At 39.4% G+C, this 288,358-nt stretch overlaps 16 protein-coding genes and 1 long non-coding RNA gene across 24 annotated transcripts; 4 read left to right on the top strand and 13 right to left on the bottom strand.

The window, feature by feature from the left end:
- Positions 1-44,375: 44,375 nt before the first annotated feature.
- On the bottom strand, positions 44,376-47,229 carry LOC141350925 (uncharacterized). Of its 2 annotated transcripts, none has more exons than XM_073856767.1 (2): positions 46,873-47,229; positions 44,376-46,611 (listed from the first exon to the last, which is right to left on the bottom strand). In XM_073856767.1, exons 1-2 carry the CDS (start codon positions 47,158-47,160, stop codon positions 45,097-45,099), a joined length of 1,803 nt encoding a protein of 600 aa, XP_073712868.1. In that variant the 5' UTR covers positions 47,161-47,229; the 3' UTR covers positions 44,376-45,096. The 2 variants fall into 2 exon arrangements, with proteins under 2 accessions (XP_073712868.1, XP_073712869.1); XM_073856768.1 differs by having other exon boundaries at positions 44,376-46,658; positions 46,873-46,994.
- Positions 47,230-55,031: 7,802 nt separating this feature from the next.
- On the top strand, positions 55,032-65,911 carry LOC129436622 (somatostatin receptor type 5). 2 transcript variants are annotated; one of them, XM_073857759.1, is made up of 4 exons: positions 55,051-55,165; positions 55,313-55,450; positions 58,337-59,456; positions 64,143-65,911. In XM_073857759.1, the coding sequence occupies exons 2-4, from the start codon at positions 55,425-55,427 to the stop codon at positions 64,221-64,223; spliced, it is 1,227 nt and encodes a 408-aa protein (XP_073713860.1). In that variant the 5' UTR covers positions 55,051-55,165; positions 55,313-55,424; the 3' UTR covers positions 64,224-65,911. The 2 variants fall into 2 exon arrangements, with proteins under 2 accessions (XP_055050833.2, XP_073713860.1); XM_055194858.2 differs by having other exon boundaries at positions 55,032-55,450.
- Positions 65,912-84,870: 18,959 nt separating this feature from the next.
- Positions 84,871-93,664, top strand: LOC129436621 (uncharacterized). The gene is made up of 9 exons (XM_073856766.1): positions 84,871-84,984; positions 85,984-86,263; positions 89,183-89,215; positions 90,006-90,038; positions 91,647-91,679; positions 91,804-91,836; positions 91,964-91,996; positions 92,227-92,374; positions 92,621-93,664. The coding sequence occupies exons 2-9, from the start codon at positions 85,987-85,989 to the stop codon at positions 92,724-92,726; spliced, it is 696 nt and encodes a 231-aa protein (XP_073712867.1). The 5' UTR covers positions 84,871-84,984; positions 85,984-85,986; the 3' UTR covers positions 92,727-93,664.
- A 12,317-nt stretch (positions 93,665-105,981) lies between these two features.
- On the top strand, positions 105,982-127,655 carry LOC129436620 (probable G-protein coupled receptor 139). 5 transcript variants are annotated; one of them, XM_055194853.2, is made up of 4 exons: positions 106,026-106,123; positions 106,495-106,586; positions 112,266-112,490; positions 123,666-127,655. In XM_055194853.2, the coding sequence occupies exons 3-4, from the start codon at positions 112,367-112,369 to the stop codon at positions 124,628-124,630; spliced, it is 1,089 nt and encodes a 362-aa protein (XP_055050828.1). In that variant the 5' UTR covers positions 106,026-106,123; positions 106,495-106,586; positions 112,266-112,366; the 3' UTR covers positions 124,631-127,655. The 5 variants fall into 5 exon arrangements, 3 of the variants coding, with proteins under 3 accessions (XP_055050828.1, XP_055050827.1, XP_055050829.1); XM_055194852.2 differs by having other exon boundaries at positions 106,061-106,189; XR_012359418.1 differs by lacking the exon at positions 112,266-112,490 and having other exon boundaries at positions 105,982-106,189; positions 123,666-123,803.
- Positions 127,656-131,062: 3,407 nt separating this feature from the next.
- Positions 131,063-137,473, bottom strand: LOC129422050 (RNA-binding protein with serine-rich domain 1). The gene is made up of 7 exons (XM_055177736.2): positions 137,340-137,473; positions 136,297-136,452; positions 134,107-134,292; positions 132,439-132,544; positions 132,147-132,300; positions 131,923-132,064; positions 131,063-131,620 (listed from the first exon to the last, which is right to left on the bottom strand). Coding segments are annotated over exons 1-7 (852 nt in total). The 5' UTR covers positions 137,342-137,473; the 3' UTR covers positions 131,063-131,514.
- LOC129422021 (uncharacterized) lies at positions 137,473-143,682 on the top strand. The gene is made up of 4 exons (XM_055177693.2): positions 137,473-137,627; positions 138,743-139,374; positions 140,346-140,486; positions 141,906-143,682. Exons 2-4 carry the CDS (start codon positions 138,793-138,795, stop codon positions 142,749-142,751), a joined length of 1,569 nt encoding a protein of 522 aa, XP_055033668.2. The 5' UTR covers positions 137,473-137,627; positions 138,743-138,792; the 3' UTR covers positions 142,752-143,682.
- A 21-nt stretch (positions 143,683-143,703) lies between these two features.
- Positions 143,704-152,023, bottom strand: LOC141349068 (cytochrome P450 2K1-like). The gene is made up of 9 exons (XM_073857758.1): positions 151,019-152,023; positions 149,855-150,017; positions 146,640-146,789; positions 146,405-146,565; positions 145,520-145,699; positions 145,271-145,412; positions 144,997-145,181; positions 144,746-144,887; positions 143,704-144,589 (listed from the first exon to the last, which is right to left on the bottom strand). Exons 1-9 carry the CDS (start codon positions 151,214-151,216, stop codon positions 144,381-144,383), a joined length of 1,530 nt encoding a protein of 509 aa, XP_073713859.1. The 5' UTR covers positions 151,217-152,023; the 3' UTR covers positions 143,704-144,380.
- A 1,628-nt stretch (positions 152,024-153,651) lies between these two features.
- Positions 153,652-163,320, bottom strand: LOC129422014 (uncharacterized). The gene is made up of 3 exons (XM_055177682.2): positions 163,055-163,320; positions 162,573-162,954; positions 153,652-157,583 (listed from the first exon to the last, which is right to left on the bottom strand). Exons 1-3 carry the CDS (start codon positions 163,241-163,243, stop codon positions 156,652-156,654), a joined length of 1,503 nt encoding a protein of 500 aa, XP_055033657.2. The 5' UTR covers positions 163,244-163,320; the 3' UTR covers positions 153,652-156,651.
- A 2,027-nt stretch (positions 163,321-165,347) lies between these two features.
- On the bottom strand, positions 165,348-186,986 carry LOC141350859 (cytochrome P450 2K1-like). The gene is made up of 9 exons (XM_073856697.1): positions 186,777-186,986; positions 171,043-171,205; positions 170,697-170,846; positions 170,469-170,612; positions 167,160-167,386; positions 166,914-167,055; positions 166,636-166,820; positions 166,346-166,487; positions 165,348-166,073 (listed from the first exon to the last, which is right to left on the bottom strand). The coding sequence occupies exons 1-9, from the start codon at positions 186,969-186,971 to the stop codon at positions 165,865-165,867; spliced, it is 1,557 nt and encodes a 518-aa protein (XP_073712798.1). The 5' UTR covers positions 186,972-186,986; the 3' UTR covers positions 165,348-165,864.
- On the bottom strand, positions 173,333-173,884 carry LOC129432023 (uncharacterized). The gene is made up of 2 exons (XR_008639969.2): positions 173,771-173,884; positions 173,333-173,661 (listed from the first exon to the last, which is right to left on the bottom strand). It is a non-coding gene; the product is annotated as an uncharacterized lncRNA (long non-coding RNA).
- LOC129432024 (uncharacterized) lies at positions 179,796-181,862 on the bottom strand. The gene is made up of 2 exons (XM_073857927.1): positions 181,342-181,862; positions 179,796-181,232 (listed from the first exon to the last, which is right to left on the bottom strand). Exon 2 carries the CDS (start codon positions 180,732-180,734, stop codon positions 179,796-179,798), a length of 939 nt encoding a protein of 312 aa, XP_073714028.1. The 5' UTR covers positions 180,735-181,232; positions 181,342-181,862.
- Positions 186,987-189,647: 2,661 nt separating the features above from the next.
- On the bottom strand, positions 189,648-196,816 carry LOC141351188 (cytochrome P450 2K1-like). Its single transcript, XM_073857751.1, has 9 exons — positions 196,576-196,816; positions 195,318-195,480; positions 193,522-193,671; positions 193,273-193,433; positions 190,827-191,006; positions 190,583-190,724; positions 190,303-190,487; positions 189,991-190,132; positions 189,648-189,900 (listed from the first exon to the last, which is right to left on the bottom strand). Exons 1-9 carry the CDS (start codon positions 196,771-196,773, stop codon positions 189,692-189,694), a joined length of 1,530 nt encoding a protein of 509 aa, XP_073713852.1. The 5' UTR covers positions 196,774-196,816; the 3' UTR covers positions 189,648-189,691.
- A 7,238-nt stretch (positions 196,817-204,054) lies between these two features.
- On the bottom strand, positions 204,055-210,538 carry LOC129422036 (cytochrome P450 2K1-like). Its single transcript, XM_055177719.2, has 9 exons — positions 210,289-210,538; positions 209,082-209,244; positions 208,167-208,316; positions 207,918-208,078; positions 205,196-205,375; positions 204,938-205,079; positions 204,676-204,860; positions 204,358-204,499; positions 204,055-204,260 (listed from the first exon to the last, which is right to left on the bottom strand). The coding sequence occupies exons 1-9, from the start codon at positions 210,484-210,486 to the stop codon at positions 204,055-204,057; spliced, it is 1,527 nt and encodes a 508-aa protein (XP_055033694.2). The 5' UTR covers positions 210,487-210,538.
- A 7,131-nt stretch (positions 210,539-217,669) lies between these two features.
- On the bottom strand, positions 217,670-229,382 carry LOC129425948 (cytochrome P450 2K1-like). The gene is made up of 9 exons (XM_073857747.1): positions 229,037-229,382; positions 225,015-225,177; positions 221,024-221,173; positions 220,774-220,934; positions 219,191-219,370; positions 218,941-219,082; positions 218,670-218,854; positions 218,351-218,492; positions 217,670-218,253 (listed from the first exon to the last, which is right to left on the bottom strand). Exons 1-9 carry the CDS (start codon positions 229,232-229,234, stop codon positions 218,045-218,047), a joined length of 1,530 nt encoding a protein of 509 aa, XP_073713848.1. The 5' UTR covers positions 229,235-229,382; the 3' UTR covers positions 217,670-218,044.
- Positions 229,383-235,848: 6,466 nt separating this feature from the next.
- On the bottom strand, positions 235,849-252,277 carry LOC141351190 (cytochrome P450 2K1-like). 2 transcript variants are annotated; one of them, XM_073857754.1, is made up of 9 exons: positions 251,844-252,277; positions 246,715-246,880; positions 239,506-239,655; positions 239,269-239,429; positions 238,536-238,715; positions 238,286-238,427; positions 238,018-238,202; positions 237,709-237,850; positions 236,609-237,601 (listed from the first exon to the last, which is right to left on the bottom strand). In XM_073857754.1, exons 1-9 carry the CDS (start codon positions 252,036-252,038, stop codon positions 237,396-237,398), a joined length of 1,527 nt encoding a protein of 508 aa, XP_073713855.1. In that variant the 5' UTR covers positions 252,039-252,277; the 3' UTR covers positions 236,609-237,395. The 2 variants fall into 2 exon arrangements, with proteins under 2 accessions (XP_073713854.1, XP_073713855.1); XM_073857753.1 differs by lacking the exon at positions 246,715-246,880 and having other exon boundaries at positions 235,849-237,601; positions 251,841-251,943.
- A 9,928-nt stretch (positions 252,278-262,205) lies between these two features.
- LOC141349245 (cytochrome P450 2K1-like) lies at positions 262,206-272,625 on the bottom strand. The gene is made up of 9 exons (XM_073857756.1): positions 271,596-272,625; positions 268,795-268,957; positions 267,856-268,005; positions 267,606-267,766; positions 264,551-264,730; positions 264,146-264,287; positions 263,875-264,059; positions 263,557-263,698; positions 262,206-263,471 (listed from the first exon to the last, which is right to left on the bottom strand). Exons 1-9 carry the CDS (start codon positions 271,791-271,793, stop codon positions 263,263-263,265), a joined length of 1,530 nt encoding a protein of 509 aa, XP_073713857.1. The 5' UTR covers positions 271,794-272,625; the 3' UTR covers positions 262,206-263,262.
- A 9,193-nt stretch (positions 272,626-281,818) lies between these two features.
- On the bottom strand, positions 281,819-286,640 carry LOC141351189 (cytochrome P450 2K1-like). Its single transcript, XM_073857752.1, has 7 exons — positions 286,416-286,640; positions 286,166-286,326; positions 283,116-283,295; positions 282,865-283,006; positions 282,603-282,787; positions 282,287-282,428; positions 281,819-282,201 (listed from the first exon to the last, which is right to left on the bottom strand). The coding sequence occupies exons 1-7, from the start codon at positions 286,528-286,530 to the stop codon at positions 281,996-281,998; spliced, it is 1,131 nt and encodes a 376-aa protein (XP_073713853.1). The 5' UTR covers positions 286,531-286,640; the 3' UTR covers positions 281,819-281,995.
- Positions 286,641-288,358: the final 1,718 nt, after the last annotated feature.

The raw sequence follows: 288,358 nt of genomic DNA, 5'->3' as shown, positions 1-288,358 counted from the left end.
AGGGAGCTCTGTAGCGCCCCCTGTAATTCAAGAACAAACATTGGGGCACAGATCGGGCAAAAATGTACGCACATGTACGAGAGTTGGTACACATATAGATCTCATCGACCCGAACAACTTTCGCCCTCTAACATTTAAGCTCCGCCCAACAGGAAGTCGGCTACTTTGGATTGTTTAAAAAATGCATGCAGTGAACTTTTGAATACTCCTCCTAGAGGATGCATGCGATTGACACCAAAAGTGGTGATCATGATGTCGAGACATTGTACTTGCTAAATTGCGAAGGGATTTTTGATATCTCGAACGGTTCTGCCATGGCGTGCCGACAAAGTTGTGGCGAAATCAGAGAAACAGGAAGTGTCTAATATCTAAGGCAAAAAATGTCTTATTGTAATGACATGCGGGGTGTTTGTTCGTCTGAAGATTCCGATCGCATCAATGTGCCTATTGTGACTCCCGGGTATAGCGCCACCAGCAGACGCCAGGAAGTGTGTCAGTCACAAAGCTGGATTTTTTTGAAAGTTCCATGCAATGTTCTTTTAAATACTCCTCCTAGGATTTTCATGCGATTGGCACCAAAAGTGGTCACCATGATGCAGAAACATGGTAGATGATAAATTGCGAAGGGATTTTTGATATCTGAAACGCTGTTCCCATGGCAACGCGTCAAACTTTACTTTCATTTTAAAGGCATATTTAAGCCTTACAGTTGCATGCAGTGAACTTTTAAATACTCCTAGAATAATCATGCGATTGACACCAAACGTGGTCAACATGATGCTGAGACATTGTAGATGATAAATTGCGAAGGGATTTTTGATATCTCGAACGCTGTTCCCATGGCAATGCCGCAAACTTTACTTTTATTTCAGGCATATTTAGGGCTCTTGGCGTGCTTAGATTAACCTAAATGTTGGCACACACATCAGAGTTGTCGACTGTTAAGTGTGCACAAAAAGGTCAGATATAGGCGTGTCTCTTGAGTGGCTCACTAGGGCCCCCGTTTGTCTAAAATGTGGGGTTTCTTTTACCTACAGTCCCCAAATGGCTCAGTAACAACATTAAATAGCCCACTGATATTTACCCACTTGATGCCCTTGCCCACCGTGCATCGTTTTCTCGGACGCACCATGTAGCGGTAAAAAAACGTGCGAGGGCCCGCCATTGCTGCTTGCAGCTATATTTAGGGCCCGAGCACCGAGGAGCAGGCCAGAATGGCCTGCACCGAAAGGTGCGAAGCCCTATTGTTTTTGCTCGGATTATTATTAGGGCCCGAGCACCGAGGAGCAGGCCAGAATGGCCTGCACCGAAAGGTGCGAAGCCCTATTGTTTTTGCTCGGATTTATTCTTTTTTTTTTTTTTTTTTTTTTTTTTTTTTTTATTATTATTTTTATTTTTTTTAACACTTTTGGGCATTTTGGGTGCCTTAACATACTCGAAAACTCTTGAAATTTGGCACAGACGTCAGAGTCGTCCGTCATTGCGAACGGGCAAAGGCTGGAACACGGGCGTGGCACGGGGGCTCTGTAGCGCCCCCTGTAATGCAAAAACAAACAGGAGTGCGCAGATCGGGCAAACATGTACGCACATTTACGAAAGTTGGTACACATATAGATCTCATCGACCCGAACAACTTTCGCCCTCTAACATTTTAGCTCCGCCCAACAGGAAGTCCGCCATTTTGGATTGTTTAAAAAATGCATGCCGTGAACTTTTGAATACTCCTCCTAGGGGATTCATGCAAATGACACCAAACGTGGTGATCATGATGTCAAGACATTGGACTTGCTAAATTGCGAAGGGATTTTTGATATCTCGAACGGTGTTGCCATGGCGAAGCGGCAAAGTCATGGTGAAATCAGAGAAACAGGAAGTGTCTAATATCTATGGCAAAAAATATCTTATTGTGATGACACACGGGGTGTTTGTTCGTCTGAAGATTCCGATCGCATCGATGCGCCTATTGTGTCTCCCGGGTATAGCGCCACCACCAGGCGCCAGGAAGTGTGTCAGTCACAAAGCTGGATTTTTTTGACAGTTCCAGGCAATGTTCTTTTAAGTACTCCTTCTAGAAAAATCATGCAATTGACACCAATTGTGGTCAACATGATGCTGAGGCATAGTAGATGATAAATTGCGAAGGGATTTTTGATATCTCGAACGCTGTTCCCATGGCAACCTGTCAAACTTTACTTTCATTTTAAAGGCATATTTAAGCCTTACAGTTTCATGCAGTGAACTTTTAAATACTCCTTCTAGGATATTCATGCGATTGACACCAAAAGTGGTCAAAATGATGCTGAGACATTGTAGATGATAAATTGCGAAGGATTTTTGACATCTCGAACGCTGTTCCCATGGCAACACGTCAAACTTTACTTTTATTTCAGGCATATTTAAGGCTCTTGGCGTGCTTAGATTAAATTTAAATTTGGCACACACATCAGAGTTGTCGGCTGTTAAGTGTTGACAAAAAGGTCAGATAAAGGTGTGTCTATTTAGTGTCTCACTAGCGCCCCCGTTTGTCTAAAATGTGGGGTTTCTTTTACCTACAGTACCTAAATGGATCAGTAGCAACATGAAATAGTCCACTGATATTTACCCACTTGATGCCCTTGCCCACCGTGCATCGTTTTTTCGGAGGCACCGTGTAGCGGTAAAAAAACGTGCGAGGGCCCGCCATCGCTGCTTGCAGCTATATTTTTTATTATTTTTTTTTTTTTTTTTTTTTTATTATTTTTTTCAACACTTTTGGGAATTTTGAGTGCCTTAACATACTCGAAAACTCTTGAAATTTGGCACAGATGTCAGAGTCGTCCGTCATCGCAGAAAACCAAAGGCTGGAACACGGGCGTGGCAGGGGGGCTCTGTAGCGCCCCCTGTAATGAAAAAAAAAACATTGGTGCACAGATCAGACAAACATGTACGCACATGTACGAAAGTTGGTACACGTATAGATCTCATCGACCCGAACAACTTTCGTACTCTAACATATTATCTCCGCCCAACAGGAAGTCGGCCATTTTGGATTGTTTAAAAAATGCATGCGGTGAACTTTTAAATACTCCTCCTAGTGGATTAATGGGAATGACACCAAACATGGTGATCATGAAGCTGAGACATTGTACTTGCTAAATTGCGAAGGGATTTTTGATATCTCGAACGGTTTTGTCATGGCGAGGCGACAAATTCATGGCGAAATCAGAGAAACAGGAAGTGTCTAATATCTATGGCAAAAAATATCTTATTGTGATGCCATGCGGGGTGTTTGTTCGTCTGATGATTCCGCTCGCATTGATGCGCCTATTGTGACTCTCGGGTATAGCGCCACCCCCAGGCGGCAGGAAGTGTGTCAGTTACAAAGCTGGATTTTTTTGACAGTTCCATGCAATGTTCTTTTAAATACTCCTTCTAGGATTTTCATGCGATTGACACCAAAAGTAATCAACATGATGCCGAGACATTGTAGATGATAAATTGCGAAGGGATTTTTGATATCTCAAACGCTGTTTCCATGGCAACCTGTCAAACGTTACTTTCATTTTTACACATATTTAAGGCTGACAGTTACATGCTGTGAATCTTTAAATACTCCTCGTATGGGATTCATGCGATTGACACCAGAAATGGTCAACATGATGCTGAGACATTGTAGATGATAAATTGCGAAGGAATTTTTGATATCTCGAACGCTGTTCCCATGACAATGCCCCAAACTTTACTTTTATTTCAGGCATATTTAGGGCTCTTGGCGTGCTTAGATTAATCTAAAAGTTGGCACACACATCAGAGTTGTCGGCTGTTAAGTGTGGACAAAAAGGTGAGATAAAGGCGTGTCTCTTAAGTGGCTCACTAGTGCCCCCGTTTGTCTAAAATGTGGGGTTTCTTTTACCTACAGTCCCCAAATGGGTCAGTAACAACATAAAATAGTCCACCGATATTTACCCACTTGATGCACTTGCCCACCGTGCATCGTTTTCTCGGAGGCACCGTGTAGCGGTAAATAAACGTGCGAGGGCCCGCCATTGCTGCTTGCAGCTATATTTATTATTATTTTTATTATTTTTTTCAACACTTTTGGGAGTTTTGAGTGCCTTAACATACTCGAAAACTCTTGAAATTTGGCACAGATGTCAGAGTCGTCCGTCATCGCAGAAAACCAAAGGCTGGAACACGGGCGTGGCAGGGGGGCTCTGTAGCGTCCCCTGTAATGGAAAAAAAACATTGGTGCATAGATCGGACAAACATGTACGCACATGTACGAAAGTTGGTACGCATATAGATCTCATCGACCCGAACAACTTTCGTACTCTAACATATTAGCTCCGCCCGACAGGAAGTCGGCCATTCTGGATTGTTTAAAAAATGCATGCGGTGAACTTTTAAATACTCCTCCTAGTGGATTAATGGGATTGACACCAAACGTGGTGATCATGATGTCAAGACATTTTACTTGCTAAATTGCGAAGGGATTTTTGATATCTCGAACGGTTCTGCCATGGCGAGGCGACAAATTCATGGCGAAATCAGAGAAACAGGAAGTGTCTAATATCTAAGGCAAAAAATGTCTTATTGTGATGACACGCGGGGTGTTTGTTCGTCTGAAGATTCCGATCGCATCGATGTGCCTATTGTGACTCCCGGGTATAGCGCCACCACCAGGCGCCAGGAAGTGTTGCAGTCATAAAGGTTGATTTTTTTGACTGTTCCATCCAATGTTCTTTTAAATACTCCTTCTAGGGAAATAATGTGATTGACTCCAGAAGTGGTCAACATGATGCTGAGACAATGTAGACGCTAAACTGCGAAGGAATTTTTGACATCTCCAACGCTGTTCCCATGGCAACGCGTCAAACTTTACATTTATTTCAGGCATATTTAAGGCTCTTGGCGTGTTTAGATTAACTTCAAATTTGGCACACAAATGAGAGTTGTTGGCTGTTAAGTGTTGACAAAAAGGTCAGAGAAAGGCGTGTCTATTTAGTGGCTCACTAGCACCACCGTTTGTCTAAAATGTGGGGTTTCTTTTACCTACAGTACCCAAATTGGTCAGTAGCAAAATGAAATAGTCCACTGATATTTACCCACTTGATGCACATGCCCACCGTGCATCGTTTTCTCGGAGGCACCGTGACGCGGTAAAATAACGTGCGAGGGCCCGCCATCGCTGCTTGCAGCTATATTTAGGGCCCGAGCTCCGAGGAGCAGGCCAGAATGGCCTGCACCGAAAGGTGCGAAGCCCTATTGTTTTTGCTCGAATTTATTATTTTTTTATTTTTTATTTTTTTCAACACTTGTGCTAATTTGGGAGCCTTAACATATTCGAAAAGTCTTGAAATTTGGCACACATGTCAGAGTCGCGTGCCACTAGGCTCATGCAAAGGCTGGAATACGGGCGTGGCAAGGGAGCTCTGTAGCGCCCCCTGTAATTCAAAAACAAACATTGGGGCACAGATCGGGCAAAAATGTATGCACATGTACGAGAGTTGGTACACATATGGATCTCATCGACCCGAACAACTTTCGCCCTCTAACATTTAAGCTCCGCCCAACAGGAAGTCGGCTATTTCGGATTGTTTAAAAAATGCATGCGGTGAACTTTTGAATACTCCTTCTAGGGGATTCATGGGATTGACACCAAACGTGGTGATCATGATGTCGAGACATTGTACTTGCTAAATTGCGAAGGGATTTTTGATATCTCGAACGGTTCTGCCATGGCGAAGCGACAAAGTCATGGCGAAATCAGAGAAACAGGAAGTGTCTAATATCTAAGGCAAAAAATGTCTTATTGTGATGACACGCGGGGTGTTTGTTCGTCTGAAGATTCCGATCGCATCGATGTGCCTATTGTGAGTCTCGGGTATAGCGCCACCACCAGGCGCCAGGAAGTGTGTCAGTCACAAAGGTGGATTTTTTTGACAGTTCCATCCGATGTTCTTTTAAATACTCCTTCTAGGATATTCATTCGATTGACACCAAAAGTGGTCAACATGATGCTGAGACATTGTAGATGATAAATTGCGAAGGGATTTTTGATATCTCGAATGCTGTTCCCATGGCAACGTGTCAAACTTTACTTTCATTTTAAAGGCATATTGAAGCCTTTCGGTTCCATGCAGTGAACTTTTAAATACTCCTTCTAGAATATTCATTCGATTGACACCAGAAGTGGTCAACATGATGCTGAGACATTGGAGATGCTAAATTGCGAAGGAATTTTTAACATCTCGAACGCTGTTCCCATGGCAACGCGTCAAACTTTACTTTTATTTAAGACTTTTTTAAGGCTCTTGGCGTGTTTGGATTAACTTTAAATTTGGCACACACATCAGAGTTGTTGGCAGTTAAGTGTTGACAAAAAGATCAGATAAAGGCGTGTCTATTTAGTGGCTGACTAGCCCCCCCCCCCCCCGTTTGTCTAAAATGTGGGGTTTCTTTTACCTACAGTCCCCAAATGGGTCAGTAACAACATTAAATAGCCCACTGATATTTACCCACTTAAGGCCCTTGCCCACTGTGCATCGTTTTCTCGGACGCACCGTGTAGCGGAAAAATAACGTGCGAGGGCCCGCCATCGCTGCTTGCAGCTATATTTATTATTATTATTTTTTTTTTATTATTATTATTTTTATTTTTTTTAACACTTTTGGGCATTTTGGGTGCCTTAACATACTCGAAAACTCTTGAAATTTGGCACAGACGTTAGAGTCGTCCGTCATTGCGAACAGACAAAGGCTGGAACACGGGCGTGGCACGGGGGCTCTGTAGCGCCCCTTGTAATGCAAAAACAAACAGTAGTGCGCAGATCGGGCAAACATGTACGCACATTTACGAAAGTTGGTACACATATAGATCTCATCGACCCGAACAACTTTCGCCTTTAAGGAATATTTAAACATTACATCTGCATGCGGTAAACTTTTAAATACTCCTCCTGAGGAAATAATGTGATTGACTCCAGAAGTGGTCAACATGATGCCGAGACATTGTAGATGATAAATTGCGAAGGAATTTTTGACATCTCGAACGCTGTTCCCATGGCAACGCGTCAAACGTTACTTTAATTTCAGGCATGTTTAAGGCTCTTGGCGTGCTTAGTTGAACTTTAAATTTGGCACACACATCAGAGTTTTCGGCTGTTAAGTGTTGACAAAAACGTCAGATAAAGGCGTGTCTATTTAGTGGCTGACTAGCACCCCCGCTTGTCTAAAATATGTGGTTTCTTTTACCTACAGTACCTAAATGGGTCAGTAGCAACATGAAATAATCCACCGATATTTACCCACTTGATGCACATGCCCACCGTGCATCGTTTTCTCAGAGGCACCGTGTTGCGGTAAAAAAACGTGCGAGGGCCCGCCATTGCTGCTTGCAGCTATATTTAGGGCCCGAGCACCGAGGAGCAGGCCAGAATGGCCTGCACCGAAAGGTGCGAAGCCCTATTGTTTTTGCTCGGATTATTATTTAGGGCCCGAGCACCGAGGAGCAGGCCAGAATGGCCTGCACCGAAAGGTGCGAAGCCCTATTGTTTTTGCTCGAATTTATTATTTTTTTTTTTTTTATTTTTTTCAACACTTGTGCTAATTTGGGAGCCTTAACATACTCGAAAAGTCTTGAAATTTGGCACACACGTCAGAGTCGCGTGCCACTAGGCTCATGCAAAGGCTGGAACACGGGCGTGGCAAGGGAGCTCTGTAGCGCCCCCTGTAATTCAAAAACAAACATTGGGGCACAGATCGGGCAAAAATGTACGCACATGTATGAGAGTTGGTACACATATAGATCTCATCGACCCGAACATCTTTCGCCCTCTAACATTTAAGCTCCGCCCAACAGGAAGTCGGCTATTTCGGATTGTTTAAAAAATGCATGCGGTGAACTTTTGAATACTCCTTCTAGGGGATTCATGGGATTGACACCAAACGTGGTGATCATGATGTCGAGACATTGTACTTGCTAAATTGCGAAGGGATTTTTGATATCTCGAACGGTGTTGCCATGGCGAAGCGACAAAGTCATGGCGAAATCAGAGAAACAGGAAGTGTCTAATATCTAAGGCAAAAAATGTCTTATTGTGATGACACGCGGGGTGTTTGTTCGTCTGAAGATTCCGATCGCATCAATGTGCCTATTGTGAGTCTCGGGTATAGCGCCACCACCAGGCGCCAGGAAGTGTGTCAGTCACAAAGGTGGATTTTTTTGACAGTTCCATCCGATGTTCTTTTAAATACTCCTTCTAGGATATTCATTCGATTGACACCAAAAGTGGTCAACTTGATGCTGAGACATTGTAGATGATAAATTGCGAAGGGATTTTTGATATCTCGAATGCTGTTCCCATGGCAATGTGTCAAACTTTACTTTCATTTTAAAGGCATATTGAAGCCTTTCAGTTCCATGCAGTGAACTTTTAAATACTCCTTCTAGAATATTCATTCAATTGACACCAGAAGTGGTCAACATGATGCTGAGACATTGGAGATGCTAAATTGCGAAGGAATTTTTGACATCTCGAACGGTTCTGACATGGCAAGGCGACAAAGTTGTGGCGAAATCAGAGAAACAGGAAACGTCTAATATCTAAGGCAAAAAATGTCTTATAGTGATGACACGCGGGGTGTTTGTTCGTCTGAAGATTCCGATCGCATCGATGTGCCTATTGTAAGTCTCGGGTATAGCGCCACCACCAGGCGCCAGGAAGTGTGTCAGTCACAAATCTTGATTTTTTTGACAGTTCTATCCGATGTTCTTTTAAATACTCCTTCTAGGATATTCATGCGATTGACACCAAAAGTGGTCAACATGATGCCGAGACATTGTAGATGATAAATTGCGAAGGGATTTTTGATATCTCGAATGTTGTTCCTATGGCCACGCGACAAATTTTACTTTCATTTTAAAGGCTTATTTAAGCATTACAGTTGCATGCGATGTTCTTTTAAATACTCCTTCTAGGTAAATAATGTTATTGACACCAGAAGTGGTCAACATGATGCTGAGATATTGTAGATGCTAAATTGTGAAGGGATTTTTTATATCTCGAACGCTGTTCCCATGGCAACGTGTCAAGCTTTACTTTCATTTTTACACATATTTAAGACTGACAGTTACATGCTGTGAACTTTTGAATACTCCTCGTATGGGATTCATGCGATTGACACCAAAAGTGGTCAACATGATGCTGAGACATTGTAGATGCTAAATTGCGAAGGAATTTTTGACACCTCGAACGCTGTTCCCATGGCAACACGTCAAACTTTACTTTTATTTCAGGCATATTTAAGGCTCTTTGCGTGCTTAGATTAAATTTAAATTTGCCACACACATCAGAGTTGTCGGTTGTTAAGTGTTGACAAAAAGTCAGATAAAGGCGTGTCTATTTAGTGTCTCACTAGCGCCCCCGTTTGTCTAAAATGTGGGGTTTCTTTTACCTACAGTACCTAGATGGATCAGTAGCAACATGAAATAGTCCACTGATATTAACCCACTTGATGCACATGCCCACCGTGCATCGTTTTCTCGGAGGCACTGTGTGGCGGTAAAATAACGTGCGAGGGCCCGCCATCGCTGCTTGCAGCTATATTTTTTATTATTATTATTATTTTTTTTATTTTTTTCAACACTTTTGGACATTTTGGGTGCCTTAACATACTTGAAAACTCTTGAAATTTGGCACAGACGTCAGAGTCATCCGTCATCGCAGAAAACCAAAGGCTGAAACACGGGCGTGGCACTGGGGCTCTGTAGCGCCCCCTGTAATGCAAAAACAAACATTGATGCACAGATCGGGCAAAAATTTACGCACATGTACGAGAATTGGTACACATATAGATCTCATCGACCCGAACAACTTTCGCACTCTAAACTCTTAGCTCCACCCAACAGGAAGTCGGCCATTTCGGATTGTTTAAAAAATGCATGCGGTGAACTTTTAAATACTCCTCCTAGGGGATTTATACGAATGACACCAAACGTGGTGATCGTTATGTCAAGACATTGTACTTGCTAAATTGCGAAGGGATTTTTGATATCTCAAATGGTTCTGCCATGGCGAGGCCACAAACTTGTGGCGAAATCAGAGAAACAGGAAGTGTCTAATATCTAAGGCAAAAAATGTCTTATTGTAATGATACGCAGGACGTTTGTTCGTCTGAAGATTCCAAACGCATCGATGTGCTTATTGTGAGTCTCGGGTATAGCGCCACCACCAGGCGCCAGGAAGTGTGTCAGTCACAAAGGTGGATTTTTTTGACAGTTCCATGTAATGTTCTTTTAAATACTCCTTCAAGATTATTCATGCGATTGACACCAAAAGTGGTCAACATGATGCCGAGACATGGTAGATGATAAATTGCGAAGGGATTTTTGATATCTCGAACGTTGTTCCCATGTCAACGTGTCAAGCTTTACTTTCACTTTAAAGGCATATTTAAGCCTTACAGGTGCATGCGATGTTCTTTTAAATACTCCTTCTAGAATATTCAAGTGATTGACTCCAGAAGTGGTCAACATGATGTCGAAACATTGTAGATGATAAATTGCGAAGAGCTTTTTGATATCTCGAACGCTGTTCCCATGGCAACGCCCCAAATTTTACTTTTATTTCAAGCATATTTAAGGCTCTTGGCGTGCTTATATTAACCTAAAAGTTGGCACACACATCAGAGTTGTCAGCTGTTAAGTCTTGACCAAAAAGGTCAGACATAGGCGTTTCTCTTAAGTGGCTCACTAGTGCCTCCGTTTGTCTAAAATGTGGGGTTTCTTTCACCTACAGTCCCCAAATGGGTCAGTAACAACATTAAATAGCACACTGATATTTACCCACTTGATGCCCTTGCCCGCCGTGAATCGTTTTCTCGGACGCACCGTGTAGCGGTAAAAAAACGTGCGAGGGCCCGCCATCGCTGCTTGCAGCTATATTTATTTTTATTTTTTTTCAACACTTTTGGGAATTTTGAGTGCCTTAACATACTCAAAAACTCTTGAAATTTGGCACAGATGTCAGAGTCGTCCGTCATCGCAGAAAACCAAAGGCTGGAACACGGGCGTAGCAGGGGGGCTCTGTAGCGCCCCCTGTAATGAAAAAAAAACATTGGTACACAGATCGGACAAACATGTACGCACATGTACGAAAGTTGGTACACATATAGATCTCATCGACCCAAACAACTTTCGTACCCTAACATATTAGCTCCGCCCAACAGGAAATCGGCCATTTTGGATAGTTTAAAAAAATGCATGCGTTGAACTTTTATATACTCCTAGTGGATTAATGGGATTGACACCAAACGTGGTGATCATGATGTCCAGACATTGTACTTGCTAAATTGCGAAGGGATTTTTGATATCTGGAACGGTTCTGTCATGGCGAGGTCACAAATTCATGGCGAAATCAGAGAAACAGGAAGTGTCTAATATCTAAGGTAAAAAATTTCTTATTGTGATGACACGCAGGGTGTTTGTTCGTTGGAAGATTCTGAACACATCGATGTGCCTATTGTGAGTCTCGGGTATAGCGCCACCACCAGGCGCCAGGAAGTGTGTCAGTCACAAAGGTGGATTTGTTTGACAGTTCCATGCAATGTTCTTTTAAATACTCCTTCTAGGATTTTCATGCGATTGACACCAAAAGTGGTCAACATGATGCTGAGACATTGTAGATGATAAATTGCGAAGGGATTTTTGATATCTCAAACGCTGTTCCCATGGCAACGCGTCAAACTTTACTTTCATTTTTACACTTATTTAAGGCTGACAGTTGCATGCAGTGAACCTTTAAATACTCCTCGTAAGGGATTCATGCATTTGACACCAGAAGTGGTCAACATGATGCCGAGACATTGTAGATGATAAATTGCGAAGGGATTTTTGATATCTCGAATGTTGTTCACATAGAGACAGAGCGCCGTTATGCAAATTTGAAAACCACGCCCACCGGGGGGGAAAGCGATCCAACAGTCTCCATTGACTTTGTATTGCAAAGTCAGAGTATGACTTTGCAAAAGCTCGTTTTTTGGGGTCGACAGCTTATAAAAACTTATTTACAGATTAAACTTAAAAACAGATTAATACCTAAAAGCTGATGTGTGACAAGGTGTACATCTAACCTCCCAGAAAAACCAAATAGGTTTTTATAAGCTTTCAACTTCAAAAAGAAACGGGCGTTTAAAGACACAGAAATGGAAACAGGCAACTTTTCATAGTACTCCTATTAGTAAAACTGCGTCCAATAGGGGGAAACGTAGTCGGCGATCCACTTTATTCTCCTTAAAAGCTGGGTTTTACGGCTCGACAGCTTATAAAAACTTATTTCTGGGTTCTTTGGCTTGTTAGCTGTACATATTGTCACACAGCAGCTTTTAGGCATTATTCAGTTTTTTGTTATAAGCCAGAAATGACAAGGAGGCGGCTTCTCGCAATACAATGTCAATGGAGACGGTTGGATTGCTTTCCCCCCGGTGGGCGTGGTTTTCAGGTTATGACGCGCTACGCTCTGTCTCTATGGCAACGCGTCAAACTTTACTTTCATTTTTACCCATATTTAAGACTGACAGTTACATTGTGTGTTTGCTGATAGTCGTCCAGTAAACACTTGACAGATGTAAACTCCTTTATCTTTAGTTGTGACTCTCTTCAGTCTGAGAGAGAAGTTTCCTCTGTGGATTTCATCAGTGAAGAACTCAACTCTGTCTCTGTATCGCTCATCTGATGATTCTGATTGAGTTTCATTGTTTTCATAGAGCAGAACCAGGATGTCTTCATCTTTATTTGTTTTCCTCCATGAAACCTCTTCAATCTCTTCAGGTTTGATGTGAGAGTTCACTGAGCAGCTCAAAGTGACGTCATCACCAACATGCGCAGATATTGACAGAGGTGTAAAGAGTAGCTGAAAGACATACTTGAGTAAAAGTACAAATTCCTTACTGTAAAAATTACTCCACTACAAGTTACAAGTTACCAATTTAAATACGACTTGAGTAAAAGTATTAAAGTAACCCAATTTAAAAGTACTCAAGTATTTTTACTCGTACTGAATGTTGGCTCAAAGATGCACTAGTCCTCAACACAAAGAGACATTGTAGATCTGGGCAGTGAAAACTAAGAAAGTTTATTTATGAGGTTTTATTTCCTAATATAGAAAAGAAATCAAACTCCTCAAAATTTTGACCTGGCAGAACAAACACAGAATAAACATAGTCATAGTCTTTTGACAAAAATTGAATTAAGTTTTAGTCATATTTTTGTCATCTGAATTGATTTAGTTTAAGTCTAATTTTATTCAACTAAATGCCATGAGATTTTAGTCTAGAAATCTACATTCAATTTAATTTAAACCCATTTAATTTTAGTCTAGTGTCATTGTGTACTTGAATGTGCCATGCTGAAAAATATATAGCCTAACTTTGTGATATAAATATATGGTAACACTTTACAATAAGGTTCATTAGTTAACATTACTTAGCTACATTACTCAACATGAACTAATAATGAACTGCACTTATACAGCATTTATTCATCTTTGTTAATGTTAATTTCAACAATTACTAATACTTTATTAAAATATTGTTAACATTACCAAATATTCTTATATAGGCCTATCCTAAAAAAGATATAATTTTAATATTTAAAAAATTCCTGTAAACTAAAATTACACTAACAGAAATATGATAATGTATATTAAAATCGTGAAGTTGAAAGATTAATTGTAAACACATGTAGTACGTAACACCACTATCTCACATTAAGTGCACTACATTTCTTCAGTCATTTATCCCTCTTTACAGTAAATACATTACAGCATACTTGATTAAATGTGAGGACAGTGAAATTGTACACTTATTATCAATCTTATAATGTACTTAAGTTACTCGGGCAATCAGTAGTACAGGACCTCGCTGGTTTATTTTGGCTTATATAGTAAGTTATATCAAGTTATGTAACCAGCTCAGGTTAGCTGATACAGTAGCGTCAGAGTATATAAACATTTGTGCTTGCCTTTGAGTTGCGGGATGACCCTCCTGCAATCGCGCATCACTTTTGTTTTGATTGTAGCATCACATGTTTAACAAAGGGTCCCTTGACAGAAGCAAATGTGATATGCATCCATATGTTTGCTCTTTATCTGTTCTCTCAGACCAGACGCGAACTTTTCTCTACAGTTTATGACATACGCACCACGCAGATGTCCCGCTACGGTGGCTCAACGCAAGCCATTCAGCGTTTGACATCAAAGTACCGCGAGACCAGACTTCTCCATATGCATTTGATTCGCTCTCGCAGTACTTTGATTTCATACGTTTGCTCTGCGCAGCGCCAAATGAAGTCCCTCAGTTGTGTATGTGCGTGTAACCTCGCGACCACAGATTCTATCCATCATCACCCTCTGACACTTTCGTCTCGTTTTTATTTGACGAATAAACAATGTAGCGAGTAACGTTAAGTGTCATTTCAAATGTAGTGGAGTAAAGAGTACAAATACCCTATCAAAAATGTAATTGAGTAGAGAGTAAAAGTTGCCTATATTTTTGATACTCAGTACAAGTACAAAGTAGCCCAAAAAATACTTAAGTACAGTAACGAAGTACATTTACTCGAGTACTTTACACCTCTGGATATTGACTCATTTGATCCTGATACTATCAAATATTCTAAACAAAAAAAAAAAAAACAGTTGAAGTATGACAACAGGTAAGACTGATTCAATAGTACAAGCATTGTTTTATGAAATTCTATTTCAAATTAAACGCCATTCAAAAAATGATCATCACTTACCAACATCTTTTATTTCAACCAAAGTTTTGTCAGCAGCCTGTGCAGTGTAAACTTTACATCTGTAAATCCCTTTATCTTCCTCTCTTACATTCTTCAACATGAGGGAGAAGTTTCCATGTTTAATGTCTTCAGTGAAGAAATGAGCTCTATCATGATAATCCTGATGTTGAGCCTCTGGTCTGATATGTCCATTTAGAAACAGATGAACCAGAGCCTCTGAATCTGTTCTTCTCCATTCCACTCAGGGGCGCCGTTAGGGGGGGTTCAGAGTATGCCAGGCATATGGGCCCATAAGTCCGCTAGGGGGCCCCACCGTCACCACTTTTCCGTTTTTTTTATTGTACACGTTTAATTATTACCACTGTAGTAAAATGTAAAGTAAATTAATATAAAACTACTGTGAATGACTTGAATTGAGACACTTTAAAAAAAACAGCGTGCAATCATGACCTAGATGCAATTACATATTTGGCGGTTCTGGTGGTTTTTAATTTGATTGTGCGGGTATGGATTTGGATGAGTAGACAACATCTTTGTTTGGGATCAGTTTGGTGGGTTTGCTATGCAAAGTTACCACAAATAGTCGACAGCCCTAAAGTTTGGCATTTCAAGGTAAGATCTCACCTGCCACTAAAAGCGTTCATGCTGATCCGTAAACTGTATGTTTCATGAAAAATGAAAAATATTTGTGTTAATACAAAAGGACAGCAAGAGCTTTATTTAAGGAAATATTAGCATGGCGACTGCTGACAACTATTGCATTTCTAAGACGGACAATAACTGAATAGGCGGAGTTAAACATATTATTTTCTAAATAAACATGAAATAGGAGAATTGTCTAAGCCATAATTGAGTTAAATTTTAAATGACTAAGGGTGGGTTGCACCAACAAGGATTAAATTAAGCAGAGTTTAGAGCTAATCTAGGGTTTGTTGATCCCAGTTTAATTTTAATTCGAGTTGTGTTGCACCACTTAAATTTAAACACAGATTAACAAATCTTAGATTAAATCTTTAAACTGTATTAAATCCTTCATCTGCGATTTATTTTGTCCGCCATGTTGAATTTTCCGGTGTAATTAAACAGCAACAATGTTGACGTTGTCATTCAAAAAGGAAATAAACAGTTTATGCAAGCAAAGGTAATGTAATTCTTGTATTATAAATCACCTACATACACTGGTAGGCTAATCTAAAGGTCTGATTCAAATAAAAACATTTGACAATCTTTTAAAAACAATTAACAGACCAGGAAATATTGTGACAGGAAATATCGCAAAGCTCAGATATTGTGCTATAATGAACAAGATGTGTCGACGCATTTGTCATGAAGCGCCACCGTGTGTCCGTTCATTCACTGTCCTTCGTCTGACTGGAGCGCGCGTGACAGATGAGAAGCACATACGAGCATCGGTAGCTGTCACCGGTGCTGTTAATAATCTTTTTGAGCCGCCAAACTCACTTTGTTGAGATGTTATAATAAACGCATCTTTAAATAGCGCCACCACGCTCGCGGTATGTGTTTCTAATAATTTAGCCAGACATTTAATTGTAAAAAAAACATATTTAAACCTCCTCATATGCAAGTTTAAAGTTAATCCCTCACTGAGATTTAAAACAGAGTTTAAAGTAATGGAGCAACAGGATTAAAGATAATCTAGATTTACTGTAAGATTTAAACCTGGATCAAAATGACAGTTTAAATTTAAACCTGTTTATTTTTAAACAGGTTTAAAGTTTGGTGCAACGGAATTATTAAATAAGCTTTGATTTAAACCAGATTTAGGCCTAATCCTTGTTGGTGCAATCCACCCTAAGAGCTGGTTTTAATGTGACAGCGCATCATTTTCAAAGTGAAAGTGATTCATTTTTATTCAGGTTTGCAACGGAGGTTTTGCCCAAAATAGTAAACTTAGTGCAGCTATTAAACGCTATGCCAGATTGTTTTTAACATGCATCCTAATTGAGAATGTCTGTTTTATATTTATGTTTGAGTATTGTTGTGTTTAAATATTGTTGTATTGCTGTTAATGTTTTGTTTTAATTTAATTCGATTATTAAGACTCTAATTTTAAACGCCATATATTGGGCGTTGTAATGGATTGAAGGCTAATATGACGTTACAAATGGAGGCGGTCATTAGACATAATTTTCGACTTTAAATTAAGTTTTGTTTGCTTCAAATGTTTGCTTCAAATGAATTTCGTTTAATATAGTTTGTTTCTTAATTTTAATCAATGTTTTGTTGATAAGTGTTGTGAATATTAAAGAAAAAGAACATTAAAAAGAACACCGTGCATTTCATTACGTAACAAATATTAACTACTGCAATATAGCCTACTACCAAATGCCAAAACATGCAGTATTATCTTTGTAATGATAGTTGTTGGATGTGCAAAATCATATTAGGGGGTATATCACTTTAATCGCTTTTCAAAAAAAAGCCTTCAGTGCACAGAAATAAATTTGCATGCTCATCAGCAGCACATTTGATTGAGGCATGTTTTTGACTTTAAAAATCAACGTCATATTTAAAACTTTAGCTGATTGTGCTTTTTGCAATTTCTGTGTCACTGGCGAAGGGCTTGCGCGGGCGAAGCGCACACTCTTAAAGATCAACGTAATATTAATTTTAATTTTGCCGGGCACGCTTTTTGTCATGAGCGGAGGACGGAACACATACCACACGCACAGAGAACAGCGACATAAAGAGAATATAAGTTATTTGGTGTTTTTCTGACGAATACAGTCAGTTCGTAAGAACATTTTTAAATGAACTATAAGATCATCAATATGAACTCTGAACAATGAACTATAGGCTAAACATAATTGTACACATTTCGCTTCTAAAACCGCACAGAAAACTCAACTGCCGCGACTTTCAAAGAACCTTTCATAGATTTCCATAGTTCAGAAATGCATCTCCATGCATTATTGTTCTTTTAGTGATCTATTTAAAATCATGTGAATGTTTTCTGCCTTACCAGATTAAAATGGTAGGCTATTCGTTTTTCGAATAAATCTTTTTGTTTTACTTCATGCATTTATTTTTAGTGCAAATGCGACCTGTAAAATTAAATAAATGCACTCAACTGAGTAATTTTATATAGCTACACATTATGGTATGAAAATCAAACAATCCTCTAAAGAAAGGGGCCCAAAATTCTGTCTTGCATACCCCCCTTGAAACTGTTCATTGCGCCCCTGATTCCACTATTACCTTCTCCATTACTAAAGGTGTTTCAACATAGCAGGGCAGAACCACTGAACCTCCCAGAGGAACAACCAGAGGACCTGAACCACGAACATGAAACTCTAGAGTATCTGCATGTTTGAGAGAATTAAATATAATTATTACACATAATAATTAATAAAAAGATTCAAACCCATTAGGATTAATAGTAGAAGTATTCCTTCCTTCCCAAGGGATGTTTTAATAAGAAGACATTGAGAAAGTTTTAATAAACAGTTACCATGTGTCCCAGTTAAAATAAGTTGTATTCTGTTACAAACATCTATTTGTAATGGATTAGATGTCTGATTTTAACATATTCCAAAAAAGTGCAGATTGGAGTGGTAATACATAAATTTTGGGTCTGAAAAGGAAACTCCTACAAATACATATGCAATAAGGTCAGTCGCTAATTGTCATCTGCGTGTCTTTAGCAGAGGCGGACAGAGTACACAGTTTCATAACTTGAGTAAAAGTACAGATACCCCTTACTAAATTTTACTCAAGTACAAGTACTACAGTCAGATGTCTACTTGAGAGTATTTGTTTTTAAAAGTAATTAAGTTTCAAGAGTACATTGTCTAAATTTTGCATTACTACTGCCACAGTGCACATTGAACCACGTGAGATGATTGACAGCTGTACAGCAAATGATAGAGCTTTGAGGTCAAATCTGAAACAAATCAGGAAGAGGAGACACATCTCGCTCCGTTCGCTCTTTGAGCTCTTCAAATCGCATAATTCGGTGGAAAATAAATAGAAATGTTATTCTGTATGACTAAATATTTTACTAATATTTGATAATTAATCATTATTTCTCCAAATATGTGCACCATTTTAGTAATAGCCCTGGCGGATTCTGTATATTTTATGTATTTGAACACAAATAAACCGGAGAAGACGAGAATGGATGTTTTATGAGTAATGATTTCTATTATAAATAATGAACGTTAAAGAAATTAATGTTACTGCAAACCAGTTTAATCATAAACAGTGGTCAAATATTGAAGCTGGAGTCTTAAATCTGTCTTGTGATGCTGAGTTTGTCCAGATCAAGTAAGAGTGTGATCTTTTGACGAGTAATTCATTTTGAACAATAATCCGAGATCACCAGTGATCCCTGCCGCTCAAGGGGTTGAATTTTTGTAGGTGGTGATGAAGTTTTGATTTGGTAAACACAGCAAACACTTGAAGTGAAAACTATCATTAACTTGTTCAGAAAATGTAAATAGTCTGGCAAGGTGGGGCCACGGGATGGCACATTCCAGGGATGGACATGCTGCATCCTCATCCATTTTTTCATTTATGGTTTCGTCTCTTATCTAAATCTGACCATGGTGACTTTGGTAAAAGCTGAAGGTGATTGCAGATAGGCTGTCCCAACCAATGGTGCCTGCACAATCCAATCACGTTTTAGAGGGAAACCAGAAATTGAGAAATTTTTAGAAGTAACGGGTACTTACGGTTATGGATAGAAATGTAGTGGAGTAAAGAGTACAATATTTGCCTCTCAAATGTACTTGAGTAAAGTCATGAGTACTCCTCAAAAATGACATTGTTACTGTCCGGCTCTGAGGCCTCATTTATAAAGCATGCGTACAAACGTTTTTAGCCCCGTTTTGTGCGTACGCATGCTTTATAAATGAGGCCCCAGAGCCGGACAGCCACTTCCCACGCAAAGGTTGTGATCTATAAAGAAAAACTTGACGGCAGAATGTGCGCAGCTGTAAGCAAACTCCATGCGTACGCACATTCTGGAGACAATTAATGGGAATTAGCGACACAGATGGCGAGAAAGTGAACCGAAATCAGATTGAAGAAAGTAAATATTTCAAGAACGATTATAAGTATTGATAACACAAACACGTTTAGTTTCACTATCATACTTTAGATCAGGGGTCTCCAACCTTTTTGTGAGCAAGGGCTACCACAATGGATAAAACATTCCGGAGGGCTACCTTTTGATATAGTCTACTCAAAACTTTTTTGTTTTACTTGTTGATTTTATTTTATTGTACTTGTTGATATGTTTTTGTATTGTTTAAAATGTTTACATATGTAAACCAAGCCAAGCCAATATAAAAAATATGTAATAAATAAATATTACAATTTAGACTATTAATAGAATGTGATGTGGTAGGCACCTCACAGACTCTTGATCTAGCATATGATATAGAGTGAAATAAAAAAAAAGTTAAAGTTTTTCTTTATAGACCACAACCTTTGCGTGGGAAGTGGCGTATGCACGTTTTCCGCACTGTTTTGTGCGTACGCACGCTTTATAAATGAGGCCCCAGGTACGGAGGAGTTTGATTTCATGCACCTGTCATGTATGTGCGGTTCGCGTGCACAAAGAGTTTGTTGGAAGAGCGAGATACGATGAATGCGGTAAAAAAATATATTTTTAGGGGCCGGTTTCCCGGACAGGGATTAGACTAGTCCTTTGCACTGACATATCTTAAAATACTTCAGTGACCTTTGTTTTGCTTCAGAATGCACGCCAGTAATGTTTGTAGTACGGTATGTTTGTTAAAACTAGTTATATTTCCTTATTAAAGTAAGGCCTAGTCATGGTTTAAGATAATCCCTGTCTGGGAAACCACCCCAATATCATTTTGATTTGATCAAAGACAATGGGAGCTGATGTTGGGTAATATAGCCAAATTTGTGCCAAATTCCCTACTGAAAAATCCAGCTAAGACCAGCATAAGCTGGTAGCTGGTTTTAGCTGGTTTAAGGTGGTTTACGCTGGTCCTCCCAACGTGACAAAGCTGGTCATGCTGGTGGGCCAGTTGGTCTTCCAGCCTGACCAGCTAAGTCCAGCTAGACCAGCTTAAAACGTGACCAAAACACAGCTAGACCAGCTTGCTACACCAGCAAAACCAGCTTCCTACACCAGCAAAACCAGCTAAAACCAAGCTGGAGACCAGCTAAAACCAGCTCACGAGTATATGCTGGTCTTAGCTGGATTTTTCAGTAGGGTTATTACCTAAAACTTGTTTGGAGGAGAAAAGATTAACAGGCTTCGAGGGGTCTGGTCTTTGTTTTTTGACTAAAAACTATTCATACTTCAAATTACTATCATAACATATATATAAACATAGCCATAAAAATACTGATTTTATAATTCTCTGATTTATACTCATAAATACTGTTTTTATTATTATTTAAATAATTAAAAATAATCAATTCAGAAAAGGATAAGAATAGAATTATATTTTAAATATTACAAAAAACACAAAACTGTAATCCTAATAATATCTAAATGTCACAATGCAATATATAATATCATATAATATCAAAACTGCATGTTGACACACACACACACACACACACACACACACACACACACACACACACACACACACACACACACACACACACACACACACACACACACACACACACACACACACACAAAATGTATACATTGCAATGCCCTGTAAGTCACTATGGATAAAAGTGCCTGCCAAGTGCATAAATATATAAAACTGTCTATAGCCTATAGATTTTTCTGTATATTTGCAAGGAAAATAAAGAAAAAAATCAGACTTAAAATGGTCTTTTCTTCTCTGTTTCGCTTTATTATTTGTTTCAATTGTGTGTCAGCGAGGAAAGTACCCTTTTTATACTTTGAGCACCTGCCCCTTCAAAGGTCTCTGCGCGGCCATGATCCCGACAGTCGTTATTTAATTTAACTTAATGTTTTTATTCATCTTGACTCATCATCCGAATTTTAACATTAATTTGTTAAATGTGACCATGTAAAATCCAGACTGAAGTCTCACAATCTAATAATGAGATTTGGAGCATCAAAGTTTGATTTCACTTAGCCTAGTGACTTCAATATTACTCAAGTCAGTATTTTAAAGATATCAATGTTTTATTTTTAAAGAATGGTTTTTATATCATGAACGATGATTAAAAATGTCTAGAATTGTATGTAGAAACCAACGCATAATATAAGTGCTTTAGCTGGGGTTTTATAGGTAGGCTACACTCTTCTAGGTTGTTACAATGCAATGCTAGGTTGTTTTACCTCACTGTTGAGTTAACAACAGAATAGGTTTATGTATATAAACCAACATGTGTTGTGTCCAGAAAATGTCATCATGCCCTCACCTTCATGTTGGAGATTTTTATTCTGTTAAACACAAAATAAGATATTTTGATAAATGATGCCCAGCACGCATACAGTTGCATCATGTATTAATTTCCATAGTAGGAAAAAAAATACTATGGCAATCAATTGTGTACTTGCCATCAATTTATCAAAATATCTACTCAAAAGGATAAACACATACTGGTTTAGTACAACATAAGGGTGAGAAGTCCAAACAATGACAGAAATTTTATTTTTGGGTGAACAATCCATTTAAAGATGACTTAATATCAAAGAAACCAAGAAAACTGGTAAAAGTTATATTTGTTAGTAGAGGACACCATTATCATTCACTCCATAATCACTCATTAATGACAAAAAGGCTATCTTGCAAAAATTACTATACGTCTTATTGTAACAACTTATTGTTTTAATAAGTTAAGAAAAACACAGAAGGCTTCCTACAGTTACGCATATAGGCTAAATAAAACTTACCAACAGATATCACCAATATGAGCTTCAAAAACCAATACGTAATCTTCACAAATTTGGATGATTTAAACATATCTTTTCCGTCACTTCAAAAATTTTTAAAATGGCGACTGGCAAGCACGTGTATGGCTGACTTGAAGCAGTTCATGCTAGTTTGAAATTTTGTCTGATTTGAGCTTCCGCAGAAGGCACATGAAGTTACGCGAGAGAGCATTTCGAGTTCTGATGACAACATTCACGTGCACTTCATGTTTAATTCAACCTTCAGTTCCACTATTAAACATTATAAATTCATTCTTTTATAACAGGTAAAACTTAACTAATATACCAGAATATGTTATTGCCATGTAAAAAAAGTGAAAAGTGAGACTCTAAAGTATAGAGGGTATGCATTGACGTCACTTTTCCACGTGACCATGCGAGAGCTTGTCTTGTTGAGTGGCAAAACGTTCAACAAAATGGCTGGTTTTCATACACTGTAAAAATACTTTGCTGCCTTAATTTTTTTTAAATCAACTCAGATTTACAAGTCATGTCAACAGAAATGAGTTGTCACAACTTATAAAATATAGTTGAGAAAAGTCAACTTAATTTTATAAGTTATAACAACTCACCTGTAGTTATAACAACTCATCTCTAGTCAAGATAAATAATAGTAAGTTGAAATGACTTGTAAATCTGAGTTGATTCAACAAAAAAATTTAAGGCAGCAAAATTTTACAGTGTAGCGGCTGCTGCAAAAATGCCAGTAAAACAATACTTTGTTACATTAGTTACATTTTCCAAGCATCTGTGCTTTATTAGGATGTTTGTATTGGGAAAAATACATTAACATAAAAATACATTTACTTCAATACATTAACTAAGGCATACAATCATACTTTGTATTCTTTAATATTGCATATTAAAATTTATTTAATACCTAATTACATTAAAATTGTGTACTTCTACTTGAGTAAAAGTGTGTTAATGTACTTAAATATTAAATGTAAAAGAAAAACTTGTATTTATGAAATGTAATAAGAGTAAAAATGATGATATTTATATGCTTTGGTGTGTTTGTGTTTTTCAAAAAAAAAAAAAACATATAAAAATACAAATACTTGAAAAAATACTTTAAAGAGAAAGTAAAACCTCTGCTTGATAGTGACCCTAGCAACGTGTTAACCCATCTGTGGTCTGTGGACGTCGGCACGAAATATCAATTTACTTCTCCTTTCTGTGTTTTTGGTAGTCTGTAAAACGATAGCTCCGATATCTTGTTAATCTAAGTACAGTCTATTGCACAACAGCTTGCCCTTCTCCGCAATTTGACACGACACGTTTTCCCCGTGTTTTCGCTGATTTCACAGTGTATCCGCTCTGTTTTTAGCCACTCAGTGGGCATAACTGCAGTCACTTTCGCCGAAGGTGACGTCGCGTGCATACCCCCTATTGTTATTTAATAATCTAGGCTTATGTTTCCTGTTATTTTTAGTATATACATACAGTATAAACAGCAACAGGTCAGCAGAGACTTACCTTTGTGGTATTCGTACATTTCCATCAAGTACCCCACCTGTGATAATGTAGACTGTTGTCGAATCAAGATCGCTGGCAAGCTTGGCTTTTAGTAAACTCATCAGAGTGCTCTCCCAACTCTTCCAGTAGACACGGTTGAAACAAGCGTTCATTGGCACTTCATTGGTCAGCGTAAACGTTGCCTTATGGCCGTCATTGCATTAGAAGCTGTTGGGGTTCAGGTGTCCACAATCATATCCAGTGTTGCTGCTCATGGTATGAAATTGTTTGATACCTTCATCAGTGTTGACTTTAATCTCTTTCTCATGGACCATAAACTCATTTTGGGATGTAGGTAGGGAAATCTACAAAAGAAATTGTTTGTTAACTCTTATGAAAGAAACCCCTGGCCATATTTAAGTGACCACTTTCAACTGACGAAAAGCGATTGTTTCATTCCTATAAAAGGTAGGATTCATGCTCTTGAGTGCGGAATTGCCTACTTGGTTTTTACCGCTCATTTGCACGACCCGTTTTTAAAGGACAAGCTGGGTATTTTACACTTAAAGCCCTGTTTTCAGATTGTTTATGATGAAATAGAACGGTTTTGACTGAAAATTGGACATATTATGCTGGCCTGAGAGTTTTCAGGTGTTTCTTGTATCACCTCCCACCTCTACGATGGCTTTATAGGTGCACAGGAACAATCCTTCCTAAAATGCAAAGTAGTCAGGTTTGTTCACTGATATGCTCACACAAAAATCGCTGCAAAAGATTCTTTCCAACAGGTTTTATCGTAGTTTTTGCCAACTCCATTGACTTGTATTAGATGTGCTGTGAGGTATTATTCCGCGCCGGGAACTTTGTTTGTATTCTTGCAATTGGCAATGGCGGATTATCGCCACCAACTGGGCTGGAGTGTTTATTATTCAAGCTCTCAGCGGAAGAATATACGGGTGTGAGGCGTTTGAAAAAATAGGTCCACAAGTTTACAACGAACGGTAAAACACCTGTTGGAAAGCATCTTCTGCAGCGATTTTTGTGTGAGCATAAAGTGAGCATCCCTGACCACTCGATGAGTTTCACGTCTTTGTAAAGGAAAGTTTAATGCATTCTAGGAAGGACTGTTCCAGTGCACCCACGCAGCCACCGCGAGGGTGGGGTGATACCACAGAAACCAAAAACTCCCGGGCCAGCACCATATGTCCAAATAAGAAAGGTCCTAGACATCAGGTACCCAGGTCAGGGAAGCTAGATAGAAGACATTAAACGTGTAAAGGATAAAAGTATATAGCCATGGCACTCATCTCATTATATGCTCATTTAAACTATATACTGTATATAGTTTAATAAAATAATGTATGTTACCAACAATACATCCATTACAGCCTTACTATAGTGATTGTATTTACTAGCTGCTGACCTCATATTATTTTATATTACTCACCTGTAAAAATCATTAAACATAAATGTTTCTTATTTTAAAAAAGCTTTTTATTTTATTAACTTTTTGTTATTGCACTTAACATGTAAAGATGTTCCTACAATTAAAAACAACTAGTTTGAGATTAATAGTCCCTTGTCATTTTTTAACTATACTAGAATCATTCATCTCCCCGCTGTAAAAAAAGTAACTTTTACTCTGAATAAAGTTAAAATGACTTACGTTTTACTTTTACTTGAGTAGATTTTTAGACCAGTAACTTTACTTTTACTTGAGTAGAATATTTTATTACTCTTTCCACCTCTGCTGTCTACAATGAATTGCATGTTTATTGTACAATTACTGTATAAAATGTTTGACAAAGTAGCATACAATTTCATTTTAAATATGCAATGAAAAACAAAATGAAGATCACCAACTTAATTTAACTGTGAAGTGCAGAACTTCAACTCTTAATGAAAGTCTTTTGTCTTTAGTTAATAGTAAGTTACCTGTGCCTCAATGTGCCAGATGGATCATACAACTTCTGACAGATTTTCTTGGCATTCTGATCCATTCCTCTTGTTTCTGTGTCTGTCTCACTTAAAGAAACTACAGACAACTCAGAACTTTCTCAAAACTTCCTTTGAGCACAAGATTAAGGAACCTGATGTGAAGCGTTGCACTGCAAAAAATGATGTGTTAATTTTTTAATGCCATTTAAAGGCATTATTTCATGATAAACATTAACACATCATTTTTTGCAGTGTGGTTTAAAACAGTGTTTGCAATTTTGGAATGTATGAGCAGAAACTTCCACTTTTGGTATGGCAAGATGTCTTAAAATTTAGACCACATTATTAGAATCCATTTGCATAAATGAGTAGTACACCCCCTTTGAAAATTAAGATTTTTCTCCATTTGTTAGTAAATATGACACCAATTTCCTTTTTTTAAAAAAATAGTTTAATTAAACATTTATTTTTATTAACAAAAGAGGTTTCAAGATAATTAGTTAAGCATTGCTAAGGTGAGATAAACATCAATGATGCTTTGCTACAAGCAGGAATTGCAAGAGCTACTTGAAAATGGAATATCGTTCCACGATGAGAAGTGGAGCGTCCACATTGTTGGAAACCCTCTGCATCATCAGCAGGTGTCTCAGGTTCACTAGCGTTTCGCCCCTTAGCCTGTACGCTTCACCTGAGTGGGGCAGCAAAGAGCTCTTAGCCTTTGCCTGCAGAGGGGTTCCAACTCTGGGCTCTCTTCAGCCACAGCCATCTTGAGCTTGTCTCGGCTGCTAAGGCTATCTCCCTAGTGGCTTTTTTCAGATGTCTTGAATCCAGGCCAACTTTCTGCAGGAAATAGCGCAAAGATGTTGTTGGGAAACCGCGACAGCCGACTTCGATGGGAAACATGTTAGCGTGCCAACCTTTGGTAAAAGCCTCATCAATCAAGTCCTGGTACTTGTCCTTCTTAAGTTGATGTGAGATAGCTAGCCTGTCCTCCCACGGCACCGTGAGTTCCGCTACGAAGATGGTCTTGATATTCCTGGAAATCAGGACCAGATCCGGACGGAGTGAGGTCACTGCAATGTCTTGTGGAAAGACCAGCCTGCTCCCCAGGTCCACTTGCATCTTCCAGTCAGAAGCACGCTGTAGAATGGATGGCGGGTGTTTGGCAGTTGCCTTTACCGTGGGAGTATGGTTGCCTTCACGCTGGAAATCAATAAATTCTGGAGACTGTGATGCCAGGTTGCTGTTGGCTTTGACCCTTTGCAGATCCACCCATTTGGCGACTTCTGTCAGGACCTTGTCATGTCTCCACCTGTATCGGCCGTCTCCCAATGATTTGGGGCATGCCGTCAAGATATGATTCAGCGTGCAAAGCCCTGCTCCACAGTTCTTGCACGATGGATCTTCTTCCTTGCCCCAGATCTTTAAATTACTTGGGGTTGGCAAGAGGTCAGCTACAGCGCGTAGCGAGAAAGCCAGCTTGCCTTGGTCGATTTCCCAGAGCTCTTTCCAGGACAGTGATCGCTCAAGAGCCTGATCCCACTGCATCCATTGCCCTTGCGAGGCCAGCCCTACCGCTTTCACACGGCGGTGTTCTTCTTCTGCTTCTCGGACCCTCTGCACCACAAGCTCTCTCTTGCCTTTGGTGTTGGCCTTGCTCCATCTCTTAGTACTGTAGTGTCCAAGTCCCATGCGGCCCTGGCAGACCACTCCGACAATCTCCTGATGTCTCCAGTGTACTTCGGCTTCTGACACCGCTTCTTGGGGCTTCCATTTCCTGCCGCACTTGATGAACTTGCTAGCGTGCTGGACTTTCCTATCCTTGGACAAAAGTAGAGTGCTGACTGCTCTTGCCTTGGTGACCTTATATTCTTCAGCTACTGATGAAACAGGCAAACTGAGTTTGGAGGTCTTGCTGTATAGGTTTACTGAGCTGAAGGAAGGGGGAACACCCAGCCATTTCCGCACAAACTTGCTGCACATCCTCTCTATTGCTTCCACTTGTGTCATAGGAAAGTCATAAAGCAGGAAGGGCCACTGCAGTCTGGGTATAATCCCGTACTGAAAGCACCATACCTTGAACCTCCCCAACAACTGGCTGGTGTCAATTGCCTTAAGCCAGATGTTTAGTTGAACTTTGGTGTCTTTGAGGTTGCTGGTGTCCTTCAGGGAGTAGTCATAGTTTTTCCCAAGGCATCGAATTCTTTGGTCTTGGATTGCTGGGATCTCTGAGCCTTGGATTCTGAAGGTGTTTCTGGTCAACTTTCCTTTGTGGATACTAAGGCTCCTGGATTTCTCTGGTTTAAATTGCATCCGTGCCCATGTCGCCATCTTCTCCAGTGCACTCAGGATCCACTGTGTTCCCTGAACTGCCGGGGTCATCACAGTCACATCGTCCATAAAAGCCCGACAGGCAGGATGTCTTGTGCCGTCTTCTGCTCTAGGGCCTCTACACTGCGTTTCTCCTGCATTCAGAAGAAGATTCATAGCAGCCACGAACAGGACCACTGAGATGGTGCATCCTGCCATGATTCCCTTCTCCAGCCTTTGCCATTTGGTGGTAAAGTCTCCCACTGTAAACCTCATTCTTAGTGAGCCCATGTGTGACATCACCAGCTTGACAACCTCTGTTGGTACTTGGTAGTGTTCCAAAGCCCTTTGAATCAGCTGATGAGGTACGCTTGGGTAGGCTTTAGCCAGATCTAGCCAGACAACAGCAAGTGTGTTTTTATTTCTCTTTGCTTCTTTGATGATCTGGCTGATCACTGCTGTATGTTCCAGGCATCCAGAGTATCCTGAAACTCCTCCTTTTAAGTTTGAATACTGTCACGAAAGGGATCCAAAAATTAAAAAAGGATGGACTTGTGGGAAGATCTCTGTGATCTCCAGGACGTTCACTGAAGAACACCCTCAAGAGCGTTTAGTGATGAGAGATGTTGAATAAAATCATCATGCAAGTTCAGCACAGTTGGCTAAATCATTAGAAAGTCAAGCTGGTGTGTTTCTTGTGACACCACACGACGGATATACAGGGCAAAGAAGAGACATGCATGGCTGTCATCCACAGAAGAAGCCACTGGTAAAGCCAATGCACAAAAAGTTTTTTGTTAGAGCTCATATTGAGAAAGGTAAAGACTATTGGGTCTGTAGCTCTCTATACTGGAGTAATGAGACAAAGATTAATCTTTGTGGTTCTGAGGTGAAATAGAGCAAAGACACCAGAAGCTGCTTTAAATACTCAGAAGCAGGCACGTGCACACATAGACATCAAAGGGGGCTTGAGCACCTGCCCTTTTTATTCCTGGAGAAAAAGTGCCCTTTTTTCTGGGGTGCTTTTTTTTAAATAATATGATCTTTATTCATATAACAACTGATGTCTGTCTGTTTCTTGTGTTTTTTACTTGTTACTTATTTAATTTAACATGAATTTATTCAGGAATCATTTAAATGAGATTTAAACTCTTTTAAAAAGAAAAATAGCGCTATCTGTGGTACACAAACGGTTAACGATGAGTCCCGCCTCCAAAACTCACATCGCTAATATGATTGGCTTTACCTTTCCTAAGTCCCGCCTCTCTACCCTACTTCGCTTTATGATTGGTCATACTCGTGTACGCTGCATTCGCGCTTGTAAGAAGCGCCATATCTCAGCCTGAATGAGACGCGATATGCATGATTGCAGGCAGCTACCGGTAAGTGTGTGAGGAAGAAAGCATTCTTATATTAACAGTTTTATGCACAAAATATGGGACACGTTATTACACATAATGATTCTGGGACATTGTTTTCCACGACAATCCCATATTAACCTGAAGAGACAGTATAGAGACAGTATAGTGTAACGTTATGTAGTAAACAGACTGCTCATAAAATAAGAAAGCACAAACAATAAAATAATTGCTAACCGCAGTAGTAAGCTTTTTTTGTTTGCATTTTTGAAATGGCTGTTAAATAAGTATAATGTGTTATACTGGAGTGATGTAGTAGATTGGGGAGAAATCTGATGGTTCAGTATTTTACTTGCCCAGTCTGAATTTTTACTGACATCACCAAAAAGTAACATATAAAATAGGCCTAATCTATATTTGTTGTTTCTGACATGTGTAACCCTAATAAATATGAAACCTAAGATTAAAGGTGCCATAGGAGGTGTTGCCATAATATGTTAAATTGTTCTTTGACAAAGAAGGCACTTTATTAAGTGCAAAGATTATTCAGAAACGTTTTTACATGTCCATTTACAAGCCTAGAATTTGTCATTTGAATGAAATGGTCTATTTTTGCCCTTTTTTAAAGGGTCATGAATAATAATGTTGAGCTCTGCTCTGATTGCTCTGCTCTGAGGCTCATGCCAGAAGCTCACATTAGTAAACAGACCTTATATTTTGAGCCCTTATCAGACAAAAATACAGATTTTGATTAACAACTAATTGCAGACTAATAGAACTTCAGCTAAACGCTAGCATATAGCATTTATTGGCATGTAGCACTACTCAGCAATTTTGTTTTTAGCATTTTAACAAATTTGTAATTAATGTGTAATTTAATGTTTTCAAAACATGCACATTGTTTAATGGTTTCCTTTGCTGCTCTATAAACCTAGAATACTAAGGAGACCATGGTTTCTGTGTGAACTGATTATTTTGTAGACATCTTATGAAAATGAAACGATTGCGTGAGTTTGAGGAAGATAAAATTAATTAACTTTTTTAATAAATTTTAAGGAAGTCAGAATTGCGTTAATATATACTTTTTTGTTTAAAAAAAAAGAAAAAAATACATAATTATGAGAAGTGCCCTTTATTTCACTTAAGCCCCTGCCCCTCAAAATGTCTGTGCACGTCCCTGCTCAGAAGACTCAGAGTCAGAGATGTGTTTGGGTGGGATGGAAATTAACAAATGGGTAATGTGATGAGAAACTTAAATTATAATTAAACTTATAATTAAATAAATAGAGCTGTTGCTCAGTAAATTTAGTGCAGTGTAATTTTCACTTCAGTTTTCTTAAAATATGTTTGTTCACTTCTGCGTCTGGAGTGAGAAGCAGATTTAGCATTCTTCTTATCACTCACACAGTTCAAAGTGTTTCTAGCATTCAGATTGGGAAACTGGAGTTACACCCAGAGGTGTATTGCAGCTGGTAATTTGACATAGTGCAGTGTCCAAATTGAGGGGGGCAGGGGTGGTCTCGGACTTTTTATAAGCATTGAGGGACCCCCCATAAAGCACAAAAATATAAATTAGGGGGGTCCCCTGGTTTTTATTAAAGCAACACTATGTAGTCTCCATGTAAAAATGACTTACAGCTCCCCCATGTGGTTGAAAAGCGCAAGAGTGCCTGGTATCAGACACTTTCTGCAGGCAGGGGGAGGGGCGGGGCTCGGGGGCTGTGTGCTCTACCCTCCACCCCCACTTTCTGAGTGTGCTTGTAGCAGCTAGGAGGTTGCTCAGGTTGCAGCAACAGTACAATTTGTCCAGTTAAAAATTGTTATATCACTGAAATAATTTTAGAGACATTATGTAAAGGTAAAAAAACTACATAGTGTTGCTTTAAAAATAAAATACTACAAGAATTTAAAATTCTTGTCCTGCGCTGCCACAAAGCGATACAGTCCATTATTTTTTCCCAATTTTGCAATAAACGAATCCAAAAGATTTCTGTTTGAAATAAATGTAAACTCTCCAGAGCGCCTCACGCTGTTTTCTGGAGGAATTGTCCTTCTTATGTTAGCAAGTCCGTTTACACCTTTGGTAACCTGGCTTTTCTGTATCTTTCAGCAAATTAATTTGTTCTTGATAATGATTTATAAAACTTAAAGTAAGAGATCCTCACCCTCAGATCTGCTGACACAAAAACAGAAAAAAGCCTCAGGTTTAAACTTGTTTTATGTCATTGTTGGTAAGATGTCATTGGCAGATAGGTAAAATTATAATTTTGATTTCCTAAAAAACTAAAAGTAGCATTTATGTTGGATCAGTGTGGTGTTGTGAGAAGGGTGTGGTGGGCTGCAGAAAAAAAATATTTTGGGTCCCAGTCAGGCTCTGCATTCAAAGCTAGCTGCTACTTGTTCACTGAAACTTACATAAAAAACTCATGGCACATCATCATCATCATCATCAAGCTTAGTCAAATCAAGCATTTCTGTCTGCAGCTCACAACCAAACCACATGAGGGCGCCATTACAACATAGATCAGCTGTAAAACCAATTTCTATCAGTTACATTTGTTCTGAATCATTCATATAAACGAGGTTTTTGTTTTAAAGTTAAAGCACTTAAAGTAAACTTTAAACTTTTTCAGTCCAGTGTAACTCAAGAGAGACTGAGAGGACACGTGATGTGATTAAAGATTAGGGTCATTCCATCAAATATTTTACTATGAATTGTTCCTAAAGTATGTGAAAAAAAATATTATTGTTTTTACATTATTATTGTGCTGTTTAAAAATGAATATAAACTTGAAGTGACCACTTTTGAACCACACAACACAGGTGAACAGAGACAGAACAAGCATGGTTTAATGTTGGTCTTGTGTTATAGACCAGAGACACAAAAGCAAAGCTGCTTTAAATACTCAGAGCCAGAGAGTTGTTTGGGTGGGATAAAAACAAGATTTATTAAATCTAAGATTAGCAGCATCCCAGCTCTTGACCAGAGTCTATATGACCTCACAGGACAGATGATGTCCAGTAACCTATAGGAACATGAAACAAGCTCATAAAAGCCGATAAGCTCAACGTCTGATTATATGCTTCTATCAACATTGTGAAACACCTGTCTGCTGTCACGTTTGAAAATAATAGAGATTTACAGAGAGACATGAGTGGACATTGACTGTGGTTGAATAGGAAAACCAGAAAAAGATTTGAGGAAAACTTCAAAATATATTCAGAATCTACACGATGCACAATTTCATTTCATGATTCTTTATCGGTTTATCAATGTTTTGTGATACAGACTTTATGATACAAGTTTGATGCATATGGAAAACAATATTAGATACCTCCAAACTATGACCTGGCCTGGGCAGATCGACATCACTGGTGTGTTATGTGTTAACCCGCAGAGGACCAACAGAGGTCACATCATTGGTTTTCACTGTATGAAGGTACAAAAATAAAATAATTATTCATAGCTTCAAAGCCAAAGCAGAAAGTTGATTTTCTTGTTAAATATATCATAATGATTACTAGACTATAAAACAACACTTGTTGGATTCTGTTATTATATATCTGCATTGTATGTTTGCAAATAAAATTTCAATTTGAATCAGTTTAATTCAAAGTATGAGTGTGGTTTTGTATTGTACATGCCATTTGGAGATATATTTTTTACATAATTTGACAAAGTTACAGTTTCACATGATTTTAAAATAAATTGAATTATAAAATGACTGTTGGGTTTCACATTGTGATCCCATGTGTTTCAAATGTAAATTTGCACGTGTTTCACGTGGAAATGTTCCAAAAACACACATTTTCCATATGCACATTTTCATGTGTCACATGTGATTTTAACAGATTAAATTTCACATGTGCAAATTCACATGCAAATCTGTGGTTACATGTGATGTGTTTTTACTCATGTGAAATGCATCTTTTTCTGTAAGGGTACCTCTCATAAATTCAAACTGGTATCATTCCAGACCTATACAAACCCATATATGGTCAATACCAGATTTGTCTGAAAACTGGCAGTGTATGCAAGAGTATACGGTCCATTACCCTCATGCAATAGATTTTTGGGACTGCGTGTCAAGTTGGTCAATATATATAAACTGGATTCAGGGACAAAAATGACAAAGACAACAAAATGCAATGCAATGCAATCAATATTTATACAAGAGGAACTCAAACTGATTACTCTGCACCAACAGAAAAATTGAAAACAAGTCAAAACATGTCATGTGGACAAAGAGGTAAATAAAACCAGATGGTCAAGAAAAATAATTTTTATCAAATCATGCAGGAGTTATATAAAATGTAAGGAACCTATACGTTCCACCAAGTGTTAATGCAGCGAGAGCTGCTTCTATTATCACGGATTGTGTTCACTGTCAGCTACAGCGAACCCCAAATGCCCCCATTTTTTATTATGGGTGATTTTAACAACTGTAAACTGGAACTTTCCCTCCCTGGCTTTGCACAATATGTCACAAGTAAAACACGTGGAAATAAGACGCTTGATACAGTAAATGCTATGGTAACATTAAGGATGCATATATCGCTAAATTAAAGCCACCTTTAGCAAACTCTGACCACAATACCATACACTGTGCTCAAGCAAAACAAACCACTGACCAAAAGTGTGGCTGTGTGGTCGGCAGACATTATAGAGACACTCAGGGAATGTTTTTCCTGCACGGACTGGAGTATTTTTCATAGCACAAACATAGACGACACCACTGACTCTACAACAAGTTACATTCTTTTCTGTGTTGATAATATTGTGGAAAAAAAGACATTATCATGTACCCAAACAATAAACCATAACAAAAGAGGTGAAGGAGTGAATTAACAGGAAAAAGGCTGCTTTTAGGAGTGGTGATCGACTGCAACTAAAAACAATACAACAAGAGCTCAATCAGCTGCTGCGGGCAGCTCGAAAGCGACAAAAAGACATTATTGAGGAAGAATTTGCTACATCAAATTCCAAAAGACTGTGAAAAGCCATAACTAACATGGGAACTAGCAAGAGACCATTTATCTCCACAGACGAACTTAATAAAGCAAATGAATTAAACACATTCTACAGCAGGTTCGAGATAGAGGATTATTCCCATGAGTGAGAAACACCCTCCTGGAATCCATCCCATGTGGCCTGGAATTATGTGGAAAAGCATGTGGTGCAGTCTGTCTTTAAACAGGTGTGCACCAAAAAGTCCACTGGTCCAGATGGCATTCCTGGTTTCTTGTTAAAAACTTTTGCAAAAGAACTAACCCTGGCTTGGTGGCCTGTTTTCCAGCAGTCTTTAAGCACTCACACTGTCCCAAGTCTGTGGAAAAAAATCTGTTATAACACCTGTCCCAAAAAACTCATGTTCAAAAGGACAATAATGATTACAGACCGATTTCATTGACATACGTTGTTATGAAATGCCTAGAAAAAATCTTGGTCTCCATGCTCAGAGCTGACACAGATTCACAGCAGGATCCACTACAGTTTGCCTATAGGCATAAAATGGTGCTGTAAATAGCATCACACATTGATTTCAAAACATCTGGAGGATAACAATGCCTATGCACATTTGCTTTTTGTAGATTTTAGTTCTGCTTTTAATACAGTTCAACCTCACCTTTTGATTGAGAAAATGATTCAGATGAATGTTAACCCCTTACTGATCAAATGGTACCACTCTTTTTTAACTAGCCGCACTAAGTGCGTGAACACCTTTTCTGATCAAAAGACAACACACATTGGTGCCACTCAGGGTTGTGTAAGTTCACCAGTGTTGTTTACACTCTACACTAATGATTGTAGGAGCACACATACTGAAACTTACATTTTTTAATTTTCAGACGACACAGCCATTTTGAGCCTACTGTACAAGGACAAAGATCCCCATCCTTCCTATCATGAGATAGAAAACTTTGTACAGTGGTGTGATACCGATAAACTGATCCTGAATGTAAAAAACCCCAGAAAAGCTGGTGTTTGATTCCAGAGCAGTCTGGGCCCACAGTTCTGGTTATTCATGACACCCCAATTAAACAGGTGCATTCCTATAAGTACCTTGGCATTCACATTGACAATATGCTCACATGGCAGACTGTGAGGTAGTATTTGTGATTTCTTAATTATGTGATTATAGGGTGGTATATGTGATTTTTAACCATGTGATTAAGGTGGTATATGTGATTTCCTAAAAATGTGATTTTGGAGTGTATATGTTATTCTTTTTTTAACTGTGTGATTATGAGGTGGTATAAGTGATCGACTGTGTTGCGATCATGATGTTATGTGATTATAAGGTGGCTTATGTGATTTCGTAATTATGGGAGCATGTGGTGGTTTTCTTGCAAATCCCTTAACTAAGGAATTATGATGAGGTGGTATATGGATTGTGCGACTGTGAGGCTGTATATGTAACTACATATCCATGTGAATCTTAGACGATATATGTGATTTTTATAACTGTGAAGATGCAGCACACACTACTGCCCAAGAAAAAATTTCCCTAAGGGGACAATAAAGTGTATTGTATCGTATCGTATCGTATCTAGATGATGCATGTGGTAGGGATTTTTTTAATGATAGTAAAAGCATAGTCCATATTTAAGACTGATCCTCTAAACAATTCCCAATCTAGCTTAGTCTGTAGGCCTAACTGTCGGTTATTAAAGGGCCCATGTCACGGGACTTTTTTAAGATGTCAAATAAATCTTTGGTGTCCCCAGAGCACATATGTGAAGTTTTAGCTCAAAATACCATATAAATAATTTATTATAGCATGTTAAAATTGCCACTTAGTAGGTGTGTGCAAAAATGTTTTTCATGTGCTTGTAGAGAATGGTTTACCAAAACTAAGTTACTGGGTTGATCTTTTTCAAATTTTCTAGGATGATAGCAGACCTAGGGACCCAATCATAGCACTAAAACATGGAAAAAGTCAGATTTTCATGTTATGGCCCCTTTAACTGAGGTGATATTAAATCATGAATATGAAAACTGACATGTTTTTACGGTCGTGGTCTCGACTCGGACTCGACTCCTAAAGACTCGGTCTCGACTCAGACTTGCTTACTCAAAGACTCGACTGACTTGACTCTGACTCGACTGTATTTGAAAAACCAACGGACTCGGTCTCGACTCAGACTCGGCATAGGTGGTCTCGTTCCCATCACCAGCAATAGTTTGCTGTTTTTTGGGACTGCATGCTGTCTAGGATTCATTCTGTGTAGGCTTTGATGATTTAGTTAGAACGGAAGTTGGAAAATAGAAAAATGTAAACCACGCAGAAAAAAATATTTTAGATGTTTAATTACTATTTGGAGCATTTGGATTACTACGGGCGCTTTGGGCATCCTGAGATCGAATACTAGCCTGCCTTGCTTGTCAGATAAACAGGGAAAAAAGGTGAACTTGAATTAACATTACTTTGGCTTAATAACACTTGGCAAACAGTTTAAACTATTGTTAAAATAATTCAATTTGAGTCATTCAATGGAGGATAGAAACTGGATCCAAAGGCCAAAAGTGACACAGACAACAAAGTGCATTTCAATCAATAAAATCTTCATTCTGACAGGTTTATTTATATTTATGTAAAAGAGGAACTCAAACTGATTACTCGGCACCAACAGAAAATTGAAAACAACTAAAAACAGGACAGAGAGGGAAATGAAACCAGATGGTCAAGAAAAAATATTTTTATCATATCATGTAGGGGTTATATAAAAAAGTAAGGGACCAGAAGGTGACCCAACAGCAAATGTACTAACTAGAAGACAATCAAACAATAAGGAATTAAACTGACACTATTATTTCACTTAATACAATAAAATCAATATGATTCAGCTTAGTATGATTATTATTGATTATTATTACCATTAAACACTAACCCTCAAACGCTCCTCGTTTTCTGTTTACACTTCTGGCCCTTGGGGTCTATATGACCCCAAAATTGAAAGCATAATTGTAAGAAAATATACTTTTCAATAATACAAATAATATATTTTTTTGTTTACTTCTCATCTATACATTAATGCTGTGTTTTGAGAGATTTGAAGTACTTTTGTACCCGTTTACCACTAAAATCCTCAACTACACCATTGGCTTACGTGAAAAATATCAATTTTTTATGAAAATTCACATACATTATGATCTAATTAGATTTAAATTGTTTTTAGATTTTGATATAGATGCGAGGTGTTGAATTCAGGCATCGGTTTTTAGAAAAAAAAAAACATAAAAGAATTACAGTTTAGGAATTAAATCATTTCGACCAGCAGATTTCCTATAGAGACCCATTCACTTTCCTGGAAATAAACAACTGCTCAAATCATTACTTTTGTGATACATTTTGTAAATGTATCTTTATATAAACATTTGAAAGGAGATTAAAAATAAATATTATGTTAAATAGTAATTTGTTATAGTTTTGGATGCATTTTGAAATGTCTGTTTTTACAAAATGCCATAGAAATTGACTGTAAGTGTCAGTCACGTGCACAGATAGGGCTCAACCTGTGCAGAACACATGCCCTTTTTGTCCTTACACTCAGAAGTGCCTTTTTTTCTAGAGGATTTGATTAGATTTTTTTTTCTTTAATAAATCAATGCTATTGGTAACCCTTTACGTATCTGTTTTACAAATATATTTGTCACGGAGTGACTCGGTAGGGCGGAACCGACTTCTAGAAACACAGTCACTTCCGGGTATCCCCGGGAACCCCCAAATCAAATGAAATCGACCGCAGGTGTATAAACGACGTGGCGATTGCTGAATGGGTGATTCACACAAGGAAGAGGAGTATAAAAGGAGGAGTGGAAATACAGGAAGTGTGCTGTTGTGTTGGGAAGAACGCTGCGAGTGAACGGAGAGCTGGAATACGAGTGTGGGAAAGATACTGGTTGAACCCATTGTGAATCCGCTTGCAAAGAGGAGGAAGAGGAGAACAAGGACCCGAAGGAGGGTGAGAAAAAGCAGTATTAGAGTGAATTGATACGTACCGACTGCATGTGTTTCACAGAAGGTCTGGGCGAAGTAGAACGTTGGAATTGGATATTCTGTGGGTTCCCCGGAGAGAAAAGAACGGAAGGAAAGACGGGTCAACGATACGAGAGCTTGTGAGTACTATTAAAAGACAACTGTTGTGACGAATTCAAATAACAGCGTGAAAGTGTTACCTGTTGTTAGCGGCCCCACCGTGTGTGTTGTGACGGGTGGGCGAGCCGAAGTATTGAAGATTGTACTGGCGTTGTGTTGTGAAGCTGCCACTACTGGGCAGGACATCGCTCGGCGTAGCGACTCAAGCCTCCCCCCAGAGCAGATCCAGCCAGGTGAAGAGTACGGACCCTATTATTCACTGGAGTGTGTGACATGCAGTGTGTGAGTTTACCAATTTGACGTGAGTGCACCTGAAGCTTTTTGCAGTGTTGTGCCGTGTCTCTGTTGTCTGTACTCGCCATAGGAAAGATCGGGCCTCTGTGGAAACAAACGGGAGCTGCCGAGACGGTGGACGCCAACCCTCTAACTACGCGAAACAACCATAGCCAGAGGAAGTGAATCGGACCCGTCGAGTGAGGTACTGTGGGAACATTGTAGGTAAAAACATAACGTCAGAGGAGATGTTGGATGTGCTGTGTAAACACTAATTGCTGTGTGTGCTTTGTGTGTGGTGGTGCACGTTGAGCTGCTTACCCCATCGTCTAGATCTTCGCCTGTAAACAGGAGGAAGGGAAGAGGACGTGTCGGTCCAGGAGAACGGACGTACGGTCGCTGCTCTATTCCAAATCCCGCCACCGAGGTGACACCGACCACGTTGGCTTTTCAAGCTACAGCCGGACGCTGGTAAAAGCCCTCCCTCCCCTTACCCGTGCACGAAGCCAGAGGTGACGTATGGTTTTGTTCCTACTATTGTTGGTACCACATATCGAGCTAAAGCTAAAAACCCACTCTGCAAAGACTCGTAAGCCCAGAGAGACCCTGTGAAAGTGTGATACTTACCTTGTACCGAGCTAAAGCTAAACCTACTCCACAAAGACTTGTAAGCCCAGAAAGACCCTGTGAAAGTGTGATACTTACCTTGTATCGAGCCTAAGCTAAACCTCCTCTGCAAAGATCCCTGTGAAAAGTGTCATACTTACCTGACATTGAGTTGAAGTTATAATCACTCGAGTAAACTCGTGAAAAACCTGTGAATGCGACAATACTCACCTGCCTGTTGAGTCCAGATAAAACTTGTCTTGTGCCTCGTAGCTCGGGCCGAAGAATCTGTAGGGCCAGCCGCGCTCATCCATCTTGCGGAGCTACAACTAACCCACCTTTGTTTCCCTACTCATGTCCACAGAAACCAGTGGAGTAAGGGAACCGGGCCCGAGAGGAAACGTGGACGCTGGATCCAGGTAGTTGGTTTCTGCCTTCCCTTGCACTTACTGTGTGTTTGTTTGCCTTCAGGAAAAAAGAAGGGCGCCACGAGAGTAACAGCAACCCAGGAGGTGGACCAGAGATGAAGGAGCTCCATCCAGTCCTTTCCCTGTAGCCCCTTGCCAGTGTTGGCTGGATTTCCCCCTCCGCCATCCTCTGAACCCCCATCTTCTCCTGAGACAAAAAGAGAGCCATATTTTAGATTTCCCTTCCCCCACTTCCCACTTCATTTTAAATAATTTAAAGGGGGGATTTAATGGAATTCCAAGCATTCTAACTTATTACAGTTTTTTCCAATTGCTAACACACTAAAATGACATTAACAGCACAACTATTTTAACTGACACACAGAGAGCAACACCTCTTCTCAAAATTCCAAAAGTCTAAACACATTTTCTGCTTTACACACATTTTGCAATTAACAATGGCACTTTTTAAATGCACTGAACACGGTTCTCTGCACAAGACACAACAATCTGACATAAAGTCACATGTTTGCCTTTTCAAAACACTACAATTCAAAGTGACACTACACAAGCTAAATGGCCAATATATGTGCCACCTGCCCAAACACCTGAATGGTTAATTGTTAACACTTCAATCAGGATGTAAGCACTAGAAAAGACCACAGGAACATCATTGTCCACAGAGCCATTATAGATGTTCCTGGCTAACGGGGTGGGAACATCACAATGTTTGCTGCCATCTCCAATATGGATGGTGTCCTCCACCGTCATGCCAACCTTGGACCATACAACACAGCCCATATTCTCACATTTCTAGAAAGACTCCACAACATTCTCATACCATCAGAGTGTATGAATGATGTAGACCAAAGAAACCGGTAAGTTGTAGTATGGCACAATGTGAGCTTTCATCGTGCAGCCCCAGTCCAAAACTGGTTTGCTGACTACCAAACATTTATCGTGCAATACCTCCCACCATACTTGCCATTTTTGAACCCCATAGAAGAGTTATATGGAAGGTATATGACCAGCAGCCCTTTGTGCGCATGCCTCTTTTGCAGGCGATGGAAGAGGCATGTGATGAGATTGATGTTGGTGCAATTTAGGGATGGATAAGGCGCTCAAGGCGCTTCTCCCCTCGATGTCTGGCAAGGGAATATACAGTTTTTTACGATTGCTTTGGACTTCCCCTGGAAAACCCTGCCCACCCGTCAATCAGCGGGAGACGCTAGAGCTTGCTACAGCTTATCACGCCACTCAGCTTTGTTTAAAGCTCACGTAACGCTGTTTCTGCATTTCTGATGTTAATCTTGAGTACCTATAGAGTATGACATCCTTTATATCTCTGAAGAGTCTTTAGTTTAATCAGATTTATAAAAGAAAGATTAGCTTTACCGAATCTTTCCGATAACGTACGAAAAAATGAAGGAGGAGTTACTACCGCGGGAGGAGCGAGTAGGAGTCATGCAACACTATACAACACTGTTTTAACTTATGATTCACTACATGTTTGTGTCATTTATATAATATGCACGTGACTATTTCCAACATAAGACAGAAGTCTTACTTACCGCGTGCAACTCGTCACGACCCGGTTGGGACAATCCACAGCATCAAACACACACGCAAAACTCCGCTGCTACCCCGGATAATAAACTATATCCATTGTTTCCATAAGGCTGGTTTTCTTCTCCTTACATCCAAAAACACACTTCTTTCGTGCCATTGTTGAGTTTTGAAATTAAACAAAGCTGAGTAGCGTGATAAGCTGTTAGCAGCTCTAGCGTCTCCCGCTGATTGACGGGTGGGCGGGGTTTTCCGGGGGAAGTTTTCCGGTGGAAGCCCATATAAAGAAGTGATACGTATCGAAAACCCCTGAAACGTCAGTTAGAACTGTAATCGAAAAAACTTGCCGAAACTTGTACGAACCCTGGCGAAGTGCATTCGGCACAGAAATACTCTGAAACACGCCCAACTGCTGTTTTGACACTTTGCCTACGTTTAGCATGAGGAAACAACTCTACAACTGTGTTACAGTTTTTCTCAATTGCTAAAACACTAAAAGCCATTGGCTGAACAAAGTTCTCAGTTGCCTGAACTCATTTATCTAATTGTGCAGTCTGTTGTCAATACCTTAAACCATTTCACATCATAAAACACAATTTGCAGATCTCACTTAGACTTTTTAGCAAAACTCCAAACACATACTCATTCTCAAAACACAATCTGCACTCAAATGCACATGTCATGCACATTGCTAAACACAAAGCAGCAACAATCAAATACAAATGTCATCACACATATCATTGATTAAACACAACCACTCAAAATGGATTTAACCTGTTTCAAATGATGTGACACAACCAATATTAGCCAGTTCACTGTTGTATACAGAAGTACAGTGCATTTTAGGCTGTATTCTGTACAATGAACAAATTGTATGAACCTGAACTTTCCTTTTGTTAACAGTACTGATTGTACTGTTTTACAGTATCAAAGAAACAAAGGACAAGTTTGTGAAATGCAGGGTACAGTACTGTAAAACTAGGGGTGAAAAGTCTGAGTTCATCTCTCAAAAGTAAATTTGTACATTAGTGAACATGTCAGTTCCATCAAAATGGCAGTCTGTGTGTCGTTGTTCATGAACAAGACAGTCAAAATGTTGCCATGTTGTCAATATACCAAGTGTAAACAACTATATGTGTCAGTATTTTTATGTAAACTGTGGATGAATTTACATGTTCACCTTTTTTTCTGTAAACAAATAACACAAATTGTGATTTTGAAAACAAATTACAGTGAAAATAAAATTTCAGGATTCAGTTGACAGGAATTTATCAATTCAGTTCACATTTACAAAAAAAAAAAAACATAGAAAACATGCTTCATGCTTACAGTAACAGATTATGACACATATGGTCAACAATTTCATGCTGTGCACAATGAACTAATTGCTAAATGTTTTGAGGTGTAAGACTATTCAACAGAAACCAGTATAATGTATTTTCATGGAAATGAAATTGAAAATGCAAACAGCAGACATTTGTACATAATCATCTGCTTGATTGTATCAAAGCATTTGCAATTTATCCAGAACAATGAGAGTTACACTGTAAATATGTAAACATTTATTCCCTGAGAACTATATGTTTTGAACCATATGTTTTCTATTTTTTGGTGTAGTGTTTACTCACTGTTTGATAGTGTATATAATTTTGATCACTTTGTTTATGAATTGAGAGCAGTGTTTGATTTTGAACACAGGTAAAACTGTTTTGAGAACAGTGTTTAATTTTGCACACAAGTAAAACTGTTTTAGGGCGAAAGTTTCATTTTGCAAGAGAAGTCAGAGGTTTTACATATAGTGCTTGAAGATGAGGTTTTGTGTTTAATGTTTTCAGAAAAAGGAGCAAGGTTTTAGAAATTGTGTTTTAGCAATTGAGAAAAACTGTAATAAGTTAGAATGCTTGAAATACCATTAACCCCCCCCCTTTAATTTAGTCAACAATGGCACGAAAGAAGAAGTGTGTTTTTGGATGTAAGGAGAAGACATCCAGCCTTATGGAAACAATGGATATAGTTTATTATCCGGGGTAGCAGCGGAGTTTTGCGTGTGTGTTTGATGCACTGGATTTTCCCAACCGGGTGTGTGTGTGTGTGTGTGTGTGTGTGTGAGAGAGAGAGAGAGAGAGAGAGAGACAACATGTGTGCTTGAGAGAATGTGTGTGAGAGGTATAGATAGAAAGAGAGCATGTGTATGTGTGTGTGTGTGTGTGTGTGTGTGTCTGTGTGTGTGTGTGTGCGCGTGTGTGTGTGTGTGTGTGTGTGTGTGTGTGAGATAGTGTTAGATAGATAGATAGAGAGAGAGAGAGAGAGAGAGAGAGAGAGAGAGAGAGAGAGAGAAAGACAGAGAGAGAGAGAGAGAGAGAGAGAGCAAGTGTGCTTGAGAGAATGTGTGTGAGAGGTATAGATAGAAAGAGAGCATGTGTGTGTGTCTGTATTTGTGTGTGTCTGTATTTGTGTGTGTGTGTGTGTGTGTGTGCGTGCGTGCGTGCGTGCGTGTGTTTGTGAGTGTACATGTGCGTGCATTAGGTCACACCCCTTTATGTGTTATTTTCTGCATTTGTTTCTGATTTTATTTGCCAAATTCCACACAAATGCTCTCTGTGTGTGTTTGTGTGTGTGTATTTGTGTGTGTTCGTGTGAGCATGTGTTTTTTTGCATTGCATTTGTGCAAAAGTACCAAGCCTTAATTTCTGTGTCAAAATTTTCAGATTTATGCTGGATTTATTGATATTTATTTTTTGACAAATGGAAAAAAAGTACATTTTTTTACATTTCCCATTCACTTTCAATTGGGGTCATATTGACCCCAAGGGGCAGATTAATGAATTTTTTTAAATACCTTTTTACTCTTTTGTGTATGTAAAGATAGTTTATGTAGGAAAAGTCACAAAGTTTTATATCTTTGAGATAAAGGGAACCTTTTTTTAACTAATGAAATGTCGTTTGGGGTCATATAGACCCCAAGGACCGATTGAGGGTTAATAATGCCATAGCTGATATGATTATAAATGGTATAAGTGTAAGTGAAACAATTCTTGTGAAACCGAATCTTAACAACTATACTTTATGAAAATCACTGTTGTTCTTCAAACTTTTGTGTAGATGTGTGTTTATGAGTCTACAAAAACAAAGTGAACAATTTTGTGTAAGAATTTGAAGATGCATTACATAATCATAGTTTTATCCAGTTTTGTTTTTACTTAGAAAATGCAATGAAAAATGCATTAGTCTGCTATTAATTTCATAAGCACATGTTTAAGAGTTTCTGGGTTAGTAAGAGGTCCAAACACAATCACAATCAATTGACCAAGTCTTGGGTTAGTTATAATCATAATAAACATTGTAAACTGTAAAATATTTTTTATATTCTCATTTATCTTTATCCTGATAGTATTGCTTCTTAAAACTTTAATAAACAAATTAAGAAAAAAAGACAACTAAGCACAGTTTGTGCAACAATAATCATAGTTGTCTTTATCATCTGTGTAGCACCACAGGTAATCATAGCCATGGTAGCCACAGGGGTGATCTGACCGGCATCTTTTCTCAGTCACTGTTGAGTAGCAGTCTTCTGAAATACAGCATTTGTCATTGTTTTTATCATCCGTGTAGCACCACCTATAATTTTTACCATATTTGGCACAAGCATGGTTGCTGTGGCAGTACTTCCCGTTTTTAGCTTTACTTCGCCACAGTGGAGGGCTGCAGTACTCCCACGTATAGCCATATAAATAACCATCTTTAGTCTTGCACCAGTAGTAGTCATTTCCGTATGTGGCGCAGGGGTAATCATCCATGCACCTCTCTCCTTTAATCGTGATGAGTGAGTACCGGGGTGAGCACTCTATCAGGGTCTGGCCTGAGTAACATCTGTAGGAATTGAGTTTTTTCTGGTACAGGCAGGGAGAGGAGCAGCAGGGCTTTTTTTCACCTCCTGCATCACAAAAACAGGTGTATTCAGAGCCAGGGATGCTTGAACACTGTGATCCGTCTGCTGCAGTCATCTGTTTCTCTGAGACCAGCAGGCATTCAACAGCATCTGACACCACTGATACATCTCTCTTTCTGAGCTCACCATTCACAGGTGTACGTGGTTTAGCAAAAGTTATTAGACAAGTACTTTCAGCAAAGACCTTTAGATCTTCTACTACAGTGTAGAATGCGCTCATGCTGCCAAAGCCTAATTTTACTGTCATCTCCTTCACCTTGACTCTCTTCAGAGAGTTGCCTTCACTGTTGACTGTTCTTTTCACAGCATTATATTTGTTTTGTATGTCTGTTCTTACTTCGACCACATTGCTCACAGCCATAGTAATTAAATTCTTAAATCCCTCATAAACCAAGTTTAACTTATTATTGTCGTCAGACTCGTCACCAAAACAATCCTCATCAAAAACTCTAATTCGTTTATATGAGAGCTGACCATAGAGTTCACTGAGCTGATCATTAAGATTTGAGATACTCATCAGGTTTATGTCAGGCTGTGATGGTTGGTTTTTACCTATATAGCCAAAGGAAAAAGATTTCTCATTATCATATAAGTGTTTATAACAGACCGCCGTCCAGATATGAGAGGGCACGGTCACCCTTTCAGGGTCTTCAGAGATTTCTCTTTGTGGTATTCGTACATTTTCATCAGGTACCGCACCTGTGACAATGTAGACTGTTGCCCAACCACCATGACTGTTAAGCCTGTCTTTTAGGAAACTCTTCAGTCTTATCTCCCAATTCTTCCAGTGTAAACGGTTGAAACAAGTGTCCATTGGTACTGCATTGGTCAGTGTAAACGTTGCGTCACGGCCAAAGCAGTTGGGGTTCAGGTGTCCACGATCATATCCAGTGTCCGTGTAGTGGCTGCTCATGGTTTGAAGTTGTTTAATTGTTTTAGCAGTTGTGACATTAATCTCATTCTCACGGACCATATAGTCAATCGGAGATGTAGGTAGGGAAATCTGCAGAAGAAATACTGTGTTTGTTTGATGGGTGTTTTGATGATTTGCTTTGAGTAAAAAACATTTTCAAAATGATTATGTTCTTACTGTCTACAATGCATTGCATGTTTATTGTACAATAACTGTATAAAATGTTTGACAAAGTACCATACAATGTCATTATAAAAAATATATGCAATGAAAACCAAGTTAATTTAACAGTGAAATGCAAAGCTTTAACTGCTAATGAATGTATTTTGTCTTTAGTTTATAGTCAGTTACCTGTGGCTCAATGTGCCAGATGTCTCTCCGTGTAGCGGGGGTTAAACATGCACGATCAAATTTGTAGGCGCTGTAGAGAGGAATCCTGTGAGGAACTGAGTACAGTGTAGCAAAAGAAAAACCTTTATTCTGCATCTTCTGACAGATTCTCTTTGCATTCTGATCCATTCCACTTGGTTCTTTGCCGTTGTAGAAAAACTCTTTACACTCGTCGAAGCTTTTGACCACTTTTGCCTGAGCACTGAATGCTCCCAGCAAAACACAGGTGAACAGAGACAGAACAAACATGGTTTGATGTTGGTCTTGTGTTATAGAGCAGAGACACCAGAAGCAAAGCTGCTTTAAATAATAGGGTCGGGGGGGGGGGGGGGGGGTTTGAGTGGGATAAAAACAAATGAGGAACGTGATGGGAAACTTTAATAAAAAAACAAAACAAAAGAGCTGTTGCTCAATAAATGCAGTGTTTGCCATTTTTACTTTATTCCTCTAAAGTAACTTGTTTCACTTCTGCATCTGGAGTGAGAAGCAGATTTTACTTTTTCTAAAAGTATCTTGTTTTCCATGTTTCTAAACATGAAAGCCTTCATCTTCAGTGGATGACTTTAAATCTGACATGGCCAAGTTTTTTTCTGACCTGCAGTGTGTAGCCAAACTGGCATATACATTCAAACTATTTAACACTTTAAACCCCTGGGACTGGGTGCACATCCTTTAGCTTCAGCTGCAGCAAGTGGTCTGACTGAAGCAGAAGAGGAGCTGTTGGACGTGTCCTGTGATAGGACATTGAAGGCCCAATTTCATCAAGTGCCTAATGCAAACAAAATGTGTTGTGAGGAACAGGCTCATCTTATTAGTTTAGGCCATCAAGTGAGATATTCGACTGTACAGTGGGGTTGCAAAGGGGATAAAAGTTTAAAGTTTTTTTTTAATTGTAAGTACTTTATTTGATTTTTTCATTGAGTAACACAAAAGCATAATAAACATTATTATAGTCATTATAATAGTGCTAGCTTACATTTAGATATCTGATTTACTTGCTAATACTGTATAAACAAATTTAGGTATTTGCTTGTTAAACAGTGTAATGACTTTTCACTACAGTCAGAGATGAATTGTGTTCGAGGAGTGAGCACACTGTAAAAAATTTGCTGTAATAATGCAGCTGGTTGCCAGTAACTTACTGTTTATAAATGTTTCATGTTCATTTTTCCTTTTAAAAAACTGTTGCCAGTAAATAACTTAAAGGAACAGTATGTAGGAAATTTATATCAATGAATCATAAAATGTCCCTGATATGTCACTAGACATTAAGAAATCATTTTCATTTCAAATAATTATATCACTGACAACAGTGGTCTGGCCAGGATATTGACATTTAAAAAGTGGAGTTGCAGCTCTCAACTGATGTTTATGTTGTCATTTTGTGTATTGGCCACCAGTTGTGTGATTGCAGTACCAGTTTTAGCCACAAGTTTTGGGATTGCAATACCAGTTTTGGCCACAATCCTACATACTGTTCCTTTAAATGTAAAATCTACAGTAAGTTATTGGCAGCTAGTTGCCAGTAATATCCACTAATACCGAAATTTCAACAGAATTTTTTTTACAGTGCAACTAATTGACTCATGTCAATAAAGACACATTTTCTTTACATGCTGACTTGTGTATCTATTTGGAACAAGCATAACATACAGTCACCATAGTTCCATTGTTCATTCATCCACAGTTTACTGTCCAAGCCAATCCCTAACAGTGTTGGGCAAGTTACTTCCAAAGTGTAATACATTATATATTACAAATTACTGTCATTTGAAAGTAATTAGTTACATTACAATATTACTGACTCTGAACTGTAATGAGTTACACTACTTTTACGTTACTTTTGAGTTACTCTCATCAAAATAACAGAAGTATGACTAGGCATTATAAAATGTTAAAATGTAGTTTATCTAGAAGTTAATCTAGAAGTTATGTTGGCCCTCGAGTTTTGAATAGGCACAGTGAAGGCAAAATACAGTAGCTAACAATCACTGTCAGAATTATAAACATAAACAAATGATGATCTGGTAAAAGTCTGGTAAATTTTGTACACATACCAAACACAATATAGCTAGAGCCCACTATAATGCAACCTATAGCCTAAATTGTTTAAAATCGCTTGCATGTTAACAAATGCAAGGTTTAGAAACACATTTCTATAAATAATTATTTATTTCTAAAAATGATCCGTTGGTACTGAGCGATTAGTATTATTTATTATCATTTATGCGTGATTTCTTTTGCTTTCTCAATTAAATATGTTGTGTCTCTTCTGACTGGGTGGACCACCCATCAATCTGAGTGTGTAGATCGCCATTGTTGTGAAATAATACTTTGAGAAGAATAAAAAAACCTAACCCTAAAGATTATTAAAGATTCTTCTGAAAAAATTAAATGAAACATCCTCTCAATGGTGTTTCGCTGCAGACATAAGCCATTAACATCGTGCATTCCCCATTATAACTGCTGTATTAGGCAACATCATCTTCCATCAAACCAAGCATTTCTGTCTGCAGCTCACAACACCAAACCACACGAGGGCGCCATTACAACATAAAACAACTGTAAAACCAATTTCTATTCTAAATCTGTTACATTTGTTCTGAATCATTCATATGAACAAGGAGCAAAAAGTTATTTGTTTGAAGTTGAAGCACTTAAAGTAAACTTTACTTTAAACCATAATATGTATGAATTTGAAAAGTATAAAGGCAGTTGTGTGTAAAGGTATTTTTTTAAAAATTACATGAATTTGAAAAGTATAAATGCACTTGTGTCTAAAGGTATTTTTTACCTGTTTCTGTTTGGAAGTATATAAGAGGAATCATCATAACATCTGTTTATCACTATAAAACATTTACAATGCAACTATCTAAAAGGAGAAACTGTAGTAAGCATATGCTTTTTAGCTGTTGAAATGAAAGACGTCATTAAACATCAGGCTCAATCAAATATTCAACTTTGAATTGTTCCTAAAACACATGTAAAACAATAGCATTAGGCTGTTTAAAATGAATATAAACTTGTTTTCCGGGCAGCATTCAAGATTCACATTCATCCTTTTGTTAGTTTGTTGTAATTATCTTCAGTTAGTTCTGAAAAAACTGATAAATAACAATAACCCAGTCTCGACTTGAAAAACTAAAATAAACTTGTCTTATTGCGCCATCTTGTGGCCACCGGGAGAAATCCCCTAAAAGAATATATAAGCCATTTAAGTTCATAAGATTTGAAGTGGAGATCCTCGGAATTACATATTCATAGATGGGTGTGAAATGACAAATAATAATAATAAAAAAATAAATTCACTAATATAAAAATGGCCAAACCTGATCATTCAGTGTTTCTTATAAATGCATCAAATAATTCAAGCTTGTTGAAATTATTAAAAGTTTAAATGGACAATGTTTTCTGTAGAAATTATTTTGAAGGCTCAAATAAAACAAAAAAGGCTTTAAAGTGCATGCTGGAGCACAACTACTTTAATAATAAATGTGTGTGTTTTTACCAAACAAAAAAATACATGGTGCACCTTACATTAGTTATACCAGTAGACTACTGAGCAACATGCTTTTATATAAAGTAAACAACTGACCTGTGGTGGGTCACGCTTCACATCTGATGTTACTTCAAACCCAAAAACATTTAATCAAATGGACCAAGATTCATTAAATCTAAAATTAGCAGCATCCCAGCTCTTGACCAGAGTCCTTAGACTGAAATGACCTCACAGGACAGATGATGTCCAGTAACCTATAGGAACATGAAACAAGTCATAAAAGCCGATAAGCGCAACATATGATTTTATGCTTCTGTCAACATTATCAAACACCTGTCTGCTGTCACATTTGAAAATAATAGAGATTTACAAAGAGACATGAGTGGTAGAAATTGACTGCGGTCGAATAGCAAAACCAGAAGAAGAGTTGAGGAAAACTTAATGAGACATTCAGATTCTATTAACATGGACGACTTAACAATGCAGAGTTTCATTTCATGATCCTTTATCGGTTTATCAATATTTGGTGGTACAGCCTTTATGATACAAGTTTGCTGCATATGGAAAACAATATTAGATACCTCCAAACTGTGACCTGGCCTGGGCAGATCAACAAAGGACCAGCAGAGGTGACATCATCAGTTTTCTCATTATATGAAGGTAAAAAAAGATTTTATGAAAAGAATGATTATTTATATCTTTAAAGCTCCTGGTAAACTCATTAGCAGAATCAACATTTGTTCGTTGATGCAATTTATTTTTTTCTGTGTTCTCCTGCCAAATGGTTTATATCAATAATGGAGAAAAGTCTATTTCTGTAATGCATTCACTTTTGGTTTCCTGTTCAAGATGTATTATGTATGGCTGTTCTTGTGTTGCTATAATTGCTTCTATTGTTTATCTCATTTGTAAGTCGCTTTGGACAAAACGTCTGCAAATGACTCAATGTAAATGTTCCAATGTAATCGTTTTGTTCATTATCTATATTTTTAATAACCTACCTTTTGCAACAGACAATAACATACATATTTCAAAAATGTATTAGCTCCTATCTGATTTTTGTAAATGCACTATTTATATAACTTTATTTAATGTAAATATGGTTTATTGTATAAGTTACAAAAGATAGCCATATGTCCCTCAATTTTCCATCAAGGATACAGTAACTAAAATGATCATCTGATTTCATGGAGGACACATTTAGGAAAAAAGGGGTGTATATCAAGGAGCAAAGCCAAATACAGTCAAAGTCAACACTGCAAATTTTTTCGTTGTAAATTCACAATAAATAATTGGATAAATTTTGCATGACTTTCACAGCAAGGATTACAGCAATATACTGTGAAATATACTCACAGCAATTTACTGTAATGTTATATCTGTGATATTATAATGCATTGATGTAAAAGCACAACTGTATATTGTAACTTCACAGCTTCAATGGAAAAAGCAATTACTGTGATATTACAATACATTACTGGGGAATTACAATCTTTTGCTGTACATCATTACAACAAGGCAAATTTTACAATTTTATTGTCACCATGGTTGAGATTCATAGTCTGATTCTTGATGTTTGTGCGTTCCGGTTATACAGCAGATATTTTTTGTCCAAAGTTTCTAAAACTCCTTAATGACAAACTGCTGTGAAAGTGCTGGATCTCATTTACATTATTGACAGAAAATAAACTTTTGATTAGTAAATTAATTAGGTGATAATCTTTACCATTATGTACCAACCACCTCAGAATTACAATGTTAACTTTACATGTTCATAACAAATGTGGTATATTAACACAAAGTTAACACAACCAGAGAAAAAACTAGCAAGCAAAGAGTCAAGGGTCAAGAGTCCAACTAAAACAAACACTAATCACAATAATGGTGACTTAAAATCAAACAAAACATCAACATCTAAACCTAATTAGTGAATTGTGTTTTCTACAGCAACATATTTACTGAACTTTCAGAAATAATGTTTTATAAAATAATAAAATGCAATGTTTCTCTATCATTTACATAACAATTAAACAAGTCAATATAATAAACAGTTGTGGTTTTAAACATTGTGTGAACATTAAAACATGACATTGTCATAACGTTTAAAAATGGTAAAATGTAACATTCCTCTAACGTTCAGACAACACAAAAATGTTCTTAGAACGTCAAGAAAACTGGACACTTTTTACGTTGGCAGAACGTTTTGGGAACCTTGGGAACTTTCAGGGAACGTTCTTAGAACTTTTTTCTATTAGCTGGGTTCATCTACATCAACATGCCATATTTTTTAAAATAAATTTATATTTTTCTGATTCCATATTTATTTTAATAAGTCAGACTACGTCCATGTTTTTATACAGTCTATGGTTCAAAACAGTTCGGTTATGTCATGTGACTTCCCAGGGCATATTTCAATACAATATTTCACTGTAATAATACAGTTTAATGCTGTGAAACCCTTAATTTTTTTTACTGTGTTGCTATGATATTACAGACCTTTTTGTGATATAACAGCAGGTTTTAGATTGCAAGATTTTACTGTAAAATAAGAGTTAAATGCTGTAAAATCCAAGGATACTACAGTATAGTTTTCACAGGTATTAATTGGGATATTACAGGGAAACTTAATTACAACAAGTTATGGTAAAATAACACTGTTAATGATTGTAAAATGCTGGTAATTTCTAACAGTGAAGAGGTCTAAAACTGCTGAAACTTTTACACATTCTGAGACTAATTCATTGAGAAATTTCAAATATATATATATTTTTATATATAAATAATGTATTGCTTTTGATAATGACCTAAGAAAATCTAAGAAAAGCTTAAAACAAGCAAAACATCTGCCAGTGGGGTAAGAAAAAAATCTTAAACAATCAATTCAAGATAAAATTGATGACAAATTTGCTTACCCCTTTGGCAGATTTTTCCCCTTGGTTAAGCACAAATTCACTTAAGTGTGATGTTTTTTTGTCTAAAGACTAGACTTATTTTCTAGGTCATCAAGAAAATGCATCTGGGTTTAAGAATGTTTAGTTATAAACAAGTAAAAAAGTCATTTATTGCAGTGTACTGTATGTTCATCTGAATATGTACAGAGTATTTGACGTGAAGACACCACCATGTGTAAGAGAGGGGTTTATGTATGAATGGCTCCCCTGACATGAACTGCTCTTCCTCTATCCATTTCTTCCTCTCCCTAGACCATATACTGACCTTTACTTTACTGTCTTCATACTGTCTAACTGTCTCCAATGATCTGTGGTGACTCCACGGATGTTTCCCATAAATAAAACATGCTTTCTGCATATCTATAAATATCTGTGGATTTCCTGTTCAAGTCCATAACGTACAAAAGCAACTGATAGAGCAGCCGTTCTCAGAACTAAATCCATCGAGTTAAATGCAGACTGATTAGAAACTACAGTAATAGCAAAACACATGGACGACATGAAACTTCCTTTTCCTGTTACAATCTCTCCTGCTTTTATTTTGGGCCTGAATGTGACATATTTCTTAAATGTCAAAATAGGGCAAAAAAAGCGGATACAAAGAAAGCAGTAAACAACAAGACAGGCAGATCGAAGCAGAAAAGTTGCTACTGAAGGTCTAAAAGCAGTTCACTTTACCAAATTACCTGTAAAATGTGCCCTGCCTCACAGATGCCGCTTCACTTCTAGGGTCTGAGCTCAGCATGTGACTTTTATAACTCTACCTGCCATTTGTGCACTTTCATGTAAGTCACTTTGATAAGACGCCATCTGGGAGCACAGGTGTGCTTGAATAACCTCCACAGAGACATAATTGAACATTTGTAAGGTTTACATAACCAATTCCTTTTCCGACAGCTCTCCTCATCACACACTGATATTTTCTCTACTACAAAAGTTTCAATGACACCAAAGAATTAATATCTAAACTTTTCGTGCAATATTTGAGTTAACTTACAGTACACCAAACATGGGGAAAGACAATGTTTATCCAAAAACATTCACAACAATTACTATGAAACTGAATCAAATTTTTTGTTTCTCAAAAAAACTGCTTATATATCCAAAAAGAACTAAAACAATTAGAAATATTTATAAATGCATCAAAATAAATCCGTGTAAATGTTTGGCCACAGGTCAAATGCAAACTGAAATCAGTGCATGGTGCACCTTTCGTCAACCAAATGAACTACAGCGATCTTTAAAGAGCAATGTTTCACTTGAGAATACAGACTTTAGATTTACGTGGAAACTTCAGGTCTATAATGTGAAACTGGAATTCAGTGAAACAAACGTACACACCTTAATCTTTTTATCTTTTCACACAACAGTAAAATCTGCCCTTGGAGAACTTGCACAAAGGAGATTTGCACACTGAGCTTTTGCGAGCAAAGATTTTATGTTGAGAAAATCCATCAATAAATCTGGACCTCGCTGTGTAGCCTACATTGGGTAATAAAAGGCACATTTTCAAAGGTGGGAGAATTATACAAAACGTTACACTACATGCTCAGTTTAATGCGCAAAGCAAAAGGCACTTTTGCTTTATGATATATTCAGATGCATGCATGACTAGAGAGATAACAGTAGGACTGTCAATACAGTTAAAGAGAAACTGGTATGTGCGCGTGACGCAGAAGGTGCTTTGCTCCTGTTGCGCGCGCGGTGGAGTCAAACGCGTGCGCTCTTGGAGAGAGCAGAACCTCTCCAGCAGGATCCGGACAGATCGTGTTACCTTTTCAGAAAGAAAAATGCCATTTGAAAGGTGATTGAAAACAAATATCTGCTTAAATGTTTGGCTAAATGTGGATGATTAAGCCAAATTAAATGTAAGCGGTTCTCCAAAAGAATAATGCGCACGATGTGCGCGCCACGGATAACTTACTAGTGCACTTACTTTTATTGGGAATAGGAAATGAAGGTGATGTCTTGGCTCTTAATGTTGGATCTCAGACAAACTGAAATTAATTTTTACTGATCTGGACTTAACTGCTGAACCGGAGGAGAGTTTGGTCAACTGGTGGATGCGCACCGATGCATCGTACATAAGGTAGGGTTGTATAAACAAACTGCAAATATAATAACAGCTTAATTCTTTACATGTGACTTTCATTGTGACTTACAATAAACATGCAAAGCACCAGAGGTAAAAGGCGTTCAATGCAATTTACCCTATAAATGATAAAGAATTGCTCATTGGATATTTGCATGATGTTTAATGCACAATAGCACGTAGCATGCTTTAAATCGGCATGATGACTTTATTGCAAGTTGTCTTTTCGCTAAAGTGCACAAGCAATTGTACCGTTGCCATGGTTACCTTCTGAATAACTCTTCCTATGTGCGCAACCGGCTATTAACGCCACGTGATATTACGCCCTCTGTAACTTACAATTAAACTTCTGTGCTTACCGAAACGAATCATATATCTGTTGAACAACTCGTTTACCTGAGTGGACTGGGTGGGTGCATGACTCATTGAGGGGTGTCAGACCCCCTGATTCCCACCCTGTGCCATTCTGCACACTGGATGAGATCTCTGCTGGAATAAACACCATTACGAACATCATTATGAACCATCAGCTATTAGGCTACATTACAAAATTCATTTATGTAGTGCGTTTCAGGCCATATTTAAGTAAGATTTAATGATGTTTTATTTTTTCCCGTGCACCACATAACATCGCCAACAGAGACCAGCACATTACCATATAGACACCCACTGACTTCCCATTAAATAACCATGCACATATCCCACTATATGATGGCCTATGTTGTTGTTTTTTCCAGCAGGGTTGTCCTTTGTCATTGTCTGGGCAAGCACTCATGGTTATTAAATAAACTGTCTGTGTAGAGCTGACTGATATGAGCAGTGGAAATAGAAGATGGAAAAAGATTTGACATTCGTCTCATTGTCAAGCTCTTGTTAATGAGCACTTGTGGCACAGAAGGAAAGTTAAATATTCACAGGTACACTGAAATACAGATGCTTCATACGAATAAGTGTCCAGTGGTCTGTTTGTACTCATAACAGTGGCATCGTTACCCTTGTTTCGGCTTACGGTTCAATGCATTTCGAAGGCACTGCTCTATTTGTGCAACACATTTTTGACCCTCTGTACACTTTGCACGCCTCATATACAACAAGAGTGCCACTTAAAGTCAAGGTCATGCAAGATTATACATTATAAGAGTTCAAACAACTAAAATAATGTCTTTAAGTGTTTTATTTAATAAACAGCTCTGGAAAAAATAGGAGACCACTCAAGCATTGCCTTTAATCAACATTTCTATGAAAGGCAGGCGTTTCATTTCAGTGTTTGCTGAAGCAAGCAATGGCACAAAGTGAAAGACCTTGACAAGACACATAAAAAATGTGATAAAAAATGAGGGATATTCCAAATATATAAAATTTGTAACTCTTATTAAACAAATATAAAACATTACTTTAAAAAGTTAAAGTTAGATTAACTTAAAAAAATTACTTTAACCTCAAATGCTGCAAAGAAAACTTATTCATATTTATTTTAAAACAGAATACACTGTCAAAAGTGAAAGTTGGATATATTATATAAAAGTGAAAAATTTAAGGTGGTGTAAATTATTTAAAATTTTCCAAGTGAGAAAATTATTTAGTTTATAAAACTTACTTTTTTAAGTGTTATAATGAAGTCTTTTTAAGTAGGTCCAACTTCTTGTTTTAAAATAAAGCATTGTTTTCTTTGCAGTATTTGAGGTCTGAAAGAAATCTTTTTGGCTCTCCTGTTCATTTTCTGCAAATAAATGCAAATTAAATACAAGATTTTATTTGGAATTCTGAAAAAATGTCAGTAGTTCACAGAACGACGCAAAAAAAGTAATTTTACTAAAACACACCTATTGCAGTCTATAATTTTTTTCAAAAGTCATAAATAGTGCAAATTATTTAATACAATACAGTACAAAATTATTGTAAAAAATTATATATAAAGTAGGACCGGGAAAAGAATAATCGCGATTAATCGCATACAAAATAAAAGTGATTTTTGGCATAATATATGAGTGTGTGCTGTGTGTAATTATTATGTAAATATAAATACACATACATTCATGTATGTATTTTAGAAAAATTTACATGTGTATATATATTTATTTATATTTTTATATATTCTATATTATATATAAATAAAAAAATATATAAATAAAAAAACTGACATGAATATATGTATATGTGTGGTTAAATATATACAATAATTACACACAGTACACACACATATATTATGCAAAAAAGAACTTTTATTTTGTATGCGATTAATCGCGATTAATCTTTTCCCAGCCCTATATTTAATTTAATTTATTTTTCCCCGGGTTCACAGACAAGGGTTAAGGTGAGTCCTAGACTGAAACACATGTTTGAGCCGTCTCAACTGAAAAAAAAAACCAGTGCCATTGATATGCCAGTGCCATTGATTTGCCTTAAGATAAACACCAGGAACATATTTTTCTAAGGCATGTTTATAAAAAATGCGATCTATAATTTTTTTCCAAAGTCATAAATAGTGCAAATTATTTAATACAATACAGAACAAAATTATTGTACAAAAGATATATAATTTATATATAAAGTTTATAATTTATTAAATTAAATTTATGTTTCCCTGGGTTCACAGACAAGGCTTAAGGTGAGTCCTAGACTAAAACAAGTAAACAAAATAACTTCATAAAATATGCCAGTGCCATTGATTTGTCTTAAGATTAACACCACTAACAAATTTTTCTAATGCATGTTTATAAAAAATGCTTAAACGGCTTAATTAACTAAGGCCTAGTCCTGGCTTTAGTTAAGCCTTGTCTGTGAAACCAGGCTATAATATATTTAGTTCATTTAATCATGCAATTGTGTTTTTAAATGCATGTTTAATAACTTTCCCAATTAACTTTTCTCTTGATGACACAGAAATTCATTGTTAAAGCTGAACGTGCATCCAGTGATGGCAACCCAGGGTTCAACGTGGAACATGTCTACCTCAGACTACTCAAATCAAACCAGACAAATCCCCAACATCACCCTAGACTTAAGTGAAAGCTCGCCCTCCGAGGGCACTCAAATCATGGCTGTGATATATCTCATCGTGTTCGTCCTGGGTTTGACCGGAAACTCATTGGCCATATTTGTGGTTCTGCGTTACACCAAAATGAAGACGGTCACCAACATGTACATCTTAAACTTGGCGGTAGCCGACGAGCTGTACATTCTCGGACTTCCTTTTCTCACCACACACAACGTGCTGTCATACTGGCCGTTCGGCAACTTCTTGTGTCATATTGTGATGTGGGCAGACTCCATCAGTCAGTTTACCAGCACATTCTGTCTGACAGTAATGAGCATTGATCGATACATGGCCGTGGTGCATCCCATCCGCAGTGCCAGGTGGAGGCGACCCAGCGTCGCCAAGGTGATAAATGGCATGGTGTGGGCACTGTCTTGTGTTTTGACGCTGCCTGTCATTATTTATTCTGATGTTCAGCCTGGCTTTAACACCTGCAACATGAGCTGGCCCGAACCGCACGACGTGTGGTCCACAGCTTTCATCCTCTACACCGCCATCTTGGGCTTCTTTTGCCCCTTGCTGGTCATCTGTCTTTGTTACCTGCTCATCGTGGTGAAGGTGAAGTCCGTCAGGGCGCGGGCTGGGCTCTCCAAACGACGCAGGTCGGAGAAGAAGGTGACGAGAATGGTGGTGATCATAGTGGTGGTTTTCGTCCTGTGCTGGTTGCCGTTTTTCATCCTCAACATCGTCAACCTGATCCAGACTCTCCCGGAGAACAGCATCATCACCGGCGTCTACTTCTTCTCCGTCATCTTGACCTACGTCAACAGCTGTGCCAATCCGCTCCTCTACGGTTTCCTGTCGGATAACTTCAAACAGAGCTTCCAGAAGGTCCTCTGCATCCACAGTGTCGGCGGGGTCAGCAACAGCCGTCCAGGTCACACAAACATCACCAGGAGCCGCCCGAACAACCCTTTCTTCACGCCAAGGAGCTCGGATTACAACGAACAAGCCCAGAGCTATCAAGTAAGAACACCTATAACATACTACTGTACACCGGGGGTGCCCAAACTCGATCCTGGAGGGCCAATGTCCAACTTAGTACTAAGTGTCCCTTCCTGGAAGTTTCTAGTATGCTTAGCAAGATGTATATTACTAGTATGCTTATTAATTAGCGTGTTAATTAGGATTGGAGCTAAACTCTGCCGGACACCGGCCCTCCATGACCGATCTTGGGTACCCCTACACTACACCATTCAAATCAAAGCATGCCAAATATTTATGGGTCAAAACACAACAGTGGTCCAAAATCACATGCACGCCTTTCAGTGGAAGTATATTAAAATGCAAAATTAAAGCCCCTATGGGGGGACATTAGGAGATGAACCAAGAAAATATTATTACACATTTATGGTGACAGTTGGCAGTAGACTAGTATTGTGTTTTGACCTATATAGCTAATATAGGCCTACTGTGTTTTACAATGTCGTTTTGCATGGTTCATATATAGAGACCCGGTGGCATAAACTGCTTAGACTAGTGTTACAAATTAGTCATATAATTTTCTTCTTCAAGTCAGACACACGAAAAAGTAAATTGAATCGAATTTGAATCAAAACAGTGAGAATAACTAATAGCCCTGACTAATGCTAATTGGTCAGACTTTTTAACTTAGTGGCTATGTTTATCCAAAGAGCCACAGGTTTAGAAATCAAACAGGGCTGCATACAAAACAACACCCATTGAATCAAAGCATGAACATATAACACAGGGGCGTCATGCACCAATTATTTTTAAGGGGGCACATTTGCGCATAAACAGACATCAAAAGAAATATAATAGAGGTCTTTTCCTTGGCACTTACATTTCTAACAATCTGAGCGCCCCTGCATTCATGTGAAGACCAACTTATGTCAAATACATACAGTACTGTGCAAAAGTCTTAGGCCGCCATGATACAATTAAATTTGTTGTTTTTGCAATGTTATAGTGACCATATATATAATTGTTTCTCAGTCTCTTAAATAGAATACATCCAGAAAATATACAGGAAATGTGTATATAGTTTTTAGAGTAAACTCCCCTTCCACTTGAGCAATAGCAGGATCTCTTAAACCTAAATAAAATAAAATCCTAATTTATAATTTAAAAGAATTTAGTTTTTTACTTTCTGCTCAAAAACGCTCAAGATATGTTTAGTACTAAGAGAGGTAAAGACAGACAATGCCTAAAGAAGACATTTAGTCCTGAAAATTGATAATTTTGGACATACTTCCTGTATTTTCTTTTGGTATCTTAATAAAATAGATTGAAAAATAAATATGGATGGACATTAAAACTTCTAAAACAACAAGTCTGGTGGTGGTGGCCTAAGACTTTTGCACAGTACTGTATGTCAATTAATTAAATCAGAGTAATAATGACATCTGAAATAGCATTTAGGTTTATGCTCAAATGTGCCATGAATGCATTTGCACAACACATGCGTTATGTTATAAAATTAATGTACTTTTTAATGCATAAAGTATATAAACAATGAAAACGACATAAACAACATGATTCACATGATTGATTTTAATGCTCAACAATGCAAAAGCAATAATGCACTTTTCGTTTATTTACAAATTATTTTCTTTTTTTTCGTTAATTGCTATTATTACAAACTTTAAAAATATGTTTATATAAAATTCGGGAAAATAAGGGAACGCATTTGGCACTAAGTTTTTATCTAATGTATGTGAACTTTGCCGTTGTATATAAACGATTTCAGTAACAATAAAAAAAACAAAGTGCTTTCGTGGAACAAACATAACTTCCAGTACACTCCGCAAAGAATCAATAAAAATAGAGTCCTTTAAGAGTAGTTTTTTTTTTTTGATAACAAGCTAAATAAACAGCAAGTAGATTATCTTACTTCAAATCATAGCTAAAGCGTATTAAAAACTACATTGAGCTAACGTTACTGTGTAAATTAATGTATACAATGTTAACAACAGATCGTATACACGTTTGTTTGATGAAACTGTCAATAAAAATAAATCCAGAAATCTACTAATATAACGTACAGACTTGTCACATTTTTAATCATACTTTTTTACACATCGAGGGTTAACTAAACATTACTGTGCTGGGGTTTGGAAGTGTAGTGAGCATTTCTGACAACATTTTAATTCTTCAGATAACAAAATGCAGCAGCAAGAAGCTTGCGACCGCGCTAAATTCCTGTTGACAGGATCCTGTTTAATATATGATGCATATTAAAGGGATAGTTTACCCAAAAAAAGATTTTTTAAATGTTGTTACAAACCTGTATAAATTTCTTTTTTCTGATGAACACGAAGGAAGATATTTTGAGAAATGTTTTCAACCAAACCGATTATGAGCCCCATTCACAAAATAATAGCATGGAAGTTAATGGGGCTCATGAAAAGTTTGGTTGCAAGCATTTCTCAAAATACACTATTTTGCCAAAAGTTTTGGGACACCCCTCCAAATCACTGAATTCATGTGTTCCAATCACTCTTAATGCTTCATCATACCAAAACATTTTGTACAATTTCATGCTCCCAACTTTATGGGGACAGTTTGGGGATGGCCCCATTCTGTTTCAACATGACTGTACACAAGTGCACAAAGCAAGGTCCATAAAGACATGGATGAGCAAGTTTGGTATGAAGGAACTTGACTGACCTGCACAGACTCTTGACCTCAACCCAACACAACATATTTGTGATGAATTAGAGAGGAGACTATGAGGCTGTATACACTTGGTATTAAGATACAGCGCTATCTTTAGCTTTCATTGATAAAACTAAAGCAGCTGATCTCCACGTAGTTTCATTTTGTGCGCGTGTGAAAGTTGTATGAGCTTATTTCATCAATTACGCTGAAATATCACAGAAAGCTCTTACATATACATGTTCAAAACACTGTGCAGCATGTTTACTAACAACACAAGCAGCAGACTCCGTCATAATATTAGTTTGCGTCCAAATAAACCCATCATTACTCCCCCTTGCATTTAAAGGGGACAGAGAATGAAAAACCATTTTTTACCTTGTCTTTGTTGAATAATGGTAGTCTACCCGCATTCACAAACATACAAAAAGTTCTAGACATGCTAAACATCTCAGTCTCATAGAAATTCCTCTTTTAGAAATGTCAGCCAGAAAACAGCCCAATCTGAAAAACTGATGCTTATGACATCACACGCGTCTCCCTGCCCCTCCACTTTAAAATAATTGGCTACATTTTTAGAGTGGCAGCAAAGTCAGCCAATCAGTAATGAAATTGCAAGTTAAGCCAGTAGGGGGAGCCAAATAGGTGCAAAACCACTTGTTTAAAATCCCCCACCCTAATAGAGCTGTCTGAGAGAGGTTTTTAGGAAGCTTCGAAGGCATTACAGACCCAAACAAAAACATTTTTGTCTACATGTCACATCACAGAACAAGGATAAATACCCCGTTCAATAATTCTTTGTCACCTTTAAATGACAGCGGAGAGACTCGCCCACAGTCTCACAGACCACCCCCTCATAGTATTCAGGACAGAAGCAGTCAAAAGTGGACAAAAGAGACTGATTTAAATACCAGGTGTAAACAGAATGTCCACTTGTGATCCGTTCAACGAAAACACATTTTAATACCAAGTGTAAACAGCCCCTATGAGCGAGGCCTTTTCGTCCAACATCAGTGTCTGACCTTACAAATGTGCTTTTAGAAGAATGGTCTCATAAACACACTCCTAAACCTAGTAGAAAGTCTTCAGAGAAGAGTTGAAGCCGTTATAAGTGCAGAGAATGGCCCAACCCTACTGAAAAATCTAGCTAAACCAGCATAAGATGGAAGCTGGTTTTAGCTGGTTCAAGGTGGTTTACGCTGGTCCTCCCGGCCTGACAAAGCTGGTCATGCTGGTGGGCCAGCTGGTATTCCAGCTTGACCAGCTAAGTCCAGCTAGACCAGCTTAAAATGTGACCAAAACACAGCTAGACCAGCTTGCTACACCAGCAAAATCAGCTTTAACCAAGCTGGAGAGCGTATGCTGGTCTTAGCTGGATTTTTCAGTAGGGAAATCCAAATGAAATCCTATGGATTAAGAACGGGGTGTCATTCAGGGCTGAGGGTGAGTAAATGATGACAGAATTTTCATTTTGGGGTGAACTATCCCTTTAAACAGATAAAAAGACAGGTAACAGATTAATGCATGCTTCTTTGATTTGGAGGTTGCATGCAAAACCCATTTGGCTAAAAAAATCTGAGATCAGATATAACATAACCTAACCTAGCTTAGCATAGCATAACCAAATAGCAGACAGCTCAGCAGCTCCAGTGCAGATCCGGTGCAGATCCGGCCCGGAGTTGTCTGCTGTCTGGGTAACCTGACCTGACCTGACAACATTACAACACAACAGCATTTTTATTACATGAACACTGTTGTATTCAGACTCTAATACACAACTGAAGTTTAAAGCAATGTGCAAGCTTTAATTTTATATTTATTTACATTTATAAATTTGACATCGCTTTAATCCAAAGTGACTTACAGTGCATTACAAAGTCAAACATTTTTACCAATAAGTGTGTTTCCTGGGTTTGAACCCATGTATCTAAATTGCTTTTGTAGAATTTGCTAATCATTTGCTATGAATGAAATGAAACACATCATTCCTTCCATTGTTTTTGTTTACCAAATCCTACAACTTCTTTTTTCCAGTCAGTGGGATTGAAGACTGGGCGCTGTGACAAAACGGAAAACCACCGACCCGGACCACAAGTGACCAGTCAGTCAATTTAAGATCTGCCTGCGCTTGCATCATCAGTGAGGTGAAATCTGAGGGGTGGATGTTGTTTTGTGTGAACGTGCTTCATTGTTGAGGTTTGTTGTCTGAAGACAAACGGCAACACGTACAACATACACGGATTATAGCAAAGAAGGAAGTTCATATTTGACATTTGGACCCATCGAGAGGTTGGTTGCTGTTACAAGAAACATTTGGATGGAACATTGACAACCGGTGGTGGTTTTGAATTTTATGTTTTAAATCTATTTGTGGATTTCCACATTTCCCTTTGGACAAATTAAATAGACATCACTCTTAACTAACATGTTATACTGGATGCAGTTATGCAGGAGAAAGAAAATAAATAACTTATCATTAGAATAATAAATAAACAAATCTATTTAAACTGATCATATGAATATAAGCATAAAAGAAAATAGTAAGTCCCCCCCAGAAGATCTTCAAAGAGGAGATGCACAAACATCACGCCTACTTAAATTAGGATTGATGGTTGGCTAGATTTGTATTACCCATCTTGCATAGTTTTTGTTTCATTCCTAGTAAGCAGTGCATTTAGTTTCATATCCAAACATGTTTATCTTTATGTTTATTTATCATAAAAACAATTCCAATAATAGTCACATGTCAATATTCACATTATTTGGTTCATATGTGTTGTATGTTACTTCTGCTCACCTGTATATTGTTTTAGGATGTTGTAAAGTTAGGTGCTTTAAATAGAGATCAAAGTTAAGTGATGTAAGAAATATATATTAACAGCACCTTACCACAAAACCTAAGATTTTAAAGGAAATCTCAGGTTTTATTAGTCCATCCCTTTTTTGAGACATTAATGTCTTGAGTTTGTGCTCTGATGTATTATAAAATGTCAGTTTTTCACTGTTTTAATGCTTTAAATAATTCACTTAGTAAATGTGTAAATATTAGAGAGCTGCTATGTTGTTACAACTATTTTTTTAAATGTTATTCATGATTCAAATTAACATTAACACAATTGCCATATTCGCAGTTTGCTGACAGGTTCAAGGGGTCGCCGTACTTTGTTCAGTTTACATTTGCAATTACAATACACATTAATTTATAGTGACCAGTTTAGTCATTTCAGCTAATTTTCAACTATAGCTCACAGGCAGGCGCAACTACAAACACAGGGAACAGAAATGAGAAAACTTTAAAAACAAGGACTTTAGAAAGTTACAATGATGACGGTCACCCAGCTAGATGTTTTCTTGGGTCCAAAGAAATGTGCCTGACCCTAAATGATCCGAATCGCTTTTTACCCAAACCCAAGAAGAAAGACCCGACACGAGACAAACCCAAGAAAATTAGACTCGAGTCCGACCTGACCTAGTGGTATTTTTTTATAATTCAGGTTGTCTTGGGTCTGTTCGGCAAAATTCCATTCATTTTAAATTACCCGTGACCCGATTCCGCTATTATTACACCCGACCAATGTCCGAGAAACATTTGAAACTTTTAGACCTGAAACTGCTCAGGTCTCGGGTCTAGGGTGACCACCTGCTGAAAAGCCCAAGGGGGGACAAGGGGTGTGTTTCTGAGGGACAATGTGGGACACTCCCTGGCCCGGCGGTGCACCCGACCCACGGGCCGACTTATTGATAGTGGTTTACCCATTTCTAGCACATACCACCTTACACTGCAAAAAAATTATTTTCCAGAAAAAAAATCCCGTATTCTTGTATTGTTTTCAGTAAAAATATCTAAAAATTCTTAAATGAAGATGCTTTTTCTTGATGAGCAAAACGACCCAAGAAAACAAGTCCAGCCCCTAGACCAAAAAAAAATCCAACCTAAGTGATTTTGTGCACAAAACAAAAAAATCTGCCAATGGGGTATAAGCAAAAAAATCTTTAACATTTTTCTAAAACACTTAATTTAAGATTTTTTCCTTGTTTTATGCACAAAATCACTTAAATCTGATATTTTTGGTCTAAAAACTAGACTTATTTTCTTGGGTCGTTTTGCTCTTTAAGAAAAAACATCTTAATTTAAGAATTTTTAGATATTTTTACTGAAAACAAGACAAAAATACAAAGACCCAATTTCGTGAAAATCATTTTTTTGCAGTGTACATGGCATATTAATAATGCCCTATTCCCCTAAACATGATGTATGCTCATGAATAGGCCAACCAATGTGTAATTTTTTTAAAAATAAAGATTCATAATATTTTGAACATTCAATGATTGACAGATGCACTTTCACTTACGATTTACTTTAGCTATTTAGTTTATTTTTCATTATAATTTATTCACTTTAAATACATTATAATATAAAATTATAGAATTAACAGGAATTGAAGTTGCTCAACAACACAGAAACCGTTAAAAAATGTCTTAATTCACAACTCCGGGGGTTCACGGAACGAGAAGAGGGAGGAATGATGGTGAACTTGCATGTTAGTAAAGGCAGGCGCAGGAAAAAACTGTTCAGTGTTCTGGAAACATCTTTAGGACTTTTAGCCACAAATATTTATTTTCCCAGTCTTTCTTGTACCCACACCTTCTCTTTTTAATTGATGATGGCCGTGCAGAGTCAGACTCAGTCTCTTTCTCCATTTTTCGAATTGGAAAGCGCGCATCTAAAAGGGATGCACGTGCGTGGCTGCGTGCGGACAGCGCTGTCATGACAACAACGAAAAGTTGACAACAACCTGTCAACAGTTCAGCTGAGGGGGAACAGCTAGCGTGTGAGTAGCAAGTGGCGAGCAAGCCTGAACTGTCTAGTAATGTCCGTTTGGCTGCCTTGGGCTCAAGGATATAGAGCGACTAACTTTTTTTAAGCAAGCATTGATGAATGCGTGACACGGTCTCAATTTGCGGGACGCATGAATTGGGCTTCAAACGCTGTGCGTTCACGCGCTACGCGGGACGGGTGGTCACCCTACTCGGGTCGGACCTTGGGTTTTCGAATCTCAGTGTTCCCGTGAAGACCTCTAGACCCAGCAAGCAATTTTGCATTTAAAAGATGAAAAATAGACGTTCAAACTAGGTGTGCCTCATACGTCTTGAAAAGTGAAGCCTCTGGCTCTTTGAGCGCCCCCTGGTGGCTGGCTATAGCCTACAAGTCATAAACCCCGCCCTCTCCATGCAAATGGAACTGGGCTCTAAATAAAAAATATTTACACTTCCAATAAGATTTTCCGAAAGATGGTCCTTTAAGCTAGTTGTTTCACGCTGATATATGTTCAATTGTTCATTTTTTGTGATAAGTTTCATTTTAGCTACTAATTTGATGCTATAGAAATGAGGCATGCCGTTATGATTGGTGTGCGAGTGTTTGGGTGGAAGTTTGACACCGCGGCTCCGCCTCTGGCTTCATGGATGATTCCTTCTGCGCATGCCTTGGGTCCAAACTGACGTTTTATGTAACATGGTGCCGCCATGGTCGGAAATTTTTGGTTTCAATTCATTACAACGGAAGGAGGCAACGTTGCATCGTCCATCTTTTTTTACAGTCTATGGTCCAAACACAGTGTAAAAATTTGCAGCATCGTTGTCAAATCAACATATATTTTTAACATTTAATCAATTTAAACTTGTTTTTATAAGTTATCACAAGTCAAAACTTTAAGGCGGGGTGCATGATCTCTGAAAGTCAATGTTGATATTTTAAATCACCGAAAAAAACACGCCCCTACCCCAATAGAATCTGTACCTACTTTTTATAGACCCGCCCCACATATACACGACCCAGGCATCGTTGTCGGTTAGCAGACACGCTCCTTACTGCTGATATGCTACAAGTGTGTTTTGGTACTTGCCCCGACTCCCTTTTCCAAAATCATGCACCCCACCTTTAAAATATTAGGTTAAATTGACTTGCAAAACCAAGTTGTTTTTAACTAGCTGCATTTTTACAGAGCAGACATCTAGGCTAAAACAAACTGTCAGTGAAAAATGTAAAAGACGTCTAACCATAGCCCCAAAATAAATTAAATGAAACCAAACACCTTGTAATCACTGTTGACTTTACTCTATATCATACATCTCGCAAGTTATTTCTGCAAAAACAAAAATCATTTTGGCTAGAAGTGGGTTCATAACCGGACTTTGTGTCTATAGTTAAACTAGACAGTAAAATGTCAGCTCGCTTGCTGGGTCAACACAGATATCACTTTTACAATCTATATAAGATCAAAATCTTTCACTATTTATAACATAAACTTCAGCAGTGAGATAACATAAAAAAATACCAGGACATCTACAGAGAAAACGAACATTTTACGACATCATAAACTTTCTAATGAAAAAGGGCGCCGTGTCCCATAAAGCTCAGTCTTAAATCACAAGCTTTAGAAAGACCTCCAAAATCCAATGTTAAGGCTCTCCTTAGCTTTGCTAATTAGAAAATGCGACACCTAAAGAAATCTGAGTCCCATGAGAGATTAGATGTTCTGCTGCTATTCTGCATCATCCAATCAGCAGAAAGATTCATTGTATGCTGCTGAAAAAAGCCAAACAAGACCATTCGAGTGCTTTCGGAAACACTACACACAGGTGATTCAAAGCCATAAATTTCGAAACGACCCCGCAAGAGGGTTCAACAACCGAGTAACATTTCTATTAAACCGTCACTGTTGCACTTTGTGCTCTATAACATTACTAAAGGCATCCATTAGCATGCACCGGCTAGCACGTAAACACATTCCTGCGAGACTATAGATGCTACTGTCTTTATAATATTTTTATGGGATTTACTGTTGCTATAAACATAATCTTGATATCTTTAATATTGCCGGTATACACTGTGCGATTTTAAATAGTCCTTTAGGATTGTTGCTTGTGTGATAAGTCCATGTAACACTCACTGAAAAAAATTATTCATTCAATTTACTCATTTTTTTAAGGTAAGTGGTTGCAATAAATTTATTTAAGCTACATTTAAACAAAAAATATTAGTAAGGTGAAATAAAATGAAAAGCATTTGTTTAAATGTAGCTTAAATAAATTGATTGCAACCACTTACCTTAAAAATTTGAGTAAATTGAATGAATCATTTTTTTTCAGTGCTGTATTATCTCAGTTTCCATCAATGTCAGACTGTATGAGTTTAAAGACTATTAAAAATCAGATGCACGCAAACGCGTCTGTAGTTTTACATCTGAGATCGGCGACGGCTGGGCGAACACACGCTGAAACTAAGGCTAGCAAACCGAAACAATATCTTGCGTTAATTTTAATCATGGCTTGTCTCGAACATAAAATGAAGAAAAACAAAGGAGATGAGTACCTTGGATTTATATTTCCACCTGGGTTTTTTTCTGCGTTGGTTTGTTGTCGTCGCACTAATTGCGTCATCGGGTTCTGTGCTTCTATTGGTTCTTGATCTGCTGGTTGTCGTAGGAAGATGTCACACAGCAGGATTGTGTCTCAAAATTTCGGACACTGACAGAGTTTTGTCGGAGGATAATTTTGATCGCAACAGTCATTTATCGGCTGTCTTAACATGTCAAACTAGCGATCAAAGACGCTAGGATTCCAGGAGTCTTTTAGGATGTTAAAATTTGTCCCTAAATTGTAGCTGAAATTTCCCAGTGTGCTTAAGATCATGTCAAAAATTAAATTAAATCAAACTTTGATGCCCCTAATCTCATTATTACACTGTAAAAAGCAGCCCAGTCCCACGAAATCACGTACTTATAGTCACATAATTTTTTTTTATTCTTTTTCGTGATATTGTCACGAATTTCCATGTTTTTTCGTGATCAAATCACAAATTTCTGTTTATGTGTAATTGTCACGTATTGGTTACTCAACTGTTTTTGTCGCTTCGGTTTAAATGACATCCTTACCCAAACCCAACTCTAACGCTAACGCCAGGCGACAATGTTTTAAAATTTAGAAAATATAAAAAAATAAATCAGAAAAAAATAGTATAAACCAATACTTGACATCCCAACGCAAACACCAAATCTAACCCTAAACCGAGGCCAAAATGGTTTAAAAAAAGGAAAAAGCAGTTGAGTAACCAATACGTAACAATTACACAAAAACAGAAATTCGTGATACGATCATGAAAAAAATTCGTGACAGTATTACGAAAAAGAATCAAAAAATTACGTGACTATAAGTACATAATTTTGTAAGACTGGGTAGCAAAAAGTTGGTTCAACTTTAAAAAGTAAGTTGCCTGGTTCCGTTAAAATTTTGAGCAAATTAAACTTTAAAATATTAGCTGACCTATTAGTTTAGCTAATATTTTTAAGTTGAATGAAAATTTTGAAGCAATCGGGTAACTTAATTTAAGTTGATTTAACAAATCCTTTTTACAGAGTGATTATGAGACTGAAATTGTTGGAATTTGTTGAATTATAATGCACATACGACATTCACTGCTGCATTGTTTATTTCACTTTCAACAGGTTTTGGGCATTAATGCATCAGGTCACGTGTGCGCGAGTTTGTTTTGGCTTCAGTCACATGTTTGCAGATGGACCTGCCAGCTTTACCAAACTTGTTAATATTAGTAAAACAAGTTTTTCATCCACAGCCTGGACAAACCAGTTATAAACACTTCAGTCATTTCGTCAACATGTTGCCTTACTTTCTATCTCTCTTTTGCCTTCTTTACCCTTATGTTTACGCTGTTTACTGACAACCTAGCGCTCGGGGTCTACTTGCAGGTTTCTGTTTTGCAGGTAACACCTGTCTTTCATCTGTGTGTCCAAACCTGCTGTATACAAACTCTCAATGTCAAACCAAAGACAGCACGCACTACGATATCAAATCTATCGGTGCAAAATATTAACATTTGGCATGTTTGCACAGAGTATGTAAAATATTTCCAGCTATGGGAGCTAATTGTCCTTGAATGGTCTGGCTAAGGACGGTTACTTGTTATGTACAGTACACAAAGCTCTCAATTGGTACAGCATTGCATTCGAAGTGCAAAGGTCATGGGTTCGATTCCAACACACATACTGATAAAATCAGCTTGATATTACGAGAATTCATACCTATTTTTTTTTCACACGTTGTTAATTATGCAAAAACATTTGATTATCATAAAAAACAATAACGAAACTCCGCCCCTAACCCCAACGACAAAGGGGTCAAGGCAAATCATACAAAAATATTCATAAAAAAAAACAAATATTATTAAATGCAAATGTACATTTTTATAATCTGTACAACGTGTTAATGTTGTTGTGTCCTGCTGTGGTGACATCATTGCGGTGTTCCTGTGCTAAGCAAAGCAAAACGTTTTCAGTAAATACACAACAGCCCGAGTAGTGTTTACAGTAAGAGACTGAACAAAGAAATCATAAACACAAACAGCGACAGTGAGGCTTGCAGCTTTATTATGAATCATTAACCTTTAATGGGCTGTCCCACCTGAAGGTATTTCCAGTGAAAGGAGAGCCGTAGTGTTTGTGGTAACGTAGACGAGGGAACGCCCCGCTCGAAAAGATTGTATTCTGTCACCCGAACCCTCTCCCATGCACAGAAAGAGTGCAAACAGCATTTAAATTGTCCGGTTTAGAGAGGTGTTAAACTCTTTTGATAAGGGTTAATGACAAAACGCAATTTCAGGTAGGCTACCATTAAACAAATAAGACATTTTATATGTCCTTGATTTAATTTCGAAACAGGGATGGGATTATTTTGGGAAGTTGTTAGCAAATTGCATTTGTCTGAATTGAAAACCCAGCGGACGCATCTTAGACCCCGTGGCTCTCAGCTGGCCTTTCGCTAAATCGCATTAGGCATCTGGTCGTTGGGTGCAGGTTCATGGTGAACTTCACAAAAATCAATCTTAAATACAGGTTCATGCACAATCTCTCAGAGAAAAGGTACAAATGCTATTACTGGGAACATATCCTTTCAAAAAGTACACCACTGCACCTAAACAGTTCATTTTAGTACCTCCAAGCTACATATTGTTAAAACTTTCTGTAGAAATGACAGTATTACCGGCAGCTGTTTGCCAGTAAATTACTGTAGATTTAAGTTTATGTTATTTACTGGATACAGTTTGTTCAAAGTTAAATTAACATTAAACATGAACAAGTCTTTGTCTTTACAGAATAAATTCAAAATAAAAGCAAAAAGAAATGAAAAAGGTTTATGGGGATTTCTGGTTCCCAGAATCCTTTGAAATTATTTTATAGTTTTATTTAAATCTACAGTAAGTTACTGGCAAAAACTACAGCAAAAAAAATACAGTGTTGTTACCAATTAAGTACATATCTTGGTAAATCTTAGGACTATTTGAAAAAACAAATCCCATTTTGAGAGTGTGGATGAAAAATTTTAAAACACGACAATCATATACATTTTCACTTTTTTGCCATTACAAAATACAGTAGTAGCATTACGAATTTAATGTTATTCAGTCCGATCTAAGGATGTTGCAGAAAGCATCTCAGGTCCAGAATCTTAAAGCAAAGCAAACATTTTACCACCTCTTATATATTTTGAATCTACTGCATTAATTTACAAAACATGTTTGCGATTCAAATGTGCCTTTGAAGAGAAACTCCATTAAGCAATGCACATTATCAAGATGGTTTATGTGCTGTATTTATCAAAACTGTTCTCAGAAAACGTTTCCATTTTCCAGGCAGAGCTTAAACCTATTAATAGCAAAATTGCAAATATTCTTACTTGAATGAGCAGCAGTTTGGCGGTCAGGTGGCACAGCACATCCTGCAAACAAATGACCTCCGATTATACTACAAATATACCATATAGGAAGAGATTAAATGTTGCAATGTAAACATTGATAAATTGCTATAAATTAATGTAAATAATTGACACAAAATAGCCATACATGTAAATAATTACGATTAATGGCATAACTTCACAGTACACATAAAGAAAAGGTGAATGTAAAAAACAATGATTAAGTCACTAGCTAATATGTTTTTTTTTCAACGAAACAGTATTTTAATGACACTTTTTCTTTCAAAAAAAATGTAAATAAATGTAATAAGTTTGTCTGTTTTTCTCATTTGCATTGTAGCTGAGTGTACAAAGCTGTAAAAATGTGTTGTATGTAAACAACTAATCTGTGGAACCTACACAAGAACAAATAATATCTGTTTGATGTTGTGTTGTTATTGCTTATAAAAATGCACTTGTAAGATTAAATTTATTATTTAATCATTTGATCAATTTATTACAGTAATTATGTGGTCGACACAAGTAAATCCCAGTAACACTGACATCTTGTGGTTGAGTGTGGTATTACCATATGTTGAAGCTGAAAATGTGATGTTTTAAAAATTTCACTGCAAATATTCTTATTCATACTTTAACTGTAATGTAGTGTTATTGGAAGTATAACGAATTGTCCTGTTTTGTGTATCATATAGTGTTAACCACTCATATTTATACATTACATTTCTTGTGCAAAAGTGAACTGAATGGTAAAAATAAAACTTCTTGTCAGAGATTCTGGAGACCAGAATGCTACAGAAGTGTTTTAAAGAGAAAAACCATCATTATGAATTATTTTAAATATAGTTTATTTTGGAGATTGGCATAATCTGATAAAGATGTTTCTGTAAGTGGTAAAGCATTGTGTTAGCAGCGCAAAAGGTCATGGGTTGAAACCCAGGAAACACATACTGATAAAATACAAATGAATACCTTGTAATGCAATATAAGTCATTTTGGATAAAAGCGTGTAACTAAATGTTAAATGTACATTTTAAAATATAATAAATTACTATGTCAAGTGCATAAATGATGTCATTGTGCTGTTCTTCAGTATTTTCAGAAATAAGTCATTAACCCTAAAGAAGACATGTTTAATCCAATACACAATTATTAACTCATTAGTACACTATATGTGACCATAGATCTTCAAAACAGTGATAAGAGTCAAATTTGTGAAATTGGAATGTATACATCATCGAAAAGTTGAAGAAATGTGCTTTTCATTGATGTATGGTTTGTTATATGACAATATTTGGTCAAGATACAACTTTTTGAAAATCTGGAATATAAAGTAGGGATGCTCCGATCAGGATTTTTGCACCCCATACCGTTTACCGATTTGTGATCTTCGTGATCGGCCAATACCGATTTTTTTTTTTTTTTTTTTTTTTGCTGATATGAAAGCTCTTTGATGACTGTAACTGTTAACATTTTTTCTAGATAAAGTAACACCACAGATGTTGCCTTTGTGATATTACTTGCAGAAATTAGGTATATTACTGGTTTAATAGAGACTCAAATAAATAAGTACAACAAATATTTCTTCTGCAAAGAGATATTTAAAAAGGTTAATCTCTTTAAAAAGGTTTGTCTCCTAAAAGTAATAAAAATAATACACTTCACAGTCTTTACTGTATAAATTAAATATACACGCACAGTGCCGCTGCTAGCCATTTTGGTGCCCCAAGCATAATTCCTTTATAATGCCCCCCACCCCGACCCTGAGAAAAAAACTGTTTGTTTTTGCCAGTTTAACTTTTTACAAACATATAACTTAAATAAAAGCAGAAAGTAAAATCTTGACAGTTTTAGCCAACACACATTAATTTGAACGTGCAAACTTTTATAGAATAGCAAAATAGAAAAAAATTAACAAACTTAAATAGAATAACAAAATAAAAAATGATCAAAATAATCCAGACATGTTTTTCCCAGGTACAATGTCACTTTAAATAAATGACATTAAATAAACATCAATAAGTAAACAAGAATACCCAATATTCTTAAATAAAACAAAGATTTAGAGAACTAAGTGTCACAGTAATTTTTGCTTCATATCATACATACATGATGACATTTTATATTTATATATATTTAACAGTCAGGAATTGTTAGCCTACCATGTGCACTGACTGCTAACGTTAACTTTTACTGAGAAAGTATTAACCACCGTCACGTCAAAATAAACTACTGCTTAATATCTAAAGAAACGTAGTAAGGAAAATAACAGCTGGCGTCAGTTATTTGTAAAATGCATATGCATAGGTAATGTTTTACAGTAAAATCTCAATTTAACCTGCACTAAAGTTATAAATTATAACAACATAGTTTGCTAACATTGATGTCAGCACAGCAAGTTCGAGGCACGTTCGAGGCACATTCCGATTAGCAGCAGCTGCAGCCCATGCACATTTCCCTTATTAGGATTGATTAAAGATTGATTAAACATGATGGACTTACCTGCAAGTAATGAACGCGCATCATCCCGCAGTTTTTTCTTTTTTCCGATCCTGACTCCTGCTGTCTTTTCAGGGCCATTTTTAAAAGTTGCCTACTGTCTGGCCGTTTCTCAATCCGAAGGCTGCAGCCTGCGCGAGGTCGCATATGCAGGCTGCATACGTCATCAAGCCTGGTTTATTTCAGTTAACTGAACATAACATTATCAAGTCATAAGCATATTACAACCATTTACGATTAACTAAGAATAATAGTCAACTTAATAAGCGTTTATATTACGAAATAAGAAAGTTTTGATGACGTATCCAGCCTAGAAATGCGACCTCTGGAGGCTGCAGCCTTCGGATTGAGAAACGGCCTCTGTCAAACTTCGTCAGGCGCCCGTGCGATCAACCGGCACGGACCATCAAAGGCTGGGGGGCATACTTTCTATACTAGAGCAATTAAATTATCTCGTTTCCCCTTTTTTTGTAACATATACATGGATACAAATTGCCTGATAATATTTCTATAGGCTAATGAAATTCTATCAGCATTATAATTTTTTTTCATTAGGCTTATTTTTGGTGCCCTATCAGCACCTGGTGCCCTACGAACAGCGCGTGATGCGCGTTATGGGAGCGGCGGGGCTGTACACGCATTCATATGAATTATAACAGTTATTTAGTCAAGAGCAGAGATTGATTTATTGAGAGATGACTTGGGTTACTGCAGCTTTAAGATGTGAGAGAGAGAGAGAGAGAGAGAGAGAGAGAGAGAGAGAGAGAGAGAGAGAGAGAGAGAGAGAGAGAGAGAGATCGCTCTGTTCACGTGCACTGATGGTTGCTGTGTGTGTGCGCGCGGCGGCTGAACGCAGACAAGAGAAGCTGTGAGAAAAATGGAAGTTTAAACGCTCAAAACTTTAAAACGCATGCAAATAATAAACTGAAAAATCCGCTCCCCTTCTCCCTCTCATAATGGGAGAGGGAGAGTGTTACTGCGCCGAGTCGAAGTACTCACAAAAGCGCTACTACGCCACAAAATACAGTTCCTCTTTTAAATCCGCTTAGAAAAGCGCTACGTTTTATTTTGTACCACCAAACTTGCTCGTATAACTACTCGTCTTAAATAGGAAAAACGTTGATGTGTTTGGTCACTTCTAACTTTATCTCTGAGTGGTACCATCGAATGAATGGGGCCAAGCCAAATGCCATCGAAGCGTCGCAGCGCGCTCCAGTGCTTACGTGCACGCACACAGACGACAGAGGGATGCACCAACAATTCCCAGCCAAGGCAACAACACATTTCAACATTGAAAATGAGTAGACTATTCCTTTAAACATCTTAAAGTCCCCATGAAACAGAAGTAGCGATTGCTTTATTTTTATATAACCCAGTGAATCGGGCTTCTGAAATAAGTCAAGACTGAATTTGATTTTGTCCATCGACATCTGATTGGATCATTTGAAGTAATTGCTAATGGCAGCGATCTTCTCCCAGACCCCTCCCCCCCACTTGCCATACCATATGACCGGAAGTAATGAGAGATCGTTTTGAGGAGGGGAGGTGATTTCCGTTTTTGATTAAAGATTGTGAGGGCACATACATTTAAAAAAAATAATGCAGCTCACAGAAAAATCATTTGTAAAAAATACCACAATATTCCAAAACAAAATTATAGTGTATCATTTTATTTATATGGGACTTTTGTCACAGGTCGGCGTGGACTATGACTACCCTATACCGTGCCCTCCTGCACCACCTCGAGGAGTTCCCAGAGTACCCAAAGACCAGACAAACAAGTAATTAAAAGTACAAAACTTTTCTTTATTTAGTTAAAAGTAATTGTTCCCAAGTAAAAATCCCTTTCGTCGACCTCTCCTCTTCAGGACCCTGACGGCTCACTTCTTGACCCAAGGTGCGTCAGATGAAGTAAGGATAGGGCTGGGAGGCCTTCTCTTGGAGTCGCTCAACACAAGAGCAAACAACTCACTTCGTACAGGCAGATAAAGGTAGGTGGGTGGGTAAGTCTCTCCTTCCAGCCAATAGAACAACAAGAGAGGGGGGCCGCTATCTGTCTTATCTATGATAGGTCGACTCCGAGCCAGGCAGTGTTAAATATGAGGGTAGAATTCCTCTTCCAAGCCATCCAGTCAACAAGGTCGACTCCAAATCCGACAAAGGTAGGTATGACGCTCCTTCCCAACAAACAGAACAGCAAGAGAGGGACAACTCACGTTTCCATTGGATCAACTCCAAGCCAAACAAAGGTAAATATGTAGAAGGCCGTCCAGTCAGTTCCAGCAGAGGTAGGTATGACGCTCTTTCCCAATCGAAAGATCAGCAAGAGAGGGACGACTCACGTTTCCAGTGGATCAACTCCAAGCTAAGCAGAAGCGAGTAGGTAGAAGGCCGTCCAATCAGTCCCAAAAGAGGTAGGTATGACGCTCTTTCCCAACAGAGAGAACAGCAAGAAGGGGACAACTCACGTTTTGAGTGGAACGACTCTAAGCCAAACGGAGGCAAGTACGTAGAAGGCCGTCTAGTCTGTTCTAACAGAGGTAGGTATGACGCTCTTTCCCAAAAGAAAGATCAGCAAGAGAGGGACTAATCACGTTGTTCAGTGGATCGACTCCAAACCCAACATAGGTAAGTATATCGCAGGCCGTCCAGTCAGTTCCAACAGAGGTAAGTATGATGCTCTTTCCCAACAGAGAGAACAGCAAGAAAGGGACAACTCACGTTTTCAGTGGCTCAACTCCAAGCTAGACGATGGGAAGCATGTAGGAAGTGATACAGACAGCAAGAAGAGAGGCAATTCACATCTGCGGCAGATCAGCCCTAGGCCGGGTAATGGTAAGAATTCCTATGAGAAGACTCTTCCCAGGTAGGCAAAGGTGAGTAGGCAACTATGGCTCTCCTTTCAGACAAATAAGCACAGCAATAAGGGGAGAGTTTACGCTTGTGGTAGATCAACTTTTGACCAGAGAATGGTAAGGATACAGGTAATGACGCTGCTTCTTTCGGGCAGACAGAGGTGAGTAGACGAGGATGGCTCTCCTTCCAACCGAATCGACACTCAAAGAGGGGATAGCTTATGTCTGTAGTGGATCAACTTTAGACCAGAAAATATTAAGGATACAGGTAATGACACTTATTTTTTCAGCCAGACAAAGGTGAGTAGACGAGGATGGCTCTCCTTCCAACCGAATCGGCACAGCAAAGAGGGGGCAGCTTATGTCTGTAGTGGATCAACTTTAGATCTGGTGATAGTGAGGATGCAGATAATAACACTTCTTTCAGGCAGGCAGAGGTGAGTAAGCGAGTGTGGCTCTCTTTCAAGACAAATAGATACAGCAAGGAGGGTACAGCTTACATCTGTAATCAATCAACGTTTAGATCAGGTGATAATAAGAATGCAGGTAATGACACCTCTTTCAGGCAGAAGCGAGTTTGGCTCTCCTTCCCAACGAATAGATACAGCAAAGTGGGGACAGCTTACGCCTGTAATATATCAACTTTAGCTCAGGTAATAGTGAAGATGCCAGTATCAACACTTTTTCCAGGCAGGCAGAGGGAAGTAGGCGAGGAGGGCTCTCCTTCCAAACAAATAAACACAGAAAAGAGGGGACAGCTTATGTCTATAATAAATCAACTCTAGATCAGATGATAGTGCGGATGCAGATAAAAACACTTCTTTCAGTCAGGCAGAGGTGGGTAAGCCAGTGTGACACTCCTTCCAAACGAATAGACACAGCAAAGAGGTGACAGCTTACGTCTGTAATAAATCAACTTTAGATCAGATGATAGTGAGGATGCAGATAATACCACTTCTTTCAGGCAGGCAGAGGTGGGTAAGCGAGTGTGGCTTTCCTTCCAAACAAATAGACACAGCATAGAGGAGTCAGCTTACGTCTATAATAAATCAACTTTATATCGGATGATAGTGAGGATGCAGACAATAACACTTCTTTCAGGCAGGCAGACGTGGGTAAGCGAGGATGGCTCTCCTTCCAAATGAATAAGCACAGCAAGAAGGGGACAGTTTACACCTGTGGTAGATCAACTTTAGACCAGAGAATGGTAATGATACAGGTAATGACGCTGCTTCTTTCGGGCAGACAGAGGTGAGTAGACGAGGATGGCTCTCTTTCCAACCGAATCAACACAGCAAAGAGGGGACAGCTTACGCCTGTGGTAGATCAATTTTAGACCAGATAATGGTAAGGATACAGGTAATGACACTTGTTCTTTCAGGCAGGCAAAGGTGAGTGGACAAGTATGGCTCTCTTTCCAAATGAATAGACATGGCAAAAGGGCGACAGCTTGTGCCTGTAATAGATCAACCTTAGACCAGGTAATGGTAAGAATACAGGTAAAAACACTTCTTTCAGGCAGACAAAGGTGAGTGAACGAATATAACTCTCAGCCCAGACGAATGGACACAGCAAGAAGGGGTCAACTCACGTTCTCGATGGATCAACTCCAATCCTGATGGTGACAGGTATGCGGGTAAAATGCTCTTTCCAAACTGGATTCTCAACCGATAGACTTCAACTCTGGCGATGGTGGGTATTCAGGTAAGTCACTCTTTTCCTGCCAAGTTAGGACAGCAGTAAAGGGAGGGGGGGCACGAATGGCCCGTCCAGCTCTGTAACATACACTCCAACACTGATTAATTAAACCCGCCGCCCTTCCAGTTAAACGGCACTCCCAGTCAAATGCACGAACACCAGCAGCGCTTGTGCTCTCCACTCTTAGGTATCCAGCAAACCACTTCACAGAATTTCAAACGTGCAAATATCCACAACATCAAACAGCAATCCATATACTCAGTGACCTAGGGTCTTTTGTCTGTAGCCCCGACCGGATCCCGTATCCTGGGCGTCAGAGCAAGTCATGGGCAGCTATAAGTGGAGTAAGCACAAACAGCGCTGTATTCACAAGCTGGAGTCTCCGTCTTCTACACTTTTCCCCTCAATCACAACACAGAAGATGGTCAACCATAGACATAACTGGTCTGAAGGATAGAACATCAAAAGGGTTAATCTCCACGTACACAATCCCCGTCAGAAAAATACAGGCAACAACAGGCTAGTTCAATATACCCAGCGGATGGCCGCAACAGCGGGAGGGGAAAGAGGGGAGGAAAATACAATGCTGATTTCACTGGCATCAAGGGAAAATCAGTACCACTTAATGCTGGTTAACCCTCTGGGGTCCGACCATTTTGGGACACTGTCAGAGGTTCTGACATGCTCTTACATTTGGTCTTTTTTCAGTTGCTTTAAAACATAATAATGGCAAGTGTCTCATACCACTGTGTTCAGCACAAACTGGGCTAAAATATTATATGAGCTACATGTATGTACATGTTTGTATTTTTGAGAGAAAAAGGTTTATGCGTGGTTTTTAAAAAAGCTAAAATTTTAAGTCACTGATATAAGTCCACAAAACCCATACTAAACATGTTTTAACAAGACTTTCCTAAACAGAATCTAGTAGTCTAGAGTTTTTTCTTTAAAATGATGTGAAAATCATCCTGCCTACTCATTCACATAAACCAATATATTGATTTAGAAATTGTAAGACACTTTTTGTTTAGAGGGGCCGTATGCGAGAAGGATTGATTGACAGCTAGCAAACAAAGGCTTGCATAATGAGCTGCATAATGATCTGCATAATAATGAGGCAGGAGGGAACTACAGTAAAGAATGTGAGGACAAATGAACATGTTTGTTTGAGGTTTATTAAGAAGTTAACAATATAATCAAAATAGAAATGAAGGTCAGTAGGACCCTATTCAAAAACTTAACTTGTATAAGAAACTGATAAACAACAGAGCTGTAAACTTCATGTGGCTCATGTTACCATACAACTTTATGTCCAAAAAGTGTGAATATGTTTTTCCACTTCATAGTTTTGTACTGATGAGAGGGATGCAGACCTGTAAGAGAGTTATGAACAGCTGTTAGCATAAATTGTCCACAGAAATACCCTTACATACATAACTGATGGGTAAATGATAGCACTTGTAACGGTGGTCGCCTAAACTCAATATACTCAATATACTGTATATATTAAAAAAACTTGGCCTAGGCGGGTTTCGAACCCGGGTCTACCACGTGGCAGCCTAACGCACTACCTCTGCGCCACCATTTGGTCACGTGATTGGCGTCTTTCACACACCTAGGTAGACTGGCCAAGGTAAATTTATAATTAAAAAAGGAAAGGCGAGTCTCCGTGTAAACAACGCGGAGCTCATAATAAAACGGTGTCGCGTGTAAAGCGCAATGTATGGAATGCGTTGCATGTAAACAATATCATATTACAGCAGATCCCCCAGTGCAGCATTACTCAAAGTTGCCACGAAGGATACGAAAGTGTCTACTGTACAGCATGTAACAATGAAATCCGCCATTACGTGATCACGCGTAACGTACTCGTTTGTAAATAAGCATGTAAACATGGAATCATATTAACCTACAGCACACACTCAAAAGACACAGCAGTGCAGCATTAACTTACTCAAAGTTGCCATGAAGGATACGAAAGTGAATAACTGTGTCTAACACTGTACAGTAGGGGTGTAACGATTCATCGTGCAAATGCGCGTTTTCTCAATGAATGAATTTGAATGAATTACGGTGAAATCTTGGCACATCCGAACGCCAGGGGGCGCTCCCGTGCAGAAACTCCCTTTGTGCCACACAAGAAGTAGCATTACAAACGCTATTCCAGGAAATGTCTACACATGAATATTTATACGCTGTTCTTCAGATTGTTTCAGGTATTTTCATGATAATAAAGAATATTTTGAATGTTTTGTTTAACGAGTGTTGCTTTTTTAAATGCACGTTATAAACGACTCCGACTCATAATGATTTTAGATTGATAAGGACTTCCTACTGACCAAATGCCGTAATACAGGCACAAGCTGTGCATAAAACAAAGAATCGCAGCCTTGCGATTGAGAATCGATTTCAGACAGGCATTTTTAATGAGGACCGCGATTGAATCGTGATTGAATCGTTACATCCCTACTGTACAGCAAACAATGAAATCCGCCATTAGGTGATCACGCGTAAGTTAACTTACTCGTTTGTAAACAATGCGAACGTTTTTCAATCCGAAGCGTGCAGTCTGTTGAGGTTGCTTATGTAGGCTGAACTGCACAAGCCATAACATATTACATGATAGCAAATATAAATGAAGACATATGACTTACAGTTTCTTCAGGAATATATCCGCCTCCATTGCGCCTTCCATTGTTCGTCTTCTTAGGTAACGTTAAAGATAAACGCTTCTCTTCCTCAATGTCCAGACATAAATGAAGATATTCCTCACGTGTGTGTATAAAGTTTATAATCCAAACATGCGCTAAAGTCTTTAAATCTTATCAAACATTACGCTTTGCTGATTTGAACAGCTCGTCTCTTCATTACCATGTCAACAGCGTGTGGGCGTTACCGCATTAAAGATAATGAGCTCAGCCAGGGAAAACGGTACTCTCTTTACTTCAATGCAGATTATATAAACAGGAAATATTTGTTTTTGATAATAATTAGTTTGTTTAAAAGTAGACATTTCAGGCTTTCTTTGGATATGTGTATTATGTTTGTGTGACGAGTATTCGCGGAGTTTCAACAAATTTTTGTAACGTGATTTGAGAGACAGCTGGCGGAGACAGAAATGTCTGAATGAGCACCCTGTTTATCTTCTTAATTTGACAAAAACACAAAGATCTGTTGTTATTGTGAATGTACACTAATTAAAGAGGACCCTTCAGAGTTTCAAATGATGTCAAACACGTAAGTGTTTGATTATTAATGATGGAGTATTTTAAGTTGATTCTGCTATGATAAGGAGAAAACACGTCAAAACGCGTCCCCGCGTTTTTGGACCCCTGGGGGTTAAAGGCAAATCATCATCAAACTATTGCAGAAGTAACTCCTCTTCCTATTTCCAGTTGGTAATACTCTGTGTCCGCCACACTTCCGCCCCTTCCAAACTCTCTCACCCTCATGCCAATTACTTCCGTATCTTTCCAACAGGAAAAAAACGCTACTCCTTCTCATAGAGTCCTTTTATTAGCCGTCCTCCGATTGCGTGTCCCAATTACTGATCGCTGCTCTCTTCTCACACACCTGAGGTTCATTTTCTCATTAGATTTCTCATCGGGGCAGCTTGAACCGACCGGGTGTTACACCAAAATCGTCCTGGCTGGAAATATCCTCCTCCAAAGTAGTTCCGCCTGTCTTTGGTCACCCCGTGACACTTTCATGTATCTAAGGCCTAGTCTTGGATTAATCTAAAACCTGTCTGGGAAACTGCCCCTATATATTCTACATTACATACTACATATATACATTCTACATATATACACACTATATTTAATTATTTACTTTTCTGTCTGTTTTTTTGTTTTGTTTTTTTGGTCTTGTGAATTTGCTTTGAAGCATTGAAATGTTGTAAAAAAAAGCTCAATACAAAAGTATGACTTGACTTAAGGGAATAGTTTGGCCAAAAATGAAAACTTTGTCATCATTTACTCACCCTCATGTTATTTTGAACCTGTATGAGTTTATTTATTCTGTTAAATACAAAAGAAGATATTTTGACAAATTATTGTAAGCACACAGCTGATTGTAACCACTGACTTCCATATTTATTTTTCCTACTATGGAACTCATGGGTAAATTAACTGTGTTCTTACCATCATTTATCAAAACATTTTCTTTTATATTTAACAAAATAAAAAACTCAAACAGGTTTAAAAAACAACATGAGGGTGAGTAGTTGATGACAGGATTTTCATTTGACAGGATGACAGGATTTTCAGATGTTCAGCAAATCAGAACATCTAAAAATGTTTTTGATTTGTGCTTCTTGAATTCATGACAAGTAGGATTACAAAAATCTAAAGTTGGTTTACTTCAAATAACACACATTCACTACAAAGCAAAGCAAATCGATCCACGTTGGACTATTTCACGTCAACTAATTTGAGGATGCAAAGATATTCAAACAAGTTTGTGTGTTGCTCCAGACAAATGGCACGACAAGGCGCAAGAAAACCAAACTAAATATGCATTTTAAAGTCACGTTTTTTCCAATGTCCAACAAACTAGCTAAAATTTAGATACACTTTCCACCTAACCCAAATCTGCTATAACAAATAAGTTTATGTAAGCATCATAAAGCATTAATTTTAGATGTGATGTACTGTTCTTTGGTGGGTGTATTGGCATATTTATAAAGTGTCTCAGACAGAGTTTACTATGCTGTCAGTCAACCATTGATGTTATGCAATGAGCACACCATAAATGTAAAGTTCCCATTAAATGATCCCAGTTCTTCTCATTAAAGCACAGCAATTAAACATATCAAGGATTACATTCAAAAAATTAACTTCACTAATTGACCAGCTGGTTGGTTGGCATCCCGACCCAACCCATCCCCAGGATGGGTATATATGGTATGGACACAATCTCCTCCCATTTTGGCTTCTTTTCATCCCTTCTTCTAGATTTCACACACACCCATTTATCCTCTTAAAGTCACTGATTCCTCTGATCTCCAGAGAGATACATCCTCCAACCTCAACCCATCTCACTGAAACATCAGTCTGGTAGGTAACTTTCATCAATGACAGGAAACAGGAGATACAGTAATTATAGATTTGAATTTATTTTTAACAATTCTGTATTTTGCTTTATGATTAGAAAAATATATGTAAGGGAAAATAATTTAGAACAACGTGATGTCACTCTGCACTGTGACTTTTTATCTATTAATGTGTGTACTTCTGTAACAAGAATAAGCTTTAAAATGTGAAACTATAGGTCTCATATCTGTTTAAATTGCACTTTTACTTGTATATACTGTATATCTTTTGCTTGTCGCTAAAGAGGTACCCTAAAAATCTACAGTACACCTGTTGTGCCCCTTATCATCTTACGACATAAAAATGACATACAAACCTTTACAATTGATGTTAAAGGTTACAGCGGACAGGGTACAAGTTTAGTTATTCACATTTTTTTCTGACAAAATGTCACTGACAAAATATTATGTAAATTAAGCTATTCTTACATTTGACAAAAAAACGAAATCTAAATGTCATGTTTTGGTACACAATGGCCTTTTCCTAATTGTAATTGTAAATAAGGTGAAAACTGGAATTCAATCAATCTCTGCGTGTTCGGAAATACCTAGATTTGACTTTCAAATTGAAGAGGGAAGTCTTCAAGCTTGGTTTTTACAAGCGACTCCATGTCTTCAGTTCCTGGTCTTAATGAAGCTGTGGTTTCCATGACCAAAAGGAAAAGCCACGCAAGGCGCTTTACAAACACAAAGTTTCCATGGCAAAATGAAATTTGGCTGCACCGTGGAGATTTGAATACATCTTGACAACATTTTTTGACATTTGCATTGGTCTCCAAGCACTCATTCATTTGGAAATGTGTGCTGGATACTTTTAAGAGTAGATGAGAAACACCTAAAAACAGTGAATCTAAAGCCAACTAGAAGATATCAGGAGTAAATAAATTATTTCAGCTAAATCACATATATGATTTCTGTGTGTTTCTGACATGTATTAACAATTAGTTTTCTTTATTTAACTAAGAATATGGATAACCACGAAGATGATGACATGGATGGCTTGGAAGAGGTGGAATATTTGGAAGATGATGATGATGTACAAACTACCGAGGCTTCCCCACCATACCCTGGTTATCCAGTAGATTACGGAGGTACAGAAGTGAGATTTCAACCAGAAATCCATCCAGAAATTCAAATTCAACCAGAAATCCAGGCACCTCCATATGCGACTGTAAATGTGGCATACACAGCATCTTCAGAGCCTGGACTTAAAGCAGGAGTTAACAATCCATACTTTCAACCAGGTAAGGTTATTGATGACCTGAGTCGCTCCAAATTGAACAGGTTTTCTTGTTGGATGGTGGATCTTTTTAAAAATAACTAATTTAAAGAGCTAAATTACTTGCTAAAAATTTTTAATATTTTATATGTCTGGTTTTAATATTAAATACTAAATTAAATCAATTATATGTAAATAAAATAAAAAAAATCTGCATAATTCCACTGCACACAAAACCCAAACCTGTGTACCTTAAATGAACTTTGTTAAACCTGAACACTGATGGATAATGTTTGCATGTGTTATTTTTGTTAGGGCCAAGTAGAACAATAGTAATGATTCCTAACAATCTGAATCCAGTGTTGGTGTTTGTTGGCACACGGCAAAACAACAGCAATGTGTAGATATTCTGAATCCGGTGTTTGTGTTTGTTGGGTAAAGTAAAACGACAGTCATGTGTTTAAGACAGGGTTAAAAAACTTCCTGTTTCCAGATATTCTAAATCTGACATTGGTGTTTGTTGAGGAGGAAGGCCATGGTCATGTTACCAGATATTCTAAATCAAGTCTTGGTGTTTGTTGGGGCAGAGTAAATCAGTCCCTGTTTCCAGATATTATGAATCTGGTGTTTGTTGAGGCAGAGTAAAACAGTTCCTGTTTGCAGATATTCTGAATCCAGTGTTGGTGTTTGTTAAGGCAGAGTAAAACACTTTGTGATTCCAGATATTCTGAATCCGGTGTTTGTTGGGGCAGAGTAAAACAATTAATGTTTCTAGATATTCTGAATCAAGTGTTGGGGTTTGTTAAGGCAGAGTGAAACACTGTTTCTAGATATTCTGAATCCAGTGTTAGTGTTTGTTGGGGCAGAGTAAAACAGGTCATGTTTCCAGATATTCTGAATCAAGTGTTGGTGTTTGTTTGGGCAGAGTAAAACACTTTGTGATTCCAGATATTCTTAATCCGGTGTTTGTTGGGGCAGAGTAAAACAGTTTATGTTTCTAGATATTCTGAATCTGGTGTTGATGTTTATTGAGCTAGAGTAAAATAATTTTTTTTTCAGATATTCTTAACCCAGTGTTGGTGTTTGTTACATATAGAGCAGTCACGGTTGAAAACATCTTGAATCCAGTTTTGGTGTTTTTTTCGAGTAGAGTCAAACTGCAGCCATATTTCCAGACATTCTGAATCTTGTGTTGGGACTAGGGGTGGCACGGTTCACAAAACCCTCGGTTCGGTTCGTATCACGGTTCTATGGTCACGGTTCTCGGTTCAGTACGGTTCTTGTTGTTATTTTTTTAACACTCCAGAAATGTATTATCTTATTAATGTATTAATTATCCATAATTTAGGATACAGTATTAAAAAAGTTATATCATGTTATCATGCACAAACTGAATTTGACTTTAAGCACATTATTGGGAACATCCCTGAGGAAAGCCAGGCGAGATTTTGAGACAGCGAGAGGGAAGACATTGATGATTTCAACATGCTTTTCATTTATTTGGCAAAAAAGAGAATGTGTATTGCCATCTACATGAACTTTGTGTGCATTTTTAGCACACAAAGATAACTTGCATTTATCAAAATGCCAACTTCAGTGTAGCTTTAAGATTTATCACTGAGAGGCTGCTTAAATACTGCAGAGTAGTGGACGAGAGAGAAACATAACGTTTACACCTGTAATATTTAAATCCGTCTCTTTTGTCCACTTTTGACTACTTCTGTCCTGATTACTTTAAGGGGCAGTTTATGAAATAAGATCGTGCAACTTTCACACGCTAGCAAAATGAAACTCCGCGGAAATCAGCCGCTTTCGTTTTATCAACGAAAGGCTAAAAATAGCGCTGAATACGAAAAGACGTAAAACAGTGTTCATTACCTCAGATTAGATAAATGGTCGGAGAGAAGGCTGTCGCGTGTGGCTGTTCGAACACATTCAACCCATAGACTGCAGTGTTATCTATTGTTTTATTTCCGCTGTCATCATAGGTAACATGAAATAAAAAAAATTTCCACACACCAAACTTATACGACGCTGGCGCATCCTCCAACTGCGGGCAGACTTCTTTTTCTCTCCCTCTTGCCATTTATACACGTAACATGACCGGCAGCACTCACTCTTCACACCAGTCACCTCTTCTTTCGCGCTATTCGCGAAAGGGGAACACACTATCTGAGGTCACATACAGGGCACGAGGCTACATACATTGCGCATGCCATGAACCGTTGAACCGTACGACACACACGCGCCCCGAACCGAGACAAGCGAATTTTTTTCATGAACCGTGCCACCCCTAGTTGGGACAGAGCAAAACGTTCATGTTTCAAGACATTTTGTATCCAGTGTTGGTGTTTGTTTGGGTAGAGTAAAACAGCAGTCATGTTTCCATATATTTTGAATCCAGTGCTGTTTTGTTGGGGTGGAGTAATACAGCCTCGTGTTTTCTAACAATTTGAATCCAGTGTTGGTGTTTGTAGAGGCAGAGTAAATGGTTCCTGTTTCCAGATATTCTGAATCTGACATTGGTGTTTGTTGAGGAAGAGTAAAGCAGTTTCTGTTTCCAGATATTCTGAATCAAGTGTTGGGGTTTGTTAAGGCAGAGAAAAACACTTCGTGTTTCCAGATATTCAGAATCTGGTGTTTGTTGGGTCAGAGTAAAACAGTTCATGTTTCCAGATATTCTGAATCCAGTGTTGGGGTTTGTTAAGGCAGAGTAAAACAGTTCATGTGTCCAGATATTCTTAATCTGGTGTTGGTTGAGGCAGAGTAAACCGTTCCTGTTTCCAGATGGGGTTTGTTGGGGTTAAAACAGCAGTCATCTTTGAAGACATTTTGAGTCCAGTTTTAGTGTTGATTCAGGTAGAGTAAAACAGCAGTCATGTTTGCAGACATTTTGAAATCACTGTTGGTGTTTATTGATGGATGTTTAAATCTTTTTCTAAAGGTCCAAACCCTGGGATGTATCCTCAGGCTGGCGGTAAGTTATAGTTTTCAGTCTCAATCTCAAAGAGTTATTTAATTATCCAATATATTTTAAATATATTCTAGATATTCTAAATCCACTGTTGGTGTTTATTAACGCAGAGTAAAACACTTTGTTTATCCAGATATTGTGAATCCGGTGTTTGTTAAGGCAGAGTAAAACGGTTCATGTTTCCAGATATTGTGAATCTGGGGTTGATGTTTGTTGAGTAAGAGTAAAACAATTTCTGTTTTCAGATTCTCTGAGTTAGTGTTTGTTGGGACAGAGTAAATCATTCATATTTCAGATATTCTATATCCGTTGTTTATTTTGGTGCAGTAAAACAGCGGTTGTGTTTCCTAACAATCTGAATCCAGTGTGTTCGTTACGTATACAGCAGTCACGGTTGAAAACATTTTGAATCCAGTGTTGATGTTTTTTTCGGGTAGAGTCAAACTACAGCCATATTTCCAGACATTCTGAATCTGGTGTTGGGACAGAGCAAAATGTTCATACACTCTAAGTGTTGGTGTTTGTTGTGTATAGTTAAACAGCAGCCATGTTGTTTCAAGACATTTTGTATCGAGTGTTGGTGTTTGTTGGGGCAGAGTAAAACAGTTTCTGTTTCCAGATATTCTGAATCCGGTGGTAGGGTTTGTTAGGGTTAAAACAGCAGTCATGTTTGAAGACATTTTGAATCCAGTTTTAGTGTTTGTTCAAGAAGAGTAAAACTGCAGTCTTGTTTGAAGACATTTTGAATCCAGTGTTGGTGTTTGTTGATGAATGTTCATATATTTTTCTAAAGGTCCAAACCCTGGGATGTATCCTCAGGCTGGCGGTAAGTTATGATTTCTAGTCTCAGTCTCAAACAGTTATTTTATTATCCAATCTCCACAAACATACATTTACCACTTTGACAATTCCAAAGGTAAGTGTAATAAAGACAAATTCACTTTTTTACTTTCCTTTTTTCTAACAATCGGAAATTCAAAGTTGGTGTTTGTTGAGGAAGAGTAAAGCAGTTTCTGTTTCCAGATATTCTAAATCTGGTATTTGTTGGGGCAGAGTTAAACAGTTCATTTTTCCAGATGTTCTGAATCCGGTGTTGGGGTTTGTTGAGGCAGAGTAAAACAGTTCATGTTTCCAGATATGCTGAATCAAGTGTTGGTGTTTCTTAAGGCAGAGTAAAACAGTTCATGTTTACAGATATTCTGAATCAAGTGTTGGTGTTTGTTAAGGCAGAGTAAAACAGTTCATGTTTCCAGATATTCTGAATCAAGTGTTGATGTTTGTTAAGGCAGAGTAACAGTTCATGTTTCCAGATTTTCTGAATTCATTGTTGGTGTTTGTTGGGGTAGAGTAAAACAGTTCATGTTTCCAGATATTCTGAATCAAGTGTTGGTGTTTGTTAAGGCAGAGTAAAATAGTTCCTGTTTCCAGACATGCTGAATCAAGTGTTGGTGTTTGTTAAGGCAGAGTAACACAGTTCATATTTCCAGATATTCTGAATTCATTGTTGGTGTTTGTTAAGGCAGAGTTAAACAGTTCATGTTTCCAGATATTCTGAATCAAGTGTTGGTGTTTGTTAAGGCAGAGTAAAATAGTTCCTGTTTCCAGATTTTCTGAATTCATTGTTGGTGTTTGTTGGGGCGGAGTTAAACAGTTCATGTTTCCAGATATGCTGAATCAAGTGTTGGTGTTTGTTGGGGCAGAGTAAACAGTTCCTGTTTCCAGATATTCTGAATCCAGTGTTTGTTGAGGCAGAGTAAACAGTTCCTGTTTCCAGATATTCTGAATCCAGTGTTTGTTGGGGCAGAGTAAACAGTTCCTGTTTCCAGATATTCTGAATCAAGTGTTGCTGTTTGTTAAGGCAGAGTAAAACAGTTCATGTTTCCAGATGTTCTGAATTCATTGTTGGTGTTTGTTGGGGCAGAGTTAAACAGTTCATGTTTCCAGATATTCTGAATTCATTGTTGGTGTTTGTTGGGGCAGAGTAAAACAGTTTGTGATTCCAGATATTCTGAATCCGGTGTTTGTTGGGGGAGAGTAAAACAGTTTATGTTTCCAGATATTCTGAATCCAGTGTTGGGGTTTGTTAAGGCAGAGTAAAACATTCATGTTTCCACATATTTTGAATCTGGTGTTGTTGTTTGTTGGGGCAGAGTAAAACAGTTCCTGTTTCCAGATATTCTGAATCCGGTGTTTGTTTAGGCAGAGTAAACCGTTCATGTTTCCAGATATTCTGATTCCAGTGCTGGTTTTTGTAGAGGCAGAGTAAAACAGTTCCTGTTGGGGTTTGTTGGGGTTAAAACAGCAGTCATTTTTGAAGGCATTTTGAGTCTAGTTTTAGTGTTGATTCAGGTAGAGTAAAACAGCAGTCATGTTTGCAGACATTTTGAATCCAGTGATGGTGTTTATTGATGGATGTTTAAATCTTTTTCTAAAGGTCCAAACCCTGGGATGTATCCTCAGGCTGGCGGTAAGTTATAGTTTTCAGTCTCAATCTCAAACAGTTATTTAATTATCCAATCTCCACAAACATACATTTACTACTTTGTCAATTCCAAAAGGTTAGTGTAATAAAGACAATTTCACTTTTTTAGGTCCAACCCCTATTATGTACCCTCCAGGCATGGGTAAGTTACAGATTTCAACTGCCAATCTCAAACAGTTCAGTAGAAAACTCCAAAAGCAATTTAAAACTTAATTGTCAAACACACCTATTACTGCAATAGCAGTCATCTTATTAAATCTTTTCTACAGGTCAAAACCCAGGGATGTACCCTCAAGCTTCAAGTGAGTTACAACTACTGTATCAATCTCAAACTGTAATAGGCAAGCTATAAAAACAAAGAGTTAATCCCCACCAGATTACATTTACATTAAGGCATTTAGCAGATTTATAATGGCTCTTCTAATAATGTGATTTGCCAAAAAGAAAATGAGAATCAGCATTGTGAAGATTGCAGACTTGGCCTATGGTTCAATAGTATCCAAGCAATAATGTGTGTGTGTGTTCATTACAGCTGTAACAACCTCAGTGAGGCTGCCTAGTCTGCGTGATCTACCCGGTCAGACCATGTGCCCTCATTGTAAGCATCAAGTGATCACCATCACAGATTACTACTCTGGACTCATGGCTTGGCTGGCATGCGGCTGTCTTGCACTCATCGGGTAAAATATAACCTCCTTACTCATTTTAAACAAGCACTATCTGACAAAAAAGAATATCTTTTTAAAGTAAGACCTTCATTATCAATATGAGACTATGATCGGCTTCCCATACAGGATTTAGATTAAGCCAGAACTAGACCTTGATTTTTTTCTAGTTTGGGACTAGACTAGAAAACCACCCCATCTGTGATATGATCCAGGAAATAAAAAGTGTACGGCTTATTTATTTTCATGTCTCTTGTGCAGATGTTGGCCCTGCTGTATAGTGCCATTCTGGATGGATTCTTGTAAAGATGTGGAGCATCGCTGCCCTAACTGCAACAAGGTCCTCTCTTACTACAAGCGCCTGTGATCTGCGATACAACATGGCCTTCATGCTAGTTTGATGTCTTTAATTTCAACATGATCTAATGGGAATTAGACATAGGAATGTTTCAGTTTAATTTCACATATACAGCAAATGTACATTACATTATTTATCATTGAACTTAATTCCACAATTGTAAAGCAGGTAGTGCATTTACATCTATGAAATACTTAACAGTTACAGACGGCATTGTGCTCGAAGTAAAACTACAGTCCTAGCATTTTATGTACATTAACTATATCATAAGCTATGCAAGTAAATGTGTAAACATTTGACTTCTTTTAGGATAAAGAACAACATTTACCAACCATTTAAAGCTTAACATCTGTAAAAGACGTATATCTTGTGCCTTACAGGGAGATTGTATTTTCTTCATAATAAACTTTTAAAGTTATCAAGTAAATTAACTTGGCTTTTGTTAGGCAGCCTCATAAACGTTTCATTATATTGCTCTTCTTTAATTTGATCTCACTTCTGAGCATTAATCTTGTATAATAAGCTTTTCTTAAGGGATTGTCTGAAGGTTAACTATTGTGATTATCATTAAAATCCATCATATTAGATGTATTGAAGAAATCATGCTGAATATATATTAAATTGAGTCTTTTTGGCAGAATCTATAACGGAGGCTATAACTGCTTTTCTCATCCGTTATATCATTATTCCTGACCTATATCTTTGATTATATTTAGTTTCTTGTCATGTAGCACATTTTCTTTCCTAAATGTGACTTCAGGGCACTGTTTTTGACTGGAGACAGTCTATATTTAATAACCTGAAATGTAAAGCCTTGCTCAAGAACAAGATAATATAGAAAGACCAAGTGGCTTTCCAGAGAATAAGACGTTGCACTATGTATATGTAAAATAGTTTTATTAAAATGTAAAGTTGAAAATTCTGGATTGGTTTTTCTTTCAGTTAAGCATTACTAAATCTCACATAATCGTCATATTAACATATTAAAATCACAAATTATACATTTTAAATGCGAGCAAGAGAGAAAGATGAAGCTCTATATCTCGAGCAATTCTTTTATATATTATATTTTCAGTATAGATGTACTCTTAATCACATCAGTTGCTATTTCATACTCATTCTGTCTGATAACAGAAAGAAAAGAAATATGTAAATGAGAGCAACCTCATTGGGCTTTATTTTATTTGGCTCTATTAAAACACAGTGTGTGAGCACAGAGAAGAGGAAAGAAACAAAACAGATGTAAAGCGCAAACAGAATGCAAATACATGATTATGCTAATTAGCGCATGGCGTCATCTGACTACATTAGTGACTATTTAAACAGCCTTTAGCTACTTTCCATTGAAAATAGTTGGGGACACTGGAACAAACATTCCTGACGATTTACAGTAGTGGCCATCAAAGCATTGCAGTACACATTACAAACTTAAATCATGCCAGATGTAAAAATCTTAAAAAGTTGTTTAACTTTCTTCTTTGTTTAACTTTCTTCTTTGAAACACTATATTTTTTTAAAATGTGGACACTGTTTTTGATCCATACAGTAGAAAATGTCACCCACTTTTCATTCTGCCATTATTTGGGAAAAAGGTCATATGGGTTTTATATAATGTACAAGACCTGCATGTTTATTTTACTGAGGTACGCTCTTAAGGTTTGTGTAAGATTTAGGCACATTTATTTACCAGTGATCGACCAGATACATATATATATATATACACCGATTACATAAAAACTATTCTTACATTGTTGTATTTCTAATAAAGAAATGCTTCAAGTGTTGGCATGCAGTCTGTCCAAGTACCACAAGATGGCGCACTAAGCTACTTCAAAAGTCCCCATGTTATTGAGCATTTCACATTACACCTTTAAAATTATGTAACTATGAAGTTTTTGCGCTATGTTAAGTGTAGAGAAGGGTGATATATTTAGAAAAATGAGTAACTGAGGTATAAAATTTAGCTGCCTTAAATATTTAAGTTTAATCAAACTGGCTGTGACTACAATGTAACTTATGAAATAGCAACTCATAAAACAAGATGAAATAGCTGTACTTAAATAAAAAGTGTAGTCAAAATTTAAAACTATGTTGTAAATTTGATTATGGGTATTTTTACATTTTGAATATATTAAACACAAACCCACACACTATAAAAAGTTGGTTTGGTACTTAAAAATTACTTTAAATGGTAACACCTTAAAATGTATGTTTTTCCTTTTTTTACTTTAAGTGAAAATTGTAAGGTAAATTTCTATTGTTAAATTTTTAACACTTATAAAAAATAATATTTTAAACTTTTTTTTAACTAAATATTTTTAATTTTGTAACTTTTATTTAATGTGAAAAAGCCTTTCTTGCTTGAGATAATTTTTTACTTTTTCTAATTACATTTTCACAAAGAAACAAGTTTTTTCCAACTTTTTCTTTTTACAGTGCACATGCAAACAGCTTTAACATTACTTCAATTGGACTGTATTTGGATATTGCAGATCAAACAGCCGAATGCCAACAAGAAAATCAATTTCCACAAAGTCATAACAGCTCAATGTAAATTATAATACATTGAGACATTACATCCAGTACCAGCATGACTTTCTGTAATGCTGCTTTAAAACAAGTGAAACAAACTATACAAATAAAACCTCAGCTGACTTTTCCTAAGCATTATAAATCTCTAGCAGTAAATAGATTTCTTGCAAACATGTTCTAACTCAAACCAAAGTGTGCCAGAAGATTACAGCCTTATCGTTCTTGGTCGGGGCGATAACAATTTCAATAGTCTTTCTGTGGGACTGTATGAATGCCAATCTCAGCACCATCAGCTTTGAATGACTACCGACTACACGTACAGGTGAAAGTGTCAGCCAATCCCGAGATATTTGTACGCATAAATTATGTAAATAAAGTACAGTCTTTATTATTCACCCTGCTCTTGTCTATTACATTCAGCGCAGTCTGAGAGAAATTTTTATCACCCATAAAATCTTTATGATCTAAAGAGCGAAAGAGGAATGGCTGGTGGAGCACGCGTGTGTATGAGCCTTGAGGAGAATGGAGCTCCGCTGCCCGCAATACTAATTAATCAAATTGTGTCAGCCTGAGAGGTGTAGAAAGGCAGAACAATGAGGTGAGAGAGAGATTAGTGTGCCACCGGCCTCAGACTGCTAAACTATATGAACCCAGTGAACCAAACTCGTGCTGGAGGGACGGGCCAGGGCAGTGACGGACCGCAGGTATCACGAGCCATGAAGGTCCTTCGGCTCTAATGTTTGTTTACCCAAGGGAAAGCTGTGACAAAAAGTACAAATTTATGATCAGTACTTTACAGCACAATCATATAGTGCTCCTGTATATCACTGTGTTAGCAACACATGCAATAGGTCATGGGTTTGAACCCAGGGAACACGTGCTGATATGAAATGTAATGCACTGTCACTTAAGCATCTACCAATGCATAAATGTAAATATGTAATGAATAAATATGAAAGAGGTTGATTGACAAACATGATCATTATTGTGTCATGCAACAGTTAAACATGGCTGTTCATCCAATGCTTTCTTTTCCCTGAAATATGAAACATGAAGAGTTCAGATGCAATAGCCGCCAGCGTAGCTGGTGACTGCTCTTCCAAGGGGCGCAAATTCAAAATGTGTATTTGGAGTGTCATGTGCGTTTTCACTTATTTTACAGCGGGGAAAATAAGTATTTGACACATCAGCATTTTTATCAGTAAGGGGATTTTTGTAAGTGGGCTATTGACACAAAATCTCCACCAGATGTAGCTATCAAGCCAAATATTTAATTCATACAAAGAAATCAGAACATTTAAGTATACAAGTTGAGTCATAATAAATAAAGTGAAACGACACATGAGATGAACTCTGATCTTCAGTTCACTCCATAGATTTCCTATGGGATTTAGGACAGGTGATTGATTGACCACTTAATTGTTTCTTGGCCTTGTGCTTGGGATCATTGTCTGGCCACACTCTTTTCATTTTTAGCTTTCTTGTAGATGGCAGCAGATTTTTATCCAGAATTGGAACATTTCTCCATTTATCCTGCCTTCAATAATATGAAGTCTGCCAGTACCCCTTGCTGAAAAGCAGCCCCAAACCATGATGCTTCCACCCCAAACTTAACCGTTTGGTATGGTGTTCTTGGGGTGGTGGGCAGTGCCATTTCTTCTCCAAACATGGTATGTAGAATGACTGCCAAAAAGTTCAATTTAGCTATTTATGTGGCCATACTATGGTCTCCAAATAATCCACAGGCTTCTCCAAATGCTCTTTTGCAAATTTTAATAGAGCCGCAACATGCTTTTTGTTCAGAAATGGAGTCTTGCGTAGTGAACGTGTATCGATGCCATGGCGGTTCAGTGCATTGCTTATAGTTTTCTTCGAATAACAGTTCTGCCGTGAAGTTCTGCCCGAGTGGTTCTTGGCTCTTGGAGATCTCTCCTAATTATTCTTTAGACTCCGTGGACAGGGATCTTACATTGAGCACCTGATCATAGCCGGTTTATGGTGAAGTGATGCTCTTTCCATTTCCAGATAATGGCCCCCACAGTGCTCAGAGAAAAATTCAGCATTCTGAGAGATTCTTTGCATTTACCCATCATGAAGTCTTTCCTGTTTTCCTCCTGGGTAATGAGAAGCCTTTATAGGCCATCAATTAGGACTAAAGCAGCTGATATCAATGAGTACTGATAAGGGGCAGGGTTTCTCTCTCAATACTGACAGATTTCAGGTGATCTCCTGGCTTTCTATGCCATTTTGCACCTTGTTCTCTTAATGTGTTCAATACTTATTCCCTGTGTCATTTCACTTTATTTATTATGACTCAACTTGTATACTTAAATGTTAGAATTTCTTTGTATGAATTCAACATTTGGCTTGATGGCTACACACACACTTTACTCGTGTCAAAGCAGTGGTGCCTTCAGAAGTGCCTTAACACAACGGTCCAGTGTAACGCGATCCATATTTTAAACACAATCGCTTGAAATGCATAACTTTACAAACATACACAGGATTGGTGATCTGACTTAGGACGGCATGAGCGCACAGCTTTCTGCACATGCAAGCGAAAGAGAGACAGAGAGCATCGTCAAAATGCAGATGATTCAATTTTAAATGCGAGATAAAGTTTACCTCAGCTCGCTTGAAATGCATAAAACTAAACAAATACATGAGGATTTGTGTTCGGACTTTGGACAGATCCAAGAGCGCTGTGAGAACGGAATGTTGACAAAACTTACAAAATAACAGTTCTCCGGTCACATAAAACTGCTCGGAACTGAGTGCTTAGCATCAAATTTCTTAATTTTTTCGCTGACGAAAGCAGAGTTGTGGAGTGCCGCTTCGCCATGGTTTCAGTGTTTTGGAGGGGAAAAAGGACCGTAGGAGGTGTGAAATTACGGGAGGTGGTGTGTTGCCCAGATTTGCTTCCCACGGTCTGCATTTCCCCCAGACATACGTTCTTCTCCCACACAAAAACAGAACTTTATTCCGTGTAAACACTAGATTCCGTGTTAATTTGACAATTCCGCATTCCGTCCGCGATTCTATGATCGTGGAAATTATAGGGCCCTACAAAACACATGATGCACATAGGATCACTCGACGCGCAGAACACATATTTTGAAATTACGCCTCACACATACATGACGGGCTACATACACGTTGTGACGAACTTCGCATCGTGCGCCCTCGCTAACCTTTCCATTGGCATTAAAGTGAAATTACCAAAACCAAACATAAGAGCTAATAAAAAATGCTTTTGGCATGTATTATAGAGAAACTTTAAACAACATTTTTATGCTTATTGTGTATGATAGTGAATACGTGTTGTTCTCTCACTCTGTCTCGTGCATTATTCCTTGTGTCTCATTCATATAAACTTCAGAGAAACATATTAAACAACATACTTGTATTGATGAAAGTGAACTGTCGCATTGCTCTCTCTCTCTTGCACTAAGGTAAAGTTAATCTTCAACCTTTAGAAAGACCATTTAAACTACAAGTTATAAGATTGTAGGCTACTGTTTGTGTTTGAGGGAATACAAACGCGTCGTGCTGTCAGTCATTCTTTCTCTCTGTCTTTCGCACTCGTGAGGCCGCATCATGGTTGGATAGCGGAGATGTAGAGGCGTTATCATTATAATAAGATCTCCTTACTATGTCACGTGGGAGCGAAATCCGAATGACCTATATATTCACATGCTTGCAGAGAGAGCCTTACCAAAACAAAGTTGCAAGGTTGCTATTTTTCATGTTTTCTGGGTTGGTAGAAGCACTGGGGACCTGATTATAGCACTTAAACATGGAAAAGGTCTGATTTTCATGGAATGTCCCCTTTAAAATATCCATCTGTTATATTCAGCCATTACAGGCATGATATGAATCTCGGGATAGCCTCGGCTGAGAAGGATCCATGTTCCATCCTTAACAGCGCGGAAAGTATGGACACATTTTGAGGCTTCTTTTTAATCATCCTTCGAATTGGGAAGGCCTTATTAGCCTGCTGTGACGCAATCAGTCTTAGAATACATCCTTAGAAAGTCGCAGCCTCCGAATTGGGACACAGCTTATATTCCATTTACCAACAGAGAAAGAACTCCTAATTTCTTCATTCTTAAGATACATAACTGAGAAATCCACTAACTCACGCAAAACAGATCATTGCATTGAAATGTCCTGTGGGCATGGCTGCAGGTTTCTACGAATCCATGCGTCTGCTGCATTGGTCTGTAGAGAGAAGCTAGCGGCTCACGGCAGGGACTTCATGGAAAGACTGATAACCTGTCAATGGAAACCTGTTTGTGTCCTGATTCAGAAAATGAATCAAAGTTAAAGCCGGAGGGGGAGAAATACACAAAGCAATCCAGAACCTTATATTGGTCTGAGAAACTATTCTACCTGCTAATGCATTCACTATTCCTATTGCTATACTTGATTTAAAGAATTTTTTATCATAAATATTAAACTCGCAACATCATTTGTCCCACACCGATTGTGCTACAGACATGAATGATACATCAAATCATGGTTGACTATAAAATCCCATAGACTTCCCTACAGTAATTTACTGAAAAATATAAGCAACTACTGACAACAACAACATTAGTTTTTGTGCAAAATGGGAATGCATTAGTCGCCATTTACATTTAATACAGAAGCACCGCTTTGCAGAGACCTCTGTTATTAAACATTACATAATTTATTATTTTATAAATAAATAAATATTAAAATATTACATATTGTAGTCATCAGATTCAAATAGAAAAAGTGTGTATTATACATGAAATGCATTAAAAATTTATTATTTTTGGTCAATTATTTATATTTTGACATAAAAATTTATATGAGACTAATGAAGTTCCTCTGTTGTGTGACCATGTCGAATTGCAATTCGGTAAGTCTCCTCCTGTCATTTCCAATTCAACACCCAAGGCCAATCCAATTTATAATCCAGCTCATTAAAAGAAAGAAAGCCAATTCTTCTGTTTATTCTTATATCTTGTCTAATTAGCCACAACGCCTCACAATTTTCACAGAGGACAGGTGAAGCAGAAAATGGCAAGGAAATGAAAGGGACCTGCTACCTCCCTTTTCACTTTTAATAAATATCACGTCTTCTCTTCCTACGCCACCTCTGCTTTCTTTGATGATAAACCGGACTTGGATAACAAGGGTCTTTTAAAACGTACGCCTTTTATGCCTGCCTCCTGTCAGATATAATCACTTTATAATCAAGGCTTATCATTCAGGCCTCAAAGGGTCGCATTGCCGGGGTCTTGCCTGTGGACAGAGGGACCGGAGAATCAAAGACGACCCCCAGAGGACATGAAACACAGAGATTCACAATATCTTCACATGTGGGAGACCATGACCTTTAGCGCGCTCCCTTCATAGAGGAGGCTCAGGGGCAACACTGAGGTCTACTGGATCTGTAAAGATCACCTGCGCATACACCCATAGGTCTTTACCTTTACATGTTTAATAGAGCTTGTAGATAATGTTATGCACGACTGAAATGACTCTCTGAACCTAACCGTCTGTGCTGATATTGCACAACATCATTACAGGTTGTTTTTGCAGAATAAATTCAGATCAGGTGATCAGGTCTTGTATTAACCCTGAAGGGATTTATTTGCAATAACAATGGCTGTACATTATCATGCTAATTACATGGCCACTTGACACTTTAGTAAATATATGAAGAGTTTGGTTCCAAAACGCAAAAACGCCATTTTTGAAAAAAATTAGTTACTGCCAGAATCAGTATTATATCAGGTAAGTAGCCTATTAAAAAGTAAATTCTTAATTTTACGCAAAATCCAATATCTGCCGTGTTATTCTGTCATCTTTTCTCCCTTTTTTCCCAAAATGCAAAAAACGCCACTCCCCCTTTTCTACAAAATGCCATAAATCCACTCCACAGATTACAGCAGCGCACCATTCACGCAATTTAAACAAACAATGGCGGGCCGTTGTACACGGAATCTAGTTTTCCTCATCTACTTTGTACTTTGTGATCAACAAACAAACAAAAACAAAATAATACTTTAATAGCATTGATAAACCTGTGATGGTTTTCTGTGACAGGAAAGAAACGTAAGCCATCAACATCTAATAATTTACGTCAAGTATAACCGCAGCAATGACAGGGTTCTTAATATGACAAAGTAAGTGTTTTGATTAATGACATTAATGTTTATATTTTTAATTAGTGTGTACAACTAGTCAACTAAAATATAACACGGCAAAGATGAATGCACATTTATATAGGTGATTGATTCAATAGATTTATAGCATTTTGAATAAAAACTTGTCATGGATTTATTACATTTTGTGGAAAAAAAATCTGCTTTTATAATAAATCTTTGAAAATCAAGTTATGGATTTGATTTTTTTATGTTTTTATAACCTAAATATGCTATGTAAAAGTTTGTAACAGAGTGGTTTTCATCTTGTCACTTTCTTGGTATAGAAAACACGTTTTTACCGAAATTTGTTAAAATGGATTTATTGCGTTTTGGAACCAAACTCTTCATATAGGCACAAAACATTGATTTGATGTTATCAGTTCATGCCAGGGGGCAAATCGTGCTTAAAATCTTCACGTGTGTGGCCTTACTTGTAAGAAATGCAAATCTTCAGACAAGACAAACCATTTCCCAGCGACATTCAACAACTTCAAATTTCAAACAAGACAAAAACATGCATTTGGTTTAATCATTGCTATCGGTATTATGCCCATTTTACCAGAATGTATCTGTGACATTTTAGCTCAAAATCCCCACAGATCATTTATTATAACATGTCCAAAATGCCCCTGTTTGGGTATGAGCAAAAATGCACTGTTTTTGTGTGTGTACTAGGGATCGACCGATATGGATTTTTCAGTGCCGATGCCGATACCGATTTTTGTTTCATCAGCCTTAGCCGATGACCGATACAGGCTGCCGATTTTCTTGAGCCGATATTTGGAGCCGATACTGCTTTTGCTCACTCAATTTACATTATAAAAATTATGTAAACAATGGCATGTTGTTAAAAAGAGATTAGTTTGGACAGACATTTATTTTAGTCTAGGACTAGTCTAATCTCTGTCCAGGAAACTGCCCCATAGAGATGAGAAATAAAACCTGCTTTGTTCAGTTAGGCCAAGCTTTCGATGTTGTCCTGGAAAGGTTGGTTGTTTTTAGTCACATGACCTGCAATTGCTTGCGGCTTCCAGCACTCTGTCTGTAAATAATGCCGTAAAAAATCGGCGAACACGGAAGCCATGTATCGGCCGATGCCGATACACATAAAACTCACAAATATCGGCCCGATATATCGGCCGGCCGATATATTGGTCTATCACTAGTGTGTACCTTTAAATGCAAATAAGCTACAGCTCCTCCTCACTCCCTAACCAACAGAGACAGTGAGCACTTTCAGTTAAAATAGATCTAAGCCCTGTTAACTCTTTCCCCACCATTGACGAGTTATCTCATCAATAAAGAAAAAAACATTTGCATAAAAAACTCGTTTCTGAAGAAATGTTATGTTAATCTGCAATACCGCGATTTTGCACTTACCCAATTTATGAAGCCAAAACGTTATTTACTAATTTGAAACTCTATGAGGCCTATTTTAACGATCTAAGCGCATTGTCTAAAGTGCATGGCACACGGTCTAAACGGGCATGTCCGATTCCACTTTGCTAATTTAACAACGGGAAAAAAAAATTATTTGCCTCACAATAAAACAAAAAAAATTTGCAAATGGAATAAGACATTTTTGCTGAAATTTTCTTGTATTAAGAATATTCAAGAAAAAAATTCTTATTCCATTGGCAGATTTTTTTGCTTGTTTTAAGCACAAATTCACTTAAATTTGATAAGTTTTGTCTAAAAACTAGACTTATTTTCTTAGGTCATTTGCTCGTCAAGAAAATACATCTTGATTTAAGAACTTTTAGATATTTCTACTGAAAACAAGACAAAAATAAAGATCTCATTATTGAGATATGGCGGACAGCTGAGGATGGAAACTATGGTAATGCAGGGCTGTCAGTCAGTGGCAGGGCTTTATCAGTGTGACATCACATTAACAAGAAAATAAAAACTGCATGTATGAGACTACCTCGGTTTAAAGCTCACGTAACACACGCTGTTTCTGCATTTCTGATGTTAATCTGGAGTACCTATAGAGTAGTATGACATCCTTTATATCTCTGAAGAGTCTTTAGTTTAATCAGATTCATAAAAGAAAGATTAGCTTTACCGAATCTTTCCGATAACGTACGAAAAAATGAAGAAGGAGGAGTTACTACCGCAGGAGGAGCGAGTACGAGTCATGCAACACTATACAACACTGTTTTAACTTATGATTCACTACATGTTCGTGTCATTTATATAATATACACGCGCCTATTTCCAACATAAGACAGAAGTCTTACTTACCACGTGTAACTCGTCATGACCCGGTTCTGAAAATCCACAGCATCAAACACACACGCAAAACTCCGCTGCTAATCCGGATAATAAACTATATCCATTGTTTCCATAAGGCTGGATGTCTTCTCCTCACATCCAAAAACACACTTCTTCTTGTGCCATTGTTGACTTTTGAAATTAAACAAAGCTGAGTGGCGTGATAAGCTGTTAGCAAGCTCTAGCGTCTCCCGCTGACTGACGGCTGGGCGGGGTTTTCCGGGGGAAGTTTTCCGGCGGAAGCCCATATAAAGATGTGATACGTATCGAAAACCCCTGAAACGTCAGTTAGAACTGTAATCGGAAAAAAATAGCCGAAACTTGTACGAACCCTGGCGAAGTGCATTCGGCACAGAAATACTCTGAAACACGCCCAACTGCGGTTTTGACACTTTGCCTACGTTTAGCATGAGGAAACAACTCTATAACTGTGTTAATAAGTCAGAATGCTTGAAATACCATTAAACCCCCCCTTTAATGGAGATTATAAAAGAAGAATTGGGTGGATTTTTTGATTGTAGGCTGGTTATATTCACACACTGCCAATACACATTTATGTCCAAACACCTAGTAAAATTGTATTTTGCATAATAGGGGCCCTTTAATACCAGCATCTAAAGCTATAGTAATGGAGAGAACCAGTTAATCTGCACACAAGTAGATCCATACACTTCATAAATTGGAGACTGACTTTGAACTGTGGGAGGAAACCGGAGTACCCGGAGTAAACCCACGCTCACAAATATGGGCTCGAACCAGAGACCTTCATGCAGTGAGGTAAACTTTAACATTAAAGAATTAATTCAAAAGTCATTTGACGCTCAATTCAATAGACATTCTAAAATATGACTATTCAAATTAACTGAAGGGTTATAAAATCAGATGTGAGTTCTGAAAGATAAACAAAGCTGTTTCTATAACCTTACAGATATGACCTCTTGTAATGCATCACTCGAAACCAAACTGATGCTAAAAACAACAGCAAACAGAGGAAGAGAAGAAGAGATTGAGCAGAGCTGAATGTAACAGGTTGCTGGACATGGGATAATATAGAAAATTAAATAATATTTCCTTTGGATATCTAGTATGGATATAGGATTGGAAAATCAGGGTAAATATATTAAGACATTAAGCCCCACATTTGCATTCCGAGCTTTCTCAAACATTTGTCAGTATCTATGTGATGGATTTTAGACGGCCTCCGTTCAGGTTCATAAAATGTCAGCTTGACTTTGTTGTCTCTGTTTTGCAGATCCATGCGCCTCGTATTAAGTACTTTTAGTCCGGGGTGTTTATTTACACCATGTTTATTCAGTCACAGCTTGCAAAGATCAAGGCCGCAGGGAGACAGAGACCGAATACATTAAAGCATCATTAATATCTCACTAACTAACTGAACCGAACCGGTCCGGGCGATGTGAAGAGATGAATGCTTTAATAAACACTTCTGAAGGTTCAGGCAATGAGATTTAATAAAGAGAAACAAAAGCTGTCCAAGCCTTTATGGGGGTTTTGATGCAGTTGAAAGACAAGCATTAATGAGTGAATGCAGATTAGAAAGCGTTTGAAGTACAAAGCCGGTGGGTTATGTCAAAGAGACACCACGCAGTGTGTTAACTAAATGGATGCTGTAATTTCTCTCTTCATATTCATATGCTTTAATGTTTTGAAATTGATATGAAAAAGAGGAAGAACCCCGGGAAATCCCTAAACATGCACCAACTCAAGCACGAGGATGCTGCTGAGGAATAATTGTTTGGCTGATCTGAGTTCAAAAGATAGCAAACTACACAAGCAAAAATACATTTTGTGCTATAGGGGTTTTAAAATTGTGATCTAAATTGTTATATCAAACCAAAAACAATTAAATATGACTGAATCATAGTGCATTGCTGTACTGTAGGTTGCAGTAATTACTTTTTTCAGTCTGGTACTCAATTAATTAGCAAGTGCACGTTTTCATTTTACACAGTAGATGCCAAACTATCAAAAAAACTAAACTTGCTGTAAAACTAAAGCTGCACTTTGGGATATCAATTAAAATAAATTATCCTAGTCATTTATATTTTAATTTCTTTAAACACGTACAGTAATAGCAAGTTAGCACAGCTGTTTAGTTAAACTTTCATAGAGCCAACTGAGGAAAGATTTACCTCAGTAGCCTATTAATCTTTTGTTCTCCATGTATGTCTAAGTAAAATGGTGTTTACCTGAATTAACCGTCGATCTTTATTTCATGAATGTCTCGTTGGTCTCCTCCTGCACAAACAGCGGTGTATTTGAAGTTAACTGACTGAACTGATCACGTGCGACGTGCGCGTGCCCGTGTCGTTAACGAACGCGACCACTAGCGCATTTTGAGCGGCCGATACTCTCGCGCGAGGCTTGTGGAACTGAATGGAGCAAACGGCGAGGGTATAAAAAGTTGTGAAGCGTTCAATATGTAAATGAGATATTTTTTAATGAAGGCTTTCTGAAAAGGTGACATTTTCCGTACTGTAATCGCGCATATTCTAAAATAATTGGGACATACCCACCCACACGTGCTGTAACGTTAGCTATTACGTTCCCAAGTGACTTCGAGCAAATTGCATATTTAATGTAAATTCCCTGATGGATGAATAGGATAATTCTTTGACTTAATTTAATAGTGTCAGGTGGTAAAAGAAACATGTCACACTAAGTCTTATGCAAATGTTTAATGTGATGTGTGGTATAAACATTTAATAGAATATGTGCAAAAATATTGTTTAATATGACAGAATTAAAATGATATTAATTTTAAGGGTCTTCATTTCCAAGGACCTTTGACGAGAGAGAACCGGAGCATTGGAAGTCCTCTAAAATGGATATCTGGTGTAATCTGTCATCTTAGAAAGTAAGTAACTTACCAGTTTTTAAACCCATATTTTTTATGATATGGCTTTTCTAGTCAATATCATAGACTGTAAAAAATATGGACGTAGTGTCCATGACACTACCTAGGTTTGTAAAGAGCTTTTTGAAGCCAATAGTTCGCCATCTTGGCCACGCATCACTCACGGATAACTGAAAATTTGTAAAGAGGTGGGATGTGGGTAAAGCTGAGGTGGCTGGTTGCTGAAAACAAAAAGTGACAGCAGTGCCCACGCCCTTAATTATGCAGAAACTAGTAAGGCTTAATATAATTTAAATGGATGAGTTACAAAAAAATCACCCCCTCACAGTTGTCATGAAGGGCAAAATTAGCTATACAGACCAAAATCATTTTTTGTACCTTAGGCTGTAAACATTTATTTCTGCTGAAAAGTTGGACATTTTAAATTGGAGGTCTGTGAGAATTGACTCCCTTTTGGATACAGCCTTTAGTGGCCAGTCGATGAATTGCAGTTTAAATCACTTCTGTATTGGCTTCATCCGACAGACTGCCCCTCGGTCGATATTGAGAAAGCAGTGTGGCCCATATGTGGTGGTTATAACACAAATATAGCTAATTACAGTAAATGAGAAAGAAACTGGTGAGAGACACAAAGATACAAAATGAAAGAAAATCAGTGAAACTGAATTAACATGTGTCATGCATAATATTAACATAATATTAACATATTAATATTAGCATAATTATAATAACATACCATTTTGAAGTACTTTGAAGTAATATCTACAAGGCATATGTGTATTGTGTACTGTGCATACACCTCGCGATACTGTTTGAATAAGACTTTACTGCACACCAAAGTGTTGTTGTGTGTAACACAACGTAACGTCACATTTAAAAGTAAATAATGAATGGTCATTTTACTGTCTGTCAGACTTTGGCTGTACATCAAAGTGTCTTTTCATTACAAATTTAAGGAAAAGAAAGTGTTAGTAATTTCAAGAGACGAACCCAAGCGCAGACGTAATTTAACAAAAAGGATTTATTTTAGACACAACAGGGGAAAACAAAACCCACGATGGGGAAAAACAACAAAACACTAAACAAACAAGAAACTACAAGGACTAACATCAAGAACTAGACTTTAAATATTAAGCACTGGAACAAGATACTCACAACAACAGAACAAAACGGACCCCAGTACAAGACACTAAACACAAGGACTTTAAATAGGGAGAAAATAACGCGGCACAGCTGAAATGAATGACAAGTAAGGGAACGGGTAAAAAGTGACGAGACACGGGAAGTGCGTGGTCAGAATAAACCAATAATAACCAGAATAAACCAAAAGCCACGCATCTCCCACATGAAACATTGTACTGTCAGAACCCTGCCATGATGAACTAGATCTAAATAAAAAACAGGAATCTGGCAGGATCCTGACAGAAAGATTTTTATTAAAATATTGTAAATATCAGCTAATATATCAGCCACTGCAAACTATCAATTTAGTTCATCCCTAGTGAAAAATCAAGAAAAATCTCTACTAAAACTGAGCTGGCAGTCCAGCTAAAACCAGCTCACCAGCATATGCTGGTCTTAGCTGGACTCCCAGCTTGGTTTTAGCTGGTTTTGCTGGTGTAGCAAGCTGGTCTAGCTGTGTTTTGGTCACTTTTTAAGCTGGTCTAGCCGTGTTTTGGTCACTTTTTAGCTGGTCTAGTTGGACTTAGCTGGTCAGGCCGGAAGACCAGCTGGACCCACCAGCTTTGCCATAGCTGGATTTTTCAGTAGGGGTATTATTGGCTTTGTGTTTAGTTAAAGAAAACAACAAATTTCCTGTAGAGTAGCTTTACAAGAAAGAGTATGCAACTTGCTTCAAAATTATGCCAATTCGAATAACCAACTAGGGTTACAAAAAACTAAAATACAAGAGTATGATGCGAGTAACACTCAAGATGTCACTCTGGGAAACTGACAGGTTCGGACATGTGTGTGCTTTACAGAGATTACTCAGAGATGTCGAGTGAGAAAGTCTTCACTTGTTTTCTAACATGTCTTCACACTACTTTAACACAATGGAAAGGTGTGACAGCAGTCAATGTTCTTCACTGTCTGGTTCACTTTGCCTCCATGCTGCTCTTAGATGTTTGATTTTACTACATGAAATCTCTTTTTCCTTATCAAATCTCATCAGCACAGACCTTCGACTTATAGCGAGCGAGAAGCTGCAGAGAAATAAAATGTATGTGTGAACTCTTTCACCCATTTACCAGAATCAAACATCTAATTAAACAGTTATGTTATGTGCACCGACTCCTATTAATGTGTGTGATTCATTATTAATACAGTATGTCAGTCTGATGGATAATGCTGTTAAAGACAAAATCTCTTTCTCGCTCTTTCTGAAATGAACTCGTCGTGCCATGTTAGTGAAGCTTTGTTACAGCTGATATCATCAAGACTACATATGAATATGAATAAATAATATCATATGAGTAATTGTTTGTACAGATCATGTATGTGCTATAAGAGGTGCGGTGTGTACTGTAAAGCAGCATACTACATACATCGCCTCAGGACTGTATGAGCGAGCATGAGGAAAGACCTGTCAATCTGTCTCTCTCTCTGTAATCAATGCACATCATGAGCTATATTTTATTAAACATCTCGCGTTCGCTCTATCATTTCACACTTATTCACCGAGCTCCGGGAAAATGACTCCTCGTGGAGAAAATCAGATGTTTCCCTTTCACATCACAGAAGTAACTGATCAGATATGCAGAGTAAACAGGTGTAACAGAAACGAACTCGGTGAACCACAGCAGTGGTTAATGTGTGCTTTACATCAAAGTCATATCATCACTGTGCTGGTGTTTAAAAGATTATTCATACAAAATCATGAAATTATCAAGATTGCCTCATCGCTTTGGGAACATTTAAGGTTTAATGCAGTTTTAAAGGTGCTTCGTGATCCCATTTTTCAAACTGTAATGTTGCTGTTACACCATAAATAATGCCTGCAAAATTATAAAGCTCAAAGTTCAATGCCAAGGGATATTTTCTTTAACAGAATTCACTTTTTAAGGACTACAGAGAAAAGCTGGTTTACAGTTCTTTACTTCCCAGGTAGATTATGACAATTTTCTGAATTTTTGACTAAACTCCGCCTACAGGAATACGCCAGAAAGGGCGTGACCTTTTTGCGCTTCCACGAAGAAGAGGAAGAGTTGCCTAAGTAGAGTGTTTTTGTTGGCATATAATCGAGACCCTATTATTTTCATCCCAAGTCAAATCCCCTTTTTTGGCCTTTGCTAAGGACAGCCTCATCAATCTGGTGTGAACTTTCCGGACAACGTGCGCTTAGCTGCTGTCGTCGAATCACAACACACTAAACAAGCTACATAAGCTACACGTGGCATGATGGCCTCAGTCTGCTCTTGGGCGGACAGAAACTGTTGGATGAGGCTCTGGGCTGCATCTCCAAAATGGCTGGTCTAGGAAACAAGAGCATTCAGAAGACGATTCTTGTCGACCCCCTTCATGCCCGTGAGACACAGCCAGAGATGACATTCCTGGAACACCAAGGGTGGACGTCGCACGTCCGACAGCTTGTGTGGTGACCTTAGTCACACGTGGCGCCAGGTCATTGACCGCACAGTGTCTGAAAGACCGCCGAATCGTGACCTAAGCCTGGTGGAAGCCGCCTCCCCACAAGGCTCATGTCCCGTGAGGGAAGGGTGGCTGGTCCCTTGGGATGCCAATGTAACCTTTAGCTGCTCCACCATCAAGAGAGGTGAGAGGAGATGGCTGAATGGTCGGTTCTGGGAGGAAAACTGGTTTTCCACGGCCGCGTCAACCATCATGAAACTCGGGAAAGGTACAGGTGTGGGCTGTCTTCTTGGTTAGACGGATCGGTGGGGGAGAAGCTCTCCACTCCAGTGATGGGAAACTGCCCCTTATCTAACTCTATAGTTTTTTTATTATAACTTATATATTTAGAAAAATCCCTTACCCTATGTATTAATTTTATTTATTACACTGCTCATTGGAATGCTTGATTCTGATTGGCCAGTCGTGACATTTGCAAGTTTTTTATTCCCAGATAACAACCGCTCAAAACTAATAACACACGGTAACCCGGATGCTGCAAAACATTTTCATAGGTACAATTTAATATTACACAAAAATTAAATATCAATATGTATTTGAATAATATTTTAATATTTAATACATGACACTGAGTGCATTTACATACACCGTCTTGCGCCGATTATGCTTAATAAACTGATTATATACGGGTTATAACACATAAAACCTTTTTTTAAAGCAAAAACTCATCGACACAAACAGTTTTTAGCTCATTATCCCAGATTTTGCTTGCATGTAAACACCTTATATGAAAAAGGCTTTCTCGTATTTCATATTTACAGATGATTAATCTAAACAATGTGTTTGGACAATTTAATGTCTTGTCTTATCCTGAAATGGAAAGTAAACAGATTTTCCTTGTGGAAGGTTTGCATTCGTTTAAAATAAGCAAATAAAATATTTCAAATCAATATTTAATGTTCCTTACCTTAAATATGATATAAATATCCATGTAATAAGTGAGATAATATAAAAGCAGCTAAATTGCAGTTCTTATCATGAAATTTAGTACAAGATCACATTGTCGGGGCTTATTTCAATGATAACAACTGGCTGCCTATATATTATCCCTTATTTGGTCCATATATATTATAAGGGTGATTATATACATTGTTTTTCTTTTAAATTTTCAGCCTAAGTATTAAAATACTAGTTTTATAATAAAATCAATTAATATGTTAGTAGAATTACTTTTTCGGTCTACAAAAATTATTTCAAAAATTTCAGCATGCAACCTCAGATTAAAAGACTAAGGAGGCGTGCACACCAAGGAGTTTACGGCTGGCGTATTTTTTTCAATTGTTTCCAATAGAAGCGCTGCACTTTTCAAAAATGTCAGCAGCTGGCGGGTTTTGTCCATGCTATTTTCAACTTTGGGTAAAACGCTCGGCTCATCAATGTCACTTCTCACTCGGCCATCCAATCACACAAATATAACAACCACCAGACGACGCATCGTTCAATGACTGATAAACAAAGCAGAAGTATCATAATGCTTAGCTAAAAAAAGATGGCAAGCCTGCCATTTTCAGTTGCGTTTAAACGCTTCGGTGTAAGTGACACGAGTAATATTTTATTCAAGTGACCCAAAAATTTAACTAAACTTTTCATATTAATGATGCAGTTTTTACCTTCCCTATTTTGTGATGCAAACAATTCTTTACAAAATCTTTAGATGTCCACTGTGGTCATATTTATGTGTCATGTAAAAGTCAAGTCATGCTACGACTCTCATTTGCATGAGTCGCTGCACGAGTATGTCACCACCGAAATCACCTCTGAGCGGTGTCAACACGAATCGTCTGTCTCTACTTCACTTAACACCTCTCTCTCTCTCTCCTCTCTCTCTCTCTCTCTCCTCCTACACCCCCCCACATTCATTTTCACCCTTTTTGCGTTCATGCCTCCCTAGATTTCATTCCCAGCAGCTTGCAACCCCTCCTCCCCTCCCTCACTCGCATCTCCACACAAACAGTCTTCCTCACATCCCTGTCTCACTTCCCATCACATCGCCGGCTTCATCACCTCTGTCCGTGTCTCCGTATCATCCAGCCTCGCGCTCGCTCGCAGCCGTTCTCCGGCTCTCATCATCCAGCCCCCCGAGGACAGAGCTGTTTCTCATCGTCCGGCTGTGGTTCATCTCGAGGACGGTCATGGAGCACAGTCACATCTTCACCGTTCTGTCTCCTAACTCCACTTCCCATAGTCCTCGCGGTTGTCCTCTCGGACAGTTGCCTGTCATCTACTACAGTTCACTGCTCTGCCTTGGCCTGCCTGGTAAGACCGGTACATGACATGTCATTTACATTTATTATCAGACAATTGTGATTATGCATGGTTTTATGTTTTTTTCATATTGCAAGTTGACAAGTTGAACTTTAGACGCTGTAATCTTGTTTGATGACATCCTTGACAAAGTGCTCTGTAACCTTGTGAGACACAACTGTTTGGCACCAGGACTGTGGATTTTAAAGGTCACCAGTGACAATCTGTTGCGACTCGTCTGTTTCGCATCATGTCCACGGGCTGCTAATTGCATTGTAGATCGGTATAATGCCTCAGTTTTACTCCACAGATGGGAAAATTAGATGTGGCTTTGACTGCAATGACCTGAGGAGCCACTTATATGAATAATGGTACGCCTTGAGTACGCCATCGTATGAATTGGCCTCCGGTGTTAAATATGCAACCTGCCGGACACTTAAATTGCGTTTTGTCCCGGCAGAATCGGAGGTTGATTGCTCATTTGCATCTAATGGTATTATCTGCAGGTGTGACGTCTTCTGAACAATTTAATCAAATCTTCTCTCTCTATGGCACAGTTTCAACCACAAGCTGTGGAGAAAGATTCGTTTGTCAGGTTGAGATAAATCACTGCGCCCTTGAGCGACGCACTTAGCTTGAGAGGTTTACACAAATATTTGTATTTGCCATCACAGGCAATCTGTGTTCCTGTTGCACGACAGTAAGATTTTCGGGTTGGACGCAGATCGGGAGTCGAATAGAGGCACGGTGATCAGATTCGAGTCATCACACCTGCCAGTGATTCGGGTAGATGGAGGCGATAGAAGAGGCAGAAATGGAGAGCAGGTGGGAGATGGACGAGTCTCAAAGGAATCATGCATAGGACGTGACAAAAGCGTGGAGAAGGGATGGTGTGGAAAGATGAAAAGGAAAGATAGGTTGAATTAAAACAGCTGTGATTGAAGGGTTTTAAAGCAAAGGACAAATAAACCCTCTAAGTGCGTCTGGGATGTTTTCTTGTAAATTTGCATTTTTTAATCAGGCTCTTATGATTAGGTTCACTCACTTCACTTTAATTGCAATAAAAAGGTTTTTAGTCAGTAAGTGAAATGCCTTATTTTCACATATGTCACCATATAAGTATAAGCAAAAATCTCTACTTCTAAAGAAAGTCACCAGTCTGCACTTTCTAAGTAAAAGTAAAAGGTTTTTTTTTAAATCAGTTTCGGTCTATAAGCCGCTTTTTTTCATAACTGGGCTGGTGCTGTGTCTTACAGTCAGGTGTGCCTTGTAAGTCAGTATGAATTAATTTTGACATTTGTGAGGCAAGAGACAACATTACCGTCTACAGCCGCAAGAGTCCGCCATATGCTGCTTCTGTATTTATGTAATGTAATGGATTAGTGATGCGGAATGACAAGTATGCAAACTTCACGCTACTTGGCTTGTTCAGTTAATTTAGACTATTTAAGCTTCCAGGTAAGTTCTGTATGCTATGATTTATCATTTAAATAACTGATAATATTACTTTAACATACAGACATCTTTTCAGCCTGCTGTTCTGTCTGCTATTGTTTAGTTGAATAACTCGCCTTTACAGATTAAATGTCTGTTCTTCGGCTTGAATTTTGTGAAATAATTTTCTAAATAAACGCGACGTGTTGTTCACTGCGACTTATATATGTTATTTCGGCTTATACTCCGGTGCGGCTTACAGTCCGGAAAGTACGGTACCTAGTATATTTGATAAACCTCCTTTAACTGGATAGAAAACTTTTGCAACTTGATGTATGTGCACTGTCGTTCGTTCAATACTTCTTCCGTGCACTTAGAGGACTTTGCTGAAAAACCGCTGTGCCGTTTAACAGATTCTGCAAACAAACCTGCATTTTTTAATGGATTGTGGCCAGGATTATGCAAATTTAGGTTCATGATGTCACTAACCCAGGAAGTATCTCACTTGTAGTCTATCCAGCTGTTTATTTCTAGTTTATAAGGAGCGATTTCTAAAAAAATTGAACTTTAAACATTGTAAGTTTGTAGATGTTGTTTATGCTCCAACAACAACAGTGCACCAAAGCTTTTAAACGCGTCTGAAAACACCAACCTGATGTCGACTGTGAGCGCTTGCCAGCATTTTTTCAGCTAATGATGCTTATGTTTTGTTTCCCAGTTGTTATACAATGCGCCGGTTGGTTGGTGTAGTATTTGTCCCGCCCCTCCTCCACTGTTATTGGACGGCTGAGTGAAAAGTGACATTGAAGAGCTGAGCGTTTCACTCAAAGTTGAATATCTTTCAACTCTTGGCACTCGGTGCTGAACGCGGAAAAAGTGCTGAGTGCCGGCGGTCAGCATGGAAAATAAATGGCAGCTGCTGGTGTTTTTGAAAAGCGCGGCGCTTCCACTGTGAAAACATATGATTGCCGCCAGTGTAAATGCCAAATGACATTAACCTTGACCTGAATTTAAAATGTAAAATGATAATAGACACAGTGTTGGGGAAAGTTACTTTTAAAAGTAATGCATTACAATATTAAGTTTCTCCTCAAAAAAGTAACTAATTGTGTTACTTAGTTACTTTTCATGGAAAGTAATGCTTACGTTACTTTTAAGTTACTTTTTCTTTCTTTCTTTCTTGCTATCTCCGTTTCTGACTCACACTGTTCCTGCTCAGAATGCATAATTCTAAATGTATAAGTTCAGTTTAATTCAGTACATTATCTTATTTTTGAATTGAATTAATTAAACTGAAAAATAACTCATATTACTTTTTTAAAAAGTAACTCAAATATTAATGTGTACATTTATAAAGTAATGCATTACTTTACTTGTTGCTTTAGAAAATAATATTATTACGTAATGCGCGTTTACTTGTAATGCGTTACCCCCCCCCCACCCCTTAAAAATTTAAAATATTTCTCATAGATTTCTCAAAGCTATTGTGTCTAAATACACAGTGTTGCCACAGATTCAGCTGTCAGTTAGTAGTCGAATGAGGTAGATGCTAATATGTTTGTGTAGAGATACGTGCCAAAAAAATAATAATTTTCTTGCAACAAACAGAAATGTTGTTTGAGTGACCACAAAAGCACTAAACTATTGGACAGAGGGTTACATTCAAGAGCCCAAATGTTCATTGATAAATCAGACACCGTGTGTGATGTAGCAGTGTGTGTTAGAGATGAACTCACCGGCCGCTGTGAATTGATTGTTAGAGGTTAAGCACATTAAGGTCACTAATTGGAGAAGGTTGATCTTATTTCATTCCATTCTGTAAAGTACAGCCGTTAAAGTGGAGACTGTTTGATTTGTGCCTTCTAGTGATTTCTATATTGGAGATGGAGGGTGTTTATCCAGAATTAATCTCTATATCACTAACGATCATTCACCAACTCCACATTACCCGCCTGCCTGCTGTTATTCCTTATCAGTGGTGGCTGGTAACTTCTCTTCTGAGGGAAATATATGTTTGGTGCGTCATGTTAACCATGCGTCATGTCAAAATACGTACCTGCTGCACACGCGTCGAAAGGGTTTATGATTAAAGAGATGCTCACGTTTACAAAATACTTACAAGGCGCTCACTTAACACTAAACTCTGATTACACAAGCGTGTCTTTTATCATAAACCCCTTTGAAGTGTCTGCAGCAGGCACGTATTTTGAAATGACGCGCTGAACACATTATGACATGATTAGCCACACACATAATGGACTAAATAAATGTTTTGAAGAGCTTTGTCCTCAAAAAAGAAGTCACCGGCCACCACTGTTCCTTAGTTAAGAGGTGAAGCCAATGATTTCCAATTCAGGAAAACGATCGGAGCGGTTGCTGTCTGAATGAGAAAAGTGTTTTTGTGAGAGTATTCGCATTTGTGTCATGGATGTTGAGAGCGTGTGAGTGAATCTATTTTAAGAGGTTTGCACTTTCACAGTTTGAGAGTCTTATTGGAAATCTTATTTCAAGTATCATTTATGTATATACATTCAAAAGAAATACAAATGATCTTCTTGTTGTCATACAGTAAAAGTATAGAGCTATACATTTTGAGTGCATGTTTTTGATTTGATTTCTTATTAAGACCTCAAATTTTTCATTGCACATTAATTCATCTGAAGAGGTTAGAGGAGACACGTGTGAGAATATTGGGGTCTTTAAAATAAACGGTTAATCTTCTCTATTCACATGCTGCTATAGTGAGCTCAATTTTTTAATATAAAGCCAGATAAATAATTAAGTATGTTTGTCCCTTACAGAAATACAGTACGCTTGAAAAATTATGTTGAGTTGTTTCAGCCCATGATTAGCCTACTAGAAACCCAACTGTTGGTTTAAATGAATCTATATTTGACCAAACCAGGAGGTGAAATAACTCATTTCAACGCATTTTGGGTTAAAGTTAACCTAAACCCAGCTGTTGGGTTTGTCCTATTGTGCAGTTTTATCTCTAGTACAGGAGATGATTTTAACATAGGTAGTAGGTCAATGTTTAATTATAATTAGAAAAAGTAATAAACAGATTACAATCTATAAAATAACCAAAATGAGACTGAATTAAATCAAATATTTTATTAAGTTTTAAGCCTTAAAAGAGAGAGATGACAATTGGTGCATTTCAATTAAAGATTAGCGCAAAACTATAGCGTTCTAAATGCGTTTTCATTGCGACTAAAAAGTAATTTTGTGGTCTCAAACACCATGGCAACAACAAGCACATGACATCAAAATCCTTTGAGAGCGACTCGAAATAATACAGAGCAGTCAACTTCCGAATTACTCTCGCATTTTTTTTTGGTCATGTGCTAGCTGATTTTTGTGATGTCACAAAGTCGAACCAACCTCTTGTGTCTTGTCCTCCAATCAAACATACCACGCTATGTTTAAAGAATGATCATGCGACTGTTTTGCGATATATTCCTTTTCCGAATTGTTTAAAAACTTTTTTGCGATGGCGTTGTATGTTTGATTGGAGGACAAGAGTAGGTGTGTTCGACATCAAGAACTGACAAGCTCATGACCTCGAAATATTGCAAGAACAATTCGGAAATCGACTGCTCTGTATGCTTCCAAGTTGCTCTTGCGGTATTTTGATGTCATCCACATTTTTTTAAACGCTTTGTAATGCATATAGTGAACTGTGTACAGTATGCAAAAAAGTTGTATGCCAGTATTCTGAAAAACGACACACACACACTGCCTAAATAGAAACAAAGCAGACTGTGTGGTTAAAATGGGTTGCTCCTGTTTACGTCCCCAGAGACAGGAGTCAGGTGAAATCAATACGTTTACAGAGTTGACCACAGCTTAATGGAAATGTCAGGAAATGCACAACCTTCAGCCGCAGTAGATTCAGTTTTGTTTGCCTAAACATGCTGCGTTCTCAGCAGGGAAGATTAATTCAGTCAAAGAGAAATCCTGAGACAACTGTACAAAGACAGAAAAGTAACAGCAGAACAGCAAGGATAAAAGAATAAAAGAGAGATTTGAGAGTACAGCCAACTGTTTAAAAAACTGGATTTAATGTTTGACTACACACTGCTAGACATAATGTAGACAAAAAAGTCTGAAACACAGAGACTATAGACAGACACACACATCATCACTGATGTTTAGCACACAGTCTGCACTCAACTTTAACACTCACTTAAATGAATGGGCAAAGTAAATGAACGAAATGAGGCACTTTTCACTAATAGCTTTACATTAAAGCACAAATCATGAATTTTGTTACTATTAAATGTGTTAGATAAAGTCTTAGGTAACATAAAATATAGCTTTCTTAAAGTGCACTGTATCTTTGTACCAGACACTTTTTCAGTGTTGTAGTCAAGACCAACTAAACTGAGACAAAGCCCAGAGGGTGTCGAGATCAAGACCAAGACTTTAGGGGCTGAGACCAAAACAGGACAGAGACCAAAGACACTCGAGACCGATACAAGACCAAGACCATCAAAGAATTTATGGAATTATTGTGGATGGATATTGTAGGCCTTACAATCGTAGGACAATCCCCCATTCAGCTCTTTACGGGCACAACAGTAACAAAAGAAATCAAATAGGAAATAAGTCAATGATTGCATTTAAAGCCAGACATTTTTCATTTATTAATGATGTTATAAAACGCATAAATCAGACAATGCACCAGCAATTTAGGGTAATTCCCTTACCCAGTCGCACAAGGTTTCGTGATATAGTCACGTAAATGTTTGATTATTTTTCGTGATATTATCACGAATTTTTTCGTGACCGTATAGCGAATTCCTGTTTTTGTGTGATTATCACGTATTGGTTAATAAACTGTTTTGTCCTATTTTCTTACCATTGTCGTTTCGGTTTAGGGTTAGATTTGGTGCTTGCATCAGAATGTCACTTTATGTATTGGTTTATACTATTTTTTCTGATTTCTTTTTTTATATGTCGCCTGGCATTAGGGTTAGAGTTGGGTTTGGGTAGGGATGTCATTTTATGTAAATCTAAACTTAAACCGAGGCGAAAATGGTAAGAAAATAGGACAAAACAGTTGAGAAACCAATACGTGATAATCACACGAAAACAGGAATTCGTTATACAATCACGAAAAAAAAATGCGGAAATTCGTGATAATATCAAGAAAAAATAATCAAAAAGTTACGTGACTATCGACTGATATAACGAAATTTCGGGAGACTGGGCTGAATTCCCGCAGTTGTGGTCTTGACCAGTCTTGAAATAAAATCCAGAGACCATGAAGTCTGAGACCAAGACAAGACTGAGACCAAAGACAGCCAAGATCAAGACCTTAAAGATCAAGATACCGGTCTCGAGTACTACAAACAACCCTTTACCTCAGAGATCTTCATCTTCTTTCTTGACTGTATCCATCAATTACAAACATACATCAATGTCATCAACTGAGTGACAGCTCAACTAAATCTATAATGCTGTTACTTGCAACCCAGTTATCTGTACTGGCATAGCGTTTGGTTGTTTTTTTAACAAATTTGACAAGTGTCACAGCTTAAGCTTAAAGAGAACCTATTTAATTGCTAAAAACAACGTTATTTTGTGTATTTGGTATAATGCAATGTGTTTGCGTGGTTTATGGTTAAAAAACACATTATTTTCCACATACCGTACATTTTGGTAGCTCCAGATATCCCTGCCTTTCTCAAACGCTCTGATTTTGAAAAGCTCTGTGTCCCTGATTGGCCAGTTAATCTGTAGGTTGTGATTTTTTTAATTTGACGCTCCTTACCAGGCTTTAAGTTTTTTCTACATCACCAATCTCAGGAAGTAATTTGTTGCCTACAATCCGTGTGTTTGTTGTAGTTCAAGAAAAGAGATTTACGTTGGAGACGATGGGCTCCATCTTACACTCGGCGCAATGCAGCGCAATGAGCGACACAAAGTGTCTTTTGCTAGTTTCCACCCTGCGCAATTATAAGTTTCACGTTTAGCGCCGCATTGTATAAATAAATAACAAATGCATTTGCGCCTCCTTTTGCGCCCATGGGCATTCTGGTCTGAAAACGAGGTGTGTTCAGGCGCATTGTTGGCGCGTTGCTATTTTGAGGCCACTAAAATAGACTACGCCATTGACCTACAAAAACCTGCTCTAAAGTCAATGGCGCAATATGTTTTTTTGTTATTTAAAAAGCGCATTAGTAATATGCGCCTATAAACGGGAGGACAACGCAGGTTTGATCATCACACACATAAATGCACAGCAGCACAAAAAGTTTTTAAATATGAAAGATTAAAGGATTAAATGTAAAAGATTCTTATTGAGTCTCTTAGACATAAATGAGGACTAATTATGAGACTTTAGAAGGCACAAACAGCTGCTTCACCTGTAGCCTGGTAAGTAAATAAATGCTTTGCTTTAAACAAATGCATCTATTTTTAAATGCTACCTCACGGATTTATTGTATATGATGAATCTGTACCTTTTTAAGTAATGCTTAAAAAAACTGACGCTGTCCAAGTGCTAAACCTTGCGGAGGGCCGTTTGTAAATTCTTTATCTCCTGTTTGTAACAAATAAAGTATTTTTAGAGTACAAACCTTTTCTTACATACATGTAATTTTTTATGATATTGGATAGCCATACATTTAAAGCAACTATAAGCCTGCTTTTTACTTCCATGACTAAAAGAAAACGGTTTTTAAAGGTTTTAATAAAAAATAACAATTTCAATACAAGTGTAAAACAACACAATTTTTTAACATTAATCTTAAACTGGGGATCTTCTTCCTGCGCTTAGTTTTTCAGTTTACAAAGTCCGTCATCTAAATAGGGACATAGCGCCAGCGCAACAGGCTTTTAAAGGGGATGAGAGCTGAGAGTCTCATTGGTTTATTGCACGTTACGCCCAAAATACTCCCATTGCTCATTCAAAAAATAGGACCAACCCTTTTCGACCTTGCGCTCGGCGCACAAATTATTTTTCCCGTCGTTAAATTAGCAAAAGTGGATTCGGGCACGCCCATTTAGACGTTGCGCTGTGCGCTTTAGACAATGCGCTTAGATCGTTAAAATAGGGCCCGATAACTCGCGTCATTGTTTACTTTGTACATTTTGCATATTGTTAACACATACTAATACACACGTACACACCAAAGGAAATTTAAAAACATGAATCGGACAATAGGTGCTCTTTAAGAAAAGACAAAATATGAGATCTAAATTTTAAAGGCAGAAAGTACAAGGAAATATGCAAAGTACACAAAATACATGAAAATACAAGACAAGACTATCAATAGCATAATGAAGAGGATACTTCGCTTTAATAAAGTAAAACTGATCCAGAAACGGAATTTCGATGTCTCAAATTGGCTCAGTCTGACAGAAACACCAAGCTTTCAAAGATCCTTCCAGAATCGACTTATATGAGCTATGCTATCCTCGTTATTAATAAAGCTGTATGTCTACTGTATGTACAAAATGGCTCATCTGTTTTTATTTCCCCTGGAGCCGTTTGTACAAAACATCAAAGGTTGAAACATTTTAATGAAACTCCACTAAATCTCCTGAGCTATGTAAGAGAGCAACCATGTTCCTCTGGGAGCGAAGCTTGGTGGATTGGATACGATAAGAAATTACACTGTGAAAGAATTTCATGCTTTTTGTGTCCGTGTGAACTTCAGGAAAGGTAAAACATGACTTGCATCTTAAAACGTAATTACGCAGACCGAGCAAAGTTGTTTCTGTTGCTTGTGTGTCTGCCAGCATTTATGCAAATGTGAAAATGTAAAACTTGAGTGCAATTTGTAATCAGATGATGTTCTGAAACTGTAAGATGCAAATTCCCAAACTCCAGACTGGCATATGTGATCCAAATCTTTGTTAGCAGTGTGATGGGCTTTCAGACAGGTGTGTTAAAACACTGTGGACAAAGGTAACGTAAGACTCAGATGATGGTAGTGGATTCACTGAAGATAAATAACACTTAAATTAGTTTTAAGTTTGTGCTTCTGTATAGTGCAGTAGAGCATTGCGTTAGCGGTGCAAAAAGTCAAACAGTAGGTTTGATCCCAGGGAACACACATACAGATAAAAAAACTACACATTGTAAATCACTGTAAGTCGCATTGGATAAAATCATCTGCCAAATGCATAAATAAATGAATGAGTCTCATTAGTGTGATCTTGTAATCTTGAATGAACAAATATTTCCCAAAGCAAATATAGTTCACATCATCACAGGCTATCAGGATGAATCTGGGTTAGGGAAGGAATTACAAAGGATGTGTGCTTTTAATCAAACATGCACTTTTCAGGTCAACATACTCACCTCAAAATGTTTCCCGAGATCTTTTGTAATGAGGCTTTGCCCTCCATGTGTCCTCTACCGCTGTGTTAAATCGTTTGGCTTAAATAATGGCAGCACTTTTGTGCGTGCACTCTTTTTATCACATAGAAAGGTCTCGACAATCTCTGGTCATTTCATCTACCTTTAGATCTCACGTTGCCTGTGCGTGGCCTGTGGAACAATACAGGTTTGGTTGAAAGAGTAAGAATGGGTGGATGAGAGGGTCTGGGCATCCTTGATTCCTTAAGTGCAGGTCATTGTGACATGTTTGTTAAGTGCTGTGTAAGCACCAGAGATTGGATGTAATTGTGCACTTGTTGCCACTGCTTCTTCAGTCTTTCTATATTGAAGGTCACAGACAGACAGGAAGGGTCTCACAGGGTCAAGTGCTCACATGTGTGTCACAGGTTTCAAACGTGTGTTAACTTGAGCACGTGGGTGAATGAGAGCACTTGCATGTGAATATGAGCACTTATGTGTGAATCCGAGCGCATGTGTGTGAATGCGAGTGCATGCAAGTTCATGCGTGTGAATGCAAGTGCATGCATGTGAATGTGAATTCATGTGATTTTCAGAGCTTATGTGTGAATGTGAGCGCATGTGTGTGAATGCAAGTGCATGCAAGTTCATGCATGTGAATGCAAGTGCATGCATGTGAATGTGAATTCATGTGATTTCAGAGCTTATGTGTGAATGTGAGCGCATGTGTGTGAATGCGAGTGCATGCAAGTTCATGCCAGTGCATGCAAGTTCATGCCAGTGCATGCAAGTTCATGCCAGTGCATGCAAGTTCATGCGAGTGCATGCAAGTTCATGCGAGTGCATGCAAGTTCATGCATGTGATTGCCAGTGCTTGCACGTAAATGTGAATGCATGCGTGTGTATGCGATTATATGCATGTGACTGCATGTGCGTGGCCGTTATTGCATGCATGTAAATTAATGTGCGTGAATGCGATTACATGTGTATGAATGTGACTGGATGCATGTAAATGTGATTGCATGTGTGTGATTGTGGTTGCATGCACGTGGTTGCGATATTGGATGCGTGTGAATGTGACTGCATGCGTGTGAATGTGAATACATTCGTGTGAATGCAACTGCATGCATGTGGATGCCATTGCATGTGTGTGTAAATTCATGTTGTTAGCGCATGCATTTGTCTGACTGACAATGCATGCATGTAAATTGAAGGTTTGTTTTAATGTGAGTCCATGTGTGCATGTGAGCGTGTGTTTGCATGTCATTGCATGTGTGTGAGCGTAGGTGTATATGTGTGAATGTCAGTGAATCTGAGCATGTGTGTGAATGTCATGGCATGTGTGTGACCTATCTGCAGCACTCGCATCCATAACGTCTCTGCATAAAATTGTGCAGCTTTTAACTTCTGCTCTCTTCATTTCTTCTCACAATCCACAGCAAACATCTTGACGGTGATCATCCTTTCCCAGCTGGTGCTGCGACGACAAAAATCATCCTACAACTACCTACTGGCCCTGGCTATAGCTGACATACTGGTCCTGATACTCATCGTGTTTGTGGACTTTCTGTTGGAGGACTTCATTTTAGGTGCTCCTCTGCCTCACTCCCTCAACAAGGCTGTGCAGGTCCTGGAGTTCTCCTCCATCCACACTTCCATCTGGATCACGGTGCCCCTGACCATAGACAGATACATCGCTGTGTGCCATCCACTACGCTACCACACCGTCTCGTACCCAGCCCGAACTCGCAAAGTCATCCTGGCCGTGTACGTTGGCTGTCTGATCAGCAGTACTCCATACTACTGGTGGCCAGAGCTGTGGCACGGGCTGCCAGGAGCCAGCGGTGGCGGGCGGAGCAGCGCCGGGCAACATGTGCTTGTGTGGGTCCACTGCGCCACGGTCTATCTGCTCCCCTGCTCTGTATTCTTCTCACTCAACGCCATCATCGTACGGAAGCTTCGTTGCCGGCGTAGCTGCTTCCGTCTGCGTGGCTACTCCACTGGAAAGACCACGGCAATCCTGCTGGCGATCACCTCTGTGTTCGCCGTACTGTGGGCGCCACGCACTCTCATGATCCTCTATCACCTGTACACGAAACAGCCAACGTTGCCAGCAGACGCCCGACTACTGCACCTGGTCACGGATGTTGCAAACATGCTCGCATTGCTCAACACCGGCGTCAACTTCTTCTTGTACTGTTTCATCAGCAAGCGCTTTCGCAGGATGGCCGCCACGGTGCTAAAGGCTTTGTTCCGATGTCGGAAACAGCCACCACATTTTTACGCAAGTCACAATTTCTCCATCACCAGCAGCCCGTGGATCTCACCAGCAAATTCCCACTGCATCAAGATGCTGGTGTACCAGTACGATAAGAACGGCAAGCCCGTCTGCATATCTTCTTGAACGCCATAATGTACAAAGGCTAGTGAGTCTTCTGGCAAGCTCGAGGAGAAGTCTTGCCCAACCTCGGGAAGGAGGTTAGTGATGGTGAGCAGATGGCACCAACTGGGTTTTTGAAAGTGCCTCAATAAGAAATCCAGGTTCAGAGATATCTGAGGGGGTTTAAAGGCCAAGAATGTGGTTCAGAGTCTTCTTAGGCAAAAACAAACCGGCCAGTAAGCGATGGCGATGCCTTTCAGGATATTAATGCAAAAAAAAGGTCTTGACGTCAAAATCAACTTGTGACTCGTGCTCTAGGTGAAGACGACCAGTATACCCATCAATACATTTGAAGATTTTGGAGTCTCCAGCATGCTGTTTTTAGTTAAATGCACACCAAAGCAACATTCACTAATGGAGAAAGAAAATGGACATGTCCTCAATGACATGTTACTGTATGTGAACCATCTTTAGACTCTCACCTTTCAAGACCTTTGTGACATTAAAAAAACAATGCTGGTCTCCAAGGGCCGATCGCAAACAGCACAAGCTCTTATTAAAGAATCCTCCCTTTAGATATGCTCAGATACTGCTTTGATATCGCTGTCTGATGAAAAATGATGACACAACATGAATACACAGACTCTGCATTAAAAGGCTTGTGGTGCAACTGACTGTTAAATGTTAGAATAAAGGCAAAAAATACATAGTGTTCATGATCTTTTCAGCCAATATAGACTTTCATTATGTGGAAGGATTTCCTTTCGAAAAATAATCAAGACTTTGTTACTCCTAGCACACAAACACATCAACACACTTCTTTGTCCTTTGCAGCCCCAAGAAAAGAGAAATTGGATTGAAAGCACTTTCCAAATAAATCAATCCCTTTCTCTGGAGTGAACTACTGGGGAAAACCACCTTCATTTATCTTCGCAGAGCCTGCCATCCGGAGCGCTTTAACAGCGGGTCATATCAGAGACATATTTAAACTATACACTACGTGTGCATAGATAAGGTCGACAACTTAAATGTGTGGCCTCTGCTTAGACAAGGTCAGAATCAGAACAAGATTCATTTATCAAGTGCGCACACACACAAGGAATACCCAGCAAGCAATTATGCATTTAAAAGACGTCCAAACACCGCACAGATGTCTAGGCTAAAACAAGGCAAAATTTGCTGGCTGTTAGTGAAAATTTAAGGAAAATCTGACTTTTTTCATGTTTAAGTGCTATAATTGGGTCCCCAGTGCTTCTATCAACCTTGAAAATATGAAAAAAGATCAACTCAGTAACTTAGTTTTGGTAAACCATCCTCTGCACGCATGCGAAAAATTAGGTCATTGAAATTTGGCTCCCCTTGATGATCTGCACTATCCAACCACGGCACCATCTGGGGACACCAAAGATTTATTTGACATCTTAAAAAAGTCTTGTGAAATGTCCCCTTTAATAGATATCGAATCATAGCCCAAAAATAAATAAAATAAAATAAATAAATGAAACCAAACCCCTTGTAATCACTGTTGACTTAATATCATATAAAAAAAAGTTATTTTAGCAAAAATCCACGTATTTTAGCAAAAACGTACGGAGCCCCTAAGGGGACATGAAGAAAAAAATTAATATGGTTTAGTTTTGCGTGCACACGTGAGACTATCGAGTGCTCACGTGCAACTATCGCGTGTGCACGTGAAAGTGAAAGTTTCATGTGCACATGCAAAACTAAACTTTTTAAAAAAAAATCTGCACATGAAGGTTTCGCGTGAGCACATGAAAGTTTCACATGAGCACGCAAAATTTTTTAGTGAGAACGCGCAAATTTCACGCGAGCATGCAAAATTTTTACGTAAACACCCGAAAGTTTCACGTGAGCACATGAAACTAAACTTTAGATTTTTTTTACTCCAATGTCACCTTAGGGGCTCTGTGAAAATGACATGTAACCACATTCAAGTTTATTTTGGTTAGATGTGCATTACTCATACTATATCAGGTCTATAGTTAACCTAAATCAAATAATGTAATGACGGCTATTGCTTGCTGGGTAAGGTTGTGTTCTTTGCTCAACAAGGAAAACTAAGCACATGTTGCTGCTTTGGTGATCAAATATAAATGACATTAATGTGATTCCTTCAAAAGCAAAGGAGAAATAAGAAATGGACGCATTTTCATTTAAATCATTATCAAAGTGTTGTAGCTTTTAATCCATGTCTGTTAGGTTTGAGACCATCTACAGGTGTATTCATAGGGTGTCTTTACTGTTAGTACTGTAAACCAAAAATTGATCTTGTTCATAGGTGCTCATACAAATGTTTGTCAGATCAAATGCCTCTTATACCAGTAGCAAATAGCAAAACATGGGCTTTATGTAAACTAGGTTGACTGAAATAAGGACAAAAACCCTTCAGTTTTAACATGTCAAAAGATTAAATAAACAATTTATGAGCCTTTCTGTGAAATCCAGGTTAAAGTCTCATAATCTAATGATGAGATTAGGAGCAAGTTTAATTTTAATCTTTGACATGATCTTACTCAGTCAGTATTAAAGATGCGTTTATAGGAAACTTTAGCTGGGTTTTCACAAGCAAGGTCAAATTTCATAGAGTCTGTGTAATGAAGTGTTTTAATATGCAATTATTTGGTGAAGCAGTCTGTATTAACACAAATGGATTATTATTGCTATTGTGATTGGTTATATTAAAGTGAAATATGAATCTGTACCGAGCTCTGAGCTATCCGCTGCCTTTGGGCCGGATCCGGCACGGAGTCGTCTGCGGTCTGGGTAGGGTTTACATAACCTGTGTCATGTTAGTGAAACGGACAAAAATCATATATTATTATGTGTTAAATGCTATTTTAGATGTGTACCGAATACAGTATTAAGCAAAACTATAAACTAGATTGGACAGCTGCTGGTAATGTGTCTACAGACAGATTTGTATCATCTAATTTACCCCTGTTTGTCATTCAATATTGTATTTTAATAAAGACAGTGTTCATATTTCTCCCATACTTATGCTTTATAAAAAATTGAGTTGGTTTATATGGTTGGGAGAAAACCAACAGTTGGGTTATAATAAACCTATGCTGGGTTGTTGTAACTTCTTAGCAAACCATGGATTGAAACAACCCAGTATAGAGGTTATGGTTTGTTCAGTCCAATATTTTTGCATTTATTAAAGATAAACCTAGGCTTGTATAGATTCCTGCAAAAAAATCCAGATTATTGAATTGAACGTGAAGGGCCATTAAAAATGACTATATGTGCTATATGACCAGCATTTTCTTCATCTTTGAAGCACCATAGGGCTTTTTCTGATGAGCGTCTGGCCGTGAAAGATTTCTAGAAATCATTTTAAGCCACGGCTCACCTTCCTGCAAAAAACGAACCTTGCATGAAAATATTACAAGGTATGAAAAATTCAACAAGGGTGATGAACCCTTAGACCTGTGTGCTATTATCCACTTGTGTGGTTTGGGGGAATTAAACATGTTTTAGCATATACCTGAAAAACAATGTTGAAGATACATCTTTGATATGTGTATGAAAATGTCTGTGTCCAAATGTGAAACATATTTAATATAGTGATGTCAAACGATTAATCGCATTCAAAATATAAGTTTGCATAATAAATGTTTCTTAAATACGTACATGAATGTTTGTGTGCATTTATAATTATGCACAGTACACACATATTATACAAACCCAAACTTTTATTTTGTATTTTGATCATTTTATTTATTTATTTTTTTCCGATTAATCGCGATTAATCGTTTGTCAGTCCTAATTTGCATTATTTCCAAACTACAGAAATTATTTTCTTTAAGAACGTCTGATCAGTGAATTCATCTTTTTATCTGTGCACCATGTGAATGTATTTGTGTATTTTGTGTGGTGGAAGATGGCATGCAAATTAATCTTGAACATGTATGCTACTTTACCTAATGTTTAAAAAACTCATTTGGCTCATTTATATACTTGACTGTCTTGCAAATAAAATGAAATATATATTCACTAAGACCATGGTGTATACTTTAATGTTTTATGATGTTTTTCATCATGAAGAGGCATTCGTAATTCGAATGGTTTTAAGACATTTGCTCTACAAAAATCTTTTTATTTTTATTTTGGGATAAAATGTAAAGTTGAGGGTGCAACTTGAGTTTCATTACTGTGCCTCCAAGTAATTAGTGCACCAGTAGGCCAAGCAAAGTCAATACAACATTTTGATTAACAATCCCATCTCTTTCTCATTCTTCTTGAAGTCTTATTTTCGCCCAGGCAGAATTTTCGTGACTACTCGCTCTTTATTGAGTTTGACGGCCACAAGCTTGTCACCGAGCGTGCTTCATCACCCTTGACACATACCAGTCAATCTCCACAAGGCCACAGATCCAAAAGCTCATTTTTAAGGAGAACGTCTGGGCTTGTCAGCCCCAGGGATCAGCCGCCAAAAAAGTCCTCATTCAACGTTGATGTTAAAGGCTGAATAAAATGAAGTGGTGCTAAAGCACAGCTGAGGGTCTCAGACGCCACAGCAGCGTTTAACCCATGCTGGAAAATGTGAATATGAACAAAGTCACGTTTTCTAACTAACAGCAATTATATAACACGAGGGTATCAAATTTCCTGCTCATGATGAAACACCTGATCCAGCTAATGAACCTCTTCAGAAGTATTACAGTATTACAGGACGGTGTATTTAAATATGGTTGCAGATGATCTATCCAGGACATCTAAGAGCTAGATCAGACAACTGCGCTATAATAAAACGTGATGTACACATTGTGAAACTATTTCTTCAAAACCAATTTTGAAATTTGTGCATTTGGCAGATCCTTTCATACAAAGCAACATACACGTGCATTAAACTACATATATCTGTATCAGGAAGAGTGACAAAAACGGTTTGGTAAGATATGAAATTCAAGAATCTTTAAAAAAAACTTTAAAAGCACGCATCAGGTTTATTTCAATGCACATAGTGTATTTATGTTAATTTTATGCAATAAAAAGGCACATTTGCACCATTTTTATGAAAATTAAGACTGAATGGATCTAAAAATGTCAAATGGTGTAACCGCCAATTGCGCCAAAGAATGAGAAATAATAAAAATATTTTATCCACCTTGATGGCATGTAAGCATAATAATCAAAGAAAAAAAAATATTAGTTATTTCTAAATGTAAATTTTAATGCGTTTATGTAATATTTGTCCTGACATATGTTGAAAACAGCTCTGTTTTCTAAATTATCTTTGAGAAATTATGTAAAAATGTATGCAAAAAAAATTATATTACACTAAACTAGGTGATTATATTTTGTTCCACATTTTGTATGAATATATTTTTATTTTAATAAAAAAAAAATACTAGTTACACCAATTGACACAGACCGGTTACACCACATTGAAATTTTTGCAATTATACCCGAAATATTCTTTCAAAATGAAATAAACCAGACATTTTAGACTTGGTCCTCAAAAAAGATAATGTATGCAATCTGCAAATTTATTTTGAAATTTTAACCCTTTTACATTTAGTAGTACGGAGCCCCTAAGGGGACATGGAGCAAAAATTTAAGTTTAGTTTTGCGTGCTTACGTGAAACTTTCACGTGAGCACGCAAAACTTAATAAAAATTCTGCACATGGTATCGCGTGAGCACATGAAACTAAACTTTCGATTTTTTTACTTCAATGTCACCTTAGGGGCTCTGAATAATTGAACCATACGGACACAAATTAATTAACGTCACATCATTGACCCATCTGCTACTGCATTTTCGTAGGCCAACCCGGTTTGCAGCACACTTGTTTCCTTCTTAAAAAGCCCATTAATTTTTCCCTTAACTTTTGGATTATCGCAAAAACACAAGCCCTGTGTTTAAAAGGTTTATGACAAGTGCACATTTTGTCTTGAGAGATGAACACAAATTTTTAAATCTGAATGCGCTCACTTGAAATGAAAAGCTAAACTTAGGCTATAAGGGGCGGTTTCCCAGACAGGGAGTAGGCTAGTCTTAGACAAAAAAGATATCCAAAAATATCTCTTACATAACATCAGTGCCATTTGTTTTGCATCGAAATGCACACAAGTTATGTTTTTAGTAAGGCATGTTTGTTCAAACTAGTTATATTTCCTAATTAAACTAAGGCCTAGTCCTGATTTGAGCTAATCCCTGTCCAGGAAACCACCCTAAAGTCACAAGTGAGACAACTTGTTTTATGTCACAGAATGTGAAAATATCTTAGGCTTATGGTAACCCAAGATCTTATTTAAGTAGTTAAAGCCCAACCGCATTGACTTCAGGATGACAGTACTAGAAGTGCTAAAATGCTACCTTGCCACGCAGCACCCTATTGATGATGGCTGTCAATGAAAAATAATGCTTTCTCATCTGAACAGTGAAATTAAGAAAAAACAGAAAATGCAAAATGCTAAACTCCAGCAGCTAAGATGTTAAACTTGTTTATTGATTTGTTGTAAATCTTACAGATGAACACGTTTTACAGGACCAGAAATCAAGCATCTTGACTTCTGCAGGTTGGAATATAGGCCAACAATGCAGTCAACAAAACGACAAACGTTTCCGGGTTTTTTTTGGGCAAAGAAATGAAGCAATGAATCTTAAAACAAACCAGCAATAAGCTGTATTTATCGAAAAACACATGACAAAAAGAAATCTACCACTATCTAGTAGAAGCACATATGCAAAAATATCCAAATCACATTCACACCAACTCAAAAGATGTTATAAAACAGGGCGTTTACATTTACGTACAATACCGAGGTACTAGTGAAAGTAAAAACCTTCCCGACACTTCATCTCCAAATTAATCTAAAGCAACATGGGAGAAATATCACGGAGGTGAATCTGAAGTATGCTGCTGCCTGAATGAAGAATCTAACGGGATGAGTTGGAACTGGAGCGGGAGCGATGACGTCTGCGACCCGGAGACCTGGAACGAGAGCGCCTCCTCACCGGGGAACGTCGCCGTGGAGACCGAGATCTGTTAAAAGTACATATTGTCAGCTTTGGCCGAGATAAATCGCAGACACACAGCAATTATCTGATAAGAAAGAAGAAGAGCTGTCAGAGAGACTTCTCAAAGAAGAGAGAGAAGAAACAGACAATCAGGTCAAAGGACATCGGTTGTATGTTTGCAAACAGGTGCGAGACGCAGAAAACTGTGTTAACTGAATTTAAGCCTGCGAGTATTGGGTTAGGTCCAATTCACACATGATACACACAACAAACATGTACAATACACACATGTGAGTGGGATGAAAAAAACTGCATTAAGATCCAAACCTTCTCCTCATGCGAGGTGGCGTACGGCGCCACATAGGAGGTGGAGGGGGCATTCTGCGTGGAGGTGTCATTCGTCGCGGGACAGGTCGTATCCTTTGTGGCAGAACAGCGCTGGCTGTGATTTCCTGACCATCAATCTGACCTGAGGACAGGGTAATGGTATAAGAAATTTTTTATCTGCATTCAGCTGTTACAATATGGTTGCTTTCATCCCTCACACGTACCTCCATCCATGTGTTTTAGGGCCTTCTGGGCATCTTCTGGAGACTCGTATTCTACATAAGCATAGCCCTTTGATAAATTAGGATGCAAGCGGTCTGGGGGCATTTCAACCATCTTGATCTTCCCATAAGTTGAGAAGATCTCTTGAATGTGGTCCTACAAGAAATCACATGCAAAACTGATCAACAAAGCCATTTTATAGTAGTACAAAAGATAACCTAATGAAAACGCTAGTCATTTACCAAATATTTCAATTAAGTCAAGCAAACGTTGACTGACAGTATTAATCCTTACCTTGGTTACATTCCTGGTGAGTCTTCCCAGATGAAGTTTGGTTGGTTTGGGACTGGGGCTCCTCCTCTTCCTCTCTTTCTCATCGGTACGTTTTTGTGATTTGGATCTGATTATAGCACAATCACAAGTTTAGTCCCATGCAAAACAAACCGTATTTTTCCCTAGGGATACACTACGCCATTTTCAAACCTTAATCGATTATAAATCTATGGAATGATATAAAGACAGATTCAGGCATTTTGACATTGTAATCCTGTGAACGGAGGATTCGGCCAGATTGTGAGATCACATCAAAGTCTTTTTAAAGATCGGGTCACAGTGCCAGCAGCCATGTTTGCAATACCTGGCAGATACTGCGCATGCGCAAAGTCCCTCCCTCCCAGAGGATGTCATTCTTTAATGGTTGCCGATTGGCTCTTTTTATTGGAAGGCGGGACAAGAGCGGCCATATTGACCGCTATGTTCTCCCCTATTCATAGCAATACCAGTGATACATGACCAAACACACACCTGCTGACTGCAACAAAATGTGACTTGAGGAAAAAAAGGATTTGTAATAGTGGTATGCGCTACCATTAGTAATATAACCCATATTATACAGGGTTCCCATTCAAAGTCAAATTACTTGACTTTTCACTGACTTTCAGTGACTAAAAAGCTGAATTTCCATGATCCATGTCTGGGATGCCGTGAGTCTGGATAATGTAGTGTACACCTTAAGTTTATGAAAATGTATCTTAGATGTGTGAAATGAATAAACAGTGCGAATAAACAGCTGTTTAAATTGTATAGGGTGACCATACGTGCCATTCCTCCCGGACGCGTCATGTCCAGGATCTCTTGTGCGTCTTCCGGAAGTTGTATTTGTCGACCGCATACGTCATAGAGGATTACTATTATCATTACAGAAAAGCAACCGTTACATTTTAAGGTAAGAATGAAACTACGATTGTATGTCTTATGTTTTTAACTGAATGGCATATGCGGTCAAGAAATACGACTTCCGGAAGACACACCGAAATCCTGGACAGGACGCATCCGGGATGACCGGCATGTATGGTCACCCTAAAATTGTAGTCAGAGGAGGCTTGGACCTGGAAATGGGTTTCCTTACATCACAAGTTAACAAGCAGATTACGTTTTTAAAAAGTGGAAACAAAAATCCCTAAAATTCCATGACTTCAAAAATATATAAAATTCCCTGATTGTATGCAAAAGACCTTTTAAAACTCCATGATATTCCAGAAATTCCATGAAAAGTGGGAACCCTTATTATAAAGGGACTCTGTACCATTGCCATAGTTGTACAAGTCAGTCTTCTTACTCGATACTATGGTTTTGTAACACGTTTGTGGCTGTCATGTTTCAGCTATTAAAGCACACAACATTGAGTTACAGCTTGCTCACTTTCATTGGTATCCCATAGGGGGCAGACCGATCAAGTCAAACATGTTTGATATTTATGATTTGGGACTGTGGAGGCTCTGAAGTGATCAGGAGCAGTACAATATTCATTATGACTTCACACAATTTGGAAATATTGTTTAGGACAATAAGTCACACATCCCTTATCGCTGAAGGTGCAAACTGGCCCAAGAACAGGCTTAAAATCTTAAAAAAAAAAAGTGTGTAAATGGGTCAGTTATCTGGCTCAAGCATGCAACCTACTTTGATCGTGAACGTCGTCGGTTGTCGTGGCGACGGCGGCTCGGACTGGGGGACCCGGAGGATCCGGACGAGCTAGAGGAACGGGAGGAGCTGGATGACCCAGAACGGCTGGTGCCAGAGGAAGAGCTGGATCCACTGGATGAGCCCGAGCTGGAACCAGAACTGCTGCTGGAGCTAGAACTGGATCTGTAGAAGACATGCAAAATACTTTAATACACAGAAATAGAGGAGCCTGTTTGAGGATGTCAGACAACGACAATAAAGACGACATTAGGTCAGTTTAAGAGATCTGTGGGTCAGTTAAAGGTGCAGTGTGTAATTTTTAGAAGGATCTCTTGACAGAAATGCAAAATGATATACAAAACTATATTATCAGAGGTGTATAAAGACCTTTCATAATGAACCGTTATGTTTTTATTATCTTAGAATAAGATGTTTTTATATACATACACAGAGGGTCCCCTTACATGGAAGTCGCCATTTTGTGCAGCCATGTTTCTACAGAAGCCCTTAACGGACAAACTTTTACTAAGTTGTCTCTGACGATGACATGTTTGTCCCGTGGCGGCTAACGTAGCTTTTCTATGCGTTTCAAGTGAGGGGTGAGCAGTGGACTAAGCCGTTGGTTGCACAACCTCACCACTAGATGCCACAAAAATTTACACACTGCACCTTTAATACTATAGATCTGCTATCTGATGCAATGTCACTAAATACTACACCCATGATAAAACAAGCTGGCATACTTAAAGGAATACTCCACTTTTTAAAAAAACTGGTAATTTAATCACCTCCCATGTCATCTAAGATGTTTATGTCTTTTGAGGAAAACATTCCAGGATTCTCTCCATATAGTTGACTTTAGTGGACATCAGTAGTTTACAGTTTTAATGCAGCTTGAAAGGACTCTAAACGATCCCAATTGAGGCATAAGTGTCTCATCTAGCGAAAAGCCATTTTCGTCAAAAAAATATGTACTTCTCGTCTTGCACTAGCCATGTGATGTGCCAGCATGACCTTACATATTATGTAATCACGGTGAAAGGTCACACATGACGTATGTGATACTACCGCTCCAGTGTTTACAAGTGTGGAGAAATAGGAGCGTTCAGACATTCTTGTATGTGTTATGATACTTATTAATGTCTTTGTTTCAGTTTATTGTTTAAAATGGTCTGCAAGTGTGTGTTTTATACGTAATGCATGACCTTTCGACGTGATTGTGTAATACGTAAGGTAGCATTGGCGCGTCACACGGCTAGTGCAAGATTAGAAGTTGTGGTTTAAAAGCACTTTTTGGGGCGTTTCACTAGATAAGACCCCCATGACTCAGTTGGGATTCTCCAGAGCCCTTTTGAAGCTGCACTGAAACTGTTTAGTGGGGTCCACTTAACACAGTGCTTCTCAAATAGTGGGGCGGGACCCCCAGGGGGGGCTCGAAGCGACACCAGGGGGGGCGCGCGAGCCCCCGGGGAAAATACTTTTTCAGGAAGTGATTTTTTTTTGCACCGTCACTTAAAGACATTACACCCCAATCACGCTGATAAGCCGCTTGAGTTTTTTATTATTATTTATTGATTATATTTAATTTAATTTTTAAGTATCAAATGGTCAAAAAATAGTATACTTTATATAATGATTGATTTTTTTGATTTCAGGCAAATTGTTGCATTTTAAGTCTTTTCTGTTACAGACTAAAAAACAATGTTAATAAAGTTATTTTTTGTTGTAAATTGATCGATATTTCTTTTTTTTGTTTTCTTTTTGTGTTTTCTCAATGTTAATAAGGATACAATGTTTTGCAGATGTGTAATTTTATAGACAAATTATACTATTTACATTCGCGGCGGAGAGTTGGGGGGGGCGCGAAATGTTTACTTCTTCTTAGGGGGGGCGTGACAGAAAATAATTGAGAAGCACTGACTTAAGTCAAATATATGGAGAAAAATCCTGAAATTATTTCCTCAAAAACTTGATTTCCTCTAAACTGAAGAATAAATGAAAGTGGAGCATTCCTTTAAATAATGTGTTTTCTACAACTTTCTACATAAATAATACCCACTTAAATTATACAGGACTACTTGGCATTTTTTTTAAACAGACTGTTGGTTTATATGGTAAGGTGTAGGAAGATTATAATGATTGACAGGAAGTGTTCAGTTAGGGTTGAACTACGTCTCATGATCAGACCTGCTGCTGCTGCTACCGGTGGAGTTACTGCGACGTTTACGGATTTTATCTCGACCTCTCTCTTTCTCTGCTCCCTCTTTTCCTGCGGGTTTCTCCTTTGCTCTCTCTCTGGGTTTGTCCTCTGAACGTTCCCTGCGCTTGGTCGGTGAAGGTGCCCTGTGTAAAGAAACAACAAAAACATTGATGGTTAGGAAAATGCATCTGGTTTTACTTTGTTTACAGGAACTGTAAAACAAGTTCAAGTAAAATTTAATCGATAAAAATGCAATATGTAAAGACAAAATATTAACTGGTATATACACTATACATATACTTAACATAAATATTTCACATATACTTTAGATGTCTTTAGCACTAACACCGTTTATACAATAAAAGTCTAATGCATTATTTAGGTGTCATCATGAGTGTGAATGTGCAGCTTTATTTAAATTGTAATGACAACATATGCATTGTGTTTTAATACATGTATACTATAGTATATGTACCATTTTATAACAGCTAAAAAAATAAAATTTGTAATACCACGACTATCCACTTCGTCAAAGTTGTGCGACGATAAAATGGTACAACAGTGGTATCAGTATGTCAATATCGTGGCACGGAATAACTACTATGGTATTTCATTTGCATTCCTACACTATTTACAGAATAACACTGCATAAAACAAGGCCAGAAAATAACAAAAATTACGTTTTAACATATAAACGCAAAAAAATTAAACGGGAATATAACCAATAAACCAGCAACATTATCAAAAGCAATAAATAATACGATAACTTATGGTATACGGCATTTAAACAATTTTAATTATCACATTATATATTTTTGACTGCATTGTGTTTTCATATCAGCGACGATTCGTTTCATGTAGCGCTAAGCGGCTAATGCTAACATACGAACGCCACTTTTACCAAAACGCAAAAGATCCAATATTGAATACCAAAATTGCGATTAAAAATTTTATACATTGTATTTATATCAATATTTGCATGAAATCGTCAGTCACAACGCAAAACTGCCACACAAAACATCAAACTTACATGATGAATGAACAGCGCGCTTCACACTCAACGACGAGCTCGAGCACCGTCGCGTCTTAATGATATCACGCGTCCGAGTAACCAAATCTGACGTCACTGCTTCCGCGACTAGTGCAAGAGGGCGGGGCTGTGCTCACGCAATGGACTACTTGCAATAAAAACACGAATATTTGTGCGTATACTGTTGTGTTTGTGATATTTAATGATAGATAAGCGCGCGTAAACATCGTAATGTGACCGTTTAGCGTCGGTTTGAATACAATAAAGAGCGCTGTGATGTCGCAGTAGGTAAGAAATAATTTCTATTGTATTCTTAGTGCACTAAACCTGTATGCGCTACCATTGGGGTAGATGCATAAATTTGAATTTGTTCCATGATGGAAAATCCAGTTTGGACTGTGTATTTTAACTGCGTTTTACAGCACGATTGCTAGTTTACCTTATTGGAAAGTAGGTTATGCTTTAATTATAGGCTATTATAAGGATACTTATCAGTTGGAAGTTGGTCCAAACTAGCAGATCATCTTGGACAAACAACAAACCAGACGCAGTGCAATTCAGATTCAGATCAGATTCATGCAGTACAGTGCAATTCAGATTCAAATCATTCGGTTTAGTGTAGTATAATTCAGATTCAAAGTAGATTTACTTCAGTGCAGTACAATTCATATTTTAACCAGATCAAATTCAGTGCAGTGCAATTCAGATTTACTTTAGTGCAGTGTAATTCAGATTCAGACCAGATTCATGCAGTACAGTACAAACCAGTTTTAAACCATATTCAGTTTAGTGTAGTATAGTCCAGATGCAAAGTAGATTTAGTCCAGTGTAGTACAATTCAAATTTAAACAGATTTAATTCAATGCACTGCAATTCAGATTTACAAAAGATTAAATTCAGTGCAGTGCAATTCAGATTCAAACCATATTCGGTTTAGTGTAGTATAATTTAGATTCAAACTAGATTTACTTCAGTTTAGTACAATTCAGATTCAAACCAAATTAATTCAGTATAATGAAGTTTAGATTTAAACCAGATTCAGATTTGAAAAAAATTAATTTGGTGGAATGAATTTTAGAATCAAACTAGATTAAATTCAATGGAGTGAAATTCAGCCTTTAAAAAGCTTAGTACACAAAGCTATGCTTACAAGTTTTTTGGAATACATTGTTTAGGTTGCTTGTTAGAAACCAGGTACCAGCTTAAGATGAGTTTTCCTGAAGGGATATTATGGTTATGTTTGCACCTTTAGTACAAATATGCTGTATTTTCTGTATGGTTAGAATTGTCTAAAAATGTAATACATTTGCTAAAGTATGCAGTGCACACAGCTTGGAATACAGTTTTCTATTCTGAATGTGATTGTGTCGATAACATCACTTCTGTCTTTGCATTGTTTTTAGGATCTGTTGATCCAGCCTACTGTTGAATTTCAATACTGCGATCCTCCATCATGGGCAGACTAGATGATGCTGCCAAGCGTAAAGTTGTGGAGCTGCGAGAAGCAGGCTTGAGCTTCCGCAAGATCAAGGCTGTGCTGGAGTTGGAGAACATCAAGGTGTCTGCGCAGGCCATCTACCTCTTCCTAAAGGAATTTCAAGGGAGAGCTCGGAGAGAGGACGGAGCAGCGGGGAGAACCGGCCATGCGGTGCCGACTTCAGTCAGGGAGGTGGGCAGCAGCGAGACTCGACAGGTTGGCTGGAGCGACCAGCAGTTGAGAAACCTCCTCAGAGAAGCTTCACGAGTCGCAGCCTCTCAGCAGGCCACGTCCTCCTCGGCGGGACAGTCTTCTGGGACGGCAAGCAGAGGAGAAGCACAGGAGAGGGAAAAAGACGAGGATATTCGGATTGTCAGCGTAACAAGTTTAGCGCAGGGCACACAGCACGCTGGTGTCCAGGTGCCACGATCAGGAGGTGGCACAGGGGCAATGAGTGCTGCTAATTTTGCAAGACGACGACACACACCATCACCTGCCAATCCTGTGCTGGTGGCTCGTAGGAGACTCCTGGATAAAGCTTTGCTTCATCGAGCAAGGGTGGGTTTGATTGTTTCAAGAACACATCTGCATTATCTTTTACACCCAAAAAATTATGTTTTAATTTAAAGGAAATTTGCTGGCTTTTGACACTGCATAAATTATATTTCCATCCAATTCTCATTACTGTAACACAAAAATACCAAATGCAGTATTATTTATTTAGCAGTTGTAGTTCATTTAACTTTTTTATAGCAACAATTAAAGGTGTTGTAGGATGTAAAACTGTATTTACCTTGGCTAGATGAATAATAAGAGTTCTGTACATGGTAATGACATATGTGAGCCTCAAACACAATTGTTTCCTCTACAGTCGAGATGTACACACCAACATTAAATGACACATTAAATTAAGTACAGTGGTGTTACAATGCTAAAAACAAAGCTAAGTTTGCGCTATATGCTAGCGTTTAGGCTGAAGTTCTACTATTGATGCTACAGTTACGTTTTGCAGGTCCATACAGAAAAAACACAAACTTACTACTACACGTCCATTAACAATCTCCAAACAATTGATTATTCCTCAAAATCTGTGTCTTTATCTGATACAGACTCAAACATAAGGTCTGTTTACACACACACAGAGCTACTGAAGGAGCTACTCTGTGAAGCAGCCAATCAGAGCAGAGCTCAACATTATTATTCCATTTTTATTCTAAAGGCAAATCCTAGGGTCGTAAATAAACATGTAATACCATCTCGGGATCATTTTTGCACATTTTTGATCATAATAAAGCCTCATACCTTCTCTATGTAGATATCAGAGAACAATTTAACAGATTATTTCAATGCATTCTTTGGCACCTTTAATGCATTCTGCAGTTGTGAAAATATTATACACACATGAACAATACTTTATGCAAAACTTTTGATGTTGGGGTCAAATGTTTTAGAAGGATTCATCCTATAACAGTTTTCTTGTTTTGTTGTAGTTTTGTGTATCATAGTGAATTTTCATGTGTTCTTTAAAGGTAAGGGAAGGTGGACCACAGACCGGCCAGCAGGTGCCGCTGTCAGTAAGACGAGATCAGTCCTGTTTCACTGGTCCTGATGGGAGAAAAGTTGGGTTACCCCAGACTGCTTCATATGACCTCACCAGAGCTCCAAATATGGTAAGTTTGGAATTATCATAAAAAATCGTGTACTATTTATTAGGTGTGGGTGATGAACCGGTAGAAATTTGTCAACTGGTAGAGATGTTGGAATATCATCTCTATCAGGATTGCTGTGTGCATGGTCACGAAAACGTAATGTTTGTACACGTTTTAAGCACCGCAGTAATTTTAAGCCGTCGAAACACAAACAACAGGGCTATATGCGCACTGTTTCTGTGTGAGAGGAGCGTGCAAGCTGCTGCTCATTGAGCTTGTGAGCATTTTTGCTGCTTTATTGGCCTTAAATACATATATGCATCAAAATTCGAATTTTTTGGGACGACCTAGTTAAGGGGGTAGGGTTTCCCAGCTTAGGCGGGCCGCCCGAACTGCAAAGTGCTGCGGGAAACCCTGGAACGGCTCAAAAAGACAGAACCGCATTTACATCAAAGGCGAATGAAGCGAATAATTTGCGCTGTTCACGCATAGTTGGTTGCTTGAACATTTTAAGTTAACGCGCTTCATTTGCGTGTGAAATTCAGACGTGGATATGCTAAATTTTTCGGCTTTAGCTAGCTTGTAGTCTCAATATGTGGGCTGGGAAAAGATTAATCGCGATTAATCGCATACAAAATAAAAGTGATTTTTGGCATAATATATGAGTGAGTGCTGTGTGTAATTATTATGAACATATAAATACACATATTCATGTGTGTATTTAAAAAACAATTACATGTGTATATATATTTATTTATATTTTTATATATTCTATATTATTTATAAATATAAAAAATTGTTATATAAATAAAAAAATCTGACATGAATATATGTATGTGTGTGTGGTTAAATATACACAATAATTACACACATATATTACGCAAAAATTACTTTTACTTTGTAAGCGATTAATCGCGATTAATCTTTTCCCAGCCCTAGTGTATATATTACTTAATATATACACTATTAAGTAATATATACACTTACTTAATTTTGCTCCTGTTTAAAGTTAATCAAACAGCATTGAGAGAAAATCTTTTAACAATATCACTTTTCTACCTTTAATAAGATTTATTTATATACATTATTATTTATTATCCTTATTTCATCACTGACTGTTTATCTTCACTGAGCTTTATTGTAAGAATTATGAAAACTAAGATTTTAATAACAAAATCTCCCACCCCTATATGTAAGCGCATATTATGTTCTCCTGTCTGTGAAATCCAGGCAGGCTAAAGTCTCATAAATCTAATGATGAGATTTTGAGCATCAAAGTTTGATTTCACATAAATTTTTGACATATTCTTACTCAGACAATATTAAAGATATCAAGATTATATTTGCACTGACTGTTCTTTACATTATGTAGGAAGATTTTATGTAGAAAAAAGTAAATCACAAACAAATGTGATCTTTATTTAAATCTTTATTCCTCAGAGGGGCTCACACCAAGGACCCTTTCCTCCCAAGAGATGGATGCAAAGGACAGGCACTCCCGTTCGCACCCTTCAACATCCTCCTCGCATAGCCGTCCGCCCCCCAGACCCGGCCGCAGCTGGGAATACATCCCAAAACGCAGGTCCTCCTGCACGAGTCCAAAACGTGACCAGCCAATCTTCCCCTCCTCCCCAGAGGAACATCCTTGACCCCGGAGCTGTGAGCGGCCTGCAAGAGCAGATTCAGTCCTTGAGCTCCGAACTGAGAAATCTGGGCGTAGCGCTGAGGATGATGGCAGAACAACAAGGCCGGTTGGAAAGAGAGCAAGCCCAGCAGACTCAGGTCCAGAAGCAGATCCTCAGCACCCTTCAAGAAGTGGCGACCAGACTAGAACCCTGCAACGTACTGCAGTCACCGTCTTCCTCAACGTTACCAGCGTCCTGTTCCCTGGCCTCCTCTGAACCCTTCAGCCAGGCCGCCCCCAACCAGGGCATCTACGCTCAGTGCAGTCAAGCACAGACGCGATACAACGAGATCCACGACTCGGGACTCGAGGGCATTGAGGGGTTCTCTCTGGACCAGCTTAGCCCAGCCACCATGAACGGATTTCAGCAGTGCCCAAACACCGGCGTGCCCTCGTTCACCCATTCGCAAACGTTTTCCCATTCACCCTATACGCAGTCGCACACAGACTCATACACAGGCATGAATAATAAATCGGTAGATATGCCCTCAACCAGTTCGAATGGAACTTTCCAGAGTTGTAGTCCACCTAACCAGCCCTCCAGTCTTCCAGTGTCTCCACACGAAACAGAGCTGAACATTATTAAGGTGGAGAACGTCTGAAAATCCAGCAATGAAACATATGTCGAAAACTTGGATTCAGCACAATGCCTAAATTGAATAGACGACAGTTCACATTATAACCCCTTGTAGCACTCTTGCAGTGATGTGGCCAAGCTGGCGTGCCTAAAAGTGTTTATTCTTACGAATTGCATCGCCTTTGTTTCGAGCTGTAATGAAGTAGATGTATTTTCTCTGAGAGATGTTTCTCACAGGGTAGATTCACAGACGAATTTATCGCTCACTAGGGACGTGCTAGTGTTTCACAAATACATATCTATATATTCAGTGTTGTATAAGACCTTACATAATGAACTGTATTGTTTTTATTAACTTAAAATGTTTTGTTTTTATCTACATACACCCCTGGTCCCCTTACATGGAAGTCGCTTTCATGTTTCTACAATAGCCCTAAACAGACAAACTGCTCTATAGAGAGACGACGATGTGTTTGTCCCGTAGCGGCTATCGTAGCTTCTCTATGCGTTTCGAAAAAGGGGGTGAGCTGTGGACTGAGCCATTGGTTGCAGTTCACAATCTCACTTTTGACATTTGTCAAAATAACTTAAAATCGTAACACTACCACAAAGAGTAAAAACAGAAGTCCTCGAAAATTCAAATGATGGGCCACGTTATACACGCCCTGTGAGCAAATCCTGCAGAAAATCTGAAATGGGCATATGACAGTTCGGCATTATTGTAGCTATAAATTCGTGTTTGCTTTTAAGTACATTTTAAGTTAAATAATAGAAGTTTAGCGTTATTGTAGCATCGTTACTAAGAGACGTTGGTTTATATTATTGTACATTATTACATGTTAACTGTCCAAAATTTCAAGACCAGCAAGAAACTGTCCAAGAGAAGAGTTTTCTTATTTAAAACATGTTTTTGAATTTTCATATGAAAATAAATATCAGTAGTTTTAGTGAAATATGATGTTTTCTCTGTATTTTTTTTCTGTTTATTGAAGAAGTGCAACATAAAACAACAATGACAGTACTAGTGTGTGGTATTGATGGTACTGCACATTAAACACATCTTCATGCATTTGATCATAATCACATATGTGACCCTGGGCCACAAAACCAGACATAAGATGCACAGGTATATTTGTAGCAATAGCTAACAATACATTGTATTTGTCAAAATTACAGATTTTTCTTTTATGCCAAAAAACATAAGAATTAGTAGCCTTATTTTTCAAAGGTTTAAATGGAAACTCCACTTTTTTGGAAAATATGCTCATTTTCCAGCTCCCCTAGAGTTAAACATTTGATTTTTACCGTTTTGAAATCCATTCAGCTGATCTCCAGGTCTGGCGCTAGCACTTTTAGCATAGCTTAGCACAAATTTATTGAATCTGATTAGACCATGAGCATCGCGCTCAAAAAAAAAACAAGAGTTTCAATATTTTTCCTATTTAAAACTTGACTCTTCTGTAGTTTCATCATGTACTAAGATCGACGGAAAATTAAAAGATGCGATTTTCTAGGCCGATATGGCTACGAACTATACTCTCATTCTGGCGTAATAATCAAGGACTTTGCTGCCGTAACATGGCTGCAGCAGGCACAATGATATTACACAGTGCCCGAAAATAGTCCCCTGCTATTGAAAGATACCAACTTTGACTTATGGATTGTGGTTGTGTTTTTCTGCCCTACTGACTGCACACAGTTTGTGTGGTGAGGGGTTCAAGATGATACCCCCAACTGCAGTGAGATCCAATTCATCTTCAGAGACTCCAGGTGGAGGAGTAAAGTGAAAACACTGAAGAAGAGAAGTGAAGAAAAGAAAGAGCTCCATCCTGGCCAAACCCTCTCCTAAACACATCCTGCGACCTGAGAGAAAAGAAATGTGTTTGTGGGATTGTGTTTGAAATGACATACATAACATGACTACGCTATTCCCACCAGAACTCTACTGTTAAAAGTGTTAAAACAACTTTAACACATTTAATTCAGATTGAATTTGATGAGAATGGGAAAGTTTATTACCTGCAGAGAAGGGCATAAAGGCATCACGTTTGATCAGCTGACCGTTCTCATTGAGGAAGTGTTCAGGGTTGAAAGTGTTGGGCGTCTCCCACTCATTCTCATCCCTAAAAACAGACGTCAGCAGTGGCAAAACACTTGTCCCCTAAATTTTAGAACATATTTTAAAAACATTACTGATAGATACTTTGGATAAGTTGACTTAAACAACAGACTATAAAGTGTGAATAATTTCTAATTTGATCAAGACGGACCTTCTTAATGAAATATCCATTGAAGTTGACATCACAGCTGGTTTTATGTGGCAGATCCAAGGGCACTATATTCGCCAGTCTCTGGATTTCATGGATCACAGCGTCTGTGTAAGGTAAATTCTTCCTGTCCTCTGTAACCGGTTCACGTCCATCAAGCACCCTATCAATTTCCTCATGAACACGATCTATGACCCAGAAGATCACACAGAAAACATTTCATATCAATGAGACCTTTTACAACATTTCATTAAAGACAGAAGAAATACAGTATGACCGTGTATGTGAGGATATTTGGCCATGAGCAGTAAACCCCAGCGTAGCGTTGTACCGGTGGTGTCAGTACCGGCAACAAACAGGTTGGCCACAGTCATGAGCAGGTTCAGATCATTAAATTGTGAATCATTTTCTCCAGATTGCTGTTAAAGGCACAGAAAGCATGCTTTATTATTATGTAGGTTGAGAATTAAAGTTAATATAAGTCAAAAACCACACACATCTGATGCATACATTCATAATATTCTACCTCTAAGCTTTGTTTTTGGATGAGGAAGGCATCGACTAATCCTCTGCAGTCGAGAGGGTTAAAGGTCTCCCGTAAGCGATCCACCAGCACCTGCATTTCAGAAATGTTGCTTTCCATACTTTCCATTAGCAGTCTTCGGGTCTCCAGCCAAGGCCCAAGAACTGGAAACATGTTGTAGATCTGTAGGTCAGTAAAGTATGACATAAACATCAGGGCTGCATGTTCTCAATAACAGGTATATATTTTTTAGGCGTGTTCCCCAAATGTAACTTAGCGGGTTGCACTCTGAGGCTATTTTGGAGATTTAAGCCTGGATTTGGCCTTCCCCTATTTCAAAAGCTTCCCATACCCACATGCAGAGGTGTACATACATTTCACCGGAAGCCCTTTGAAATTACATAAAACACTGTTGAAAGTGCTAAACATGGTTGTATGTTGTTGTCAGTCCTCTAATAAACACAAAGATAAATAAAGAAAAAAGATGGATCTGTCTAAAGAAATATTAAGTAAACATGTGTCAGTACAACTCGATGTCCCTAAATATGAACATTCAGTCAGTAAAGGAGCAGACATGAGAATGTGTTTATCTCATGTTATTGCTTAAATTGGTTGATGGTGGACAAGGGTTTTCGAGCCGTGACACTAGCATGGTTAAACTGTAAATAAAAAAAATGACGTAGTAATACTAACCAAAATTTTCATTAAGGTTAAATATTAAACTGGTAATCGTTACATCTCTAGACATAAGGATAAATAATCAGTACATACAAAGATTTATGAAAAAATATTGCAAATTATACAATTTGGAAAGAAAAGAGTTCTAAAAAGTGCACATATAAATAGCAAATGTATCTGAATTATCAGAAAAGATTTTAAAATGGGAACCTGTATGACAGCAGAGCCGATCCTTAGGATGTTCTGGTTTGCCTTGTTAACCATTTCTTTAAACTTTGGGTCGTCATATTCGAATCGATTTCCATAAACAATAGCTGAGATGATGTTGGAAACAGCATAATTTAAAGGTTGTGTTGTATCAAAGGGATTTCCTGGAAGAGATACAGAAACAGAGATTAAATTTTGTTATACATACAGCACCTAAAAAGGTTTTTATGAACCATACCTTGGTAGGTCTCAAAAACTTCCCGCAGATATCGGGTCTCCTGAATAATTTTCTCTTCACTCAGTTTCTTTCCCATTCCAAAGTCTTTAAGAGTTGAGAGAGCAAATCTTCTCATGGTTTTCCAATTGTCACCATTTGCAAAAAGGATTCCTGCAGGAAAATGTTGTTAATTTGTTTGTTTATTTTCTGAAAATATACATCACCTCATTTCTCAGAATGCTGAAAAGGTTCATTTGAAGCAGTTCAACGATTTGGTGTGTCTAAGTCCCTCCTTTCTGTGAGCCTTCTCTGCTCTAATTAGCCAGTTGGCCCAGTTTGTTGTGATTGGTTTATCCGCATACAGCGTGTCGCAAACGCACGTTGGCGGTTTTTAACCAGCTCTCCTCCTTCACACAAATAACCTCCTGGACAGCAACCAGTATGGATTCAAGAGTGGTCACTTCACCACGACTGCACTGCTCTCAGTCATTGAAGCCCTAAGGCAGCCAATGTCAACCTCCAAATCATCTGTACTGATCCAACTGGATCTATCTGCCGCTTTTAACACTGTCAATAACCACATCCTCATTTCGACCCTCAAGGTTATGGGTGTCTCTGTTACGGCACTGCTACGGTTCAACTCTTACCTCTCAGGTAGGTCATTTAGGGTATCCTGGATAGGTGATGTCTCTGAAACTCAACGTCTCAATAGCGGGGTACCTCAAGGCTCAGTGCTTGGACCACTGCTCTTTTCGATATACATGACATCCATGGTTTCTGTCATTTGAAAACATGGCTTTCCTGACACTGCTATGAAGATGACACTCAACTCCACTTGACATTCCTGCCTGACAATCCTACGGTTTCTGCCCGCATCTCAACATGCCTGAGTGACATCTCCCTCTGGATGAAGGATCACCGGCTCCAGTTGAATCTTTCAAAGACACAATCTTTCCGTTCAGCTAGGTTCTTCGACCATTACACCTTCCAGGACAGCCAGAAAATTGGGAGTGGTCGTTGACAGTGTTGGGGTAACACATTACAAGTAACGTGCATTACATAATAATATTACTTTTATTCGCATTACTTTGTAAATGTACACATTAATATTTGAGACTTTTTTTAAGTAATGCGAGCTACTTTTCAGTTGAATTAATTAGATGTAAAATGAACGTATTAACGTAGAATTGCACACTCTATGCGTGAACAGTTTCAGTCAGAAAAAGTAACGCAAAAGTAACTTAAAAGTAGCGTAAGCATTACTTTCCATGAAAAGTAACTAAGTAACGCAATTAGTTACTTTTTGGGGGAGTAACTTAATATTGTAATGCATTACTTTTAAAAGTAACTTTCCCCAACACTGATTATTGATGATCAGCTTAACTTCACGGAGCATGTTGCCAGCACCACCCGCTCTTGTAGATTCATCCTCTACAACATTAGGAAAATTAGAGCATTCCTATCTGAGCATGCTGCACAAGTCCTAGTTCAGGCTCTTGTCCTGTCCAGAATGTGCTATTGCAATGCATTACTGGCCGGACTCCCAGCCTGCACAACCAAATCCCTACAGATGATCCAGAATGCAGCAGCAAGAGTGGTATTCAATGAGCCAAAAAGAATGCATGTCACTCCCCTCTTTTGGCGCGTTTCCGTTGCATAGTACCCCATGGGTCAGGTCACTTCACTTTGGCTTGGTTAGCTTTTCCATCGAGTTTAGAGCCGTTTCTCAATACCATGTACGCCAAACTCGGACTTGTGTCCTTCGTAGTTCAAACTTGCAATTTCAGACTCGGAAGAACGAACTCCTGGTGCGAAATGCATTCTGGGAAACTTTGCTGTCATAAGTCCACACAAGTCTCCTCTGATGCATCCTTGATCAAATGGGTGGATCAAGAAGACATCCATGGATTTTATGTGAATTTGGGCTTGATGTGAACTTTGATTTGGAACAGTACTTGGTCCGCGACTGATGACGTTTCACAAGTCCACAAGAACAAAAGTAAAGCCAAGAACGCATATTGAGAAACGGCCTAGTATCACTTCAGGAGAGTGAGGGATTATAGGCGGGTCGTTATATTTGCGCTGCCTACTGCCATAACATCACACATGTGATAGCGTCGTTGGAATGCTATACATTCCCACACATTCATTTATTTCTCAGTCCGCCACAAAATCAAAATTAATCACCACAAATAGATGTTTGCACAACGTATTTGTCACTACCTCTATATCACATGACAGTTTTTGTACAAACACCCGTGGCGTAAGTCGATGTGCTCCACTGAGCCTCATACGTTGCAAAAATAGCGTGCATGCGACCTGCGCTTCGTGAATATGCCGCCACAAACCGCAAGCCTGGAAAACACAGGTGTGGTGTTCTTGATTCTTAGCCTGTGGGTGTTTTTTACAGCTAAAAGGGAGTTTGGGAACTTACATCAAAGCACAGATGACAACAGGTTTGCTCAAGACATTTGCTCGAAGGTAAAGCTAATCACTGGTCACGATTTTCTCAGTCCAGTCAGTGATCTACAGTGTTGTCACGTTTTAGTATCAGCTCAGCTTGCTTGGAACCCCAACCGAGATTTTACTAAAAAAGTATTGGGTACTACCTACTGCATCCAGTGGAAAAGCCCACAAAAGTAAGCTGACCCGACCCAAACGGTGGGGTACTATGCAATGGAAAAGCGCCATCTGTCTGGTTACACTGGCTTCCGATAGCAGCTTGCATCAAATTCAAAGCTCTGCTCCTGGCCTTTAAAACCATCACTGGGTTACTCGCTTCACTACCACGTATCTTCTCTGGTTTCTCATCTGCGGAATGATCCGCCAGTCATGACAAGATCATTAATAAGAATATTCTGGAAGTAAATGTGGCTCATGAATGGTATGGTTACAAACATTTCTCAAAATATCTTCCTTTTTCTTCAACAGAACAAAGAAATTAATACAGGTTTGTAACAACATGAGAGTGAGTAAATGATGATAGACTTTTCACTTTTTGGTGAACTATCCCTTTAATGCAACAGTCTAAATTCAGAAATAGGCGAATATGCATTTTCTCTCCCTGCACACACAGAGGAAGGATGAGAGAGCGAGCGACAAAGAGAGGGAGAGGACTTCTGTCAGAAAAGTAAATATACATTTTTCAAAAATGGACCAACAAAACACAAACAAATCAATCAAAATAAATAAAAAGAATGTGTATACTGTAACTGACGGCTAAAGTGACGTGTTACCGTGTCTTTTATTGATGTCTTGGAATATGGGCATGATGTCTCTTTCCCCAAATTCTTCAGCCTGGTTCACCAGTGCTTGTTTAACCGTCTTGAATCCGGACAAAACCACAATCTTTTTGGGTCCAAGATGAACTTTGAACACTGACCCATATTTCTTGGATAACTGAAACAAGAGCAAGGAAAACAGTTTAAATGTTAACAGATATCCATCTATTCTTCAAACCTCCAAATTAAAAGTGTGCTATTTCATGTATTGATGAATGTTTAATTTTGTTTCTGCACAAAATGTACCTTTGTGATTCATTAGGAATGTTTGAAAATCATGCACCTGTGACAAATAAGTAACAACATTTTTTGTATTCTTTCAATCTTGATCCATGCCCCCCCCCCAAACCCAGGGCCCAGTTGTTCAAAATGTTTAATCTGGATCAATATAAATTAAATATATTTTTTTTGTCAAAATTAAGCATAATTTTGTTAGTTACAACTGGGGATTAAAAGGGATTATTTATATTGACTTTTTTAATTGACTGGAAGGTCCCCCAATGTTATACTTTAAATCTGAGGTCTAAGGACCACTCAATGGAGGACCCCCAGTACATCTATCAAAAATACTTTGTTATGTGGTTACATTTAACATACTATTATATATATATATATATAAGCATGGTAATACCACCATGGACCCCCAAAGTGCTCCTGACTCCATCTTGTGCTCCTGGCCCCATGTTGAAGACCCACGTTTTAAATACTTTAATAAAAGAGCTATATTTTACCAAAAAATTAAAATACATGTGTGTAATGATATATTAATAACAATAATAAATTCTTATTATGTATAATAATTTTGGATCAAATGTATCCCAGTCTTTTTCAACAATACAGACTGACAATTTGATCCAGATCAAAACCTAGATTGGATTTTGTTATCGAAATTCAGAATCTTTTTCTTCTTTAGACCAACCAGTTTTAAAATGTATCTAATCGATCTGTAAAATCCAATCAGATTACTTTTGAACAGGTGCTGCTTTATGAACAAATCTTTGTATGCCACTTCCGATTGTTAAAACTGGAAGACCTAAGTGAAAGCATTTAAAAATGCTGTAACTGTGGATTAAACTAGGGAAAGATTTGGAAAATCTATAAAATTTAAAGCGTACTCACATTCCAGAGGCTCACATGAAGTTGTTTAAGGTCCAGAATGTGCAGGTTTCCCACAAGTGGCAGTGGTTTGGGTCCTGGAGGTTCTTGGTCATCTTCTGGAGACCTGAGCCAGTAATAAATAACCAAAAGCAGCAGAAGAGCAGCGAGTAAAGCTCCTGTGCTGGAGACATTCAGGAGAAGTGTTTCCACTAAAGCCATAGCAAAAGAGATTTACACACAGCTGTAGTGAGTCTTCAGACTGAACAGATGAGTATTCATGCCAGGAAATGATTTGGTCCAAAACATGGAGGAGGAGGAGCCAGCAAAGATTTGCAACACAACAGCAGTAGGGTGTCAATCTGTACACGATGGCAACAAAAGTATTTGGACACTATGTGCACTATGATAGAGCCGGGCGAACTAAAGCTTTGCTAGGGGACACCAAAGAGCACGTAAAATGACAGCTTGATTTTTCTATAAATGTATTTTTTTGTATATATTTAGGCATGAGGTTTACGTAACTGACTCTGTCTAAATGCCTAACTGTATTTTGATGCTGCAAACATTTTACAACGCAACAGCGTTCCTCAATGTTTTGAAAAGAAACCATAATGGAGCCATTGTCAGGGTTTTATTACATATAGGATTAGAAATAAATGTGTGTGTGACAGTTTAGTCTTTGTCATGTTCATTGTTATAATTGTGTTCATTATCATCGTTTTATCATTATTACCTGTGTTCACCCGTCATCATGTGTGTATATTCCCCTTCCTCAATATCATCCTTTGTCAGTTCTAGTCTTTGTGTAGCTGTATGTGTTCAGCGTCATTTGTTATTAAAGGGACACTCCCCTTTTTTGAAAATAGGATCTTTTTTCAGCTCCCCTAGAGTTAAGCATTTGAGTTTCATTCAATAATCAAGAACTTTGCTGCCGTAACATGGTGGCAGCAGGCGCAATGACATTACGCAGCACACGAAAATAGTACCTTCGGTAACTTTAATATCTGGGGACCATTTTCGGCACTGCGTAATATATTTGTGCAGCAAAGCCCTTGATTATTACGCCAGAATATCGGCTGAGAAAATTTCAACTTTTAATTTTCTGTCGGTCTTAGTACACAATGTAAGTACAGAAGAGTCAAGTTTTAAATAGGAAAAATATAAAAACTTTTTTGTCACTTTTGAGCATGATGCTAATGGTCTAATCAGATACAATGAATTATGCTATATGCTAAAAGTGCTAGAGCTAGACCCGGAGATCGGCTGGCTGAATGGGTTCCAAAACAGAACTCTGTTGTCCTCGTCTACATGTTGTCTCACGTTACAGTGTGCATGTAAAAAAATGTAATGTGTACACTTTCCATTCAAATCATCCTTAGACCTTCACCAAAACGATAACCTGTGTGGCTTTGAAAGTTTGCTTATATGTTGTGTTGGTAAGCCTAAAAAATAAAAATATTTTTTTATAATTATTCTAATAGAGAAACTCTTTGATTTTTACCAGTTTCTTTAGACCAATTACTTTCCAAAAATTTAAAGTACTGAAAATATGTTATCAAATGTTTTGACAATTACAATACATCTGTAATGCAAAGTGTTTTTTACGACATTTCCACATCCCAAACACAACTAAAACTAGAAAAAATTATGTTAGATTATAGTGTGCAAATAATCAAGCATTGACAATTGTATTGGGAGCACTCATTTGATACACATTTTGATATAGTTTTATATTTGTTGTCCTCTGAAGTCGACAAAGTGAGGTCAGTTTGTGCCAGGTAACACTGAGGTAAATGTTGGTTTTAAAGGTTACCTAATATGGCAATTTTTTCAAGATGTAATATTAGTCTCACGTGTCCCTAGAATGTGCCTGTGAAGTTTTAGGTCTCAATATCCTATAGATCAGTGGTTCTCAATGTGTAGTATGCAAGCTCCAGACTATTTGGAGAAATCACTGAATAAAATGTAAATTCACGAGTTCACCTTATTTGGTCTTAACATTAAATGGTAAACAAACTTGGCTTGCCACCTTCGAAAGGAGCTTGCACCCAAGGCTCATTTCGAGCCCTAAGTTCTGAAATGCACGAAGGAAAAAAGAGCCGTGAAGGAGGAGATGAATTTCGTCAAAATTGTCATTGGAACAGCGCAGAGACAGGACTGAATGTTCCGTCCTCCTGTTTAGAACTTTATTTAATGATAAAACTACAGTAGGGCTGTTAGTGTTCATGCATGCGATTCATTCATTTATCATTAATGTGTTAAAATCAGTCAGTCAGATCCATCGACATGCGGTTTGTTTTTAGTGCTGCGAGCAAGGGTGTCGCTTTGGGTAGGGACACTAGGTACATGTCCCTACCAATATTTAGGGGAACACTGAATTGTCCCTAGCAATAATTTCAACCAAACAATTGATCTTTATTGATATATAACAACTAATGAACCAAATCCAAATTACGCCCGTCGCTGCGAGGACTGATTGGTGTTACAGAATAGCCTTTTGAAAGAATACGGAGTACCTTTGCTTTCGCAGAGCTTTCTCATCAACAGGATGCACTGCACATCAAACATACACACACACTAATTTTATCACTGTATATAACTAATTTTTTGTACTTTACAGCAAGATGTTCAACAGTGGTGTCTTTAAATTTAACAACCACACTTTAATAAATTCTTTGAGATTAAAGCCCGGAATACACTGCAGGATTTTTGCCCTCCTAAGATCATTACCTTATCACACTGTGCGACATGGACAGTTTAAACTCGGGTACGACAGGCACGTAGACTGTACGATGATGACACAAAGCTTCGGCGGCAGCGCCACGTTGCGCAACGTCACCAGCATGCGCTCGTGGTAAACAAATACCAGTACGCAGGTCATTGCAGCAAACACACTGTGCGGTGATCATGCCAAATTTCTGACACTGTCAGAAAACTATCCTAGGTTATTTTTGGACGCAAGACCGGGAAAACGGCCCTCTTCGAAACCTCTCATATTGTACGTCAGAGGATCACAGATGAAGAGCCACGATCACAGAAATCGCGCCGATTGTTTTACGATGGCAATCTTTCATCTGGGACAGCCAATAATTGTGCAGTGTATCCCGGGCTTTACACAGCTGGAATAGTAAGGGGAGTAGGGTGACCATGCGTTCTCCGGAAGTCGCGTTGCTCGACCGCATACGTCATCGAGGTTCTCACATTTCAGTTAAAACACATTAGAAAATTAAGATTTATTTATTTTAAGACATACAATCATTGTAGTTTCATTCTTACCTTAAAATGTAACTGTTGCTTTTCTGAAATTGAACCCGAAATATTAAACCTTGATAACGTATGCAGTCGACCAATGCAACTTCCGGAGAACGAACCCGAAAACCTGTTCGAGACGTGTCCGGCGGAACTGGCATGAATGGCCACCCTAAAGGGGCGGCCTTGAGGCACAATTCTCATAGCGAAGTTGGGGTAACCGAGTAAAGAAAGGTGGTCACATTTGGAAATTTGCTGCGCAGGAGTGAGATTTTGAATTATGTTTATTATTCAGTCGATCTTGTCTTAATGCAGGGAAGCCTGACATTTAACGTAGTTGAGAGTAATTCCGAGAAATTCCAGTGAGGTGCCGGGCCTTTGTGTGTTTCGGAGGCGACTAGGACCCCTAACTTTGAGAAAAGTCAGAAAGCAAAGGAAAGGTGAGCAGGTTTTGGGGGAGACTAGAAGAAAATCGTCTAGTAGGTGAATGAGATGCGCTTTTTACCGGAGAATTCCCTTGTTGCTATGCCGATGGGGTTAATGCGATAGATGTGGAATGGGGGGGGATTAAAAGGGCCAATCATAAATTTAGCATCATCATCTTTTTGCAGGAGGGAGTCTACGGAGTCTGGGTCTGACCAGGTAGATTTGCAAATTATTACAGCTAAAGGTTGTGTCGGGTATGATTTGGAGACCAGGATCAGAACCTTGCTGTGAACCTGTAAGAAGGAAATTAGCGAATTGTTTGTTGGGATGAAGTTGTAGTTCGTGTGCAAGAGCAGAGACATTGATGGGAGAAGATAGATATTTCTTTTAAGATCTTTATTGATTTTTGCAGAGGATTTGAAAACTGGGCAAACAGGACAGGCGTGCACACCGCCCCAAAAATTAAACACATGCAAATAGCGGCATCTTTGCATGGAACAGCAAAAATCATTAAAGTTGATGCAGACCTGGCGGCTGGTGGATGCAGAGAAGCTGCTCAAATATTTGCAGGACCTGGGCGGAGTAGAAAGTGTCTTTTTTTGGAAAGGGAGAAAGGCCAGGTCCACACCCGTACTTGAAAGGATTGGAGAGCGAAGTGAGTTGGAGATGGGTGGAGGGTCCATGGTGACGGCGTGAGCAGCCATTGCTAAGGGAACGGCTGTGAGAAGGGTGTAAGAAGTGGAACGGCCCAATAGGGGTTGAACTGGGGCAAGTGCTGCAGGCTCGGAGGGGAAGCCCTCGATGTGCTTGAGGCTGGTGAAGGCCTTGGGTTTGCTGGAAAGTACTGCGGATTATTACAAGGGCGTCCGGGAGCTTTTTTGGAATATGTCAGGGGAGCATCTACTGGGCTCTGGCCGGTTTGAGCACTGAGGTAAAGCTTGTAAAGTTGGGCTTTTGACATCCTTCTAGAGAATTCAATGTTGACGGTCGCGGGGCGTGCCACAACCTGTTTACAGTCCATTTTGTTATTGCAAGAGTTGAAGATGGTCCGGGTGGAGTCGCAGAAGGAGAGGTTCAAGGACACCTCACTGGAGGTGGATTTAAACAGCAGCATTTAGGTGAAATGGCAGGAGGACGTTGAGAAGGGTGTCCTCTTTCCCCGGAGCTCTGCGAGGAAGCGAGATTAGGGTTAAAGGGTTCTGGAGATGGGCTGACCGCTGAAGACAAATCTGCGTTGTATGGAAAATCTTCATCGGAGGTGAAGAGAAGAAGTTTGTCTTGAACTTGGCGGGACATTGTTCCGGAAAAGGGCAGGCCCAATGCCGGATGAATAGTCACTGGTAGGCGTGAAGACTGACTTGCTTAAATAGGCTCTCAGAATAATTGAAAGGACTGAATGTTTAGGCTCCTCCTGAACTTGCGTTAAGAACTTCATTCAAAAAATAACCACCCTGCAACATTATCAGAACTTAATTTTAGGGTTCCAAAAAATTACCAAAAAACAACCATTAGAGAACGTTCTGTATAAGTTATATTTAGGTTATTTTAAAAATAACCACCCTGCAACGATGAGCACTTTATTTTATGGTTCGAAAAAATTACCATTAGAGAACGTTCTGTATAATTTTTAATAACTCGTTAAAAACACTTTAAATATTTTATGGTGGCAAAAATAAAACCTTAAAAAAAACATTCCCGGAATATTACTATTTGGTTGCCAAAAGGATAACCAAAAGGATAACCAAAAAGATAACTTTAGGGGAACGTTCTGTGTTTGCTTGGATAACGTGACAAATCCAGGAATATCACTTTTCAGTTCACTCACAACGAAACTCGATGTGGCGACATAAGTTTGGTCATCACGTAACGTTGACATCAAGTAACATTCACGTATTTTGGCTAGTTGGGTATTTCTTCTGATGTCTCTGAAGATTTCCAGAATAAGAGAATCTCTCGCCACGGATAAAGCGGACGTAAAGTTACCCTACCGTATGAACTCTCTGATGGGATTTTAGGTGACCTGAATGAGCAAACGTCTTGTCACACAGAGAGCATTTGAAAGGTTTTTCACCTGTATGAGTTCTCTGGTGCAATGTAAAGTTTGCAAGTTGATTAAAGCTCTTTCCACAGACAGTACAGTGATAAGGTTTCTCTCCAGTATGAACTCTCTGGTGGGTTTTGAAGTGAGATGACTGAGCAAACGTCTTGTCACACCAAGAGCATTTGAAAGGTTTTTCACCTGTATGAGTTCTCTGATGCCTTACAAAGTTTGACAGTTGACTAAAGCTGTTTCCACAAACACTACAGTGATAAGGTTTCTCTCCGGTATGGACTCTCTCATGGATTATCTGCTCAGTTTTTGTACAGAAACGTTTTTCACAGTGTAAGCATTTAAAGAGTTTCTGGTGTGATTTTTTTGAACCTGAATCCCTAAAGTGACGGGGTCTCTCATTGGTGTGTAAAAGCACATGTGTCTTCAGGACACGTTTACGGCTAAATCTCTTCTCGCAGTGAGGACACTCGTATGGTTTTTCTCCTGTGTGAATTCTCTTATGAGCATCAAGACTGAATTTGGCGCTAAAGTATTTTCCACATTCAGTGCAGTAGAAAGGCTTTTCACCATTGTGTGTCCTCATGTGAACCTCTAGATTTGAAGAAGAGGCACAAATCTTCCCACACTGCTCACAGTGAAACTGCTGCTGCTGCTGCTTCTTCTCTATATGCTGTTCTGAAGTAAAGCTGATCTCAGATCTGGTGCAGGTGAAGACTTTCTGTTCTGTGTGTTTTCTCCCATGTCTCTCTAAGCTGAATGTCTTTCCAAAGGTGATGCAGGAAAGAGTTTGTGCTGTCTGACACTCTTTTGATGTTGAGGACGTAATTTCTTCATCCAAACATGATTCACTCTGTACACCTGAAAGAAACATCAAACACTCTTATTTACACAAAGAAGGATGAAGAAATTACCTATTGCTAAGCCATGACCATCGAACACAGAAGAGCCAATGACAGTTGAGTTTCAGTTGCACTAGGACCGGAAGTCTGACAATTGCAGGATTCAGCACCAAAGAGAAGCATTGTAAGATCCGAAGTGTACATTAAAGGCGGAGTCCACGATGTTTGAAAGCCAATGTTGATATTTGAAATCACCTAAACAAACACGCCCCTACCCCAATAGAATCTGGACCATCTGTTGATAGACCCGCCCCACACATACGCAACCCGGCAAGGATGTCGGATAGACACGCTCCTTACTGCTGATTGGCTATAAGTGTGTTTTGGTAGTCGGCCCGTCTCCTTTTCCAAAGCGTTTTTTAAACATCGTGGACTCCGCCTTTAATTTATTGTGTTTATGCTGCCAAAATGGTAAAACTATGTGCCTTGGGTACTTGTAACACTAATCCCAGGTATCTTGGGAGGATGGGCAATAAAAATAATTTTATTCCATTTTCTTTCTTTTCTTTTAAACGCCATACGGGCTGATTCACACCGGCTGCGTGGCGTCTGTTGCGTGTCTTTCACATGGCAGCTGTGTGGCGTTTTCTATGCCCTTGCTTACCAGAAGCGTTTCTGACGCGGCGCTGCTGCTGCTAGCCTATTCTGTATACATGTATGTTTCCTATTGATAAACTGACCTGACGCTTCCAAGATGCTTGCGTGTGGTGTAAAAAATAGGAGTTGGTCCTATTCCTAGCATGCACGCGTTTTCGGCGCGGCTCGAGCCGCGTCTGAGACGTGCGTGTCATGCAGGCGGTGTGCACGGTCAAACCTGCTAACATGGTAGAGCTGCACGTTTAATCGTTAAAAGAAAGTGATCTTGATTCGACCCCTTAAACAATCTTAAAGCAACACTAGAGTTTTTGCTCTTTACTCCCCCTACAGGTTAGAAGCGTAATTGTTCATTACCACTGTCGTAAATACTGCAGCATAGCTGGCTCTGATTGGACTGTAGGTCTGCCATAAAGCACTTTTTTGTAGTTTTCACTCGAACTACAGGACCACAAACCGACGGTTGGAAACTTCTTTAGTGCGGTTTTGGCCGATAGAGGGCTGCAAAGCGAATGTGAAAGTGCCATTCACCCTGTTTTGAGTGGATGAACCACTGAAACTTTTTTGGAAATGTTATTTTAAGGTAAAAAAAAACTTGTGTTCGCTACTTCGCTCCACTGGTACAGCGGATGCTTTCGCCTGAATTCGCAAAGAAGTTAGTCAGATAGAAACAGAAACTTAATAAGTGAGGCAGAGCTATGTGCAGGTACGTCTGACAATAACCTTGACGTTGTTTTAGTAACAAAAAAAAGGATCTTAATCTGGATCTTATCCCTTCCGAAAGGGTTTTTAGCACGGGGGAAACATTCATTGGCTGCGTCCAAATAACCACACTTGCTGTCTTTGCACTTGACTGCTTACATTACGTTTTCCTGTTTTTGGCCCAAGCAGCTAGTGGGCGTGAATATTAAGCGTGCATGTAGATTTATTCAACCGATGGATGTTCACGCCACCAGCGAGAGCATCAAAAAACGCTGTCAATGTACCGTGACCCTCGAATGCATTCTCTGGAATCCTCTCAAGTGGAGGTTTCTTCCTTCCGATTAGTTGCCACCGAATGTTTCCGCCTTGCAATTGGTTGCCATTGAACTGCGTCATAGCTCATTAACATAAAGTAATGTTAATCCATGTCTACTTAAAATGTATATTTAATTTTTTTTCTTTAATACATAATCACTCTACAATTAACATTAACTGAATTTAAAGATTATCTACACTTATCTAAAACTTTCAGAAGCATAATTCTTTGCACCTGTAAAAACTAATGTTCAGGGGTTGTACATCTTTAAAATTAACAAAGTTCTTGAGAATCGTGATAATTTAAGCAAAAGAATTGTGATTCTCATTTACTACAGAATCGTGCAGCTCTATAACATGGGAGCCTAAATAAAAACCGACACGCCACACAGCTGAGACGCCTCACGCCACGCAGCCGGTGCAAATCGGCCCTAAGGCTATATTCATGGCGAGAATAAAGTGTAATTAAATAAAGTAAGACTAGAAAAGATGTTTAAAATTAATTTCCTCTAAAAAATCTTTGGATTCACCTGATTAAAAACATTTTCAAAAGTATCAAGAGAATAAAAAAGGTTTCTCACAGGGGCAGATGTAATACAATCCAGAAGAATGTGTTTAATGGACAATGAATTCTAACAAGATGAACATTTTGGAGGATTTTCTCCTGAGAGTAAAAATTGATTTGTCATTTTTGAATGTCCTATTCTGCATCTTATATAGATGACTTGATTCCAACGATTCTCAAAGCAGAAATCCTGTTTTTCTCTCATGTCACGTCAGGATTTATTTCACATATTTTTTAGACATTGATCCCATTCTGATTGCCATTTATTTCTAATGTATCATTCATTTATCGTTTGTTTTATAAGACATTTGACTCATTCTGAGGATATTTCACAATTCAAAGATCTTGACTATTGCTGGAAGATCAATTCTCATACTTTTCAGTGAATCCAGGCATGACTTTGAATCAGTCATTAAGAAACTCTTCTGTGAAGACGTTTCCATAAATTTTAAAGCCAACAATAAAGCACTTACTTCTGCTGTAAAGATTGAACTTTGATCTGGAATATTTGTGTTCCTTGACTAAATTAATTCATTGCAAAATCAGCCATTACCTGGTTACCAGATTTGGATCCCTTTGTGTATATTAGACTAAGCTGGGGATAAATAGCTCTTGCTGATAATAGTTGCTGATAATCATTCGGATGCGTTTTCTGATTTTCTTTCAAAAAAATTAAAGGTTTTTGATATCCCATGGAGAAATTTAGCAAAAGTGGGTTTGTTCCAAGATGTTTAAATCTACTTTGAGATTTCCCAGATGATGTTTTATATGCAGACAAAGTGGACGAATATAATTTGGTTTTCTTTCATACATTATTGAATACTGGGCTAAAAAAATGGTGGATAAGCTGGTTTCCTTTATTTGTTTTTAATTTGATAAATTTAAATTAATAAGTATAAATATATACTGTACGTAGATTAAATGCTCATGCCTTGACACGGATCTACGATTAAACTTTAATTTCATTACATAAGTGCCACTAGAGGGTGAACTACGACCATCGTGTCTGGATGTATGGACAATTGAAAGGTGGTTTAGCCTATATATCTTTAAAATATTAAAAAAGAAAACACGAAGTGCAGTTTTAGTCATAAGGATAAGACGGACAATATGTTGTGAATACTTGAAATGTAACAATTTATAAAAGTTAAACAGTTATAAACAAAGTAAGTTAAAAAGAGCTCTACATGTGTTGATTATTTACACTTGCACATTTTTGTGTAATGTTCATAGTTGAACTATTAAAATTTGGTTCTTGAAATTCAGGCTGTCACAATTATTAAATAATCGTCTCATCACGATTGCACATCTCTTTAAAAAAAACACAAGAGGGAGCTGCAGCGCCTTTGTAAACGAGACAGTATCAGATAACTTTTAAATGCGTGTTATGTGTGTATTAATATTTGCTGCCAGGTAAACCTTGCAAAAGATTTAATTTAAACAACAATGTGGGAAAATTATTTCATAAAGAAAAATTTATGAGAATGAATTGTCAAAGCCCTAAAATAGACATTGATCGTCGTAATCGTCACAACATCCTAGTCAATTAACCGTCAGCCAAATTTCATAACCATGACAGCCCTACTTGAAATGTTAAAGTGCAATTGTTTTTAAAATAGTAACCCAGGTGAAAAAGTAGTACACTTCCATAGTGAACTTAAAGTGCTTTATTTTCGCACACTAATTTTGTACTTAATATACTAAAAATTCATCTTTATTTCTTGACAAAAAACACGTGTATTAAACTTGAACTCAACTTTCTTACAAAGATGGGTTCAAGTTTACTACAAGTGGTACCTAAAGACATTTTTTAAATACATTTTAGCACATTTTAATTCATATTAATGGTGTCTCAAAATAGCACAGCGAAGTACACTTAGATGATCTTAAGAGGTACTAAAGATGAATCTCCAGTATATCAAGTACACAATTCGTGTGCGAAAATAAAGCACTTTAAGTACACTATGGAAGTGTACTACTTTTTCACCTGGGAAAGAAGAAAATATTAGTTTTCAGTAATTAAAAAGGCAAAACACTGGATACAAGAAGTTTTATTTTAGCCTGGTAATACCATCCTCTGCTAATTTGCTATGCTTTGTAATAAAATTTAGCGGAAGTACAAAGTCTGACGTAGTCAAGCTATTTTTATTTATGACCTATAACAAAAAGTAACAAAAACATAAGTTATAATATATATATATAACTTATGTTGTTTTGTTAATTTTGTATATCTTTTGTATATATAAAATAGGTCAAAGTAAAAAATATATAAAAGGTCAAAATATGGGTAAAAGTTTGGCCCGCATCATATTTACGATTTTACGAATCCTTGTTGTATTATATAGTGACACTTATAGACGGTTTTATCGGACGCACGTGATACACGTCTGGATCCTAACTTTACTTCTGGTTTTGTTTTTTTAATGGTCTGACTAGTTGCTAAACTGATCTCTTGAACAATGCCTCGTCGAAAATAACAAATGTTTTGGTTTCCTAGGTAATCTGTGTGTTGTTTGTTTTGCTTGTTATATAAATAAATTACGTTTAAAGAACTTTGTTGTTATTATTCTTAGCGGAGTTTACCGGATGTTACGTGCGGACCATGACAGCCGTTTGTTTATGTTGTTACTGCTAAAACGATGAGATTAAGTGTTCTTTAAGCCTAAATGCCTGTTGCTCAACAAGATATCCTAATAGTTTTTGACTGAAATCTAAACAGGTTCTCACATAACAGTTGCAAAAATACAACAATAATTGAGAAGACATACATACCTGACGTAATAAAGCCATCATCTTCCTCAGTGTGATCTTCCTCTTCTGTGGGTTCAGTTTTAATCTTCATCATGAGGTTCCTGCAATCAATGAGTTTAACTGAACACATCTTCAGGATCTGCTGCGGTTCTCCAGCGTTACTGACAGAATCCAGAGACTCTGTGGAGGTTTGATCCTCCTGTAAGCTCTGTTTACTGTCATACACTGTAGTGTCCTGAGTGTCTGTGGGCTTTGACTCAGTATAACAGAGTAAAGTCAGACGGAGCTCGGAGTCCTGTGAGTCCAGCAGTGTCTGTGGTGTGCGGCTTTGATCTCTACTCGTCCACACTGAATCCAGACATCCATCAGTCAGATACACTGAAGATTCACACCAATCCACATCCTGACAACACAACACACACACTCAGTGTAAGATTATAAAGAATTTGATGTTGTCAAACAGACAGAGTGATTCATGTCAAGTATGTTTAAGCTATACAAACCTCTCGTTTCAGTCCTAAATCTCCCCTTGACCTCAGCTTTGACTCCAGTAACGCCACCTCTTTCTTCAGCTGAGAGATTTCTGTGATGAAATCATCAATATCCAGCATGGACAGATCAGTTCCTACTGATTTACAGCACAGTACATCCATTTTTTCTCTCATTATCAACGAGCCAAGACTACACTCCATAAAACACGCAAGAGATAAAGACAGACAAGATACACAAGCATCACAAGCAGTCGGAAATAACTTTCATTTCTTCTTCTAATGACTTTTTATAGCGGCATTTACCGCCACCAACTGGACTGGATTATGAAGTACAAGCGTATCTTCTTCTTCTGGTGTTTTATGGCGGTTTGGCAAACCAACTGAAAGGCGCATTACCGCCACCTACTGTGCTGGAGTGTGGAGTGAACAGATTTGGAAGAGATATATAAGATAATAATAATAAAATTAAAACCTAGATTATATATATTGTTCCTGTGGTTTTATTTGGGTATTTAAATAATGATTCTTGTAATCTTGATTGCCTACACTCGTTTCCTAACAGTACTTTTAAATAAATATTGTCAACTCCCATTCATCCTAATTCTTGTAATAATTGGAAACTCTCCGTTTCATATGCAGAACACTCATTAAGAATATGCATCACTGTTTCAATGTTAAAAAATATCTAATTTTTTTACAGTGGTTTACCATTATTTAAAATTATAATTAAAACTCTGTAAAATTATGTTTTATACAGGAAAATACTATATTACTAATACAGTATTTTTTCTTTTTTTTTTTCTGTAATTAAATGTGTAAATAAAATTTTCCTTATATTAAAAGTACATGACCATACTAACAATTTAAAGGGACACTCTATTTTTTTGAAAATATGCTAATTTCCCAGCTCCCCTAGAGTTAAACATTTGATTCTTACTGTTTTGGAATTCAGCTGATCTTGCACTAGCACTTTAAGCATAGCTTAGCATAATCCATTGAACCTGATTAGACCATTAGCATCACGCTAAAAATAAAGTTTCAATATTTTTCCTATTTAAAACTTGATTATTTTGTAGTTACAGTACATTGTGTACCAATGGAAAATTAAAAGATGCAACTTTCTAGGCAGATATGGCTAGGAACTATACTCTCGTTTTCATGTCACATCTTTAAATGTTGGTATTAATCATTAAATTATTGTAAATGTAGACTTGTTTCATACAGAATATTTAATATTTATATAGACCACTGATCTATAAAAATTATGGCATGTATGAACTCAAATATGTATTTAATTTTATTTTTCTTGTTAAATATTTGGAAGTTTTAATGCACTTGATAATTTGATAACCGAGAATCAACGTTATACAGAGAATGAGGAATGAGGATATGCCATTTCACTTAACACTTTGTCTCCTCTGTCCTTGCAAGGAAAGGAAACGAGGATGCACAAATAAAAATTGAGAAGCACCCAATGTTGGTCTTCTCTACATCTCCGATCCCAGGAAGTAAACTGTTGACTACAATCCATGTGTTTGTTGTAGTCCAAGAAAAGAGATTTACGTTGGAGACGATAACTTATGTCATTGTTTATATCTTTTGCATATTGTTAACATGAAGTAATGCACACTTACACACCAAAGGATGAGTAAAATTGTGAATCGGACCATAAGTGCTCTTTAACACCTATTGCAATTCTTTTACATTGTATAAAGTCTATTAATACACGAGTGTTTGTAGGATTATATATAGACCAATCATAAAAAATGTAATTAGTAAAATGTAGAAAAAATATGTATAATATGTAACACATTAGTAAAATGAACAACTTCTCCTCATTTATTAGCTTGCATGTTGGCTGTTTATTAGTAGGCTACGTAGAAAGCACATCTTAATTAACATATATAATCATAAGCATATAAAGCAAAAAAAAAAAAAACCTGTCACAAGGGTTAACTGAAAAAAAAACAGGTATAACACTCGACATTTCGTCCCCCCACTTTTGAAATGATGGCTACGCCCCTGCAACAATAATATTTTTTGTAAGGTTTGTTTGTAAAAACTACTCAAATCTCCTAATATAAGGCCTAGTCCTGGATTAATTTAAAACCTGTCTGGGAAACTGCCCCTCTATGTTTTATAATTATTAGAGCTATACTTAAAGGTATAGCGGAAGATTTTCCGAAATTTTTTAAAGGAACCGCCCCACTTTTAAAAAAAATGCACATGCGCAACACTCTACCTGCTCCCAAGAGGGAACGCCTATTAAACACGTGCACGAGAGAGAGAGAGAGAGAGAGAGAGAGAGAGAGAGCATGCACGAGCCTAGTTATTCTCTTCGCTCTGTTTACAAGTTGCTGTCGCTCTGTTTACAAGTAGCCAGGGCTAGCCTCGCTAATCATAGCTTACATCAACTTTTACTAGCAATGATTTTAAATAGATTTCTCCAAATAGCATGACAAACTTTACCTGTCGAGTAGAAACTTCTCGTGGGAAGCCCAACCTGTGAAATATTCTCCCAAAAACACTCTTTCACATGCCTTTCTCTTCTTGTCAAACAATTCGTAAACACTTTTTCTCCTGTGACCCTCAGACATTTTCAAAAAATACGATGAGAACGCAAGCTTCAATGAATGGCTGAAACCATAGACCACCACACATATAAACATGAGAGTGTGCAGAAAACAAACCTGGGGACGAGTAGTACGATGGCCTTACATGAACATATCATCAGAATGATTGACAACTGGGATGTCTTGATGATCCACCCAGAAAACGAAAATCTTCCGCTATACTTTTAACTAGTTATTCTGCCTTTTGATTTATGACTTGAGGTTGTGTTTTTCTGCCCTACTGACGGCACACAGTTTGTGAGGTGAAGGGTTCAAGACAAGACCCACAACTGGTGTGAGATCCAATTCATCTTCAGAGACTCCAGGTGGAGGAGTGAAGTGAAAACACTGAAGAAGAGAAGTGAAGAACAGAAAGAGCTCCATCCTGGCCAAACCCTCTCCTAAACAAATCCTGCGTCCTGAGAGAAAAGAAGGGAATATGTTTGGTAATGACATACGACAGTACGTACAGACTGCACTATTTTTGCATTATGTGCACCGTTTTCATTATTAATGGGTAATATACTACATTTATCAACCATACTGCATGTTTCAGTTTCAAGGCAATGCGACTGAGCTGAACTTACATTTTAAATTTTTTAGTATCGATTTTTTGCTAAGTAGCATTCCAGTACAAACACAAGACACAACACTTATGTAGCTGCTATATTAACACTGTAAAGTTTATTACCTGCAGAGAAGGGCATGAAGGCGTCACGTTTGATCAGCTGACCGTTCTCATTGAGGAAGTGTTCAGGGTTGAAAGTGTTGGGCATCTCCCACTCGCTCTCATCTCTTAAAACAGAATACAGCAGTGGCAGAACACACGTCCCCTAGATTTCAGAAAAAAACACAGACAACATTAGTGTGCTAAATACTGGGGGGGTTTGATCGCTAATTTTGGCTGGAAACAACAAAAATAAATACATTTTTTAAAGATAAACTAATGACAGATAAGTTGTGCTGGACAACAAGACGGACCTTCTTGATGAGATATCCATTGAAGTTCACATCACAGCTGGTTTTATGTGGCAGATTCAAGGGCACTAAATTCGCCAGTCTCTGGATTTCATGGATCACAGCGTCTGTGTAAGGTAAATTCTTCCTGTCCTCTGTAACCGGTTCACGTCCATCAAGCACCCTGTCAATTTCCTCATGAACCCGATCTATGACCCAGAAGATCACACAGAAAATGAGACATTTTATACAAAACATACATCTTTCCTCACTTTTGTAAATATAAAGAGAACAGTTATTACCTTGTATGTGAGGATATTTGGCCATGAACAGTAAACCCCAGCGTAGCGTTGTGCCGGTGGTGTCAGTACCGGCAGCAAACAGGTTGACTACAGTCATGAGCAGGTTCAGATCATTAAATTGAGAATCATTTTCTCCAGATTCCTGGCACAAAAAAACCATGCTTTATTATTATTTAGGCTGAAAATTAGTTTTAAACATACGTACATTAACCCACACATTTGGTATATAAAATCATGATATTCTACCTCTAAGCTTTGTTTTTGGATGAAGAAGGCATCAACTAATCCTCTGCAGTCGAGAGGGTTAAAGGTCTCCCGTAAGTGATCCACCAGGACCTGTATATCTGCATGGTTGCTCTCCACATGTTTCATTAGCAGTCTCCAGGTCTTCAGCAACGGCCTAAGCACCGGAAACATGTTGTAGATCTGCAGGTCGTGCCACACGAAAAAGTACAACATAAACATCAGACCGGCTTTTCACAGTTTTCCACTGTAAAATTTACAGAACAATTATGCAAATTTTGCAATTATGCAGCTTTACAGTAAATATATGTTAGTACAGACAGTAGAGACATACAGAATTTGTTTTAAAGGTGTAATGTGTTTTAGCGGCATCTAGTGTAGTGGCAAAAAGCCTTAGCTTGAATCTTCATAAGAAAAATATTCAGGAGACAAGGGTTCCAGGTGCCGAACAAAAACTACTTTATTCGCTCGAGCCAACATAGTGAAACAATCAACACCCCTCCGCCCTCCCAAAATCTGACTCCATTTTCATAAGATCAAACACTTCTTATCTGAGATGACGTATACTCTTTTAATTGGCCTTGGTCTGCCACAATTAATTTATTTGTTTGATGTGCAGCTAAATCGTTCATATCTAAAATGATATATTCTGCTTATTGGTTCTCTTGGCCTAGCTTGCACAGATGCCTTATTATTAATATAGCAAAGTACAGCTGGACTCAAATCTTGAAATGACGTACTCTGTTTATTATTTCGATTGGCCTTAGCTTTCCCTGGCACAACTAACTTATTGTTTATGTAGCGAGGTACAGCCGGACGACTTCACTAATCTAAAATGACGTACTCTTGTTTGTCGGTTGTTTCGACCTTGTTTCTCATAATAATCGTGGCGAGAATAATCGTGGCATAGTCGCAGGATCGCACCTGGGCTCTTTTAATTATGAAACGAAAGTTAACTGAGAAAACGAAAGTTTAACTGGGTGTCATTACAACCTTGTGTAGAAACAATAGAGACAGAGCGCAGTTATGCAAATTTGAAAACCACGCCCACCGGGGGGGAAAGCGATCCAACCGTCTCCATTGACTTTGTATTGCGAGAAGCTGCCTCCTTGTCATTTCTGGCTTATAACAAAAAACTGAATAATGCCTAAAAGCTGCTGTGTGACAATATGTACAGCTAACAAGCCAAAGAACCCAGAAATAAGTTTTTATAAGCTGTCGAGCCGTAAAACCCAGCTTTTAAGGAGAATAAAGTGGATCGGCGACTACGTTTCCCCCTATTGGACGCAGTTTTACTAATAGGAGTACTATGAAAAGTTGCCTGTTTTCATTTTTGTGTCTTTAAACGCTCGTTTTTTGGGGTCGACAGCTTATAAAAACTTATTTACAGATTAAACTTAAAAACAGATTAATACCTAAAAGCTGCTGTGTGACAAGGTGTACATCTAACAACCCAAAAAAACCAAATAAAAAGACACAGAAATGGAAACAGGCAACTTTTCATAGTACTTCTATTAGTAAAATTGCGTCCAATAGGGGGAAACGCAGCCGGCGATCCACTCCACCCTCCTCAAAAGCTGGGCTCCACGGCTCGACAGCCCACAAAAACTCACCTCTGGGTTCTTTGGCTCGTCAGCTGTACATATTATCACACAGCAGCTTTTAGGCATTATTCAGTTTTTTGTTATAAGCCAGAAATGACAAGGAGGCGGCTTCTCGCAATACAAAGTCAATGGAGACGGTTGGATCGCTTTCCCCCCCCGGTGGGCGTGGTTTCAGGTTATGACGCGCTGCGCTCTGTCTCTATAGTCCTTAAGTCTAATATAATATTAATACAGTGTATGATCAGTAATATACCCACAAAAACGGCTATACTAGCAGCGAGATTGCGAATTGCAACCAACTACACAGACCAAAAAGGTAAGAAGCTAATTTAATTGGTATATTTGTGAAAAAACAAAATTTTACACGACAACTCATTTAAATGTAACATTCCTGCGCTCATCGATCACGTCTGTGATTGGCTGTAATGATCAACACTTCAAAAACAGGAAATAAAAAGAAACCGTTGATGCAATGTAAGTATATCTTAATGCTCACATTTTTTCTTAATTTAATTGCATCGAAAACAGGCAATAAAAAAAAACTAGCCTTATATTTGACCTCAGAGTCAGAGCACATGTATGCCCCCTATAGAGGTGAATCTACATATAAACATTACGAAATGGACTTTGAACCATCATCTTTGTATACATTTGGTAGCTGCTGCGTTTTGAAAGTGTTGCAAGCGCTTGTGATGGTGTTTTTAATTTTATTATATCAGCACCAGCAGCAACGTTTCCATGACTGTGCACAATGATGGCACCAGCGCAATGGAAAAGCGCCATTAATACCAGGTGTAAACAGCCTCTTACAGTAGCCCTAACGTTGCCTTTATATACATTTTAAGGGGCAATCCCCTAAATAGAAAACAAAGCACTCAACTTTAAACAAAGCATTGAAAAGAAGTAACACTTCCATTCCCAATCCTGGAGTTTCACCAACCCTTAATCCCATCAACATTACTATCTCACCCAGACCATTTCATTATCATAGAAATGGGTTCACATTTACCTTTGACTCAAACCCTTGACTGAAACATAATCAAATGGCCACCAACTCAAACAATTGAACAAGATGCACCAGGGCCAAAGTTACCTGGCCAGTTTCTTTCATAGTAAGATGAGATGGGATCTTACACTTACATTATTATTTAGAGGACATTGTTAGTTGGTTTCGCTCTCAAACATATTGAACACATATGATGGTGTGAAAAAGTGTTGGGCCCCTTACTTTTTTTTGCATGTTTGTCAAACTTTATGTTTCAGACGACACTTTTTCACACAGAGCCATGTGGGTTTGGATTTTGTTTTCCATTCATAATAAAAACCTTCATTTAAAAACTGCATGTTGTGTTTTCTTTGATTAACATTAATAATTAAAGTGTGACAAGCATGCAAAAAAATCAGGAAGGGACAAACACTTGTTCACACTACTGTATATACTATAAGAGGTTGACAATGACTTAAAATACAGTGACTTTCATGTAAGGGGACCCAAGGTGTATGTAGATAAAAACTACTTTTTTAAGAAGTGATCATATAAGTACAAACATATTAACTTTCTAAACATTCTCAGCCATAAAAAGTAAAAGTGTGGCCTAAAGGAAAACTTTTTTGTAGACTTATTGTCACAAGTGGATCAGTGTGCGGTTAGCCACTCTCTTTACTCTAAAGGAAAACTTTAAAATGGGAACCTGTATAGCAGCAGAGCCGACCATGAGGATTGTATGGTTTGACACGACAGCTATTTCTTTAAACGTTGGTTCGTCATATTCAAAACGATTTCCATAAACAATAGCTGAGATGAGGTTGGAAGCGGCATAATTTACTGGCTGGGTTGTATCAAAAGGATTTCCTGCAAGAGATACAGAAACAAAGATCAGATTTTAATAAACATCAGCACTCAAATTCATATTATTGTACGCTGTAGTTGATATACCTTTGAAGGTCTCAAACACTTCTCGCAGATATCGCGTCTCCTGAATAATTTTCTCTTCGCTCAGTTTCTTTCCCATCCCAAAGTCTCGAAGAGTTGAGAGAGCAAATCTTCTCATGGTTTTCCACATATCACCATTCGTAAAGATGATTCCTGCAGGAAAACGGCGTCTTTTAGTTTGTGTTTTATGACATTTTCATACTGTTTGCTAATCTGGTATCTGTAAGAGCTTTTATAAAGGTTCAACTTACATACAACAAAGTTATACAAATTATACTGATAAAAATATATAAATAGAAATATTTTTTAACTAATAGTCAGTAGTAAAACGGTTAAAGTGATGTGTTACCGTGTCCTTCATTAATGTCTTGGAATATGGGTGTTATCTCTCTTTCCCCGAATTCATCAGCTTGGTTCACCAGTGCTTGTTTAACCGTCTTGTATCCGGCCAAAACCACAATCTTTTTGGGTCCAAGATGAACTTTGAACACTGACCCATATTTCTTGGATAACTGAACCGGTAAACAAGAACAAATAAAGCACGTTAACAAGCAAATCTTTCTGATCTTATAACATTACAAAGCACTGATAAAACATTTACTGTGTTACATGCACAGTGCATTCAATAGTTTGGTTTTATCTATATAAATAATTTCATAAATCAATCACTTACTCAATTTTTGTATGAAACATGCAGAAAATAAGTACAGATCCTCAATGAATGTACATGAATGAATCCTCTTATCATTTCTGTTAGCCCTGAAGCAAACCAACTCAACCGAAATGCAATACTGCTGGATATGAGAAATTATCCCCAAACATTTAGCCTTTTATTTGTACATTATCAGCAAATCACGCTTGTAGCTACTGAAGTCCTATTGAAATCATTTTTAATAGTGTTCAACAAGTGCTCTAGTTTTTATTTCTTTCTGTAAATAAATATACCTTTGTGATTCATTAGGATTGTTCTAAAGTCATGCTTCATTCCACCCTGTGACAAATAAAGAAACAAACTTCTTTGTACTCTTTCAAACATTGCTTAAAACTATGTCATGTGATGCTATGCTAATGTTTGTTTATTCACATCTTCTAAGCACCATTCATTATATAGTTTCTATTGTTTTGTATGTCAAACAGCCCCATTCAGAGGATCCGCATAGGGCACACATTATCACCTATTCAGACTGATTATTCTTTTATCTTTATTATAATTACTCACAAATTTCTCACTTCACCTATGCCTTGACTTGGTATCAGATGCCTTGCTTACAAAAAGAAACATACCAATGAGCTACCAGTCGAAACTATTCCTAAAAACATCTCCATCATATCTCATTAGCATCGTGACAACATGTGTACAGAAACACAGATTGTATATAAGTAGACACCTCATAGACTGACGCAGACGTATCAGCGCGACTGCCATCTTGGATGGGTCCTCAATGCGCACATTTTTTTTCTGGATTTTTACACGGTTTGGTTACACGTAGCGTTAGTTACGATGACATAATATTATAACGACTAAAATAACTAAAATTATTGTTCAGTCTTTCTTGTGAAAGGTTATCCCATGCGATCTGGTATCAATACTGCACCAGTTATTGCAACTGTAAGCTGCATAAAATATGGGCATAGTTGCTCGCTCTCCGCTGACTCCGATTGACTGTAGCCGTTTCTCAATGTCAAGGAAGGATCCTCGGAAGCCAGAATTTCAAGGATGCTACGTCATCGACGGTCGTCGAAGGACTATTCCAACGTCGAGGATCCTCGGAATTCCAGCCAAGGACTGAGTCCTTCGTTCGAGAAATATCCCATATACAGGAAAAGATGCATATGTGTATCCTTCGCCCACTTCATGCGCTGAAATCACCCACAATCCTATGCGCGCAGCACTGAAAGCACACCTTTTATTGACGCAATGACGTGCAATTGCTAGCATGTTCCATTTACGTGTTCTCCAAATGATTAAGAGTAGCCTCGCCTATCCTCTGAAGGAAGTGACTTGTAAGGACTAGTCCTGCCAAGGAAGTATCCTTGACATTGAGAAACGGCTTCCGATTGACTGTAGCCATTTCTCAATGTCAAGGAAGGATCCTCGGAAACCAGAATTTCGAGGATGCTACGTCATCAACATCCATTGAAGGACTTTTCCAATGTCGAGGATCCTCGGAATTGCAACCAAGGATTGAGTCCTTCATTTGCTAAATATCCCATATAAAGGAAAGGATGCATATGTGTATCCTTCACGCTCTTTGCCCTCTCAAATCACCCACAATCCTATGTGCATAGGGACCAAAGCACACATTTTCATTTACATAATGACGCAATGACGTGCACTTGCCAGCCTGTTCCATTTACGTGTTCTCCGAATGCTTAAGAGGAGCCTTGCCTAGCCTCTGAAGGAAGTGACTTGTAAGGACTAGTCCTGCCAAGGAAGTATCCTTGACATTGAGAAACGGCCAATTACAGCGTAGAGTGAAGAGACGCAACCAATATGGCGGTTCCAGCACGTCATGAGGCGTCTATGTCACCACTAGGGGCTGGCTGTGTTTGGCTAAAGCCACGCCCCTTCTCAACTCCCACCTCGAGGAGGTCCCCAAAGCCGACCCAATGACCAGACAAACACGGAAACAGGTAAGTAAAATTTAAAACAAGCTTTATTGAAATCTTAAATACTTAAAAGGATGGGGGGGAAATTTCGGGGAAAGGGGAATTTTAAAACTAATGGCTTCTTCTACTCCCTCCAGGGAGACTACAGCCACGGGTGACAGGGATGGGAAAACGGGGGTGCCAACCACCATCAACGGGGGAAAGGAAACGTCAGGCTCCCGCCTGGACCCTGCTGGCCGTGGCGCCCTCCTTCTTCTCTTCCTGGAGGCAGACAACTTCTGGTGTGGCTGTTAGGGGTTTCTCCACTGTCCGTGCCCAATGGCTTACTCTCGCCTTCTTCTCTTTCCACAGGCGGCCACTAGGACAACAAAGACACTGTTACTGACTTTGAAAGGGGTCTCACCGGCTCCCTGCTTACAGCTTCCTGGGTAAGTATCACGTTCACCGTCGATTCCTCAATGACTCACTCTTGTCTTCTTCTCTCTCTCCACAGGTGATCGCTAGGACACAGAAACACTGTTATTGGTCTTTGAATGGTTCTCACCAGCTCCGCTGCTTACAGCTCTCGGGGTAAGTTTCACGTTCACAGTCGGCTCTTTACTGACTCACTCTTGTCTTCTTCTCTCTCTCCACAGGTGATCGCTAGGACACAGAAACACTGTTATTGGCCTTTGAATGGTTCTCACCAGCTCCGCTGCTTACAGCTCTCGGGGTAAGTATCACGTTCACAGTCGGCTCTTTACTGACTCTCTCTCGTTTTCCTTTCTCTCTCCACAGGTGATCGCTAGGACACAGAAACACTGTTATTGGTCTTTGAATGGTTCTCACCAGCTCCGCTGCTTACAGCTCTCGGGGTAAGTATCACGTTCACAGTCGGCTCTTTACTGACTCTCTCTCGTTTTCCTTTCTCTCTCCACAGGTGATCGCTAGGACACAGAAACACTGTTATTGGTCTTTGAATGGTTCTCACCAGCTCCGCTGCTTACAGCTCTCGGGGTAAGTATCACGTTCACAGTCGGCTCTTTACTGTTGGTCAGCAGGGGGGCGAAGGCCACACACCACCTCGCCGGGTCGAGCGCCGCCCTATCCCCACGGTCCGTGGGCCGATCGAATTCCGGATAGGGGCGCCCTTTCGTAGAGACCACGGGGGTAGCGGACCCGTTCGCCTCCGACTCTGCGATGATACAAACACAGGTAAGCTTATACCACAATTGCTTTTACTATGTTACTCACGGTCGTTCCTTCTGTAAGTCAGCAGGGGGGCGAAGGTCACACACCACCTCGCCGGGTCGAGCGCTGCCTTATCGCCACTGTCCGTAGGCTGATCAAATCCCAGATAAGGGCGCCCTTTCGTAGGGACCCGGGGGCAGCGGACCCGTTCGCCTCCGACTCTGCGATGACACACACACAGGTAAGTTTACACCACAATTGCTTTCACTATAATACTCACAGTCCTCCACAGTACTTGGCCTGCGTCTCTTCACTCTCTTGAACAGCACACCGCGTATGATGGCAATAAGGTCTACGGTCGTTGGCCCCGGCGTCCTCCTTCCAAGGGAGAGAATGGATGGTGCGGGGTTCCTCTGACAAGACACACGGCAACCCACGGCAAATACACAGCACCACTCTATCGTGAAAAAGCTTATAATATGTAAAATCTCACTCACCACACTGCAAGTGCAACACCACGAGGGGAAACGCCCGATCTCTTCCACTGTGCTTGGGGCTAACGTAGAGGCGGTGGCAGAAACGACCAGACCAGAGTCGCGTTGCGGTGGCTGTATGAAATATATATGCTGCTGGCGGCTCGCCCACCACGCTACTGATAGGGGTAGGGCCGCCTTCCTACTCCTGGAGGACTCCAACGAATCACAACATGCAAGTTTCCGCTAGTTACACTACACCATGGGCATACTCACAGCGGATAGCCTTAGTGTACGTTGTGCAGTGCGATCAAATCGCTTCTCGTTTTTCTCCGTTCAAATTACTAGTTGGACTGTAGTTCCTTTTTCACCCATAGGGTTGTTCCTTAAATCCAGCCGGTCCACCGTAACTGCAACGAGAGAAGAGGGAAAGAGAGAGAAATATATCCAGCCACCACGTCTAGCAATGAGCACAGCTCCGTTCCTCAGCACACACTTCGCTCCCCAACTGTCATCTAACCGTGCTTTTTGTACTTCTCCTTACGCTCCCATTATCCAATTACCCGGCGATCTCGTTAACTAGCCACAGCTGTGCTCAATCCGCTGATTACAGCCTTCGCAACGCTGCCGGATGTCCGGTGTTTCCATTTTTCCGGTCGGGGCGGAAACATCCGGGCGGAACCAACTTCCTCAATTTTTGGTTCCGCCCTGACAAGTCGTCACCCTGTGACATCCTCCCCCGCCAATACATTCCAGTCCCTGGAATGCCTTTGAGTAGTCCACTCACCATAGCGGGAAGGGGGCCGGCCGCGGTTCTCCCGTTGGGAGCGTCTTACAGGGGAGTCAGGTGCAGCGGGCTCGGGCACAACCTCAGGTTGTCCTTGTGCGGCCAGGGGTTCGGCTGGCTCTGGTGCTGGTCCTGGCTGCCTCTGGGCGGCCGGGGGGTCAATTGGCTCAGGTGCAAGATCGGGCTCTCCAGGGGCGACTGGGGGTGGCGCCACCACAGGTAAACCTGGTACTACAGCCCATCCTTCCATCCAGGGGGCTGTCGGTGCCGGCTCCGCGACTACCTCCTCCGTGACCTCGGGGAAATTTGGACAAGGGCGAATCATATTTCGGTGTACCACCCGCTCCGGGCCGGCCTCTCCTTCCGGCCGGATGGTATACACCGGCTGACCCGGTCTCTGCTGCCTACAGACTACGTACGGGATGGCCTCCCAACGGTCGCTCAGCTTTCCTTTGCCTTGCCGCCGGTTATCTCGTACCAGGACTCTCTCTCCTGGCAGCAAGGGGGCTTCCCGGGCTGTTCGGTCGTACAACCGCTTGTTCTTTTCTCCGGTGGCCCGTATTTTCTGAGATACCTGCTCATAGGCAAAGTGCAGCCGTTGGTGGTGGCGCCCTACCCACTCAGTCACACTTCCTTCCTCCTGGCTCGCGGCCGCTCCCAGGACCAGGTCCGTCGGCATCCGCACATGCCTACCGAACATCAGATAAGTGGGGGCATACCCCGTCGTGCTATGAATGCTGTTGTTATAAGCTTGTAAGAGGTTCGGTAGAGCACTCACCCAATCACTCTGCTTGCGTTGATCCAAGGTCCCTAAGAGCCCCAGCAGGGTTTGATTAAACCTCTCGCAGCAGCCGTTTCCTTGAGGGTGGTAGGACGTCGTATGGGTCTTCGTGCACCCATACAGCTGGCATAATTCCCGGATCACCTTTGATTCGAAGTTTGCCCCTTGGTCTGAGTGTAAGAACTCTGGACATCCAAATGTTTGGAAGACGTGCCGCCATAAGGCCGTTGCGGTGGTACTTGCCGTCTGATCGAGGGTGGGGATTGCCCATGCATATTTCGTAAACAGGCCGGTGATTACTAAGATGTTCGGATAACGGTCCTGTGGCCGGCCCAGGGTCAGGAAATCCATCGCCATGATGTGAAGGGGGGCTTTGGCACATATGGGTATCATCGGTGCTCGGGCCTCTCGTCGAGACTTGAATAACGTGCACCTGGGGCAAGCTTGGACCAAGCTACGCACTGATGCTTCCAGTCCCGGCCAATAGAAGAACCTGCGTAGCAGTGATACGGTCCGTTCTTGTCCCTGGTGTCCCAATTGGTCATGGTAGGCAGACACCAGGGCTGCTGTTTGATCGGCGGGCACCACGATCTGGCGTACCTCCTCGCCCAGCTTCGGATCACTTACTTTTCGGCAAAGTACCCCCTCCTGTATCTCCAGCTTGTCCCACTGTCCCAGCAGTCTCTTCCCCGTCTCTGTCTGGGTCAGCCTCTCGGACGACGTTGGTCGCCGGCCTCGCTCTACCCACATCCTCACCTGCCATAAATCTTGATCCTGGGCCTGTCTTTCCTTCCACCGGCAGGGGTCCCAACCCCAGCTCCCGGGTACCGCCTCCTGCTGGCCTCCTGGTGCTTCCACAACCCCTATCAGGTAGCCTTCCTCCTGGCTTTCCTCTTCGTGGCCATCACAGCCACCGGGGCCGTCCACCTCTGGCAATCGGGACAGGACATCCGCGTTCGTGTGTTCCCGACCGGGCCGATACTGTAGTTGGTAATTGAAGTTGGCAAGTTGTGCCACCCAGCGCTGCTCCACCGCCCCCAACTTCGCTGTCTGTAAATGAACCAGAGGGTTATTGTCTGTAATCACCGTCACCTTAGCACCCCAGAGGTAGTCCTTGAACTTCTCGGTCAGGGCCCATTTCAGGGCCAACAGCTCCAACTTGAATGAGCTGTAGTTCGCGTCGTTCCTCTCCGCTGGGTGAAGGCTTCGGCTTGCGTAGGCGATCACCCGTTCCGTACCCGCTTGTCGTTGGGCCAAGACTGCTCCCAGCCCCAGGTTGCTAGCGTCTGTATACAAAAGAAATGGCTGGGTAAAGTCTGCATAGGCCAAGATAGGAGCCTGTAACAACTCCTGTTTTAACCTCTGAAATGCCCCTTCACAGGACTCGTCCCAATCAATAGAGGGTGACCCCCGCCCCCGGTTTCGCCCTGTGCCGACCAGTAGCTGGTTAAGGGGTTTGGCAATCTTTGAGAAATCTTTTATAAACCGTCTGTAGTATCCCACAAATCCCAGAAATGACCGCACTTGCCTCACAGTCTTTGGTGCACTCCAGTCTCTCACCGCGGAGACCTTCCCAGGGTCTACGGCCACCCCAGCAGCGCTGACCACATGGCCCAGGAACTGGACTTTCCGCCGCAACAGATGGCACTTGTCGGGTTGTAACTTCAGCCCATATTTCTCCATCGCCCGGAAAACCTCTTCGAGGTGTCGGAGGTGTGAATCGAAATCTGGGGAATACACAATTACATCATCCAAATATACCAAGACTGACTCCATTAACTGACCTCCAAGACAGCGCTGCATGAGGCGTTGGAACGTGGCCGGAGCGTTACAGAGCCCGAAGGGCATCCGTTCCCACTGGAATAGTCCGAACGGGGTCGTAAAGGCGGTCTTCTCTCTATCGGCCTCGGCCACTGGCACCTGCCAATATCCACTGGCCAGATCCAAGGTGGAGTACCAAGCGGATCGTGTGAGACCGGCAAGGGAGTCTTCAATCCGGGGCAAGGGAAACGCGTCTTTCTTGGTCACCAGGTTAAGCTTCCGATAGTCCACGCAAAACCTCCAAGCTCCTGACTTTTTCTGCACAAGTACGATGGGGGCTGCCCAGGGGCTACTGCTTTCCCGGACGACTCCTCGCTCCAGCATGCCCTGCAGTAGCGAGCGTACCTCTGCATACAAGGTGGGTGGGATCGGCCGGTACCTCTCTCTACTGGGCCCTGCATCTCCAGTCGGTATATGGTGTTCTACCACTTTCGTACACCCATAATCTTCCTCGTGTCTTGCGAATACATGTTGCCATTTCTGAAGGAGGGCTTGGAGTCTTTGTGTCTGCGCCTGTTCCAACTCTTCCCCTTGCAGGGACTCGCCTGCCAAGTGCTTCGGCACGTCCCTCCTTCTGTTGTTCGGAGGGGCTTCCATCTGGGTCAGGGCCACCTCGATGACATTGGGGCACACCTGACGGAACCTAACGTCCCTCTCCTCTCTCACCTGGTGGGGCGCGACCCCCGTTAATCGGGCCAGCCGCTGGTGTCGGTGTAAGTATACTGGGTAGGGGTGGTCGTTTCGGACCTTCACAGGGACCCTCCCCCGACGGACCGCCGCTAGGCCTCGGGCTACTTCCACTTGGGGGCAATCGGCGTGAGGTTCAACCAACACCCATTCTTCGGGGCCAACTCCTCGGGGGGCTACTCTCACCCACACCATGGCCTCACTCCTAGGAGGAATCGACAGAGCGAATCGACACATCACCCTTCCTACCTCTTCCCGGCCTCTGCGGACCTGGGTCATCTGGACCCGACGACAGTCGGCTACTACTTGCTCCCATAGGGGCCTCTCGACAGGGGGGATCCTAGGGACGGGCTTAGCCCGAAATAATACTTCCCAGCATTCGGAGAGGACGTTCATCCCTAACAGGGCTCGATGGGCACCCAGACATCTGTCCTCCACAATAATCACTCCTTTTTGGGGAACTATCCCCCCATGAACTTCTAAGTCCGTCAACCGATAGCCAATATAAGGGATCTCTAGGCCGTTGGCGCCCCGCAACGTCAGCCAGGGGGCCTCCCCTCCTTGGGCACTCTGCTTCCCAAATACTTCCTGCGAGAGACTTTCCGCAAACAATGTCACTTGCGAGCCCGTATCTACTAGGCACTGTATTGTCTTGCCACATACCTTCACCTCCGCCACAGGGCTGTGTCCAACCATCTGGTCTCTAGCATCCTCGCGTCTTCCAGGGTCTTCTCTGGGGGTCCCGGCCACACGACCCACTGTGGCCGGTCGCCTTAAAAACCCCCTTCTGATGCCCTGCGAGGCCCACACTGGCGACTGTAATGCCCCGGTTCTCCACACCGATTACAGATTGGCCGCCCTTGGTCATCCCACTCGAAGCGGGGCCGGTTCAAACGATTCGGGCGTCCCGGTGGCTCTCGGCCCCTCTCAGAGTAGACTCGCTCTCGGGGTGCCGGCCTCGGTTCCTCCCGCGCCCTACTTTGGCGAAGTTCCCCCAAGAGGGTCTTAGATAGCTCCGACATCTGCTCTCGGACATCTTTCAACAATTCCACCCGCAGGGCTTGTTTCCAGTCTGCGTGTTCAGGTGGCGCCGCTGTGTTTCCACTTACGGCTGCACATACGGGGGCTTCGGTTACTTCGGCCTCGTCCCCCTCCAGGGCTAGCGCCTCCTTCTTTAGATCTTCGAAGGTCAGCCCGGGGTCCCTCCGGAACTGGACCCTCAGACTTTGTCTCACGGGGCCTTCTTTCATCCCCAGGAGGAACTGGTCGCGTAACAAGGCTTCTCCATCTCCTAGCCCATGGTCTCGTCGGGCTTGCAGGCGAGTGAACTGCTCCCGCAGCCTGAGGGCAAAAGCTCGAATAGGTTGTCGGGGGCCTTGTTTGCAATTGAAAAATTGTGAGCGGAGGACAGCTACGGGGGTATGGTCACCATATTGTTCAGTGAGGAACTGGAACACAGTCTGGGCGGTGGCTCTAGTCGCTTCGGGGGCGGCTTGTACTTCTCGCCGTGCTTCTCCTTCTAAGGAGTTTAACACAAATTGAAGCCGCTGGGCGGCGCTAAGGCCCTGCAGGTCGGCCAAGTACTCCAGCTGGGCCTTCCATTCAGTCAGGCGTACCTCCGACTCGGCTCCTCCGTATCTCTGGACCCATGGACTGCCCATGATAACGGGTGTGGCACGGGGTGGGGCCGCTGGCCCCGCGTTGTCAGTCATTGGGTGACCTTGGTTACTCAACTCGAGGTGGGACCCTGCCGACTACGCCAAAATCTGTCACCACTAGGGGCTGGCTGTGTTTGGCTAAAGCCACGCCCCTTCTCAACTCCCACCTCGAGGAGGTCCCCAAAGCCGACCCAATGACCAGACAAACACGGAAACAGGTAAGTAAAATTTAAAACAAGCTTTATTGAAATCTTAAATACTTAAAAGGATGGGGGGGAAATTTCGGGGAAAGGGGAATTTTAAAACTAATGGCTTCTTCTACTCCCTCCAGGGAGACTACAGCCACGGGTGACAGGGATGGGAAAACGGGGGTGCCAACCACCATCAACGGGGGAAAGGAAACGTCAGGCTCCCGCCTGGACCCTGCTGGCCGTGGCGCCCTCCTTCTTCTCTTCCTGGAGGCAGACAACTTCTGGTGTGGCTGTTAGGGGTTTCTCCACTGTCCGTGCCCAATGGCTTACTCTCGCCTTCTTCTCTTTCCACAGGCGGCCACTAGGACAACAAAGACACTGTTACTGACTTTGAAAGGGGTCTCACCGGCTCCCTGCTTACAGCTTCCTGGGTAAGTATCACGTTCACCGTCGATTCCTCAATGACTCACTCTTGTCTTCTTCTCTCTCTCCACAGGTGATCGCTAGGACACAGAAACACTGTTATTGGTCTTTGAATGGTTCTCACCAGCTCCGCTGCTTACAGCTCTCGGGGTAAGTTTCACGTTCACAGTCGGCTCTTTACTGACTCACTCTCGTCTTCCTTTCTCTCTCCACAGGTGGTCGCTAGGACACAGAAACACTGTTATTGGTCTTTGAATGGTTCTCACCAGCTCCGCTGCTTACAGCTCTCGGGGTAAGTATCACGTTCACAGTCGGCTCTTTACTGACTCTCTCTCGTTTTCCTTTCTCTCTCCACAGGTGATCGCTAGGACACAGAAACACTGTTATTGGTCTTTGAATGGTTCTCACCAGCTCCGCTGCTTACAGCTCTCGGGGTAAGTATCACGTTCACAGTCGGCTCTTTACTGACTCTCTCTCGTTTTCCTTTCTCTCTCCACAGGTGATCGCTAGGACACAGAAACACTGTTATTGGTCTTTGAATGGTTCTCACCAGCTCCGCTGCTTACAGCTCTCGGGGTAAGTATCACGTTCACAGTCGGCTCTTACTGTTGGTCAGCAGGGGGGCGAAGGCCACACACCACCTCGCCGGGTCGAGCGCCGCCCTATCCCCACGGTCCGTGGGCCGATCGAATTCCGGATAGGGGCGCCCTTTCGTAGGGACCCGGGGGCAGCGGACCCGTTCGCCTCCGACTCTGCGATGATACAAACACAGGTAAGCTTATACCACAATTGCTTTTACTATGTTACTCACGGTCGTTCCTTCTGTAGGTCAGCAGGGGGGCGAAGGTCACACACCACCTCGCCGGGTCGAGCGCTGCCTTATCGCCACTGTCCGTAGGCTGATCAAATCCCAGATAAGGGCGCCCTTTCGTAGGGACCCGGGGGCAGCGGACCCGTTCGCCTCCGACTCTGCGATGACACACACACAGGTAAGTTTACACGTATATAAAATCTTCAGTGGACCACTTCCAGCAAGAGGAACAAATAGGTTTTCACGGTTGCTTGGACTTAATACATGGTTGCAAAAAACCTGCAACATAAAGGGACTGAACTTTATCAACAACTTCAATCTTTTCTGGAGTCAGAGACAACTATTTAAACAGGATGGCATCCACCCAAACAGACTGGGTGCAAGAGTGCTAAAGGACAATATCTATTTCTCCCTTCATCATCCTTCAGCAGTGTGTGCCAATCCACTCAACCTGAATGGCACACACACACCTGGACAGAGTATGAATGACCACAGGACTTTTCTTCAGCACCTAAATGGACATGACGTCGACATATCCCACAAGGACAGAGATAACACCACGCAGCCACAACAACCACTGCTCATGGACACAATCTCAGCTGAGTCATGCCCACAGAGCTCACCACAGTCAGACTGTGTCAGATTAGAACTGCTCCAAGATTCAGCACCCAAGGACGACTTTCTGGAAAACAGCCAGGGAAACCAGGACTACATATCACAGCCTCCGGTCACATCAGAGAAACAGGACTCCTCCTCACTAGATATGTCATTCCTCTCTCCAGCATCCCCGCTTTTGACCTTCTCCGGAAAAATGGAGGAACTGGTTTATGCTGGAACTAAACTATCCCACTCTATTGCTGCGAGCCCCCAGCTTTCGTTCAGAAAACGGCAAGCCCCACAACCACCAAAACCAGTGGGCCCAGCTCCCCCTCCTCGTCCTGTGAGAGCTCTTCGGTCTCAGACACAACGCCAAGACACACACCCTCCTCCATCTGCTGTAGGTGAACCAAAAACAACTGATAACGGCTCTCAGTGATGTGTGTCGAGTTTCTGCTATGAAAATACTAATACTTTCAATTGTATACATAAAAAGCAGGAACTCAGTGTACCTATATCTTTCTCTATTTCTGTTCTAGTACATGATAGAAAGCCTAAGGCTGTATCAAACCGTGTGGCAAATCAATCTAATCTGCTGCCTGTGATATATCAAACTAAGATCTCTGTTAGGGAAAAAATTAGTACTGTTAAGTTAGCACTTTTAAACATCTGTTCACTTAAAAATAAATCACTTCTAGTCAGCGACTTAATAACCACAAACAACCTGGATTTTATGTTTCTAAATGAAACATGGCTAGAAGAAAGCTACAGTGCAACAGTCCTTAATGAAACAGCCCCTCCTAACTTTACTTTTATGAATGTCTGCAGAAATGCTAGGAGAGGGGAGGTGTAGCTTCTCTTTTTAAAGATGTCTATCAATGTAAGCAAGTGTCATTTGGGAATTACCCGTCTTTTGAATATCTAGGTATTGTGTTGAAAGGTACCCCACGCATTCTACTGATCATTATTTACAGGCCCCCAAAATACTCTCCAGCATTTGTTGAGGACTTTACAGAACTGTTATCAATGATTTCCTCAGAGTTTGACTGTTTTGCTCTTGCTGGAGATTTTAACATTCACATAGATAAGCCAGACAGTATTATGGCAAAAGATGTCACAGCTGTTTTAAATACTTTTGATCTGACTCAACATGTACATGGACCCACACACAATCGTGGACACACTCTAGATTTAATTATCAGTAAGGGTTTAAACATCTGATCAATTGTTATTAAGGATGTAGCACTGTCTGATCATTTCTGTATTTTCTTTGATATATTAATCTCTCCTACTATTGAAACTAAATCTGTGTCTGTCAAAAAGAGATGCTTAAATGAGAACACCAGTGTGCTATTTATGAAGGCTATATCTTTAACACCAAGCATATCTGCAGACTCTGTTGATTTTCTCCTTGATTCCTTTAATTCTAAAGTTAAGAGTGCAATCGATGACACAATCCCAACATCTTTTTTCAAAAGTGTCTTTAACTGTTTAGAACCAGATCTCCTAGAAGTGGTAAATTCATCACTTATCTCTGGGACTTTTCCAAAGTCCCTTAAAACTGCAGTTGTTAAGCCCCTCCTGAAAAAGAGCAACCTAGATAACACTGTATTGAGTAACTACAGACCAATCTCAAATCTTCCTTTCATAGGCAAGATCATTGAAAAAGTTGTTTTCAATCAGCTGAACAAATTCTTAATTTCTAATGGTTACCTTGACATTTTTCAATCTGGTTTCAGACCACATCTCAGTACAGAGACAGCGCTCATAAAGATAATAAATGATATTCGCCTCAATACAGACACAGGCAAACTATCAGTGCTGGTGCTACTCGACCTCAGTGCTGCTTTTGACACTGTCGATCACAACATACTTCTTGACAGGCTGGAAAACTGGGTCGGGCTTTCTGGGATGGTCCTAAAATGGTTCAGGTCATACTTAGAAGGGAGAGGTTATTATGTAAGTATAGGTGGCCATAAATCTGAGTGGACATCCATGACATGCGGAGTCCCGCAAGGCTCAATTCTAGCGCCACTCCTGTTCAACCTGTATATGCTCCCACTAAGCCAAATAATGAGAGAGAACCAAATTGCCTATCACAGTTATGCAGATGACACTCAGATCTACTTAGCTCTATCCCCTAACGACTATAGCCCCATTGACTCCCTGTGCAAATGCATTGATGAAGTTAACAGTTGGATGTGCCAAAACTTTCTTCAGTTAAACAAAGAGAAAACTGAAGTCATTGCGTTTGGAAACAAAGATGAAGTTCTCAAGGTGAATGCATACCTTGACGCTAGGGGTCAAACAACTAAAAATCAAGTCAGGAATCTTGGTGTGATTCTGGAGTCTGACCTTAGTTTCAGTAGTCATGTCAAAGCAATAACTAAATCAGCATATTATCATCTCAAAAATATCGCAAGAATTAGATGCTTTGTTTCCAGACAAGACTTAGAGAAACTTGTGCATGCTTTTATCACCAGCAGGGTGGATTATTGTAATGGCCTCCTCACTGGCCTTCCCAAAAAGACCATTAGACAGCTCCAGCTCATTCAGAACGCTGCTGCCAGGATTCTGAGCAGAACCAGAAAATATGAACATATCACACCAGTCCTCAGGTCTCTACACTGGCTACCAGTTACATTTAGGATTGATTTTAAAGTATTATTAATGGTATATAAATCACTCAATGGACTAGGACCTCAAAACATTGTTGATATGCTCATTGAATATAAACCCAACAGGTCACTCAGATCATTAGGATCACATCAGCTAGAAATACCAAGGGTTCACTCAAAGCAAGGAGAGTCAGCTTTTAGCTATTATGCCAGTCGCAGCTGGAACCAGCTTCCAGAAGAGATCAGATGTGCTCCAACAGTAGTCACATTCAAATCCAGACTCAAAACACATCTGTTTAGCTATGCATTTACTGAATGAGCACTATGCTGCGTCCGAACTGATTGCACTATATTTTATATGCACTATTTTAATTATTTTTATTTCTCTTGTTTTTATTCTTATTTTTATTTTTAAAAGTTTTATACTTGTATTCCTGTTTTATTCTTTTTCATACATTTAAACAGTTTTTATTAAAATCACATTTATTTTCTTTTAATTGATATTTAAAATTCATGTATATTTGATTTTTTGTTTTCTCATTTCTATGTAAAGCACTTTGAATGACCTCTGTGTATGAAATGTGCTATACAAATAAACTTGCCTTGCCTTGCCTTGCCTTGCCTACGTACAGAACAGCTTGTATGTTAGCTTAGCACACCATCGAAACATGACAGACTGTCTGGCCCTACAGCCCCCTTCAGCCTTACATATGAATGAAACAGACAGTGTGAATAACTGTTAGCCCCCGCAGTAGGTACGTTTACATGTAACCAAATAATCTGTTTGTAATCGTATTGATGGCTCAATCCTATTGAAAAGCCTTCATGTAAACACCTTTATCAATACAACTGAGGTCAATCGGATGCAAATTTGGATTGTATTGAGGGGGGTGGTGTACTCCAATCTGTGATCTGATCATCAGGAGAAAAGTATGCATGTAAACGTGTGAATCATAGTATTTTCTTAATCGGATGCACACCTTGTGCACAGTCGTAGAACAATTGTTCTCAAGTTCCCATCTTATAATTACCTCATATTTACGTCTCACATAATTCTCGTCACAGAAACATACAATACATCACGCGCTGTACATTTTAATCAGATTTGTTTGCAGTGTTTAGGGTGCATGTAAACTATAGTGTCGCAACCTTCAATCGTATTAAATTCAAGAAAATGTTGTTCATGTAAACATTGCCAGTATTTGGAATAAAAACGGATTAAATATTACTTCTTTCTGCACAAATTTAAAGTAAACATATAAAAATGAATCAATATTCATCCAAATATGCAATATCACGCTTGTTAAAACTTGCAAGACTTAAGTAAATGCATAAAAAACTATTTTTGTTCTTTAGTTTCAATAAAAATCCGAAAGGACACAATTGAGGCATTCTACTGGGACTGTAATGGGAAACATTTGGAAAATTAATTTGACAAATCTAAAAGTCTACTCACATTCCAGAGGCACACATGAAGTTGTTTAAGGTCCAGAAGGTGCAGGTTTCCCACGAGTGGCAGTGGTTTGGGTCCTGGAGGTTCTTGGTCATCTTCTGGAGACCTGAAGCAGAAATAAATAACCAAAAGCAGCAGAAGAGCAGCGAGTAAAGCTCCTGTGCTGGAGACATTCAGGAGTGTTTCCACTAAAGCCATAGCAAAAGAGATTAACACACAGCTGCTGTGAGTCTTCAGACTAAACAGATGAGTATTCATGCCCTGGAAATGATTTGGTCTACAACATGAGGGAGGAGCCAGGAAAGATTTGCAACACAAACACAACTGCAGTAGTGTGTCAGTCGGTCCACAGTGGCCAAAAAAGTATTTGGATGACAACCTATGCATTATGGTTTACAGTATTATTTAAAGAGATATACTGGAAACTCTAATGTTGTATCTTATTATTATTTATTTTATTGTGAATCAACCAACATAAGCAAATATGATGTGTGCTGCTGAGTTGACAAAGTAGTTTTCATTGAAGAATTGGCTCATTTCCAATTAATTGAAACTAATTTTTTTACTCCAAAACTTCCATTCAGTATTCCAGTATGAATACATCAAAATGGCAAATTTTATTTTAGTTTATCATTAATATGCAAATTGCTACAAATATACTTGTGCGGCTTATGACTGGTTTTGTGATCCAGGGTCACATATGTGATTCTGGTCAAATGTTTTACAGTGAACTAAAAGTGTTAATGTTTATCACATTGTTGTCTTTTTTCTCATGCCAGGTTTGAGTTTGTAAAAAATATCAAGCAGGGGCCAGCACCATTTCATTTCAATCAGGTTTGATTTATTTTATACACACCTAATGAAGAAACTGTAGTGAAATGAGCAAAAGCTGTGACCAATTTGCAGTCTTCTTATCAAAATATGAATGAAGCTGATTTGATTTCCTCTGGAACAATATTTTATTTAATCATTGCAGGAATATCATGTTCCTGTGCTCAACTTGTAAATCATTGGGTTAGCAGCAAGAAAATCATGGGTTTGATCCCCAGTGAACACAAATAGGCCTACTGATAAATGGATAGCTTAAATGCCCTGTAAGTCAGTTTGCATACAAGCACAACCCCTAGAAATGAACTGGTTTCTACAGTGATTTGCCATAAAATGTGAGAGCTTTAGTAATATGCACCTATAAACGAGACGACAATGCACGTTCCCTGCTAAAAAAACAGCTAAAACCAGCATGTCAAGCTGGTTTTAGCTGGTCTATATATATATTATTTTACATCAACTTGAAATGTAGTTGAATATGTTTAGGCACAGAATGTACATTACATGAATGAGATAATATAATCTCATAAGTAAAATAATATAAGAGTCTTTATGTTTTACAATCATGAGGTATATATTTAACTAGCAGTGGCGGCTGATCACTAGGGGGCGCCGCCCCCCAAAGTTGGCCAGAGAAGAAAGCTACTTTAACATGTTACAAAAAAGTTAAATATATAATGCAAATTAATACAAAATAAAATCATTTAGTTATACCATTTCACTGTTAGTCATGTTATCATTTATAAAAAATAAAATAAAAAAAGAAGTCAAAACTGAGTTCGTTTTGTGTGTGTCATGTTTGTGTGTCTGGGGCGCACCCCTAATGAGTGTCTATGTAGGTCAGTAAAAAGGGTAAATACATGTGACCTGAGGTTGAGCTCTGATTGGCTGGTTTCGGATCCGCCCTGGGGCGCAGGACTGTGTGCCCCAAACCCTCCCACTTATGTTCTAAGTGAATAAATGTTGTTTTTTATGCCTTTGACCTCATGTGATTGGATCGTTTTCAGAGTCTCAGCCGCGTTGCAGATTGCCATGTAACTGCTAGATACTGATCAGTGAAAGCAAGTGAAATACTTTGAGATAAAGGAAATATGATTTTATCCTTACTAAATCACCCTTTACACCCTTTATTCTTTAGTTGAAGAATAAATAAAGGATAAGGGAGCTTGGACCAGATTGAGCAGAAGTGATCGTGGTTGAGTTTACATGCTTTTCCAGGACTTATGACAAACGGAGTTGGCTAACGTTAGCTGGATGTTATGTAAGTCAAATGCTTTTTATTATTTCCCTGTTTGCTGTTTATAAGTCTGCGTGATATACTGGGCGAATTTTTGTGCCGCATTTGAGCTGCCTTTGCGTGGACATGATGCTTAAATAATCCGGTATTTTCCGTGGCTTGGTCAACTTTGTTGCAATGTGGTCTGTGATTAGACAAGTGTACTGTGTGTGTGTGTACGAGTGTGTGTCAGATCGCATTAACCGAAGTGTAATGTAAGAGCACGCGATCAATCTCCAAAACAAAAGTAAAACTGCGTCATCTAGTTGACAAGAGTCTGCATTTTTCTGCCTTCATGCATTTATTACACAAGATGGTTTCAGATACACAGTCTTCTGTGTTTAATTCAATTCAGATTTTTACACGCCTGTTGATATTTTAATCGCATAGTATTTTGTGATTTGATTTGTTCATATTTGCCTGTTCAGCACAAAGTTTGTCTGTAATATCGCCTCAGCTGTCTGTCACTGCGAGAAAAAAATATTTATTAATCTGCTTTATGTGACGCAAACTCTGGTTTGTGTGTGTGTGCATGTGTGTGTTTGTGTGTGAATGATTACCATAATTAGTTCATTACTGATAATAAACCCACATTATACTCAGATTTACACATTCATAGTAAATTTATTTATATAAGTTGACTTCAACAGTAACATTTTCAGCATTTTATCTAAGCAGTAATTATATTTATCACATGATAAATGGCTATTTACAGACCTGCATTACTACAGTTTAATTTCAAGTTTGTATGCATCCCCCCCCCCATTTTTTTAGCACCAGCAGCCACTGTTAACTAGTTATTCTGCCTTGGGATTTATAACTTGAGGTTGTGTTTTTCTGCCCTACTGACTGCACACAGTTTGTGTGGTAATGGAATTAGTGTTAAGCCCACAACTGGTGTGAGATCCAATTCATCTTCAGAGACTCCAGGTGGAGGAGTGAAGTGAAAACACTGAAGAAGAGAAGTGAAGAACAGAAAGAGCTGCATCCTGGCCAAACCCTCTCCTAAACACATCCTGCGTCCTGAGAAAAAAGAAGGGAATGTGTTTGTAATAATTGTTGAACAACATAAGAAGTCAAATTGACTTTGATGTGAATAGTAAAGTTTATTACCTGCAGAGAAGGGCATGAAGGCGTCACGTTTGATCAGCTGACCGTTCTCATTGAGGAAGTGTTCAGGGTTGAAAGTGTCGGGCGTCTCCCACTCGCTCTCATCTCTCAAAACAGACGTCTGCAGTGGCAGAACACACGTCCCCTAGATTTCAGAAGAAACCACAGACAACATGCTAAATATTGGTTTTTTTTGGACCCCTAATTTTGGCCTTAAAAAACAACAATTTTTTTTAAGATAAACTACTGACAGATAAGTTAAGCTGGACAACACACTATAAAGTCTGAATAATATACAATACGAATAAGACGGACCTTCTTGATGAGATATCCATTGAAGTTCACATCACAGCTGGTTTTATGTGGCAAACTCAAGGGCCCTATATTAGCCAGTCTCTGAATTTCATGGATCACAGCGTCTGTGTAAGGTAAATTCTTCCTGTCCTCTGTAACCGGTTCACGTCCGTCAAGCACCCTGTCAATTTCCTCATGAACCCGATCTATGACCACAGAAAATGTTTCATAACTATGAGACATGTTATACAAAACATACATCTTTCCTCACTTTTGTAAATATACAGAGAACAGTTATTACCTTGTATGTGAGGATATTTGGCCATGAGCAGTAAACCCCAGCGTAGCGTTGTGCTGGTGGTGTCAGTACCGGCAACAAACAGGTTGGACACAGTCATGAGCAGGTTCAGATCATTATATTGTGAATCATTTTCTCCAGATTCCTGTTGAAGGCCAAAAAAACATATTTAGGGGCAGAATCAGTGTTCAACATATGTACTTTAGTTTAACCCACACATTTGATATATAAATTTATGATATTCTACCTCTAAGCTTTGTTTTTGGATGAAGAAGGCATCAACGAATCCTCTACAGTCGAGAGGGTTAAAGGTCTCCCGTAAGCGATCCACCAGCATCTGCATTTTAGCCAGGGTACTCTCCGCACTTTCTATTAGCAGTCTCCTAGTCTTCAGCCACGGCCCCAGCACTGGAAACAAGTTGTAGATCTGCAAGTCGAGCCACACGATAAAGTACAATAACAGAATTGTTTAGACATACAGAATTTGTTTAAAATGTGTAATGTGTTTTAGCGGCATTTAGCGTCGAGATTGCGAATTACACCCAACTACAAAGACCAAAAAAGGTAAGAAGCGTTTTAGTTTCCTTCCAGTTATCCCTACCACGCTACATTGTGACCAACAAATTGGGAACACGCTTCATGGGACCAGTCTACTTCGAGAAGCTATTAAAGCGCCAATGAACTGCCCACCACGCCACGTAAATATTTCATGAGAGGAAGTTGCAGTTCCAAATCAGCTTTTTTCGCTTCGAAAGCCAGCAGTAATCTACACCTGAGAAGCTCTCTTCACCTGCCCTGGAAACTCTGTATGTCTAAAGTTGGTTGGACAGACGGCACCACAGCGGAGACTCGCAGTTGAAACTTCTACCTCTTTATTTTACTCCTTTTGAGTTGAATGGGTGGGTTGCCTCTCCCCTGCATGCTTCAGCAGCTCAGCACAACATCTAAAAAGAAATTTCCCTAAAAGACTAGCACGAGTTTAAACTTGCGTCTTTACAAAGACAGGCGTTCTCTCGTGTCACGGTCGGGTGCTTCTTTTTAAAGATGACATTCTGTCCATGTGCAACTTTGTCATCCGTTCAGCATGCTAAGAGAAATGGAAATGGAGGGGATCGCTCTTCGGGGGATGGTAAAGGCACCCCCCCAGGAGGGCCAGAAATCCTTGTTTTTTGTTAATTTCTGTTCCGTCGGCTTTTTAGCCAGCACCCACAAAAGCACAAAAAAAAAGAATTTCACTTCCTTCTCCAGTTGTCTAGAGGAAAACAGGAGCTACGGACGGCCGGGGGGCCACGTACAGCGGGCTTGCAGCCTAGTGGGTCTGGACGTCACCCCAGTTGAACTTTTATATAAATTGCCTCGAGTTGTGAGCTGTATATCTTGCTCTCGTCCGTTTCAGCAACGAGTTATGAGGCAAAGATGTATTAGTTTGCATCGACAACACTGCAATTGCCGAGGCGGTTTAGGCTCTTGTCACTGTCGCATCTCGCCTGTCATCTCCTCATCTGAGGTCTCTTTGTGTCATTCACTTTCAGGGGTCACTCAATACAGTGGCAAACGCGCTCTCACGAGCAGTGCGCCCGGCGAATGGCAACTCCACCCCAGACGCTTCAGCTGATCTGGAAACGTTTGGACAGAGCACAGAAAAATATGTTTGCTTTTCCAGAGACAACCCATTTTCGCAGTTTTCTTTATTAACTGAGGGAACGCTCGTGTGGATGCACTGGCAAACAGCTGGCTGTGGTGTCTGTTCAAATATGCGTTTTCCACAGTAAGCCTTTTCACACAGACACTGTGCAAAGTCAAGGAGGACGAGGAACGCATCATAGTAGTTGCGTTGTATTGGACCACCAGAATATGGTTACCAGAACTCATGCTCTTTGCAACAACCCCTCCCTGGGAGATTCCCCTGAGAAAGGACCTTCTTTCTCAAGGAGGGGGCACATTTTGGCCCTATCACCATCGTGATGATATATCCCCAGCATCGTTTAGAGAACATACTGTCACAATCCACTATTTAAGTAGACATTGCTGTGATATCCGCACACCACGCCCCCGATCATTGGGTCAGCATGACTTGTCCATTAAGTTTTTAAGAGGTGCATGGAGACTGAATCCTCTGCACCCTCCCTCTATTTCTCCTTGGGACCTGTCCGTGGTGCTGAAAGTCCTCCAGGACATTCCCTTTGCGCCTCTGTATACTGTGAGTATTAAGGTTCTTACAATGAAAACTTTAACTCTCCTCACATTGGCCTCCGTTAAGAAGATAGGGGCCCTCCATGCATTTTTGGTCAACGATTCCTGCCTTCAGTTTGGAATCCAGCGTAACACTGAAACCCAGGCCCAGCTACGTGTCCAAGGTTCCCACCACTTCTTTCAGAGATTAGGTGGTTAACCTGCAAACGCTGCTTTTGGAGGAGGCAGCCCCAGCCATGGCGGTGTTTGACCTGTGCTGTACGCGCCCTGCAGTTATACATTGAAAGAACACAAAGCTTTAGGACCTCAGAGCAGCTCCTTGTCTGTTTCGGTGGTCAGCAGAAAGGGAAAGCTGCCCCTAAGCAGAGAATATCCCAGTGGATACTATCGCCCTTGTTTATGAAATATAAATACCACAAACCATCTTTATTTTCTAAACAAACTGAACCCGTCTACAAAGGCTAAAAGCATCGCCTAGAGAAAGACTTTAAAATGGGAACCTGTATGGCAGAAGAGCCCATCATGTGAAAGACATGGTTTCCTACGTCAACCATTTCTTGAAACGTTGGGTCTTCATATTCAAAACGATTTCCATAAACAATAGCCGAGATGATGTTGGAAACGGCATAATTTACTGGCTGGGTTGTATCAAAAGGATTTCCTGCAAGAGATACAGAAACGAAGATCAGATTTTGTTAAACATCAGCACGGAATTCAAATTTATGAACTGTACACTTTAGTTGTTATACCTTGGAAGGTCTCAAACACTTCCCGCAGATATCGCGTCTCTTGAATGATTTTCTCTTCGCTTAGTTTCTTTCCCATTCCAAAGTCTCGAAGAGTTGAGAGAGCAAATCTTCTCATGATTTTCCACCTATTACCATTTGTAAAGGCGATTCCTGCAGGAAAATGTTGTCTCTTAATTTGTGTTTATGACATTTTCATACTGTTTGTTGATCTGTAATCTTTCTCTGTGAGAGCTTTTATAAAAATTCAACTTACATACAACCAAGTTATACAAATCATACAGAGTTAATCCTTCTTTAGAGCTTTGATTTTCTTTTCCTATTTGTTTCCAAAAGGTAGTCCATACTTACATCCCTATTTCTTGCATTGGCTGCGTCCTAAAGCTTAGGCAGCTGAGTTGTTGCCTCGCTGCCTCATCACAATGATTCATCACACTGCCTCATCACACCAATCACATTCCCCATGCACACACACGCATACAATTGTGGGACAAAACAATGAGGGTTTTCGTTTCTCAATGGGAAGGCTGCAGCCTCCCGAGGTTGCTTATGCAGGTGACAAACGTCATCAAACCTGGTTCATTTAAAAGAAAACGCCACAGTTTTCTAAATTATGTTCTTACCTTAACTTAGACGAATGAATACATACTTATGTTTATTCAATGCGTGCACTTCATCTTTGTACAGTGCGTCGTGAAAATGTTAGCATTTAGCCTAGCCCCATTCATTCCTTAGGATCCAAACAGTGATAAATTTCGAAGCCACCAAACACTTCCATGTTTTTCCTATTTAAAGACTGTTACATCAATAGTTACACAAGTAAGTATGGTGGTGGCACAAAATAAAACTTTAGTTTGGAGCCATAGGAATGAATGGGGCTAGGCTAAATGCTAACACATTCAAGAAGCGCTGTACAAAGATTAAAAGTGCACTGAAAGTTGAGACGTTGTTGTATGTGGAATGATACTAATTATTTTCATCAGTTTTTTTTTGTAATGGTCTGCAAGTGTGCATGTGTCACCTATGTAATGCGTGACCTTTCCATGTGATAACATAATCTGTAAGGTCATGCTGGCGCAGCTCAAGGCTAGTGCAAACATCTATAAGTAAATTATATTTTTTTGAAAGTGAAATATTCCTTTAAAAATTATAAAGTTAACTACCTTTCTTAGTTAATCTTAAATGATTGTAATATGCTTATGACTTACAAATCTAATGCTCAGTTAAAAGTTTAAAAGTACTTTAAAAGAAGTTTAAATCTACAAAAATTGTTTCGTAGATAAGACCCTGATGCCTTGGTTGGGATCATTTAGACCCCTTTGAAGCTGCGTTGAAACGGTAAACTGTTGAGGTCCACCAAAGTCCACTATATGTAGAAAAATCCTCAAAAAACTGAATTTCTTCTTGACTGAACAAAGAAAGACAAACGTCTTGCATGACATGGGGGTGAGTAAATTATCAGGATCAGAATTATCAGAAGTGGAGTAATCCTTTAATATTCTTAAATAAGGCAGTCTTTATGATCTATGCAGCCTACAAATGCGACCTCCAGAGGCTGCAGTCAATTTGAGAAACGAACGGTATCTCAGGAGACAGGAAGTAAACAAAACATTGGATTCGGACGTGCCTTGATGCCTTCATACATTGAAATGCTGCCTCTTAAAGCAACCTTTATATAAAATTAATTATTTTTCTCAAATTACAAAGTACAGACCAACAAAAAAAAACAACAACTATAAATAAATAAATACATTTTAGAACTAATAGTCAATAGTAAAACGGTTAAAGTGATGTGTTACCGTGTCCTTTATTGATGTCTTGGAATATGGGTGTTATCTCTCTTTCCCCGAATTCGTCAGCTTGGTTCACCAGTGCTTGTTTAACCGTCTTGTATCCGGCCAAAACCACAATCTTTTTGGGTCCAAGATGAACTTTGAACACTGACCCATATTTCTTGGATAACTTAATAAGAGCAAGGAAAACAGTATAAATGTTAACAAACCTGTCCGACATTATAACATTACAAATTAAAAGCACTGATAACAGATTTATTTTCTATAAACAATGCAGGCTATGTGTTTCATGCAGAGTGCATTCCATAGTTTTGTTGTGATCAGAGATCCTCAAATAATATATATAAATAATTTCATGAAAACAATCACAACATGCTCAATTTTTATATGAAAACATGCAAAACAAGCAAAAATAAAAGTACAGATCGGCTCGTGTGTTGGCTTGCAGCTGCGTTTTAGCGCTAAACAGTGGTGTCATTATGGAGCTAAATTACTGCCATAAATACTATGAGAAAAGTTTGGTACTCTTCCACTACTTCTGGGAAACAAGGGTTACATCCATAACAGAGACATTTTTATTTCTTTCTGTATGAATATACCATGTGCAGGGGCTTTGCACAAAAACTCGGGCCCTATGCATTGGCAGTCCTGATGGGGACCCATGCCCCACCCCCATAATATGTTCTAGAATTTTCAAGGGCCCTCTCTTCCTTTGGGGGGCCTGTTAATCAGTACTGGTTTTACCCCCAGTTTGACGCCACCATTCAGACAAAAGCAGCAAAACTCTTTGTAGTCTTTCAAACATGATCCCTGCCCCCTCTTAAGTCAAAGCAAGCTTTAGTGTCAATTCTGCTATATGTACAGAACATACAGAGGACAGAAAAACCATTTCACTTATACCCATGTTATGAGACACAACATAAGACAAGTATTGACAGCTAAAACATAAGATAGGATGGAACAAAATGCTAAGGAAAAGAATTTGTGCAATTTTAGACATTTAACATTAAAGGCACATGGGAGTATGAAATATTTACATTGTAGTGCAGACAGAAGAAGCAGCAGTAGTACAAAATACAGGTTACGTGGGTGTTGCTTAACCTATGAACTAGGCTATCACGCTTCTTTAAACTTGCAAGACTCGAGCGAATGCATTTTTTGCCATTTTTGGTAGGTTTACACAATTTTGAGACCCCCATGCATTTCATTGCGACTGTAATGGGAAATATCTGGAATATTAAATTGAAAAGAAAAGTATACTTACATTCAAGAGGCTTAAATGAAGTTGTTTAAGGTCCAGAATGTGCAGGTTTCCCACGAGTGGCAGTGGTTTGGGTCCTGGAGGTTCTTGGTCATCTTCTGGAGACCTGAAGCAGAAATAAATAACCAAAAGCAGCAGAAGAGCAGCGAGTAAAGCTCCTGTGGTGGAGACATTCAGGAGAAGTGTTTCCACTAAAGCCATAGCAAAAGAGATTTACACACAGCAGTAGTAAGTCTTCAAACTGAACAGATGAGTATTCAGGCCACTATATGACTTGGTCTACAACATGAGGGAGGAGCCAGGAAAGATTTGCAACACAAACACAACAGCAGTATTGTGTTGGTCAGTCCACAGTGGCCATAAAATGATTTGGATGAGGATAAACCTAGAAATTAATGTAGTAGTTTAGTTTAATTTATTATTGACATACAAAATTACAACACTATCAAAAGTTTTGAGTCTATTTGCAGTTTGTGTGGTGATGGATTCGGTGTGAAGCCCACAGCTGGAGCAAAATCTAATTCATCCACAGATGGAGTCACAATGAGGAGTGAAGCTAAAACAATGAAGGAGAAAATTGAAGAACAGAAGGCACTTTATTAGAAAGTACTACATGTCTATTTTCTAATTTATTTAGTATATCCTTCAAATCCCGTTTCATCCTATTCTTTTCAATATCTCATCAACTAACATAGCCACTCCTGTAATGACATCCTCCTTTAGGAAGTGACATTGTAAGATAAAAAATGTAGGAATTAATTACTTTGTCACAACTTCTCACAACCCCCATCTTCGTCCTGTACCATCTGCATTCCTTTGTTTACTAATGATGATCAAAGACTATTGTCTCAGCTGTTTATCCAATACAGTGGGGGTTAAATGGGATCTTCTGATTGGCCAGTTTGAATGTATCATGTTTAGTCACATGGTCAAGGTATAAAGGATGAAGGTCACAGTTTTCATGAGCTGAATTTCGTTCAATGGACACGAATAAATGAATCACATTTTTTGTGCCTATAACACAACTTTCTGTCTGTTAAGATGTTTGATTTATTTTATACACACACAACAAAGAAAAAGTAGTGAAATGAGCAAAAGCCGTGACTAATTTGCAGTCTTCTTTTCAAAAGTAATTATAAAAATAAATAATAATTCGTTACATTTATATAGCGCTTTTCCAGTGCTCAAAGCGCTTTACATATGAACGGGGGAATCTCCTCAACCACCACCAATGTGCAGCATCCACCTGGATGATGCGACGGCAGCCATATTGCGCCAGAACGCTCACCACACACCAGCTTATTAGTGGAGAGGAGACAGAGTAATATAGCCAATTAGTATGAGGGGATGATTAGTAGGCCTATGGGCAAGTTTGGCCAGGATGCCGGGGCACACCCCTACTCTTTTTCGAAGGACATCCTGGGATTTTTAATGACCACAGAGAGTCAGGACCTCGGTTTAACGTCTCATCCGAAGGACGGTGCTTTTTTTTGACAGTATAGTGTCCCCGTCACTATACTGGGGCATTAGGACCCACACAGACCACAGGGTGAGCACCCCCTGCTGGTCTCACTAACACCTCTACCAGCAGCAACCTGGTTTTCCCAGGTGGTCTCCCATCCAAGTACTGACCAGGCTCAGCCCTGCTTAGCTTCAGTGGGCAAGCTGGCTTGGGCTACAGGGTGAAGTATTTTATTTCATCATTACAGAAATATCATGTTCCTGTGCTCAACTGCGAGAGCATTGGGTTAGCAGCAAGAAGATCATGGGTTTGATTCCCAGTGAACACAAATACTGATAAATGTATAGCTTAAATGCCCTCTAAGTCAGTTTGCATACAAGTATCTGTCAAATGCATAAATGATCTGCATATATTTTTACAGCATATATATTTTTACACTAACACTAACACAAACGTGTCTCTTTTATCATAAACCCTTTAGAAGCGTCTGCAGCAGGCACATATCTTTGCATGATGTGTGGTGCACATAGGTTCACATGGCGCACCAAACGCACATTTTGACATGATGATCAACACGTTTTGACGAACTTTGCAGTCGTGTGCCCTCGAAAAAGAAGTCACTGGATGCCACTTTAAGAGTCTTTATGTTTTACAATCTTTATGAGGTATATATTTAACTAGTTATTTTGCCTTTTGTTTTTCTGCCCTACTGACTGCACACAGTTTGTGAGGTGAGGGGTTCAAGACGAGACCCACAACTGGTGTGAGATCCAATTCATCTTCACATGGTCAAGGTATAGAGGATGAAGGTCACAGTTTTCATGAGCTCTGGGCTTTTTGCCATTTTGGCATTTGCTTTTTTTGCTTTCCGCCTTCTGATTTTCTTCTTCACCTAAGTTTAGGCCATTAGGGTAAGATTCCAGTTCTTAATGGTGATTCTCTTCTTCTAAACTTTCATTTTTTTTCTCTGTTCTCTATATTATCAGGTACTATCTCACATACATTGGAAACAGTTAATTGTACATGTATTATTTACCATTTCATGCATTTATAGAGTAACGTTTTGAGCTCAGATTGCTTTTGTAGTGTAAACGCACATGTGGCTGAATGTGTTCGAACAGCCACAAGAGACCACCTACTCTCTGACCCATTTATCTAATCTGAGGTACTTAACACAATGTTTTACATCTTTTCTGACCACCCCCTCACAGTATTCAGGACAGAAGCAGTCAAAAGTGGACAAAAGATACAGATTTAAATACCAAGTGGAAATGTGATGTGTCTCTATCGTCCACTTGTGATCCAAGAGGCTGTTTACAGTTGGCATTAACATGTGTTTTCGTCGATCGGATCACAAGTGGACGACGTTAATGCCAGGTGTAAACGGTGTTCAAAACGTTTTTAGCTCGACCACTTTCAACCACATCCAGAGGTGTTCGAAACCACTTTCGATCGGATCGCTTTGGAGTTGCGGAACGCACATGTGGTTAAATGCGTTTGAACAGCCACACGCGACCGCCTTCTCTCCGCCCATTTATCTAATCTGAGGTATTAAACACAAGTTTTACGTCTTTTTTTACTTCTGGCGTGAACATTCGGTGAACAGCGCTATTTTTAGCCTTTCATTGATAAAACTAAGTGGCTGATCTCCGTAGTTTCGTTTTGAAAGCGTGTGAAAGTTGTGCGATCCTATTTCATCAATTGCGCTCTAAATTCAAAGAAAGCTCTTACATACTCATGTACAAAACACTGTGCAGCATGTTTACTTGCTAAACAAGCAGTGCACTCCGACATAATATTAGTTTGCGTCCATATAAACTCATAAACTCACTCGGGTTTGAATGACAGCAGAGAGACTCGCCCACCGTCTAACAGACCACCCTCACAGTATTCAGCACAGAAGCGGTCGAAAGTGGACAAAAGAGACGGATTTAAATACCAGGTGTAAACGTAATGTGTCTCTCTCGTCCACTTGTGATTCGATCGATGAAAACACATCTTAATACCAAGTGTAAACAGCCCCCAATTGACGAAAACACATCTTAATACCAAGTGTAAACAGCCCCCAATTGACGAAAACACATCTTAATACCAAGTGTGCAGCCCCTTAGTTTACAAATTAAGTTACAAATTATCGTGCCAGCGCGACTATTGCAGCACAGCTGCTTCAGCTCTACTTTTGGGATACTCACCCGTGTATTGTGAATGCTTTAACGCTCTAAACATCAGCGCTAAACAACATTAGTGCTGCAAATGTGCAGTTCATGATTGCAACGTATTCTGATGTATTTAAACTGATCCATGTTCCCTTGTATACGAAAAATAGCCCCAACATGGTAGTATGAAAAACATCCCAATACCATGATTTTTGCACCACTAACTGTCTTTAAAGTGTACTGTGCCTTGAATTCAGTACCTGAGAGTCGCCTGAGGTTTTTTTGATAACCACTTGACCCGAAAAGAACAATTTTACTCTCGTCAGGTCACAAAATGTTACGCCATTTTTCTTTGGGCTATAGTTGATGTGATTTTGCTCATGCCTTTTTTCAACAATGGTGCTTTAGGGGGGCTTCTTGCAATCAGGTGTCTTTTGACTGTCACGGTACTTGCAGATCATCTTAGATCATCTTTGACCTTTCTAGAGGTGATGAAAGGCTGAATCTTTGCATTCCTAATCTGTATTAACCGTAGTTGCTTGTTTTCTTCTATGTGCTTTGGGTTTTTGTTGCCATTTTATAGCATTTGAGATAATTTTGGCTGAGCATCCTAAACTTTGCTGCATTTCTTTATACGTTTTCCCCTCTGAAATCAACTTTTAAATCAAATTTTGTTGTCCCTCTGAGCACTAATGGAATGGTCCATATCATTACAAATGGATCTATTGTTTTTCTATTACACCACTACATCTGTAAGTAAATCATTTCCAATGCAGAAATATTACTACTACGAATAACAGTGGTTTAGCAGGTTACTGATATGGCACTGCTATTATTTTGAACATAACTGTATATCTATGTCTAAGTGGAGGCGGGGACTAAATAGAAGTTTCATATCAATGAGGCGGGAGCTAATTTGAATATTTATAGGTCCAGTTACCGAAATGAGGCAAGGGTGTAGAGTTACATTCAAGCTGTTTTAAAGCACGAGGAAATTACTGCCACAGGTAAAACTTTTACATATGTTATTATAATGCCCAAAGATGAGTTATAAATCATAAAATTATAAACTATTGGGGGACTTTAAATTGTAATATAAGCATTGTAATTGATATTTTTGTTTCTGTTTTAGCCTACAGATTTTATGATTCAATGTTTGACCTTCTTGATGAAGTATCCATTAAGGTGAACATCAGGTGATCTTTATTTAATATCCTAGTGAGTTTTGGCATAAATAAAATTGATAATTTTGACCCATACAATGCGTTGTTGGGTATTGCTACAAATATATCCATGCAACTTATGACTGGTTTTGTGGTCCAGGGTCACGTATGTCACTCTGGTCAAAAGTTTGAGTTTTGTTTCCTTTTTACTCTGAACTGAAAGTCATCTTTACAAGTATTACTTACATGTGTCTTTTCTCATGGCAGGTTTGATTTTGTAACAAATGTCCAGCATGTACCAGCACTATCTCATTTAAAGATAACTTGATCTAATGGAAAGTCTTATAATCATGAACAATTTGATGAACTTATTTGTGTCTATAGCACAAAATTCAGCTGTTTTATACCTTGAGCAAGAATGTCTTTTTCGTGTCACTTCACAAATTCCTATAAATAGTTTTTCGTATCCGTGGCACGACTTTCTTTTTCGTGTCATTTTTTTAAAATCATTGTCACTTGGAGTTAGATTTGGGATTTGGGTAGGATATACTTTTATGTATTGGTTTCTACATGTTTTCTTCTGCTTTTAAAACTATTCTTGCCTTGAGTTGGGTTAGTTTGTCTAAAATGTAACAGAAAGTTTTTCCAACCCCAAGCGACAATGGTAAGAAAATAGAAAAAAACAATGAGAAATCAATACATAAAATGACACGAAAGTCGTGCCACGGACACAAAAAAAATATTTATAGAAATTTGTGTGAGTGACACGAAAAAGCTATTCGTGCTCAAGGCACAAAAAGCTGTATTTCGTGCCATGGACATGAATAAATGAATCACATTTTTCGTGACTATAACATAACTTTCCGTAAGATCAGTCTGTTTAAAGATGTTAAACACACACATAATGAAGAAAAAGAAGTGAAATGAGCAAAAGCTGTGACTAATTTTCTTATCAAAATACGAATGAAGCCGATTTAATTTCCTCTAGAAGAGTATTTTATTTAATCATTGCAGAAATATCATCTTCCTGTGCTCAACTGCTAGAGCATTGGGTTAGCAGCGAGAAGGTCATGGGTTTGAACCCCAGTGAACAAAAATACTGATAAATGTATAGCTTAAATGCCCTGTAAGTCAGTTTGCATAAACGTATCGGGTGCACTTTATTTTACAGTACGTGCACTTACCTTGTACATATATGGTAATAAGTTGTACTTCCTGACAAATGTGTGGAACTTACTTTTAGGTATCTACATGGTTATTAATTGGTATCATTACTGTACTTACCAGTAGTACATACTTGGTAGTTATTATGTAACTCTAGGTACGTACTGGGTAATAACAGATACACACCCACAGTGTAGGTACACTGCAACCAATGAGAAACATCACTGCACTTAACTACTGGGTACATTCACTGGTACGTTCATGGTAACTGCATGGAAACAGGACTGTAAAATAAAGTGTTGCTTTTTACACAGTTATTACATAGGACCTAACACTTAAGATATAGCATCATATACATGTCACTGTGAGGCAAACCCAACCATTGGCTATCATACGCATTAACTACTGGGTATATTCACTAGTTCACACTTATTGTGTATATATAATTTGTAAGTACAGAAGTGTTTGATATTAGTTTTCATATATGTACACTATAAATACCTGTCATTAACCCTAACTTGCCTGTAAATACTAAATACTTATATTGTACATTTATTTGTAAGTACAGTAATGTTTCTCCCTAGTTACAGCATACCCACACTACAAGCACGTATCTGTTACTACCCAGCACTCATCCTGAGCCACACAATAACTACCAAGTATGTACCACTGGTAAGTACAGTAATGATACCAGTTAATTACCATGTAGATACCTAAAAGTAAGTACCACACATTTGTCGGTAAGTACATCTTATTTACCATATATGTACAAGGTAAGTACACGTACTGTAAAATAAAGTGCTACCCAAGTATCTGTCAAATGCATACATGATCTACATATATTTATACAGCATATATATTTTTACTCCAACAAAATATACAATTGAATATGTTTAGGCACAGAATGTACGTGTGTAATATAAAAGCTAATGAGATAATATAATAGTCTAAGAGTCCTATAATGTGATACAAGTGTCCAGTGGCGGCCGGTGACTTCTCTTCCAAAGGGCGCAATTTCAAAATATGTTTTTGGTGTGTCACGTAAACCAATGTGCATCATGAGTCTTGTCAAAATACGTGTCTGCTACACATGCCTCGCACGGGTTTATGGTAAAAAAGATGCTCAGGTTCACAAAATACTCACAAGACACTAACGCAAACGTGTCTCTTTTATCATAAACCCTTTAGAAGCATCTGCAGCAGGCACACACTTTTGCATTATGTGTGGTGCACATAGGTTCACATGACGCACCAAACGCACACCTTGACATGATGATCAACACGTTTTGACGAACTTTGCAGTCGAAAAAGAAGTCACTAGATGCCACTTTAAGACTCTTTATGTTTTACAATCTTTATGAGGTATCCCTTACGAAAATTAACCATGGTTTTATTGTGGTAAAATTGTAGTAACCATGGTTTTTTGGTCAATTGATTACTATGAGCAAAACCATGGTTTTACTACAGTAACCATGGTTTTTTGGTCTCAACTGTAGTAAAACCATGGTTAATTTTCGTAAGGGATATCTTTAACTAGTTATTTTGCCTTTTGTTTTTCTGCCCTACTGACTGCACACAGTTTGTGAGGTGAGGGGTTCAAGACGAGACCCACAACTGGTGTGAGATCCAATTCATCTTCAGAGACTCCAGGTGGAGGAGTGAAGTGAAAACACTGAAGAAGAGAAGTGAAGAACAGAAAGAGCTCCATCCTGGCCAAACCCTCTCCTAAACAAATCCTGCGACCTGAGAGAAAAGAAGGGAATGTGTTTGTAATAATTGTTAAACAACATACAGTAAGTCAAATCAAATTGATTTTGATGTGAATAGTAGAGTTTATTACCTGCAGAGAAGGGCATGAAGGCGTCACGTTTGATCAGCTGACCGTTCTCATTGAGGAAGTGTTCAGGGTTGAAAGTGTCGGGCGTCTCCCACTCGCTCTCATCTCTCAAAACAGACGTCAGCAGTGGAAGAACACACGTCCCCTAGATTTCACAAAAAACACAGACAACATTAGTGTGATAAAGACTGGGGGTTTTGGAGCCTTAGTTTTGGCTGGAAACAACAACAACAAGTACATTTCCTTAAAATAAACTAGTGAAAGATAAGCTGGACAACAGACTGTAAAGTGTGAATATTATACAATACGAGCAAGACGGACCTTCTTGATGAGATATCCATTGAAGTTCACATCACAGCTGGTTTGATGTGGCAGGTTCAAGGGCACTAAATTCGCCAGTCTCTGGATTTCATGGATCACAGCGTCTGTGTAAGGTAAATTCTTCCTGTCCTCTGTAACCGGTTCACGTCCATCAAGCACCCTGTCAATTTCCTCATGAACCCGATCTATGACCCAAAAGATCACACAGAAAACATTTCATATCTTTTCTTACTTTTGTAAATATAAAGAGAACAGTTATTACCTTGTATGTGAGGATATTTGGCCATGAGCAGTAAACTCCAGCGTAGCGTTGTGCCGGTGGTGTCAGTACCGGCACCAAACAGGTTGGACACAGTCATGAGCAGGTTCAGATCATTAAATTGTGAATCATTTTCTCCAGATTTCTGTTAAAATCACAAAAACATGCTTTATTAACATGCGACATATTTAGGGTGAGAATTAGTTTAAAACATACATATATTAACCCACACATTTGATATATAAATTCATGATATTCTACCTCTAAGCTTTGTTTTTGGATGAGGAAGGCATCAACTAATCCTCTGCAGTCGAGAGGGTTAAAGGTCTCCCGTAAGCGATCCACCAGCACCTGCATTTCAGCATGGTTGCTTTCCAAACTTTCCATTAGGAGTCTCCAGGTCTTCAGCCATGGCCCAAGCACTGGAAACATGTTGTAAATCTGCAGGTGGAGCCACACGACAAAGTACAACATACAGTCAGACTATCTCTTAATATTTGTAAGTTAGACTGATAGGGAACACTGTACTGTGCCGTGTTTTCATATACATATATTAGTATATTATATTAGTGCAACCAAACGCAAGAACCAGACATTATGATGCTGGGAAACCGTTTTGATAAACTTTCTGAGTTGCTGACATGTTAGAATTCATTTGGCATAGTGTCGTGATTTCACCAAGTAAGATGTGTTCCTGGATCAACATTTTAATCAAAGATACCCCAACTTACCCTTAACTCAAACCCTAACCATTTTTAAACCCTTAACCCTCTGGGGTCTAAGGGGTTTTTAGGGTTCTGGGGAAGTTTTGACATGCATTGACATTTGTGCTTTTTTCAGTTGCTTAAAAACATATTAATGGCAAAAGTCTCATAACACTGTGTTCATCACAAACTGGGCTACAATATCATATAATCAACATGTATGTACATGTTTGTATTTTTGAGAGAAAAATGTTTATGCGTGGTTTTTGAAAAAGCAAAATTTTTAAGTCACTGATATAAGTCCACAAAACTAATTCTAAACATGTTTTCCCAAGACTTTTCAAAACAGGATCTAGTAGTCTAGAGTTTTTTCTTCAAAATGATGTGAAAATCATTCGGCCTACTCATTCACATAAAGCAAGATATTGATTTACAATTTCTAAGACACTTTTGCTTGGGAAAGGCTGTATGCGTGGAGGCGGGAAAGCTCCTGAATAATCAGTGATTGACAGCCACACACACGCACACACACACACACACACACACACACACACACACACACACACACACACACACACACACACACACACACACACACACACACACACACACACATATATATTTCTATTGATATTATATTAATTTCACAATTATAAGTTACCTTTTAAAAACCATAGTAGCCTAATCATGGTAACGGTACTGTTTGGCCATCGTTTGTGTTTGGTTGGCCAGCGAGAGGTTTACTTTTGTGCAGTAAAAAGCTCAAAAGAACAACTGCCTATCGTTGTTTGGACTCTTATTTGTGTTTTTGTAATCATTATAGTAGAAACACAACATGGGACAAGCGTGATAAACTTATCAATGTTTGTTTACAGCTCCCGCCATTACCTCACGTGTTGATACTATAAGCAGTATTTGTGCACATGCGAGTGATCCTGTGTTTAATAAATGTGCTGTGCGGAGATATACGCTTAGACGCAACTAAATAAGGATTGTACTGTTTGCAATCGCATATTTTTTAAGAATACCAAAAAGCGCGTTGAGTTTCCTGACTCTTGTGTTTGTTTATGTGCGTTTCCCATCGCGTGAACTGTTTGACGGAAGACAAAGAAAACACTCGCGTCTGGAGATAGTGACACACATACGCAAGTAAATAAGGATTGTACTATTTGCAATCGCGTATTTTATAAGAATACCAAAAAACGCGTTGAGTTTCCTGACTCGTGTGTTTGTGTATGTGCGGAACCCTCGCGTGAAATATTTGACGGAAGAACAAAGAAACACTAGCGTCTGGAGATATTGACACACATATGCAAGTAAATAAGGATTTAGATGCCATGTTTTGGTGCAATCGGATGAAACAACAAGGAATGGAGAGACTGGGTTGTGGGTTGCGTATCCATTGACTGCAGGAGGCACGAGTTATGCATATGGATGTCTCTGCTCATTCACTTCAATGGCGCGGGGGTGTGGCGATCTCATCTCATTACAGATAATCAAGTAACATTAGAGAGACGGTCCCTCTCCTACTTCTCATACAGTTTACACCGAATGACAATATCTGTTTTTGATCTCACTTACATCATTTAAAAGCTGACATTTCAAGCATTATGTAGATGTTTATCTTTTGTTTCTATGACATGTATTTGTGAAGTTACAGTTAATTTTTCCGACACGTTTCTGAAATGGCTTCACTGAGGGAGAGAGAACAATACGCGCATCATGTTTATTTTCTTAATTTTGCGAAAAGCACAACAATCTGTTTTTATTGGGAGTGGACAGAAAAAAACTAGACACTTTAACGTTTTAAATGATGTATAAATCATATCTGTATGTCCAAAATCAGTTATCTAAGTCTCTTTGCGGAGTGATTGAAAATAAAGAGTTTGCGGCGCCCACGCCGCAGTCGACCCCACAGTGTTAAATTAGTGTGAAGTAATAGTTTGAGGGGTATTTTTAAAAGCCTCTAACCCAATCCTAAACCTAAATCTAACATACACCCTAACCATAATCCTGCAATCTTATTGGTTAATGAAAATGTTGATCCAGGATCACATTCTACTTGGTGAAATCACGTTCACCCATGTTAGAACCACTGTAAAAGGGTCCATTATTCAGGAGATCCTAAAAAGTTACACATTGCATCTTTAATGAAAATAAATGAAACACAGTGTATTACTGCACATTTTTAAAGATGTGATCATATAAATACCACAAACATCTTAATTAAGGCTAAAAGTGTTGCCTAAAGGAAAACTTGGGAACCATAAAATGGGAACCTGTATGGAAGCAGAGCCGGTCATGAGGATGAACTGGTTTGCCCTGTCAACCATTTCGTTAAACTTTGGGTCATCATATTCAAACCGATTTCCATACACAATAGCTGAGATGATGTTAGAAACCGCATAATTTACTGGCTGGGTTGTATCAAAAGGATTTCCTGCAAGAGATACAGAAATGAAGATCAGATTTTGTTAAACATTAGCACTCAAATTCATATTATGAACTGTACATTGTAGTTGATATACCTTTGAAGTTCTCAAACACTTCTCGCAGATATCGCGTCTCCTGAATAATTTTCTCTTCGCTCAGTTTCTTTCCCATCCCAAAGTCTCGAAGAGTTGAGAGAGCAAATCTTCTCATGGTTTTCCACCTATCACCATTCGTAAAGCCGATTCCTGCAGGAAAATGTCATCTCTTAATTTGTGTTTATGATATTTTCTGTATGTTGATCTGTAATCTTTCTCTGTGAGAGCTTACAACCAAGTTATACAAATTATACAGAGTCAATCCTTGTTTAGAGCTTTGTTTTTCTTTTCCAATTTGTTTATAATTGAATCCCTCTTTCTTGCATTGGCTGCGTTCTAAAGCTTAGGCAGCTGACTTGTTGCCTCGCTGCCTCATGAGGCAATGACTTCGGAGGCATGAAGGCAGTTCTGGGAAACACATTCGGACCATTGGCCACTTTATTTTTTTTCGAACTCAGGCTCGACCAATCTCATTCCCCACACACGCACACACACACGCATAGAAACAAAACAATGAGGGTTTTTGTTTCTCAATCGGAAGGCTGCAGCCTCCGGAGGTTGAATATGCAGGCTGCATACGTTATCAAGCCTGGTTTATTTAAAGGAAAACACCACCAGTTTTATATGTTTTACCACGTTCTCACCTCAACTTAGAAGAAAAAAATACATACCTATCTTTATTCAAAGAAGCGCTGTTTGAAGATTTAAATATGTATCTCAGGAAACAAGAAGTAAATAAATTGGATTCGGACATGCCTTGATGCCTTCATACATTAAAATGCTGCCTCTGAAGGCAACCTTTACATAACATTGAAATATTTTTCTCAAATTACAAAGTACAGACTAACAAAAAAAAACAAGCAATATATATATGAACTTATAGTCACTAGTAAAACGGTTAAAGTGATGTGTTACCGTATCCTTTATTGATGTCGTGGAATATGGGTGTTATGTCTCTTTCCCCGAATTCGTCAGCCTGGTTCACCAGTGCTTGTTTAACCGTCTTGTATCCGGCCAAAACCACAATCTTTTTGGGTCCAAGATGAATTTTGAACACTGACCCATATTTCTTTGATAACTTAACAAGAGCAAGAAAAACAGTAAAAATGTTAACAAACCTGTCAATAAAACATTACAAATTAAAAGCACTGATAAAAGATTTATTTTCTATAAACAATGCAGGGTTCATACCTGTTCATTTTACATATTGCCTATTTTTAATGTACTGTATGCATAAAAACAAAATACAATGAATGCATACTATAGCTTCAATAGTCTATAACATTTATAACTTAATTAAAAACAAGATTATCTCTGTAAAGACTTAATCTGTTGTTATGTAGCTTTAACCATATTTTAGAACTGTGGTGAGCATTTAGTTAAAAGCTATAGTGAGCAAATGTCTGCAAATGTTTAAATTCCAAAAACAATAAAAACTGATAAACATGTATACCGTGAAATAAAATGACTCATTACATGAAATGGATTTTTGTTAATACCGCCCACCCCTACAGTACCACCCAGTGTAACCTCCTTAGGGGGTGGCTTCCGCAGCGTTCCTGGTTCCACCCAGGCTAGTTTGGTCCCAGTTTGACTAGTTCAGTACGGTGAGTTAAGGAACTCATAGTGACCGGCCTTTTGTAGTAAGCCCAGGTTCTGCCCCTTATGTGGAGGGCGGAAGGTTTACGGATTGCCAAAAATGCATATATGCATTCATAATGTTTTTAGCTGTCAATACTTGAAAAACCATTTCACTTATACCCATGTTGTGAGACACAAGTATTGACAGCTAAAAACATGAGATATAATGGAATAAAATGCTAAGGAAAAATTGTGCAATTTTAGACATTTAACATTAAAGGCACATGGGAGTATAAAATATTTACATTGTAGTGCAAGAAAAATCAGCAGTAGTACAAAATCCAGGTTACGCAGGTGTTGCTTAACCTATGAACTACGAACTAGGCTTTGTATCACACTTGTTTAAACTTGCAAGACTCAAGTGAATGCATTTTTTTGGAACTTTTGGGCGGCTTACACAATTTTGAGACCCCCATGCATTTCATTGCGACTGTAATGGGAAATATCTGGGATATTAAATTGAAAAGAAAAGTCTACTTACATTCAAGAGGCTCACATGAAGTTGTTTAAGGTCCAGAATGTGCAGGTTTCCCACGAGTGGCAGTGGTTTGGGTCCTGGAGGTTCTTGGTCATCTTCTGGAGACCTGAAGCAGAAATAAATAACCAAAAGCAGCAGAAGAGCAGCGAGTAAAGCTCCTGTGCTGGAGACATTCAGGAAAAGTGTTTCCACTAAAGCCATAATAAAAGAGATTTACACACAGCTGTAGTGAGTCTTTAGACTGAATAGACCAGTTTTCAGGTCAGGAAATGATTTGGTCTAAAACATGGAGAAGGAGGAGCCAGGAAAGATTTACAACACAAACACAACAGCAGTAGTGTGTCAGACAGTCCATAGTGACCACAAAAAATCTATGGTTTAGAGTTTTATTTAAAGATAGAGCAGTCCCTCCAGAAAAAAACGTGATTATGTGATCACATGATTTAACGCATAATCAGCCAAAGTCTGCATATTAAGCGGGGGACACATTTTTTTAAATATGGCGCACTTTCGCAGGATAAATTGCAGATTTCCGTGGGCAAAATATGTGCGGCTTGCATAATTTCATAATCCCCACATTTTCGTAGCAAAAATCATATATCAATGTATATGTATCTTAGTTTTTGCAAGTTCCCGCAATTTCATCGCATAAATATCCCGCATTCCATTGAATTTTTTTAAGAAAACGTGCTGCACGATCAAGGATTTTTGCCCGCATCTTATTATTTTTTATTTTGATTCAACCAACATAAGCAAACATGATGTGTGTTGAGTTGACAAGGTCATTTTCATATAAAATTGGCTCATTTTTAAATTGTGAAACAGCTTAAGGTCCCTAAGGACATCATTCTTAAGGAAGTGACATCGTTTTTGTGGGAAAATAAATTAATTCTTCACTCCAAAACTTCCGTTCAGTGTGATTAAATTCCAGTATAAATGCTTTAAAATGGCAAACTTTAGTTTGATTTATTATAGACATACAAAACTTACAATAAGACTAAGAATAATAAGAATATTTGCTGTTACCACAATAAATACTGATTATGGATTACTGAAACTTGATATTTTTAGTACACATACAAATAGTTCTGAATGTTTTGCCCCCTTCCCAATGTCCAATTCATCTTCAGATACTCCAGGAGGAGGAGTGAAGCGAAAACAATGAAGGAGAGAATTGAAGAACAGAAGGCACTTTATTAGAAAGTACTACATGTCTTTAATTTTCTCATTCTCATTTATTTATATCCTTAAAGGAACAGTACGTAAGAAATGTATATCAATTAATCATAAAATGGCCCTGATATGTCGTGAGACATTAAGAAATAATTTTCATTTCAAATACTTATATCACTGACAACAGTGGTCTGGCCAGGATATTGTCATTTAAAAAGTGGAGTTGCAGCCCTCAACTGATGTTTATGTTGTCATTTTGTGTATTGGCCACCAGGGGCCTCATTTATAAAATGCTGCGTAGAAACCATCTTACATTAGATCCTACGGTCATTTATCAAAAATGCGTACGTGTGATTCATAAACAGAAAATGCGTGTACCCCTTTCTTTCAGATGTGAAATTTATAAATCGCAAATGATCTTGAACTTGTGCGCAGCTGAGCAGTTTCAGACCTTCGCATTTAAACAATGGCTAATTAATGTCATAGACATATAAACTAGCGCTTGTCAATGTTTAAACCTAATTTCGAGCGGCAAGAATGGCTTATATTGCCAAAAACCTGCAGCAATCGGACAAGCAAAAGTGCGTTCGTCTGCTCAGACCCTGACGTGACGCTAAGTACTTTTCCACATCAAAGATTTTTTTTTAAAATATGAACTTTCCCTTGGATTTTTGCGTATGCACACTTTACAATCAAATCTGTGCGTACGCACGCTTTATAAATGAGGCCCCAGTTGTGTGATTGCAGTACCAGTTCTAGCCACAATTTTGTGATTGCAATACCAATTTTGGCCACAATCCTTCATACTGTTCCTTTAAAATCCCCTTTCATCCTATTAATTTCAATATGTCATCATCCTTCAGGAAGTGACATCATATTTGGTGGGAAAAACATCAGTGAGTTTTAGCAATGCATTTTATGCTGGAAATTGTCTTTTCAAAAACAAAAAGCTCCCATCTTCTGTGAATACATTTTATATCAGTAAAATAAAAAAGTCTTTTCACAAGTTACCATGTGGTTAAAATCCAGTTTTTATTGTTATTTATATGTCTATTACCTTGTTCACACTGTCAGTCCAAGTCCGATTTTGGTGCATATCCGATCCAATCACATTTAGAGCGTGTGAACGGCCCAAAACCTGCTGATCAGGCTACATAAAGAGATTGGTTTGAAATCTCTGAAAAAGAGAGAGGTTTGAAATCTGTTTGAAATCGCATTTCCAAAAAATCCATTGAAGTCTGACCGCTCTAATTGCTTTTTGGTTACATCATGCTGTCACGTTAAGTAAACGCAACCCAAGCGCGAACTTCGGAACAGTCCATTTCTAACAAAATGATGGGGGCGTTTTGTTTGCAGATTGTCGTGCCAGCGTGATGTTATTGCCGGAGCACAGCAGAACGTTACAGAATGCACAGATTTTAACAGTTGTGATACACAATGTGGACAGTGAGTCTCTCAAATCAGATATGCACCAAAATCTGATATGAACTGACAGGGTGAACAAGGTATAAGTGGTGATTTTAATATGCATTAAGACAAACCATGTGCAAATTCATCTTTCAACACCACTGCAATTATTTTCTCTATAAAACAGAAATTTCTAAAGACAATCTCATTATCGCGGTTTGAAATTGCCTTTGTTTACTACATCACAAACCTGTAACCAATCACCATCAACACAGTTGGAGGAGTCATGGATGCTGAATAAACTTGGTGCTGAGACTATTGCAGCACAGCTGCTTCTTTAACCTGTCAACATCAGCGCTAAACAACATTAGTGCTGCAGATGTGCAGTTCATGATTGCAATATGTGAAACTAGACTTAGAAGTTATGTGTCTGAAACTGCTGAATGGCTGCACATCTGTGTCAAATCAACTCAACCATCTTCTGGCCCCCAGAAACAGGTATTTCAACCCAGGATCCACATTTCTGTCAATGTTTAGGTTTTGCGTCAAAAAATGTCACCCCACAAGTTTTCAATGGTGTAGAGATCATGAGATTGACCTGGCCACTCCATAACCTCAATCCTTTTGTCTGGAACCAAGATTTTGCCCTCTTGCTTGTGTGTTTGGGGTTGTTGTCTTGTTGAAACACCCATTTTAGGGGCATTTACTCTTCGGCAAAGGGCAACATCATCTCTTCAAGTATTCTGATGTATTCAAACTGTTCAATGTTCCCTTGTATACGATAAATAGGCCCAACACGGTAGTATGAAAAACATCCCAATAATTTTTGCATCACTAACTGTCTTTAAAGTGTACTGTGCCTTGAATTCAGTACCCGAGAGTCGCCTGAGGTTCTGTTGATAACACTTGACCCGACAAGAACAATTTTACTTTCATCAGGTCACAAAATGTTACTCCATTTTTATTTGGGCCAGTTGAAGTGTTGATGTGATTTTGCTCATTGCTCATCATGGCATAAATAAAATCGATAATTTTGACCCATTCAATGCATTGTTGGCTTTTGCTACAAATATATCCATGCGACTTATGACTGGTTTTGTGGTACAGGGTCACGTATGTCATTCTGGTCAAATGTTTGAGTTGTGTTTCCTTTTTACTCTGAACTTAAAGTTATCTTGACAAGTTTCACTTACATGTGTATCACACTTGTCTCTTTTCTCATCCCAGGTTTGATTTTGTAACAAATGTCCAGCAGGGACCAGCACCATCTTATTTAAAGATAACTTGATCTCATGGAAATTCTAGTTATGAACAATTTGATTAACTTATTCATGTCCATGGCACAAAATTCAGTTTTTTCATGCCTTGAGCACGAATGTCTTTTTCGTGTTTCACTTGCAAAAATTTCTATAAATAGTTTTTCGTGTTAGTGGCACAACTTTCTTTTTCGTGTCATTTTTTAAAATCATTGTCGCTTGGGGTTGGGGTTAGATTTGGGATTTGGGTAGGATGTACTTTTATGTATTGGTTTCTACGTGTTTTTCTTCCGCTTTTAAAACTATTCTCGCCTGGAGTTGGGTTGAATGTAAAAGGTCTAAAAATGTAAAAGAAAGTGATTCAAACCCCAAGCAAAAATAAGAAAATAGAAAAAAATAATGAGAAAACAATACATAAAATGACACACGAAAGTCGTGTCACGGACACAAATTTTTTTTATAGAAATTTGTGTGAGTGACACTAAAAAGATATTCGTCCTCAAGATACAAAAAAGCTGAATTTCGTGCCATGGACATGTCACAGGTCGGAGCGGACCACCACTATCGTGAGTCTCGCTCCTCCCTCAGCTTCCACCCCGAGGAGGTCCCAATAACACCCCAATGACCAAACGGATGAGGCAAGTAAAATAAAACAATATTTATTAAATTTAAAAGGGTAAAGGGGGAAGAGAAAAGGGTTCTTAAAATAAACAAGCTCTCTGGGACTGGAGGGCTATGTATCCGAGTCGCTTCTGACTCTCACGGGGACTTGCAGGTAAGTCTTCCTGACTTACTCTCTCTATTTATCCACACGTGAATTACAGATGAAAATTCTCAGCTTTCACTCCTTGTGTCTTCCAGGTAGCCTGCAGGTGAGCGCTCAAACCTCCCTTCCTGGACGCAAGAGCAGATGCAGGTAAGCACACTGGTGAGTAGATGGGTAATTACCTTCAACCAGCAGCCTTAGGTGTGTAGGGGGTATGCTGGGCTTGCAACTTGGGCGTCCAGAAGGTATACAGGTACGTGCCTGGGCTTGGAGCTGGAGACGTCTAGAAGGTATACGGGTGAGTACACTGCACTTGGAGCTTTGAGGCGTACAGGTAGGTATGCAGATAAGTACACTGAGCGTACAGGTAAGTATACAGGGGGTACACTGGACTTGGGCTTCAAGCATACAAGTGGATGTACAGGTGAACACACTGGGCTGGGAGCTTTGGGCGTACATGTAGGTATACCGGGGAGTACACGGAGCATAGACTTTGGGTGTACAGGTGAACACACTGGGCTGGGAGCTTTGGGCGTATAGGTGAGTTTACAGGCGAGTATCCTAGGCTTTAAGCTGGAATGGATTCAACTTGCAGGCACGTGGATAGGCGTACATCAGGCTTTAGCTCTTCGAGGCTCAGGTGGCTGGAGAGGACATATATGCACACAGCAAACTTCTAGCCTTCCTCACTAGGACAGACTTCTGAGGAACACTTTGACGTTGACTTCCCAACACATAGTGGAACAGTCCCACGACAACACAGAGCCCTTGGCTCAGACCTGCAGACTGACATCAGAAACACACACAGATTCTCTTGAACAGTATAATACTCAAGTGAACTTTTAGGGAGAGATACAACACCTCTTTGCTTCAGGCAAGGAGGGCAGATGGAGGTACAGGTCGAGGCTGCTGCAACGTTGGGCCTAGCACGCCCACAGATGGTATCAAAGGTGGGTAGGTTGAGGTAAGGCCCCAAACCATGTAATGTACTGCCCGAGTGGGCCAGTCGCTTCCACTCTCCTCTCATCTCCTCAAACAGCGGGGCAAGAGATCTAGATGTGGGCGGGCATCTGGAAGCACTCAGATGTATAATTATACACAATGACAGTACGTATGCTTTTTCCACGCAGCAGCCAATTACCAGTTTTCCCTCTTTTGATATTCCACACAATATTCACAGCAAATCCTTACTTTATACAGTTGCAACGCCACCACCAGGCGGGGGAAGGAGGTAAATGGGTCGCAGTCGGGTGTATTATAATATATATATATATATATATATATATATATATATATATGACAGCCACCCAACATCACCAATCCACTCTTCTATAACAGGGCTCTCCCTTCGGCCTAGGAAGTGATCGCTGACAACACTGACACAGCATAACACTACAATTTCTCAGGTGTACACACATCAAAAGACTCACCCACCGCACTCCACACACTCACGGTGAATTGAAGTCAGAATCACACCGGTGGGCCGGGGAATAGTCCTGGATAGTCGAAAGGGCTGGTGCAGAGGACGACCATGTGAGAACGTCGAGACCACGATCTTTAAGCCCACTCCTTCCTCTTCTCAGCCGGTTCCAGCTCACCCACCGATCCTTGACACGGGTGGGGCTGCTCACACAGGGAATCGGATACACAGGGAATACACTGGGATACAGTATTAGCAAGGGTGAAACTGGCAAGGCAACAACAAGATGAATTCCAACGTAACTCCCAGATTCCTTTGACACTTAATACTTCCCTCTTTCTTCCAGATGTCTTGTGCCTCTGAGGCTGGTGGCACAACAATTTCTCCGTTCCTTCCCCTTCAATCTGTTTCCGGTGTCTTCTCAACGTGCACGGTCTTTTCAAGGTAAACAGTACACATCAGCACAAACACTTCAAAAGGAATTATTTAACACTTAGCTCCATCTCTCGTCAGCCCAAATCCACCGTTTTGACTTCGCCCAGTCTGCAATCTCCACATCCATACGCCTCTCCAGACACACCGAGCACTTCCATCTCACCCACAGCGTTTGCTGGAATAAACTCTCCCTTTACTGTCTTCCTGATGCCTTATTTATATGCCTCCTCTTGTCTGCAATGTCCAATCGCCAATCGCCATGTTTGCTTTGCACACCTGTTCCTAATAAACCCCAAATTTGTTTACCCGGAGTTGCCGGAACTGGCCGGGTGTTTCAATGAAAATGGTCCAGGCGGAACTATTTCTGCCATTTTGGGTTCCGCTGTATAAAGTCACTCTGTGACAGACACAAATAAATTAATCAAATATTTCATGACTATAACACGACTTTCCATGAGATCAGTCTGTTTAAAGATGTTTGATTTGTTTTATACACACATTATGAAGAAAAAGTAGTGAAATGAGCGAAAGCCGTGACTAATTTGCAGTCTTCTTATAAAAATACGAAAAAAGCTGATTTGATTTCCTCTAGAAGAGTATTTTCTTTTATCATTGCAGAAATATCATGTTCCTGTGCTCAACTGCGAGAGCATTGGGTTAACAGCAAGAAGATCATGGGTTTGATTCCCAGTGAACACAAATACTGATAAATGTATAGCTTAAATGCCCTGTAAGTCAGTTTGCATACAAGTATCTGTCAAATGCATAAATGATCTATATATATTTATACAGCATATACATTTTTACACCAACAATTGATTATGTTTAGGCACAGAATGTACATGTGTAGTGTAAAAGCAATGAGATAATATAATAGTTTAAGAGTGATATAATGTTATACAAGTGTCCGGTGGCAGCCGGTGACTTCTCTTCTGAATTGCGCAATTTCCAAACATGTGTTCGGTGCGTCACGTAAACCAATGTGCATCATAAGTCTTGTCAAAATACGTGCCTGCTGCACACGTGTCGAACATGTTTATGATAAAAGAGACGCTCACGTTCACAAAATACTCGCAAGACACTAACGCAAAACGTCTATCATAAACCCTTTAGAAGCGTCTGCAGCAGGCACATATTTTTGCATGTGTGGTGCACATAGGTTCACACGACGCACCAAACACATATCTAGACATGATGAGCAACACGTTTTGACGAACTTTGCAGTCGTATGCCCTCTACAAAGAAGTCACTGGATGCCACTTTAAGAGTCTTTATGTTTTACAATCTTTATGAGGTATATATTTAACTAGTTATTTTGCGTTTTTCTACCCTACTGACTGCACAGAGTTTGTGTGGTGAGGGGTTCAAGACGAAACCCACAACTGGTGTGAGATCCAATTCATCTTCAGAGACTCCAGGTGGAGGAGTGAAGTGAAAACACTGAAGAAGAGAAGTGAAGAACAGAAAGAGCTCCATCCTGGCCAAACCCTCTCCTAAACAAATCCTGCGACCTGAGAGAAAAGAAGGGAATGTGTTTGTAATAATTGTTAAATAACATACAGTAAGTCAAATCAAAGTGATTTTGATGTCAATAGTAAAGTTTATTACCTGCAGAGAAGGGCATGAAGGCGTCACGTTTGATCAGCTGACCGTTCTCATTGAGGAAGTGTTCAGGGTTGAAAGTGTCGGGCGTCTCCCACTCGCTCTCATCTCTCAAAACAGACGTCAGCAGTGGCAGAACACACGTCCCCTAGATTTCAGAAGAAAACACAGACAACATTAGTGTGATAAAGACTGGGGGTTTTGGAGCCTTAATTTTTGCTGGAAACAACAACAACGAGCACATTTCCTTAAAATAAACTAGAGAAAGATAAGCTGGGCAACAGACTGTAAAGTGTGAATATTATACAATACGAGCAAGACGGACCTTCTTGATGAGATATCCATTGAAGTTCACATCACAGCTGGTTTGATGTGGCAGATTCAAGGGCACTAAATTCACCAGTCTCTGGATTTCATGGATCACAGCGTCTGTGTAAGGTAAATTCTTCCTGTCCTCTGTAACTGGTTCACGTCCGTCAAGCACCCTATCAATTTCCTCATGAACACGATCTATGACCCAGAAGATCACACAGAAAACGTTTCATATCTTTTTTTACTTTTGTAAATATAAAAAGAACAGTTTGACCTGCTATGACCTTGTATTTGAGGATATTTGGCCATGAGCAGTAAACCCCAGCGTAGCGTTGTACCGGTGGTGTCAGTACCGGCAGCAAACAGGTTGGACACAGTCATGAGCAGGTTCAGATCATTAAATTGCGAATCATTTTCTCCAGATTTCTGTTAAAATCACAAAAAAACATGCTTTATTATTATTTAAGGTGAGAATTAGTTTAAACATACGTATATTAACCTACACATTTGATATATAAATTCATGATATTCTACCTCTAAGCTTTGTTTTTGGATGAGGAAGGCATCAACTAATCCTCTGCAGTCGAGAGGGTTAAATGTCTCCCGTAAGCGATCCACCAGCACCTGCATTTCAGCATAGTATTTATCCAAACTTTCCATAAGCAGTCTCCAGGTCTTCAGCAACGGTCTAAGCACTGGAAACATGTTGTAGATCTGCAGGTGGAGCCACACGACAAAGTACAACATACAGTCAGACTATCTCTTACCATTTGTAAATTAGACTGATAGGGAACACTGTACTGTGCCGTGTTTTCATATACTATAATATTAGTGCAACAAAACGCAACAACCAGACATTATGATGCTGGGAAAGCGTTTTGATAAACTTTTTGAGTTGCTGACACGTTAGAATTCATTTGACATAGGGGTGGTTTCCCAAACAAGGATTAGCTTAATCCCGGACTAGGCCTTAGTTTAATTAGGAAATATAACTAGTTTTAACAAACATGCCTTACTAAAAACATTACTACCTGTGTGCATTTTGAGGCAAAACAAAGGGCACTGATGTATTTCAAGATATAAAAGTGCAAGTTGTTTTCAGTTTGGACAGCTCTTTAAAATGTTTTAGTCTAGGACTAATCTAATCCCTGTCCGGGAAACCGCCCCATAGTGCTGTGATTTCACCAAGTAAGATGTGATCCTGGATAAACATTATAATCAAAGATACCCCAACTTACCCTTAAATCAGAGACTGAATCCGTTTTTTTTTTTAAACCGGGTCCTAAAGTGGATTAATCTGAAATCGTCACCCTTGCGGTTTCGTGTGTACAGCCAATCCGTATATTTTGTGAAGCGAAAACGTCATTACATCACGTGTCAGAAGCGTCACATGTAACAGCAACAACAATAATGGCGGACTACATGATTGTGTTCATGCTACAGAAGCTACTAAAGCCTACTAGCTTAATTACAGCAAAATCTATTGCTTCTATGCAATTGTGGTGACCAACAAGCGATAATGGACAACATCATACGTTGGTTATGCGCATGCTCAAAGTCTTCTTCTCCGTGTATAGTGTATATCTGTGGCAGAATTACAGCGCCCCATACTGGTCCGCTTTCAGTCGGTTTCAGTGGTTTCGTGTTTATGGATTATTTTTTTTAGAGCAAGGAAAAAAAAATATCGGATAGAGAATGCACCGGCTTGGTGTGGACATAGCCTCAAACCCTAACCATTTTAAACCCTTAAATTAGTGTGAAATAATAGTTTGAGGGGTATTTTTAAAAGCCCTTACCCAATCCTAAATCTAACATACACCTTAATCCTAATCCTGCAATCTTATTGGTTAATACAAATTTGATCCAGGACCAACAATGGTGTTGATCCAGAATCACATCCTACTTGGTGAAATCACGTTCACCCACGTTAGAAACACTGTAAAAGGGTCCATTCAGGAGATCCTAAAAAGTTACACATTGCATGTTTAATGAAAATAAATGAAACACAATGTATTACTGAACATTTTTAAAGCTGTGATCATATAAATACCACAAACATTTTAATTAAGGCTAAAAGTGTTGCCTAGAGGAAAACTTGGGAACCATAAAATGGGAACCTGTATGGCAGCAGAGCCGCTCATGTGGATGATCTGGTTTGCCCTGTCAACCATTTCGTTAAACTTTGGGTCATCATATTCGAACCGATTTCCACAAACAATAGCTGAGATGATGTTAGAAACGGCATAATTTACTGGCTGGTTTGTATCAAAAGGATTTCCTGCGAGAGATACAGAAACGAAGGTCAGATGTTATTAAACATCAGCACTCAAATTGGCATTAATGAACTGTACGCTGTAGTTGATATACCTTGGAAGGTCTCAAACACTTCCCGCAGATATCGCGTCTCCTGAATAATTTTCTCTTCGCTCAGTTTCTTTCCCATCCCAAAGTCTCGAAGAGTTGAAAGAGCAAATCTTCTCATGGTTTTCCACCTATCACCATTTGTAAAGGCAATTCCTGCAGGAAAATGTTCATCTCTTAATTTGTGTTTATGACATATTCATACTGTTTGTTGATCTGTAATCTTTCTCTGTGAGAGCTTTTATAAAAATTCAACTTACATACAACCAAGTTATACATATTATACAGAGTCAATCCTTGTTTAGAGCTTTATTTTTCTTTTCCAATTTGTTTCCAAAAGCTAGTCTATAATATAATCCCTTTTTCTTGCATTGGCTGCGTCTTTAAGCTTAGTGTCACAGGTCGGAGCGGACCACCAATATCGTGAGTCTCACCCCTCCCTCAGTTTCCACCTCGAGGAGGTCCCAAAAACACCCCAATGACCAAACAAATGCGAGCAAGTAAATTGAAACAATCTTTATTAAATAATTTAAAAGGTAAGAGGGGAAGGGAGAGGGATAACTAAAATTTAGCTCTCTGGGCCAGGAGAGCGTTGGTTTCGAGTCGCTTCCGACTCTCACGGGGACTCACAGGTAAACCTTCCAACTTCTTCTTTATGTCCACACGTGATCACAAGTGATTATTCTCAGCTTCGCCCCTTTTTGTGTCTCCCAGGCGAACTGCAGGTGGAGCTACTCACCCTTGTTTCCTGGACAAAAAGAGTGAAGGTAGTTAGGTAAGTACACTGAGCTAGGAGCTTTGGGGCATCCAGAAGGTGTACGAGTGCGTTCCTGGCTCAAAGCTGTAGGCACCTAGAGGGCACACCGGTAAGCATATGGAGGTAGACTGGGCTGGGTACTGTGGACATACAGGTAAGTATAGAAATCAGTACACTCTGTGTAGACCTTGGGCATCCAGGGAAATGTACAGATAGGTGCACTGGGCTCTTAGCTTTAGGTGTACAGGTGAGTATACAGGGATGTACACTGGGCTCTTAGCATTAGGCGTACAAGTGAGTATACAGGGGGAACACTGGGCTCTTGGCTTTGGGCGTGCAGGTGAGTATACAGGGAGGTACAATGGGCTGTTAGCTTTAGACGTAGAGGTGAGTATACAGGGAGGTACACTGGGCTCTTAGCATTAGGCATGCAGGTGAGTATACAGGGAGGTACACTGGGCTCTTGGCTTTGGGTGTACTGGTGAGTATACAGGGAGGTACAATAGGCTCTTAGCTTTAGACGTAGAGGTGAGTATACAGGGAGGTACACTGGGCTCTTGGCTTTAGGTGTACAGGTGAGTATACAAAGAGTTACACTGGGCTCTTGGCTTTGGGCGTGCAGGTGAGTATATAGGGAGGTACACTGGGCTCTTAGCTTTAGGCGTACAGGTGAGTATACAGGGAGGTACACTGGGCTCTTGACTTTGGGCGTACAGGTGAGTATACAGGGAGGTACAATAGGCTCTTAGCTTTAGACGTAGAGGTGAGTATACAGGGAGGTACACTGGGCTCTTGGCTTTAGGTGTACAGGTGAGTATACAAAGAGGTACACTGGGCTCTTGGCTTTGGGCGTGCAGGTGAGTATACAGGGAGGTACAATAGGCTCTTAGCTTTAGGCGTACAGGTGAGTATACAGGGAGGTACACTGGGCTCTTGGCTTTGGGTGTACAGGTGAGTATACAATACTTATAGCTGGAAATGGATGTAACTCACAGACCCGTAGGTTGGTTGGACGTTAAGCTTTAGCTCTTCGAGGCTTAGGTGACTGTAGAAGACGTATATGCACAGGGCGAACTTCTAGCCTTACTCACTAGGACAGACTTCTCAGGAAACACTTGGACGTTAACGACACAGAGCCCTTTGCTCAGACCTGCAGACTGGCACTAGACAAACACACAGAATCCCTTTAATGATATAATACTTCAGTGAACATGTGGGGAGAGATACAACACCTCTTGGCTTTGAACAAGAAGGGCAGATGGAGGTACAGGCCAAGGCTGCTGCTCGTTGGGCCTAGCATGTCCACAGATGGTATCACAGCGGTGGGTAGGTTCAGGTAGGGTGCCACACCATGTGCTGTACTGCTGGAGTGGGCACAGCGCTTCCCTCTCCTCTCTTCCAAATAACGGGACAAGAGATCTAGACGGGGCGGGCCTCTGAAATTACTCAACAGACATATAATCATATACAGAAACAACACAGATGTTTTTTTCCACGCAGCAGCCAGTTCTTTCCTCCTTCAATACTCCACACAATATTCACAACACTTCCTTACTTTATACCGTTGCCACGCCACCACCAGGTGGGGAAAGGGGATCAGGAGTCACAGTCGGGCGTATAGAGATATAATGGTCGTCCACTGACACCAGAAAGAAGGGCTTTCTTCCCGGCCTAGAGAGTGATCGCTGACAACATTGACACAGCACAACACTACAATTCTTCAGGTGTACACATGTCAAAAAGACTCACCCACTGCACTCCACACACTCACGGTGAATTAGGTTCAGAACACCACGTTGGGCTGGGAATTAGTCATGAGTAATCGAAAGGGGTTGGTACAGAGGATAACCAGATAAAGTTGTCTTTTTTTTTCGAAACCAGGCTCGACCAATCACATTCCCAACGCACACACACGCATAGAATTGTGGGACAAAACAATGAGGTTTTTCTTTCTCAATCAGAAGGCTTTAGCCAGTGGCGGAAAAAGTGGGTTTGTGAACTCTGCGGAATTCCGTGGATTTAATGCCCGTCATTGACAAGCACACATACCCCTCGCTTAAGCATGTTCGTGGCCAGTAACCGTCATTGATAACAAGCACACATACATAGCCTATCTCGCGCGTTGTGAGTGGCATTGACAAACCCTGCATGTGCTGTTTGATGTGATTGTTTTTAATGATAGAGAGCACGAACCATTTGATATTTGCGATTAAATACAATTTTCTGGAGCACTGGCGGCTTGTGACTGCACTTCCGAGGATGCGCTAATTCATAATAAGTGTTCGGATTGTCACGTGTGTGGTTCCCTTTTCCAAAACATGTGTCATGCGTGTGGAGAGATCCTGTGTGCACCACGTGTTCTGCCAAAACAAGTGCCCGCTGGAGACGAGTCAAAACCGTTTATGATAAAAGAGACACTCACGTTTCCCAAATACACGCAAGACACTCCCTTAACTGTAAACTCTGATTACGCATGAGATTGTGCGAGTATCTGGCACACGCCAGCGTCTCCTTTCAAGTTCAAGTTTAAGGCAGCAGGCACTTATTTTGGCATGACACGTGCTGCACACGCGATCTCTCAAAGTGCAGAACACATATTTTGAAATGACGAACCACACACATGACAAGCTACATACATGTTGTGACGAACGTCGCATCGTGAGCTTCAAAAAAAGAAGTCACCAGCCACCACTGTACTGGAGAGTTAAGTAGATTTCACTTGACTCTCTCGTCTATTTGACGTGACAGTCAGCACTCAGCACATCATCATTTCAAATCCATTTAAGTTACAAAACGAGTGCTCTTGTTAATTTTAATATAAAGTTTACATTGTGTTGTAAAAATTATGAAATTATCTTTATACATAGCTACTTAATTCATAATGAGAATGTATTAACACAAGCTTTTTTAATACACTTTAAACAATAATATAGCCTATGTAATTTAAAAAAAGCTAAGCATCGTTTTAAAAGAAACCTGACACGTTTGCTTAAATAAACAATAGTCAGATTTTCTGTGTGTATATATAGGGTGTATTACATTAAAATGTGCATAGCGCTGCACATGTGTTTAACTAAATAGGCTACGTTTTCACAGTTTAAATTTGGATTAAGTTCTACTGCTGTTTTTACACTGTTAATTGCACAGCAATTTAAAATTAAGAAAATAAAAATGTACATGCAACTGCAATATATTCAATAACTATAAGTCAATAGTAAAACGGTTAAAGTAATGTGTTACCGTGTCCTTTACTGATGTCTTGGAATATGGGTGTTATGTCTCTTTCCCCGAATTCGTCAGCCTGGTTCACCAGTGCTTGTTTAACCGTCTTGTATCCGGCCAAAACCACAATCTTTTTGGGTCCAAGATGAATTTTGAACACTGACCCATATTTCTTTGATAACTTAACAAGAGCAAGGAAAACATTTAAAATGTTAACAAACCTGTCCGACATTATAACATTAAAAAATAAAAGCACTGATAAAAGATTTATTTTCTATAAACAATGCAGGCTACGTGTTTCATGCAGAGTACATTCAATTGTTTTGTTCAGAGATCCTCAAATAATATTTATAAATAATTTTATGAAAACAATCACAACATGCTTAATTTTTATATAAAAACATGCAAAACAAGCAAAAACAAAAAAAAATAAGTAGAGATCGGCTTGTGTGTCAGCTTGCAGCTCTGTTTTGGCGCTACACAGCGGGGTAACACTTTATTTCGATAGTCCCCTTTAGACATTTTACTAATTTTAAGTTACTTTGCAACTACTTATCACCTACCAATCTTTACAGTATTAGTAAACTGTCAGTTTAATATTAACACTTTATTGTGATGGTTCCCCAACAGATATTCTACTGACTATCAGTATCCTTGCAGGTGCATGTCAACTAATTCCACTAACCCTTACCTCTTCCCTAACCCTACGCAATACAGTCTCCTAATAATCTAATGACAGTTAGTTGACATATAGTTGCAAATTAATGAATATTAGTTGACATGTAGTTTCAAGGTTATTTATAGTTAGTAGAATGTCTAAAGTGGACTATCAAAATAAAGTGTAACCCACAGCGGTGCCATTATGGAGCTAAATTATTGCCATAAATACTATGAGAAAAGTTTGGTACTCTTCCACCACCTCGACGGCCGATGTTGCGGAGCATCGACTGTCAGCCTTTCACTAAAATGTATTCTCTGAAAACCTGTGTTAGACTAGGCACAGCGGTTAAAGGCGGAGTCCACGATGTTTGAAAAACGCTTTGGAAAAGGAGACGGGCCGACTACCAAAACACACTTATAGCCAATCAGCAGTAAGGAGCGCGTCTACTAACAGACATCCTAGCCGGATTGCGTATGTGTGGGGCGGGTCTATCAACAAAAGGTCCAGATTCTATTGGGGTAGGGGCGTGTTTGTTTAGGTGATTTCAAATATCAACATTGGTTTTAAAACATTGTGGACTCCGCCTTTAAGGTATAGAGGCGTGAAGACCTTAAAACAGACTCCATGTTCATCACCTCATAGTACAGTTGTCATATTTATAATATCTATATCTAGAGCTCCGTCTCTCATATACAGGCATTTATCCTGCCTATAGGTTTGTGCATATATTCATATCTGTTCATTTTAAATATTGCCTATTTTTAATGTACTGTATGCATGAATATAAAATACAATAAATGCATACTATAGCTTCAATAGTCTATAAAATTAATAATTGAATTAAAAACAAGATTCTGTCTAAAAAAGACATAGGGCCCTATCTTGCACTCAGCGCAAGTGACTTTGTCAGTGACGCATGTATTATTTCGTATTTTGCACCGGCGCACAGCGGGTTTTTCCCTCCACAGACGCACGTCGGCAAACTAGGGAATGAACTTGCGCTCCCTGGGCGGTTCAGTGCAAAAAAGGAGGCGTGCTCCGGCGCAAACCATCTCTTATGCTATGCTATATCTTATGCCGGTTCAAAAAACAATTGCGCTACTAACCCAAAAAAAACTAGTCTAAAGTCAGTGGCGCGTTGCGCGTGGTTCATTATGCTATTTTAAGAGCGCATGCTTGACCATAGCGTGCACAACGCGCATTGCTTATCTAATCTACACAGATGCAACAGTTATTTTTGCAAATCATAAATTGTTACAATAAAAAATATAAGATAAGGGAAATCATTAAATCATAAATTGTTACAATAAAAAATATTAATACATGAGATAAGGGAAATCATTGTGGTGAGCATTGTGGTGATAGTTTTTATTTATTTTGTGTGGCAGCGTTAAACAATTATCATGCAAATAACGATTAAAATATTTTCACAAGTTTGTTGTGTGGCTGTATTACGTTTATTTTATCTAAATAATAATTAAAATGTTTTCATAAGAAACCTTCATGTATGTGAACTTGATTTGTAAGTGTACTTTGGGGTTGAACCTTGCTTGCGTTTCTTGTGTCTAATTTCAAAGCCCCCAAACCCTTTCAGCGGTGAGGGTGGACGCAGCGATGTCCTCCTGTGTGCCCGGCGTGCACGATTTATGCTGGCAAGCTTGGGATCCAGCCGTCTCCTGACATCATTGTAGTGCTTGGCGCAGCTGATGAGACAATTGCGGCTATTTCCTCTCATGCCTGTTTAACCGACGCTGATTTGGGCGGGTTTCTCCCATCCCCATACAAAACAACTTCTCTGTCTTTGACTGCTCTTACAAGAACGTGGGTCTCCTCGGCTGTGAACCGCTCCTGGCGTGCGCCTGTCAAATCCGTCATAATAATAGCAACCCGCCATGGAACTTGCGCCCTTGCGTTTAAAGGGAATGTTGGATAGCGTTCTGATTGGTTTATTTGACGTTACGCCCAAACCACACCTATGAATAATGAACCTACTTCAGACCAACCCCTTATTGATTTGCGCCCGACGCAAGACTTATTTCTCCAGCCGGGAAAATAGCAACAGCGCCCAAGATCCGCCCACAAAGTCACTTGCGCTTTGCGCTTCGGACTTGCGTTTCAGATCGTTAAAATAGGGCCCCATAATCTGTTGTTATCTTCTTGGCGTATTTACTTGAACACTAGCTTTAACTCTACCATATTTTAAAACTGTGGTGAGCATTTAGTTAAAAGCTATAGTGAGTGTCTGCAAATGTTTATATTCCAAAAACAAAATAAACTGATAAACATGTATACCGTGAAATATAAATGACTCATTCACTGAAATGGATTTTTGGTAATACCGCCCACCCCTACCACCCAGTGTAACCTCCTTAGGGGCTGGCTTCCGCAACGTTTCTAGTTCCGCCTTGTGCGTTAAGGAACTCGTAGTGACCGGCCTTTTGTAGTAAGCCCATGTTCCGCGCCTTATGTGGAGGGCGGAAGGTTTACGGATTGCAAAAATATACATTCACTTGAGTCTTGCAAGTTTAAACAAGTGTGATACAAAGCCTAGTTCGTAGTTCATAGGTTAAGCAACCCCTGCGTAACCTGGATTTTGTTCTACTGCTGCTTTTTCTGTCTGCACTACAATGTAAATATTTCATACTCCCGTGTGCCTTTAATGTTAAAGCAACACTATGTAGTTTTTTGTACCTTTAAATAATGACTTTTAACTGGACAAATTGTACTGTTGCTGCAACCTGAGCACCCTCCTAGCTGCTAAAAGCACACTCTGAAAGTCAAGGTGGAGGGTAGGAAACACAGCCCCGCCCCTCCCCCTGCCGGCAGAAGAGTGCCTGATACCAAGCACTGTTGTGCTTTTCAACCACATGGGGGAGCTGTAAGTCATTTTTACATGGAAACTACAAAGTGTTGCTTTAAATGGCTAAAATTGCACAAATTATTTTCCTTAGCATTTTATTCAATTCTATCTTATGTTTTTAGCTGTCAATACTTGTCAATACTTGAAAAACCATTTCACTTGAGACTCAACATAAGACAAGTATTGACAGCTAAAAACACAAGACAGAATGGTACAAAATGCCAAAGAAAATAATTTGTGCCATTCTAGACATTTAACATCAAAGGCACATGAGAGTATAAAATATTTACATTGTAGCCAAGACAGAAAAAGCAGCAGTTGTACAAAATAAATGTAACACAGGTGTTGCTTAACCTATGAACTACCAACTAGGCTGTTTAAACTTGCAAGACTCAAGTGAATGCAATTTTTTTTTTTAAATTTTTGGGCGGCTTACACAATTTTGAGACCCCACACATTTCATTGCAACTGTAATGAGAAATATCTGGAAAACTAAATTGAAAAGAAAAGTCTACTCACATTCAACAGGCTCAAATGAAGTTGTTTAAGGTCCAGAATGTGCAGGTTTCCCACGAGTGGCAGTGGTTTGGGTCCTGGAGGTTCTTGGTCATCTTCTGGAGACCTGAAGCAGAAATAAATAACCAAAAGCAGCAGAAGAGCAACGAGTAAAGCTCCTGTGCTGGAGACATTCAGGAGAAGTGTTTCCACTAAAGCCATAGTAAAAGAGATTTACAAACAGCTGTGTGAGTCTTCAGACTGAACAGACCAGTATTCATGCCAGGAAATGATTTGGTCTAAAACATGGAGAAGGAGGAGCCAGCAAAGATTTACAAAACAAACACAACAGCAGTTAGCAGAAAGTTGAAAAATGTTGCATTTACCTCACACAAGCGCAGCCATGCCTCCTGTTGCCATGGGAACGTTATGAAGTGACGTGATTATGTGACGTGAACATCATTGAAAAACTGCAAAAGTTGAAAACAGTTTTTGCAAGTTCCCGCAATTTTTGCAAGTTCCCGCAATTTTATCGCATAAAATTGCATAAATATCCCGCATATTCTATTGCATTTTTAAAGAAAATGTGCCGTGATTTTTGTCCGCAGCGTTTTTCTGGAAGGACTGATAGAGACTAGAAACTAATGTTGCATCTTATTATTTTTTATTTTGATTATAAATCAACCAACATAAGCAAACATGATGTGTGTTGAGTTGACAAGGTAGTCTTCATATAAAATTGGCTCATTTTAAATTGTGAAACAGCTTAAGTTCCCTAATGACATCATTCTTCAGGAAGTGACAGGAAAATAATTTTGATTTTCATTTTATGCTATCTGTGGAAATTGTCTTTTTCTCATTCAAAAACAAAACGCTCCCATCTTCTGTGAATACATTTATATCAGTATAATAAAAAAGTATTTTCTTAAAGTTCCCATGTGGTTAAAATCAAGTTTTTTTGTTATTTATATGTCTATTACCTTGTTCACACTGAGTGCGTTTACATGCACAGTCTTACGCCGATTATGCTTAATAAACTGATAACACGTGGGGTCATGTAAACGGTTTTCTTTAATCGGGGAAAGCCCATAAACGGCGTAAGCAAAAACCGATCGGCACAGGTAGTTTTTTTTTGCTCAGATGCCGATTTCGTGTAGCATGTAAACAACTTAACCGGCTTTCTCACGGTTTTGTCCATGTGCGCATGTCTCCGCGTATGAAAGATAAAAGTCACACGCGGAAGTAAGCGCAAAGTAACGCATAAAAGTCTCAGCTCAAAGCAGTTGGCAGAGAAACTGTTAAAATAGCAGCTCATGTTACATTTACAGGTTCTGCAGACACGAGAAGAGATACAACAGTATAGCTTAAGACAGATATGCCGTCGGTTTTTTGAACGACTATTGTGTACTAAAGGTGGTGACGTCACTGCCTGCGAGAAAACTGATAATTCTGCAAGTCGGCTTATTGATTTGCATTTAAACGCATGAAAACAGTTTTCTGTAATAAGCAGATTTTTGATAGTTATCCGCTTATTCTGTGCATGTAAACATACTCAATGTCAGTCCAAGTCCGATTTTGGTGCATATCCGATTGGAATCCAAACACATTTAGAAGGTGTGAACAGCCAAAAACCACATGAAATCTGTTTTTTCTTATCTGTTTCAGGCTACATTTAGAGATGGTTTGAAATCCCATTTCCGAAAAATCCACTGAAGTCTGACCGCTCTAATTGCTTTTTGGTTACATCATGCTGTCACGTACAGTAAACGCAACCCAAGTGCAAACTTTGGAACAGTCCTGAGGAGGGCGTTATGTTTGCAGATTGTCAGCCAGCGTGATGTTATTGCCATAGAAACAGTGCAGGTAATCCAGAACACAGCAGAATGTTACACGACGCACAGTTCGGACTTGAACAGTTGTGATACACAACACAATATTGACAATGAGTCTGTCAAATCAGATACACACCAAAATCTGATATGAACTGACAGTGTGAACAAGCAGTGGTGGACGAATTACACAAATCGTGTACTTGAGTAAAAGTAAAGATACCCAGGGTAAAATATTACTCAAGTAAAAGTAGAAGTACTTGCTTAAAATGTTACTTGAGTAAAAGTACAAAAGTATCTGCCTCAAAATGTACTTAAGTACAAAAGTACTGTGATTTATTATGGCCGTATCATTTTTGTCACAAAACTCAAATTATGTGAAATAACTCTCTTGGCTAACCAATCAATAAATAGAAGGACATTAATAAACCAGACACTGATGTCTATTAAAATTATCATAAGCCTAAAACCTTAAAAACAAAAAATTTCCTTTAGCATCAAATGAAATAACAGGATTTGAGAGCAGTACGTCTCATTTCAAGATTTATTTGTTAAATAATTTAACAGTTTAAGTGTAATAAAAACTTGACTTAAGCACAGGTTCACAATAGTTTTCAAAACATTAAATACATAACGTTATCTAGAAATCAGTCTCCCTTTCTTTGACAAATAAAACAAGCCTTACAGAATATAATTTCAGAAACGTTTCATGTGCTTTAGCATGTCATATGTATATTGTAATACATAATAAAATGTATTTATATATTTTGGAAGCAAAACTTTTGAAAATATTAATAACAATCTCATTTAATAGGGAGCACTCCAATCCACCTGCCTGTTTAAGCATCATACACTGCATGGCTAGTCAAAATGTCATTTATATTTTACAACAGTGTTGATAGTGATTAATTGTCATTTCAAAATAACAGAGCACTGAGCTTCAAATACAATGAACTTAAGTGAAACAGCTAACTATACGGCTAAAAATAGCTTCAGCCCGCATAGCTTAAAGTTCATTCATGATAACGTCGTACATATTTTAGCAACACAATTAACAGTTTTCTGCAAGGTACTGTTAAGATTGCTTTTTAAAAATATAACCAGAATAAAAATGGCTTACCTCTACGCGTTTCCTTAGATTTGAAAGAGTATTCTTTTAAAACGAAATAGCACAGTTTCAAGGCAGGCAGAGAAGACACGAAGGACTCGTTCTTTTATTTAATGACTTAAAAAACACGTGTAAATAAGGCCATTGTTGTTGTGACGGGTCAGTTATCTCCTCCGTTGTTTTTGAATGCAGTTTCATTCTCCAAACGATGCATTGGCTGGCTGCTGCACTTGCGTGACTCGCGTAGCTTATGTGAAACAGCGCGGCCACCAATAAGTTCAAAACGAAGCGCATGCTGTATTGGTGGTTTGACGCATCACGTGTGCATCCTAGTTTTTTTTAGCAGCTTTAGTTTGCCCAGTTACGTTTTTTATCCACTGATAAATAAAAAGGAAAGACCGATTTTTTAAAATGTAGTGGAGTAAAAAGTAAGATATTTGACTTTAAAATGTAGTAAAGTAAAAGTCTCCCAAAATAAAAGTACTTGAGTAAAGTACAGATACGCGAAAAAACTACTTAAGTGCAGTAACGAATTACATTTACTTCGTTACTGTCCACCACTGTGAACAAGTGGTGTTTTTAATATGCATTAAGACAAACCATGTGCAAATTCATTTTTCAACACCACTGCAATTATTTTCTCTATAAAACACAAATTTTCTAAAGACAGTTGCGGTTTGAAATCGCCTTTGTTTCCTACATCACAAACATGTAACCAATTGCCATCAACACAGTTGGACGAGTCATGGATACTGAATAAACTTGGTGCTGAAACTATTGCAGCACAGCTGCTTCAGCCCTTCTTTTGGGATAGCTTTAACCCTCTCAACATCAGCGCTAAACAACATTAGTGCTGCAAATGTGCAGTTCATTATTGCAATGTGTGAAACCAGACTTAGAAGTTATGTGTCTGAAACTGCTGAATGGCTGCACATCGGTATCAAATCAGGTCAACCATCTTCTGGCACCCAGAAACAGGTTTTTCACCCAGGATCCACATTTCTGTCAATGTTTAGGTTTTGCGTCAAAAAATGTCACCCAACAAGTTTTCAATGTTGTAGAGATCAGGGGATTGACCTGGCCACTCCATAACCTCAATCCTTTTTTTCTGGAACCAAGATTTTGTCCGCTTGCTTGTGTGTTTGGGGTTGGTGTCTTTTTGAAACACCCATTTTAGGGGCATTTCCTCTTCGGCAAATGTAATCAAACTGATCCATGTTCCCATATATACGATAAATAGGCCCAACCTGGTAGTATAAAAAACATCCCAAAACCACGATTTTGGCATCACCATGTTTAATTGTCTTTACAGTGTACTGTGCCTTGAATTCAGTACCTGGGAGTCACCTGAGGTTATGCCAGTAACCACTTGACCCGAAAAGAAAAATGTTACTCCTATCATGCCACAAAATGTTACGACATTTTTCTGTGCGTCAGTTGATGTGTTGATGTGATTCTGCTCATGCCTTTCTTTTAACAATGGTGCTTTACAGGGGCTTCTTGCAAAAAGCTTAGCTTCAATCAGATGTCTTCTGACTGTCAACGTACTTGCAGATAATTTCATATCATTTCTGATCTTTCTAGAGGTGATGAAAGGCTGAATCTTTGCATTCTTGACTATTCTTCAATCTTTATCAACAGTAGTTGCTTGTTTTCTTCCATGTGCTTTGGGTTTTTGTTGCCATTTTAAAGCATTTGAGATAACTCTATGGGGCGGTTTCCCAGACAGGGATTAGACTAGTCCTAGACTAAAATAAATATAAGAGCTGTCCAAACTGGAAACAACTTCCACTAACATCTTAAAATACATCAGTGCCCTTTGTTTTGCATCAAAATGCACAGAAGCAATGTTTTTAGTTAAGCATGCTCGGTAAAACTAGTTATATTTCCTAATTAAACTAAGGCCAAGTCCTGGTTTAAGCTAATCCCTGTCCGGGAAACCACCCCTATATGTATGGTCTAAGTCATGGGCGTCGGAAGCAAATGAGCTGTGAGGGTGTGATCCCGGACAGGGAGCTGCGAGGATGTGTATCCCGGATGGTGAGTCTCAAGTGTGTGTTAATAATGTTTTGTGTTAAACGTCTGCATCTGGGTTTTCCGCCTCGTGATTCATGACAACGGGTAAGTACAGTAATGATACCATTTAATTACCACGTAGATACTCAAAAGTTAGTACCACACATTTGTCTGTAAGTACAACTTATATACCATATATGTACAAGGTAAGTACACATATGTCACAGGTTGGAGCGGACCACAGGTGTTGTGAGTCTTGCCCCTCCCTAATTTCCACCTCAAGGGGGTCCCAAGAACACCCCAATGACCAGACACACAAGAGCGTAGGTAAACTTTAAAACAACTTTATTTAATTTAATTAAAAGGTAGGTAGGGGAGGGGAAGGGGAATCTAAAACCAAACTCTCGGGCCAGAGAGTATTGAGCATGGAATCCTCGAACTTCGTCACGGGAATTCCTCAGGTAGGTCTTCAGAGGAATTGCACCTTTCTCTCACGTGACTTTAACTGTTGATTCCAACTAACACTGGGTTCTATGTTTCAGGTTGACTTCCCGTGGCGCCTTTCCTCCTTCCTGAAGGTAAAGAGAGAGACACGGTGAGTAATACGTTGGGCTGAGGTGAGTACCTTATGTCGAGGCATCCGCTTAAGGAGGCCCAGCTCGGGGAGCGCCTAGATGATGGGCAGATGGAGGTTCCAAGGCCACTGAAACTTCACTTAGGACACAAAGGTGGTTAGTATTTAGCCTTTGGCATCCCGATGCATATACAGAAGGGTGAATGGGTCTTCGCTGTGAGCATACAGGTAAGTATTCCAAAGCAAGTGGCTATTAGCTTGAGCGTACAGGTGCGTGTACAGAAAGGGAACTGGATCTTCACTTTGGGCGTACAGGGGCGCATTCAAAGGTAAGTAGTTTTTAGCTTGGGCATACAGGTACGTATTCAAATGTAAGTAACTTTGCTTGGGCGTACAGATACAACCCAGTCTCACCCCATGGCGTCAATATTTGACGACACTTGACCATGTGTCAATATGTTGACGCGGAGGGTATACCTTTTGTGTCATTTTTTGACGAACTGGGGACTTCAATACTATTACGTCCGTTGCATTCTCTTTTCCTATTTTCTTACCATTTTCGCATCGGTTTAGGGTTAGATTTACATAATGACATCCCTACCCAAACCTAACTCTAACCCCAACGCCAGGTGACAACTGTTTAATTTCACGTACCTAACTCTAACCCCAACGCCAGGTGACAACTGTTTAATTTCGCGTACACTGTTTAATTTTGCGTAATCTAACCCTAAACCGATGCGAAAATGGTAAGAAAATAGGAAAAGAGAATGCAACGGACATAATAGTATTGAAGTCCCCAGTTCGTCAAAAAATAACGCGAAAGGTATACCCTCCGCGTCAACATATTGACGCATGGTCAAGTGTCATCAAATATTGACGCCATGGGGTGAGACTGTGTTAACAGATACGTGGCAGGAAGGTGACAGGATCTTCACTTTGGATGTAGAGGGGTGTATTCAAAGGTAAGTAGCTTTTAGCTTGGGCATACGGGTACGTGTATAGAAAGGTATCTGGATCTCCACTTTGGCCGTACAGGTACGTATTCAAAGTAGGGATGCACCGAATCCAGGACACACGGCACAACACTGCAACCTTCAGGTGTACACATGTCAAAGACAGACTCACCCACTGCACTCCACACACTTCAGTGACATAAGGCCAGCACTCTACACTCGGACCGGGGATTCGTCCTGGGGAAGATCCGAGTCGCTGACACAGTGAGTGGCCCAGGGTAAACGTCGTAGCCACGACAAGAAAACGTCCTCCCCACTTCAACTGGTTCCGGCTCGCCCACCAATCCTTCCCACGGTGGGGCCGCATACACTGTTTCACAACTCAGAAAAATACTAATATTGCATATTCAATGATGACGTACAGACATGAGGGCAACTCAGCGTACTCACGATTTCGTTGATGATGTTCTTCTCTCCTTTCTTTCAGCTACTCACATGAACACGACTAGAAGGACGATATTCTTTTTCCTGCCTCGTTACCGTGTTTCCAACAGTTCCTCAGTGTAAGCGATCTCTTCCCAAGAGGCAACACAGATCAATACGACTCTTCCTTCAAAATAATCTTTACTTGCAAACCTGTATGTATATTCGTGCCCAATCCTCCAGTTCGCTTTGCGAGTCGCCAATGTCCACAACACATCCGTTTCTCTCTCTCCAATCGCCCCAACCACTCCGTCTCACCCGCAGTATCTGCTGGAATTCAACTTCTCTTCCTGTGTTTCTGATGCCCTTTTTATACTCCTCTTCTTGGTCGAATTGCCCAATCAATGAACGCCACGCTCGGCGGCGCACCTGTTGCCAATAGCGCCCAAATTTAGGTTACCCTGAGTTCCCGGAAGTGACTGATGTTTGGGGATTATCGTCCGGGCGGAACTAACTTCCACCATTTTCGTTTCCGCCCTCCAAAAAGTCATTCCGTGACACGTACTGTAAAATAAAGTGCTACCGGATAACACAACTTTCCGTGAGATCAGTCTGTTTAAAGATGTTTGATTTATTTTATGCACACATAATGAAGAAAAAGTAGTGAAATGAGCAAAAGTCATGACTAATTTGCAGTCTTCTTTTCAAAATACGAACAAAGCTGATTTGATTTTCTCTAGAAGAGTATTTTATTTCATCATTACAGAAATATCATGTTCCTGTGCTCAACTGCTAGATTATTGGATTAGCAACAAGAAGGTCATGGGTTTGATTCCCAGTGAACTCAAATACTGATAAATGTATAGCTTAAATGCCTTGTAAGTCAGTTTGCATACAAGTATCTGTCAAATGCATACATGCATACATGATGTACATATATTTATACAACACATATAATTTTACTCCAACAAAAAATATAATTGAATATGTATAGGCACAGAATGTACATGTGTAATGTAAAAGCTAATGAGATAATATAACAGTCTAAGAGTCCTATAATGTGATACATGTTTTCTTTTTGCGGCCGGTGACTTCTCTTCCGAATGGCTCAATTACAAAATATGTGTTTGGTGCGTCATGTAAACTTATGTGCTTCATTAGTCTTGTCAAAATACGTGCCTGCTGCACACGCGCCGAACGGTTCATGACAAAAGAGACACTCAGGTTCACAAAATACTCTCAAGACACTAACGCAAACTTGTTGTCTCTTTTATCATAAACCCCCTAGAAGCGTCTGCAGCAGGCACATACCCTTGCATGATGTGTGGTGCACGAAGGTTCGCATGACACACCAAACGCATCTTTTGACATGATGATCAACACGTTTTGACAAACTTTGCAGTCGTGTGCCCTCTACAAACTGGACACCACTTTAAGTGTCTTTATGTTTTACAATCTTTATGAGTATATATTTAACTAGTTATTTTGCCTTTTGTTTTTCTACCCTACTGACTGCACACAGTTTGTGTGGTGAGGGATTCAAGACGAGACCCACAACTGGTGTGAGATCCAATTCATCTTCAGAGACTCCAGGTGGAGGAGTGAAGTGAAAACATTGAAGAAGAGAAGTGAAGAACAGAAAGAGCTCCATCCTGGCCAAACCCTCTCCTAAACAAATCCTGCGACCTGCAGAGAAAAGAAAGGAATGCAATAATGGAATTTGTAATAATCGTTAAACAACATACAGTAAGTCAAATCAAAGTGATTTTGATGTGAATGGTAGAGTTTATTACCTGCAGAGAAGGGCATGAAGGCATCATGTTTGATCAGCTGACCGTTCTCATTGAGGAAGTGTTCAGGGTTGAAAGTGTCGGGTGTCTCCCACTCGCTCTCATCTCTCAAAACAGACGTCAGCAGAGGCAGAACACATGTCCCCTAGATTTTAGAAGAAAATACAGACAACATTAGTGTGATAAAGACTGGGGGTTTTGGAGCCTTAATTTTGGCTGGAAACAACAAAAACGAGCACATTTCCTAAAATAAACTAGAGAAAGACAACAGACTGTAAAGTGTGAATATTATACAATACGAGCAAGACGGACCTTCTTGATGAGATATCCATTGAAGTTCACATCACAGCTGGTTTGATGTGGCAGGTTCAAGGGCACTAAATTCGCCAGTCTCTGGATTTCATGGATCACAGCGTCTGTGTAAGGTAAATTCTTCCTGTCCTCTGTAACCGGTTCACGTCCGTCAAGCACCCTGTCAATTTCCTCATGAACCCGATCTATGACTCAGAAGATCACACAGAAAACGTTTCATATCTTTTCTTACTTTTGTAAATATAAAGAGAACAGTTTGACCTGCTACCTTGTATGTGAGGATATTTAGCCATGAGCAGTAAACCCCAGAGTAGCGTTGTGCCGGTGGTGTCAGTACCAGCAGCAAACAGGTTTGACACAATCATGAGCAGGTTCAGATCATTAAATTGGGAATTATTTTCTCCAGATTTCTGTTAAAATCACAAAAAACATACTTTATTATTATTTAGGGTGAGAATTAAGTTTAAACATACGTATATTAACCTACACATTTGATATATAAATTTATTATATTCTACCTCTAAGCTTTGTTTTTGGATGAAGAAAGCATCAACTAATCCTCTGCAGTCGAGAGGGTTAAAGGTCTCCCGCAAGCGATCCACCAGCACCTGTATTTCAGCATGGTATTTCTCCAAACATTCCATTAGCAGTCTCCAGGTCTTCAGCCACGGTCTAAGCACTGGAAACATGTTATAGATCTGCAGGTGGAGTCACACGATAAAGTACAACATACAGTCAGACTATCTCTTACCATTTGTAAGTTAGACTGATACCCCAATTTACCCCTAACTCAAACACTTACCATTTTAAACACTTAAATTAGTGTGAAATAATAGTTTGAGGGGTATTTTTAAAAGCCTCTAACCCAATCCTAAACCTAAATCTAACATACACTCTAATCCTAATCCTGCAATCTTATTGGTTAATGATGATGCAGGACCAACAATGGTGTTGATCCAGGATCACATCCTACTTGATAAAATCACGTTCACCCACATTAGAACCACTGGGGAACAACTCCACTTCCATTGCTAAAATGCATGCGCAGGCTATTTGATCAAGTGGACTGTAAAAGGGTCCATTATTCAGGAGATCCTAAAAAGTTACACATTGCATCTTTAATGAAAATAAATGAAACACAAGGTGTCACTGCACATTTTTTAAAGATGTGATCATATAAATACCACAAACATCTTAATTAAGGCTAAAAGTGTTGCCTAGAGGAAAACTTGGGAACCTTAAAATGGGAACCTGTATGGAAGCAGAGCCCAGCATGAGGATGAACTGGTTTGCCCTGTCAACCATTTCGTTAAACTTTGGATCATCATATTCGAACCGATTTCCATAAACAATAGCTGAGATGATGTTAGAAACGGCATAATTTACTGGCTGGTTTGTATCAAAAGGATTTCCTGCAAGAGATACAGAAACGAAGATCAGATGTTATTAAACTTGGCATTTATGAACTGTACACTGTAGTTGTTACACCTTTGAAGGTCTCAAACACTTCTCGCAGATATCGCGTCTCCTGAATAATTTTCTCTTCGCTCAGTTTCTTTCCCATCCCAAAGTCTCGAAGAGTTGAGAGAGCAAATCTTCTCATGGTTTTCCACCCATCACCATTTGTAAGGCCGATTCCTGAAGGAAAACGTAATCTCTTAATTTGTGTTTATGACATTTTCATACTGTTTCTTGATCTGTAATCTTTCTCTGTGAGAGTTTTTATAAAAATTAAACTTACATGCAGCCAAGTTATACAAATTATACAGAGTCAATCCTTGTTTAGAGCTTTGTTTTGCTTTTCAATTTGTTTCCAAAAGCTAGTCTATAATTTAATCCCTCTTTCTTGCATTGGCTGTGTCCTTAAGCTTAGACAGCTGAATTGTTGCTTCGCTGCCTTATGAGGCAAAAACTTTGGAGGCATGAAGGCAGCTCTGGGAAATACATTCGGACCATTGGCCATTTTATTTTTTTCCGAAATCAGGCTCGACCAATCACATTCCCCACGCACACCCACGCATAGAATTGTGGGACAAAACAATGAGGGTTTTCGTTTCTCAATCGGAAGGGTTCAGCCAGTGGCGCAAAAAGAGGGTATGTGCTATATGCGGCGCCAAAGCGATGATATAAAAAAGACCAGATTTTTTTATATTGGTGCATCACTAATAGCAGCCAAATGGGGGTTTAAATTAAGGCTAGCTTAATATGCAAAACCGAGGGGTGCCAAAATTGTTGCTGCATACCACTCTGGCACTGGGTAGTTGCGCCCCTGGCTGCAGCCTCCGTAGGTTGAATATGCAGGCTGCAAACATCATCAAGCCTGGTTTATTTAAAGGAAAACTATCAAGATTGTCCAAGGACAGAACCCAGATGCAGGTGGTGGATGAAAACAGACTTTTATTAGACACAAAACAAGAAAACAAAAACCCACGAGGGTGCAAACAACTACACAATATTAACAAAACATCAAACAGACTATACTAACTAGATATAGGAATTAAACAATAACTTCACTAAACTTAACGATAAACTTGAGTTACACTTAACAATGATTAACTTGACTAACATAAAGTTCCTACAGAGAATACTATGACTAGAAGCTTACAAAATGAACAAGCACAGGACAGCAGACACAAGGGCATTAAATAAGGGAGCAAATCAAGAGGGGAACAGGTGACATGAATCAAACAATAAAAGGATGATAAACGAGGGGGCGGGGTCAGGAGACAAGACAGAAAGCACATGGCTAGGAACAAACAAAGCCAGTGCTCTCACGCAAAACATGGGCCTGTCACGATCCTGCCTCAAGAATAATATTAAAACAAGGACAAGAGGGCAGGATCCTGACGAAACACTTGACACTTGACATGACTGACTGGAAACTAGACAGAACCCAATAAAACATGACAAATAACAACAATGGTAAACAATGAAGGATTACAAAAGGGTTGGGGTGACAATAAAAACAACAAACATGGGAGGGGTGGCAGGGGAACAGAATTCATAGAAGGTCCAGGTATGGTGGGATTGGGCGGTCAAAAAGTCTTAGGTCCAGGGGAATCAGACAAGGGCTGAGGAGTACGGGCAGGTTTAATAGGGAACTTGGAAACAGGTTTGGGTGAAGAAACATGAGGAACAGTTCCAGGCTGGACAAATTGGGACGGGACAGCGGCAGGGGAGACAGGGGGAAAGAACAGGAACAGGCTCAATGGGACAAAGGAGGCAGAGATGGGAGCAGGATGGGACAAAACAGGGCTGGCTGAGTAAGGAAGGGTGGGTGCTGCGGAGGGCGAGGTAGGCTCTGTGGGGGACCCCTCGGATGCTGACTCCCTTGAGACCCTACGCTCTCGCTTCCTTCTGTGGTCGGCAGAATGGACAGAGCTTACGGGGGCTGGAGTGGTGAGTGCTGTGTCCTCCCGTGTCATCACTCCGATGACGAAACCCTCCGGGATAGGAGACAGTGAAGGTGGGGGTACGGCCTTGGCTGAGGCCCTCCCCGGACTCTCAGCTACTGTGGCAGAAGAGTCGGCTTTCCCGGAATTGACCCCGGGCCCATAAGACGAAACAGCAAAGACGAAAGCCACTGTCTCTACTTGTTGAGTTTTTCTTCCAATGCTACCTGCTGGGTTCAATACTGGCTCATTCGTTCTGTAAAGATTGTTCAAAGACAGAACCCAGATGCAGGTGACGGATGAACACAGACTTTTATTAGACACAAAACAAGAAAAAAACACACGAGGGGGCAAACAACTACACAATATTAACAAAACATTAAAAAGACTATAATAACTAGACATAGGACTTAAACAATAACTTCACTAAACTTAACAATAAACTTGATTTACAGTTAACAATGATTCACTTGTCTAACACAAAGTTCCTACAGAGAATACTATGACTAGAAGCTTACAAAACGAACAAGCACAGAACAGCAGACACAAGGGCATTAAATAAGGGAGCAAATCAAGAGGGGAACAGGTGACATGAATCAAACAATAATAGGATGATAAACGAGGAAACCAGGGGGCGGGGTCAGGAGATGAGACACAAAGCACATGGCTAGGAATAAACAAAGCCAGTGCTCTCACACAAAACATATGCCTGTCATGATCCTGCCTCAAGAGTAATAATAAAACAAGGACAAGACGGCAGGATCATGACAAAAACACCACCGCTTTTCAATATTTTACCACATTCTTACCTTTCAATGTGTGCACTTATTCTTTTTAGAGCGCGTTGTGAATATGTTAGCATGTAGCCTAGTCCCATTCATTCCTTAGGATCCAAACAGGAATGAATTTAAAAGCCACCAAACACTTCCATGTTTTCCCTATTTAAAGACTGTTACACATATAAGTATGGTGGCACAAAATAAAACTTTTTTTGGAGCCATAGAAACGTATGGGGCTAGGCTAAATGCCAACGCATTCAAGAAGCGCTGTACAAAGATTGAAAGTGCACGCATTGAAAAAAGATAGGTATGTATAAATTGTATGTATAAATTCATCTGTGTTGAGGTAAGAACATTGTAAAATATTGAAAAACGGTGGTGTTTTCCTTTAAGATAACTGAGCATTAGATTCATAAGTCTTATTACAATCATATACGATTAACTAAGAAGAGTAGTTAACTTTATAATTTTTAAAGGAATATTCCACTTTCATAAAAAATTATAATAATTTACTTACCCCATGTCATCCAAGATGTTTGCACTAGCCTTGAGCTGCGCCAGCTTGACATTACATGTTATGCTGTCACACGTCGGAGGTCCCAAAACACCCCAATGACCAGACAGACAAGAGCAGTAAAATTTAACAAGTTTTATTAAATAAAAGAAGGGGAAAGGGGGATCTACAGGAGGTATACAGTAGCCTGGCCCCGCCCTCCGACGTGCTTCCGCTTAATTTTCATTTCGCTTCAGCAGTACGTCTGGGATTGCTCTGTAGAGTTTCGTTTTCTCCTGCAAAAATCTGCAGGACCAATCAGCGAACAGATGGGGGTGGCTAAGAACGATGACGTTGAGGTCGTGCGTCAGTTTGAGTTGTAGTTCAGTAATGGCAGCGGAGAAAGACGTGAGAAAAGCTATTCGGTCCGTTGTTGCAAAACTGCCGAATATACAGAAGTTAAAGCCGGAGCAAGAACCAGGTTTGCTAAGTTTTGTTTGTCTGATTATTCTGACTTGTTGTTTCCGGACGGTTTCGGTGCATGACATACGTCTCAACTACATGTTAGCGATTGGCTTTGGCAGATCCTGAGTGACTCTGGGCAGATCCAATAGTTTAAAACTTCAGCAATGGACCCTCCTTACCGGAAGTAACGCTTTGCAATGAAGAGTGGCCAGACTCTCTGTACAAATGAAATGAATGTACAAGAGTCTGGTTGGACCAGGCTAGGTATACAGGTGAGTACACTGGGCTTTTGGCTGTGGGCGTACAGGAGGTATACAGGTGAGTACACTGGGCTTATAGCTTTGGGCATACAGGAGGTATACAGGTGAGTACACTGGGCTTTTAACTTTGGGCGTACAGGAGGTATACAGGTGAGTACACTGGGCTTTTAGCTTTGGGCGTACAGGAGGTATACAGGTGAGTTTGACTTACAGGCAGATGAGTGGGTGAATACACAGGATTTTAGCCCTTCAATACCCAGGGGGGCTGGAGGAGACGTGTAGGTAAGACAACAAAGTTCTTGCTTTCCACTCGCAGGTAGACTTACAGCGGGCACCCAGGCTTTAGCTTCTCAACATACAGTGGAACAGTCAAACGATGATACAGAGCCTTTAGCTCTTCGACCTGCAGGTTGGTAGCAGAGAACACACAATTTCATTCACTAGTATTACTCCAATGGACATACAGTGGGAAATACAACACCTCTTTATGAACACAAGGCGATGTTTCTTCAGCTTTTAAGCCAGCACACATACCAAGGACAGTAGCAATGAGAAGGGGACACAGTGGGGTGCAGGTCGAGATGGAGGTTCTTACTGTGCAGCGCACTATTGGAGGGAGGCCAACCGCTTAAAATCTCCTTCTCTTCAGACAGCGAAGCAGGGCGTTTGAGCATAGGCTGGCATCTGGAAACACTCAACATGTGAATAGTTATGCACAAGGACAGCCAGTGAACTTCCCTGCAACAACAGGTAAATACAAGCTCTCCCTCTTTCGACACCAGGCACAATAATCGAAGTCCACCCTTACTTTACACAGCTGCAGCGCCACCACCAAATGTTGAAGAAGGTTGGACGGTCGTGTATGTATCAGAAACGGCTGTCCAACACCAGCACTCAGCTCTTCTCGGACAGGGCTCTTCCCTTGGCCTAGAATGTGACCACTGACAGACACTGACTACAGCACAGGACTACAATTGTCCAGGTGCACACACTTCAAAGGATTCACCCACCGCACTCCACACACTCACAGTGAGATAGGGTCAGTGTCACAGCCTAGGCCTCGGCCCGGGCTCGGAGTCCTGGATAGTCGAGCAGCTGGGGCAGAGGACGAGCACATAAAAGCGTCGAGGCCACGATCCTGGGACTCCTCCTTCCTCTCTTCAACGATCCTCAACAAGACAACAGAGGCTCAGACAGACTGGGTGATAAATAAACATTTATTCAACTTAGCATTACAGAAAAAATAATCCATACTTCAATCAGCAGACGTCTTCCACTCTGTTCAGATGACACAGAGAAATACCTGACTTGGGTGCATAGATTTGGACTTACGATGATAACGATGATATTGACAGAAATACTGGTGGCAATACAACAACAGAGGAAGTTCCAAAAGTGTCAAACTGTTCCTTTAAGCATACCTCGCTTCTCATAACAGATGTCCCGTTTATCCAAAGTATTGACCAACCAGAATAACTGCACTTTCCTCCTTCTATGATTTCTCCCCTTCGATCCATTGTCTATGTCCTCCGAACATATATGGTTCCTTCAAGACACATAATAGAATTGTGACCAACACCACATAAACAAATGGTTTAGCACTTATCCCCGTCTTCGTTCTCAGCCCAAATCTCCGTCTTCCTTTCACCACAGCCTGTAAGTCCAAACAGAAATGTCTCCTCTGCCACACCAGTTACTTCTGCCTTACTCCCAGAGAACACCGGAACAAACTTCGCACTTCCGGTTTCTCCTCTTATCTCTAAGCCCAATTGTCGATTGCCACATTCGCTTTGCACACCTGATCCCTATCTCTCCTAATTTCTTTGCCCGGAGTCGACCAGAACCGGTCAGGTGTTACATTGAAGTCGGTCCGGGCGTAACCATTTCCGCCATTTTCGTTCCGCTCATATCAAGTCACTCCGTGACATAATCACGATGAAAGGTCACGCATGACGCATACGAAACTACCTATCCAGTGTTGTGTGGAGAAAGAGGAATGTTCAGACCAACCTGATCTCACAAAATACGTGAAATAGTCATGCATTATTTTGCTCAGTTTTGCGTGACATTGTCATTTATTTCCGCCATATTATGTGCCCCCGACACGACCTTCCCTTCCGCGAGAGTTTCACGCATTGGCCACTCAACTGTTTTTCCTATTTTCTTACAATTGTCGCTTCGGTTTGGGGTAAGAACAACTTTCTGTTCCATAAAATGACATCCTTACCCAAACCCAACTCTTACCCTAACGTCAGCCGACGATGGTTTAAAAAGCATACATAAAAATTGTATAAACCAATACAATGCAAACAACAAATCTAACCCCAAACCGTCGAGCAACCAATACGTGAAACCCTCACGAAAAAAAAACGCAGTGTCAGGGGCACGCCACATGGCGGAAACACGTGACAATGTCACGCAAAACCGAACAAAACAATGCGTGACCACCTCATGGAAATTTGTGAGATCAGGTAGGTTCAGACGTTGTTGTATGTGGAATGATACAAATTATTGTCTTGGTTTACTGTTTGTAATGGTCCACAAGTGTGCGAGTGTCACCTATGTAATGCGTGACCTTTCCATGCAATTACATAATTCGTAAGGTTGCGCTGGTGCAGCTCGGTATGTAATATTTTTTATGAAAGTGGAATATCCCTTCAACAATCACAAAGTCAACCACTCCTCCCAGCCAATCCTAAACGATTGCAATATGCTTATGACCTACAAATCTAATGCTCAGTTAAAAGTTTAAAAGTACGCTGTTTTTTTTTTGGTGGAAATGACAACTCTTTGTAGGCAAGACCCTTATGCCTTGGTTGGGATCATTTAGAGCCCTTTGAAGCTGTGTTGAAACTGTAAACTGTTAAGGTCCACCAAAGTCCACTATATGTAGAAAAATCCATGAATGTTTTCCTCAAAAAACTGAATTTCTTCTTGACTGGATAAAGAAAGACAAACATCTTGCATGACATAGGGGTGAGTAAATTATCAGGATTTTTTATGAAAGTCGAGTAATCCTTTAATATTCTTAACTAAGGCGATCTTTATGATGTATGCAGCCTACAAATGCAACCTCCGGAGGCTGCTGCCGATTTGACAAACTATATATGTATCTCAGGAAACAAGAAGTAAATAAAACATTGGATTCGGACATTCCTTGATTCCTTCATACATTAAAAATGCTGCCTCTGAAGGCAACGTTTATATAACATTTTAATATTTTTCTCAAATTAAAAAGTACAGACTAACAAAAAAAACCTATATATATTTAAATAATAGTCAATAGTAAAACGGTTGTGATGTGTTACCGTGTCCTTTATTGATGTCTTGGAATACGGGTGTTATGTCTCTTTCCCCGAATTCGTCAGCCTGGTTCACCAGTGCTTGTTTAACCGTCTTGTATCCGGCCAAAATCACAATCTTTTTGGGTCCAAGATGAATTTTGAACACTGAGCCATATTTCTTTGATAAATTAACAAGAGCAAGGAAAACAGTTAAAATGTTAACAAACTTGTCCGACATTATAACATTATAAATTAAAAGCACTGATAAAAGATTTATTTTCTATAAACAATGCAGGCTGCGTGTTTCATGCAGACTGCATTAAATAGTTTTATTGTGATCGAGATCCTCAAATAATATATATAAATAATTTTTAACATGCAAAAAATAAGTCCAGATCAGCTCGTGTGTCGGCTTGCAGCTCTGTTTTAGCGCTACACAGTGGTACCATTACGGATAGGGATGCTCCGATCAATGCCGATCTCCACTAATAATACGTGGCCGATCACTATTCTGAATCGGACAGCCGATCTTATTACAGCTATTTCATGTACTACGGCTTTTGATCAGTAAGTCCTTATCGATCTAAAATCACTCTTAGTTTGAGTCGTTTATAACATGCATTTGAAAAAGCAACACTCGTCAAACATAATTATTAAACATATTTTTTATTATCATGAAAATACCTGAAAAGGTTTGAAGAACAGCAATATAATATATCCTTCAGCCATTTCATGGAGCTGTGTGTCATCACAGCTGCGTGTGTATTGTTCTTCGTCTAAAGCGCATTTTGAGTTTCTGCACAAAAGCACCCCCTGGCTTTTGGATGTAGCGGCATTTCACCGTAATTCAATGAGAAACATGGCAAGCATTATTGCCCGATTGATCGGAGCATCCCTAATTACGGAGCTAAATTATTGCAATAAATACTATGGGAAAAGTTCTGTACTCTTTCATCACCTTGACGCAGATGTGGCGGAGCATCGGCTCTCAGCCTCTCACTAGATGTATTCTCTGAAAACCTGTGTTAGACTAGGCGCCTACAGTGCGTCCCCTACGCAGGGACCCGGGGTGTAAGGGGGTCAACATCTTAAAACAGAGTTCATGGTCATCACCTCATAGCACAGCTGTCATATTTATATAATGCTTTAGATTACAGCCCGGAAAGTACTGCGTAAGTACAGCAAATTTACAGTGTATTTTTCTGTACAGTTTACTTATGAAGTACGTACGTGTAATTATAAGGGAACAATTTATAATATTTGGGGAATAAAGGGGTAACAACCAGCTTCAATAGTCTATAAAATTAATAACTTAATTAAAAACAAGATTCTGTATATAAAGACATAATCTGACTGCATCTCCACCCACCCTTCAAATACAACGATAAAATTTGCAGATGATACAACTGTGGTGGGAGAAATCTCAAATAACGATGAGAACGCCTACAGAGATGAAGTTTACAGACTGACAGGATGGTGCAAAAACAACAACTTGACTATGAATGTCAAAAAAACAAAGGAGATGATAGTGGACTTCAGACGGTGTAAGCAGGCCCCCCAACCCCTCATCATTAATGGTGAGGAAGTGGAAAAGGTATCTTGTTTTAAATTCTTGGGGATACTGATCTCAGAGGACCTCAAATGGGAGATGAATACAATCGCTATTGTTAAAAAGGCGCAACAGCGACTTTACTTTTTAAGAACACTTAAAAGGAACAACGTGTGTGCTGAGCTTATTAAAGTCTTTTACCAATGTGCCATTGAGAGTGTCATAACATATGGGATGACTGCATGGTATGCCAACAGCACAGGGAAGGATAGGAAATGTCTTGACAGAGTTATAAGATCTGCGGAAAAAATCATTGGACTTCCTCTCCACTGATTGGACGATATTTACAAGATCCGCTGCCTCCGCAGAGCACATAACATTCTGCAAGATGAGACACATCCCTCAAAACACCTTTTCTCTCTGCTCCCATCTGGCAGACGGTATCGTGCTCTCAGAGCACGTACTTCCAGGCTGCAAAATAGTTTTATCCCCAGGGCCATCACAGAACTGAACAACCATGTACTCCTACCAACCTGTCAGCACATTTGCACTTTATAAACAGGGATTTTATTTAATGGGACTTTAGTGTAAAGTTGGATGCCCTATATTTTATATATTTTTTTATATATTTTATATTTTATTTATTGTGTGAGTGTGTGTTTATGTAAGTGAGTATTGTTTTAGAGGTTGCACACGTAAATTTCGTTGTACAGTACTACTGCACAATGACAAATCAAGTCTATCTATCTATCTATCTATCTATCTATCTATCTATCTATCTATCTATCTGTTGTTATCTTCTTGGCGTATTTACTTTAACACTAACTTTAACTCTACCATATTTTAAAACTGTGGTGAGCATTTAGTTAAAAGCTATAGTGAGTGGCAAATGTCTGTAAATGTTTATATTCCAAAAACAATATAAACTGATATACATTTATACCGTGAAATAAAATGACTCATTCCGTGAATTGGATTTTTGGTAATACCGCCCACCCCTACTACCCAGTGTAACCTCCTTAGGGGGTGGCTTCCGCAGTGTTTCTAGTTCCAACCAGGCTAGTTTGCTTCCCAGTTTGCCTAGTTCACTACTGTGGGTTAAGGAACTCATAGTGACTGGCCTTTTGTAGTAAGCCCAGGTTCCGCCCCTTATGTGAAGGGCGGAAGGTTTACGCATGGCAAAAAATTAATTCACTTGAGTCCTGCAAGTTCAAACAGGCGCGACACAAAGCCCAGCCCGCAGCCCACAGGTTAACACTCTGGGGTAGACTGCGGCGCGGGCACCACAAACTCTTTATTTTTCAATCACTCCGCTAAGAGACTTATGTTGAGACTTATTCTGCTGACTTTGGACATACAGATATGATTTATACATCATTTAAAACTTTAAAGTGTCTAGTTTTTCCACTCCCAATAAAAACAGAATGTTGTGCTTTTCGCAAAATTAAAAAAATAAACATGATGAGCGTTTTGTTCTCTCTCCCTCAGTGAGGTCCTTTCAGAAATGCGTCAGAAAAATTAACTGTAACTTAACGAATACTTGTCACACAAACAAAAGATAAATGTCTACATAATGCTTGGAATGTCTGCTTTTAAATGATTTAAGTGAGATCGAAAACAGATATTGTCATTCGTTGTAAACTGTATGAGAAGGATGAGAGGTACTGTCTTTCTCCTGTTACCTGTTTATCTGTAATGAGATGAGATCACCATCCACATGCATAACCTGTGCCTCCTGCAGTCAATGGATACACAATCTGTGATCCAGTCTCTCCATTTCTTGTTATGCTGAGTTGTTTCATCTGAATGCAACAAACATGACATCTATATCCTTATTTATTTGCGTATGTTTGTCACTATCTCCAGACGCGAGTGTTTTATTTGTCCTTCCGTCAAACATTACAGACAACGCAACGGGCACGCACATACACAAACACATGAGTCAGGAAATTCGACGCATTTTTTTGGTATTCTTATACGCGATTGCAAACAGTACAATCCTTATTTAGTTGCGTCTACGCGTATATCTCCGCACAGCAAGTTTATTAAACACAGGATCTCATTCGCGTGTCCCCACATTCCTTTGCTGCTTTCAAGATCCACACATGAGGGAGTAATGGCGGCGGCTGTAAACAAACATTGATAAGTTTATCACGCGTGTCCCTTGTTGTGTTTCTATTATAATGATTACAAATACACAAATAAAAGTCCAGACAACAACAGGCAGTTCTTCTTTTGAGCTTTTTACTGCTCAAAAGTAAAACTCTTGCTGGCCAACCAAACACTAGCCCTGTGTTCATTTTTACAATGGCCAAACAGTACCTTTACCATGATTACTATGGTTTTTAAAGGTATACTTGTGAAATTAATAGAACATACTTCAATAGAAATAAATACATATATACAGAGAAAGTTACATTCCTGTTGAATATTCCTACAAGGCTCATTATGTGGATCATTATGCAACTCTTTTGTTTCTCAGCTGTCAATCACTGATTATTAATTTCCCGCCTCCACCCATACAGCCTTTCCCAAGCAAAATTTTCTTAGAAATTGTAAATCAATATATTGTTTTATGTGAATGAGTAGGCTGAATGATTTTCACTTCATTTGGAAGAAAACACTCTAGACTCTTAGATACTGTTTTGAAAAGTCTTGGGAAAACATGTTTAGAATGAGTTTTGTGGCTTAAAAATTGTGCCTTTTCAAAAACCACGCATAAATATTTTTCCCTCAAAAATACAAACATGTACATACATGTTGATCCTATATTGTAGCCCAGTTTGTGCTGAACACAGTGTTATGATACTTTTGTCATAATTTTGTTTTTAAGCAACTGAAAAAACCCACAAATGTCAGTGCATGTCACAACTTCCCCAGGGCCCTAAAAACCCCTTAGACCCCAGAGGGTTAAGCAACACCTGTGTAACCTGTATTTTGTACTACTGCTGCTCCTTCTGTCTGCACCACAATACAAATATTTCATACTCCCATGTGCCTGTTAAATGTCTAAAATTGCACAAATTATTCTCCTTAGCATTTTATTCCATTCTATACATATATACAGAGAAAGTTACATTCCTGTTGAATATTCCTACAATCTAAGAGACTTATGTTGAGACTTATTCTGCTGACTTTGGACATACAGATATGATTTTAGCTGTCTCTTAGATTTTAGCTGTCAGTCAATACTTGAAAAACCATTTCACTTATACCCATGTTGTGAGACAAAACATGAGACAAGTATTGACACTTGTCAATACTTAATAACATAAGATAGAATGGAATAAAATTCCAAGGAAAACAACTTGTTCAATTCTAGACATTCAACATTAAAGGCACATGGGAGTATTAAACATCCACACCATAGTCCAGACAGAAAAAGCAGCAGTAGTACAAAATACAGGTCATGCAGGTGTTGCTTAACCTATGAACTACGAACTAGGCTTTGTATCACACTTGTTTAAACATGCAAGACTCAAGTGAATGCATTTTTTGAAATTTTTGGTCGGTTTACACAATTTTGAGACCCCCACGCATTTCATTGCGACTGTAATGGGAAATATCTGGAAATTTTAATTAAAAAGAAAAGTCTACTCACATTCCAGAGGCTCACATGAAGTTGTTTAAGGTCCAGAAGGTGCAGGTTTCCCACGAGTGGCAGTGGTTTGGGTCCTGGAGGTTCTTGGTCATCTTCTGGAGACCTGAAGCAGAAATAAATAACCAAAAGCAGCAGAAGAGCAGCGAGTAAAGCTCCTGTGCTGGAGACATTCAGGAGAAGTGTTTCCACTAAAGCCATAGTAAAAGAGATTTACACACAGCTGTAGTAAGTCTTTAGACTGAATAGACCAGTTTTCAGATCAGGAAATTGTTTAATCTAAAACATGGAGAAGGAGGAGCCTATGGTTTAGGGTTTTATTTAAAGATAAAGCAGTCCCTCCAAAAAAACGTGATTATGCAATCACATGATTTAACACATAATCAGCCAAAGTCCACATATTTATGCGGGGGAAACATTTTAAAAAATATGCCACACTTTTGCAGCATAAATTGCAGATTTTCATGCGCAAAATATGCGGGGCTTGCATAATTTCATAATTCCCGCATTTTCGTAGCAAAAATCGCATTCACTGTAAAAAACTTTGCTGCGTTACATTTTTTTGTTAAATTAACTCAGATTTATAAGTCATTTATATAGAGATCAGTTGTCACAACTTATAAAATATAGTTGAGAAAAGTCAACTTAATTTTTTAAGTTATAACAACTCACCTGTAGTTATAACAACTCATCTCTAGTGAAGATAAATAATAGTAAGTTGATATGATTTGTAAATCCAAGTTGATTCAACGAAAATGTTTAAGGCAGCAAGGCAGCACTTTTACCGGCGTTTCAACAGAGGTTTTGGTCAAATTGCTGCACCGCTCACAGTGTTAACCTCCACTAAGTTACCTTTTAAATAGAATTTTGGAGCTCAGGAGACCTTTGATAAACTCAAGTCCGTTTTGTCTCTGCTCCTGTGCTTTGTTTTCCAGACCCTGAATGCCAGTTTATTGTCAAAGTTGAAGCATGTCGGGATTGGCACGTTTTTTTCACAGCGTTCTCCTCTCAATGGCAAAGTGCATCCATGTGCTTTTTATTCCCATCGTTGAAGCCCTGCAGAATGTAACTATGATGTCGGTAACCGAGAGCTCTTGGCGGTTCGGCTGGCCTTGGGAGTGTGGCGTCATTGGTTGGAGGGGTCAGCGCAGCCCTGTTTGGTCTGGACAGACCATAAGAACCTTGAATATGTCCGTTCGGCCAAAGGTTGAGTGCACGTCAGGCTCGCAGGGCACTTTTCTTCAACTGTTTCAGCCTCACTCTCTTGTACCGGTCTGGCTCAAAAAACGTAAAACCTGATGCGCTATCCCACCAGTTCGAGCCCCCTCAGGGGGAACTTACGGCCGATAACATCCATAATAAGGGCTGGTGAATCTGTGTGTGTGTTTCATGTGGGTTTCTGTTGGCACGCTGTGTTTTGTTTTGACAGCTCGCCACACGCTCAGCTGTCAGTCTGCCCTTTGGGTTTCCATTTATTATCTTGTTAGTTTCCGCACCTGTTAGCCCTTTACTATGATTATCATCTCTATTTCTTTCCCCTGCTCCCCTTGGCTTTTTTCAGTCCGTTGTTGTTGCTACTGCACTCTATGCTGATGCCCATAGTCATAGTAAATATATTATTGCAAAGTCTTTTTCATAGTCACTGCTAGATATTATTGTTACGTTTACTCACCACGTCTTGTCTCGTCCAGGCTCCTGGGTGGCTCGCACTGTTTCTACTGTTCTCCTCAGACTCTCCATTTGCCCATTGCTGCTGGGGTCACCTGTCCGGGATAACTCTCCCCTTCGGTAGTTATCCCGCCCGCAGTGTTCAGCAGCCGTCTCACCACTTCTGGTGTGCTCTTCTCAACGCGCTGGCTGCGCTTGTTACTCCGCTATTCACCGGGCCATGGAAAGACTCATTGGCTTGTCCTTACGAAGTTTGACCTGCATTTCCCTGTTTGACTTTAATAAACTCTCTATTTGAACCCGCAATTGAGTCTGTGTTCTGTGTGACCCTGACAAAAAACACATGAAATCTGTTTTTTTCCTATTCTGTTTCAGGCTACATCAAGATATGGTTTGAAATCAGATTGAAATCGGATTTTTGAAAAATCCATTGAAGTCTGACCGCTCTAATTGCTTTTTGGTTAAATCATGCTGTCACGTAAAGTAAACGCAACCCCAGCGCAAGGTGGAACAGTCCATTTCTAACGAAATGACGGGGGTGTTTTGTTTGTAGGTTGTCGTGCCAGTGTGATGTTATTGCCATAGAAACTGCCATAGATAATCCAGAACACAGCAGAACTGTTACGGATGTCAGCGCAAACGTCCCCGGTGTTCAAACATCACATTCACCTGACTTCTAACTGGAACTACATTTCCCACTATGCCCCACGCTCCGCTGATTACACTCCACCTGTTGCTCATCATCCTGCCTATATACCTGGGACACACACAAACGCTCTTTGCGAAGTCTTGTTTTGCCCCATGCTGCACTACTGAGCGTTATTTCCCTGTTTTCCCTGTGTTTGTTTCCCTTGAGATTACTTTTGGACTGCCTTTTGGATTATTGATGTTTAGCTGCCAGCCTCGACCTTGGACTGTTTACTTGTTTACGAATGCTCTCTGCCTGCCCCGATACTGGACTGTGTTTACGTTTACGATTGCTTTCCGCCTGCCCCGATTCTGGACTGTGTTAACGATTACGATTACTATCTGCCTGCCCCAAGCCGTATCTGTGTTTACATTCCTGTCTTACCGCTACATTGCATTGCCTTTGTCTAAACTGCTGTGTGATACGAATAAAGATTTGCAAATGGATCCAACCTTGTCTGACTCGTCACAGAAGACTTTGCCGCCCACGGATCCAGCAACTCTTTCCCAGATCACCGGAGAGCTCTCGTCGCAAGCCGGCGTCCTCATGGCTCACCAACAACAGCTAGCGAGGCTAACATCACTGACGGAGGAGCTTGTGCGCTCCGTTCAGAGCCTACACGGGCTCGTGGCCGCGTCAGCCGCTGCTTCCTCCGTGGCAGCCACTGCACAGCCACATCCTGTCGTCCCTACTACACCACGACTGGCTTTCGATGGTACACCTGAAAGATGCCGTGGATTTCTTATGCAGTGCTCATTGTTTACCCCATGTTTACCCCACCGAGATCGGCAAGATCCCGCTAGTCTGTACGCTACTCACCGGTAAGGCTTTGGAATGGGCGAACAGCATTATGGACGTCGGGAGGTTTTGATCACAGCACATACGATGAATTCCAACAAACCATGAAGGCGGTGTTCGAGCACCCAGCTGGAGGACGCGATCCGAGTGAGCGTCTGCTGGCGCTGCGTCAAGGTCGCCGCACCGCGGCTGAATTCGCGTTGGATTTTGCACGTTAGCAGCACAAACGGACTGGCTTGAAACCACCCTCAAGACGATGTTTAGGCAAGGATTAAGTGGTGAGCTTCAATCTGAACTGGCTTGCAGAGACGAAGGGAAGAGTTTTACTGAGTTTGTGGATCTAGCCATTCGCATTGACAATCTCGTCCGGACACGAAGACCCACCCGTTATGTGAGTACCTCCCCTGTTACGTCAACCGAGGAATGTGAACCCATGCAAGTGGGTCGTGCATGATTAACTGTGGAGGAGAGAGATCGCCGATTCAGAGAGAGATTATGTCTATATTGCGGCGAGCCCGGACATGTCATAGCTTCCTGCCCTGTTCGACCTGCTCAGTCCCGTTTGGGCCGGGTGAGTGCTCTTTCCCCCACGGGGACTTTTGATTGCCTCGAAATTCCTGTTACATTGAAATTTCATGGTCACACTGTAACTACTAAAGCTTTACTAGATTCCGGGGCTGCAGACAACTTCATTGACATTGATCTAGTTAAAACTCACAATATTAAATTAACCCCTTGCTCACCTCTCAGCGTTAGATGGACGACCCCTCGGCTCAGGTCGCGTCACGCATATCACAGAAACAATTAATCTGAACATCTCTACCAATCACTCTGAGAACATCATCTTCTACGCCATGCCGTCACCTCATAATCCCATCATCCTTGGCTTCCCCTTGCTACACAAACATGACCCTTTAATTTCCTGGAGTAACAAGGAAATAGTGCACTGGAGCCCCTCTTGCCAGTTAAAGTGTATTCACAGAAAACCTGAATTACCTCCACTTCTGTCACCAGTAGGTACCATGACTCCTCTTCCTGACAATGTACCTAAGGAATATCATGATCTGGCAATGGCATTTAGCAAGACCAAAGCAACACAGCTTTCAGCCCATCGATCCTGCGACTGTGCTATCGAGCTGCTTCCCAACTCACAACTTCCTAAGGGCCGCATCTTTCCCCTGTCAGAGCCAGAGACCCAAGCCATGAAAAGGTACATCGACGAAGAACTATCCAAGGGGTTTATTCGTAAATCCATATCACCCGCCTCAGCTGGGTTTTTCTTCGTGGAGAAGAAGGATGGGGGTCTACGTCCATGTATTGACTACCGCGGACTCAACGAAATCACAGTTAAATTCAGATACCCACTTCCTTTAGTCCCTGCAGCCCTAGAACAGCTTCGTAACGCCAAGATTTACAGTAAGCTCGACCTGCGCAACGCTTACAACCTCATTCGCATCCGCGAAGGTGATGAGTGGAAAACCGCATTCTCTACGGCGAATGGACACTATGAATATTTGGTCATGCCCTTCGGCCTATCTCTAGCAGTCCCTCCGTGTTGCAGTCTTTCATAAACGACGTGTTCAGAGACATGCTCAACCAGTTCGTCATTGTGTACATCGATGACATACTGATTTATTCAGATTCCCGAGAACAACACATCCAACACGTCAGAACTGTACTACAGCGACTCATACAACACCAACTTTACAAGGCAGAGAAATGTGAGTTCCATTCCACGTCCATTTCATTTCTGGGGTATGTCATTAGTCCCGAAGGGGTAGCTATGGATGAACGAAAGGTACATGCAGTATTAAACTGGCTGCAACCCCAATCAGTAAAAGACCTCCAGCGTTTCCTGGGCTTCGCAAACTTCTACAGACACTTTATCAGAAATTTCAGTTCCATCGCAGCCCCTTTAACTTCCCTGGTACAGAAAACCAATCACAAGTTGACGTGGTGTCTCGACGCAAAAAGAGCATTCAAAGACCTTAAATTCATGTTCACGTCAGCTCCCATCTTGCATCATCCCGATCCTGATCGTCCATTTATTGTGGAAGTGGATGCATCCAACTCAGGCATTGGCGCTATACTATCACAAAGGCAAGGCGAACCCACTAAACTTTTCCCCTGTGCATATTTTTCTAGAAAACTGAATGCAGCTGAACGCAATTATGATGTGGGTAATCGTGAGCTTTTAGCGATGAAGGCAGCGCTAGAAGAATGGCGGCATTGGCTAGAGGGTGCCAAACACACAGTCACCATCTTTATTGACCATCGCAACCTTGAATATCTGCAATCAGCAAAGCGTCTCAACACCAGACAGGCCAGGTGGGCCCTGTTCTTTACTCGCTTTCGGTTCATAATCACTTACCGTCCAGGGTCAAAGAACTCGAAAGCTGATGCCCTGTCTTGTCAATACGACTCTGTTCCACAACCCACCAAACCTGAGCCCATCATCCCACCCACCCTTATTGTTGCACCCGTGCATTGGAATGTAGTTCAGGAAATTAACCAAGCCAACGCTCAGAAACCACCACCCAGTGGGTGCCCCGTTGATCGCACGTTTGTCCCACCCAAATTCAGACGACACCTCATCCAATGGGTACACACCTCTCCCAGCTCAGGACATCCAGGTATTAACACTACACTACAAAAACTGAGAAACAAATTTTGGTGGCAATCTATGCATGAGGATGTTTCCACGTTTGTCAATGCTTGTATCACATACACAGCTAATAAATCTCTCCACCAAGCTCCGGCAGGTCTTCTTCAGCCCCTGGAAATACCCAAAAGGCCCTGGTCTCATATTGCTGTGGATTTCGTCACTGATTTACCCCTCTCCAAAGGTAATACCATAATCCTTACAGTCGTTGACCGCTTTTCTAAAGCCTGCAGATTTGTCCCCATGCCCAAACTCCCGTCAGCCCTAGAAACAGCCAAACAACTGGTACGTCACGTTTTCAGATATTACGGACTCCCTGAGGATATTGTGTCGGACTGTGGACCCCAATTCCCATCTAGGTTATGGAAAGCCTTCTTTAAAACACTCAACGTCAACATAAGCCTTACATCCGGATATCATCCACAGTCTAATGGACAGGCAGAAGGTGCTAACCAGGAACTCACCAAATTCCTCAGATTATACTGTCATCAAAATCAGAATGAGTGGTGTCGTTTCTTACCTTGGGCCGAGTACGCACAGAATTCCATCACTAAAACTGCTACAGGTCTCTCTCCATTCCAATGTATACTCGGTTTCCAACCACCTATGCTCCCGTGGGATGATGAGCCATCAGAAGTCCCCGCTGTGGATGAGTGGTTTAACAAGAATCAAGAAACCTGGAAACAAGCCTACGTTCATCTTTCACGTGCAGTCAGAAGATCCAAGGAACAGACAGATCAGTGCAGACGACCACAACCTTCATACAAACCAGGTCAATTCGCATGGCTCTCCACCAAAGACATCCGGCTTCGACTACCATGCAAGAAACTAAGTCCCAGGTATGTAGGTCCATTCAAAATCATAAAACAAATTAATCCTGTGTCTTTTGTCTCCAACTGCCTGCTAATTATCGTATCTCCCCCACTTTTCATGTTTCCCTGCTCAAACCCGCCGAGAATCCGGGGACGGCTGTAGAGTCCAGCTCAACAAGACCCCCCCACTCATCATGGATGGTGAGGAAGCCTTCCTGGTACACAAGCTCTTAGACTCCAGACGGCGGGGATCCAACATCCAGTACCTGGTAGACTGGGAGGGGTACGGCCCGGAGGAGAGATCGTGGGAGGACGCTAAGGACATCCTGGATCCCAATCTCATAACTGTCTTCCACAGGTCTCATCCGGATAAGCCGGCCCCTCGCCCCCGTGGCTGTCCGAGGAAAAACCCGTCCCTTTTGGACTGCCTTTTGGATTATTGATGTTTAGCTGCCAGCCTCGACCTTGGACTGTTTACTCATTTACGAATGCTCTCTGCCTGCCCCGATACTGGACTGTGTTTACGTTTACGATTGCTTTCCGCCTGCCCCGATTCTGGACTGTGTTAACGATTACGATTACTATCTGCCTGCCCCAAGTCGTATCTGTGTTTACATTTTTGTCTTACCTATACATTGCATTACCTTTGTCTATACTGCTGTGTGATACGAATAAAGATTTGCAAATGGATCCAACCTTGTCTGACTCGTCACAAGAACGTTACACGACGCACAGTTCGGACATGAACAGTTGGATACAAACTGGCAGTGAACTGACAGTGTGAACAAGTGGTGTTTTTTAATATGCATTAAGACAAACCATGTGCAAATTCATTAATCAACACGACTGCAATTATTTTCTCTATAAAACAGAAATTTCTAAAGACAATCTCATTCTCGCAGTTTGAAATCGCCTTTGTTTCCTATATCACAAATTGATTTTTTTAACTGAAATTATTGCAGCACAGCTGCTTCAGCCCTATTTTTGTGATACTCACCCATGCATTGTGAATGCTTTAACCTGTCAACATCGGCGCTAAACAACATTAGTGCTGCAAATGTGCAGTTTACGATTGCAATGTGTGAAACCAGACTCAGAAGTTATGTGTTTGAAACTGCTGAATGTCCATATATATATGCTGCACATCTGTGTCAAATTAAGTCAACCAACTTCTGGCACCCTGAAATTTCAACCCGGGATCCACAGTTCCTGTACATTTTTAGGTTTTGTGTCAGAAAAATGTCACCCCACAAATAGGATTGAGATCAGGGCCTGGCCACTCCATAACCTCAATCCTTTTTTTCTTGCAACATAATCTCTTTAAGTATTCTGATGTTTTTAAACTGATCCATGGGGCTGTTTACACTTGGTATTAAGATGTGTTTTCATTGATTGGATCACAAGTGGACAAGAGAGACACATTACCTTTACGCTCTAACTGATTTTGCCAAGTGGTTGATGTCCTCAGGGCAACATATTGTGTTGACCCAAGGACAAGATTTTTCTAAATAAAACCTAAAATCCCACCCCAAACCCCAACCCTAACCATAACCAAACCCTAAAATCAGAGGGACATGATAAGTGAAAAACAATGGTCTAGAAACGGCTAATCCTTGTTGTAAGCTTAAACTTAAAACAAACTGTAAACTTATTTCTGAAATCTGATTGGTTGTTTGAAATGTTGTCCCAGGGTCAACATCATGTTGTCCTGAGGACATCAACCACTTGGCCAAATCAGGAGAGCCTTCGTGCACACCTGGTATTTAAATCCGTCACTTTTGTCCACTTTCGACCGCTTCTGTCCTGAATACTGTGAGGGGGTGGTCTGTGAGACGGTGGGCAAGTCTCTCTGCTGTCATTCAAACGCGAGCGGGAGTAATTATGAGTTTATATGGACGCAAACTATTATTATGTCGGAGTCCACTGCTTGTTCAGCAAGTAAACATGCTGCACAGTGTTTTGTACGTTTATATGCTAGAGCTTTCTCTGAATTTTCAGCGCAATTGATGAAATAGGATCGCACAACTTTCACACGCATCCAAAATGAAACTACGGAGATCACCCGCAGTAGTTTTATAAATGAAAGGCTAAAAATAGCGCTGTTCACCATGTTCACGCCAGAAGTAAAAAAAAGACATAAAACTTGTGTTTAGTACCTCAGATTAGATAAATAGGTGGAGAGAAGACAGTCGCGTGTGGTTGTTCAAACACATTCAACCACATGTGTGTTTAAACTACAAAAGCAATCCGATCGAAAGGGGTTTCGACCACCTCTGAATGTGGTTGAAAGTGGTTGAAAGTGGACGCGTTCAAAACGTTTTGAATACCGTTTACACCTGACATTAACATCATCCACTTGTGATCCGATCGACGAAAACGCATGTTAATGCCAAGTGTAAACCGCCTCCATGTTCCCTTGTATACGATAACTAGGCCCAACACGGTAGTATGAAAAACATCCCAATACTGTGATTTTTGCACCACTAACTGTCTTTAAAGTGTACTGTGCCTTGAATTCAGTACCTGAGATGAGGTTCTGTTGATAACCACTTGACCCGAAAAAAACTATTTTACTCTTGTCTGGTCACAAAATGTTACACCATTTTTCTTTGGACCAGTTGATGTGATTTTGTGCATGGCATAAATAAAATCAATAATTTTGCCCCATTCAATGCATTGTTGGCTATTGCTACAAATATATCCATGCGACTTATGACTTATGAGTTATGGTTTTGTGGTCCAGGGTCACGTATGTCATTCTGGTCAAAAGTTTGAGTTGTGTTTCCTTTTTACTCTGAACTGAAAGTCATCTTGACAAGTAGTAACAAATGTCCAGCAGGGAGCAGCACCATCTCATTTAAAGACAACTTGATCTCATGGAAAGTCCTGTAGTCACAAAGAATTTGATGAACCTATTCGTGTCCATGGCACAAAATTCAGCTTGTTCATGCCCCGAGCACGAATGTCTTATTCGTGTCACTTGCACAAATTTCTATAAATAGTTTTTCGTGTCCGTGGCACGACTTTCTTTTTCGTGTCATTTTTTATAATCATTGTCGCTTGGGTTGGGGTTAGATTTGGGATTTGGGTAGGATATATTTTTATGTATTGTTTTCTAAATGTTTTTCTTCCACTTTTAAAACTACTCTCGCCTGGAGTTAGGTTAGGATGTCTAAATATGTAACAGAAAGTGATTGCAACCCCAAACAACAATGGCAACAAATAGAAAAAAAACAATGAGAAAGAATACATAAAATGACATGAAAGTCAGCTGAAGACTCCATTAGCCGTCTCTCTCTCTCTGTGCCCCGACAGGAAGCTCTCTCTGTGCCCCGTGAGGATTACTTCGAGTGTTTATGGATATAGTGGATGTCCTACAGCCCTGCTGTGTTTCCCACTTTGAGTGTTTTTGCCATACATATCTTACATATTTTACATGAAGACATTGAGTGTTTTGCTATACATACCCACTGACAACCTTGAGTGTATCCATCATATCTGTTTTGATTAAAACCCTCTGCACTGGGATTCCTGAGTTGTGTGGTTCCTAACAGAATTTCATGCCATGGACACAAATAAATTATTCAAATTTTTCGTGACTATAACATGACTTTCCGTGAGATCAGTCTGTTTAAAGATGTTTGATTTATTTTATACACACATAATGAAGAAAAAGTCGTGAAATGAGCAAAAGCCGTGACTAATTTGCAGTTTTCTTTTCAAATGACACATGAAGCTGATTTGATTTCCTCTAGAAGAGTATTTTATTTCTTCATTACAGAAATATCATGTTCCTGTGCTCAACTGCTAGATCATTGGGTTAGCAGCGAGAAAGTCAAGGGTTTGATTCCCAGTGAACACAAATACTGATAAATGTATAGCTTAAATGCCCTGTAAGTCAGTTTGCATACAAGTATCTTTCAAATGCATCCATGCATACATGATCTACAAATATTTATAAAGCATATATATTTTTACTCCAACAAAAAATACAATTGAATATGTTTAGGCACAGAATATACATGTGTAATGTAAAAGCTAATGAGATAATATAATAGTCTAAAGGGGGTCGCACACCAGCCATGCAGCTCAGCGTTGAGTCGCGTCTAGGACAACTCGGAGGTATCGTAAACCAGAAGTGCATGATGTTATTTAATGTTAAACTATGTGAATGGCGCTCTGTGGCGCGACAGGGATTTGAGCAACTTCCTGAGTCGTAGCTGGGCGGCACAGACAGGCGCCACCTGTCGGCGCCGGTGTGCGTATACTCATAGAAAGCAATGTTTTTGAGTTTTTTAGAACGGCACTGCTTGGGGCTGAGCTGCGTGGCCGATGTGCGACTCTCTTAAGAGTCCTATAATGTGATAAAAGTGTCCAGTGGCGGCCGGTGACTTCTCTTCCGAAGGGCGCAATTTCAGTGTTCCGTGCATCATGTAAACTTATGTGCATCATGAGTCTTGTCAAAATACGTGCCTGCTGCACACGCGTCGAACGGGTTTATGACAAAAGAGACGCTCAGGTTCACAAAATACTCGCAAGACACTAACGCAAACGTGTCTCTTTTATCATAAACCCTTTAGAAGCGTCTGCAGCAGGCACGCACTTCCGCATGATGTGTGGTGCACACAGGTTCACACGACGCACCAAACGCATATTTTGACATGATGAGCAACACGTTTTGACAAACTTTCCAGTCGTGTGCCCTTGAAAAAGAAGTCACTGGACGCCACTTTATGAGTCTTTATATTTTACAATTATTATGAGGTATACATTTAACTAGTTATTCTGCTATTTTATTTATGACTTGAGGTTGTGTTTTTCTACCCTACTGACTGCACACAGTTTGTGTGGTGAGGGGTTCAAGACGAGACCCACAACTGGTGTGAGATCCAATTCATCTTCAGAGACTCCAGGTGGAGGAGTGAAGTGAAAACACTGAAGAAGAGAAGTGAAGAACAGAAAGAGCTCCATCCTGGCCAAACCCTCTCCTAAACACATCCTGCGACCTGAGAGAAAAGAAAGGAATGCATTTGTAATAATTGTTGAACAACAACTCAAATAGATTTTGATGTGAATAGTAAAGTTTATTACCTGCAGAGAAGGGCATGAAGGCGTCACGTTTGATCAGCTGACCGTTCTCATTGAGGAAGTGTTCAGGGTTAAAAGTGTCGGGCGTCTCCCACTCATTCTCATCTCTCAAAACAGACGTCAGCAGTGGCAGAACACACGTCCCCTAGATTTCAGAAGAAACACAGACAACATTAGTGTGATAAAGACTGGGGGTTTTGGAGCCTTCATTTTGGCTGGAAACAACAAAAACGAGCACATTTCCTTAAAATAAACTAGTGAAATATAAGCTGGACAACAGACTGTAAAGTGTGAATATTATACAATACGAGCAAGACGGACCTTCTTGATGAGATATCCATTGAAGTTCACATCACAGCTAGTTTTATGTGGCACATTTAAGGGCACTAAATTCGCCAGTCTCTGGATTTCATGGATCACAGCGTCTGTGTAAGGTAAATTCTTCCTGTCCTCTGTAACAGGTTCACGTCCATCAAGCACCCTGTCAATTTCCTCATGAACACGATCTATAACCCAAAAGATCACACAGAAAACATTTCATATCTTTTCTTACTTTCGTAAAAATAAAGAGAACAGTTTGACCTGCTATGACCTTGTATGTGAGGATATTTGGCCATGAGCAGTAAACCCCAGCGTAGCGTTGTGCCGGTGGTGTCAGTACCGGCAGCAAACAGGTTGGACACAGTCATGAGCAGGTTCAGATCATTAAATTGTGAATCATTTTCTCCAGATTTCTGTTAAAATCACAAAAAAACAAGCTTTATTATTATTTAGGGTGAGAATTAGTTTTAAACATACGTATATTAAAGGTGTAGCGGAGGATTTTCTTGAATTTTAGAAAAGAACCGCCTTCTCCACTTTTTAAAAAATGCAATTGCGCAACACTCCTGATGGACAACTAGGAGGACCAATAGTCTTGATGATCCACCCAGAAAAAGAAAATCCTCCGCAATACCTTTAACCCACACATTTGATATATAAATTCATGATATTCTACCTCTAAGTTTTGTTTTTGGATGAAGAAGGCATCAACTAATCCTCTGCAGTCGAGAGGGTTAATGGTCTCCCGTAAGCGATCCACCAGGACCTGTATATCAGCATGGTATTTATCCAAACATTCCATTAGCAGTCTCCAGGTCTTCAGCCATGGCCCAAGCACTGGAAACATGTTGTAAATCTGCAGGTGGAGCCACACGATAAAGTACAACATACAGTCAGACTATCTCTTACCATTTGTAGGTTAGACTGATAGGGAAAACTGTACTGTGTCGTGTTTTCATATACTATGAATATGTGATCATATACTATAAGTGATGCAACAATATACTTAGTTCACGGTTCAATAAAATTTTCGGTTTCTTGTCCACGGTTTTCGGTTCGGTTTCGATTCTGGTGCCTTGGCCTGTTAAAGTGTTTTTTAATTATTCTATGCTAAGGTAACAGGAAAAGTGAGATGTTAAGAAGCAAAAATCCTGGTTTTAATTGCAGTTCTCTTTATTTTATTTAAATGCAAAAATCATCTTACACATTTCTAGTGTATTGATACAATAAGATATAATTAAATAAAGATATATAAATGATATCCTATTCAAACTGGGGAACATGTGAATTCATTACATTACATACATTGGCCATACCTGTACTTAGTAAATTAAACTTTACATTGTAAATGAAGGCTATCTTACTGCACTACTGTTAAATTCAACATCATGCTGCCAAAAATGTATTCATCAATCAAGATTACTGGTGGGATTTATTTTAGCATCATGCGCATTCTCTTCTTGAGTTGAACTTTTTCAACTTGTGCGGAAGATGTGTTTGAGGCAAATAACGCGCGTTTGCGTCAATAACAAGCCCATTTTGCGCCATTCGCATTGTCCCACGCAAATTTGCATCTTTACATTGATGTTGTATGTAATCTACACGCACAAATAATTAATCCACACCTCAGATTTAAAAGACCGTGATGCTGGTTCTTTTGTTGTCGTACTTCTGTTGGGTGTGTGGGTGCGCAAATGAAATCTGACACCAGCATTGCAAGCAGAGTTAAAGCAGCTAGCGCACAGTGACTGGATATCAACTTGGTGTGGAGTTGAAGCGTGCAGATAACGCGCGCGCGCACATTAACAAAAGTGCAGGGAATATAAAACTGACAGATTTGGATGAATAAACCGAAAAACCGCAATGCGTTATATTGAGAATTGTGGCATATATATATATATATATATATATATATATATATATATATATATATATATATATATATATATATATATGAAGTCCCGGTTCGGTTCGTACCTCGGTTCAGGCGCCACGGTTCGATTCACTTTTGGTACAATGGAGGGAAAAGCAAAACAGAAATGAAGAAGGCTTTTTTTAGTACTTAAGATAATCTTAAAAACATAGGTATCCTTATCAGTGTTATTTTGAGATGTCATGAATATGAACTGAAATGCATTTAACATACTATCTCGTATTTCAAAAATGTATACCACTTTAAGTAATCTTGTACTCATCTTTCATACAAATATGGGTTCAAATGTATTACAAGTGTTACCTAAATACATTTTAAAATTACATTTTGGCATTATTTCATATTAATGTACTAAAGAACAAAATAATAGGCTTGTAGGATGAATTAATAGGTGTCTACGACTTCACGAGGCGCTGCAAGAAACGACAAGTGGATGACGCCAGAGCGATTTGAAGTCAGCCTCCTCCGCAAGATTTCTCGCGGTACTCTGACGCTGATTGCACTGCGTAAAGTCGAGCACACTTTAAAAAAGCAGCTGAACTCGACAGAACTGCGCCTCGTCCATTAATTGTGTAATAGTAGGACAATTTATCTCCTACTTCTCAGCGTGAGAAATACAAGGTGTGGCGGCGTGTGAACTGACTGAAATGCGTGTTTGTCAAGGTGAATGCGTGAGACTTGAGAGCCCTGATTAGATGTATTTCCACTCACATACCTAACAACTGCTGAACAACGCCGACGCACAGTCCTCGTCTTTTCCACCACTCTCTCTTGTACTATTGTAACTGACTGGAAAACTGAAGTTTTGCCAAACTTGCGATCTTAAAGAGGCTGGCGGAGCGTCTAACTCTTGTGGAACACCACTTGCCATCCTCGCTATCGTTGCTCACTGAACTGACGTCGACCTGACAAAAAAATGCAGAGTGCCAGAGAATGTAGACGGGCTCTGATAGAGCGCATACATAGGCGGAGCTCGGCTGCATCGGCACCAATCAGAGCTTCAGAGCTAAAGCGGGGCTACAGATTAGCTGTCCGTAAAGAACCTGCGTATCTAACAGTAGTTCCGCATTTCATTAATTATTTTGCACGCAAGTTTTTTTTTTATTTTCATACCGTGTTTTCTCCGTTTAAATTCATGCACCGAACCGTGACCCCCATACCGATTCGGTTAGAAACGAACACATGTACCATTCCACCCCTAATATATATATATATATATATACATTATGATGCTGGGAAACCGTTATAATAAACTTTCTGAGTTGCTTACATGTTAGAATTGATCTGGCATAGTGCCGTGATTTCACCAAGTAAGATGTGATCCTGGATCAACATTTTTTGTTGGTCCTGGATCGATGTTTTAATCAAAGATACCCCAACTTACCCTTAACTCAAACCCTTACCATTTTTAAACCCTTAAATTAGTGTGAAATAATAGTTTGAGGGGTATTTTTAAATGCCCCTAACCCAATCCTAAACCTAAATCTAACATACACCCTAATTCTAATCCTGCAATCTTATTGGTTAATGAAAATGCTGATCCAGGACCAACAACGGTGTTGATCCAGGATCACATCCTACTTGATGGAATCACGTTCACCCACGTTAGAACCACTGTAAAAGGGTCCATTATTCAGGAGATCCTAAAAAGTTACACACTACACCTTTTATGAAAATAAATGAAACACAATGTATAACTGAAAATTTTTAAAGATGGGATCATATAAATACCACAAACATCTTAATTAAGGCTAAAAGTGTTGCCTAGAGGAAAACTTGGGAACCTTAAAATAGGAACCTGTATGGCAGCAGAGCCGGTCAAGAGGATGAACTGGTTTGCCCTGTCAACCATTTCGTTAAACTTTGGATCCTCATATTCAAACCGATTTCCATAAACAATAGCTGAGATGATGTTAGAAACGGCATAATTTACTGGCTGGGTTGTATCAAAAGGATTTCCTGCAAGAGATACAGAAACGAAGATCAGATTTTGTTAAACATTAGCAATCAAATTCATATTTATGAACTGTACACTGTAGTTGTTATACCTTCGAAGGTCTCAAACACTTCTCGCAGATATCGCGTCTCCTGAATAATTTTCTCTTCGCTCAGTTTCTTTCCCATCCCAAAGTCTCGAAGAGTTGAGACAGCAAATCTTCTCATGGTTTTCCACCTATCACCATTTGTAAGGCCAATTCCTGCAGGAAAACGTCATCTCTTAAGTTGTGTTTATGACATTTTCATACTTATTGTTGATCTGTAATCTTTCTCTGTGAGACCTTACAACCAAGTTATACAAATTATAGTCAATCCTTGTTTAGAGCTTTGTTTTTCTTTTCCAAATTGTTTCCAAAAGCTAGTCTATAATTTAATCCTTCTTTCTTGCATTGGCTGCATTCTAAAGCTTAGGCAGCTGACTTGTTGCCTCGCTGCCTCATGAGGTAATGACTTTGAAGGCATGAAGGCAGCTCTGGGAAATACATTCGGACCATTGGCCATTTTATTATTTTTTCGAACTCGGGCTCGACCAATCACATTCCCCCCACACACACACATGCATAGAATTGTGGGACAAAACAATGAGGGTTTTCGTTTCTCAATCGGAAAGCTGCAGCCTCCGGGAGTTGAATATGCAGGCTGCATACGTTATCAAGCCTGGTTTATTTAAAGGAAAACACCACCAGTTTTATATATTTTACCACGTTCTCACCTCAACTTAGAAGAATAAATACATACCTATCTTTATTCAAAGAAGCACTGTACAAAGATTGAAATATGTATCTCAGGAAACAAGAAGTAAATAAATTGGATTCGGACATGCCTTGATGCCTTTATACATTAAAATGCTGCCTCTGAAGGCAACCTTTATATAACATTGAAATATTTTTCTCAAATTACAAAGTACAGACCAACAACAACAACAAAAAACAATATATATATATATATAAATAATAGTCAATAGTAAAACGGTTAAAGTGATGTGTTACCGTGTCCTTTATTGATGTCGTGGAATATAGGTGTTATGTCTCTTTCCCCGAATTCGTCAGCCTGGTTCACCAGTGCTTGTTTAACCGTCTTGTATCCGGCCAAAACCACAATCTTTTTGGGTCCAAGATGAATTTTGAACACTGACCCATATTTCTTTGATAACTAAACAAGAGCAAGGAAAACAGTAAAATGTTAACAAACCTGTCCGACATTATAACATTACAAATTAAAAGCACTGATAACATATTTATTTTCTATAAACAATGCAGGCTACGTGTTTCATGCAGAGTGCATTCAATAGTAGTGTTTAGAGATCCTCAAATAATATATTCATGAAAACAATCACAACATGCTCAATTTTTATTTAAAAGCATGCAAACAAGCAAAAAATAAGTACAGATCGGCTCGTGTGTCAGCTTGCAGCTCCGTTTTAGCGCTACACAGTGGTGCCATTATGGAGCTAAATTATTGCCATAAATACTATGAGAAAAGTTTGGTACTCTTCCGCCACCTCGACGGCCGATGTTGGGGAGCATCGGCTGTCAGCCTCTCACTAAGATTTATTCTCTGAAAACCTGTGTTAGACGTGGTAGACTACACTCTGAGGTTATTTTGGGGATTTCCGCCTGGATTTGGCCTACCCAATTTCAAAAGCTTCTCATACCCACAAGCAGAGGTGCACATACAAAAGTTTGGTATCATTTTACAGGAAACCCTTTGAAATTACATAAAACAGTGTTAAAAGCGCTCAACATGGTTGTATGTGTTGTCAGTTCTCTAATAAACACAAAAAGAAATAGGCGCTTTTTGATGTTTTTTTCTAAAGTCTGTATTTAAAAGTGTATAACTCTGGCCCTGAGTGGTAACGAAACCTGCTGACAGTTTTGTTTGATTCCAGCAATTGCCAGCTTACAGATGGAAAAGGATTTTTTTCTCTATCATAATAAATGCAAAAGTTATTTTACTCCAACTGATGGGAGGAATAATACCCTTTTTGTATTTAATTTCAGCCTAAACATATTTGAAGTGCTCCCATACTCCCATACAGTGGAATAAATGCAATATCTTTATATCATTTTGCAGAAAACCTTTTGAAGTTACATAAAAAGCTGGTTGTGACAAATATTGTTATTTATGTTGTTTTTTATATTATAAAACACCAAATTTTCCTTTTTTATGTTGTAAATACTGTCTTTTATGGTGTATAACTCTGGTTCTGTGTGCTCTAGCAGACTGCAGACAGTTCTGGTTGTTACCAGCAGCAGACAGAAAACACCCAAAAAAAAGAATTATCTCTTTAGCATGTCGCATTCAAAAGATATTCTTATGTTACTGAAGGGTGCGAAAATACATTTTTCATATAAATATACATTTTTTGTTTTGCACATACAATAAATAGCAAGGGATTATTCATCCACACAACTAAAGAAAATGCTGTGAATGGACTCATTTTTAAGAGTAGGACCTAAGAGAAAAGATGTTGTATCATTTGTGGCTATCTGTGCTATCTGAGGCAGTTCACACTCAAGTTTCCCATACCATTTTTTACCTCATTATTCATTCGACGATTGTTGGATATGTGATGACAATAGAACAAAAATAACGCTGTAGCCTTATTCCTGAGAGTGAGAGCTTTCATTTGATACAAGAGTTGCTCATGTTTGTCATACTTGAAAAATATGAAATATGTGAATATTAAATCATATAAAAAATTGTGTGTATGTGGGGGGAGTGATAGTGTAAATTAAGTGTAAATAACTTTCTTACAGTAAAACATATCTCAAAGTGATGCATATCTGCAGAAAGTAGAGAGTCTTTCAAACAGTATCTCATATGTGGTACTGGATCCATGACAAAGGAATATTTTATATTAAGTCAAAATAAAATAATTCTGGACCCGGTACAGGGTCCACAGAGTCAAACAAGCTAGGCACCTACATTGTGTCCCCTACGCGGGGTTCCTATGTGTGACGAGAAAGAGATGCAGCGGTCAAGGAGTAATGGCGTCAAGACCTTAAAACAGACTCCATGTTCATCACCTCATAGCACAGTTGTCATATTTATAATATCTATATCTAGAGCTCCGTCTCTCATATACAGGTATTTATCCTGCCTGTAGGTTTGTGCATATATTTCTACCTGTTAATTTTACATATTACCTATTTTTTAATGTACTGAGGCTAGTTCGCTTCCCAGTTTGCCTAGTTCACTACCGTGGGTTAAGGAACTCGTAGTGACCGGCCTTTTGTAGTAAGCCCAGGTTCCGCCCCTTATGTGGACGGCGGAAGGTTTATGGATTGCAAAAAATGCATTCACTTGAGTCTTGCAAGTTTAAACAAGCGTGTTGTCTAAAATTGCACAAATTATTTTCCTTAGCATTTTATTCCATTTTATCTAATGTTTTTATAGCTGTCAATACTTGTCAATACTTGAAAAAACATTTCACTTATACCCATGTGGTGAGACACAACATAAGACAAGAATTGAATTAAATGCTAAGGAAAAAAATTTGTGCAATTTTAGACATTTAACTTTAAAGGCACATGGGAGTATGAAATATTTACATTGTAATGCAGACAAAAAAGCAGCAGTTGTACAAAATACAGGTTATGCGGGTGTTGCTTAACCTATAAACTACGAACTATGCTTTGTATCACGCTTGTTTAAACTTGCAAGACTCAAGTGAATGCATTTTTTTGCAATTTTTGGTCGGTTTACACAATTTTGAGACCCCCATGCATTTCATTGCGACTGTAATGGGAAACATCTAGAAAATTACATTGAAGAAAAGTCTACTCACATTCCAGAGGCTCACATGAAGTTGATTAAGGTCCAGAAGGTGCAGGTTTCCCACAAGTGGCAGTGGTTTGGGTCCTGGAGGTTCTTGGTCATCTTCTGGAGACCTGAAGCAGAAATAAATAACCAAAAGCAGCAGAAGAGCAGCGAGTAAAGCTCCTGTGCTGGAGACATTCAGGAGAAGTGTTTCCACTAAAGCCATAGTTAAAGAGATTTACACACAACTGTAGTGAGTCTTCAGACTGAACAGACCAGTATTCAGGTCAGAAAATGATTTGGTCTAAAACATGGAGAAGGAGGAGCCAGCAAAGATTTGCATCACAAACACAACAGCAGTAGTGTGTCAGTCAGTCCAGAGTTACCTAAAAAAAAAACAAAAAAAAAAAACTATGGTTTAGAGTTTTATTTAAAGATAGAGCAGTCCCTCCAGAAAAACGCGAATACGGCCCACGGAACGCATACGGCCCACAAAGGTGTCCAATTTGGCCCGCATGATGATTTATACAGTTGTATTAAATATGAAATACATATTTTAAAAACCCTTTCAGGCGGGCGTCTAGTTCGTTTTTAATATGAGAGACTTGGGGAAAGCAGCAAAACGCGGAACATAGACTAACCACGGTGCCAAAAAATCTTGCTGTTTTATTGTTACTGCTCCGCTAAAAATCCACTGATTCCAGTAATCCACGTCGTGTTTTCCCGCCTGCTCCGCAGCATCTCTGACTGTGTTCACTCTCTGCCTGAAGAGCAAAGACGAATGTTTCCGAAGTTCGTTGCATTAACAGGTAGATTCATTACATTAAATCAGTTGTTAAACAACAGAATCACTAATTTGGAAATTTGTTTATGTATTTCTTCCGGTAATGATTTGCTGTCTGTGTTCTAAAAGTGCTAACAACTTAGCAAACAAACAATAACAAATTAGCCTCATACTTGTCTAATCGATTTAATCTTCCCGATCAGATCTAAGTTAATATAAACACAAAATTTGCTGTTGTTGGCACACTTTGTAGACAAGAACACCAATGCCTTGACAAAATAAAGACAGAAAATTTTTGTCACAATGCTTGCTGGTTTTCTCTCTTCAGCCGCTACTCTACAGAGGAGGACAAATTTGCTTTCATTTTAAATCTCCTCTTAGGCAAGGCTCATGAGTGCGGCATTACAGTCTGGAATGGACGTGCCCCCTGTTGACAATCATTCGAGGATTTTCAACTTGAGATTCCCAGATTTTTTGATCGTTCTGCTCAGGGTGATGAAGCTGCAGCCCGTCTCTCAAGGTTAACACAGGGCAGGTCTTCCGTCACCGATTACGCCATCAGCTTCCAGACTCTGGCCGCTGCCTGCCGCTGGAATGAGTCAGCCCGCCGGGCAGGTTTTCTCGAGGGTATTGCGGATGAACTCTGGGAGGTCATCAGCCTTGCCCTTCGGGTTGAGGTACTCATTGCGCTTCGTCTGCAACTTTGCTCCAGATCTAATTGGCGCTCTCAGAAACCCGACAGGAATCATCAGATGAAGCTTCTCCCTCAGCTCTCGAGTCCAAGCCGATGCAGATTGGTTCGGTTCACCTCACTGCCGCTCAAAGACAGCATCGACTGAAGGAGAACCTCTGGAGCCCGTCTTGTCATGTCTCTTGTATGGGGCCCACCTCCTCGCCTTTTCTGTGTCTTCTGTGTTTCAGGATGAAGTGCTCGACTTAACTGGAGTACCATGACCTTCGTGATCAATTCAGCAAGTCACGGACCACCTCTCTACCACCGCATCGCCCCTAAGACTGTGCCATAGATCTCCTGCCAGGCACTTCTCTGCCTAAGGGTCATCTATATTCCTTTTCTGCTCCTGAACGAAAGACTATGGACAAATATATTTGTGAAGCTTTACAGGCTGAGCTCATTCATCACTCCTCCTCTCCAGCTGGTGCTGGGTTCTTCCTCGTTCAGAAGAAGGACGGCTCCCTGTGCCCCTGTATTGATTATCGAGGTTTGAATGATATTACTGTAAAGAATAGGTACCCCTTACCTTTAATGTCTTCTGCCTTTGAGATATTACAGGGAGCCTGGGTCTTTACCAAGCTAGACCTGCGTAATGTGCATCATCTTGTGCGCATCCAGGAGGGTCGCTTTGTCTTTGTGTATCTGGATGACATATTAATCCCCCCCCCTCTCTCCAGGAACACACCCGACATGTTGGACAGGTCCTCCAGCGTTTATTGGAGAATAAGCTTTATATTAAGGTGGAGGAGAGTGAATTCCATGCCGAGTCTATTATGTTCCTTGGTTTTATTATTTCTCCTAAAGATATTACTCCCGATCCAGCTAAGATAAAAGCCGTGACCGAGTGGCCAGTTCCTGACACTCACAAAGCTCTGGAGCTCTTTCTGGGGTTTGCCAACTTTTACCTGCGTTTCAACAGAGGTTTTGGTCAAATTGCTGCACCGCTCACAGTGTTAACCTCCACTAAGTTACCTGTGGCTCAGGAGTCCTTTGATAAACTCAAGTCCGTTTTGTCTCTGCTCCTGTGCTTTGTTTTCCAGACCCTGAATGCCAGTTTATTGTCGAAGTTGAAGCGTCAGATGTAGGGATTGGCACAGTTTTAACTCTCTATTTGAACCCGCATTTGAGTCCGTGTTCTGTGTGACCATGAAAAAAAACCACATGAAATCAGTTTTTTTCTAAACTGTTTCAGGCTACATCAAGAGATGGTTTTAAATCTGATTGAAATCGCATTTCCGAAAAATCCATTGAAGTCTGACCGCTCTAATTCCTTTTTGGTTACATCATGCTGTCACGTAAACACTACCCCAGCGCGAACTTTGGAACAGTCCATTTCTAACAAAATGACGGATGTGTTTTGTTTGCAGATTGTCGTGCCAGCGTGATGTTATTGCTATAGAAACAGGGCAGATAATCCAGAACACAGCAGAATGTTACATGACGCACTGTTCGGACTTGAACAGTTGTGATACACAATATGGACAGTGAGTCTGTCAAATCAGATCAAATCAAGTGGTGTTTTTAATATGCATTAAGACAAACCATGTGCAAATTCATCTTTTAACACCACTGCAATTATTTTCTCTATAAAACAGAAATTTCTAAAGACAATCTTATTCTCGCGGTTTCCTACATCACAAACATGTAACCAATCGCCATCAACACAGTTGGACGAGTCATGGATGCTGAATAAACTTGTCGCTGAAACTATTGCAGCACAGCTGCTTCAGCCCTACTTTTGTAATACTCACCCGTGCATTGTGAATGCTTTAACCTGTCAACATCAATGCTAAACAACATTAGTGCTGCAAATGTGCAGTTCACGATTGCAATGTGTGAAACCAGACTTAGAAGTTATGTGTTTGAAACTGCTGAATGCCCATATATAAATATGCTACACATCTGTGTCAAATCAAGTCAACCAACTTCTGGCAACTTCCTGTCAATTTTTAGGTTTCTGTCGTGACTTTGGTTTTTGTGACTGCTGTATTTTTGTTTCTCTGTTTATGTTTCTGTGTTGACAGTTTCACACGTGCGCGGCTCTGTCAAGGGTGTCATTAGTGTCATTTCTTTCACCTGCGTCTCTCACCTGATATTCATTTGATGCCCAATCGGTTTAGTATTTAATCCCTGTGTGTTTGTTTGTTCCTTGCAAGTTCGTCAGTGTATGTTCTTGCCATTACTAGCTTCGCTAGTTTCTAGTCTTGTCCTGTGTCTGTCTCTAGTTTGGATTTATTTTATTCCCTAATCTGTGCTCTCTGCTGTCCAGGAAGATATACTGGGATTTTGTTATCACCTACGGCTCACTGGACTGATTCTCTGCTGTCTATTGTGGACTGCCTTCACCTTCAGTTGGATTCATAGACTGGTCTATCACTTGCTACTGCGGACACTCATTGCGGCTTAGTCGCTGTCCACTGGTAGAGTCCTTCATCTCTGGAGCTGTCCAGCTTCTCTCGTCAGCACCACTAACGCTCTCTCTCTCTCTGCCCGCCGCAGGATTTCCCTCTACCACCTGTCTCGTGAGCCAGCTGCCGGGTTGACTTCGACTCTCCCTGCGTGAGGTGTTCTGGCCATACTTACACTCTCTCCCACCGTTCGTTGTCTGGCCGGAGCCCGAACGTGTGTGGTTTCTCGCCCCAGTGCCTGTGTGTGCTCCCCGCTCCCAGCCGTCTGCCTTGGTGTGGCTTTGAGCCCAGACGTGCCTTTGTCATTTTGCCCACATTATTATTTAAATAAATTTTTCTGTTATCCGCACTGGGATCTTCTGTTTTCATTGTGTGACAGTTTTGCGTCAGAAAAATGTCACCCCACAAGTTTTAAATGGGGATGAAATCAGGGCCTGGCCACTCCATAACCTTGTTAAATCTTGTTGAAACACCCTTTTTAGGGGTATTTCCTCTTCGGCAAAGGGCAACATAATCTCTTTGTATTCTGATGTTTTTAAACTGATCCATGTTCCCTTGTATACGATAATTAGGCCCAACACAGTAGTATGAAAAATATCCCAATACCATGATTTTTGCACCACTAACTGTCTTTAAAGTGTACTGTGCCTTGAATTCACTACCTGAGAGTTGCCTGAGGTTCTGTTGATGACAACTTGACCCGAAAAGAACAATTTTACCCTTGTCAGGTCACAAAATGTTACACCATTTTTCTTTGGACCAGTTGATTTTTTTCATTGCTCATCATGGCATAAATAAAATCGACAATTTTGCCCCATTTAATGCATTGTTGACTATTGCTACAAATATATCCATGCGACTTATGACTGGGTTTGTGGTCCAGGGTCACGTATGTCATTCTGGTAAAATGTTTGAGTTGTGTTTCCTTTTTTACTCTGAACTGAAAGTCATCTTGACAAGTAGTAACAAATGTCCAGCAGGGAGCAGCACCATCTCATTTAAAGACAACTTGATCTCATGGAAAGTCTTAGTCACAAAAAATTTGATGAACTTATTTGTGTCCAGGGCACGAAATTTAGCTTGTTCATGCCTTGAGCACGAATGTCTTTTTCGTGTCACTTGCACGACTTTCTTTTTCGTGTCATTTTTTAAAATCATTGTCGCTTGGGGTTGGGGTTAGATTTGGGTAGGATGTACTTTTATGTATTGGTTTCTACATATTTTTCTTCCGCTTTTAAAACTATTCTCACCTGGAGTTGGGTTACAATGTCTAAAAATGTAAAAGAAAGTGATTCAAACCCCAAGCGAAAATGGGGAGAAAATAGAAAAAAACAATGAGAAAACAATACATAAAATGATGTGTCAAGGACACACAAAAAATATTTATAGAAATTTGTGTGAGTGACACGAAAAAGACATTCGTGCTCAAGGCACAAAAAAGCAGAATTTCGTGCCATGGACACAAATGAATTATTCAAATTTTTAAAGATGTTTGATTTATTTTATACACACATAATGAAGAAAAAGAAGTGAAACGAGCAAAAGTCTTGACTAATTTGCCGTCGTCTTATAAAAATACCAAAAAAGCTGATTTGATTTGCTCTAGAAGAGTATTTTCTTTTATCATTGCAGAAATATCATGTTCCTGTGCTCAACTGCTAGAGCATTGGGTTAACAGCGAGAAGGTCATGGGTTTGATTCCCAGTGAACACAAATACTGATAAATGTATAGCTTAAATCAGTGGTTCTCAAACTGCGGTCCGTGCCCCCCGGGGGGGGCCAGTTCTATTAAATTATTAAAGCACTACTTTGTATAATTTAAGTAAGCAATAAGGTACGAGAGGCTGTGCTGTATCGTGAATAAGTGCCTGCAACCCCTGCAGTTACTTATTCACGATACAGCACTTGCCTCAAGTACCTAATTGCTTTTATAAAACGGTTACCACACAATATTAAAGTAAAAAAAAAATTGTGCAACTTTCATGAAGTTAAATCAATAAAAGCATTCCTTCCGCTAGAAAAAATAGTCCCTGACTGCGAACAACAACATGAAAGCTCAAATAAAAACAACAAACTGTTCTCAGACTTTGCCTCATTATATGTTTATGTGTTGCTAAGGGTGTTGCTAAGGGCGCAGTGATATTAAATAGAACCGTTGGGTGAAGCAGTCATAGCAGTGTTTTATCGTGAATAAAGCACACCTATTGACCAATCAGAATCAAGGATTGGAACTAACCGTTTTATAATATGTTTTGTTTAATTAAAATTGTAAGTTTTAGAACTGTTTTTGTCATAAATTTGGGGGGGCACGAAGGAATGTGCCGTACACAAGGGGGGCCACATGCTAAAGTTTGAGAACCACTGGCTTAAATGCCCTGTAAGTCAGTTTGCATACAAGTATCGGTCAAATGCATACATGCATACATGATCTACATTTATTTATACAGCATATATATTTTTATTCGAACAAAAAATACAATTGAATATGTTTAAGCACAGAATATACATGTGTAATGTAAAAGCTAATGAGATAATATAATAGTCTAAGAGTCTTATAATGTGATACAAGTGTCCAGTGGCAGCTGGATGACTTTTCGTCCAAAGAGCGCAATTTCCAAACATGTGTTCAATGCATCATGTAAACCCACGCGCATCATAAGTCTTGTCAAAATACGTGCCTGCTGCACACGTGTCGAACAGGTTTATGATAAAAGAGACGCTCAGGTTCACAAAATACTTGCAAGACACTAACGCAAAACGTCTATCACAGGGGTCTCCAACACGTCGCTCGCGAGCTACTGGTAGCTCGTGTCTTAATTGCAGGTAGCTCGCTCGTGGGTTTATTTATTTATTTTCTGTGGTTATGGCGCATTTGGATGTCTGTTTAGCGTTACAAGCGCCGGTGGTAGTAAAGACTGGGTGCATGTTTGACGTCGCGTTAAGCTGTGTAGACCGGCGTATCATATGACATCAGTGATTTAACATGTATGATTCAAAAACAAACAGATAAGCCGCGCACCTGCACTGCGGCAACCGGACGATCCGCGCAACGCCGAACACACCTCGAGTCGAGGCACTATGTTTAAAAAGGATGCAGTGATCTTTGGATTCACTTTTGATAAAACCAAAATACAGTCGTCGTCACAAGTTCAATGGGTTATCATCTCATATTTAAACATCAAATGTCACAAGATACCAGAGAGCCATACGTGACATACATGCACATCCCTATTATGAAGCCAAAAGCAGCAAATACTCTATGTTTGGATCATCTTTCTAAATCTGATCTTTAATAATTGATTTTTAACCTTTTAAGGGTCACCCCACCATATTGAGTTAAATCTACACTCTTGGAGCTTTCAAACAATATACAGTTTGTCATGATTAGATAAGAATTCATATGCAAACATTGAAGTAAATGTAGTCGTCCTGCTGGTGGGACATTGACATTTAGCAGAAAATACATTTTTTGAGGCACACTCTCTTCATAAATGAATCAATTACTCTCCCTACATAATTTATTTTATAAAACACTGTTGAAATGTCTATTCTGGAGGCTTAGACCTTTCCAACGATATATAGTTTGTAGTGATGTAGGCGATCGCTTAACAGTTTAAAACAACAAAAAAAAATGCTGGTGGGGAAAGAGTTCAGACAGGTGTCTAACTCACTAATTTAGGTATTACGTGAAAGAAGTAGCTCTCGACCACTTTTATTTTTTAGAAAGTAGCTCACCAATGAAAAAAGGTTGGAGACCCCTGGTCTATCATAAACCATTCAGAAGCGTCTGCAGCAGGCCCATATACAGGGGTGCAAACTTGTCACCTTTCGGCGAAATTCGCCGTTTTTAATCCAAAATAGGTCATCCTTGTGATTCGTCTAGATCCGATGAGTTTTTGAAAATGAGGGGTGAGGGGGGTCTACGACAGGGTCGCAATGAATGAAAATATGAAAATAATTTCCAGATATTGTGGTAATGATGTCAAATCACTAGCCAGTTTGGCGGGTTATGTTTTACAATTTATAGTCACCTTATTTGCTCCCGAAGTTTAAACAGTCTGTGCAGAATGAGCGCACACAACTCGTAGTATTTTCTAATCAAGGTTACGCGCCCACATCACATTGCTGTTCGCGTGGTCACCAAAACTTAACATTTGTACAGGTATTTAAGCACCGCAGTTTTAAAACAAGTGATTTTAAGCCGTTGAAACAAAAACAACAGTGCTATATGCGCGCGTTAGCTGTTTCAGTTTGAAAGGAGCGTGCAAGTCGCGCATCCGCCTCTCTTGAGCTTGTGAGTATTTTGCCGCTGTATTAGCCTCAAATAAGTTACACACATGCGTCAAAATTCCCGTCTTTGCAAGTGTCCTTATAAACACGACTATTTAGGTAAAAGAAAGTAAACAGCTGAAAGAGAAAACGCATGTGTAAGAGTATTAGATCCGGACTTTGGTCTTAAAGGGAAAGTTACCTAATTTTGCTCCTGTCACTTGTATTAATAAAACGGCATTGAAAGAAATCTATCACTGCTCTTAACTAAATCCCTTTTCTACCTTTAATACCTGTAATATTTGTATATCGAATTGTATAGGAATTGAATTCGAGTTGCTCGTTCAGGGTTCATATTCATAATATAGCTATGACTGTGAACTGTCGCGGTTACCACCTTCATTTACTAAAAGAAAATTATTTTTTAAAATCCAGAGCAATGAGGTCAACTAATGTAGAAGGGTAGGCTACATGTATTTCCCCTTATGAAAAAAAGATTAACACAAGCTATACTACAGCTAAATATATTTTTGAGAAAACAAAAATAAATTAAAGAACATCATTTAGGCTTGTTAAGCGCAAATTAACAGAGCATCGGTCAATACAGAACAGCAGTGTCTTAAAGAAGTTAAAATTAGCCAGTATTTGTGCACCTGTAAATGTACAAAACGAATGCAATACAGAAGGCAGTGCATAATAATTTAGGGTATTTTTAATAATACATTAGTAGATAAATTAACGTGCATATATAAAGTATGAAAACGAATGTAATGTATCATTATTTTGGCTAAATTAAGCTGGAGAGGTCATTTTTAGTCACACAGATTTGTCATCATTTCAGAACAAGCTTAAATGCTATCTATAATAACTTACATTATATCTTGTGTCTTCCTTTGTCGAAAATATGTAGAAATATATGCGAGTAAAAAAGTAAAAAGCGGAAACGTTTAGCTCACGCGGACCGAAGGAAAAGCCGTTAATAAAGCAGACTCTCCGTGTATAGAGGATGCTGGGATGAAACAGTCGAGTCGGCAGATAATCATCAATGTTTAAAATCTTTCACGCAGATACTGTTGATGAAAAACTTGCATATCTAAATGTCTAGGTGAAAGTCAAGTGTGCATTCAGTTCACAAAAGCAACCGCAGCGTTATATTGGCTGCATCCACGGAGCGGACGCTTATGAGGTTTTAATGCTGGTAAGCAACCAGTTATATTTTGGCGTCATTTGTGTTTATCAGTTATATTTATCAGTAATTTTAATCTTTAAAACTGCATCTAGAGGCAGACGACACCACAGATATTCTGTCATCTCAGTTTTACTTTTTCACACATTCACTGTATGATTTAACGAAATATGAAGTATTACATTTTTAATTGAAATTTACGAAAAACAAACTGGCCTACTCTCTTAACTCTTGACAATCTATTTGGCCTTTTTTATACATGTACTGTATGTCGTGAAAAACAAGGCGGCATATAGTTTCATGAATTTAACGTGAAAGGCGTGGTTGTTGCGGTTGCTTTTTTCCATGCGGTTGGGCTTTTCAGTAGCGCGGTCATGTGGTTACCGCGACAGCCCTACTGTGAACAGAACAAACCCTGAATTGTTTGTTTATGTATAGGCCTACTGAATAATAGGAAATACTAAGTTTCTTTTTTAAATAAGTTTCTGTAACACTAAACGCTTTGTATTTGTTCACATTAGTAAATGCATTATGATCAAACGATGAACAATATATTGTAAGCATTTATTAATTCTTGTTTATGTCATTACAGTAATTGATGTTAGTTTGTGGTTAACAGTTTCAAATTTGATTTTAAAAAATGTATTAGTAAATGCTCAAATTAATAAGATTTACAATGAATAAATAATTAATAAAACTATTAAAATTAAAATGAAAATACAAATTATATATATATATATATATATATATATATATATATATATATATACATTTTATATATATATATATATATATATATATATATATATAAAATTAGCAATTGTATCTTTGTCACCTTTTTCACCCCTGAGGAGTTTGCACCCCTGCATATATTTGCATGATGTGTGGTGCACATAGGTTCACATGACGCACCAAACGCATTTTTTGACATGATGAGCAACACATTTTGATGAACTTTGCAGTCGTGTGCCCTCTACAAAGAAGTCACTGGACGCCACTTTAAGAATCTTTATGTTTTACAATCTTTATGAGGTATATATTTAACTAGTTATTTTGCCTTTTGTTTTTCTACCCTACTGACTGCACACAGTTTGTGTGGTGAGGGGTTCAAGACAAGACCCACAACTGGTGTGAGATCTAATTCATCTTCAGAGACTCCAGGTGGAGGAGTGAAGTGAAAACACTGAAGAAGAGAAGTGAAGAACAGAAAGAGCTCCATCCTGGCCAAACCCTCTCCTAAACAAATCCTGCGACCTGAGAGAAAAGAAGGGAATGTGTTTGTAATAATTGTTGAACAATAACTCAAATAGATTTTGATGTGAATAGTAAAGTTTATTACCTGCAGAGAAGGGCATGAAGGCGTCACGTTTGATCAGCTGACCGTTCTCATTGAGGAAGTGTTCAGGGTTGAAAGTGTCGGGCGTCTCCCACTCGCTCTCATCTCTCAAAACAGACGTCAGCAGTGGCAGAACACACGTCCCCTAGATTTCAGAAAAAAACACAGACAACAGTAGTGTGATAAAGACTGGGGGTTTTGAAGCCTTAATTTTGGCTGGAAACAACAACGAGTACACTTCCTTAAAATAAACTAGTGAAAGATAAGCTGGACAACAGACTGTAAAGTGTGAATATTGTACAATATGATCAAGACGGACCTTCTTGATGAGATATCCATTGAAGTTCACATCACAGCTGGTTTTATGTGGCAGATTCAAGGGCACTAAATTCGCCAGTCTCTGGATTTCATGGATCACAGCGTCTGTGTAAGGTAAATTCTTCCTGTCCTCTGTAACCGGTTCACGTCCGTCAAGCACCCTGTCAATTTCCTCATGAACACGATCTATGACCCAGAAGGTCACACAAAAAACGTTTCATATCTTTTCTTACTTTTGTAAATATAAAGAGAACAGTTATGACCTTGTATGTGAGGATATTTGGCCATGAGCAGTAAACCCCAGCGTAGCGTTGTGCCGGTGGTGTCAGTACCGGCACCAAACAGGTTGGACACCGTCATGAGCAGGTTCAGATCATTAAATTGTGAATCATTTTCTCCAGATTTCTGTTAAAATCACAAAAAAACATGCTTTATTATTATTTAGGGTGAGAATTAATTTTAAACATATGTACATTAACCCACACATTTGCTATATAAATTCATGATATTCTACCTCTAAGCTTTGTTTCTGGATAAGGAAGGCATCAACTAATCCTCTGCAGTCGAGAGGGTTAAAGGTCTCCTGTAAGCGATCCACCAGCACCTGCATTTCAGCATGGTATTTCTCCAAAGTTTCCATTAGCAGTCTCCAGGTCTTCAGCCACGGTCTAAGCACTGGAAACATGTTGTAGATCTGCAGGTGGAGCCACACGATAAAGTGCAACATAACTATCGCGAGACATACAGAATTTGTTTTAAAGGTGTAATGTGTTTTTAGCGGCATCTAGTGGTGTAATTGCGAATTGCAACCAACCTCAATTTCGAAACGCAAAGACAAGCTAAGGTAGCTGCCACATAGGCTGTTTCTCAATTCCAAGAACGCAAAGAACAAACTTGCGATCTCGCGGACATCTGTCTTGCCAGGCGACCTTGGAAGAATGAACTTAAAAGGTAGCGAGAACACAGAACAATCTTCCTGTTGGTCACCTGTGCTCTGCCATTGTTTTGCCGCAATGACTTCTGAGGCGTAAAATGATTCAGCACACAAGTCTGCACTCAATGCATCCTTGATATCAAGAACACATCCGGGTATTTTTATGCGTCCTCTGTACTTGCGTTCTTGAGAATTGGACTTAAACTTAGACGGTTAACAATGACGTAGTAGAGCAAGAACACAATAGGGGGGCACGGTGTATGGAGATAAAAAAGGCTCAATATAAGGTTATAAAAACGTAACAGTTAAATATGTAAGGTCTTTATACACCACTGATTATTAGGGCTGACCCAGAATATTTGATTATTCGAATATTCATTCCGTGGGTTGACATCCGATTTTCAGTTATGAGATTCTTTTCTTACAACATTATTAGCGTAAATGTAGGCTGACGTTGTCATACCCAATTTTAATCAGAATTTGAGTCTGAGATCGCTCCATTGGGCTGTAATTATGGGGCGTGTTTAAACCAAACCAGGACAAAAAATGGAAGTGGACACTCAATTGGATAGACCTAAAACCAATTATAAACTGTACAATGTAGTTGATATACCTTGAAAGGTCTCAAAAACTTCCCGCAGATATCGCGTCTCCTGAATGATTTTCTCTTCGCTCAGTTTCTTTCCCATCCCAAAGTCTCGAAGAGTTGAGAGAGCAAATCTTCTCATAGTTTTCCACCTATCACCATTTGTAAAGATGACTCCTTCAGAACAAGAGTTTTTCTTAGTTTGTGTTTATAACATGTTCATACTGTTTGTTGATCTGCAAACTTTCCCTGTAAGAGCTTTTATAAAAGTTCAACTTACACACAACCAAGTAAAACAAAGTATACTGATTCAATCCTTGTTGAAAGCTTTGTTTAGTTTGTCCAATTTGTTATAAAAGCTAATCCATACTTTAATCCCTCTATCTTTAGTATTCATTGGCTGTGTCTGAAAGCTTAGGCAGCTGACTTGATGAGGCAATAGGGCTGTGTCCGAATCTGCATACTGTACAGTAGGTACTGAATGAGATGAAGTAGTAGATCATCCGGGTACTTTTCGCAACTGTTTTTCGAATACTTTGTATTCGGACATACTACTGGCCTACTGCTTTTCGCGTGCTATATAGTATGGAAGTAGGCAGTTTCGGATGCAGCATAGGTATGGTCGAGTTCATGCGGCACTGCGCTGACCAATCGGCGAGGTTTGCCGTTTGCAGTCGAGGGAGGAGTTGAAGATGGAGCTGACAAGTCAGACACCTGCTGCTCGTCTTAGTGACGTGTGTGCCGTGTTACCATTTTTAATTGCGAATTAAGTGAATTAGATAGTGAATTTTAACATTAAAATATTTTTTCTGAAATTACAAAGTACATAAAAACAACAAACAAACAAATAAAAAAGAAATGAAAATAATTTGTTTAACTGATAGTCAACAGTAAAATGGTTAAAGTGATGTCATGTGTTACCGTGTCCTTCATTAATGTCTTGGACTATAGGTGTGATGTCTCTTTCCCCGAATTCGTCAGCCTGGTTCACCAGTGCTTGTTTAACCGTTTTGTATCCGGCCAAAACCACAATCTTTTTGGATCCAAGATGAACTTTGAACACTGACCCATATTTCTTGGATAACTGAAACGGTAAACAAGAGCAAGGAAAACAGTTAAAACATTAACAGACATCTGTCTATACTACAAACCTGTCTGACATATAACATTACAAATTAAATGCACTGATAAAACATTTACTTTGTTTGGGAACAATATTTTTACCTAAAAGAAATAACATTTACATATAAAAGGCAAAGAGTTAGGTAATGTTTTAACTTAAAGTTATCGCTACATTACCATAGACTGTAAAAAATATCGTTTTTGAAGCTTAAAGTAGGCGGTGCCTGCCGTCGTCATTTTGGCCTCGCGTCACAGCGCATTCCTCCCGGATATCCGAAAATGGTTAAAGAGGCGGGACGTGGGTGAAGCTTAGGTGACTGGTTGCTGAAACCACGCCTGCCTAGCTCGACTCTAGTGACAGTCCTGTTCAACCGTCACTCAAGTTGCCACACCCTTTTGGAGCCTGCCCCTAGTGGCCAGTCGACGAATTGCAGTTTAAATCACTTCCGTATTGGCTTCATCAGAGAGATCGGAAGGTTGCCCCTAGTACATAACCTACCTGCTTTTTAAACTGTTTAACGCAGTTACGTGATGCCAACTTAGAAATAACCTATAACATTACCACAATAACACGGTATTAAATACGTAAACATTAATAAAGTTAAATGTATCATCCATACTTCAAGTTGTTGCATTCTCACGTCAATGGCAATTTTCAGTGTAATGCCTAAAACAGAAGTCAAGCCCCGCAGCTTTGCTAAAAAGCTTGAGTGAAGTATTTGTGAAAAGGGCCTATTACGTCATAACTGTTCACCACTAGGGGGAGTTGATCACAAATGACCAGTGTCTAATATAGTTAGGTGAACTCAGATCAGTTTTATTACGCAAATTTATAAAACATTCATCTTTCTGACTGATAATGCTACCATTTTGCCTACTTTTAATTAATAGACAGATTTAATGACAAACTTAAAATGGGAACCTGTATGGAAGCAGAGCCGGTCATGTGGATGATCTGGTTTGCCCTGTCAACCATTTCGTTAAACTTTGGGTCGTCATATTCGAAACGATTTCCATAAACAATAGCTGAGATGATGTTAGAAACGGCATAATTTACTGGCTGGGTTGTATTAAAAGGATTTCCTGCGAGAGATACAGAAATGAAGATCAGATTTTGTTAAACATCAGCACTCAAATTGGCATTTATAAACTGTACAATGTAGTTGATATACCTTGAAAGGTCTCAAAAACTTCCCGCAGATATCGCGTCTCCTGAATGATTTTCTCTTCGCTCAGTTTCTTTCCCATCCCAAAGTCTCGAAGAGTTGAGAGAGCAAATCTTCTCATAGTTTTCCACCTATCACCATTTGTAAAGATGACTCCTTCAGAACAAGAGTTTTTCTTAGTTTGTGTTTATAACATGTTCATACTGTTTGTTGATCTGCAAACTTTCCCTGTAAGAGCTTTTATAAAAGTTCAACTTACATACAACCAAGTTTATGGCTTAGGGCATTGCTTAAACTATACACGTATACGGAATATTTAATTAAATAACTTGTGATGTAAGTTTTAATCAGAGCCTTGTTCAAGAATTTTCTAAATGTAAAATAAACCTTTACTTTTTGACACTGTTAAGGGTGAATTACTTTTTATTTTACCAATATTGAGTTTTAGAAATCTTTACTCGTTTACAATGGACAACCCGCTGTGAGACACACTGGGGTGAGACGCGCACGGGCTAGAAAGGAGGGAGGGAGAGGGTAGAGAGAGCACACACCGGCCGGTTGTATAAACTGACACAACCTGGACAGTCTAAAACAATACAACTTTTTTTTGACAGCAATAAACATGACAGTATACGCTTGACATAAAACACACACAGGAAAAACAACCCGCTGATTGACACTAAACTAGACAGCTTGTACAACTTTTGATTGATAGTCCCGCCCCCTGTCAAAACACGACCTGTCAAAACACGACCTGTCAAAGGGGTCATAAATCATTACTTTGACGAGAGGTGGTCCGTTATAACTACTCATGATTGGTAAGATCTCATTGGCAGATAGTTCAAATGCATTATTTTAAAATACATTTGTTTTCCTAAAAAGTATATGTAGTATTTATGTTGGGCCAGTGTGCTGTGGGGTGTTGCAAGCATGAGTTTGTTATAATGTGTGAATATTTACCTGCTGTTGAATCTGTGATTCCAATAATAATCATCAGAATCACACAAATGAACTCCATCACTCCAAAAGACAGCTTCTTAAAAATATGACAAAACAAAATTTGGTAACACTTTAGAATACTGTATCTTACTTACTGCATAACTAATAAGGAATTACTGCAGAATTAATCGTTAGTTCTTCATTAACACTCAAGTCACTAATATTAACTACTAAGGAAAATGTGTTAACTAATCAGTATCTCATAGCGTGTTTTTAATTATGTTAAGTAACTATTAGTTAATCAGTAACTTATCAATTCAGTCATGCCTCCTGAAGAACTACGATTAAATAACTACTAATTCTGCTTCAGGAGGAATAACTATTAAGTAACTATTAATGAACTGTGATTACATTTTAACAATGCGCTGTCGACACTTAAACCAAACACTGAGATACCACATTAATGAACTGTAAATGTAGAAGAAAGTTGCGCCTCAAAGCTGCAAAAAATGTTTATTCATTTATGTTTTTTAAACGAATTGTGAATTCCTCTTGTTTTTCCTCGTGCTCGACCATTTCCGTGGATGACGCTTGAGTGTTAGTTATTTTTGTTATTCAAGTCTTGTCTGCACTGCAACCAAAATCAGGATGGAGCCATGACCTGCAAATACCTTTATGGCCTTATATATATATATATATATATATATATATATATATATATATATATATATATATATATATATATATATATATATATATATATATATATATATATATATATATTCCCATTATAAAGTGATGACAAATGAATTCTGTATTTAAGGCAATGATCAAAGAATTACCAAATCATTTTCAAAGAATTACTTCGAACCCACTGATAATTAATGCAGAATTACCACATCATTATTAAGGAATTACTGAGAACCTGGAACCGTATTCTAAAGTGAAAACAATGGGAACCCATTGATAATTAATGTAGAATTATTACATCATTATTAAAGAATTACTTC

Source organism: Misgurnus anguillicaudatus, chromosome 19 (genome assembly GCF_027580225.2).
Source record: "Misgurnus anguillicaudatus chromosome 19, ASM2758022v2, whole genome shotgun sequence".
Lineage (NCBI taxonomy): Eukaryota > Metazoa > Chordata > Actinopteri > Cypriniformes > Cobitidae > Misgurnus > Misgurnus anguillicaudatus.
The sequence above is the reverse complement of the archived record's forward strand: the minus strand, read 5'-3'. Positions and strand labels throughout refer to the sequence as shown.

Excerpts from the sequence above, each read along its gene's own strand:
- LOC129432024 (XM_073857927.1), bottom strand. The coding sequence starts at position 180,734 with ATGACTGACAACGCGGGGCCAGCGGCCCCACCCCGTGCCACACCCGTT.
- LOC129436621 (XM_073856766.1), top strand. The coding sequence starts at position 85,987 with ATGGATAACCACGAAGATGATGACATGGATGGCTTGGAAGAGGTGGAA. Across the intron at positions 91,680-91,803 it reads GATGTATCCTCAGGCTGGCG|GTCCAACCCCTATTATGTAC; the intron begins GTAAGTTATAGT and ends TCACTTTTTTAG. Across the intron at positions 91,997-92,226 it reads GATGTACCCTCAAGCTTCAA|CTGTAACAACCTCAGTGAGG; the intron begins GTGAGTTACAAC and ends TGTTCATTACAG.
- LOC129436622 (XM_055194858.2), top strand. The coding sequence starts at position 55,425 with ATGCGCACCGATGCATCGTACATAAG. Across the intron at positions 55,451-58,336 it reads ACCGATGCATCGTACATAAG|AAATTCATTGTTAAAGCTGA; the intron begins GTAGGGTTGTAT and ends TTGATGACACAG. Across the intron at positions 59,457-64,142 it reads AACAAGCCCAGAGCTATCAA|TCAGTGGGATTGAAGACTGG; the intron begins GTAAGAACACCT and ends TCTTTTTTCCAG.
- LOC129422050 (XM_055177736.2), bottom strand. Across the intron at positions 132,545-134,106 it reads CGACGACGTTCACGATCAAA|ATCCAAATCACAAAAACGTA; the intron begins GTAGGTTGCATG and ends TGCTATAATCAG. Across the intron at positions 132,301-132,438 it reads TCACCAGGAATGTAACCAAG|GACCACATTCAAGAGATCTT; the intron begins GTAAGGATTAAT and ends GATTTCTTGTAG.
- LOC141351190 (XM_073857754.1), bottom strand. The coding sequence starts at position 252,038 with ATGGCTTTAGTGGAAACACTTCTCCTGAATGTCTCCAGCACAGGAGCT. Across the intron at positions 238,203-238,285 it reads TAAATATCCTCACATACAAG|ATCGGGTTCATGAGGAAATT; the intron begins GTAGCAGGTCAA and ends TCTGAGTCATAG. Across the intron at positions 237,851-238,017 it reads ATGGATATCTCATCAAGAAG|GGGACATGTGTTCTGCCTCT; the intron begins GTCCGTCTTGCT and ends TCTAAAATCTAG.
- LOC141351188 (XM_073857751.1), bottom strand. The coding sequence starts at position 196,773 with ATGGCTTTAGTGGAAACACTTCTCCTGAATGTCTCCACCACAGGAGCT. Across the intron at positions 193,672-195,317 it reads AGACATCAATAAAGGACACG|GAATCGCCTTTACAAATGGT; the intron begins GTAACACATCAC and ends ATTTTCCTGCAG. Across the intron at positions 190,725-190,826 it reads TCCAAAAACAAAGCTTAGAG|GAATCTGGAGAAAATGATTC; the intron begins GTAGAATATCAT and ends GGCCTTCAACAG.
- LOC141350859 (XM_073856697.1), bottom strand. The coding sequence starts at position 186,971 with ATGGCTTTAGTGGAAACACTCCTGAATGTCTCCAGCACAGGAGCTTTA. Across the intron at positions 171,206-186,776 it reads TTCATGTGTGCCTCTGGAAT|TTATCCAAGAAATATGGGTC; the intron begins GTGAGTAGACTT and ends TTACCGGTTCAG. Across the intron at positions 166,074-166,345 it reads CTTCATGCCCTTCTCTGCAG|GACGCAGGATTTGTTTAGGA; the intron begins GTAATAAACTTT and ends CTTTTCTCTCAG.
- LOC141349068 (XM_073857758.1), bottom strand. The coding sequence starts at position 151,216 with ATGGCTTTAGTGGAAACACTTCTCCTGAATGTCTCCAGCACAGGAGCT. Across the intron at positions 146,790-149,854 it reads AGACATCAATAAAAGACACG|GAATCCTTTTTGCAAATGGT; the intron begins GTAACACGTCAC and ends ATTTTCCTGCAG. Across the intron at positions 145,413-145,519 it reads TCCAAAAACAAAGCTTAGAG|CAATCTGGAGAAAATGATTC; the intron begins GTAGAATATTAT and ends TGCCTTTAACAG.
- LOC141350925 (XM_073856767.1), bottom strand. The coding sequence starts at position 47,160 with ATGTTTGTTCTGTCTCTGTTCACCTGTGTTTTGCTGGGAGCATTCAGT. Across the intron at positions 46,612-46,872 it reads TCTGGCACATTGAGCCACAG|ATTTCCCTACCTACATCTCC; the intron begins GTAACTGACTAT and ends TTTCTTCTGCAG.
- LOC141351189 (XM_073857752.1), bottom strand. The coding sequence starts at position 286,530 with ATGAGAAGATTTGCTCTCTCAACTCTTCGAGACTTTGGGATGGGAAAG. Across the intron at positions 286,327-286,415 it reads AGTTTTTGAGACCTTTCAAG|GAAATCCTTTTAATACAACC; the intron begins GTATATCAACTA and ends TATCTCTCGCAG. Across the intron at positions 283,007-283,115 it reads TCCAGAAACAAAGCTTAGAG|AAATCTGGAGAAAATGATTC; the intron begins GTAGAATATCAT and ends TGATTTTAACAG.
- LOC129422036 (XM_055177719.2), bottom strand. The coding sequence starts at position 210,486 with ATGGCTTTAGTGGAAACACTTTTCCTGAATGTCTCCAGCACAGGAGCT. Across the intron at positions 208,079-208,166 it reads AGTGTTTGAGAACTTCAAAG|GAAATCCTTTTGATACAACC; the intron begins GTATATCAACTA and ends TATCTCTTGCAG. Across the intron at positions 204,261-204,357 it reads CTTCATGCCCTTCTCTGCAG|GTCGCAGGATTTGTTTAGGA; the intron begins GTAATAAACTCT and ends CTTTTCTCTCAG.
- LOC129422014 (XM_055177682.2), bottom strand. The coding sequence starts at position 163,243 with ATGGAGTGTAGTCTTGGCTCGTTGATAATGAGAGAAAAAATGGATGTA. Across the intron at positions 162,955-163,054 it reads ATTTAGGACTGAAACGAGAG|GATGTGGATTGGTGTGAATC; the intron begins GTTTGTATAGCT and ends TTGTGTTGTCAG. Across the intron at positions 157,584-162,572 it reads TGATGGCTTTATTACGTCAG|GTGTACAGAGTGAATCATGT; the intron begins GTATGTATGTCT and ends TGTTTCTTTCAG.
- LOC129425948 (XM_073857747.1), bottom strand. The coding sequence starts at position 229,234 with ATGGCTTTAGTGGAAACACTTCTCCTGAATGTCTCCAGCACAGGAGCT. Across the intron at positions 221,174-225,014 it reads AGACATCAGTAAAGGACACG|GAATTGCCTTTACAAATGGT; the intron begins GTAACACATTAC and ends ATTTTCCTGCAG. Across the intron at positions 218,493-218,669 it reads ATGGATATCTCATCAAGAAG|GGGACGTGTGTTCTGCCACT; the intron begins GTCCGTCTTGCT and ends TCTGAAATCTAG.
- LOC141349245 (XM_073857756.1), bottom strand. The coding sequence starts at position 271,793 with ATGGCTTTAGTGGAAACACTTCTCCTGAATGTCTCCAGCACAGGAGCT. Across the intron at positions 264,731-267,605 it reads CCGGCTCTGCTGCCATACAG|ATTTACAACATGTTTCCAGT; the intron begins GTTCCTATTTTA and ends CTCCACCTGCAG. Across the intron at positions 264,288-264,550 it reads TCCAAAAACAAAACTTAGAG|AAATCTGGAGAAAATGATTC; the intron begins GTAGAATATCAT and ends TGATTTTAACAG.
- LOC129422021 (XM_055177693.2), top strand. The coding sequence starts at position 138,793 with ATGGGCAGACTAGATGATGCTGCCAAGCGTAAAGTTGTGGAGCTGCGA. Across the intron at positions 139,375-140,345 it reads CTTTGCTTCATCGAGCAAGG|GTAAGGGAAGGTGGACCACA; the intron begins GTGGGTTTGATT and ends TGTTCTTTAAAG. Across the intron at positions 140,487-141,905 it reads TCACCAGAGCTCCAAATATG|AGGGGCTCACACCAAGGACC; the intron begins GTAAGTTTGGAA and ends TTTATTCCTCAG.
- LOC129436620 (XM_055194853.2), top strand. The coding sequence starts at position 112,367 with ATGGAGCACAGTCACATCTTCACCGTTCTGTCTCCTAACTCCACTTCC. Across the intron at positions 112,491-123,665 it reads GCTCTGCCTTGGCCTGCCTG|CAAACATCTTGACGGTGATC; the intron begins GTAAGACCGGTA and ends CACAATCCACAG.